We start from the raw sequence: 231407 nt of genomic DNA, 5'->3' as shown, positions 1-231407 counted from the left end.
TTTTCTTTTTTAATAAATATTCAAAAATGTCAACAATTCTGTGTTTTTCTGTTAATATGGGGTGCTGTGTTTACATTAATGAGAATTATTTTTACTTAAATTATTTTAGCAAATGGCTGAAAAATACCAAAATGTAAAAAAATTAAGGGGGTCTGAGTGCTGTCTGTACCCACTGTATATCCAGTGGTCTCTGGTTTTGAAGCACTGGTTCAGAGGGAGAGTTGAGATTGTTTTGGGAGTGGGGAAGATTGGAAGCTCTACCTCAGTTTTTATGATTGCATTTCAAGCAGTAAACAAGACTCACCCCACGGGGATCCTGTGACATTGTAAAATGGAGCAAGGACTTGTGCTTCAGAAACTTTTATTGAAACATTTACAGTTACCTTGGCCCTCACATAAATTCATTATGGCAAAATTTAAACATCAGCATATGCTTGAGCTCTTCTAAATGTTAACTAGCCCTCAGAGTGATTTTACACCCATGCATAAGTCTCACAAGGGAACAGATTAGGAGGAAACAGATTAGGAGGGAGCCAACCCAGAGAGAAGGTTATCAGTGCTGTGCATAAGAGAGATGGTCAGATAGCTAACAATAAAACATCCTGATCCAGGAAAGACCACTGATGAAGTTCCTTGAGGGGCACCACAGTGCTGTTCCCCCAAAAAGCGCAGACACATTTTCCAGCTTATCTCAGAACAAGTGCAAAATTATTATATGCTAAGGAGAGCAATTATCAGTAGGGGGAGGCCACATCTTGAAGGGAATTTCAGGCCCTGAGGGAGGACTGTGGTTTGCGGCTGAAGTGCAAACAGGCAGACGTTAACGGCACAGCTACCTCTTAGACAGACGGACAGCAGCACAAGTCACTACTCTCAAGGTATTCAACTAATCTTTCAAGTGGGAAAATAATCTTCCTACTGCTCAGAGAGAAGAATAAAGGCCGTTTTGTCTGAACCTAATGAAGTTTACCATAATCAGAAGTGCAGCTTAAATAAGGTTGGGAAGATTGAGTTGTAGTAACTTGACAATGCATTGAAACCTTCTCTTACATTTTTCCCATTTTTTGTAAAGATTACATTAAACACCTGACAAAGGAGTAATTTCATGTTAGAAAAGAATAATGTATGGGTGGACGGATTCTATTTTCACAACTTTAATATAATGTAACCATAGAACAAGACCATATACTCACAACAGAGTTAATCCCCGGAGAAACATGGGGTCAAGTACCCTGCTAAAAGGCATAATGGTGGACTGTTTTGTGCTCTTAAGGCTCTTAAATTGTGAACTTGAATCAAACCAGCAACACAGGAACCCTAACCTTTCCGATGACTGGCCCTGAGACAGCACACCACCCAAAAAACAAGGGTGTGTGTGCAACAGAAATTGATCAACTTTTCAAAGGACCCTTTGAAATGATCTTTTATTTGAGCTAAGATACTCTTCCTTTAGTGCTTCATTGATCAGTGATCGAATAATAATGATTGTCAATTCATACATTTCAGCTCAAAGGTGTTTAGGTATCATGCGAACAGATGGCAAAACGACACAAAATTAGAATATTGAATAGAGAAAACATAAGTTAGTAACAACAATATGAAAAACATTATGCCAATATGATTTGCAGATATGATAACGCGTTGATATGCGCCTGCAGTAACTCACGTGTGCAAGGATTGCTATAGCCATTCAATCATGTCAGTACTGTGGTCATTTTTGAAGTGAAAACAAGCAAATACATTGCACGTACAGTGATTTATATTGACAGTTTTTAAATTCTGGCTTGAATTTGTGAATGCGCGTACAGAAGGACGTGACCGTCAACAGCAGAGCTACCAGGTTTTCACAACAAAACTAGCCCAATAATCGCGTCCCCACTCTCTAGCGTGTGCGGCAGCGTCCACAGCAGCAGAAGCTCCTCCAGGTCCTATTAACCGCCCTCTAGAATGCTATATACATATATAAACACACACGCACCTAAAGGATTATTAGGAACACCTGTTCAATTTCTCATTAATGTAATTATCTAATCAACCAATCACATGGCAGTTGCTTCAATGCATTTAGGGGTGTGGTCCTGGTCAAGACAATCTCCTGAACTCCAAACTGAATGTCAGAATGGGAAAGAAAGGTGATTTAAGCAATTTTGAGCATGGCATGGTTGTTGGTGCCAGACGGGCCGGTCTGAGTATTTCACAATCTGCTCAGATACTGGGATTTTTTGCACAACCATTTCTAGGGTTTACAAAGAATGGTGTGAAAAGGAAAACATCCAGTATGCGGCAGTCCTGTTGGCAAAAATGCCTTGTTGATGCTAGAGGTTAGCGGAGAATGGGCCGTCTGATTGAAGCTGATAGAAGAGCAACTTTGACAGAAACAACCACTTGTTACAACTGAGGTATGCAGCAAAGAATTTGTGAGGCTACAACACGCACAACCTTGAAGTGGATGGGCTACAGCAGAAGGCCCCACCGGGTACCACTCACCTCCAGTACAAATAGGAAAAAGAGGCTACAATTTGCATGAGCTCACCAAAATTGGACTGTTGAAGACTGGAAATATTTGTTACCTGGTCTGATGAGTCTCTGTTGAGACATTCAGATGGCAGAGAATTTGGCATAAACAGAATGAGAGCATGGCTCCATCATGCCTTGTTACCACTGTGCAGGCTGGTAGTGGTGTAATGGTGTGGGGGATGTTTTCTTGGCACACTTTAGGCCCCTTAGTGCCAATTGGGGATTGTTTAAATGCTATTGCCTACCTGAACATTGTTTCTGACCATGTCCATCCCTTTATGACCACCATGTACCAGGGATGGAAATGAACTGTGTTGTCCATCGGCCACTGTGGCTGGTGGATTTCAAAATCTACTAGCCACTCAATGTTTTTACCAGCCACATTCTTGTTTTTAACCGACAATGTGTAACTGCATGTGAAAAAATAATACTACAAGCTCTACAATACTTAAGCAGTTTATTTAATCTCAAGTGTCAATGAAATACTGACATTTTCTCTTTCACTCTTATACACACACAAACCATGAACTGATATACATTTCATTAAATGAGTAGGGGTCTGTGCGCTCTTCTTTGTTTGTTTTTTTACCTGGATGTGGCATTTGGATGATTCGTGGTCTTTTATGGCTTCCAATTTTAGGTTTTTAGTCCCAACAATGAAACTATTAGTTTTGGCATCTTCTGAAGCGTGTTGACGACATACTGAGCAGAACATTGTCAGTAGGGATGCACCGACATAAAAATTATTAGCCGAAACCGAAACAGGCGTCATCCAATCAGATCGCCGTATGCAAATATCCTTGAGCAGGCGCTAGCCAATTGCGTTCATTTCTGCTCCGTGAACCAACCAGACGCAGCTCCCGGAGCAGTATGTGATATTCTTGACGCTGTCGGGCTTTGATCAGCTTTGAGCACCTGTGCAGTGCACTGACAACAACTACAGGGACAATCACATTCACACATACAACAAAATCGGCATCCTTTTCGTCTCACAGACTAGCTGTCAAAAAAGGCCTTTTTTTTGGGTTGTGGTCTAAGCGGCAAGTAAGTTTTAATGTGATTGGCTGTTGTCACGATGACAATCGCGTCAGCACCAAGCTTCAGCCACGCCCTCCGTCAAGCGTTAACGCCTACGCCCGTGTGAATGTGGCGTCAGCGCACGCGAGTTCGTATTCGCGGCTTCTGGCACTACATCCGGGTAATGACGGCGAAAATGACTGGTCATATTCGGACATACGGCCGCACTTGCATGCATTGAACAAAGTTTACAAAGAGGTGAAACAGTATGCTATTTTTATTCACCCGCCACGGTGGCCGGTAGGTGAAGCGAGTTTACCCGCCACAACTCAAAATCACCCGCATTTGGCTGGTGGCGAGTGCTAATTTCCATCCCTGCCATGTACCCATCCTCTGATGGATACTTCCAGCAGGATACTGCACCATGTCACAAAGCTTGAATAATTTTAAACTGAAATGTTCCTAATAATCCTTTAGGTGAGTGTATACTGCAGTTGAAAAGTTGAATATAGACAACCAAAAATGGTCACTCTTTAGATCGGGGTCCAATTCTTTCTGTTAACTATTAACTACAATTTTTTTCTCAATAAACTCCTAATTACTGCTTGTTGATAGTTAGTATGGTACACCAGTGTAATATATAGTTTCTGACTAGCCTGACAAGCCAGACCCACATCAAGATGTTTGGTCTGGAAACTCACCATAGACAGGGCTCAATCCTAGGGGCGGGATAAACGGTTGTCTTTCAAACTGCCTCTGCACGCGATAGGATAGCGCTATGCCAACCAGAGCAAAGAAGGTGAAACAGAGCTTGTTGATAGATTAAACATTCACCGTATCCGGTCGGCAAAACTCCGAACACATCTTCCCTTTTTAAGAATGACTTCAGTGCCGTTCTTTGTTCTTTTCTCAGAGAAAAGCTTAACTCCAAGTCTTCCAGAATCGCAGTCAAAGCTGATTCGAAAGACCGCCGCCGTTCGCCAGTTTCTGTGTTTACTAGAAGCACGCAAACGCAACTTGGCCGTCGTCATTATGGCCCCGCCCGCCAACTCTATACACGATGTGATTGGCCCATCCAGAGTGAGGGGAATACAGCTCAGAAGGGTATTGAGAGTTCCTAGACGACACTTGCGGGCAGATCAAATTTGCTGCCGCTAAGGTGCGTCTAGATTTCTAGGCTAGTTTCTGACCTGACCAAATTTAGACATTATTATTATTGTTTTTCATAATTGTATGTACAGTATTGTGCACACAACGATGACACGTCTTGCATGCACAGACCCCCCACTACCACACCCCATTTGCATTTGACATATCAAAATAGAAGTAAATAACGAGGATTTTAATCATTGATCAGCTGGAAAAAATGCTCTAAAAGTGATTCCCTTGTTATTCTTCCTCTGTCTTGTTATAATATATAGTTATGGTGTGGACACTGCTGTTCTATTAGACTTACAAGGAGTTTATGTTAAATATTCATAAAATATTTCACTGCATGGCAGCATCACATCATTTTAACCTATGATACTCCAAATGCAGATGATGTTTTGGTAACACTTTAGTTTAGGGTCCGATTCTCACTATTAACTAGTTGCTTATTAGCATGCATATACTAGGGTATTAGCTGTTTATTAGCACATATTAATGCCTTATTCTGCATGACCATACATCCTTAATCCTACCAAATTACGACCCTAAACCTAAACTTATACCTAAACTTAAAAATAATTTTTTTTTTTTTTTTACATACATACATACAAACATATATATGTATATATATAATTTATACATTTCTCTCTAAAAAAATTATAATAATAAAAAAGCAGGGGCTAGACACCTCCAATTCAGAGAATCTGTAGCTGTTATATGTTGTCTTATTCACACAACCAAGTAGGAATTTCACTGTACTTGGTAGACTGTACTATTCTGTATGTGACAGTAAAGCTTTGAAGTTCAGAGGTCATCATGAAACTATATTATATGTGGATATCTTGTAAGATATAGCCCTATGTCAAACGTAAAGGACAACAGAAGCATCAGGGAATGCTGCAAGTTCAAGGAATGCAGAAACAATCTTTGCTAATCTTTGCATTAAACGTGAAACTTTACAACAAACTGAGCTCAATAAGAAACAGACCTGTTTTGGGGGGAGAGGCACATTAAAGCACAAACAGCACTGGCTATATCATCCTTTACCTCTCAGAGCTGGAGGAGGTTCTGATGTAATTGCTGGAAAATCTTGGCCGGGGATGCTTCATTCATGCGATAAGGCTCACACTGACTGCTTTTGTGAACACTACACAGCTTATAAACGCATTAGTATATGGAGATGGAGATGTCACAGAGCAAAAGAGATGGTTTTTGGGAGGGGGCCAGACTGCTATAATTTGCCAACTCGGATTTGATGAACCCCATTAAACGATAATAGCTGATTTTCTAAATCGCTGCCAACGCTCCTCTCTTTAACAAGCTTCTGAGGATGTTTGCCTGTATCCATCCTATTAACTGCTCAACTCTTCCTGATGTCTTAATGCAGGTCAGCTCCTCTGGGTTTTAGGGAGAGAGAAATGGATCGAGCAAGCTTTCTGTTCTCTTTTTCATATCTTTTAGCACAGCCAGCCAGCTGAGCTTCTCAACAAACAGCAAGGCTTTCTTGGCATAGTCTATACTACATAGAGAAAGCACCAGGCAAAGAAACAGCCCCACCACAGACTAAATCTCTGCACATCTGGAGCAAACCTGTTGTCTGGTTGATTACAAACCTATATCTTGCGCAGAATAGTGCGAGGAAGTCAAGATGTGCAATGATGCTGACAGATATGCAAATTCATGTGCACTGTCCTTCCCTCAACTCTCCCCGGGGAATAAATCTGCATTTCATCACGGTTCCTTTAGGTTGTAAATGTATTAAATATTCAGCATGTATATTAAAAACGCAGCTGAGCTTAGAGAAGATATGTAAAACTTCACCTCCACGCTGAATCAAAGCATGCACCTTATCAGCTAATTATTTTTCACTGGATTGTTTATTAAACATGAACCCAAAGACCTTCCTTTCTGCTCTTTTGGAGTGTGTTGTGATGGCGGGCAGGGTCTGGGTCTGTTCGAGACAGCTTGTAAACAGAGACAAGGGAAGTATAAAGAAGAGAATGGCAGAGTGGTGCTGAGGACCTCCACCACTCATCCTGCTCTGAAGAGCCAGCTGTGTAGCCTGACAAGCCAGACCCACATCAAGATGTTTGGTCTAGAAACTCTCCATAGACAGGGCTCAATCCGAGGGGCGGGATAAATGGTTGTCTTTCAAACTCCCTCTGCACGCGATAGGATAGCGCTACAACCAACCAGAGCAACAAAGGTGAAACGGAGCTCGTTGATAGATTAAACATTCGCCGTATCCGGTCGGCAAAACTCCGAACACATCTTCCCTTTTTAAGAATGACTTCAGTGCCGTTCTTTGTTCTTTTCTCAGAGAAAAGCTTAACTCCAAGTCTTCCAGAGTCACGGTCAAAGCTGATTCGAAAGTCCGTCGTTCGCCAGTTTCTGTGTTTACTAGAAGCACGCAAGCGCAACTCGGCCGTTGTCATTATGTTAAGCCCCGCCCACCGACTCTAAACTCAATGTGATTGGCCAGACCAGAGTTTGCCGTTTACAGCTCAGAAGAGTATTGAGAGTTGCTAGACGACACTCGCGGACAGATTAGATTTGCTGCCGCTAGGGTGCGTCTAGATTTCTAGGCTACCAGCTGTGTGGATTACAGCATGCAATAGACAGCACCACAACAAGACCATGAAACAGGAAGGGAGCATGGAGAAAAAAAATACGGGTTGTACTGAAATGTAGAGGATGCCCTGAGTTCCAAAGGGCATTACAAGTGGGAGTGCACAAGTGTAAATAGATAATTTACTATTAGACCAATATTTTCACTATTTCCACAAATTGGTAATCTCCATTTTCACATTTTTGTTACCATCTTAACAATTAAAATAAAAAATGAAACTAATCTGGCCTGTGTTTCCCAGAAACATTGTAAGCCTAAATTGATCGTAGACCAATTGCCACCAATGGTCTTTACGATCAACTTACAGGTCAGAGGTCACTACTGCTGTCTAGGGCTGTACTAGAATAATCGAATATTCGAACATTCGTTCGGTGAGGTGGCATTCGATTTTCAGTTTTGAGATTCGAATATTCGTTTGTTTTTTTTCAACACGTGACTTCCGTCGCGGACTCATTCTCACTCATGCTTGAAATAATAATAATAAATTAAAAAAAACACCGCAACATGCTTTCAATAAAAGCATCGCGCATTTTAAAGATTTAAATTAACAAAAAGTCAGAATAAGACAAAATAAATCCCTTATATAGAATAAAACTAATTGTAATATATATTACATTTTGTGTCATTTTAAAAACAATTCATTTATTCTTATTCAACTGTTTATAAGCATGCTACCGTGTTCTTTATTTATTACAGTTCGTTGAAATCACTGTGTTACTAATTTAATTTCTGTTTTGGGATTCATTTGTTTTAAAGAAAGGTTCGTTATTAATACCTTATTAAAGTTCTTGCTCTCAACAGACTTTGTGTTTTGTATCACTTGTGCACTGTCCGTTTTCGGAGCATAAACCTGCCCGTGTAATGCGTACCGGCAACTGTTCTATTTAAAAGATTATTAAATGTTTATTAATATTTAAAGAATGTGTGCCACCTGATCATATTGCACCAAATGCAACACTGCACTCCACTGGGTCTGCCGCAACACATTTACGATGCCGAAGAGTGAAACGTGAAGTCGTGAAAGATGATACAAATGCAAACCGACACTATTATATATTTAGCCCCACCCACCGAAGCTTCGAATATTCGATATTGATTGCCACCTAAGCTTCGAAGCTCAAAAAATGGCATTCGAAACAGCCCTACTGCTGTCCTTGAGGCAATAAATCCATGTTATCCATGCTAGATAACAAATATGGCTCTTAAAAAAAGTTTGAAAACAATGTCAGCATAAATTCTTTAATATTTTACACTTTTGTGATGACTTTGCACTGATAAGGGACAACACTTGTCCAGCTATCACCAGACCAAGCTCAATTTAAAATTGAACATTGGTCTGTTCTGCACTGCATTTTCTATTGCACAAGAGGCGTACTCTGTATGCAATTGGATAGTCTTTCAACCAATCAGACTACATGATTTCTCTATCTGTCATTGTTTTAAACCCGCCAATAGCGCGCCAGGTGGATAAGCCAGTCTGTGATTGGTTCCTGCAAAAGTGTAACAGAAGCAGTAGAAATGAATGTACAGGTTTCCAGACTTGGTTGCAGGGCCAAATCAAATCGCCGGAATAAAATAAATAAAAAATAAATAAAATGAATTCAGAACATAATAAAAATTTTAAAAAAATCTATTTTGTATGCAGCGACTGTCTTTATAATGTAATGACAATCAGAAAAACTATTTACCCTTCCTACCCTAATGATCATACGGTTTTCAGTGATTAAAGTTACTTCAGTGAAGTCAGCCTAATATTTTGTAATGTTTTTAAAAGAAGTCTCTTCTGCTCAGCAAGGCTGCAATTATTTGATCAAAAATACAATCAAATTATTCAAATATTATACAAATAATACACTCTGGTAATTCAAAGTGTTTTACACAGAAAAGGGAATTACAATAATAACAAAATAATGAAAATTAAAACCGTTATAAAAGGAATTTACTAAGATGCCTCTTTTAAGAGGAATTAAAAGAGTAAAACAATTATAGATAAACTTCTCATCTGGTAAGACATTTTCAGAATAATTTATGTTTGTCTCTTTTTTTTAAAATAATTTCCTCATTTGCTCTGGGACTTTCCCAAACTGGTTGTATCCATTCTCTGAGGATTTCTTTCAACGCGCCTAAATCTGTCACACGTCAGTCACTCCGATCTTTCTCCTAAAATCAGCCAGGCAGAGCTAGGACTATTTCAGTCCACGATTCGATTGATCACTCACGTAGTTTCAACCACTATGGGTTGTTGCCAACAAACCGTTGCTTCTATAACTCTCCCCTTTTTTGTAAGTCGCTTTGGATAAAAGCGTCTGCTAAATGATTAAATGTAAATGTAAATGTAAACCAGAACAAGTTTCTCTAAGTCTAGTCTGGAAACAAAGCATCTAATTCTTGCAATATTTTTGAGATGATAGGAAGCTGATTTGGTTATTGCTTTTACATGATTACTGAAACTAAGGTCTGTCTCCAGAACTACACCAAGATTCCTGACTTGATTTTTATTTTGACCCCTAGCATCAAGGTATGTATTCACCTTGTGAGTTTCATCTTTGTTTCTAAAAAGTAGTTAAGGCCACCTAAAGTGGGTCTGCACATTGCACATCAACATATAATGACTCTCAAATGCAACGACTCAACAAATGAATCAGTCTCTCTAAATCCCTCCTTTCCACAACCTACTCTGCTCTGATTGGCCAAATGGCCCAGTCTGTTATGATTGGTCTACTGCGTACAGGGTGTTTAAGAAGCTAAACGCCCATCACCATATATGTTCTTCAGCTCTGTCCGAAAGGCTTCCAGCTAAGGCTTTAAAGCTCAGCGAGTGTACACAATATAAAAACCGTAACAATGACATCGATTTTACCATATCAATTCCGAACAAGAGTCCAATGATGAAACATTGAAAGAACTAGTTATTCAAACCAAACCTCCAACACAAGGACGGCTTGAGCAGGACGTTCTTAGTAATACACTACTTAGTTTGAGGTACATTATATGTTACAACTAATTCCTCATTATCAGCAATAAGTGTATGGCCATCATGTGCATATTTCTAATTTATTGTGGTGCACATGTAGGAACTGTATTAATAATGTGCACGTTAGCAGAGCAATAACGTGAATGACTGATGTTACATGAAGGTTTGTAAAACAAATCTTGTTCCATCCTTTATCCTTACTCAAAGTAGTACGACAGACAGTCTGGCCTTAATACACACTATTTTAGGTAATACTACAGTCCACAGCTTCTTATTTCAGTAATACAGTAATAATGTGAGTTAGCTGGTTAAACTTACACAATATAAAACACAATTTTAAACACCCGGTAGAAAACATATACATCACTAATAATTCATACAGTCTCCACGTCAATAAAATGACGTTGGAGGGCTGGTGAAGTTGTTTGCTGGCGGAAAAGTTACAACATAGGCGTTTGTTATGTAAATGTATTTTCTAGTGACGTAGAACCATAATGCAGTGGGATTTAAAATACAAACAACTTGTTTAGTTGGTTCAGAGTCGATTCTTTCTTTTGGGAGACAATAACTTTACTTATCGTCAAGCACTTTCGCACTGCATTCGAAAAAACATAACAGAGGCACTTTAAAGCTACTTCAGGCATATAATTACAATCCAGATTTATTTGCCTGGATAAGAGTCTTGGCAAAGCTACAAGTAAACAACAAAAAAGTTAGTTCTCTGTGAACAGTTTAATGTGATGTTTGTGTTCTAATCTCAGCCAGGGTCCACAGAAAGCAAGTGAATCTTCAAACCACTACCACATGTTTGAGTGATTATCACCGTACACATTTTGTTATGATAACAAACAGCTGGCATCTGATTCATCACCGATAGGCAGTGGAGATTATAGAAGCATGATCAGCCATGATTACCACTTACTGTGGTTGTTGCCATGACTACGGTCTGACTCTGGCGGAGTGATGCAGTGACCCCCAGCTCCCCTGACTACTGGCCGTAGCCCCGAACACAAACCAACAGAGCGCCTCAGACACTCAAGACATCTTTGACAAACAAACAAGTCAATCTTAAGTAGCCAGACAACATCTGCTGCAAAAATAATTTACTGCTTTGCCTGTCTGGAGATTTTCAACATTAAATGAGCCCCATTTGACACAGTCCATTTCTTCTAATCAACACGATGAACCGTACATTGAGTGCAATTTTAACAGCGATGATAAAATCGATTCTAAACTTGTACAAGTGGGCAACAATCTGCTAAACGAACAGTAAATGTCTATGACACCTTGTATATAAAAAAGTGAAGACAAAAACAGCAAAAAATTTAGTAGGCCTGGTAAAAATAAATAAAGAAATAGGAGAAGCAAAATAGGACTTGTTGTTAACCCAAATTGTAATATTTTGCCAGAGTTGTTCCTAAAGCAACAGACTTACCTTCTGTTTCGGTAGCTCGGTTATTTTCATAACAGCGTGGTGTACTTCCAGTACTTTATCGGAGTTGCACAGTCAAACGCTACATCATTTGCAAAATAAACACACGTGATCATTTAGTGCTCTCTCCAGTCCAATCCCTCTATCATTCAGTACGCACAGCACAAAGTCTGATTCATTCTTTTGAATCTGTTCATCCCAAACTGTCATCTTAAATATTTATAGTGTTGACAAGTCCGATTCATTCATCTAACGGTCCTCTCATTTGTAGAGTTGGAAAATCTGATTCATTCTAATGAATCAGTTCATGCTGTTCATGCTATTTTGCTATAGCAAACTATTAATTGGAATTTACAGATTCATAAAAATGATTTACCCTGTTGTAGACTTTTAATTAATTCAAAGCAAAAATACAGATTATTAAATTATATATTTTAGACCGTTAAGGCCTTAAAGGGATAGGTCACCCAAAAATGAAAATTACCCCATGATTCACTTACCCATAAGCCATCGGCAGCAAATTCTGAGGGGGTCAAAATGCCCCTCAGAATGAGCTACCACCTGTATTGCATTACAGTTTACTCAAACTATAGCTACTTTCTCCCACATATTCTGCTAGTGTGAAAACACCCTACTGGCCTCACTAAATAATCTTCCAATAACAATTGAGTTTTTTCCAAAAAGGTCTCACTTTCATGTAATTGCAATACAGGCATGTGAGTAAAGAACTAAGACTGGCCTTCCTAAAGCATCCTCTAATAACAATTGAGTGTTTCAAAAACCGGTCCCCAATTCACGTTACATCCTGGCTAGAACCCACTTTGTTTTGGTGGGGAGTCAGGATTTGGCTATGGAACGCTACTGTAGAACAGATGTGATCCAGCTTGATTAAACGGTCCAGAAGGAAAGGCAGCAAATTCTGAGGGGCTCAAAATGCCCGTCAGAATGAGTTACCACCTGTATTGCATTACAGTTTACTCAAACTATAGCTACTTTCTCCCACATATTCTGCTAGTGTGAAAACACCCTACTGGCCTCACTAAATAATCTTCCAATAACAATTGGGTTTTTTCCAAAAAGTTCTCACTTTCATGTGACTGCAATACAGGCATGTGAGTAAAGAACTAAGACTGGCCTTCCTAAAGCATCCTCTAATAACAATTGAGTGTTTCAAAAAATGGTCCCCAATTCACGTTGCATCCTGACTAGAACCCACTTAGTTTCGGTGGGGAATCAGGATTTGGCCATGGGACGCTACTGTAGAACAGATGTGATCCAGCTTGATTAAACGGTCCAGAAGGAAAGGCAGCAAATTCTGAGGGGCTCAAAATGCCCGTCAGAATGAGTTACCACCTGTATTGCATTACAGTTTACTCAAACTATAGCTACTTTCTCCCACATATTCTGCTAGTGTGAAAACACCCTACTGGCCTCACTAAATAATCTTCCAATAACAATTGGGTTTTTTCCAAAAAGTTCTGACTTTCATGTGACTGCAATACAGGCATGTGAGTAAAGAACTAAGACTGGCCTTCCTAAAGCATCCTCTAATAACAATTGAGTGTTTCAAAAAATGGTCCCCAATTCACGTTCCATCCTGACTAGAACCCACTTAGTTTCGGTGGGGAATCAGGATTTGGCCATGGGACGCTACTGTAGAACAGATGTGATCCAGCTTGATTAAACGGTCCAGAAGGAAAGGCAGCAAATTCTGAGGGGCTCAAAATGCCCGTCAGAATGAGCTACCACCTGTATTGCATTACAGTTTACTCAAACTATAGCTACTTTCTCCCACATATTCTGCTAGTGTGAAAACACCCTACTGGCCTCACTAAATAATCTTCCAATAACAATTGGGTTTTTTCCAAAAAGTTCTGACTTTCATGTGACTGCAATACAGGCATGTGAGTAAAGAACTAAGACTGGCCTTCCTAAAGCATCCTCTAATAACAATTGAGTGTTTCAAAAAATGGTCCCCAATTCACGTTGCATCCTGACTAGAACCCACTTAGTTTCGGTGGGGAATCAGGATTTGGCCATGGGACGCTACTGTAGAACAGATGTGTTCTGGCTTGATAAAACGGTCCAGAAGGAAAGGCAGCAAATTCTGAGGGTATGACATTCTTCATTCAGACGAATACAGTGAATCAATGCGTTTAAGAAAAATATCCATATTTAAAACTTTATAAAGTAAAATATAGCATCAAAACACCTTCTGTATTCAACTTACAAAGAAAGTAACACTTCTTGCAAATGCTTACAAGTGCGATGTATAAAAAAGCTATCTTTTCAAAACAGCTTTGAATTATTTTAATAGCTTGTAGCTTTCAACGTATCAAGATAGCTTCCCCACAGACCTGGGGTCTCATTTATAAAACTTTGCGTAGATTTCATCCTAAAAGTGTAGGTATGTACAAAAGCTAGATTTTGTGTACGCACAAAAAAAATTAGATTTATAAAATGCGTGCGCCAGAACCTGCGCAAAAATCCCTTTATAAATCACAGCAGCAGCAGATTGTGCGAACGTGCATCACCCTCGCTCCTCCCCGAAATCACCAAATTACAACGCCTAGTTTTATGCATGACCTCATCTGCATATCATTTGCATGCATATTCCCATCCACACGACACCATGTTTAACACTGTCAAAGGTAAAAGACATTGAATATTATGTCTTTTAAATATTAGATACAGACTATAAATGCTATTTGTGTTGTGTCTTACACATTACATTGCTGAAAATCATTCAATATCCTTTTTATGTTGTAGAATAAATATATTGAAATTTCCATAAAAACAAAATTGTATAAAATACTTCTCGGGGATTTAAAAATAAAAAAATAAAGTGTTATTTTAATTACAAATATTTTGTTAATTTTAAACATTTCAAATCAAATCAAATTCATGCAGTTTTGCTGATAATGTCCCTGAATGAACTCGTTCTCTCCTTATTCTGCCATTGGTGTAATCCTCCAACAGGTCCAGCAGTGCCATCATGAAGCCTTAAATACCCGGTCACCAGAGGATTTATGTTTCCAACAAATAGACTAATCGTTAACACCTTGACAAAATCACAGAATTAATTTGTAGGCGAAAAATTAAGACGAAAATGTTATAGTGAACACATGCTGCTTCATGGCGGTTTTGTAATGAACACTGTAATAGTTAGGACTGATGAGTGATTGTGCTTTATGACTATATTTGCAGAATTTGACATTTTATAATATATGTACATTAATATAAATATTTAATCGTCTTGTGTTCACAGCTCTCTAATAAAAGGGTATTTCATGCTATTCTGTATCACATGTAGTCGCGCCATCTCCTCCTGCACTCCCGTTGTGGACAATGTGACTGTAAGGCAGCGCTGATTATTATTATTATATAATGAATATTATATAAATACATTTTGAATTCCGTTTGGATTTTACTAGATGTATATAGCCTAAAACAATCGGCACAAATAACACTGTTGGATTTAATCTTCATGATAATAGGGTTATAACGTATGAAATGGAGTGAAAATTAAATGTCATTAATTCTCAAATTTATTTTCTACAGTTCTAACTTCAGTTCACGACTTCACCATCTGTGTCGCCAATTCCCTTTGTCTCCAGAATGTGCATACACACAGCTCAAAGTTTGCTTAAAGGTGCACACATTCTCCCGTCAAATTTGTTTTTTATAGATAACAACCTTTGCGTGGGAACTGGCTTACGTACGTTTCTAGCCCCGTTTTGTGCGTATGCACGCTTTATAAATGAGACCCCTGGTTTTGAGAGCTGTTTTAGAGGCCCCAATTGCGCATTAGTTCTCACAGCTGAAAAATGTCTGCATAAGTATGGAACCATGAAGCTTAAATAGCCTATTTTTACATGCTCTCCCCCCAAGAAACTCGTGCTTTTTAAAGTTATTAACAATCAGTGGAGCCTATTTTCTTTTCTAACTAGGAAATATCACATCCTATAAATGTCCTAGAGCCTGACTCTGCATAAATCCATATTTCTCTGTGCACTCTATAAAGAGTCCAAGTCCCTAGTGGACTTCACAAGTAGCACCCTTGCATGTTCTTTCCACATTTACTCTGGGAGAAAGTGTGTGATGTTTATGTAGTTGCCATGACGAGAGATGTCCTTTAGAGAGAAAGACTGAGGAGGTGTTTAATGATCTTCACCACCCTCAGGTTTAGACAACCATTATAGCATCAGTCTCAAACATACACAAGCGCTTCTCTTCTCTGCAGGATAACCAATGATTGTTGGCTAAGGACCAAAAAAGGATCCCCCCCCCCCAGCTTCAATACCACCCAGAAGCCTAATACCATCCTGATGATTACTACTGGAGCTGTTGACAAAGAGATGATGTTCTCATGCATATGAAATGTCTTGAAGTCTATATCAGACTGGTTGCATTATTTAGGTTACCTTTCTTTACTTGCTGTCTCTTGAGAGACATGCATTCTTAAACTTGGATATCAAATTCATGAGAAAACCAAACACAGCATGCAAAGAAAACAAGCACTCCTGAGAGACATCCATATGCGTAAACAAATTATATTCATCCTATGTGGAAATTAAACAATGAACTTCTATTGCTTGGAATTCAACTCGCATCATTATGGCCATCAATCATTAAATATTCTCATATTCAAGTCAAACTGCACTACTCAAGTGCATTTAACAAGGTCAGTGTATTTGGCTTACAGTAAAACATATGGGAAGAGTTTGTGCCGCTTAAAATCGGCAATTAACATTGTTTATGTCACAATTCCACATGCAAGTAATTCCCATAAAGCATGCTGTGAATCAACTCCATGGCTTTAACAATGGCAAAATAATATCTCTTTTTAAATGCAATTCACATGCAAACAATTAAACGCATTCAAAAGCTCTTCAATTGTATAAACGCGCCACCAAAGGGCTTGGCGAATGTGAAACGCGCACCTACGCTATGCGTTTCACGGAGCGCATTTGCCTTTTGCTCCAGCAGCTCTGCAGCACATTTGTCTTCATCTGAGGCAGCTGCTGAGCTGTGTCTGGCGGACAGCTCCTATTCGTTCGGTTTGATGATTAAATAGATTTTGATTTGGCATGCTGCTGTGTAAACTTCCTGTGTGGCTAACCCTCGGGTCGGGCCTTGCCTCTGGGCCCCCCCAAGAGGGCCGAGCGCCATTGCAGTTACCACCCGTCCAAATTACCAGAGTTCAAAAAATTCTGTTTAACCCCCTCGTTTCTCCAAGCATCTGGGTGTTCCTCCAGGTTGTTCTCCTGTTTTTTGCACCAGCCGGATTCCAGAGACTTTGTGAATATTAAACAGCACCGACTGCAGGAATGGCTCCCAAATGGGCAGCAGATGTTATTTGAAGGCGAGGTGAGATTGTTTTGTCTTCAGATGGAGTTTGGATATTGCCAGTTGACAACACTTCACAGCACGTTACCACTAAGGATCAGTGACCACAGTTTTCACCAAAACATAATGGTTACAGATGACTTTGACCTCATCAAACCCTTTTATCGAATATTTACAAACCATATGGTCATTGCATAGACCTCAGTTTGAGGGTAAGTATCTTTTCATCTGTTGGTAATCACTATAAGCTCCATATGTTGTTAAAGTTTCTTAGGAACATTATCCTGCAGCTTTACTCTGGTAATAGGGGATATAAAGCCTGCCATAATCTCTTTGGTATACAAGATGTGTCAGATAACATTATTTACTAAAAGAGTGCCAACTCATGCCAGCTTCAGCTGCCAAACTGAATACTAACATTCTAGTAAGTACAACCTCCTGGTTACCTGCTTGACCTGCTTGACCTGTCAGCTCTGAGAGGAACCAGACCAGTATGGAGCAAGATGAATGAGTAACTAGTGGAAAATCATTTCAGAGTCTGTTTAAGATCCAGCAGCAGTCCTACCTCCAGGCTAATATGCTGTATCAAACTCAGCGCGACCAAAGAAAAGAAATGTCTAAGAAGGATGGAGAAAGAAGCCTGCGAGCACAACATTTTTTTAGGGATTTATACAATTCATATCCTGCTCTTTACTACAAATAAATACTAATAATTGCTGCGATACAAACAGATGCTACAAGAAACGGTTTATCTTTTACATAGCACAGAACAAGAATGTTTTATTTTGTCTAAGTATTTATATTCATTATTGGACTTAGGATTAATGGGACTAGTCTAGAAATGCATATTTTGGGGTTAAAAGGACGACTAACTAAATATTCAAGAATGACACAAAGCAGAGCATTATGGGAACATACCTGGAAACGATAGCTAGTCTACGATGCATACAGTCCAAAGCGGACAAAAAAGGTAATTTGTCTATTGACATTGACATGTAGAATGTAGAATGATGCACAGATCACATTTTTCAAACCAAGCAACTTTCTGTTCTAACTTAAACCCACAAGTCTATGTTGGGAGATTTTTTGTCACGCACAAACCAGTCACGAGATTATAATAACGACTGGATTTCACCCGCAAAAATTCACTGAACATAATGTGTCCGCTCCTTAAAGATTTAGTTCACACAAAAATGGAAATTATGTCATTAATTACTTACCCTCATAATGTTGGACACCCGCAAGACCTTTGTTCATCTTCGGAACATAAAGGAAGATATTTTTTGTTGAAACCCGACACAAATAGGCAATAAAGACATCGTTACAAAGTCCATCTCACTACAGTGGTTCCATGGTAATTTTATGAAGTTACGAGAATAGTTTTTGTGCGCAAATAACGACTTATATAGTGATGTGCCGATTTCAAAACACCGCTTTGGAAAGCCTCGAATCATTTAATCAGCGTGGATCGCATGTCAAACCGCCAAACTGCTGAAATCACGTGACCGCCGATTCGCACGACATGAGGGTAAGTAATTAATGACAGAATTTTCATTTTTGCGTGAACTAACCCTGCTTATTGTGATAAATTAAAATAAAATTTAATTTATTAATTTATGATCAAAATAATAATTTAACAATATAGTAGACTATTTATTTTAAAGCATTTCTGTAACCAAATAGCCTTTGACTCCATTGACAATATAGTAGCCTAGTTTTTTGTTTTTTCTACAATGGAAGTCAATGGGACCCATCAACTGTTGTTACCCATATTTTTGCAAAAGAGATGGGATTTCACTTCTGCATCTGCCTCGAAAAATTCAGTGGTGTGTAGCGTTCACTTCAAACCGGAAAATTATCATCCCGGCGATATGATGGAGTTCAACATTGGATGCCGAAGCAAAAACCAATTGAGACTCAGAGCTGGCGAGGTTCCTTCGGTTCACACATCTCCTTTGACTATTGTTCTGTCTCATCCTGGCCTGTTCCTGCTCTCTTGGCAACATAGCAGGCTCATAATTGTATGGCTGTGGTCCGTCATATGTGAATAAAATAATTTCCTCAGCGTCATCGTTGTGCTCCATTGGTTTCCTATTGCTTGAATTGCCCGCACTCCCTCTCGTTATGTCCCTTCTGGTTTAGCGTTTTTTTAGTTGCGTTAGTATATATTTTTTTCACAAAAACGCTTCCAGAAAGCTGGAAAGTGTTTGTAACTGTATTTTAAAGAAAATCTAGTTCCTACATTAATTTTCTATACATTGAGTCGCTGGGTCCTTTAAACTGCAATATGCTCTTTAAAGGTTATTGTTCTTGGTGTCCTTTACTGACAAAAAGTTGTTTAGATGGTTGTGATAATGAAATAGGCTACACTTGAGAAGCTGTCAAAGTCAGGCTCTGAAATCCATCCTGCTATGTTGATCCACTGGATTAGCCAAAAGAAAGAAGCACCTGGAGAGAGCTACTGATTTCAGAATTATTAACTGTCGACAATTTGACACAAATATCAGGAAAATATACAGAAAAGACCAAAGATACCACATGGATGATGAGATTCTTTTTAAATGTGAACCAAAAAAAGACCAAAAAGATTTTTGCACTTTAATTATCATCAGAATAAAATAAATAAGACAATCTTGGATTAGAATGATGGTGTTTGGTGTTCTCGCTGATGTATGCAGCTCCATGATCCTTGTAGGAAAAGGTGAAAGAGTGACGCCTTCTTTCTTCGGCTGGAAACATCTTGCCGATTCCCTGTAGCTGAAAGCAACCTCTGTAATTTATTATTTGTTCGGTTCTTATTATGGAAAGACTTTCTCAATTGACTCTCACTTTTGTATATTTACACAGTCGTCATTTTCTTTCTTTACTCTCCCCCCTCCCTGTCTTTGTTTATTTGCTGAAATAACATGCTTGGTCTCGTTTCCAGACACAGCATACGTGAACCTTAAAAATGAGTTCTCTCTTTCAAAGGGACTTTGATTATTTGTTCAGTCGATCAGGTTGGGATAAAACAGCCAAGTGTGTAGGTGAACGCTGAATTGAATCACAAGCTGCTCTCCAGTGAACATTACCTTAAATTCCTTATCTAATTTTTCATGACTGAAACAGCATGTTTGGCTCAAATATCATAAGGTGTTGCCAATGACTACTTTAAGCATGGTTGGATGACATTCTTCATGTGACATTCCCCTGTAATGTGCAGAAAACTGCTTTTTTATTTGACTGGGTCAATCTAAACATGCCCGGGTCATATTTCACAACCAAAATCAAAAGAAATTTTAGTACTATTGCAGGTAGTTTTTTCCCTCTCCCTTTTTTGCATTATGACATTATTTTCTTATATTAAATAACAATAAATTGTAAAAGTATACATTATCATTCAAAAGTTTTTTTATCTTTAAGATTTTTTGTTTTTAAAAGTATCTTAAGCTCACCAAGGGTGCATTTATTTTATTTATTAATACCGATATTTTTTTAAACTCTGGATGCACTAAGCAATTTGGGAAGAAAATGAACTATCATTAGTAATGTCACAATGAAATTAATTAATATTTATTGCCCTAAAAGGCTTAATTTTGTTTATGCAAAATATAATTTCAAATTTTTGAATGAATTCATTTTTAATTATCTGACCTGTGCACGATTCACCATCTTATTCTCAGTTTAAACCTTGTTATTAACATTAATAATATAATTAACATTGCATTTATTCTTACGCACAGGCTGGCCTTCTGGGTATCAATAACACTGTCCAACCAGACTCAGGTGTGTAAACTTTCATAAGCATTAGTATTAGTGAAGATTAGGGGTTGGTTTTTAATCTTTGTTATTCATAGATGTCTCTCCTTCTATCTCTGCCTCCATTTTCACTTCTCATCAAGGACATCAGGATTAAAAGGCCAGGGGTGTCACTGACCACTGACCTAAACCTCAGCTTTGATGACTGACCCCTACTGCCAAGTTGTCAAGGTCTGAAAGCTAAAAGGAAGACTGGCCTTTGACCTCTCAATGTCACTGCTGGCCTACAAGGGGTTAATAGCCCCTCAAACCTCCTGTAAGGGTCCACTGGGAGGGTTAAAAACTCGCTTATACATCATGTCCAAACCTGCCATTATCCTCACTATAATTCTGTTAATGTTTTAAAGAGCAGTTGCTGTTTTAATCAGTGTTTTTCAACCTGGATAAGTTGTGGTTTTACAAATTAGGAAATTTTAATTATGAAATTGTAAATGACGCACCGCAAAATTAACATAATGTAGTGCAAATTGATTAAAAAAGGCATTGCCTGTGTTTAAGAAATGTTTCATTGATCCAATTTAATTTGAGGTACATCAGCACACGGTAAACAAATTAGTGAATAATGAGAAAACAATATTCATCACATTAGAGACAGACACAAGCTGGAAAAAGATGCAAAACAATGTGCGTCGAATAAGAAAATGCCAGGCCAAATGTCCCTGCATGACCTTTTGATCCCATCCTGCTGATGTCAGATCCTTTCCTCCCCTTTTCCATTGTCAAACCTCAGGAAAGGCCAGAAGCAAACTAAAGTCCCCACAGACCAGCAGACCAGGCCCAGGGTCCCATACTTCATCAGAAGCACCCAGAAGGCTTCGGGGTGGGTGAGTGTATTTAAAGAGGGGGAGGTTCAGGGTGATCTGGTGCCCTTGGGCAACAAGAATGACTAAGTACCTCAGCAGTGAAAATAAGGGCCCCAAAGACAGAGTGACTTCCTCTCCTGCTGCCCATGTTTCATATCCACAGAATTAAAGGAGTCAGCTTGGCTGCACAGGTCAGTTCAGCCTCACCGCAGCCCTTACGGATGGGCCTCAATTCAACAGGAATTCACGGGTCCTGGATAATCTTATCTAATCCATTATTAGCTGCATTTTTCATCTTAAATGCACAGATAACAAGCCTCTGATAGGGTTAATAGCGCAGGGCGCTTACAAGCGAGGGTCAGTATGAACAGGGGCGTAGCACCAAATTTTGGGCCCTGGGTACAAACCATCTTGCTGGGCCCCCGTACCATGTATGTGTATGTATAGAAAACGGACTTCCCTGCCTTGGGCCCTGGTTACTCAGTACCCTTTATCCCCCCAGTCCCACGCCCCTGAGTATGAAGATTGAAGGGCTCGCTGGGTAAAACTCCACAGCGCTCCATGCCAAGACTTCAAAGGTGGTGAAATGATACGGCACTTGACTGACAGAAGGACGATTGCGGTCTCTTTCAAGTCCATGTCGGCAGAAATACTCCCAAAAAAGTGAAATGTTCTCAACTTAGAGTTGAGAAGAAAAAAGACTGAATGATTTTGAAAGGCAATGATTTATTTAAACGATGTAAGTTGTTGCACAGAAGAGCGTCAGTATGTTCAATTAACAACTAGCTGCAGATGATAAGGGACAAGCAAAATATCCAATGAAAATGAGTACTATTTGGACATTTATCTGTCAATATGTACATTTTCATCCAATCAAAAGTTTTTGTGTAGTTAAGCTACAATCTTCATCTGTCTGTCAAAGTACATGACACAATATGTAACTAAATATTTGAAGTTTTTAATACATTGTTAATGTATGCATTGAATAAAGTCAAGCTACAGTACAAATCATACTATCTAGGTCTCTTAGCCCGAATGATAAAACATGACTAATGAGATTTCAGTGGGTCTAAAACATTTTAAAAAGACAAATTATTGCTGTAGTCGGACTGAAATTGACCTTTTAAAGCGCAGGTAAATGTACTTATTGACAGATTTAAAACAGCTTTTGGGCAGAACAGGAAATGTTAAGGTAAAGTGAGTATCACCAGGCTTTTTCTGCAGAGTAATACAACTGTAATGTGTGAATAAAACGTGAATGTACACTACCATTCAAAAGTTTGGGGTTGGTAAGTTTGATGTTTTTCTCACCAAGGCCGCATTTATTTATTATATACAGTAAAAACAGTGAATTGTGAAGTATTATAACAATATAAAATAACTGTTGTATTTCAATTTATTTTAAAATGTCATTTATTCCTGCCATTACTCCAGTCTTCAGTCACATGATCCTTCAGAAATTATTCTAATATTCTGATTTGGTGTTCAAGAAACATTTTTAATCATCATCCATGTTGAAAAAATATAAAACAACAGATTTTTTGTAAATAAAAATGTTTTGTAACTTTATAAATGGCTTTTACGGTCACTTTTGCTCAATTTAATTCATCCCTGATGAATGAAAGTATTAATTTCTTTTCAAAATAAATCTCAATGACCCCAAACTTTTTAACAGTATATTGTATGCATGTTTATCAGTGACGGACTATGAAACTGCAAGACGAAGCTTTTTGTGCTGAAAATCCCCCAACACTCCCACTGCGGCACAGATCCAGTGTTTCTTGAAGACCCCGGGTTACCTGTCAATGACCCGTTATCAATGAGTTTGCACATACTCCCTGAAGTTCATCTGTCAGTGAAGGTTTACATCTGCTCAGAAGGTTAAGTGTGTCTGACAGCTGTTTTCTATACTTTCTTGATTTGTGAGACTCATTGTTAAGGGTTGAACTGTATGTGGTTTTAGTGTTTCTTTGTGTCTGCTTCAGTCCAGAGAAGAGCCTCGCATTCTTGCTTCTTACAAGCAGCTCAGTCTCTCCACCTCTTCTTCAACCAAACCCCTGAAGCAGGAATATAAAAAACAACAACAACAAAAACATCAGCTAAATCTGGCTTTAGCTTGAGCTTCCCCCTTTTCAACTGCACTAGTGAAATGTTTGGGTAACTATATCCCTGCTAACCAATCCAAATCTCAGAAGCTGTTTCCACCGATTTTAATGCACATTTTGGGATAATGCATACAACAACAACAACAAAAAATAACAGGATGGAAATTATCAACTTTTTTCAAGATTTGTTTAAGAAAATGTGCATAAAGTGCAAAAAATCCCTCCATGCACAAAAAAAGAAGAAAAAGTGACTTTTTACCTCAACAGAGGATGTGATTGGATAACTGAACTAACCAGTAGAACAATTGCATTGCACAGCATCTTAAATGTTGGTTTGAATGCTTTGAATGGTTCTAAAATGCCTAAATCAAAGTCTTTCATCTAAATTATTTGGTTTATTTCCCTTGGAAGCGTCTCACATGATTGCATTCCCAAACACCAGCTATCTGAATGCAAGATAACGCTGTAAGATGACAGTATTTATAGTGTTTTGTTTGCATGTTCTAAGATGCAAGTCATTTATGATGTTGGAAAAAGTCATAATGGCTTTTCCAATTGCAACAATTTCCCTTTTTTAATAGATATTTTGCGGCAATTTCCCAGGAAGTGACAATTTTGTTTACTTGAACAGATGGGATGAAAACATTGCTTTATTCACAAATGTTTTATGCAAAATTCCAAATTTTATGCTGTTAAATTTGCAGCTTTGAATGGAAATATAAGCTATTGTCACAGGGTTCAATGTATCCCTGATCTTAAGATAATCTTAAGCAACTGTACATCATGGTGAAATGTCTGTCGAGAGGTCGGCAGAGATGCTGGAATGCATGACGTGCAGTCTGTACTGTTTTAAACTGATAATGAGGCTGAATGTGGCATCAGAGATGCTCGTCAACATCTGGCATCTGGCAAAAACTGCATTTGGGATTTTTCACAAGCCAAATGGCAATGGAGATGGCAGCACAGTGTCATTAGGGGTTTGTCGAGCAGACAGCTCTCTAAAGTCTGCAAGAGCATACAAGCCAAGCCTTCATCTCTTATTCATCAAGGAAGAGAAAGCGCCAGTAATATAAATCTAGCATCTTGAGAAAAATGATGTACATGTGCAGAAAGCACGGAGGTGTGACATCAGCTGCATGGCCTGTCGACTAAGACAAAACCAGCTCTCTTTGTCCATTTTAAAGAGCCTTTGTTTGCAACTTCGCCACTTCCTGAACCTCTAGAGTCAGGAGCCTCTATTTTAGGGGCATTTCAAAGGATTGAGGTTATGTTGTGCATGCGTCATCATGCCACATACATCAAAGGAGACTGGGAGTATTCCCAATCCGGTGATGGCATGAAAAGACACATGTTCAGGGAAGCAGGAAATTACTTCATGCTTTCTGCGACTGTAAGGGGATGCGCTTCCTGTGACCCATCTTGGCCTCAGGAATGCCTCATTGTGTCATAGTCATTTACCCTGCAGTGCAATGACATAATTCAACACCTAAATCCTTTATGATCTGTAAAAATGCATTATTTTATTTCATTCAGAGAAAGTCGCCAAACTAATATGCCTAATCTTCACAGTACTTTATACCACGATAGAAACACAGACAGCAACAGGTCTGGGGGGAAAACATACCTGGGACAAATTGTCAGGGCTATTTTGGTGGAAACACAGCTTATGATAAGTGATCACTTAAAAAAGTAACAGCACACCTCTCTGCAACAAACTGCATGATTTACACTACCATTCAAAGTTTGGGGTAAGAATAAAAAAATAAATTAAAAGTTTTCAAAAATGACTATAAGGACATTTGAAATGTTACAAAAGTTTTCCATTTCAAAAAAATTCTGTTCTTTTAAACTAATATAATCCTAAAAAAAAGTATCACTGTTTTCACAAAAATAAAGCTTTGATAATCGTCATATTTTAATGATTTCTGAAGGATCATGTGACACTGAAGTAATGGCTGCCATCACAGGAATAAACACACACACACACACACACGCACGCACGCACGCACACAAATGCAGCCTTGGTGAGCCTTAAAAAAAAAAAAATCTTACCAACCCAAACCATTCAACGGTAGTGTATCATGTTAAAGTATGACCAAAATAATGATTATAACATATATCACCTGTAAGCAGCAATCTCTATGTCTAGATTCATCTTCTGATTCAGCAGTTCTTCATAGTCTTCACTTTGATCCTTCATCTGGAACTGAAGATCAGCCTCCTCCTCCTCCAGTTGACAAATGTAATTCTGGACAGAAACAACACAGTGGTGAGATACTGAGAGATGCTGCAGAAAAAATAAGAACGCGAGTGCTTGTACCTCCAGCTCCTCTATCTCCTCCAGGTATTTGCCTTTCTTGGCTTCTATTTCAGCCTCCAACTCGTCTCCATGCGTCTCCAGCTCTGCCATTTCTTTCTGCAGCTCAGCAATCTACAGTTACATACAGCACCAGTCAAAGGTTTGGGCAGAGCTGATTGAATATGCATTTCAGATCTTTAAAGTCAAAATTTCCAAAGAGGAAACGCATCCAGTAAGCGTCCAGCATGTATGAGAGGTCATTCAATACTATTTATAATGCACCTTAGATGGCACCATGTAATGTTGGTGTAAATGCTCAGTGTGCAGAGCTGTAATTCATACAAAGGACAGCTAATTTGAAGCTAAAATGAACAAAAAAATATAAGATAGTTTTGACATTTTATGCAATTTCCATAATTGCATTTATTTTTAATGAGTTTTGATGACTGCAAATTGGAATATGAATGTCCAAAGACTTAAACTGTGCATAAACATAATATGCAGATACGCAAATGTATAACAACACAGAGCTGAGCTTAACAAAACATTATGTTGTAATTACTGCCTATTTTGGTCTTAAATTCGTAATTGTGAGAGCATGTCTGAAAACAGTTGACATTTCCCGTTGCATATTCACCTATTAACAAACACAACGCAGAGAACTGTCAGCCACACCTCTGTACACGAGCTGCCCTGCTGTGAGTAATTACTGTAATCAGGTAAGTTAAACAGTCAGCTGTCAGAGATGGATGGAGATTGCACGCTCCGTTTCTCTTTCAGGTAGATCCTGGGAGGCTCCAAGCTCTGTTATTAACAAGCTGATGATACGTCAACCGATGAAAATAGTTGTTACTCTGCTTTGGGTCTTGACTGAGAGTAAGGCGGTCTGGTTTGTTGCTCCCCCTAGAGAAAACTAGCGGTGTCTCTGCCGTAAACGAGACCCGATTTCACCGATTTATTTTGGTCTGGATCCATTGTTTAAATCAAAAATACATTAAGCGTGCAGTTTATATTTACAATGCCCTTAGTGCAGTTTTTTGTCACAAGTTTTAAATTAAAATTCATTTTAATAATTTTTGGGGGTATACAATATAAAAATGTCCTGATGTCATATAGAAAAGCATCATTAATGTGCCCCTGATGTGTAAAGGTCAATAAGGCTCCAAAAGGTAAGATAATTTGACCCTTTTATAATAAGGAACCAGACTCAGGTTGTAAAATGTCATGTGGTGCAAAAAAAAATTAAAAATTAATTATATGTTTATTACTATTTTAATACCGAAATATATATAAAAAACTTTGTTAGGAGTTATTTTTTATTTAATTTATAAAATAAAAAGGGGGGGGGGGTACCTCAGGCTGTACCGAGCGCCTGTATCGTGTGGGCGGAGCTAAAGAATGACGAGTGCGAACAAAGCGGTGACGTCCTAATGCGTGGAGAAACCCATGGCTATCGATCTCAGCTAATAGATATATGATCCAGAATCATTCGGAGACTGAAATAAATTGGAAACAGGAGAAACAGCAACTGCACGACTTACGTCTCTGTGGTATGTATTTAGTCAACATTTGTTTGTCTTTACTCGCAGTTTATGAACACATGATTCGGTTTATGGACTATTGTATGCGACTAAACCTTAGCAGTAGCAAGCAAAACGGTTTTGCACGTCAGACTAGTGTAACGTAATAAATAGAACAACAATAGAGTCCGTTAGCGCATTTGAATGACGAAGCACGCGATCGTGTCGTTTGCTGATGTTTACTCACGCGACGATAGCCAACAGCAAAGACATTTGAAGCAGTTTTACTCACCGACTGCCGAGGCATACTTGAAAAAAAACTCTCAGAAACTTGTAAGACACCGGAACTATTTTTGACACAGAAATACTCTATCAAACCTCCAACATTAGTTTTTGAAACTTTGTCTAAGTTTAGGATGTGTCCACCATGTCCAACTCTTTAACAGTGTAAAAAGCTCAGTATGCATGAAACAGCATTTCACCCCCCCTTTAAAACACATTTTAAATTATTATTTCCTTTCTTTACCTTGGACACTCATTTGTCAATTATCTTTCAAATAGTCAACTTATAATCAACAAATTAAAGCTTCATACTAAATATTTATTGACCACAACACATTTCCCACTAGAAATGAAATCAGCTGATGTCATTATTCTTTCCACCAACCACAAAACTACTCACACGGAATAAAATATCAGACTGTGCAGGGGACTTTTATGCTGCTTTCAAAAACTGACTGTTTGAAGGCTTTTTAGTAAAGATGACATTACATAAAACTGGATTCAAATGTGCACTGATGCCTTCCTACTTGTCCTACCTGCAACGTTTTCTGACACAAGCTACTGTAGGAAACACAATTGATTGGGGAGAAATGAGGAGAGAAAACTAAAGAGAATGTAGTATGACTGTCCATCACTGATCAGCGAACAGGATCCTGTGTTATGAGAGTGAGCAGTGTGGTTGGAGACGGTCAGTTTATTTTAAGAGAGGGGCTATGACCACAACCACAATAATTAAAACCAAACCACCCTGTTTGTTATCTCAAACGTAAAGGTGTGAGTTGTGGCTGACCAATGATTTTCTTGCTATTCAGAATGTAAACTAAGTCAGCAAGCGGCTCTAATCATTTAAAACATAAATCCTCAATGATTTCCCTTACACTAATGCATCCATCACATTTTCTTCCCTGCCTTTTTTTCAACCTAAAGTTTCTCTTCCTGCCGGTGAGGGAGGCTGACAGGTGAGATTTTATTACTACGGCTCAGTACGATTTGCTGTCTCCCGAGGCACTGCAGGAATGTGTGAAGTTTATGAAGTTTATGATTGGGGAGAGAGTGCGTTGGCAGACTGTGAAATGTATTGTTCATAATGGAAGACGGTGAGAGAGATAAACATTGTTATAGACGCTACACTCCTCACATCCTCCTAGTCCTATCTCTCAGAATAAACACTCTGGGCAGCAGGAGTTCTCTTACTTTATTCCTCAGCTGTCAGTCTGACAGAGGACATGGTATTGTGAAACACCAGTGACACTTTCAGTGAAACATTTAAGAGTTTTTAAATTGTCCCCAGTTCATTTAGAATCGATCATCACTGTAAAATGACTAGCAGTTCAGTGAGGGAGTCTTTTGAGAACTCAGTAACTGATCTGATTGATTCAATGAGTGGGTCTGATTTGAATTTTCATACATTTCGTATGGATTCATACAGTGTTGTTGAAACAGTGGTGTGCATCTTAATAATAGAATCAATAACTGACTAAACTGGATACATTTTATAGACAGCCACCAACAGTGACTACATTTTCAATTATTGTTGAAAGGGTTTTTTTTAGGTCTCATTTGCAACCATTTTAGTGGCTCCCTGTAGTGCTAAAGTGTCTTTTGATGGGTCAGAGCTCAAGTGTGTCATTGAGAGTAAACTCACTCACCAAGTTCTTGAGGACATTCACGTCAGTCTCTTTGGAGATGTCCTTCACTTTCCCTCCAGTCAACTTAGCCAGCTGCTCCTCCTTCCCTTTTCCTGCAGCGTCAATGGTGGAAGCGCTTGAGGCTCTGGACCCAAACTAAAACGCAGGAAAGGTTTACAGATTCAGGTTTCTTGCATCTCTAAAGAAGGGTTACCACCCATGAAGCTGAGTTCTATAGAGAGCAGGCAGTGAAGATGGATCACTGATTATTCCCAGAAGAAAGAAGAGCAAATGAAGGCCCATCAGGTGAGCAGGTGCAACCAGTCAAAAATCAGCCTCCAATTACTGTTCCCCTCAAATCCCAATCAATATCAATTGTGAATGAGACAATAAGACCTTGTGCGGCACTAATGAAACAAAGCACCAGTTTTGGGTTCTGAGACCACCTGAGAGAGCAATGAATAGAAAAGCAGACCACATGAAAGCAGGGAATGGCGGTTAAGAATGTGTTTGCGTGTCTGCTGGTTTTTGCGTATTAGCACACTAGCAGGTGTTGTTCTTTGCCTGCTTATCTTACACCCACACACAAACACACTAGAGACTATTAAGCCTATAGAGGCTCTCCAGTGTCCTGGCGTAGAAGTGCTCTCTTCTCCTCTCCAGACTCATTCTGCATAGGAGCCTGGGAAGGGCTCCAGAGCTCTGATTACCACCGCGACCCCAGTCAAGAGCAGTCACTCCTGAGGCAAACAGGGTCAGAGGGCACTGGTGCTGTAGGATGACCTTTAGAGAGCCCTCACTCCTCAAACGACACAGAGGGGACAATAGTGCTCTGTGCTAGATGTGGACAGAGCTCTCTGTCCCACAGAACTGCCCCCGGAAGTAAAGTGTAAAAGAGGAAGGAAAAAACAAGCACTGTTGTGTTAAGAGGTTAGTTCACCCAAAAAGACAGTTATGTCATTATTTACAAGGAAAATGAAACTTTTTTGTTCCTTCTCAGTGCTGGATAGTTTACATTCCCATTCACTTTCACAAAATGTAAAAGAGCAGCACGAACATTATGATGTAAAAGAGCAGTACGAACATTTCTGCATTCTGGGAGTGTACGGAGGGGTGGGCGATTGGTGGAGGACCTGATCCTTCAAAAGAAATGTTTCAAGTTGATACAAACTCAATTGACAGCAGAAAATAATCATAAAATAACTGACATAAAACAATAGTCCCACAGCAAAAATGTAGAATTGAGACTTTTTTTAAAGTACATTTAACCTTAAACGCTGGCTGCATTTACTTTTATTGTAACTGCCTCTCTTACTCTTTTATATATATTTTAATTATTTTCTACAGTAATCAACAAACTACCATTTAGAAGTTTGGGGTCTTAAGAATTTTTCATGTTTTTGAAAGCGGTCACCAAGGCTGCTTTTATTTGATCAAAAATACAGCAAAACAGCTATATTGTGAAATATTATTACATTTAACCTTGACTGTAAAAAAATAAAAATAGGGCACAATGTACTGTATAAATATGAAGGAATTTTCCGTATTGGTTTTTTACAGGTGTTTTACCTGTATTTTGAATTACACATTGTATTAGTTTGTGCTTTAAGGGTTAACAGGAAATTCCCGTAAAATTACTGGATAATGTACTGGCAGAAAATTACCAGTACATTTTTAATTTTTAATTTTTACAGTGTATTATAACATTTTTGAAATGCAATTTTATTCCTCTGATGACAAAGTTGAATTTTCAGCATCATTACTCCCGTCTTCAGTGTCACAGGAGCCTTCAGAAATTTGAATATGCCGATTTGCTGATTATTATCAATGTTGATTGATAGTTGTGTTGCTTAACCATTTCAGCTCAGCAGAACATTTTGGCTTGGCTTTGGCTTCTTGCATATCTGAATTTAAAAGAGTGCCCTACCCATATACATTGGAGTAAATTGATAAAAATGGTCTCATTTTACAGAAAACACTCTAAAATATTGCATCTATTCTATTTTATCTATTTACAATTTTATGATAAACATATATAAAAAAATTATATTTGTATTTATTTTTAATTTAGTTATTTAAAAATCTCTAATTTTATCTGTTGGTCTACATCCTTTCTGAAAATTTCTGTTGATTCTACAAATTGGTACTAAACAGGGGAAAAAATAATTTTCTTGATATCTCCTTCCAAAATGTTTTATTGAGATTTATCTGTCTAAACTATCTAATAACTCATACTCATCTGCATTGACATAAGCCTGCCACTAGGAAATCGAAAAGAAGGCTCCGCCTCTTCAAATTTGTAAAGGGAGATCTCGGGCTCTGATTGGTCTAGAAGCATGATCGACATGTCTAAAAAGAGCTGAGATTCTTAGCTTTTTTGGCAATATGTGATGATGTCATAAAAAATGACAGCTAACATGGACAATCAAAACTAAGGATAATAAAAGTATTTGTCTGCATCACATGTTTTGATCTGGACACTGGTGACATTTTACAGTGTCGTTTGGCAATGCTTGCTCACAGACATGTGAAAATAGTCTCATTTTGAAGAAAACAACCTAAGGAACAAGCTGATAAAGCGTTTGAGGCTAGTAGCTTTACAACCAGTTTGTGATCGGAACAGGAATATGACTAATGTGTTTGCTTGCTCAAAGAGTCATTTCCATCTTTGTGAATCTTTTGACATAAAGTTGCTGTAAATTATTGGCTCGGTGAAATAAATGCTCAGTGATATTCTTGAGGGTGAGAGCTTTCATTTGATATATGACTTGTCTATTTTAGGTGAGTTTGTGATAAAAATATGAAATTTGATATTATTTGTATGATTTTCTCAAGAGGGGGTCATTGCGGGGCGGGGGGGTCAAATTCAAACCGTATTATTTTCTTCTATGTAATATAAATGCAGAAATGATTGGGTTATTTAGAACGCTGAAGTTCTAATCTTTCAAATGATACCATATATGTCTAGTTTCGTGGTGCTCGAGTTAGATATTTAAAAAAAGATTATGATGATGCAATATTGTTCCCACGGGTTACAATAACTATGTACTAACCCTGACCTACACCTAAGCCACTGAAGTTACCTTATATTACCCAGTATTTTCTTAGGGAAATACACTGTAAGTGCACGCAAGTACACCTATTGTTAAATAAAATGCAACCAATAAAATAATTTATTTTTTTTAAAAATTCTTACTGAACCCAGTGTAGTAGTGTAACGTTAAAACCACAAAAGCTGTCAATTTAGCTTGTACAGAACACTGGAGTATACTGGAGTGGTGTGTAATTTACCTTGAAGCTCTCAGCCAGCTCACTGTAGTACTCCTTAATGTCCATGATGGTTGGAGTGATATCAAAGGTTGGGAACTGCAGGGATACAGTGGGAGAACCTTCATCCAGAGGCCTGGGCTCACACAGCTTCTCCAGCCTCTGCGAACAAACGCAACATCATGGCTTTTGGTTTCTATCTCAGGTAACAATATCCGCCTGTGCGAGATAGGGCAGCTGTTCATTAATCTGGGCCCAATAAAGTGTTCATGAAAAGGAGATTGAGTCTGAGTCTCGGCTTGTTCTCGTCAAAATGAATAATGAGAGAGTGGCAGATGTATCAAGATAATAATAGCAGTTAATAAAACAAGAAGAACTTCTGTTTTCATTTCATACGCCTGTACTTTGAGTTATACCGTACGTCCCAGAGGGAGGTCAACGGATATTTCTCTGTTTCCAGGCATGGCGTACCCACAGACTCCCCATATACTACATTCTTTCACTGTGTTTGGAGAGACCGTGTTTCCTGTCAGTCTCCATTCCCCTAAACCTGTTCCCCTTACGATCGGAGGAGACACCTTAATAGCGAAACCCCCATAAGGCCGTGTCAAAATTCAGTGGTCTATGGTAAAATGTTCAGATTTCAAATAAGTAGCAAAAAGTGTTTTTCACGCCACATTCTGCATGGCCTTACCATTTCGTGCTGCCTCTCCATGGCAGTCAGCTGCTCCTCATAGATGGCCACTTGCTCTCGAAGGGCTAGGCAGTCAGTGGTAATTACATCCACCTCCTGAGTGGGGAAGTGGAAATAAAGGTCAATTCAAACACAAAGCACTTACCCTCTACATCTTCTATCACAAGCATCCTCAGTGCCACCAGGTTGTGCCCTGGCAAAGACTGCAATGCAGGGGAGACGAGATCCACATATGTAGCCCGACGTCCCCCACTTTATTCGGCTCATCTGGGTATCTTAAGTGCCTGATTAATTGCCGATGAATTCAATTACTTAAGCATTTGCATGTGAATGCTGCAGTGTGACGATGGATCTGGGCAGCAGAGGATGCGCACCGAGCACACACGCACACGCACACACACACACAAGCTTCCCCGGAGCCCAGAATTGGCACAGGGGCCGTTGTTCCCGTTATCTCAGCGTGAACACAAGCCCAGTGCTGGAGAGAGTCTAGACAGCATTTCGATGGTTCCTCTATTTCCACACCACCGAAGGGCAGAACTTCACTATGGTGGAGACATTCCAGCCAGATGCAGTGCTGGTGCTTAAAATCCTACTTTCTCATGCCATTTTTTCATATAACCACAGCTTCTTTAAAATGCCATTTAGTGAAATCAAACTAGTGAAAATACAAAACTGCATATAGACCGTCATGCTCATGTCTCTAAAGTATTTTACTTGTACAATGGCAACTATATTATATGTGTGGCTCCATCTTTAGTTCTCTTCCTGTTTTATTCTTTTCTCTTCAGCCCTCGTTTCCCAACTCAGCCCAGCCTGAGCTCTAAGCCCTGCTCTGTTGCATCTAGGAGATATGAGAGGCTGAATGAGTGAATTATTAGGCACGGTGAAAGCTTTCCCACATCTGCTCTTTTACTAGAGATGTGCTCTGACATCTGTGGGGTGACGGAGTGGTTTCTACAGAAAGCAGCTCGGGTTTCAGAGTGGCCGCTGGCCGGGAGTCAGCGGGGCCTGTAATCAGGACTCTCCAGAGCGGATCTGGGAGCAGCAGCTGTGCTGTGCCACTCCAGGGACTCACACACCTCCACAGGAGTCAGAACACCCCACCCGCAGCACAGGCTAACACTGCCATCTAGTGGAGGGGAACGTGTAAAATTTGAGTCTGGTGGGTGGTGGAGTGGTGATTCAGTTTCTGTTTAAGTGTAATTTTCTATAATGCTGCTTTTTTGCATATCTGTTATTTGACAACTAACTGTCCAATATTGCACAGTGACACCCAAAAAGTATTGGGATACACTTCAACCACACATTACAAATCAAAAAATATAACCAGGCATGTGGCATTTATTTTTTCCATGAGAAACCCTGTTTTCTGTTTAAGACAAAAAAAATTATATTTAGATTGTATTAGTGTTATTACGTTTATTGTTAACTAAAACTAGAAATTTAAATAAATAAATATAAAAAGCTAATTTAAAATATTTTACAGTAGCATTTAACATTATATAAATAATAGTAAAATAACTGGATTGGATATGTTCTGTTTGTCAAAATTGCTCATGTAAAATGGATATTTTGTTTATAATATCTATCTTTAAATGTGGTTGAAGTGCCCAAATACTTTTTGGGCCCTGTATATACTATATATCAAATAACATCTGCAGTTTTCATGGCATTTTTCATTACCAAAGAAACATCTTCTCGTTCTTGCTGGATGAGAGTCTTGTGCTCAACCACCTGATCATATTTCATCTGTAGACGCCGCAGTTCACCCTTCAGCTCCTCTGTGTTGCATAAAATCTCCTCCTGAGGGAAACAACCAGTAAGCAGAAATGAAAGAATCAACAGAATAGATTGTGTGTTAAAAAACTGACATTTGAGGAGAAAACCCACAACTTAAATCAATTTAATGCGATCAAGTCAAGCATAAATATCCATCACCACTTCTAAGAGGTACCTTTTCTTTCCGTAGCCTCTCTATCACAGCCTCCAGGCTGTAGTCGGCAGGACTGCTGATGCTGACTGTGGTTGTGGTGATCTGCTCTGACTCTAGCCTCTCTTCCAGCTCAATGATTTCAGCCTCCAGAGATTCATTCTCCCCTTCTAGACACCGAACCTACCACAGCCACACATAAGGTAACTTACGAGAGTAGAGGACATGCAATATATAAGAGTAATGGCTTATGTTCAAAATGTTGTATCATATAACACTATGCAGTAGAGGACACTGTGACAGCATCTTCATGGCCTTAATATGATTTTCTTCACACCCTCAGGCAAATGACTGACCCCATTAAACATCACGGAAATATGATAATTGGGCCACACACAGGGAAACGATTAGATTCAGCATGAGCACAGCTGGTTGTTACCCAGCAGAACCTTGGGTGTGTATTAGAATGTCTCACCACATCGATGAGGCCAGCTAGGCGATCATTGAGGGCAGAGATGACGGAGCGCTCACGGACAAATCGAGCCACACCCTCCTTGTTTAGGGCACTAGCTGCAGCAAAATCCAGCTCGGGACATTCACTCACTGAAAATCTACCCCTGTCAAACAGATCGAAAGCTTTCCAATGTCTGCAATGCTGTGTTTATTTTCTAAGCAAAACATAAGCAAACAATATTACAGGAAAAGCGGAAATACACGGAACAGCTTAACTAATTAAACTGTATTTATAATTCAAAGAATAAAGTAATTGTTTAGACGATACAAAGAATTCACACAAAACTCCATGTGTGATTATATGGTAGTTAAATATGGGTTAAATGGGTATATATATTCAAACAAGAAAATAAAAAATATTTGAAAACTGTGTTATGTATTGTAGGAAACTAATAAATATACATAGTATATAATATACTACAGTTCAAAAGTTGGGGTCAGTAAGGGTTTATCTTTTTTTTTTTTTTTTTTTATTCAAAAATGTTAAAATAATGTAAAAATAATAATAAAATTGCACATTTCAAATAAATGCTGTTATTGTGAACTTGCTATTCATTAAATAACCACATAGAGAATAAATTGTATCATGGTATTATTCAAAAAATATTAAGCAGCACAACTGCTTTCCACATTAATGATAATTAAAAAATATTCTTGAGCAGAAAATCAGCTCATATTATAATGATTTCTGAAGGATCAATTTGATCAAATAAAAGCAGCATTGATGAACACAATAGACTTATTGAACCAAAACCAGCATAAAATAATAATAACTACTACTCCTCCTCCAGGTGTATGAATCATAAATGCATTATTTAGGAGACAAAGCAAAGTCAAAATTAAACTTGGCCAATAATCTTAATTGTCAATGTTTAGCCAATAAACATGGTCTATATATCCTGTCTTAACGATGAGTTTATATGGAGGAATGAGCTGAAATTCCAAAAATAGCAACTCTATGCTAATCAGTATACATTCATTTAAAATTTACCAACAATACGTGCAAGGCTTTCAGATCTAAAAGCACTGACCGGGCCTGGACTCCACAGCGTCCTGCAGCCTGGCTCCACTGCTCCTCCTCAAACAGCTTACGGTACGAGGACACTCTCAGCAGGGCCATGACAGCAGTAGGAAAGCAAAAGATGTTGACAACCGCACAAGCCGGGGGTCTATATAGACGACGGGGTGAGAATGTCACACGCGCTTGTGGGATCTCTCATGGAGCACAAAGTAGTCTAACTAGGGGAACAGTGTCAGAAGAGAAACCTTTCACATGAAACAGAAACAATTTAGCCACTGCAACATGATTGGAAGCCGCTCCTTCAGAAAGCATTTACACAAGCACATATGGGGCAATGACAGTTTAGGTCTGCACAAGAGCTTGCACTAGAATTACTTAGCATTATGTGAACAAACTCCAATAATTAGGTTAAGCAATAGCAACAGGCATTAGCAAGCACTGCAAAAAAACACCAAAAATCCCAATAACACGTTCATAAATGTCTTTATTTTATTGAATAAATTAGATGTCCCACCCCTCCCCACAACTAAAACAAAGTATGTGCAAGTACCCAGCTGCAAAGAACCAGGATCATTACAAAAACTGAATGGAAAGAAAGACAGGACGCAAAAATAAACAGATGGGACGGTGATCACAGAACACCAGAAACCTGTATAATGGCCATCTGAATTTCTGGTCCTCTGATTCAGTCTCCTGTAATGAGGTTCTCCCAGAAACAACATCTATTGAGTGATTTCAGACGAGCTCCATGGTGGCCCTTTCCAAAGCAGAAATTAGAAAAAATAAACCCAAAAGAAAGCTCAGACACAGACAGGAACTTGTAAACATGGCAGATGATGTGAAGTGATTCAGACAGAGATTTGGGAGTGGATCATTGGAGGACATCGAGCCACAGCTGATATCATTCACAGAATATCACTACTTAGAGTTTTCAACACTCCCAGAAAAAACTGAACAAAAACTATACCAGCTTGTTACTGGGGGAATGCCCAAAGGACATTTTTTTGTACCTTATTTAGCCCTAAAATGTCCACAGCAGTACCTTAAAGATAGATACATATTCTAAGGTACTAATATGCACCTTTTAAGGGTAGATGAGGTTCAAAGTTGTCCCTTTAGGCACTGTCCCAGTGACAAGCTTTTTTGCCCTTAAAGCACTTTTTTTTTTTTGAACATTTATGTCTAAAAGTAAAGGAAGGCAGGGAACCGAGTTGGTCAGAAACTGATCGCAGCTCATTTTCTAAGTTGCAAGTCTCAGAAAAACATTTCCTGTAAGATTCTGAGGATATATTGCTAATGGACAGGGCCAACATGTCACACACAAGCAGCATTAAGGGTTGGTGTAACAATAATATTTTAGCATTGGGGTGATGATTAATGCGGGTATAACAGAGGAAACTTCCTCTTCACACACTGTTTTAACAAAACCAGACGGACTGGTGCAAGGAGTAAAAACCAGCAGAATATCAGTCGGCACTCACAAATAAATTCAACAGAATCCCAATTCGCACTTTGAGTTCAAGAGAGAGAAACATATACCAGTATGCCACAACATGGAAATATAAAGTTTAAATGTAACATGAAACAACACCAACAAAGGACACAAAAACTGTAAACGTACACAAAATGATCCCAGTCTGGGTTAGTATAACACACAGCATACATATAAATAGAAGGACCACGTTTGCATCTTCATCACAGGACATGACGGAACAATAAAAGACCCAGTGAGCACATTATTTAAAATGTTAACATCTCTGTAGCACAACGGGATCCAGATAAGATCTGTAAAAGAATAAGACCTCAAAAGAATACAAATATCAGCCACAGAGTCCAGATCTAATAAAGATAACAACATCCGACTCTCACTGTCATTGTTGAAGATGACTAAGGATAATGGGTGTGGATGTGCAATCATACACAACAGGCTGAAGAGTCTGTGTTTCTGAAGGATAACAGATTCATCTGTGGAGGACATCCAAATGCCCAATGCTGTATGAGACTGGAAAACATAAATAACGTACAACAGACAAAGTCGGCTGATTCATCATGATTCAGATAGAACTGTGAGTAAAGATCATAGTCCAGACTTCTCCTCCGTTCTGAAAGGTAGTCGATTGTCTAAGTCACCTTGTTAAGAAACATTTCTTTGTGAAGGTCATTTTCGAATGAGAAAAGGAAGCGGGAGACAGGCGGAAAAATGTGCTCCGGGCTCTGAGGGAGCGTTTAAACTGGCAGCAGCAGTCAATACAATCTCCATTACATGGCTTTCCTTTAGTGTAACAAAGTCATTCTTTAGAGTGCCCACGAGTCACATTCAGTTATGGTCTGGAATATCGGATTTGGCATTACAGCACTCTGATCCAGGAGTCAAAACCAGGGAAAAAGGGGTTGCACGTAGAATTATGGATGCTACAGTCAAAAGATGAGGTTTGTAAGTGTTAAAGTGTAGTTATTAATACTCCCAGAGCAACGTGCTCAGGGAGCAGAGATAAAGTAACACAGATTCCTCTGAAGCAGAAACAGAAGAACAGCGTAACATAACCAATGGGCAATGTCTGTGCAAAACAGAACAATCCAACAGTGCCAAAATTTCATCTTGGAGGCATCTTAGTGCATGGTGGCCCAGATATCGCCCAGAAGACCAGTCACAAACACATCTCAAGTGTCTTTTTGCTTCAGAACCACCTGAACACCTCTGAGAAGAGGCTTGACACCTCATTCTGCCGTCCTCTTCCTCAGTCTTCATCGCCTCCCATCAGAAACCCCAGTATGAAGTCACTGGTTTTCTGACGATCGTGTGGTGTCTGTTTTCCAGCAAGGTTGGGAGGTGGCCGAATGAGGAGGCTTGCGAAAAGAGTAGCTGGACAAGAGGTACAAGAAACAATACAACAGTAATGCACCTGAATGTTTGCTGCCAATAAAATAAATGGCGTTTCACACTGGACATGGCAAGGGGTGACGCTGAATAGTCGAAGATTTGATGCATAGCAGAGCCAGATTCGACCACCGATCTCACAGTCTAATTTTTGCGGGTGTTATGAAACGAGGAACATACTATTTTGGCAATATGGGGTGCTCAATATTTTAAAGATGTGACACGGCGTTCTTAAGCCTATTATGCCTAAAGGGGGTCGCACACCAGACGCGAAGCTCAGCGCCCTTAAAGCAGTCGCACACCGGACAAGAAGCAAAGAAAAGCTTTGCACTGTGCCTTTAAAATTCGAACACATTGTTTTCAATGAGTGTACACACACCGGTGGCGACTCAGGAAGTTGTTTAAAATCCTGCCACACCATTTCAAGGTTTTATATTACATTTCCCTAAAATCATCAATGTACAAACTGATTTTACCCTGTGCTACAAGATACACCCATCGGGCAGCTCTTCTGTCAGAAGGTGATTCAAAATTGAGCTTGCGAAATATAATGTGAAAGTCAGGTGTGAGATAGCTGAGATGCGGTGCTGAGCTTCTTGTCCGGTGGTGTGTGACCCCCCTTTAGGCACAATCAGATTAAGAATGTGCATGTAAAAAAAAAACACACAAGTGTTCCTTTCCTTTCTAGGCAGGAATTTGTTTAGGTTTATTTAGCAAAATGCTCTTTTATATATTTGTGTGATGTTCTGTATTTTGATCGGGGCTTCAAAATGTTATGAGAAAATATTTTACGAATGTTTATCCACCACATTACCTTTTATTTAAACCTAAATAAGAAAGCCATTGTCATTTTGTCTGTCAGTTGGCAGGCAGTTTTGGTCGCAAAAGTTGTTGCTGTGTGCAGTGTGTAAAGTAATATAAAAATAGTTTTACCCTCCTCCTGACTAGCGTCGTGCCCCTCCCAACCCATTCACATTCACATAGATAATATGACTATCAGTCGACTATAGCCGAAAGATTCGACAATTCTGATTTGAATGTGTAAATCCTTAGTCAGGGACACCCCTAGACATGGCAAGTGGTGGAATCGCCATGTGGCTGCAGCTTTCTCTAATAGCGGAAGTGCTTTGTGCAGTTGTGAAAGTGCTTGCGTTGCGGTCTCAGGGTGAACGACGCCATATTTAGAAACAACATGGTAACATTTTTACTAAAAAAAAATTATTTTTACTTTTTTTTATTTTAATTTGTACTAAATAAAACAATGGAAACATTTAATGGGAATATGACATACTAGCATACTGTACTTTTCATGTCAGTCATAGTTATCTTTATACCTGGCAAAACAACTCATGCACTTTTGCTCTGGAAATTTCTGGGAATTCTACTACATTTGAAAATGTCTTCTCCATCTTGTTTTTAGCACTCAGATAAGATCTCAGTGAAATTTTCTATGATTGTTTTTTAATAATCTGTTCAAAAATTGTTTAAAGACAACACGGCAGTGCTGGCGCTCGCAAAAAGATATAATGCAAAGAGCCGTGCTTCTGAAAGAAGCAGGATTTTGGGTGCACGAGCACCGCCTCCACAGTGAAAGCGTTTGGCCACTTATTGCATGTCCCCCATTGCATCACATTCCCGTGTGAAAGGGCCTTTAGTCAGACTCACCTAGGAGGTTGCCGTTCAAGTTGTTGTCAATAGAGTGTTTGAGTAATTCTCTCAAAAAGGCCATCAGGTAACGGAACACATTGCGATGGGCTCGTGGAAGCTGAGATATTAGCTGTTGTTCAGAGGAAAACAAACAATTAATTCAACAATAAATTCATTTATTTCTAGGTTTAAAATACATTTTACATTTAAAAAAGACATCTGTATTTTGGATGCTTGTTGTAAAAGCATTTTAGATATAATTCCATGACCAATGTAAAAAATAATTTTGATTAATTGAACAATCTTGTGTATTATGCAATATGGTTGGATGATTACTTACTACATATATACACACTATACACAAATGTTCCAAAGTTTGGGGTCAGTAATATTTTTTTATGTTTCAAGAAAAATGTATCTGTTGCTCAAAAAGGCTGTATTTATTTGATATAAAACAATACTGTAAAATATTGTTACAATTTAAAATAACTGTTTTCTATTTTAATATAAATTTTAAACATTTTTTTGAGATCGCAAAGCTGAATTTTAAATACAATTCAATACAATTTATTTTAAACAGAACACTTATTTGAAGTATAAATGACATAAAATGCCTTTACTGTCAATTTTGATCAAATGCTTGATTAAATAAAAAAAATACTGAACAAAAAAAATACTGGCATTTTACTGACCCTTAGGCAAACTTAGGCAGTGCATATATAGGACCCATTCAGTTTTCTTTCATGGTAATGTATATGTTCATGGGTTTATAATATTATATTATAATATTTTTGCAAAGTGTCAGATTAACAGTTTTATATAATACGATTTTTTTAGTTAGAAGGTTCAGTCTAATTTACATCAATAGCAGAGATAAAATTCCTTTCATTTAAGCAAAATGGACATTGTGACTGAAATATACCCAAATGAATCTGAATCAAATCAAAAGAATACAAACTGAATCAAGCATATGTATAGATCCCAAACACTACCACAAATAGCAATGTCCAATGACACTACCAATATAATATGTACCTGTTTGCAGAGACGGCTGTCATGAGAGCATTCAAGACAGCGCTGATAGAGTTCATAACACAGCACAGGTTCAGGAAGAGCCTCCAAGAAGATCAACAGTGCTTCGGCAACTGAGTGATTACAGCCAGCTAACCAGCAGTCAAGGAGAACCACGGTGAACAGTGAGAATGCACATTTTAGACACAGGAAGAGAAAATATGGCAGTGAGAAAAAGGAAAAGACAGGAAGAGAAAAAAGGGAACACAGTGTCTCTAGGGATGTCTTCAAGGACCATTACAGTAGGACAGAGGGAACATTCTCAGTCTCTCAGTAGCATAGGGAAGAATTGTGTGGGAGAGTCCAAACAGTCAGAGCAGTTTTAAAGGGAGCCACACACATTGACTGCAGTGACAGGCATTAGCATTTCTATGCTAAGTAACTCTGAGAGCCCCTAAAGAGATTTGTCTAGAGTCTAGACTATCACATAGTAATCTATCTGCCTGGAAAATCTCTTGCCCTTTCTATATATACACATATTTATTTATTTAATTTTTGGTGGGAAAGGATACGGATGGATTCAGGAATGCTGGTGTCCAAGCAGTCAATAATACTTTGTAGCTCATCTTGCAGGCCAGGGGTCTGAAAAAGGTCCTCCTTTTATAAAGAAAAAGACAATAATCTAGTTAGTAATTTGAGATGTTTTGGTTAATCATTGGTGCATTCATGCTTTATTTTGTTTACCTGCTGGCAGGCCTTGGTGTAGAGGTGATTAACAAGCAACCAGACTTCTTTGGGAATCTTCAGAGGTTTATCCTCTGTTCCAGAACTGTCCAACAAGGAATAAATCCGGGATTTCTCCTGAAAAAAATGAGAATTGTCTCAAAAGGTATATTTAATTCTGTATTTAATTTAAAAAGAGGGCCATAAAATACCTTGTACCACTTTACACAATACATTACACTTTTTTTGTCAAGCATTAGATATTTGTAACTATTATGTAACAATTAACACAGCATGAAAGGCAGGTCTGTATGCCCCTAAAGTTATGATTTTGGTCTAATGGAAAGGTCTTGACCGTCTCAACTGTAACCAACAGTTAAAATTATATATAGATTTTTCACCAAAAGAACAACTACAAACCTATTTCTTAAATTTCTTACAGCAAAGTAGTAACACATTATACTCCATTTACTCATACTGTGTATATACAGCAAAAAATAACACCAAATATTGATTTCTCAATGTTAAATGGTCTCTGAATTTTTTTCAGAGCTGTATGTATGTATGTATGTATATTATATATATATATATATATATATATATATATATATATATATATATATATATATATATATATATATATATATATATATATAGCATGAGTAAATATAGTATCATTTGTTACTCATATTATATAATCTTATAATATAATATAATACAATATAATAGTTTTGTTCCTGGAGATCTACCTACCTGCATAGTTCAGACCCAACACACCTGTCTGCAATTATTAAGTACTCCTGAAGATCTTAGCTGCTTCAATTGTGTTTGAGCAGGGTTGGAGCTGAACTTTGAAAGAAGGTATATCTCTAGGAACAGGATTGTGGACCCACGGCTTGGGGTTCCATTTTGGACAGGGCCTTAAACTGATGCCATCGTTACTGTTTTTCATTACTGTTTATCCAGCGCAGAGGAAGCCTCTGGAGCTAAAATTCAAATATGTTAAAGAGCATTTCGTTTCCAACACACGATGTAAGAGGTAGACCAATCACAACAGATTGGGCCATCTGACTTATCAGAGCATAGTAGGCTCTCGGAAAGGAGATGTTTAGAGAGGCCGAAACCTATTGTAAAACTATTGTAGAAGACCTCCAAAACAAAATGAGGAAACTTTAAAATCATAATAGGGGCACTAAAAAGACATAAATATAACAGACATAAATTCAGCAACATGATCTTTGAGAAAGGGCCACAAATAACATTCCTCTCTCATACATTCACAGAACCGTGTGACATGTAGACAGCCCCAAGACTGCTAAACAATATAAGGGCACTCATGCAATTAGTGTGAATGCAACTCATGCTGAGCCACAGAGGCAAGATGATGGTCAAAAAAACAACTCTGAAGAACAGATGACAGTTGAAATTACACTGATTTGTGAGGCTGGTTTCACCATGCTGTGAGCTGCTTCCTCTCTCTACTAATCTAATATTGTTGGCTGGTGAGCAGTAAGTTGGAGAGCAGTGAGAAAGGAGAGGCAGAATACAAGCTGAGAGATTCAAGCCTCAGTGGTTTTCATTAGCCTGAACCTGCAGAGTGACTGCAGCAAGCTGACCTGTGTGAATGGGCAAGCGCTTCTAAACATTGTCACACTGAGAAAAAAACATTTAAAACATAAATGGACAAAGTCACCCTCAATCACACATGTAGGCCCCAATAGCAGCTGTCCTATTGCATTATCTAATGAGTCTTTTCTGTACATGAAGAGGGACTTTACCTTTTCCATGCAGCTATCCTCTCCCTGAGAATCATGCAGACCCAGAATGATTGGTTGGAAATGAGTGGTCAGAGCAGAAAGGAGTAAAGGAGGGAGGAGAGATGAGACAATAGAGAAACATTACGTAATCAGTGAGAAGACAGAGACTATTGCATAATTACAAATAAGCAGCTTTCAGCTACCAATGGTGATCAGAGAATAGCAGAGAGATAGAAACAGAAAATGACTAAAGATGCTTGACTACTCGCTAAATTTTTGTATTTTAAGAATATAGTGGAGAATGGAACAGTGACGAACAACACAGACTATTTGTATGATGATGGATTGTTACAAGCTGTGTCCCATCAAAACATTGTCTCTATACATGACTTCCTCATTGCAGAGTCAAGCAGAATCATGTCAAACCTGAAAGTCTTCCCTTAACTAAAATCTGGATGCAAAATTTCTTGCCACTGTCTTCCATTGGCAACCACTTATCTTTACTTAGCCATGCATCCTGTGATGAAAATACATCTAACCAACTGCAGCTGTGGCCTGAGCCTCACCAGATCGATGAGTTTGGTGATGGGGATCTCACGGATGGGCTTCTTCATACGACACAGAGTTTCCAGAGATGTGCCAAAACAGCAGGGCAGATAGTTTCCAGAGACAGTAATGAAGTAGTCTTTCCCCCTGTCCAGATGAAGCACCAGGATGTCCTCGATTTTATCCTCACCAGAGTTTAGCAGTGTTACCGAATCTTTACTGACATACACCTCCAGGAAGATCTCCATTGTCTCATCTGAATAAAAAACAGGAACATTAAAGTATTTCAGAGTCTGGAGGATGTGCGCAGTCTGTGCATGAATCAACAAATTCAGATAACACATCATGTGTCTTCTCTACCTGATATGAGCAGTTGACATGACATTTCACTTCGCAGAAAATGGCCTTTCATTTCTTCTCTTATATTTTCATCAAAATTGTTTAAATTTGTTATGCACAAAAAAAAATGTTTTCCCCAAAACTGAAGTTAACATACTGACAAAAGTATATTCAAAGCGCTTCATTGGATAAGTGCTATTTTGGTCAATGATTTCTTCCCTATAAAAATAATTTGGCCAAACATTTCCCATTAAAATTCTGTAGTCCTTTGGGAATGAACAATGTGGATACAAATTAGACATACAGTGGCAAGTAAAAGTATGTGAACTCCTTGCAGAATCTGTGAAAATGTGAATAATTTTAACAAAATGAAAGAGCTCATACAAAATGTGTTTTTTAAATTTTATTTAGTCCTGTCCTGATAAGATATTTTGCATTAAAAAAATCAAAATAGTCCACAAGACAAAAAAAAAAAGCTGAATTTATTAAAAATGACCCGTTCAAAAGTTTATGAACCACTGATCCTCTGTACTGTGTCGTTCCCTGGATGAGCCATGGTTGTTTTTTGTTTTGTTCTGTGCAAAAGGGGTTCAGATACTTTTTCTTGCCACGGTATTTATTATAAAAAATGGGTCTATTTTCAAAAAATGAAATGTCATGACAACTATAGAGTCTAATTATATTTTTATAAACAGGAAGTAAAGGAAGACATTATCAAAAATTAAAGAATATGTTTGATTCTTTATGACAAAAATACAGGACTGAAATGCCATATGAGATACTCACTAGGGTCTAGTACCCCTTCGCTGGGCTCAGCACGTAGCCAGTGCTTACAGTATTGAGAGTCATTGAGTTTGGGAATGAAGGCAAAGGTGCACGCAACCTGTCCATCATTAGTGATGAGAAAACTCTGACGCTGCAGCTGGCGGAACTTCACATTCTCAAAGGTGAACTATGGAATAAAGAACATAAATAACATGAAAATGGTTAAGATGGTTACTGGTTTAATTCAGCCCTATATGTTTGAACCAGAAACTGATTCAGAAGTGGAAGAGTGTATTATACAGGGATGTCTATCCTTGAGTCAATGTATCAGAATGGTAATGCGCTCTCTACAACGTCAGACACAAATAACGTTAATTAATACGATTAGCCTTTTGCTTGACTGTTATCAAACAGCTAATAATGTATTTCTAATGTTAAACAAACCATGTTCCCATTTGCCATCTCAAAGTCAGACAGATGCCTTCTAAAAATCAGCATCCCTAGAAACTTTTCAAACAACTAAAGGCCCCAGGGCTGCGAGAACAAAATGACATCTTTTTGTCTTGCAGCCCTGGTTTGGGAGTTCTCGTAGCTTGTTCTCGACACGTCGCCAGAGCAGAACTTTTTTCTTGCAGGTAACCGAGGAGAACTATTGTGTGATTGGTCGGAAATTTAAAGTGGGCGGAGTTAATGCAGTGAAATGGAGTTATTCGGCACCTGCTTTTCTCGTGAAGTATGAAATGTACTAGCCAGAACGAACTTTGTTCTTGTTCTTGCCACCTCAAGAAAACAAAAAAATTCTTTAGAACGTCGATGAGAAAGGCATATATTTCTTCATACTATTGAAATATACACTGTTATACATAATTCACCCGCTATATTGCTAAAATGTACCGGCTTTTCTTCTTAACAGAAAAATAAACCTGGATTACTTGGCCTTTCTTGAGACCCCCCTGCTTCTCAACATAGTTAATGATATGCCAATGTTAATGATAAGCCCGCCAGTTACAACATAGTTGTGATGCAGCGAACAACAGTGATTTTAAACTGCTTTTTTTTTTAAAACTGTTTTGGTTCATTGCAGTTTTAAGGAGAAAATACTCAGCAATGGTTTTGACTTTTTTGACAAAACATTTGCACATGGTTTGTCTCAAAACATATTAAAAACATCACATAGACATATACCGATCAGGCATAACATTATGACGTGTTGGTCTCCATTTTGCTGCCAAAACAGCCCTGACCCGTCAAAGCATGGACTCCACTAGACCCCTGAAGGTATGCTGTGGTTTCTGGCACTAAGATGTTAGCCGCAGACCTTTTAAAGGTTTATTGTGTAGAAATTATGAGGATCTATTGACAGAAATACATTATAAAGACCTAACATAATCCACCGTTATGGTTTTATTCCCTTAGAATGAACCATTTCAATTTCATACATCACAGGTCCCCTTACAGTGAAATTGACATCTTGCGCAGTCATGTTTCTACAGTAGCCCTAAACGGACAAACAGCTCTATAGAGTGCTAGTCACTCTCTGCTCTCTCTGACGATGACATTTTTGTCCTGTGTCAGCCACCGTACCTTCTCCATGCGGTCCGAAAGGGAGGGGGGTGCAATTCTCAACCTCACTGCTAGATACCGCTAAAATCACACACTGCACCATTCATGTAAGTTGCGAGGTGGGGCCTCCATGGACCACAGATGCTCGATTGGATTGAGATCCAGGGAATTTGGAAGCCAAGTCAACACTAACGGCTGTTTCACACCGCAAGCGTGAGCAGCGCTTGAGCGTAACTACACCCGTCACTGCAGCTGCAGACGCGCGAGAGTATTCACACTGGAAGCGTTTGTACAGCGTCACAGCAGCGGCTCCCGCAATGCTAGAGACCTATTACATACTAAACTAAAATAAATGTTTATTATATTTTCTGGCTAGTTTACTTTACTTTTTATAATTATAACCATACTTTCACCCAAACTGAATAATTAAAGGTAAGTTTAAAGGTAGGCTAAATCTTCTACAGATATTTTTTGTTCTCTGTTTTCTTTAATGACATACTCCAGTTATTGTTAAAACACACCACACGTGCTTCTTGTGTGCATTTTGAGTGCTTTTTGTGTGATTTATTTATTTTGTCCATCAAAAGTGTGCTTACACCGTGACTGCATGCTGCTAGAACCTATATAAAAGAAAGTTTATCATATTTTCTGGCTTGTTTGCTTTATTTTTTATAATCATAACCATACTTTCACCTAAACGGAATAATTAAAACAAGATTAAATGGGTAAATCTGGTACAGATATTTTTTATTCTTCATTTTCTTTTTTGACATAGTCCAGTTATTGTTAAAATACACTAGACATGCTTCTTGTGTGCATTAAGCATTTTTTTGTGTGAAATCATATTTATTTTGTCCATTTAAAGTGTGCTTTCACTTTAATTGAGCGTCAGGAGCGTCAGCAGCGCAGCAAAAATAGGCTCGCCGCCGAAACCCCCGCTTCACTGCTGCTCACGCGACGCTCCTGCTTGACGCTCACACGCTGCTCCTGCTCCCGGTGTGAATGCACTCATTGATTAACATGGCTGTAAAAAATACGCGCTGCTCACCCGCCGCTCACGCTTGCAGTGTGAAACAGCCGTAAATCGTTGTTGTGCTCCTAAAACCACTCCGGAAGATTCAAATGGTCATGATTCACATCACGTGTGTCAAACTGCTGAAATCACGTGACGTTGGCGATCTGAATCACGAATCAATACGCTGATTCACAACCGTTTGAATCTTTATTTGAGCTTTGAAACCCAAACCGGAAGAGAAGACAATGCTGAATAAAGTCGCAGTTTTTGTGATTTTTTTAACCAAAATGTATTTTCGATGCTTGAAGAGATTCTAATTCCATAAGCTCTCGGACTAAATATAAAATATCCATGTTCCGAAGATGAACGGAGGGCTTACGGGTGTGGAACGACATTAAGGTGAGTCATTAATGACATTAATTTCATTTTTGGGTGAACTAACCCTTTAACTTTGAGAAAAAAAGTGTTAACTTGCTGCCTAATATATCCCACCCACTAACAGGTGCTGTGATGAAGAGATAATCAGTGTTATGAACTTATTCACATGCTGTTATGCCTAATAGATGTATAAACAACATAAAAAACTTGATTTTTACCAACAGGGGTCTTTAAAAAAAAAATCTATAATAATAAATTATAAATATATATACACATATACCCACACACACTGTCCCCAACTTTTGCATGGTATGGGTATTACAAAATACTGTTAGTGTGTCCTGATGCAGTGATTCCAAGTGATGCTGATCAGTTTATTTTTATAGTTTTTTCTGTTTTTAAGACACTGCCCTGGACACTGCATTTAGTCTAAAAGCAATTATGGCACATGTGATTAGCCAATAATCCACTCACAGTCCAGAGAAGTGCTAAGATTGTGCAAACATTATTGACCCTCCACTGATATATGGTGGAATCCCAGAAAGAATGGAGGTAGGTCAGAGGATCAATCGAGTTTGTCAGAGAATACACTGACCCGTCTGTTTCCCTTTCATTACTCACCTCCCGTCGGGTTAGGGACAAAGAGGGCAGGAAGTCATTTTCCATTCTGTCCATGTCCCGCACAATCTCTTCAAACACCTTCTTGTAACGCGGCTCTATCACCATTTTCACCTGCAACACACACACAAAAAAATCAATGTGATGTTCTCAACTCCTTCATTGGAACATGATGAATGGAGTTAACCTCACCCCGATACTAAAGACAGAGCTGACGGGTTTGTGGTCACTGGTCTTCAGCTCCATGTGACTGCGGTAGTGAAGTTGCTTTACATTGCTCCCTCTCCAGAGGATGCGGTCACACCAGGCAGGGATCCGACACTTCCCACTGTCAATACCCCAGAGGACAAAACCAAATCATGACGTGACAACTTGTTTTTTTTTTTTTTACAGCAGGTGATCTTCAAACAATGATGTATAAAAGAAGATGTCCGTATTTCCAAAAACGTTACCTTGAGTCCCATCGATCTGATTTAGCATCATATTTGTAAGTTGGGATGAAATTAATCTCCCCTTCCATGAAATCAGTGAAGGCACGTTTAGTCTTTCTCTGGATGTTTAGCTGGCAAAGTGAAACAGAATATGCAATTAGGTGAGCTACCAGAGCAAAAATGGAACTCTATATTTGGCTACTACTTAAAAAGCTGCTATATACACACACACACAGAAACTAAAACCTGAGATTTTGGTCCATATTCACATGACAGCATTTTTACGCTTTTACTACAGATTTGTCAGCATTAAAACCTTCCTTCTCCACATGCCTATATATATATATAAATAAAAGATAAAACATTCTAATAAAGAGGCAACATCCCCAAGGCTCACCTGATCATACTCCTGAAGCCTCCGTAATTCTTTTTCAGCAATAAGCCTTTTTACCTCCGCGGTCTCATGCAAACATAGTCTGTAGTTAAGATCTCCAAGCCAAATCACCACACTTAGAGGAGAAATCATAAACATTGAAGCATTTAAATATAGGCACTATATTAGCTTAAAAATATAGTTTTCTAATCATGGGTTCAAAAAAGGCTACACTGGATGACAGTGACACTCACTCATGTTTGACTATATTAAGAGGGGGGTATTCCAGCAGGTGGAAACTCATGCGTGCACAGATGTCTTTGTAGTCTTGGTTCCGCCGCTCGAAGTCATCCACATGAGCCGCCAAATGAGAGTTTACAAAGCAGAAGCTTGTATTGTGAAACACAAAACGCACAGCCACTCCTCCTTTATTGCCCTATAGTAGTGGAGTAACAAAAGTAGGTTAATCTTATCAGTTCACCGACACTGATCTACTGATAGAAGGAAAGCATGATTCGATTTGTGATCATTTCTGTCATCAGAAACACTTTAATATTACACTGTATCCAATACAAATAAAACAAAAGATATGCATTCTATGCCAAAAGATAAATGCTAAAATTACATCCTGTTTTAACAAACCACTTCCTATTGTAACATGCAAACATACCATTTTATTCATGAGGCCAGTTCCCACAGACTCAGAAGCCACCTCTCTAATGTGATCTTTGTGCTTCTTGTTGACATACACCACCAACATCATTCCCACTAGGCGAATCATACGGACCTGAAAACAAAAATGAAAGCGAGCTGCACATACTTTCTTCAGTTGACTCCTAAAATGCTACTTTCAGGGTGCCACAGGGATGACAAAAGCAAATGTTGAAAAGCAAAAATCAGCTGTCATTCACTCACCTGTATGTATTCGCCTTTACGGTAAAGGCTTCTCTCTACTGCATCAATCCATAACTGTTCTTTGGATGAGTCCATATAGAAAAATGCCTCTGTGCTCAGATCCAGCTCCTGAAATCTGAAAAAACACAAAGGGCAAAATTAGACAAAGTAGAAAGCACTATGACCTTAATCAATCAAAACCATTAATGGACAATGTATAATGTACAATGATCTCTTAAGGATGAAATACGTTAATGTTTGTCACAAAATTGCAAATAAATGGGGCTTCTCAAACATGGCCCCATTTGCTAGCTATACATGCATTTTTGGATCTAAACTAACAATTTCAGATTCATTATTTTATGTAGTTTAATATAGTTCTGCCACTCACCCCAGTGCGTAGACATCTGGAGGTTCTGGGTCACTGCACAGCCAGGGTTCAAGACTGCTGTCAGGGGACTGACCGTTCACATTCCAAGTGCCCGTGAAGAATCTGTAAAATACAGTGACTCGCTCAAACACCTGAGAAAACATCAGTCAAAACAAAATTATTGCCATTATGTTTCCAGGCATGTTGACACTCACCGAAAGTTCTGAATGTCCACATATTCTTTCTCTTTCTTGCTAAGGCGGTACTTAAGCAGGCCTTCCCTTGACCCTAACTGGGTGCTCATCATGGCCTGTCTCATGGTGTAGTTGGACGGGCTGTCAGACCAGGAAACTGAGCGGTCTACAGACTGAAATCTGCCACGACAAGAAACACTTGAGTTCAACAAAGCTGAAAATGTACATGCTTCTGTATTTAAAACAAGTAGCACTCACTCATTTCTGACAGGTGTGGCATTCAGTGCAGATGATGGCCTTTCTTTAGTAGTCAGGCCTGCTGTGACATTAGTCGATGGTGTGTATGGTCCTTTCCGGGGGGGAAGAGGGGGCACTGGTGGCGGCTCTCTTTGTGCACGGTTTTGTTGGTTCTTCTTCTCTTCCACTTTAAAATTTTCTTTAAACCCAAAATCTGTTGCAAGCAAGAGGGCGGAGTCTATAAACACAGAGAGGAACAAAGTAAAAAAATGTTCTTTGGTGCATCTTGTTATGTAACCCAATGTAGAAATATATTCCATACCTGTTTTTGAGGGCTTTGCTAAAGTACTGTTGTTGATGTTGTTTGAAGTGGATTTGGAGGTTCCTCTTTGAGGCGGAACAGGAATGCAGTCTTTGACTGGAATAGGTACAACAGGTTCCATCTTCCTGGGGAGTGAACTCCTCTTCTCAGCTAAAGGAGGGATATTTAACAGTGAGGTTTAATGTGTTTATGAATTGGTGCTTTAAAATAAAATTCAAAACATCTTTAGCAGTGATTGTTTGATAGAAGCTGAAAAAGCTTCTGTTTAATAGTCATTTTAAAACAGGCAGCTCTACTTATCAGATTTAACAGTAAAGCACAGGTACACTTACACAAAGTGACCATGTCAGAATAAACAAAACAAAAACAAGACAAGTTTTTATGGTTTTATATTTTAAACGTGTCCATGATCTGTTGTTATTTTTTCTTTCATTGATTTCTTTAAAATCATAAATACAAAAATAGGAAATTTTGAAAATACTGACTTTTTTTTATACATGATGGTTTTGAGTTATTTTACCTTGAGTAATTAATAATTATTCACTATAGCAGACAGTATCCTGGCTGGAAGGCTGGAATACACCACTATTGCCTAGATTGATGCCTGAATTGGCAGTCTGGACGCTAGCTAAAGAAAGTCTGTACCAGTCTGCAGATTTTCAGTCTCAGACAAAACTCAGAAAACAAAGAAATTATAGAAATAATATTTCACAGTAAATTTTATAGTTTATGAGCACAGATGCGCATCACTATTCCATCCAGGAGGAGGATATCAAACATGAATTTTGTCGCATCTTGTAGTCACGTCTCGTCGGGTGTGGACAGACAAATTGCTGGACACTGGAATCTTATCACATCGCATCTAGTTAGGACACAGTGTTATAACTGAATTAAAACTTGCCTCAAACCTGGCAAAAGTCGCAATTTGTACAGGCTATACTAACTGTGTCTAAACACAAGAGCTCATCCAAATCCACTTGGATGTTTCTTCCTCTTTTATTCAACTAAGAAGTCACTATAACTACTGCAGTCAAATCCTGCACATTATGTTTTTTTCTAAATCTGTTTCCACATTATGTTTCCTTGCAACAAAGCGGATGTTTTTTTGAAGCGAGTTTGTTGTGTTTGTAGCAATTTTAAAGTCTGGTTGTGTGTTATTATCAGTCATTTGGTGCATGGTATCCAATCTTTCTCTGTAGCCATTAACACGTGTATGATGCCCAGTGTTTTAGACACTTTTCAGATTTTAAAAGTCCTGTAGTGCATTCCAGCCTTAAGTAGACTTCGGCACACTGTCATGAATGATACATCAGCCAATGGACGTTGTCAGGAAATGAAGCCTATGCCTCTAAGGTAAGAGTGTGAAGGACAAAAAATACCCTGAGCTTAATTACAAGCAGTGTGGTAAGTTGGTAACAAATCAGAAATCATGCAGCAGGTGGTCTAACCTTTGACCCGATTGTGACTGTAACAAATGTAAACCAACATCAAAGAATTTATATCTGTCAAACTTTCTGCCTGACACTGAGGTCAAATTCGTCCAGGAAGCATTTATTACTGACAAACCTATAAAACTGGGTGTTGGTTACCCTGGTAAATAAATGATTAGAATAGTTAATAAATAAGAAATGTCGCTTGATGTTTGTTAAAGCATCCTGTGCAGGGAAAATAAGGTATATCACCTTGCTGTTTGGCCTTTGTCACATGCTGTAAGAAAGACTGAGTGTGCACATCATCCTGCAGCTCCAGCAGAAGCTCTGGCATTCGCTCGCCTCGAAGACGAATCCGTACTGTCGCTGTTGAGGAACAGTGTCACATTCTCACATCCAAACATTTTACTCATAATCAAAAGCATTTTTCTTAAGTGAATCATTATTTATTTATTAAGGCTGTATGCTTTAAGAAACCACACAGAGTATACATAAGCTTAAGCTGAATGCTGCTACAATATACTGTTTATGGTCAGATAGATACAATGCAGCCAAAAATTATTTAACATTTATTTGAAAAATTATGCACTAAACTTGTATCCTATGGTGATGAGATTGTTCCAACACGCTACGTAAACTCTTGGCCAAGGAAGAATTTTTAAACTTACAGTTAATTGAGATGTCAATGAGAAGTGCTTCTTCAGCCTCTAAAGGGAAAATTAAAGAAAGACAGAGAGAGATACCCATTATAATTTTTTTCAGGGAACTGTAACAGGAAGTATAAGACAGCCTGTTTACTATGGTGACAAATGATTTTCAAATATTTGATCATGGGCGAGAGATTTTATTATGCAAACACAGCGCTTATTTTCTATGCCTCACTCACTGAGACCAAAGGTGAGTATGTACAGGGGAAAAAATATTTTAGTGAGAAGAGAGCAAATGTATTTACACTGTTACAAGGTCCTTTTGTAAACTTTAGATAGTCATTAGAAACTTACCTCGAACTATCTGAAAATGGTTATTGATGGGGATGGACAGCTGGGGCACTGGGCTTAATACAATTGCTTCAGGGTTTGCCAAAATATCCAACCTACCAACAAGAGACTCATTCATGAAAAGTCATACAAGAGCACATAACCCATCTAATAAGAATTCCACTTATTGTTCCAGGATTTTAACATATATTTAGACAGGGTGATAACAGCATTTCTGTTCAGCATACAGTACACTGAGAATTATACACTACCGTTAAAATATTTAAGACAAGTAAGATTTTTTTTTTTTTAAAGAAATATTTTTTAAAGGATGTGTTAAATTGAAGCGACAGTAAAACATTTATAAATATTTCCTCAAATAAATGTTTTTATTGTGAACTTGTTGTGAAATTGTATACTAAAACATGTTTCTTGAGCAGCAAATCATCAAATTAGAATGATTTCTAAAGGATCATGTGACACTGAAGACTGGAGTAATAATGCTGAAAATTCAGCTTTGCAACTGTAGGAATTACATTTCCAAATATACAACAATAGAACACAGTTATTTAAATGGGAAGAATATCACAAAATATCAATGTTTTTACTGTATTTGTGATCAAATAAATGCAGCCTTCGTGAGCAAAAGAGAATTCTGTCAAAAACATGAAAAAAGATTCATACTGACCCCAAACATTTAAACGGTAGTGTATCTCTCACATTTCCACTATGGTCCAGCATAATCTTATCTCATCAAAAATAGAGCTTCAGAATACAGAGGGTGGAGAAGGGAAGCTTATAGCAATGCAGCAGGCTAAATGCATATTGGAGGGCTAATTGCAGACCATATTTCACTCTCTGATAATAACAGTGCCAACTCCAGGGCATCAGGTTCCTCTCAACATGGTCTTGCTTCCATTCCACTCCATGGGAAATTCAATTACAGTGGATTATTGGAAAAACCTTCAGATTTCCCTGCCTGAGTATGCCATGCAAACACATGGAGGCAAGACTAGAACCCCTCTGTGCTGCCAGTGAGCCCCCTCTCTCAGTCTCAGAAGACAATAATTGCAGTAATGGATGCTGTTGCCAGGAAACACAGACTCATGAACAAGGGAATTTTGGCCTAGACTTACTAAGCAATCTCACATTCAATCAATACAAATAATATCCCAATGTAGTGATGGTTATAATCTGCTCATGCCAAAAATATCTCCTTCCTTTCTGAGGTTAAACCATGGCACTCATTACCACATTAAAAGTTCAATTGACAATGTAGCTCAAAAATGTCTCCAAAGGTCTGTCAGGCTAAATAAAACATCATGTAATAAACTTTTATCATCTTGTTAAACCTTCAGTTCTACATTGAAAGATGCTCCAGCAGTTCAGGTTAAAATATGAATTGAACGGTTTAGTCCAGATTTTCTGAAGACTCAATCACTTTATATGATGAACAGATTGATTTTAGGCTTTTATTAACATTATTCAGTGAACATACACAGAAGCTCAACCGAACGTGCTTGACACAAAAGAATAACCCTCATTGGTTCTTGCAGAAAATCAAAAATGCTTGAGCTTCAATTGGTTTACCACAACTGATGTGCGAGTTGATGAATATGCAAAAATGCTTAAATTCAATCTATTAATCATATAAAGCGATCGTGTCTCTTCAGAAAACTCAATTAAAATGGAATAGTTTATGATCTCTTTATTAACTTTTTGAAGCATACAGTGGGAGTTGCGAAGCTGTCTATGGAGGGACCGAAAGCCCTCACACACAAAAAAAAAAGCGTTCCAAAGATGAACGAAAGTCTTACATGTTTGGAACAACATGAGTGTGAGTAATTAATGACAGAATTTTCATTTTTGGGTGAACTAACTGAAGAGACAAACAAAAGAAATATTTCTCTGCACACATATATAGTTAATTAAATATGGTAAATGGAAGCTCAAACATGCTTACATAACACCTGAGGACCAATGAGGATTGTTCTTGTGTGCAACACAATATGGTTGAGCTGCCATTGACCATATTTGATGGGCTCCATGTATGTGCGTTGATCAATGTTTATTTGTGAAAAAAAGACTGTACCTTGTTCTTATTTTAAAAGAGCCTTTTCATTGCAAAAGGATTTAACAAATAACATTTTGTGACCTTTTTTACACCGTCAGTTCCTGAGCTTTGAGTAAAGCTGAGTGTGTACACTTATAATGCAGTTAAAGAGTTTGTGTGCTCATGTGAGGCTTATTAGGCTCTAGGACACTGAGGTGGAATGCAGAATAATGGGCAGCACGCTGGCATCCACCATCGCTGCTCTAACACACACTGACTAAACACCATCTGACAGTGCAATCTTTCACAGAGTCTTATCGCATCTATATAGTAACCAGCAAAGTAGATTTAAATATAATGGACCAGACACTACAGCAGATGAGTTTTGCATTCCCATTTGCTCCAATAGCAAAAAAAAGAACCACGTGTCTTTTCAGAAGAATAAAAAATAGAGATGGTTAGAAATATGTCAAATTTACAGCTATTGGCTTCTATTTCCACAGCCATTGTTTTAGAAACACCATAGTATTGTTTGTTTTTTTGTCATTTAAAGCCAAGGTAGGCTAATATAATCAAATGTAGTTATGCACACAACCTTTTTTGAAAACGAAAATTAGCCAGTAAAAAGCGTCCATAATGATGAATTAAGTCATGTCTTGTTAAAACAACACAAAAAGCAGCCTGTTAAAAGTCAGCTGAATTCTCAAGATAGAGATTCTGGTTAGATAACTACCAATTAGACGTCCTGCTTTAGTGGGTTTGGTTACTAATCATGTCAAAAAGGCTAAAAAGGAGTCTTCAGTCTCCTCACTCCACACAATCATCAGTCTAATAACACAGACAGACAGGCAGGCAGCAACGAGCCACCTGACAGAATGAGCAGTTCAGTCCAAACAGAGATTGGACAGCTGTTCAACTTTCTGAGGCTTTAACATTTTCTGTTGCAACTAATCCTGATTTACACATAAAAGCACAGCCCTTATAAAATGGAATGGAAAACTGAGATCGGATTCTACTCACTTGAACTGTCCAGAACACTGTAACAGGGACAGGAGTCTTGGTTCTTTCTGTCCGTTTCTAAGCTCGTGTCCTCTAACCGTCTGAAAAAAATCACTGTCAAGGATCCCAATGAATAGCCAGAGGCTGAGAGAAAGGGTGGAAAAGTGTGACGATGCTCTTTCATGCTCCCTCCCTCACAAAATCAAAGAAATAGTTGGACTTTATACAACTTCATTGGGCAAGTAATAAAAACAAACTGGGGCAATTCTGATCATACTTTAAGATGCGTACAAATCACCAAAATCGGCATTCTCGTTATATCATGCAACACGTCATTCATATCAAGTGACATGACAATGTCACACAATGTTGCTCAAGTTAACTTGATATTCCTTAGAATGTGAGAGCAGCGAGAGTATGTTTGCATAAACAACACGATTAACGTTACTTCACGACACTTCGGTTTGACAGCAGAGAGAAAACAGCAACAAAAATGACATCATTTGCATTCTGTTAAGCCTCTTTATTACGTTGACAAAACGAAAATAAATGTTATTTTTACCATTACAGCTAGGCTAGCAAGACATGGCTATATGACTTTAAAAGAGACTACTATTGATCCTAACAAAATGAAAATGAACAACCAAGCACTCAAACAAAGGATACGGCCAAACAATGGCTATCCGAAATCCCGAATGATTGCTCCATCGTGAATGTTGTAAAGTGTGTTGAATTTAAGCCGTCAGGCGGCTAAGTTAGCTAACAGGCTAAACTCGGCAGCGCGAGTGTTTTCTTATGTCAGGCTCCACCTCTCACCGCGCGTGTAGAGCTGGCCTTCCGGGGGTGATCGAAACATCGCTCGCTCGGGGAAGATTTTAACTTATCCCGTAAAAATAGGTTAACAACAAACACCGTTAAATCAATGTTCACTCGCACCTCAAAAATAAGTGAGGTAACTTAGACGATAAATAAAAGAGTGCGCTTCAGCTTGTGAGCCGAAACGGAGTCATTGAACTCCGGAGAAAACAACGCTTATCGAGTACGTGTGTATCATATTTGTCCTTACACAGAGAGAATTGTCGCCGGTTGTATTGTCGCGTTAATAAACCAATGACATTTCAAGTGATGTTCGGGTAACGTTATACGCTGACCAAAATATGTAGCCAGACGTCACCGGTCACAAAAGAGTTTCGAGGTCATCATCACAGCGTTCTCCCGGACGCAGCAACATCACTAGGTGTGTTATGCGTTGTTTAGGGACGTCAAAGATACCCAACTTTTTTGCATATTCACTACACTGTTTAAATATTAGTCATTGCAGAGCCTTCGTCAAATGCCCTCATTTAATCAGAGGGTTGTTGCTTCATGAAGTATAAATCTCAAATAGCCTATCAAAGGTTTTCTTAAGATTAGAAGAATAAACAACGTGTTGCAACTTGAAAGTGTAGCAGGGGTATTGATGTGACGCAATTTTCACTGTCACACAAGATACAAATTAATATAATTAGTATTGTAATCATTTAAAATGCAGTAAATGGTTACACATTTATTTTTCTTTCATAGACCTGTTCTATTGATATAAAAACAGCTTTAATTTTTTTAATGTTTGAGCCAAATCTCAAAATTGTGCTATGGTGTGGCATGGTTCAGTAAATTACAACTTTTATCCAACAAAAAAAAGCATACAAATGTTAATAAATACCAAAGGCATAATTGTACAAGTGTCTATTTTAGTAAATTACAATCTTTTTTTCACCTACACATTTCTACAAGCGTAGGAACTTGATAGGCCTACATTTTGTCTCTGAAAACCATGCCCTCCGGTGTGACACAATATCCTGATTTTAAATCGGGCAATTCCAATGAAAAGTTTAATTCGTTGAAGGACCCAATTCAAGGCCATGTTACTGAAGCCACAAATGCAAGTTTTAGTCTTAGAATTATTGAAATATATATTTTTTCTGGAACAGCTATAAAAGCATTAATTTTTGTTGTCCTTTGGTCCAACACCATATTCTTAATTGTTGCTATATTTCACACCATAGAACATATTAGTAATAAAAAAATAAAATAAAAAACAGTGAAAGAATTGACAAAGTTATAGTTACCCCATATATTTTGTCAAACATCAGATTTCACACTATACCATATGCATTTTTCTTCAAAAATGGTGTTTAAAAAAGAAAGAGCTTTTTTTACTGTTTATTTGTCAAGTCCCCAGTACACTGTAAAAACAAGGCAAATTTTGAACTTTTGCAGTACAATCGACTTGGATGTTTAAGTTATTTCAACTTAAATTATGTTAAACTTACTTGAAAAAATGAGTTACATCTTGAATAACTAATAAAAACAAGTTTAACATTTCTTAACTTACTTTGATGAGTTAAAACAATGTAAAAACATATGTTGTCATAACTTATTGAACATATAATTTTTTACAGTGTAGCCTTTTATTTCAACACAACCAGGTTTTAGATTAAAGATTTTTCAACCAAGTCCACCTGGTTGGCTGCATTTGATAAGCACGCTAATATATTATGTACACAACAGCCAAAGAAATCAGATGACTGAATTACATCCCCACTTGTTTAATAAACCAGTTATAAACAGTGAATTATACACAAATTAAATTGTATATATATAAATACAGTCTATAAAAACACAAGCAGGTGGGCTTGATAAAGTTACAGATGTCATTCTTGTTACACATTTAAGATCCAGACAATCTAATCTTGGATATCATTCATGTTAAATAGTATGATTAGTGTTTGTTTTATTAAAGAAAACAGTCAACAATCAGATATCCAGAGGACATCAGTATCAGGCAGAGGAGGTTTTGATTTTGTGCATGGCATAAGGGCTGGAGTTGATATGGGGCCAGATGTCTCCATTTGGGATCTCAGGTTTGTCCTCATCCCTTCTGTCCTCCATCACCACTGTCATTATCATCTCTTGGTTGAACACGTCTGGCGTGCGATAAGAGCGTGTTAGGTTACGAAAAGAAGTACGCAAGGAGGCATCATCATCATCAAAATCCTCTATTAGTCCTCCCTGTGACCTGTGGGAGGACTTTAGCTCATCTCCTAGCTCAGACGCCAAGTCTTTCAGATCTCTAATAAGGGTGGATTTGAGACCGAACAAACACAGCATGAAGAACAGACCAGCACATATACCAGAGACAAAGTATAAAGCCACTGTCTCCGGAAGACCTTGGGGAAATGGAAAAGAGAGGCCAAGATGAAGAAAATAAATTAAATGAACATTGAAAATGTAATAAACAATACATTGAACAATGAATAGGAGAATAAATTAAATTAATTAGAAAGCATTGCTGACTGCTGATGTTAGAAAACCACAAAGAAAGATTAGTTGTTTTTGAATTGATTTAGTTTTTAGTATTATATTCATGTTATTACTGGTACATGTACTGTATATACAATGTATGTTTGCATTTGAGAAATAAAAACAAACACACTCACAAAAAGAAAAGCAAATGCTACATTAAAATGGCATCAAATCATCTCAACATTCTGGAATCAGGCCACACTTCTAACATACCCTGGATCTGGGAAAAGATTTCCAGAGAGTTGGTGAAAATGTTTTGTGGTCTGGACACACCGGGGCCAGTATACCACCCTCCTGTGAAGGGGGAAAAGGAGGGGTTTGGATCCCGCAGTCAGCAGGACCGCCAACAATCAATGACTGGCAGTTTGTCATATTGTGGTCAAAATTATTCATACACCTTGAACAAATCAGCAAAATATTAATAATTTTTTAACAAAATAAGAAGGATAATATATATATATATATATATATATATATATATATATATATATATATATATATATATATATATATATATATATATTTTTTTTTTTTTTTTTTAATTCAGTATCCCTGAAAATGCTCTTTCACATATATTTAGATATATAGCTCACAAGACAAAATAATAGCTGAATTTCAGTTTTGGGTAAGTTACTCTACATATTTTGGTAGTTACTCTAAGTTAGTCATTATAATAATTATATCTTCAATAGTGTAATTAGATTACTGTACTAATTACTCTCTAAAAAGTATTGAATTACTTTCTTAATCCCATTTCAACCTCGACCAGTTAAACAATACAAGGACAGACATGAAACTGCTCTTTTAATTAGTTAAAAAAAAATGATATGCTATAAAATTGCATACATTATTCTTGAACTGGACAAAAGATTTAAAGAGAGAACATTAACATTAGATGTTACATTTGGATGTTAAATCTACTATTGTTTTTTTTTTTTTTTTTTTAACTATTGTTTATAATTGTTATATAGTTTATACAATATTTGAAGCAATTACATCAGAAGTAACTAATTAAACTACACAAAAAATAAGAGAGTAATAATCCCTTACTTTACATTTCCGCCTCATGTATTACACCCAACACTATTAAAATAATGATCCCATTAAAAAAATGTCTACGTTTGACTGTTAATGCATCTTTACTTCTTTAGCATCAATGTTTTCAGTTTACACCTTTTGCAATAGTTGTGTATGAGTCCTTAGTGTGAAAAGGTGGATGTCAAAACCAGAGTCCCTGGAAAGGATTGAAATATGCAGAATATTCTAGAAAACAAGAGAATGTGCAGAACCTGGATGATCACAAAACAGAAATACAGTCATGGATCATCCAGGTAACGGAACTTGATAATCAATTACAAAAATACTCTTATTTTTTGAAAATTATTAGCATTTTGCAAGGTACATGGGAGTTGTATTCCTGTCATATTTTTATTTCCAGTACTCACAACATGGAATGAGTTGCAGTTATTAGGCTATGTTAAAATTATCTTTTTAATACAAGCCGTTTTATTAAAATAAAAATTAGCTTAGCAATGAAGATAGGCCTAATACGCAATACATATTTTTCTTACCATGCGTATAGTCAGAGAGCAAGAAAGGATCTGTGTTCCCACGTCCAACATCTTCCAGTAGATAACGTGGTACTTAAATGAATGAACACAAACAAAGAAATTATTTTCATGGCTGCTTCAAAAGTAATGAATAAGGTGACTTTTTCCAAGCCTCTTGAAACTCACCGCAGGTGAAGGAAACTCGCAAGTGCTTTCTGGTGCCAGGGAAACAGGGGTCTCCAAAACCTTGTGCATCAGCCAACACAGAGCAATTCGTCCTGCCATGACACTTCCTTGACACCCTCCTCAAGGCTGACGGAGAAACGCACTCTAACAGGAAAAAGGCTTTTTAGCAAATTAATCTCATCAAATTAATTTGAACACATATTTACTGTCTCTGCTGTTGTAGCAAAACATCCCCACTAGATGGGAGAAGTGTGTTATTTTATTCTCAGAGACCTATGTCCGTTTTGGTTTTAGCCTCTTGAGGGCACTCAAGACTGTCGTGCTCCAGGTGGCCGAACGTGGCTGAATAGATGGCCAGAACCGTGTCATTCTTACAGGCCAGCTTCAGCCGCTCATTCTCACACACCGTTCTCGAGCGATGATGCTCTGTGAAGAAGAAAAATCATTGATGTCCAGCTTGGTTACCATATCGCTAAAATGAGACAAAAAATATACAGGTAGGTAGGTGTCTTACTCTTACCAGGCTTGCACTTGTAGGAGACAATGATGTATTTGCTGGTTTCAGGGCAGGGATCTTGACCAAACACTGGACTCACCACAGGAATCTGACACTCCCGTTGATCCTGGCACTCAGACATCACTTTCTGACCATAAAAAACATATTCTGACTGAAATTCATCAATCATTATGAGTTTTATAGGAGATTTAGAATAAAAAAACGAGTAAATGCAGATTAATGATACCTGAATGGCTGTAGTTGATATACAGTCAGTGTTTTCCTCTGTTATGTTTGGGTTTGCATATGGGCATAGATATGGACTCGGGACACGACGTCCATAAAATGCTGAGAGGACAGCCACAGATGTTCTAGTAGGGCATCTGATGGACAGCGTCTCACCATCACAGGCATGGGCAGTGTGGTTCTTCAGGATCCTGTGGAGGTAATCTAAGGGGGGAAATAGACTGATATGCTAAATTGGCTTACATCAGTTGAGAATCAATGTTGCTAAGAATACAAACAATGCATTGTAAATGCATTTAGAAAAACCATTACACAATGGCATTGCAGATCACAATTGTACACTTATAGAGCAAATCCACCAATATGACAATGGACAAACCAACTCCCTCACTTATCTAATCTTGCAATTGCAAGGTGTGGTTAACATGACTATGTATAGAAAGCTCTTCTCAGGTTTCTAATACAAGTGTGGTTTTAATCTTAAAAATACATTAATACAATAACAGATTTCTAACTGGTGCGGTCAGAACACAGGACAGGAAAACGAATGAATAAAGTAAAAAAAAATGTTAATCATTTTTCCCTTGGGCGGGCCTATGCGGTCATTAATAACAATGTATTAATCATAAATTGTAGTGATTTGGGAAGGGACATTGTAAATAAAATAAAATAATTTATTGATGGCCAAGTTTTATTATATTTCAATGTTTAAGCACATGTTTGTTATAAAATAAAAATAAAACTCTTGGTGATTATAAATAATGATCTATAGACAATCATAAGTGCTTTATATTTAAACTTGTTTTACATTTCAAGTTAAGCTTCTATTGATTCATTGCACAGTTTCTTTTGAAAATTGAAAATGTTGTATCTTTCAAATAACTTTATCAGAAAATAAAAATAAATAACTGCAGTGAAAGAGAGAGGCAGAGGTCAGGAACAACCAGTCAGAGATCTTCCTGTTCACTGTGCTACAGGTTTGGGATTTACAATTTATAAAGTGGAGAACATAAATGAGGGAAACATGTTGAACATTTCCCTCCCGAGGTGCATTTTTCTCTTTTTAATCCTCCACTTTTCCACAAAGCTCCGGTTTCAAGCATTGTTATGTTCATAAAGTTGGACCATATCCACGAGTACTCAGTGAGAAGAAACAGGATCAAGGGCAATGTCTGGCCTGTACCTCTCTTTATCTCTCTATAGGCCATTCTGCATCTGTAGAGCTCTGTTATGCAGTGCCAGGCACAGACACACTCACAAATAAGCACAATGAGCCTTTCTTAGCTATTTATCACTCTTGAAGCTATTATGTTTTGTAGAGGAGACAGTCATAAACAATTGAAACAAGGTGTCACTTTAATGCCTGAAGTAATCAAAATATGAAATGCATGAATACATTTTTATGACTTTTTGCAGAAGTATGATATATAAACAGTGCTGTTGGCATTATATTTGTGGATTAGTGTATTTTAGTATATTTTTTATAATAAATTCGTGTTTATTGCCCCCAGTATAACATATACACGTCTTTAACCGATAGTTTCAACACAAAATGTTTGACTTTGGTTCAGAATGGGTTAATGTTGCTTTGCCTTCCTATATGGATTGTGCTCAAACAATGGAGGAGGAAGGGACACCCATCTCTTAAGCTGATGCTCTACAGATTGTTGACAAGGACTGTGTAAAAGACAAAATGTTCTCTTTCCTTTGCGAGGTTAGCTCTAAGACTGCATGCTGTATTTCCTCTATCATAGCCACAAAATTAGAGGAAAACACTTACCAGAGAAATCTGGAGCCGATGAGGGTTGCCTTGTGTTGACAGATAGGACGAATGAGAGGAAACACCAGGACCAACAAGAGCTCCATAGAGACATAGTGCACAACGCACATTACGAACCTCTGTGGTTTTTAACTAGGAGAAGGTGTGTGGCTGTTTACTGCCCTCTGACTTTTGACCAGGAGAAAAGGGTCAATGCTGGCATTGTGCTGAGTGGAGAACAAGTGTTCTTTCAACAGCACTGACACTGACACACATTTGTCTCATTGGACTATTTCATGCTTGTTTTCCATTTATTTACCAAAAGGGCTTTTTGAGGTGACAAAGTTCACACCTCTGTTTAATAAGTAGCCACACTGATGATAATATATAAAAAAATCACTTTCTTAATCAGTATTTTAGTCTTGTTTAAAGTAAAAATCAAATCTTTAAAACTAATTAACCTGATAGTTTTATATATATATATATATATATATATATATATATATATATATATATATATATATATATATATATATATATATATATATATTCTATATATATATATATATATATATATATATATATATATATATATATATATAATCTATCTTGTCTATCTAAATGTATTATTAATAGACAAAAGTTTTGAATTTCGAATAATTGCAGTTTGTATGCTTTACACTAAAATATTAAGACTATTAACTATTTTCAACTGATCATAATAAGAAACATTTCTGGAGACGTCTATAATTTATTTGTATTTTTTTGTGTTGATCTTGATTTAAGGATGTTTAGATATTTTTGCCTGGAAAACAAGATAAATACTGAATAAGACTTGCATTGTATGTGTAAAGAGTCATGCAATAAATCAGATTTCTCTCCATTTCTCCATTTCAGTAATAAAAACTTAAAAACAAGAAATGATCTTTGCTGAGCTTGACGATTTTGTTTCCCTTGATTGTGTTGATATAGAATGTTAGACGTGGGTCTGCATGATCAACATTTGGGGTCCTGTTTAAGGGAGATAATACAAGGATTTTCCAAGCTTTGTGTGTGTTCCCAGCTGCTGGATGTCCTGTAGATAGCCTATCATCTTATGATAAGTGCTTCCTCTCTCAGCCTGAGGAAAAGGGAGGTCAGTGGTTAGTTATCACATTTTTCTCTATTCCAGAAATACTATAAGAGAAGCAACTCTATTGCCACTATATACACAGCTGTTAAGTATGAGTCTTGTGTCGATCTGCTATCTCTATAAGGACAGTATGTTATTCAAACGTGCTGACCATTGAGCTTTCTCAGCATTTTGCCAATACAATCACCCTCCCCAAGTTAAAGAACGTTCCACCCCCACATATGATATCGGTCTAGTGCCTGAGAGGAATGTTTGTGATTTAAATTAGAGCTGTGTCTATGTATGGTGACAAATTCTGCAACATAACATGCTGACCTTTACCATGTTTGCTTAGTGATTTCAGCAGTGGCATCAGATTAGAGTCTTACAGTCTTGCACCGTTACAGCTCATCATCTCCATGGTGATTTGTTGTTTGTAGTATATTCTGTGCAGTGGTGCAGTATGTTAACAGGAAAGAGAAGCTAGGCTCACTGCTCTGTTACTCATAGTGTCCTGTTGGTTCTGAAGGAGTACACTGGCATGGCTGATGGCTCATTTCCTGTGCTAGCCAAAGTGGAACTCGCTTAATTTCCAGGGTTTGTTAGGAGTTTCCATGTCAGGCTCTTGCTATGTATATAAACAGTAGAATCATCAGCCTTTTATACTTAAAGGGATAGTTCAACATAAAATAAACATTTTGTTATCATTGAAAACCTTTTCTGTCTTTTATGGAACACCAAAGAAGATATGAAGTAAAAAAATGTCTGAGCTGCTCTCTTCCAAAAAATGCACGTTTTATAGAAACCATGGGCTGACATAGCCTGACAAGCCAGACCCACATCAAGATGTTTGGTCTGGAAGCTCACCATAGACAGGGCTCAATCCGAAGGGCGGGATAAACGGTTGTCTTTCAAACTCCCTCTGCACGCGATAGGATAGCGCTACACCAACCAGAGCAATGAAGGTGAAACGGAGCTCTTTGATAGATTAAACATTCACCGTATCCGGTCGGCAAAACTCAGAACACATCTTCCCTTTTTAAGAATGACTTCAGTGCCGTTCTTTGTTCTTTTCTCAAAGCTGGCCGTCGTCATTATGTTAAGCCCCGCCCACCGGCTCTATACACGATGTGATTGGCCCGACCAGATTTTGGCGTTTACAGCCCAGAAGGGTATTGAGAGTTGCTAGACGACACTCGCGGGCAGATTAGATTTGCTGCCGCTAGGGTGCGTCTAGATTTCTAGGCTAGGGCTGACAAGCTCCACCATTTAAATAGCCCTTACTTGTAAACTGATGTATATTACTAAAAAATAATGCTTTCAAATTTTAGCTTGACAAGACTTGGTCATTCACTTCCACAGTTTGGACTTTATGCAAAGAAAGTAAGTCATACGGGTTTCAGACTATTCTTATTTTTAGGTGAACTGTCGCTTTTAAAGTGTCTACAACCAAGTCTTTGAGGAAAGGTCAAAACAACTACTTGCTTTCTTTGGTTTCTTTTTTCATGTAGCAATGATGTGTCTGTTTTTTATGTTAACATTGTTTCAAACTATTGTAAATTCCCCAGAATTATGCAATAAACCCCTTTATACAACATCTGTGCGCTGAATGAGGAAATGAAACTCTTAAGGGGGTGAAAACAATTCTGTAAGACATTGTGTCATTAAAATGTCTGCTTTATAGCGCCGGCTACAGCAATAATTTTATAATCTAAGTTGGTGTAAGAGATTAATTTTATGTTATAAGTTGTTCTAAGAGCCTTTCCAGGTTAATATGCTAAGTTATAAGGGGAAGCCACGATGATGACGGAATTGTTTCCTCTGACTCAACATGACTGCATACAGGGAATGAGGGGAACTATTTGTTTAAGAGAACCCCTCCCTTGAGAATGATCTCACACACACACACACACACACACACACACACACACACACACACACACACACACACACACACACACACACACACACACACACACACACACACACACACACACACACACAAATGTGTATCTTAGCAATACTTATGTTTTATATGTTCTATAAATACTATAGACAACCCCTAACGCACACCCTATTTCCACCAGAAAACTGTATTTTAGATAATAATTAAAAAAAAAATAGACAAAACATTTACAATTGAGGACAACAATTATTTCATTTGGAAATCCCCAAATGTCCCCTAAGAGATTTAGCTCACTTGTGCTTTTGAGTTTCATTTTTGGAAAAAAGTTTTCGTTTTGAAAGGTTACTGGAAGTTAAAAAAATTCCGGAGAAATGTAGACAGTAGAATGAGTCAGAATTCCAGCCATTAGAAAAATGACTGAAAAGGAGAAGAGAAACCTTCACTTTGTTGTCTGACATGCGAGAGCAATTAAATATCTTTAAAATAAGTGGATTTGTAATACAACTTCGCTATTACAGAGCTGAAAGGGGCACATTGTGAGTGAACATATGGGAGAGGGGAAAGTTAGCAGGCTAAGAGGTAGAGGTGTTACCACCATGAATGGAATGTGGCCCCTGCTTCACGTCTGAGATAGCACTGTGACGTTTCTCCTGAGTGTAAATGCGTACTGGATAAAATGAAAAGCTATTTTTGAGCTCTCTGACACAGCCTGGCAGCACAGTTATATAGTTAGGGTCACGCCCATCCTCTCTAGCCTCCCTCCCTCCTGGCTTAAAGTGTGTTGCTGGAGGGAGAAAGCAGACAGCAGGAGTCAGACTAACTTTCATCTGGGAACATTTGCACACATTACAGCTGTGTACAAGTCTTTTGTGGATCTTCTGGTTGATTTGTGGAATCATTTTTCACGGACATCTGGACTTAGTAAAGGAGTTTTTTTTCTGCAGGAAATAATGGCACTCAGACAAGACTCAGATAAAGAACCACGAATTGAGCTCTTCATAAAGGTCAGTTCAACTTTTACAAGTTTGAGTTGGTCAGATACTCTTTTTCCAAGTGAAAGATTTTAATTCTAATAAAGTAGGATCAAATATACAAATAATTTAAATATGAAAACAAATAGAAAATGAAAATATAATTATAATAACAATTATTTTATATTATCGACAACAGTAAGTAAAAAAAAAAATTACTAAACCCCTAATCTGAATATGTATCAAGTTCAACATTATGTAATCCTCACTCGGAATACTGACGTTAAACTCAATTATTTTAACTTTTGATCAAATTGTCGTACTTATGTACCGTTTGCCTCTCATTTTCAGCCTATTATAGGCTAGGAGTGTGTGTTTTTTACTGATAGACAGGAAAATAGACTATATTCTACTTCACAACTGGCTAAGAAAACAATACATTTGTTTTGGGGGAGAAAAAATTATTTAGTTGTACAAAGACATGAACCAAGATATTCTGTGCTCAGTGGTTTTTGTCAGGGAATGTCTCCATTTGGGCACCATGATTCAGAGTTTGATTTGGGTGTATACAGTCAATTCAGTTAACACACGCAGTACCATAGACTGGATATTATGTTTTATATGCAACTGTTCGCGTTTACGCTTCTGTTTATCAGAACAGACACTCATACATCACTGGAATCATCTTATCACCACACATGCACACACACACTGACACACTTACAGCCCTTGGATCCTTCTGTCGTCACACCCGTAAACACGCTTATGTTTCCTGTAGGTCCTATACTTTGACATTGCCGATGTCATGCCTTACCAGCTGAGCTACAGTTCACAGACTAGATGAGTAGAATATGGATGTGCAGTGACCTTAAGATCATCAAAGCTTTGTAGATGGTCATGCAGAAGTTATTTATAGTGCAGGCCTTTTTGTTTTTATTTTAAAAGATGAACATTATGGGTGGTAGAGGCATTGTTCAGATCTGTTATCTCTATCTTCTAGACAATTCCTGCTTTTCCTTTTCTTTGGGTCAAGCGCTCATTTCTTTGGATCAAGCTCCCACACCCACACAATACATGGACTATTTATGTCCTATTCTTTTTGAAGGGAGGGACATATTTATTTAAAATAAACTAATAATAATAATAGACCGCTGGAGATCTGAGAGGATATCTAAAAAAGAAAAGAAAAAGCTGTTTACGAAAATGTTTCTTCAAGTTTTTCAGAAAGCAGCATTCTGAAACATCATGTAAACACAAACCTGGTTTCCTTAGGCTACTAAGGAAACCATGACGGCCCATATATAGAGCCCAATACTTTGTTAATAAGAAGGAATTTTCCATACTTATTTTTCCTCGGGTGTTTTGGGTGTATTTTGAATGATGCGTTGCACTGCCTTGTGATTTAGGGTTAAAAGAAATGTATGTGAACTTAATGGATACTGTACTTTTTTAATATAAATATTATAGTATATTACAGAGTAGTAACTGCTTTGTGTTTCCAGTTTTCTAGCAAATAATATAACCATTAAAATATCAGGTTCCTGAAACTTCACACTTTATTTTCCTCAATCTGATCATATGATATAACAGATGGGTTCAGTTTCTGCATCTACTGGGTTTTCATTAAAAGGGTAGCTCCCCCAAAAGATGTACATTCTGTCATCATTCACTCATACACGTATGGAACATGAGGATGAGTAAATGACAACATTTTCCTGGACCGTTCCCACCTGGTGGAATGACCTGCCGATCTCAATTAGTGCTGCCGACTCTGTAGCCATTTTTAAAAAACATCTTAAGACACATCTTTTCCAATTGCACCTGACCAATAAAGAATAGCACTTAACTATCCATTCAATTTTGTTTGTTTATCAAAAAAAAAAAAAAAAAAACATTGTTTGTGTACTGTGCTTAATTAACTGAGGCTACTTAAAGCTCTTACAAGTTGTTGGTCTTGTTTGTTTCGTTGCCTCTATTGCTCTCCTCTTTTTTGTAAGTCGCTTTGGATAAAAGCGTCTGCTAAATGATTAAATGTAAATGTAAACAACAGACTTGATTTTTGGGGGGAACTATCCCTTTTGTCCCTAAGTCAGAAAAACATATGGAAAGAAAATAAAGGTACATTTCAAATGTATTATTAATATTTTATTAATATACAGGCCAGGGTCTCTAGGATCATAAATCATAAAGTACAATATTTTTTTAACAGAGCACGAGGGTTAAGGAAATATATAATGTGCGTTTCTCTGTTTATGTAACCTAGTGTCTTGTCTGTGAAACTTTAATACTTACCATGAATTTCTCTTTTTTGTCTCAAGGCGGGTCATGATGGAGAAAATGTGGGGAACTGTCCCTTCTGCCAGAGACTCTTCATGGTTCTTTGGCTGAAAGGAGTCAAGTTTACAGTAACCACTGTTGACATGAGGAAGTAAGCATCATGTCTTTTTTCATATTCTCAATAATGAATATTTGTCACCATTCAAGTCTGTCTGCAGGGCTTGCACATTTTTAACCAATGAAAAGTATAAAAATGGACTAAACCTCGTAACTCCTTTGGCTCCTCAAACTGTCGGTAAAACCTCATAACTCCAACCCGCCGTACACATTTTAGTAGAGCGTGCAATGCAAAGATAAATAAAGAACTGGTTGTTTGAATAAGTACAACGTTTTCTTTACTCGAGAATCGTTTTGTAATATACGATGCAATATCTTAATGCCTCAGATGCAGCCGTTAATGACAGAAAAAACAGGACATTCGCTGCAAAAGCTTAGAAACTTGATTTGAGCTTGATTTTGGTAAAATGTTAATATGACATGTAAGTAGGCTATATTATCATTTATAAAGCCATAATATCACCTTTGACAACATTATTTGGTTTAATCATTTTTTAAAAACAGTGTTTTTTTCCATTTCCTGAAAAGTAGCCTAGCAGTAGTCATAGTTTCCGACCAACAGTGGGCCTATGTCAGAATACTAGGTAAATCCGGCCCTGGATAGGACTATCAAATGGAATGGAATTCATTAGACAAATAGTGAAATCTGAGGAATTCCGGACCAGCATGGACTGGATTTGATAACACCGGGGGTGGTCAAAGTACAGCGGGTGTACTACACACAGGATGGAGGGAGTGTGAACTTTCCCATTGCCCTGTTCCCATCTAATTCTTCTAAAGCAAACAGCTTTCATCTATTTAGCAGGACACTCCCATATCCGTGTGCCGTGTGCTTTGAGTGCTATAGGAGCTTAATACTGTTTTAAAGCAGCATTAATCACTTTAGGTCTCATTCAAAGACTCTTCGTACAATACGTGACTTCATATTGACCATGTCCACACCCTGTGGTTTACACTCCCTCCGCTCTGCTCCACCCTGTGTTGTTTAGGAAACCAGAAGAGCTGAAGGATTTAGCACCAGGTACCAACCCTCCTTTCCTCCTGTACAATGGCACGCTGAAGACTGACTTCATTAAGATCGAAGAGTTCCTGGAGACCACACTCGCCCCTCCTCGGTATTGTGCTTGTCTAAGAACCTTTCACAATGAGACATTATTCCAGTTTTTCTGTCATAAGTCACATGGCTAAACTCATTATGTAATATCTGACACTGATATGGCTGTGATGAATCATCAATATCAAAGACTATTTTCTTGAGCAGTAAATCAGCATATTAGAATGATTTCTGAAGGATCATGAAGACTGTAGTAATGGCTGATGAAGTCAGAGGGATCGCAGGAATACATAACATTTTAAAATATGACTTTACTGTATTTTTAAATAAAATAAATGCACTCTTGGTGAGCATAAGAGCCTTATACTTATGTGTATACTATATGGCAGAATATTTGTGACATTTAAAAAAAAGTAAAAACATACAGCCTATTTAACATGTATTATGTAGCATGGATAAATGTAAGTGTTTTTTGAGTGTCAGCATTATTATGTGAATGTTGGATGTCTATCTTTTAGTTGTGTAATGACTGCCCCTAAATATTTTCCTCTTATCCTTTCAGATATCCTCATCTCAGCCCTCGCTACAAAGAGTCTTTTGATGTTGGTGCTGACATTTTTGCCAAGTTTTCTGCGTTTATCAAGAACAGCCCAAAAAGTGCTTGTGAGTTATAAGAACTATACATTTAAATGTATATATATATATATATATATATATATATATATATATATATATATATATATATATATATATATATATATATATATATATATATTAACACAGAAGCAGCATGATTGTGTGATACTGTATTTACACAACCGTTTGAGTTCAAGAAATTAATTTTGAGTTACAAGACACCGCATTGCGAAAATACTTCCAAAAAGCAGAACCATTGCATTAACTCATTCATAATGAGAGTCACTTGTATAGTTTCTAAATGAAAGGCACAATATGTAAGATTTTTGGATTACAATATCCAAAAACCACTAGAACAATGTTATATATTTTGTTATATATAATCCAGAGAAATAAGCAATTTTAACCAGGACATGGACCATGTCCATGCGTCGCCTTTCAATGACATCATACCCGAGTTACCCTCGAATTTACGAGACGCTTTAATATATTATCTGTTTTATGGTTTTATTAGACAGTTGTTCAACAGTGTGAATACATTCATCTACAGAAAACTAATCATTGTTATATAGCTCAACATAGTTAAATCTCGTTTTCTTGATTTACCACGAGTACCATGTTTTACCATGCCTAATATTGATCTAGTTTACTGCAGTGTGTAACAAGTGTCTCATGGTAGCCGTTGAGCTAGTCTCGCGTAGCCAGACCTTCGGACAAACAGCATTAGCTCTGGACTCTGGAAAGAGTATGTTTGACTGACGTGTGATCAGTGTTGTGATTACTTGGTTTTAAAAGTAACTAAGTAAGATTACAAGTTACTTTATTAGTTACATTCAGCAGTTGCCGACAACACCCTTGCCGCCTCAACATAGAAACTATTTTGCCAACACTCACTTTATTGGAAGTGCATTTTTAACATCAACAATGTATCTCCTGACATTTTAAGTTGAAATTAAAAAAATATTTCCTGAAAAAATAAGACGACCACTTCAAAACTCCTGAAGTGTTTCCAGATAAGTGTGCCATATGCATCAGACATTCAGCCAGTCCATGGGGCTACCGCCGAGCTAACGGACTGAGCAGCATTATAGCATAACTTTCAACACACTCAAATGTGTCTATAATGATAAAACAGCAGTAGAAGCAGAAGAAGCGTAAGCACTCGTCTGCGGCACAATAAAAGCTCAGTGGAATCAAGGCGTTATCAAATTATGCTTTTATTTTGAATAAGAGACGTCTAGTGGCGAAAAATTACATATTGCAGCTTTTTTTAGAACAATAGGGTTTGGTTCTGACTCATAAAGACAGTAATTTTTGTCGCCACCTACTGGTGTAATGATGTACCCTGCAGGAAGAGTCTATGAAAATACACACCACTGACTGTGTATTATAGACTGTAATAAAGTTCGTAGATGGGAAGGAAGGAGGCGGGAACCGGCGAACGTTCAACAAACTTTAATTCCAAAATAAATAAACAAAACGAAAGTAAACCGCGGGCAGCCCCTCAAGGACGACTGCCCGCCCATACACACATAACTAAAAGGAGATTAAAAAGGAGAACTATAATGTATGGCGGAATAGCACTTCTGAGAGTACTTCAGTAATTCTGCGCAGTAAAAAGTCACGCCTGAAACATCTTCCCTCACATCACAAGATTTTTCAGGTGTGACTTTTTACTGCGCAGAGTCGAAGTACTCTCAGAAGTGCTATTCCGCCATACATTATAGTTCTCCTTTTTAATCCGCTTAGAAAAGCGCCAAGTTTTGTTTTATGTCACCATACTAGGTCGTTCAACTATTCGTGTAACTGTATTTAAATAGGGAAAACATGGAGGTGTTTGGTTGCTTCTAACTTGATCTCTGTTTGGTACCATAGTGAATGACCTGGGCTTATAGTGGGTTAAACTAAATGCTATCAGATCGTCACCACGCGTCAGAGAGATTAAGTGCACGCACTCAGATGAGAGAGGGATGTATCAACTCGTTTTAGTTAAGGGAATAACATAGTTTAATATGAAAAAGCGGTGAAGTATCCCTTTAAGTGAACTTTGTACAGTCGAGAAAGACGCATATCCCTGAATTAGGTCTTAAAGGGGCAGTAGCCTTTACTATTGTCTGTTTTAATGTCAAACAAAAGATAAGGACATCACTCATTGCTCTTGATTGAATAGCTTTTGTAAGTTTAATAAGGATTATTCTTCAATTTAAACAGTTAAATATGCAGTTATTTTACAGTTGATTACTTTATTTTTTATTTTCTTTATATTCATTTGACAGTAGTCCTTTTTTCCATGAACATAGCAAATACCGAACCGTACCAAAACAGTGAACCTAAAACTGCAATACAAACCAAACCGTGGGCAATCTGTACCGTTACCCCTCTAGCGTAACGTATGTGAGGGGTGTCACACAATTTAGAAAATTTTCAACGGGTGCCATGACTGAAAAAAGGTTGGGGAACACTGTTATAGACAAGCAGAGTGATACAGGGAGTTTTATTGAGATTGTCACTATTATGATCAGTGTAGTTGTTTCAAGCTGCTTTTTAGAAAAAAATGGGCATATTAACTTATTCAAATTAATGCATTTATGCAACTTACATAATAGAGCAACAGAACATGATTTTCTGATTCATATCTGAATATTCCTGTATGTAGACACTGTGACATCAGCATTATAATGTATATCACTATATTTTATTTTCCTTTCTTTTCTTCTATTATATGATTTCTCAGTCCATGAAAAAGCCTTATTGAAAGAGTTCAAGCGTCTGGATGAATATTTGAACACTCCACTTCAGGATGAGCTAGATCAAAACATCAGCGTATCCAAAAGAAAGTTCCTTGATGGCAACCGCTTGACACTGGCAGACTGCAACTTGCTACCAAAGCTGCACGTCATCAAGGTGATACGCCTCTGTGGTTTACAGACACACTCAAAGGCCTATAAAGCTATTTAATCTTACAAATTATAATGTGTTTTTGTTTTGTAGGTTGCAGCCAGGAAGTACTGTAGTTTTGAGATTCCTGCTCAGTTCACTGAGGTGTGGCGTTACCTGCAGAATGCATGTGAGAGAGAGGAGTTCAGCCAGACCTGTCCAGCTGACATTGAAATTGAGAAAGCCTATCTGAGTGTGGCCAAGAGGAACTGAACCTCCGATTAATGGGGGGAAATCTTTAAATAGTGTAAATAGTTTAACATTTCAGTTTATAAGTTTTAAGGCGTCTACATACCTAGTAGAAGTTCACAGTTATAAATATATTACAGCAAACACAAAAGGCACAACACACAGAGTTTGCTTTCATTGTGCCTGTTGAGCCCATTATCCAATACTTTTGAGTGACTGCTAGTGTCAAAGAGGCTTTATAGTTTAGCATGTCATGGGATCTTTTGCAAACGATTTTGAGAACAATAGGTGAGTTGTGCTTTTAACAGCATGTAATGTTTTTGTGCATAATGTATATATGTATTTTACATTCATTAAGGAATATTCGGTTATATGTAATGTATATGTTTTAATCATCTGTAAAAATGAGTTGAAAACACAAATGTCATGCGTTAGTAATGGTTGTTTTGTATTAAGGGTTATTGTGACGGATGTACCGAGTTGCGCAAACACCATTGTTAGACATCATGATTGTTTATAAAAGAGATTAAACTGCTTTCTTTCAGATTTTACTTAAAATAAAATTAATACGATACATGTTTGTCTTGTTCTTTTCTTGCAAATGTCAAAGCATGTCCATAGCTTTGATAAAGATGGTGATGACTGGATTCAAAAACGAAAAATACACAAATATTACAACTGATCTGTATTACCTTTATTTTACAGTTGCAGTTCTAGGTTTTCATTTATGATAAAAAATACATTCATATTCATGTTAGATTACTATATATAAATATAAAACAATATTCACAATGTCAAAGGGCAGCTGAATGGATATATTATGGGGGGGGGGGGGGGGGGACAAAGGCATACATTTTAGCTGTTTGTACATAAAGGGATGTCAGGCTGGTCCTCAGTCCATCTCAGCCGATCAATTCCTAGTTTGTAACACAATATTTCCAAAAACAGGCTGTAAAGAGAAGGAGAAAAACATTGATTAGTAATATAATAAAGATATATAAGCCACTGTGTCATGACATATTCTTTATATGAATTAAATCTGCTTTGCAGTTTTAAAATTGTCTAAAATCTTGGCTCTTTTTGCTTTTGGTCACAGGAAAAAATGTGTGGCCTGAATTTTTTTTGTTGCCAAAGCTTCCAATCAATGTCCGGTGACAGCCATTATTATTTTTTTATTTTTTTTACCAGCCATGAAACCAAATTTTTAGATAGGCCTACAAGTAAACATTGACAATTTTGTTTTATAATTTCAATACCACAGCTAAAACTAAAAGCCTAACTACCATTATTAAAGACAAGTAACAGTAGGCTAGTTTTCAGGTATATTGATAAAGTAATCAAATGTAAAATAAAACTGAACAGTCATCACTGTATAAATTAAGCATCCTTATTAATTCATCCTTATCAAAGTTACCCAAGTCATTTATTCAAGAGCAGTGAATGATTTTTTTCTTTGTCCTTGTTTGATTAACATTATGATTAACATTAAAATCACAAACAGCAGCAGAAAGAATGGACCCAATGCACTGATATTACACATCTTTCTCTACTGTTTTTACGTTAAGCCATAACTGACTATATATTTTATAAGGGCTTGCCAACACAGTCTCTTTTGGCGTCAACTACTGTCAGGATTTACCAAAGACAAGTAGTGAAAGGTTTGTGCTGAAAAGGTGTGGACAGGATTATTTTAGTGGCTGAATGTATTTCATTTGCATTTGTAGGAGTTCCCATTTCAGACGCAAAATTTATGGGAAAAGAAATTAATTATACACTGTGTTTTACTAGGGTTTGCGCTACTCAGTTTTCTGGTGTTTGTGCCATTATTTATTGCCCAAAAAGCATGTCTTAAACCAGACGTCAATTTGCGATGCTATTGGTAGATTTTGTTGGTCATTATACGGCTGCGTCTGTGTTCTTTCATTTGCCCTGTTCAGTAAATCTGGCCCTACATGAGAATCTCTGCTTTAATTGTTTGATGGCTCACCTCTCTTATTTTTGGGCAAGCTTTGCTCAGATCGTAGATAGCCTTGAGAACGCAGGTTATCGGCGGCTGCTAGTTTTATGACAACTGCTTTTAAGTCATCCACCTAAAGACACAGACATACCGATTCATTATCACACAAGAAAGAAAGAAAGAAAGAAAGAAAGAAAGAAAGAAAGAAAGAAAGAAAGAAAGAAAGAAAGAAAGAAAGAAAGAAAGAAAGAAAGAAAGAAAGAAAGAAAGAAAGAAAGATTTGTAAATTAATTACATAGAGTGTGATCATACCATGTTATTTATTTTCTCTTGCTGCAAAGTTTCTTTTGTACCTAGAAACACAGAAAAACATGACTTGGCTGCAGGAAAACGTGAAATGGTATCCTTTCTAATAACATGATAAATATTATTTAGTAAGACCAAGAGTCTCTGTCTCACCTCTCTGGAGCAGGACAGGGAGCACGGTTTTGATGTCCCTTTGCTCTGTTAAGTCATTACTTTGTCCCTCCTCAACCTCTGCCATCAGTTTCTGAATCAGTTCTGCCAAACAAAATGTCATATAGATTTTGCTCATTTGAAAAAGAAATGTAATTGCAAAGGGGAAACTAAAATAAAAAATAAAATCTTTGTTCAAAACCAGATATCTAAGTTAATATGCAAGCTCAATGTCTATGTTTAAAAGTTCATAATTACATCATAATTATATATCAAGCTCATGGGTCTTTATCAAATATCCCTTATTCTGCATTTCCCCATTCCCTCTTTAACATTTACAATGGAAACAGAAGAGACATGAAGCACTCAAACCTGATGTCTAATAAATGTACAGTCAGTCTGCGGATGGGTTTCATCATACATTTAGCTCGATGTTCAGCTTTAACAAACACAATTAGCTTGCCAACTTATCAAAAGCAGAGTTGGTCTTACCTTCCTGCTGTGGCAGCGCCGCGTCTGAATATAGAGGCAGTGCATGAGTTCTCCTCGCAGAGCAAACCACGGCCAGAATGTAGAGCAGTGCCAGTGACAACATGTTGAGAGGATCACGGGTGACTTCAGTCTTCAGTGCCCTTGCCCCAGCCGGCATCTTCAGTTTTATATCTTCCGAGGCCATCTATCCTGAAGGGATCAATACCGCTCATGTCACCCCATCCCAGTGTTAATGGTTTTGACGTGATGTTCTCTCGTCATAGACACAATTAGGGTGTGCTGTCAATTCAGACAGAGCCTATCTCTGCTTGCACAGACACCCTAACAAATGTTTACTCTTCACTACCCATCAGTGACCGCCTCAGATTCTTTATGTCTCATATCTTGCATTGCATGACGCATTTTACAAATTTCGAAGGATTTTTAATCTGTAAATTGCTCTGATGTTCCATTGGTCACACTTTATATGGGTCTCTGTAACTAATGTACTTACAAGAAAAATTATTAATTGTTAGGTATGTTATTATATTGTGTTCATTTTTTTCTGCTGTCGAGTTGGAATATGGGTAAGGTTAGGGACAAGTTATCGGTTAAAAACACGCATAGGCCTACACAACAAGTGAATTGTAACAAATTATTAATTTAAATGTTAGTACATATTTACCAAACACTCCTAATTTAAAGTCGAGCCGAAGCATAATTATAAATCTGTTTTCAAAGTTAGATACTGTCACAATCAATCGTTGTTATATCAAAGCAAATCCATGAATACTCAAGAAGCCCTCTTACGCACCAGATGACGCGTCTTGGGATATTGCTATTGGTTTCTCTTTTGCTGTATTTATCAAAGTGAAAGGTATATAATACAACACAAATGTTTTGTGCCAAATGAACAAACAGCCTAGAGCCGTGATGGATTATGTCGTCCCTGAGTCTCTGAAATTGCAGGTCAAAGTATAACATCTCTCATCGTCCACCGTCTTGGTGTCCAAAAACAGAAAGAAACAAAACAAAAAGAACATCTTATGTGTGTGCGTATACTTTAAAGAAAAGCAAGATTTGACATATATCAGTGTACATATATTATTTAGCAGAGTTTTATGTTTCCTCAAAAACATTATTTTATTGACTTAATGTGGTTTAGTTAACTAAAATACGTGTGAAAAAATACAAATAAAATCGACTGTGATGCTCTTTTATGTTAATAAATGGCAAGAAATATACACTATTCAAATTTTTATGTTTTGGAAAATCAATGTTTTGCTCAAAAAAACATTAAAAACAGTAATATTGTGAAATATTACAATTTAAAATAACAATTTTCTATTTGTCTATATTTTAAATTGTAATGTGCTCTGATCAAAGCTGGATTTTCAGGATCATTACTCCATCTTCAGTGTCACATGATCCTTCAGAAAACATTCGAATATGCTCAAGAAACATGTATGATTATTATCAATTAATATTTTGTGAAAGCCAACACACACTAGATCCCAGATTAAAGATATCAATGTTTTTATGGTAAATGTTTATCCATTTTGTTCAAACTTTTTCCATGAGACTTTGAAAAATTGAGTTCCCATAACGCTTATTATAAATAAACGGTGAAGATGAAAATGAAACTTTATTTGTAACACTTCCATAAATATATGGGGAAGAATGCAAATGACTCATTAAAATGATGATCTTGGGTATTGCACAGACCTTGTTTTATTGCACTCAACAACATACAAATATCTTTAATAATATAGACAGAACTGTAACAAATGGTGAGAAAGTAATAATAAGCCATGTTCTCATTATGTGACTTTTAAAATGAAAATAAACAGGGAACATGTTCAACTGAACCTTAAAGAGTGGCATAATAAGATGTTTTACTCAGTCAGGCTGTAACTTGTCATGTTATATTTATTTTTCATAACAATTTAATTAACACACGTTTTATTGTGAGTGGTAAGATGAAAATCTTCCGGATATTTCAGAAGAGAAATTCAATAACTTACAATTTTGCTCATTAGTACTATAGAGAACTGTAAACCACAGCCAATACAGTTTTGACTATTGGTGCGGGACTTTTTAAGCAAGCAAAACAAATTAAATATTCAACAGAACTGAAACATAAGCACGTTTAATCAGAATAAAAAGTCAAAGGTCAAAAATAACTTTAAAGTTAACAATTAAAACACCGCTGTATCAGAATTAACCAAATCATTTTCAACACAAACAGTGGGAGCCTTTGATTGTTAATATATTATATGAATTATAATTTATTACCTGCACTTGGCAGGATTATATACAAAAATATTATATTCTTTATAAGATTATATTATATTATTATAACTATATTGAATTCCAAACATTTTCATTTGGTGCAAAGACCAATTAAGGTCTGTTGTTTAATGAAGTGTCATTAGTGTGAAAATATATTAATTCAATTATATAGGCCTGTGTATAAAGCAGTTCATTGTGATAATGGTTACACATTGTAAAAGATTTATTTGATCTTCTCATGTTCATAGTGTTGTAGTGGGGCACAAAAGTAACTATTTCATTACAATATATCAAAATGTGCAACAGACACTTCTAAGTGAAACTTTATGTAAAACTATGCATGTTTGGCATGTAAACACTTACCAAAGACAGGGGATGTTTTTGGTTAATCAGTAATACTATAACAACTCTCTTCCAAAATACCAGAATACTTTCTTTTTTTAAGGAACAACACAAAAAGTGACAGACTGCTCTTAAATATACTGAACCAAGAAAATGCTCAAATCCTAAACCCCCTTTTTACAGAGCTACCATCAAAAATAAATAAAGCAAGGTAACGCAATGAATTGACAGCATCTCTGTTACAAGAGTTAATAGAATTCTTTTTAGTAGTAACACTTTTGCAATTTTTTCTTCGTACCGTGCTTGACTGTGATTATAAGGTTTCAGAATAGAAATATGCAAAAGCCGAGGTTAGAGGAAGTTCTGTGTGCTGTAAACATTTAACACCGCTTTATATAAATTCATCATATCTTGAAATTTAAACTGATTTTTGTTCTCTTAAAGAAGCTCTGTATGTTAAGTAGAAATGTTTCAGAGGTACAGTATGCATTACAGTCTCCTTGAGTTCGGCAGCACTGTCTAGCCGGTGATCGGCTTAAGGCAAGACACCCCAGGTGAACAGAGTAAAAACAATAACTAATACATATCACTATACCCAGTTGATTGATTACATTAAGAATTCCAAAAAAAAAAAATTCTGAAATGTTATGTTTAAATATGCACGTGAGTATGCACTTATTTGCATACATTTCTAGAACAAAAATAGGAACATTGAATGAAGTCAGGTTAAAAATGTGACATATTGGAGTCAAAGAGTAAAGAGGGAGATTGGATATCGCTTTTTATCACTCCATAAATCAGAAAATAGCCAGAAAAAAGCATTTTTTTAGGAATAAAATGTATAAAATCAGGCAAACTATATATGAAAAAACATCTGTAAAAACCTTCAGAATATATAGGAACAAACGGTAAAGTTTGGTGTATGTAATTGGTACTAAAGTTAAAGTTTTCTGGCTCAGTGCACAAGAAAAAAAACCTTTTGAGAAAATGTCCTTTAAAAATATGTATTGTAACTGAAATCTACAGATGAAATTGATAAAGTGCTATAAAGATGCACTTAAAAGTATAATTTTGGATGTTTCTTTTTTCATTATCTGAAAAAAACACTTTATGAAAAGCCAAAAACCACAAAATCTCAAAATCTGATAGATGCATGAAAAAACCTGTAGTGTCTCGCCTTAAAGCCGTGTGCAGAACTTGACATTTCTTAATGTACCAGAGCAGAGTCACAGTTCAAACCCTGGCTGAAATAACTGCTACTATCAAGGCAGTGACTGGGGCTGGAATATGGTTATCTATGACTAGATCTACAGCTAAGCAAAACATGAATGGTGTGATCTAGAGTTTCTCAAAGCAGATGGAGCAGAGCAGGAAGATGGAATACAGGAACATAAGCCCAAGGCCTAACCTCCGGTCCAGCCTCCAGTGGTTCAGGTGCACGCTCAGTACCTGTGCAGACAGACAGAATGCAGACATTACAAAATAAGTCAATGCATATATATATATAGTTCTCAAATTCTCAATTATGAACTTACAGTAAGAAAAACTGAAGCGAGAAGGAGAATCACTGAGTACACAAGCCCCTTACTGTTAATGAAGACCTAGAGGAAGACCAAGAGAGCATGCTGTAAGAATCAAAATACTGTACACTTTTGGTTCCACTTGTATTTAGCGCACAACTATAACTATCAAAACCATGTTTTGTTAATAAATAGAACGTAATGAAACAAACTTAAACAAAAATTTGAAAATAAGATGTCTGAGCCAGAGTTTCTCAACTGATGGGTCACAACCCAAAAGTGGGTTCAAAAACTGTTTTGAGTGGGTTGCGTAATTAGGGGGCCAAGCACAGAAGGTGCAACGGCACCTATTGTAATCTTCGGCATTCTCCTTCTACTTCTTCTTCTTCCGTTTCCGCTCTGGAAGTGTATGGCAGCCCATAGAACCATATGATACAAAGTTGGCACACTGATAGAGGACAGTCTGAACACCACAGCAATTTTGAGGGATGGAGTCTCTAATTGAGTCTCTAACTCAATCCCTCAAAAAGTTGTGTGGCAGTTATAATGAAATTGTTTCCGTTGTTGAACGAAAATACCATTTTATTTTCAATTTATGTTATTTTCTATATTTTTGATAACTGTGGTGTCCCATACCAAATAAATAACTTAACTGTATTTACACAAAGGTAGGTACTGCTATTTAATAGCCTTACATTATACTGTTTATTTACCATTCCTACAATTTATGTGCAAGTTAAGTGGGTCGGTACCTGTGTGTGTGTGTGTGTGTGTGTGTGTGTGTGTGTGTGTGTGTGTGTGTGTGTGTGTGTGTGTGTGTATGTGTGTGTGTGTGTCAACCATTTTTCTAAAAAAAACATTTTTTTTAATAAAAAATGAAATAAAAATGGCAAAGGAAAATAAAATAACTAAAACTTGCTAAACTAAAATTAAAATAAAAACTGCAAATATAAAAAAAGCAAATAAAAATATTAAAACAATAACAGTATAAAAATAAGCCAAAAAAAACCCTGGCAAAGTACAGAAAGGCTGTTATATAGCGAATTAAAAACAAATAGAAAGGAATGTAAGTTGAATAGTAAGTTACAATTATAGATGGATCAGTAGAAGTCTTAAGATTTTTAAAACTTGTCTGAAAATATTTATTTGCTTTAAATATACATTTTATTTAATATATTAAATTAAATGTATTATTATTATTATTTTATTATTATTATATAATTACCTTTTTACTTTAATTAATTTTTGTGGATCCATCCAAAATTGTTTAAGAAAGAATCACAATGCATCACAGACTAGTAGACAATCTAGTTCCATTACTAATTAAAATAAATACAAACTCACTATTGACCCATAATCAACCACTAGAGTGCGCAAAGCCCATGGGAAACCAAGACCCAGCAGAATGTCAAAGATGTTGCTGCCGATAGAGTTGGACACCGCCATATCTCCCATACCTGCAGAACAAGACACATTCATTCATTCATTCATTCATTCATTCATTCATTCATTCATTCATTCATTCATTCATTCATTCATTCATTCATCAATAACACTGAATATGTGGTCAAGCAAAGGAAGAGTGGGGTAATCTTAGTACCTTGACGGGCAACTATGAGACTAGCCATGCAGTCTGGGACACTGGTGCCTGCTGCTAGAAATGTAATACCCATGATAACATCTGGAATGTCCAGTGTAAAACTGATAATGGTGACCTGCAAACAAATATATTGTTTAAGCAGAAATTCTACATATTTTGAGATAAACATTTCCACATTGTGTTTTTACAGTGAAAATGAGCACTGAAGGGCTGATCTCACCATCCACACCATGAGGTAGGAGAACACTGCAATCCAGAGTGTTGAGGCCACAAAGGTAACCATGAACCAGCGCTCCCAGCGGGGCAAAACACAGTTGGGAACAGTGTAGTACAGCAGGCAGCCTAAGGGCCATGAAAACACCCATTTCACTTGCTCCCAGCGCCCCTCTGTGGATAAAAATACTTCAAATCATTACTATTTCATGCTAGGATCCTTAGCTCCACCTACAGGACAAAGAGATTATCACATACATTCAAATGTCACCAACAGGACAAATACTGTCAATATAAACAATGATACTTGAATTAAACATTAATGATCTCTTAAAGCCTTTCTTTTACTAAAACATTTCAAAGGGATCCCCTTTGAGCTCTTCAAATTGCACTTTTAACCCTCCCTGTCATCTTCAGTGACATGTTCAATTGTTCAGCAGTGATGGAGTTCATTTGCTTGCAAGACGCATCAGCCCCGAGAGCTCTCATCTTTTATCTATAATCATAACACTAGTGCACAAATCTAAAATGCATGTCCCCATTATCTGATGGCTCTTAGACTAATGGATTATGGTCCTTAATGGGCTGAAAATGAGGACCATTCCCTTAATCAGGATGTGGAAAAAATATTAGAGACAGATGAACCACAATGAACTCAATGTGTTGTCCTGTTATTCTGAATATTCTGAATAATGGTTTAATATAACGTTTTGGCGTCATTTAAAAACATACCCACTAGAGTTTGGAGAGTTTATGCACCTCATGATTCAATTCAAAGGGTCATAATCAAATTCCAAAATGATTCTATTTCTATAGTATTATAAGAATTACACAAAAAACTTACAACTTACTTATTTCATATATTAAAAATACAGATGATACAGATGATTGCAATCTTTATTAAACAGTTTTGTTCAAAATAAATAATGTTGAATTATTTACTAGGAAATGAATAGAAAACAGAAAATATACAAAGACAGTTTTACAGAAAACTACAGTTTAGTTTAATTAAAGGGGTCATGAATTGAGAAATCAACTTTTCATTCAGCCTTTGACATATAATTTGAAGTTATAATTTGAAGCCTTTGAAGTTATTTGTGATATAAGAATATCCTTTAAGTTTCAGAGCTGAAAATCTCCTTGTTAGTCAAAGAAAAGGTTTTTTTTTGAAACCAGGCCCAGCAAACGCTTGATCTCAGAATAATGTCAAACTATGACATCAGAGTGTGGTGAAATCAAGGGGGTAATCTAGCGCTCGGAAAGCGTTCCACCCATAGGGGCGGCCATTGCTAACCAAGCCATCACCTGCTGTTAGCATCCCATTGACTCCCATTCATTTTTTAGTCACTTTGACAGTGAATAACTTTACATCTGAGGCATTTAAAGACTCCATTTGTCCATTGTTTATTTCTAAAGAAACACGACAATGTATAAAAGGCTCCATTACCTTTTTTTCTTACACTATCACCCCGTAGAAGCTGTTTTTGTAAAAAATAGGCTAACAATTGTGTCATAACCAACGCGACTCTGTCGCACAGTTGAGAAATTACCGTATAGACTGGAGGAGACGCTCAGAAACAATTTTTTACTGTCTATGAAATAGTCGGGGGTACGTGGAGACATAAAGTCCGATAAAGTCAAGGGAGAAGAATGGGGAGAAGCCCATAGTGAGCCAAAAGCAACAGGACAAAACATTTAAACAACGTTATTCGATTTTATTTTCCACAACTACTAGAAGACCTACAACTGGCAGACAGGTTGCTTACGTCACATCTACGTCGTCAAGCTCAGTCTGAGCCTGCGCAGTTCACTCAGCCATCAGGAAGTGAGTGCTTCTAATTGACCTCACTTTCTGCCGTTGAAGTCTATGGGAACGCTCTGTCCATTTCTTTTACTGTCTATGGGTGAAACACTGCCTCAACAGAACAAGAAGAATGCCTGCTTCTGTAACCCTGCCCACCGACTAATGTAAGAAAGATAACAGGCCTTCGTAGAGCTAAACAGATCACGCTACCAAGCAATAAACATGTGAAAAGTATGTGATGTGCCTGGTTGTGGAAGAACACAGTCTTCAGAGGAAAAGCTTCCTCAAACCAGCCCAAATTTTGTCCACCCGCCCAAGCGATTTTTACCCGCAAAATCAAATTCAAAACCCGCCCCATTCTACTTCTGATTGGTTATGCTAGTTTGATTAAGCGCGAAAGCTGTGTTCCTCTCAAACCATTGGTAACATTTTTTTTAAAGGTCCCATGGCATGATATTTTTATTCATTTATGAGGTTTTTCAACATTAATATGAGTTCCCCTAGCCTGCATGTTGTCCCCAAGTGGCTAGAAATTTGGATCGGTGTAAACCCAGTTCTGGCTGTCTTTCTCTGCCTTTGAGAAATTGAGAGCTCAGACAAGCTGATCTTGAATTCTCCTGTTATGACGTCATAACAGGAAAGGTTTCCTCCCTTTCCTCGACTTTGCCTGCCCAGAGAATTAGTAGAGTAAGGATTCAGTTTATCAGTAGCAATGTCAGCACAGGCTTTACTATACGGATTCGACAGCACCGCCACAAACAGTGAGTAACAGTGTTTATTAATGCCTGATCTGGGATCAGTCAAAGTGATTTCTAATAGCTAATCATTCAAGTTCACACAGACTTTTTTTCTAAATCGTTTAATACTGTCAGTCCCGCCACTGGCCGTCTTGATGTATCAGTGAATCAAGCCAGTGACTAAAATGATCAGCTTCATGTCATTTCTGTTAAGCCCCTTTCACACTGCATGTCGGACCCGCAATATTCCCGGAACATTGCCGGGTCACCTTCTGTGTGAAAGCAACCACGTCCCGGAATGGATAACCGAATTGAACCCGGGTCAGGGACCTAGTAACATTGCGGGATTCGACCCGGGACGAGCGCTGTGTGAACAAAAGCCGAAACTAATGCCGCAACGTGTACGTAGTTATCGTGCGACTCCTAGAGCTTGTTTTTTCAATAATACAACCGTGCAGTGCCAGAAGAGCTAGTAGGTGTTTTAAACGCAGAGAGTGTTCGTATACAAAAGAAACTAAAATTAAACAAGCAGAAATGCTCGCAAACTGGACACAAGTCGAGACCACGGAGCTCCTTACTATCCGCGCTAAAGCTGAGATCGCTCGCCATTATACGTCACATTCGGATGTCACGTGTCAACTCGTTCCAGGACCGTTATGGGTTGCGTGTGAAAGCGCACATATTACGGTATTTCGCTGGCAGTGTGAATGGACCAAATCTAGCGGCCCGGGAACAAATGCCGGGTCGCATTATCCGTGTATTTGCCGGAATCGCAGTGTGAAAGGGGCTTTAGTAGCATGAAACATATCTATTATTTAAATGATTAACCCTACGGAGAGTGACCAAAGAACACTCTTTATAATGTTTTATAATGTTTAAAATTTTGTGAGAGAAATAATGTTGCAAAGTTTACTTGTGTTTATTCAGAGCTCTCAGATACAAACTAAATAAACTTGCGCTCTCAACAACTCGGTACAATAACACTTCCTTCAAATGCAAAGATGTTAGCCAATCACAACAGTGGGTGTTTTCACTGATGTCTCACAGCAGACACGCCCCTTGAAACAGATCATTCAAACCAGAGGGCTAATATCAGTATAGAAAAAAATGCCTTTTATTTCTTAATTATGACATTTTTTGATGTAAAAAACATACTAACAATATAAGTACACCTAATGAAACAATATAAAATAATAATAAAAAATACTTGCCATGGGACCTTAAATTATTTTTTTTCTTTTCTGCAGCCAAACACAGCACACCGGAGATCTGGAACGGTGCCAGAAAACTTTAAGCCCTGCACTCACCTGGAACAGTAAGAGGTCTGAAGGGTTGTTCTTCATCTGCCTCTTCTTCTTCCTCCTCCTCTTCCTCTTTAGGCTGTGCGTCCTCTATATCTGTTACTCGTTCTAACTCCTCTCCTCGTCCTCTCTGTCTGGGTTCCTCCAGTGGTTGCGTTTCACTCTCAAGGGCCCCTCCATTCTCCAAACCCCAAGGAACTCCCTCCATGCCTGGACAATCTTGGCCGGCAATGTCCCCTGCTCCGCTGCCACTGCTGTCTCCAGGGCTCCTGTTTCGAATTAGTCTCTGCCTCTGTAAAAGACAGGCAGAAGATGTGAGAGATGTAAACTGTGACGGGGAGACCCAATGTGAACCCCTTCAACCAAATAAGATTCAGTTAGGTGAGAAATGGTGGGAAAGAGTTTAAGAGTCAAGCTTGCAAACACACAGCAAGACCAAAGTAAAGCGTAGCCTGTCAGGGCCTCTTAAAGATGACATGCAAGAGTCAAGCCAACAAGCAAGTCATGTAAACAATCGTAGATGGAATAAAGCATTTGTCCAAATAAACAACAAAATGGTGGTTACATAAGATCTTCCAGTGGTTTAAACAAAAATGGAAATCAGTAGTAGTGTGTGAGGATGCCTGAACCTATAGAAAGAAATACTATTGATGAAGTTTGAAGAGTACATAGGAAATGACAGCAGATGTTCTGAGGACTGGATAGGAATAGGAATATATATATATATATATATATATATATATATATATATATATATATATATATATATATATATATATATATATATATATATATATATGTCACGCCCTCACAATCATCACTCACTGCCACGCCCACTCGTTCCCCATCACCATCATTCTGATCACCTGTGCACCATCACCAGCTACACTACATAAGCACTTCTCACCTTCACACTCACTGTCTGGTCTCGCACCGATCCCTTGACTACCTGTCCTTCCAAGAAGCCCTCATCTGTACCCATCTTCGTCTTCATTGTCATCTTCGTCTTCACCACCATCATCGTCTTCACCTTCATCACCTGTCGTCTGAGTGTCACCCACCTTCTAAGTATCACCTGTGTTCGAAACCTCTGTTAATAAACCTTGCACATGCACTAATCCATCTGTGTCCTCGTCTGTGTCTGACAGAAGACCAGACCGTATGCAGAGCTCTTCAGACACAGGCGGGGACCGCACCGCAGACCACTTCACCACGCTGGTTCACGATGTACGGTCCTCACTGGTTCATGACACTCCCTCCACCGCTACCCATGTTAGCGTATCATCACCTGCACCACCGGCACCCGCTACTTCGTCAGCTGCCTGCGTAAGTCCCATGGCCCAACCAGTGACCTACGGCGGCGCGTCGTAGGATTGTAGCGGGTTTCCCTTGCAATGTTCCCTGTATATGGAAGCAAATTCCCATCTGTTCCACAATGAGAGAGGCCGGGTGGCATTTATAATCTCATTACTCTCAGGCCGAGCCCTTCAGTGGGCACAGGCGTTATGGGAAACGAATGCCCCCTTCATCGGCTCCACCACAGCCTTCTGCACTTATCTAAAAGAGGTATTTGGTCAACAAACTGCTGAATTATCTGTCCATGATCAACTGTTTTCTATTCGCCAAGGCAAACTGAGAGACAGTTCCTATGCACTGCGTTTCCGCACGCTAGCCTGCATCAGCGGATGGAATGAATCAGCCCTCGTTACCGCCTTCCGCCACAGCCTCCTCGCTGAAATCAAGCAACTCATTGTGGTCTATGAGGACGCCATGGGCTTGGAAGCCCTCATCCAGAAAACCATCCGTCTTAACAGTTATCTGCCTGCGGCCTCTCCTCACCCGCTGCCGATCCTCCGTCTGCTCAAACATCTGTTGCACCTCCAGCACCTGAACCCATGCAGATCGACTCATACCATCTAACCACCACCGAACGCCAACACAAGATGTCATTCCATCTGTGCCTGTATTGTGGGGGAGATTTACATGGCATGACGACTTGCCCTGTGCGACCTACTCGGCCAGCGGTGAGTACCATCCAGTTAACTCCTTTAACGGCAAACCTTACTAAGACGCCAGTATTCGTTTGTAATTCCCACTCATCTGTTGCAGCACAAGCCCTCATCGACTCCGGGTCGGCAGGAAACTTCATCAGTCAGCAAATCCTTGAAAAGTTAACTGCCCAACGTCAACGTTGTCCCGTTGACCTCAGAATCACCACCATTCAGGGAAAACCGCTGGGCCGAGGTCATGTCCGCCATTTCTCCCCAACACTTACACTACGCGTTGGTCATCTGCACGAGGAAACCATCACGTTCATGGTGCTGGAGGAGTCAACCGCGGACATCATCCTGGGACGCCCCTGGCTCATCTTGCACCATCCGCATATCCACTGGTCAACCGGAGAGATCCTGCAATGGGGTGAGAACTGCTTTGATCGTTGTATTCATTGTCCTCGCTGAAAAGGTCCATCGTCAGTTCCTCCATCATTACCTGTCCAGTCCACCTCAGTAGAGTCCCGAAACTTAAGTCAACGTGGCCATTCCCCCAGTTTACTGGGCGTTCCAGGATGACTTCAGTAAGCGGTTGGCTACCAAACTACCACCCCATCGGCCATGGGACTGCACCCTCGACCTCCTGCCTGGGGCTACTCTACCTAAGGGCCATGTCTATCCTCTGTCCATCCCGGAAGAGAAGGCCATGGAGGACTACGTGCACGAAGCGCTACAACAAGGGTTCATCCGTCCATCGACCTCGCCTGCCGCTTCGAGCTTTTTCTTCGTGGCCAAGAAGGACGGAGGCTTGTGGCTGTATATCGACTAACGTCACCTTAACTCTCAGACTGTCAAGTTTAGTTATCCCCTTTCTCTGGTCCCATCTGCGCTAGAACAGCTCCGATGGGCCACAATCTTCTCCAAGCTCGATCTCAGAAGTGCCTACAACCTCATTCGCATTCGCAAGGGAGACGAGTAGAAGACAGCCTTCATCACTCCGTCAGGTCACTATGAATATCAGGTGATGCCGTACGGGCTGTCCAACTCACCCTCCGTCTTCCAAAATTACATGAATGAGGTATTTCGTGAATTCTTAAAGGGTTACATCAGTGATTAGCATATGGCTTTGTATTAGTAGAAACCCTGGAGTATATTCAAATGATTGTGCTTTCCCCCCTTATATCCCCCTGAGACAAGAGATTTATGCATTTTATTTTTGGAAAAATTCCTGTGATGGAAATTGACAATATTTGCATCATAGGAGGAATGTTTGGAATAAGGCTAAAGACTACAGCCAGCAGAGGGAGCCATTTCTGCATGTTTTGAACTCGCGCATGGGGGATTGGAGATTACACTCAGCTCGCACGCAGGGAGAGCTCAGCAGGCAGCTGCAGGCACTCATTTAAACGGAGCTATGGTGAGCAATGTAAGTGTTTTAACTTCTCAAATTAATTTCTATGAAAGTTAAGCTTGCAAAGGCATGAACTGAAAAGCGCCAGACTGAACTCGCGTTGTGAATGTATGCCGCGTCCCGCGAGTGTAGTGGCGATTTCCTCAGCTCTCATCACAAGCTCATTAGCTCATTTCTCTCACTCCTGCAGTTAGTGCTCAGTGCTGTGATACTCCCGCGGTGACTCACTCATTATATTTAACAGACACGTTCAGGTTTATTGTCTTCAACTCAGTCACAGTAATCCAGTAGGTGGCTTTGGGAATGGCCTAACAGGGAAGCGAAGCATTCTAGGAATTGTAGTCTTTCATCCCCATGAGACAAAAATACATTTTCTGTCTTTTCTCAGTCTAGAAGGCACCAAATTCAAAAATAATTTCACATTTCTACTACATTGATGACCCAGTTTAAATACAGAATCTTCCCAGCGCTGAAGTACCCCTTTAAACAAGTTTGTCATCGTCTATATTGACAATATCCTCATCTATTCCAGTGACCTGAGGGAGCATGAAGAGCATGTCTGTCAAGTCCTGTAGAAGCTCCGAGACCATCACCTTTATCTCAAGCTTGTCCAGTTTCTTGGGTACATCATAGACAACCATGGAGTCAAGATGGACCAGAGGAAGATGGACACCATCACCCATTGGCCTCAGCCCACCACTATCAAAGAGCTGCAGCGCTTCCTGGGATTCGCCAACGTCAACCGCCGCTTCAAAAAGAATTACAGCCTGCTCAGCTCATCACTCACCTCCCTGCTCCAGAACCGGCCCAAGTCTCTGTCCTGGACTCAATCGGCCACGGAGGCCTTCCACCAGTTGAAAAACGCCTTCCAGTCCGCTCTGATCCTGGTCCACCCTAATCCTCATCTTCCGTTCATCGTCGAAGTGGACGCCTCATCGACCGGAGTCAGAACGGTTCTGTCTCAGCGGCAGTGGACACCCTCACGACATCCATGTGCCTTCTTCTCCAAGAAGCTATCCCCGGCGGAGCAGAACTACGACATCGGAAACTGGGAGCTCCTGGCAATCAAGCTCACCCTTGAGGAATGGAGACACTAGCTGGAGGGAGCAGAAACTCCATTTGAAGTCATCATCGACCATCGAAACCTTGAGTACCTTCGAGATGCCAAACGGCTGAATCATCGTCAGGCCCGCAGGGCCCTCTTCTTCCCCAGATTCAATTTCAAGGTGACGTACCGTCCAGGGAACCAGAACAACCGGGTGGATGCCCTTTCTCGTCTTCACCAAGCCGATCCTGAGCCAGAGCACCTTGAAACCATCCTCCCTCCAGCCATGGTTGTCAGCCCGATCCAGTGGGCTCTCCACGAGCAAATCCAACAGGAGAACGCCCAACAGCCTGCTCCGCCGGGAGGTCCAGAAGGGCGCCTCTACGTCCTGCCTCGCCATCGCCTGCCCCTTCTGAACTTGGCTCATTCTTCACCAGGCTCTGGACACTCAGGCAGGAGAAGGACCCTGTCGCTCCTTCGCCACCGTTACTGGTGGCCCGCCATGCCTCGGGATGTCTCCCGATTCGTCAAGGCATGTTCAGTCTGCGCCATTGCCAACACCCCTAGGAGACTCCCCGAGGGCAAGCTGGTCCCTCTTCCGATCCCAGAGTGAACCTGGAGCCATCTGGGGATCGACTTCATGACCGACCTGCCATCATCCCAAGGTTTCACCTGTATCCTAGTCGTTGTCGACCAATTTTCAAAATCCTGCAAACTCATCCGCTTCAAAGGCACTCTTCAACCAAGTCTTCTGACATTTTGGGCTTCCGGATGACATTGTTTCCGACCGAGGACCCTAATTCATCTCCAGAGTGTGGACCGCCTTCTTCCGTCTCCTAGGGGTGTCCGTCAGCCTCTCGTCAGGTTACCATCCTCAGACCAATGGCCAGACTGAACGGAAAATCCAGGAGATCAGGAGATTCCTGAGGGTATACTGCCACCAGATTCAGGAGAGCTGGAGCCAGTATCTGCCCTGGGCCGAATATGCCCAGAATTCGGTCCAGCAGTCGACCACAGGGTAGCCTAGAAATCTAGATGCACCCTAGTGGCAGCTAATTTAATCTGCCCGCAAGTATTGTCTAGCAACTCTCAATACCCTTCTGAGCTGTATTCACCAACTCTTGCCGGGCCAATCACATCATGTATAGAGTCGGTGGGCGGGGCCATAACGATGATAGCCGAGTTGCGTTTGCGTGCTTCTAGGAAACAGAGAAACTGGGGAACGGCGGTCTTTCAAATCAGCTTTGACCACGACTCTGGAAGACTTGGAGTTAAGCTTTTCTCTGAGAAAAGAACAAAGAATGGCGCTGAAGTCATTCTTAAAAAGAGAAGATGTGTTCTGAGTTTTGCTGACTGGATACGGCGAATGTTTCATCTATCAACAAGCTCTGTTTCACCTTCGTTGCTCTGGTTGGTGGTAGAGCTATCCCATCGCGTGCTGAGGGAGTTTGAAAGACAACCGTTTATCCCGCCCCTTGGATTGAGCTGTCAATGGTGAGTTTCCAGACCAAACATCTTGATGTGAGTCTGGCTTGTCAGGCTAACCACAGGGCTCACCCCGTTCCAATGTGTCCTCGGCTACCAACCACCGCTCTTCCCCTGGACAGGTGAGCCCTCGGAGGTCCTAGCAGTGGATTACTGGTTCCGCCAGAGCGAGAGGGTGGGAGACCCCGTCGCCGCCCGTCCCAGCCATCAGGATCCGCCCGTGGAGGAGGGGGTACTGTCACGCCCTCACAATCATCAGTCACTGCCACGCCCACTAGTTCCCCATCACCATCATTCTGATCACCTGTGCACCATCACCAGCTACACTACATAAGCACTTCTCACCTTCACACTCACTGTCTGGTCTATCACCGATCCCACCATTGACTACCTGTCCTTCCAAGAAGCCCTCATCTCTACCCATCTTCGTCTTCATCGTCATCATCATCTTCAATTTTTTTTTACAATTTAGTTGGAAACATTTGGGATATTGCAAGTACTGATCTGAACAAAATACATAACACTGGCCTAGTGTTTTTTTGGATATTTTACTGCAAAAATCCTACATGATGCACCTTTAATCAATACATGAAATAAGACAGATAGTATATATTCTTGGTTGCACAACTGAGGAGCTGTTGTCCCATCCAGACGTGCAAAAAGCGAGCAAGCATCCAGCCAGTACCTCAGTGATGAGCATGCGTCCGGCCATGCTGAGGCGAGTGCGGGGGGAGAAGTGGGGCGTGATCATGACACGGAGGCTTGCCTCTGAGAAAGAGAACTGGTGTGGGTGTAGACTCATCAACTCATCCACCATCACCACCGGGGAGTCCTGGCCACCCGCATTCTGACCTGAGAGAGAGAGTGACGTGGTACTTTATGATGCACAACCACTCAGTATGATCCACACAGCTCCACCCTCCACCCACACACACACCTTTCTTCAAGAGGATCATGGAAGTGTCACAGTGGGGGCTTGCCTCTCCTACCGACACATCTCTGCGCAGACTGCTCACCAAACACGGCTGACCTGGAATACTGAACCTCTGCTCCACCCAACCCCAAATCTGACTGTTAAACCTTGAAATGGACACATATAATCTTATATATTGTGGACATTTTTATTAAATATATTTCATTATTATAAATTATATTCTGACTGGTACTGCATAAGGTAAGTCAAAATGTTAAATACTCACTTCATGATAAGGATATAAACTCCATACATTGATATGAGGATTATAGTCTCCCACCTACAACAGTGATGTTTATGATAATGCTATAGCTCTGGTTCATTTAAATGTCAATGAAGATTATTACACATTCTTCATGATGAATTTGGCACACTTACCACATTACTTTTTCATCATATATGACCTGAAATACACAAAAGTAAATGAAGTAATTAAGTGTGACTACAAAATACAGACAGACAAATATAGTGCTGCTTACCATAATCAAGGCCAACACAGAGAGGATGTAGAACATAGAGTCACGGAAGAGTGGCCACCAGGTCAGAATGATGGTCTGTAAAGGAATGGTGAAATGTCACAAGAAAAACATAAGTGAATCTTTAACGTTTTATATTTAATATAATAACATACTCGTAAACTACCTGTCCAGAAAATATTCCACAAACTCCGATGATGACCAGGATGTTGAAGACAGCTGATCCCACTATAGTTCCCACCCCCAGGTCTCCCTTGGTGATGAACACACCTGATATGAAGAGATGTATTGACAACTTATTTACAGTAAAAACACATTACAATAAAAAAAAAAAAAAACATTTACTGTTACTGACCAATCAAAGATGTGAAAAGCTCGGGTGCGGAGCTGCCTGCCGCCATGAAGGTGGCACCTGCAACATCCTCACTGAGGTGCAGATTCTGAAAATACAAATTCCAACTCAGATTGTGGTCTGCTATTTCCCAGCAACATTGAGATTCCTGCCAGTAGTAACAAACTACACTCACCTCACAGATTTTTTCCAGAGAGGGGACAAAGTAGACATCGCAGACAATAGCAAGGGCATAGAACATATAAACTGCCTGTGATCACAACAGCACACAGAAGACATGTCAGCAGAGATCCACTACTTCACTTTCACAAACACTAGAGCAATAATAGTACTATCACACCATACTGCATGAAGTCTTTCATTTTTAGTTGTTTCATTAATTTGAATTTTGCTACGCATCTAGCAAACAAAAACACTTATCAAATCAAATCACAAATATAATTCTACCAGTCAAACTAGAATTTAAGTCAAATTTAAAACTTGTACTAAATAAAATCAAGCTTAACTTAAATAATTAAAATAAAAATAAAATGGAAATGAACAGGTTATATCGGTTATATTTTTGGTAACACTTTACAATAAGGTTTCATTAGATAACATTAGTTCACTACTTTAGTTAGCAAGAACTAAGATTGAACAATACTTCTACATCATTTATTAATCTTAATGTTAATTTCAACATTTACTAACATTATTAAAATTGAAAGTTGTATTTGTTAACATGAATGGCTGTATTTGTATTAACAAACATTAACAAAGATAAATAAATAAAAAATACATGTAAAATATTACCTGTTTTTAATGTTTTTGAAAGAAGTGTCTTATGCTCACCAATCATTATTTGATCAAAAATAGAGTAAAAACAATAATATTGTGAAATTTAAAATTTACCTATTTTGGTAACACTTTACAATACTGTCTCATGTGTAAACCTTACTTAATGCAGCAATTAACATGAGCTACAATGAGCAATACATTTTATATTTATTTACCTTTTTAATGTTAGTTAATAAAAAATATCATGTTTATGTTTGTTCACATGCATTAACTAACATAAAAAGATTCAACTTTGTATCTTAGAAATGTATTAGAAAATGTTGAAATTAACGTTACGATTAATAAATGCAGAAGCATTGTTTTTCACTACTGCAGCTAACATATAAACTCTTATTTTAAAGCATATCACTATTTTAAAACGTAATTTATTACTGTGATGGTTAAGCTGAATTTTCAGCTTCATTATTCCAGTCTTCAGTGTCACATGATCCTTCAGAATTCTAATATGATCTGATTTAGTCCTCAAGACACATTTCTTAGCAATGTTGATAGAAACAGTCAATAGAAAATTCAAAGGAACAGCATTTATCTGAAACAGAAATCTTTTGTAACATTATAAATGTCTTTACAGTCACATTCGTTCAATGTAATGCATAATTACTGAATAAAAGTATTAATGTCTTTAAAAAAATCTTACTGACTCAAAGCTTTTGAACAGTAGTGGTGTACTTTTCCTGATACAGTCAATCATTGCTTCACACAGTTATCTGTATATTTATCACTGAACTGTGGCATACTTACACAAAACACATGCAGTAGAATTGCCCCATGCCTCCTCTGTCCCTTAGTGAAGATGTCCTCTGGAAATTCATGGATAGCTTGGTGGAAAAGTGAACATTTTTGAGAATGGAGATGGGGTTAAAAGAACATTAGGAATATAGCACAGAGAAACTATGCAATCCATAAAGCAAGGCTAACAATATTCTGAAACCCCTTCAATCACCATGAAACACTCTCGACAGCTCTGGTCTGAACTGGAACGGATGCTAATCACGTTTAGCACATTAACGTTTGTGTTAAAGGTCACATATAAAGGTTTTGCACAGTGGCAAACCATATTCTGGTTACTAAGAGTTTCTTTTGGCCCTAAATCTAACCACATATTCAGATGTATATGTTTTGGATTAGGGAAATCAAAAGAAAGCCAAGAACATTTAATTATCTGTGAAAACACTAACCTATTTAGTGTTGCATTTTCTCACTTCACTGATGTACTGCAGCCCTTATCAAGAGAATGTGCTGCATTTAACTTAAGGTTGTTAAGAAGCTTTTGTCTATTGTAACTAAGTGGCAATTGAATTGACCAGCCTTTTAGCTAATCTGTAATAGTGCAAAGAGGCCAGGAAGAGTGGGTCTAGTTAAATCAGAGGACTGGTAATACTTTAGCCCACAGCTTCTTGAGATGCAATCAGCGTGAAGACTGTTCTTGCTCTGACTGCCTTAAAGAGGCCAGCTGTCTAATAAACAGCCATGAAATAAAGACGAGGGAGGAAATGACACCCCTTTAAATGCTAAGAATAATAAGTAACACAGCCTTTCAGTTTTTAAACATCTCACATTTTTTATAACATACAGACTTTGCATATAATTTGCTACATATATCAATTGTTTTAAGTGCCTTTTCACTAGATAATATGCCAAATGTAATGGCAAATATGTCTTGATTTTTCTGAGCAATGCTTTTGAATCTTTTTGAAATGCATAGCTGGAAGAAACAAATTTACCAAGGATGCCCTTATCAAATTTCAAAAATCAGAAGGATTTATAAATAATTAAAGGGGTATAATTATTTTAAGGCCTTTTAGAGCATTACATTTTCTTACACTTGCCCTCCAAACGTTATATGCTCAGCGTACACTACCGCTGATACTTTAGTTAGCTCTTTTTAAATATTTATAAGCCTTGCAAACAACTTAAATAGTAATGAATTATATATCAGCAAGAATAATATGTACATATTAAATGCCATCAAAAATGTACTCTATTCATAAATATAAGCCATTTGCTGTGTGAAAAGTGCAAGCAAATAATCTTTAGCAAAACAAAAATTATGAAAGGTCTTTAAAGGGATAAAAAGAAAATGAATTTATAATTTATTCACCCTGGTGTTGTTCTGATACCGTATATATTTTTCAGACCATTAAAGGAGATATAATGGCAGTGAATAGCCACCAGCATTAAGTGATAAAAATAAAAATAAAAACACAAAACGAGCACATTGATAAATGTAATACAACTCCTAGAAATCCCCCAAAAATATCTGTGTACTTTCTTCACAGAGTTAAAGGAACTGTATGTAAGGAATGTATTTCAATTAATCATAAAATGGCCCTGATATGTCACTAGACATTAAGAAATCATGTTAATTTCAAATAGTATCACTAACAACAGTAGTCCGGCCAGGATATTGTCGTTTAAAAGTTGTTGTTGCAGCTCTCAACTGATGTTGTCATGTGTTTTTGCCTGAAGCGCCACCCTCCACCCATCGACCAATCACGAAGTCAGAAGTTTTTCGGCATCCGGGTTGCCAGATCTGCTCTAGTTACCAAAGATACAGCTACAAATGTTCCTGCTGGATCCTGCAGCCTATCTGGCAACCTCGAGTCAGGGGGAGGGGGAGAGGGGATACACCGCTCTACAGTCATTTGAAAGTGATTGCAGTACCAGTTTTGGACACAATCTTACATACACTTCCTTTATATATCTCAGTTGTCATGAATTCGATAACTTCTTGTTATGACAAAAACAATGGAACCTCAGAGAAGAAATTACATGGATTGTATTTCATATCACTTTTTTTTATTGATCAACTTGGAGTGAAGTGTGGCACTAATAAAGCGTCATGAATATGTACCATACACAAAAGACCAATGGCCAAGGTCAGGATTTTCATTAAATAATACATTAAAGTCTGAGTGAACCGGAAGTAGCAAGTGAGTTTTCTTCAGTGCTGTGATGTATTTCCAAGTGAAACGGAATATTGAATAAAGGGCAGGGTTTTACTTCAACGCTCCTCCTCTCCATCTCGCGCTTATAGCAAACAAACGGCTGGAGGGGAGTGGTTAAGCATTTTCAAACCTAAGCCATCAGACATCATCTGAGAAGGAACACCGTTTCCAGACCGGAACTAACTTTTCAGATTTTGATTAAAGGGGTGATGAATTGAGAAATCAACTTTCCTTTAAGCTTTTGATATATAAAAGGTAATGATAATATAAGATTATCCTTCCTATCCTAAGTTTCAAAGCTGAAAACTTCCTTTTTAAGTCAAAGAAAAGCTTTTATAGACACCAGGCCCAGAAAGCGATCATGAGCTTCATCTTCATGTCATCGTGCGTCGAACCACTCCTCTAGAGAATGTGTAATTCAGTAGCCCCGCCCACCAACTCATGGAGCTGATCGGCTTGCTAGCCAGCAGCAATAAACATGTGGAAGAAGATAGCAAGATATTGTGGAAGAACACAGTCGCCGCATAAGCTTCTTCAAATCATAATATTAGGAATGTGTGATACTTCATTTATTTAAATGAAGTTCCAGCTCACGTGTACGTGTGTTCGCTTCATTTCACTGTGGAAACGTTTGTAAACAAGTCTCAGGTGCTGGATTTGCAGACACAATGCTGTGCCTTCTATTGGATCCGACAGCCAGGAATGATGTAACAAACTTATGTGAGTAAAACGTCCTGAAGGTGCAATCCTTTGCTAGGATCCATTAAGGGTTGTGTAACATCAGAACTGTCACAAGCTTTAATAACTGAGGCACTGAACATTTATTTGGTGGAAAAAACACACTAAAAATCTCTCATTTCTAAAGGTGAGATCAACAAATCAAAAAGTGAGGGATTTGGAGAATGAGAGATGAAAAAAGGAACGAAAGGAAAAAGAGAAACCTTTGTCACTCAGTGATTTGTGCAGCTGATTAAAGGAAAAAAAGACATGATGAACCTGTCTAAAGTGGCACACTTTGAATGCCTAAAACAGACTATCGTCTGTTCTGAAATTAGGGATTCTGTTGCTTAGTAACGTAAGCCTCAAAGGGGGCTTGACTATGAAGAGGGCACCTGTCTGCATCATTTCACAAAATGAGGAGGCAGGGGGAAAGATAGCAAGATATGGACGGATGTAATCCAGAAAGACAGGCGAATAAAGAGAGAGAGAGAGCTGCTCGGGATTTAACTCACCAGCTCTCGGTGTGCTTGATGTCTGGTTCTCCTCTATGATTTGCTGGGTTAGTCTACGCTGGATCCAGATCAGGTCTGAATCCTCTTTGGAATGGGCTGTAAAAATGCACAATACGTATACCTTTATTTATATTTATATATATATATATATATATATATATATATATATATATATATATATATATATATATATATACACACACACACACACACACACACACACACACACACACACACACACACACACACACACACACACACACACACACACACACACACCTAAAGGTCACCATTATTAGGAACACCTGTTACATTTCTAATTAATGCAATTTTCTAATCAATCAATCACATGGCAGTTGCTTCAATGCATTTAGGGGTGTGGTCCTGGTTAAGACAATCTCCTGAACTCTAAACTGAATGTCAGAATGGGAAGGAAAGGTGATTAAAGCAGTTGAGCGTGGCATGGTTGTTGGTGCCAGACGGGCCGGTCTAAGTATTTCACAATCTGCTCAGATACTGAGATTTTCACGCACAACCATTTCTAGGGTTTACAAAGAATGGTGTAAACCCTAGAAAAGGGAAAAACATACAGTATGCAGCAGTCAGTCCTGTGGGCGAAAATGCCTTGTTGATGCCAGAGGGCAGAGGAGACTGGGATGACTGATTCAAGCTGATAGAAGAGTAACTTTGACTGAAATAACCACTCGTTACAACTGAGGTATGCAGCAAAGCATTTGTGAGGCTACAACACGCACAACCTTGAGGCGGATGGGCTACAACAGCAGAAGACTTTACCGGGTACCACTTATCTCCACTACAAATAGGAAAAAGAGGCTACAATTTGCACGAGCTCACCAAAATTGGACGGTTGAAGACTGGAAAATTCTGCCTGGTCTGATAAGTCTCGATTTCTGTTCAGATGGTAGAGTCAGAATTTGGCGTAAACAGAATGAGAGCATGGATCCATCATGCCTTGTTACCACTGTGCAGGCTGGTGGTGGTGGTGTAATGGTGTGGGGGATGTTTTCTTGGCACACTTTAGGCCCCTTAGTGCCAATTGGGGATCGTTTAATGCCACGGCCAACCTGAGCATTGTTTCTGACCATGTATATCCCTTTAGGACCACCATATACCCATCTTCTATTAGTATGGTGTTCCTAATAATCCTTTAGGTGAGTGTTAACTTTTTTTTATTTTATTCATAACCACAGTTCTATAGTTACACCAAAGATACAAAAGTGTTTGTACTCTGCATTTATTTATTTAATATATATTTTTTCAGGCTTTTGGACATGCTGTATCTAACTTTAACTCCAACTTATTTAAAAATAGGCAAAAGATTGAGGCAATCAGAATGCTTCCTCCCGTCCTCTCGAGTTTCCATGGAAACCTGATCCAAAAGCAGTGATTAATGAGTGGTGTGGAACTGGATTTGAGCCCAGAGAGGGTGTGGTTTAACCAAGAACCAAATGACAAAGATAGTTCTCATTTACATATGCAAACTAATCGGTTCCAAATATAACTGCAATAGGCTAAATGTCTGCATAATAAAATATGACAATATCAAGATAATGGCACAGTAGTGATTCAAGACAGCATTTACACATAACAGCAACCTGTATATAAGAAAAACGTTTTTAGAGGTAGATTTTTTTTCCCTTTAATTATGAGTTTACTGTTACTTATAAGGTCATCACCAATTATAGAATAGTATAGATAATTCTATATAGAATTGACAAGATATGTACCTCTGATTCATCTATAGTAAGCTGTGGTATCTCTGGATTTGGATGTCTATAGATCCACATCTAAACATGCATTGTGACTGACATGGTAATGTTACAGTCTGTTATTAAATTTAAGCTTTAGTTAATAAAATAAAAATCACACTCTTTCATTCAGCTGTAGATTCCAGTGGAATTTCTTAGAAGCTGCTTAACATTCAGATTCAGCCTCCCAGAGGAACTCATTACTCACATAGACAAAGCTGGAAAAGTTAAAGGCACTGTGAAAAGATCAAATTATAAGCAAAAACAGAAGAATTACGACAGAGAAGCAGGTCACGTTATACATTTCCCCCCTCATCTATGCCAGCATCTGTTTGTGCTTTTCGACAGGTTCTGGAAATGTCACCTCTGATACAACTCTGAAGTTGACATATCCTGAGGTGTGAAATGCTATATTCTCAATAATAAACAGCTTTCTTCTAAACTTTTATATGATAATTATCTATCTTTTATCAGATCATTTTATTATGCGTCAATTAATTGTGAGTAAATATTTTTAACCACTTTTGTCAGACCAGAGTCTGAGACCAGAGTAAACGGTTATGGCAAAATGGTGATTCAAAATGCCCCAAAATAAAAGGAAATGATAACCAAAGCACATGGGCATGTTATGCATCAATTTATAGTCCCTAATCTTAAAATGATACAGACCACCCAAAAAAGAAAATCCTGTTATCACTTACCCTTTTGTCATTTAAATGTGTATAGCTTACTGTATATGGTACCTAATAGAAAATATTTTGAAGAATGTTGGATTCCAAACAATTTTGGGACCCACTGACTGTCATTGTATAAAACAAATAAATACACAATAATGAAACATTGACACATTTTTGATTGACACAAATCTTCATTTGTATTTTAGGTTTGAAACGACAAGCTGATAAGTAAATGATGAGAGAATTTTCATTTGGGGGTGGATAATCCTTTTAATACGTATGTAAACATATGGTTCATATACCATTATATTCTGTCATATTCATTTAATTGTCATAAAAGAGCTTTTAACAGCTTTTATCTGCTCCATATAAATACCTACATTACAACAGAAAGTTAGTACCTGCTTTAAAAAAAGGAACGTAAATTAAAAGAACTCAGCTGGACTGATCTTCTCTGGTGTCTGTAGAACTTCCAAACCCCTGCTGATTCAACCCATCAACCTCAGAAGATGAGTAATAGTGAAGGTGTGATGTCCAGGTAACAATGCCCGAGAGATTCTGGAGAGGTCACTGTGAAATATGTCAAGGCTGAAGCAGCTGTCACAGTGATGCCCTTTACAGAAAGGCAATTATGTGCCTGCCATGGTCTGCCACCCCTGCAGTTCAGTAAGTCCCTGCTGCTCTCAGCTCCTTTTGGGGTTTCTGTGACATCATTTGATGTATGTCAAAAAATAATAGGTCTCCATTTTCTGAAAACCTCTAGAACATTTTGTTTTTAATTTAGGATGGATTATGGCAGTCCCAGACCATTGTAGCTGCATATGGTTGATTCACAGGCACATTGTATCACAGGAACACATTATGACAGAAACTTGTCAAATCGAATGTTCCACATTTCCACGATAATGAAAAATACTCAATTGTGTCTGTACACAGAACATGCACCATGGTAGGACGGGAAATAGGCAAAAAACCTAAGCGTTAATAAAAAAAATATAGCCTATATCATTATTAGCAGCGGAAAGATTTGTGTTAATGAATAAACGCACCTGTTACATGAAGAATTTGAGCGAAGCAGGTTACGGCGAGGAGCCCGACAGCACATATGAAGAGCCGATAGAAGAGCCGCTGCCGTCTCGATAACAACACCGCCTTCATCCCTCCACCACACCTCTCAAAACATGTCCACCCAAGAGAGAAGCCCTCTTCTTTCATTCACACCTCCTATATTGGCCTTTCTTCTCAACATACGGCGGGCTAGCTTGCTTAAATTCACCCATACGTCTGTCGCCGTTGCATCCTACCGCCTCAATAAAGACACACTGTCATCTTTCACTTACCGAGATTTGCGCCTTTCGGATCTTTAGTGTTATAACGAAACAGCGAAAATATCTTAAGCTGTCGTTGAGCAAGAAATAAAAATACTCAAATGTTTTCACATATTGTCTCAGCTTATAAGCATTCTTATCACATCCACCTCCATCTGTGTCCCTTTCTCACCCTCTCCTCCCTCCACACAGCGCTCGACTCCGTCACCGAGGGTGTTTCCCAGACTCACAACTGCGCCCTCATGCAGGGTTCACAAGAACAACAACACGGTTTTCCAGCTAGAGTAAATCCAGCTCTCTTGAGCGTTTTGAGACTAGATGTACTGGCCTCAAAAAGTATTCGAGGTACTTTCCACGGGTACATTATATACCCAGAAAGTATATATATATATATATATATATATATATATATATATATATATACACACACCCAGCATGGGCTTGTATAATATGAATATCTCCATTACAAAAAATAAAACCGAACATTATTTATTTTAAGGAAAGATAACAAGCCTTGGTATTGATTAAAAAACAAAACTAAACATTAAACTTGAGGTAAACAATATTCAGTGCCTTACAAACAAAATTACATTTGTTATAATTCAGGACAAAAAAAAAGTCAGCTTGGCATAGAGCACATTCACATTTGTACTTTAAACAGATTATTTGGCACATCAATGAGAGTGAGAAAAAAAAAGCAAATAAAATAAATGAGCATAACATTAAGATATTCAAATATTTCCCTTTCCAAAAAATGTTTGCTTTACAAAAGCAAAGATTGCACAACAAAAGCAAAAACAAAATGCATTTTAAAATATTTTAAATTGCGTAATTGCTTGACATCCACCAAAATAACCCCAATTAAAACCAATAAAGAAAAGAAAAACCATTGAAAAGTAAAATTAGAAAACATAACTTCTTGATGGTTCTTCAGATAAAAAAATAGCTGCTAGTTGATAGGTGTGAGAACCGCATGCAACTGCAGCTGCAGGCTCAACAACCTGCCATTCTGGATCAGCAGGGCCAATGCATTGAAATCGCAAAGAGAAAATACCTATCAGTGCACACCCTATTTCTTGGGCTCTAGTGGACCAGTCACCTTAAAGTTTATGCCGTCTCCCGGCAGCGGGGATGGTATCAAAGGACAGAGCCAGCTGATGTACCAGTACTTGCCCAGGCATTCCCTGACGTTGGCCAGCACTCCCAGGCTGTAAGGCCGCCGGGTGGAGTACCACTCACGTGTGGTTTGTCCCCTCAGCATCAGAACCACATGAAAGAAAAGGAAGGCAGCCACCAGGAGGAAGCCAACAACACAAGTGTCAGCAATGAATGCAAAAGCAAATGCTCGCGCCGTCACCTGTCCTGTGATTGGAGGAAAAAAAAGATGTTTATGGTATTTTTGTGACAATTTAAAAGGTGTCATAATACATTTATGTATAATTTTATTTTTAGGCCAAACCATAATATGCACCACAATTTTCCACAGCTTATGGCTCTTTTGGGTATTTTGTTGTTGTTGTTGTTGCTGTAAAGTTTTTAATTCAGTTATTAAATTAAAGTTTTTTATGTAGCTCTTTTAACTCTTTTAAACAGTTTTTAGTTTACATTTTTAAATATTTTTGCCCACCAAGGCTGCATTTATTTGATCAAAAATTCTCAAATATTATTTAAAAAACTGTTCTCTATTTAATATACTTTAAAATGTAATGTATTCCTGTGATGGCAAAGCTGAATTGTCAGCATCATTACTCCAGTCTTCAGTATCATATGATCCTTCAGAAATCGTTCCAATATGCTGATTCGGTGCTCAAGAAATATTTCTTATTATCAAAGTTGAAAACAGAGCTGCTTAATATTTTTGTGCAAAAAACAATGATACATTATCACAGTTGTTTGGTGAATAGAAAGAATATAAATTATTTTGTAACTTTATATATTTCTTTACTGTTTTGATCCAGCATCATTGCTGAATAATAGTATTAACTTCTTTCCAGAATAAAAATTCTTACAGACCCCAAACTTCTGGGCTGCATTTCCCAAAAGCATTGTAAGCCTAAGTAGATCGTAGAACCACGATAAACTTAGCTCACAATGCTTTTGAGAAACTTTAAAGCCAAGTTGCAAGTTTTAAGACTGTAAAACAAGTTGCATTTTCAAGATATCCTAATATATGTTCTTTACATTCATAAAATTTTAGCAGATGCTTTTATCCAAAGCAAATTATAAATGAGGACCGTAAAAAAATATTCAACAAGATTAACATGGATAATATAAACATTTCCACAAAGCACTCAACTCTCATTTTAAAAGATCAAGGAAAATTTGATTTCTCATGACATTATTGATTTCTCATAGAAGTAGCAGACACTCATTAGAAATCTTATACTCACCAGAAACAAGCATTATCCAGGGCACAAGCAAAAGCATTACACTGTGAAAAGTGACACCCTCCTTTAAGACGACAATGAAGACCTCGGCATTCATGACTACTGCATAGAGCAGCCCTGCCCACATGAACAGCAAACAGGTCAGGAAATACCGGTAATTGTGGAAACCGACACACTGGCCAAAAAACACACAGTGGTGATCGCGGCGCAGGACACACACATTGCAATCGTAGCAGTGCGAGCATCTTGGAGGAGTGTGGGTCTCACAGCTGTAGCAGTACCTGTCATAAAAGAGGAAAATATTATTTACTGCTTTTTGATTGGCCGCAAAAGCTCAAACAGGAATTTAAGAGCATAAAATACATGATAAATTAACCAATTACCTCCACCCATTACCCAACGCATCCCCTGCAAGAAACACTCCACGGATACTTGGGTTAGTTCTCACAAACAACGAAGCATTCCAGGTTATATTTCCTAGCATGAAGTACTGAGCGAAGAGATGTATGGCCTTCCATATGGTGGACCACTCAGTCTTCTTCTGTGCTGGCTCAAGTGGAGCCTCCACCAGCACCAGATAGCTGACCTCGGCAGTGATGGAGAACACCAGAACAATGTTCAGAACGATAGGCAGATGCCGACCGGTTGACTCCACCTTACACCATACTCTACTCATGAACCTAGCCATGTTTTCAGATTTAAATAATCCGCTGCGTGAGATACAACCTGCTCAACCTGTTTTTTTTTTCCAGTAAAGCCAATCGATTCCTGTTTGCTCGAATCTGGTCACAAAAACAGAAAAATAACCAGTTGAGAGAGACATTAAAAATCCTTCAAACTACTTGGCTAAAGTAGGTCATATAGAAGCTAAAACAAATAGGAAGCTTTTGAAAATAGTAATGCATTAGACACTGATAACTCTGACACATTACTTTGAGTGTTCCAGTAGCTGACAACATATCTGTTAGAAACTATAAAATACTCATACTAATTTAAATTCATTGATACGGACCTGTCATTCCATTCAAGATATCGTTTCAACAGGAAATACTCTGCTGGTTGCTGTATCGCACAATGAACTTCTGCAGAAGGCTAACAACAACATTTGGCTCATGACTAGGTCTGTGTTGCAGCTTAAACGGTCCCTCAGACGTAAACGGTACTGTACAACAGTTCCACCTCCTCTCTCTCTCTCTCTCTCTCTCTCTCTCTCTCTCTCTCTCTCTCTCTCTCTCTCTCTCTCTATCTCTAACACACACACACACACACACACACACACACACACACACACACACACACACACACACACACACACACACACACACACACACACACACACACACACACACACACACACACACACACACACTCACACACACACACACACACACACACACACACACACACACACACACACACACACACACACACACACACACACTCACACACACACTTTTTTCTATAGTCAACTGTTTTTCTAACACCTAACCCTAAACCTACCTATCACAAAAAAAAATAATAATCAAAAATCGCCATATTTTCAAGCTGCACACACACACAAATGAGGATTATTATTAAAAAAAAAAAACCCTGTTAAAGGTGGGGTAAGTGTTATTTCAAAACCGTTTTAGAAAAAGGACTCGGGCCAAGTGGAATAAACTTGTAGCCAATCAGCAGGTAAGGAGCGTGTCTACTATTGACGGAGCGCTTGCTCTTGCTCTGTGCACGTCATTATTCAAAACACACGAGTCACACATGACGGACAATAGCCGAGAACTAGCCTAATATGTGCTGGCTTTTGCTTGACTACTCGTGTGTCATGTGCGATCGTGGCTCACGCTTAGCCTGGATGCCAGCCGAACTTAACCCCGGCCACAAAAATTTTAGGTCGGGCAATTCGGTCTGGCCTTGCTCCATAGTAGTAATTATTTTTTTACAGTCTACGGTAATTATCCCCGAACAGAAACTGTTCGGACCAATGAAATCATCAGGGCGGGCTTTAGACGATTTGTTCAATCCTAAACGGAGAGCTTGTTTGTAAATGCATTCACCATCACAATTTCTCTCAGAAATGATGATCATGTTGGGTACTCTTTGTATCATTAAATTATTTTACAACACTGGCAAAGATCGTGTATTCCAGCCTGATTTCAGCGCGCGTGCAGACAGGGTTGCCAAGTTTTTACAACAAAACGCGCCAACTAATACCCTAAACAATAGCTGAACTGTTGTGCTTGTGTACTATCGAGTTGTTCATGAGAATGGTTCGTGTTTTTGTGATCGCTATAATCTTGTCATATTTGTAATATGTTCGTTAGTTGGACTGTTCTGCTCATGTACTATCGAGTTGGGGGGGGGGGGGATACTTTTCCATTGAATATTTGAATATTCCAGTCAAAATTCGCTTGTTAAGTCGTGACGTAAGGAACGCCGTTTCTGGGTCCAAGCCTCAACTCGTTTCACTTGAGAATGGCATTGACGCCCGTTTATGAGCGCGATTTATTCATATTAAACATCAAACGTTTAAAAAAGTTTAACATTTTAAATACTTACAGTCTACACAACAGTCTCTGTGCTCACAGCGTCACATACATTAATATTTTAACGATTTAAAAAAGATGAATCACTGTCTGGCCATCTGGAATTTTGGTATGGAGAAAAAGTTTATGATTATAGCTTTTTTTTGTAGTATCACACCACATTGTGTGTGTATATTAGCACCGTTTGTAGTTTCTCTTGTGGTATAAGATAGAGCGTTTGGACCCGGAAGCACTGCCGCGTGACGTCAGCCTTAACAACCGGATAGGGGCAAGACCCTTTTTGGAGGTAGGGGCGTGTTTGTTTTGGTTATGAAATATCAACAACCAGATAGCACTTACCCTAGCCTAGAAATCTAGACGCACCCTAAGCGGCAGCAAATCTAATCTGCCGCAAGTGTCTTCTAGCAACTCTCAATACAGTTCTGAGCTGTAACCGCCAAACTCTGGTCGGCCAATCACTTCGTGTATAGAGTCGGTGGGCGGGGCTTAACAAAATGACTGCAGAGTTGCGTTTGCATGCTTCTAGTAAAACACAGAAACTGGCGAACTGCGGTCTTTCGAATCAGCTTTGACCGCGACTCTGGAAGACTTGAAGTTAAGCTTTTCTCTGAGAAAAGAACAAAAAATGGCACTGAAGTCATTCTTAAGAAGGAAAGATGTGTTTGGAGTTTTGCCGACCGGATACGTCGAAAGTTTAATCTGTCAACGAGCTTTGGTTGTAGCGCTATCCAATTGCGTGCACACCGTGCAGAGGGAGTCTGAAAGACAACCGTAAATCCCGCCCCTCGGATTGAGCCTTGTCAATGGTGAGTTTCCAAACCAAACATCTTGGTGTGGTGTGGCTTGTCAGCCTAATTTACCCCACCTTTAAATTTATTTTACAAAGTTCCACAATGCATATGTTTATTGTGCTAATTTATCTGTAAAATAATGGTAGTATACAGTAAGGCACATTTGACTCGGCCTGGCGTATAATATTGTCCTGACTCCTGACCTGAACACAAGAACATTTCATATACCTTCATTATGAAGTTGACTTCTGTCTGAATGTAAGTACTTTTATTATTTCCCCATGTTTATCTTTGTAAAATAGCGTTAGTCAAAGCCTACCATGATTTTCCTTTGACGACCCTTCCTGACCCACTTTCGCAAAGGAATAATCCCTAATCTGATAATCCGAATTGCTGGTTGTTGAGAGAGCAGTTTGCTATTCAGAGCGAGTTTAACATGACATCCTACACAAAGGCTAAGGAGGAACCTCATGACAGTTATCAAAGGACAGCATACGAGAATATACAACACAAGTGAGTGGCTGCTTGTATGATCGTGTGGTCTGTGACTTTATTTTGCTCGTTTATTCGTCCCTGCCAGCCCCAGATGTTCTACTATCTCAGAGAGTATATTTACTCAAGTTCTCTATAGAATAGTTTAGTTTGTGATGCCGAAGTGTTGTGGTGCAGGCTAACATGATGTTATTATGAGTTTAATTCTAAAGTGAATTCTGATTATATTGTATTAGTGGCCTCCCGTATCGTTAAATTCCAGGAGAGGGCGCTATTGTCTCTCAAAAGGGCGCTATTGTTCACCCTGTCATCATCATCATCATCATCATCATCATTAACACAACGAAACCTATAGGCTATTAAAAAATAATTAAAAACTTTATGCTATGGTCTGTATGCTAATCATTTTATGGTGAAAAAAAGATGCAATGAACGTTATTGATGATTGTCATTTCCTTTTGTTTCCCTCTGAAGAATGGTTTTGTAACACTTTGTTTTGAGCATCAGTAACCCAGCGGTTACTATTTCTGAGATAATGTAAAAAACGGTGGATGGAAACATGAAGATGCGCATAAATTCTAATAATGTAAAAAACAACAAAAACAACAACAACAAACAAACAAACAAACGTGTGCGCTCAATTGAGGCAGATAATGTTTTAGTTGGTAAGAAGATATCCCTTTGAGAGACAAAAAAGAAAAGAAAAAACTGGTTGGGTTTGAAGTTAGCATAAATACAAAGCATCAAATTAAACTAGATACATAGTCAGGCCATGTAAGTTAAATAATTGTACCTCTAATTCAAGGATTGCTATTCCTGATGAAAAGCTTTAATTTCATGCCTGAAAATCATTTCTTTTGGACATCTAATCTACAAATCTGCACACAGTCACATGCAATTTCTCATTTCTAACTTTTTCTGAATGATTCTTTCTAATATCTTTGCAGTCAGCGAAGAAGGATGCAGCTCCAGAGTGAGTTTCAATCACAGCAGCGGAATCATCGCCTGTAAGAAATCTGTCCATTATGCACTATTGAACATATATCTGTGTTATCTGTGGTATTGTACTGTAATGGAATCTTTGCAAGTCTGACACTATTTTTGCTGTTAAATATCATAACGTTAATGAAAGTATCATATTTTGGAACCAATGGAATCCAACAATAATTCTATAAAAGAATTGATAAGATTCTACTGGGTAAACTGGATTTTCCAGGTTGTCAAGAAACAATTACACTTTGGTTGAAAAATCAATAGACGATTCTGGTATTCATTTTGAGTTTATCATCAATGAATCATGAGTTCATCATGTTTTTTTGTTGTGATACAGCAGCAGGGCAGCCTGGCTGCAAGGCCGCTGGTTGGAAATTAGTGAGCAGGAACGCAGGGCCCAGATCCATAACCAAAAGCTGCTGCAGGACTTTCAGAGAGCACAAGACACCCTCAATGACATGTGGGCCAGCACCGAAGCCATGATCAATATACGGGTAAGGCTGCAACCACGCAGGGCTTGTCAGTGACAGAGGCAGTTAAAGGGACAGCATTGTACCTTATCTGACCTTAAAAGGTGTTTATTGCTACCCCAGAGTTGTCATATACCCTTAATGTCACAATGAAATAAAAGCTGACAATTCTTATGTTTTAGGTTAGATTGCAGTGTTTATTATAAATGATTTATTTGTGCACATAATAGTTTTTTTAATGTGTAATCTTTAATCAAAGACATTAACTTATCCCCTTTCAATGCCATCTTCTCTGATGAAGTGTGAACTGGTGCAAGAGTAAGCCAACAATCCCTCCACTCCTGCAACCTGCCAATCACATGAAATCACATCAATTAACAAATGACTACAATCCAATCACTTCACACAATCAAGTCCTGCCCTGCATTTTTTTCTCTCGTTTTGCTCGGATACATTACAATAAGGAAGATGCATAGAAAATCAGAGTTATCAATCACATGACCATGCTTTTGTCTTCTTAAAGACAAAATGATTCATTGCAGTTTGGCATTGCATGTATATGATTATTTGTGACCCTGGACCACAAAACCATAAGGGTCTCTTTTTTTAATTTTTTTATTGAGATTAATACATAATATCTGAAAGCTGAAAGCCTTCAATGATGTCTGGTTTGAAAGGACATTTGGCCGAGATATAGCTATTTGAAAATCTAGAATCTGAGCGTGCAAAATTTGAAATATTGAGAAAAAAGCCTTTAAATGTCCTTAGCAATGCTAATAATACATTTTTGATATAGTAGGACATTTACAAAATATCTTCATGGAACACGATCTTTACTTAATAGCATAATGATTTTTGGCATAAAAGAAAAATCTATAATTTTGACCCATACAATATATTGTTGGCAATTGCCACAAATATACCTGTGTGACTTATAAATTGTTTTGTGATTCAGGGTCACATTTTTAAACACTAACCTACACATTTTCTCTTTAAAAGGTTCAGTATGAGCAGTATCTGGAAGAGAACTTCCCACAATGGCAGAAAAGACTGAAAGACTTAAGAGTTTCTGAAAAGTCCAAGGTGCTTTTTTTTAGGGAAAGTGATGTCTTTTATAAGGTGTAAACTTGTATTGACTGTAATGTCTGTTTTTTTATTTTCATCCATGGGGTACAACACCACTTAAAGAGTTATATTCAGCAAATGGAGGAGAACGAACGTATGAAGACTGCACATAGGTCTGACTTTAGAGGCCACCTTCTGTCCTCCAATTCTTCAAACCCATCTCAAACTTCTCACACCATGCGTAACCCTCAGACAGCAAAAGGTAATGTGCTTAGCAATTTCTATTTTCAAGTTTTTTTGTTGTTGTTGAGGAAACTGTTAACACTACCCTCTTTCTTAAGACATCAAGCAAAATACTGAAAGATGCAACCCAAATGGGCATCATCCTTCCTGTCCACCCACTTGGTTAACTGGCTCACAGCCTTTTATTTCTGGACTCCCCCAAAACAATATCCAAAAGGATTATAAAAACCTTCAGAACATTCAAGCCTTGAATCATCCCTTGCCGCCCTATTATTCTTTACCTGGAGATTCACTCCATCAATCACATTCTCCAGTCCAGCAGAAGTCACCATCAATGGACCATCTATGGGCCGGTATAAGGCAAGGGTTTATGCCTACAGCTCACTTCACTCCTGCTGGTGCTTCCTGGCCACAACTTCCTGTGTTGAGCCCCATGATGGATGTACGATGGATGTATGATGGATGTTACATGGATGTACCAAACCCCAGTGAGGAAAGAATCCAATGCAGTGAGAAAGACAAGGAAAAAGTGAAAAAAGAAACACCGACCCCAAATGAGGAGAGTTACCAGAGACTTAAACATAAGAGGAATGGGAAAGAGAGTGATCGGTCTGAGCTAGACTGTAGGCCAGGTTAGTTTTGTGAAATTTGGTGACTTTACATGTGAATTTTTTTCTCATTGGGAAAAATATAACTTGATATTAGTCGAATGTAAACAAACTCTCCTAATAAGTCTGTGTATATTTTGTATGCTTAAAGTGCGTCTATCAGTTGACCATGAAGAAAGTAGTGAAGGCTGTGTTGTGCCCTCTGAAGTTACGGCGTCTGGGATGCAAAAAAGGGGAAAGAAAAAAAGAGATGGGACCAAATCACACTCTACAGAAAATGCTAATAATTCTCAGGGGTAAGCCAAATTAACAATCATTTTTACATTTTAATCAATCCATGGGGACTGAATGTTAGAGATGGATCTTCTTGGGGCTGTCACGATTCCTCGATTAAATTTGAATATATGATAAAAAAAATCCTTGATCGAAATTTACCGCTGTCAAATAACTGGCCATGGACAAGAATCCACAAACTGCACTATTAGACTGCTTTATAAGGCTGTACGATATATTAAATCTGTGTAAAAATTCAATGCAGGTTGCCCATAAAAACTAAGTCTTCCATAAGAGAGGCTAAAACCAGGGTAGAAAACAGCCTCTGGATGAAATATTCATTATGATGTTTTTGAATGTAAAAACCATGCAAACGTAATATGTTGACCTCAGACAACAGTTTAATTTAAAAAAAAGCCAGTTCATGACCCCTTTAAAACATTAGTTGATTGTATACTATGTTCATTATGTATTTTAACAATGTTGTTTAATAAAACCCATGTGATTTACAGCCCTAGATTTTCTGCGAGATTTTGGAAACATTATTAAAACATTCATATCTTATTGTAACATTTTCCCACAATTATCTCTTATAGCTCTTCCACTTCCATGTCACAAGATGCTTTGGAAAGCCACTCGGACACAGAAATCAGCAAAATACGTCACAAAACATCTAAGAAGTATAGCAGCAAAGATTCTATCATCACTAAGGAGAATGTTGATGCTGTGATGCAAGAAAGCAGGAGCCAAGAAATGCTTCCAAGTAGTGTAAGCTCAGAAAAGAATGATGGATCTGAAAGACTCAACATTAGAGAGGAAGAAGATTTTGAAGGCAATGGTGACAGTCATGTTGCAGAAGAGAAAGTATGTGACAGAGAAGTTGAAAATGAAGAGGAGCACAAGGAAGGTACAGGTGGAGAGGAAGAAGCAGGATCGGATGATGAAGCACGGGCCGATGATGAAGAAGGGAGTGAGAAAGTGTCGGGAAAGAGAGATGGGATTGAACCCTGTGGGGAAGGAGATGTTCCAGAGGACATTCCAGATAGTGAAGATGGAAGAGAGACAACAGAGGAAGAGGAGAGACAGAACAGTTTTCAAGATCATAAGGAGGCCATAAAAAGTGTAGAGGATGACAAAAAAGGGAATACTTCTGACATTCACAAAAGGTGTATATTTAAATTTGTGCAAATAACACTGTTCATGAATATTCATCTTCCTGTTATTTTTTTTAATGAATCTAGACTAACACTGACTTTCTGCATAGTCTTGAAGATTTGTATGCAGATGAGACTGAAGAGGAAGAGGTTTACAATCAAGAAATAGAAGAAGAAGATGATGATGATGATGATGATGATGATGATGATGATGATGATGATGATGATGATGATGATGATGATGATGAGGTTGTGGTTGAGAAAGTGTACCCCTGGTCGAGAGAGCCTATTGATGATCACACAAAATGCCCTGATGATGAAGATGACGATATTGAAGGTCTTCTCAACCCTGTCAACTACCAAACACAGAAGTGAGTTTTGTTGTATTCTATACTGTTTTGTATATATTTTGCTCATCAGGACTCACTCTAACCATTATTTATTCCCATAGGGAGGATGATGTGGAGGAGACAGATGGATACCAATCAAATGGTATGTTTAATTTCACAATATAAAGCTGCTTTCATCTACATTCATGTGAAAATGAAAGGACACTCTATTGAATTCTATGGTTTTATGTATCAGGATATAATAAAAATTCATCTGATTTTTGGCAGGTCTTAAAATTAGGTCAATTAAACCTCAGATGAACAAGAACACATGACATATTTCAGTGTGTCATTATTTATTTAAAGGGATAGTTCACCCAAAAATGGGTGAACTATTGTCCTTGGCAGTGTGTTTACACCTGAATGGTCCTAACCAAAATGCCAAACCTTTTGCTTTTATACAGGTGATCACACTTATGATTAAGGATGATCAATGAATCAAAGACATTTGATTAGCAGCACCTGATTTACCACTTATTACTTGGTCTGTTACCCTTCTCCATTTTCACCTAGTTTTTTAAAGGGATATTTAACCCCAAAATTATGTAATTTTTAATTCACGCTCATGTTGTTCCAAACCGGTATAAATGTCTTTGATCTGCTGAACACAAAGGACTACCATAGTGGGAAAAAATACTTGATCTGCTTGATTTTAGAAACATTTTTCCAAATATCTTTCTTTGTGTTCAGCAGAATAAAGACATTTATACAGATTTGGAACAACTTCAGAGTGTGTAAATTATGAAAGAATTTTCATTTTTGGGTGAACTATCCCTTAAAAAAAAAAAAAAATAGGCTGCCATCAATGGGAAGGGTAAAATGGCCATATCCAAACAGTTTGAAGTCTATCATTCTACAGTGAGGAAACGTGAGGAAAGTGGAAAACGTTTAAGAGAGTTGCCACTCTTCCCATGAGTGGATGTCCCGGCAAATTCACCTCAAGGTCAGAACCGTGCACTAAGAGAAATTGCAAAAAACCCAAGGGCTACAACGCAGACTCTACAGACCTCAGTTAGAAAAAGGACGGGACAAGAATGGCATGTTTGTTATAAGATGTTGTATTTACCCCATTTTAAGACCTGCTAACGACCAGATGATTTTTAAAATTAGATATGTAAAATGATACAATGTTGTACTTGTAGAAAAGATGTAATTTCTTTGCAGAGGTGGACAGTAACTAAGTACATTTACTTAAGTACTGTACTTAAGTACAATTTTTGAGTATCTGTACTTTACTTGAGTATTATTTTTTTCTGGATATTTATGACTTTTACTTCACTAAATTTAAAAGCCAAATATCATACTTTTTTACTCCACTACACTTCTATCAATGTCCTCAAAGTCAAGAGTCGTTTCTGCACTGTAAAATAATATTTAAAAAATAAGTTACCTGGTTGCCTTAAAATTTTGATTTCATTGAAATTAAAAATTTGAGTTAAAACAATGAACATTTTTGAGAATCGACAACCTTTATTAAAATATTATTAAAATATTTTCTTTTTTTAAAGAAGCATATTGGGTAATTGTTTGTGTGTTATTTGTGATGATGCAGTGAAAAATGCCAAATTATGCTATTTTCATGATTTATCAAATTTTTTATGTGGTACAGATACAATAATATTTTGAATTTCTATTTATTAAAACAATTTCCTTCATTGTATCAACTCAACACATTTTTTTAAGGCAACCAGGTTACTTACTTTTTTAAGTTAAACCAACAATATTTTTTTACAGTGTGTACACTGTAAAAAAATGTGTTGGTTTTTGTTGGTTTAACTTAAAAAAGTAAGTAACCTGGTTGCCTTAAAATTTTGAGTTTATTGAAATTAAAAAAATTTGTTGATACAATGAAGGTAATTGGTTTGATAAATAGAAACTCAAAATATTATTGTATTTGAACCACATAAAAAATGTGATAAATCATGAAAATAGCACTATTTGGCATGTTTCACTGCGTCATCAGAAATAAAACACACAATTACCCAATATGCTTACAAAATCTTTTAATAATATTTTAATAAAGGTTGTCGAATCTCAAATTTTTTTCATTGTATTAACTCAAAGATGTTCTTCTTTAAAAGGTGTTTGGTTTTTTGCAGAAAGCCTTTCAGGAATCACTCTTGTAGGGTCTCATGAAGTTCAATGATTTACCAGCATTTTTTATACACTGACTGATCAGTTTATAGCAAAATGGAAGAAGGCCGGATTTTTAAGTTGATCGTGATCGTTATATCTTTCTGAGTACAGTCTATAGAAAAAAATAAAATAAATAACCGGATTGGTGCTTGCAACACGGAGCTGTTACAGTTACAGAGCTGTTACACGGAGCCCCCCCTCAGCTAAAACGGAAGCTTTGGGGGCATAAACGTAAAGGGTGTCTTTGTGCCTCTTAACAGACACAAAATGCAATTAAAATGTCTGTCCAACATGAACAGGTCCCTCACACGACAACGAGATGAGTTTAGCCACTTAGCCATTGTTTAAATTCACCTGTTTTAGACGGCTAGCTGTGTCTCACTGAAGTCCCGTTGGAACGCCGTTGTAGCCGGAAAAAAGCAAATAGTCCAGTCCAGAAGAGCCTCGTGTGTATGAAGAGGCTCTGCTCATCGGCTAGTCGGTTCTCAGTATTGAACGTGTCCGAGAGAAACATTTTTTTGATTCTGTACTGCTGATCCGATGAGGACCGCTGCTCGTTCAGTTACTCGCGCATGCTCAGAATCAGCGGCTCGTGAGTTCATCAGATCTCTCAGCAAAACATGTTTCACTTCAGTGAACGGTTGGAGTTACAACATATAATTCAAGATATTAGTTTATTTCTATTCAGAGGGACTGTCACTCATGTCAGAAAGTGAGTAACTTAAGTAACTTGTGTGATCAGCGCTGATTTGAGACGCGAACCGTTTAGAACGATTCAGTCCGATTTGGTGAACTGGTTCCCCCGGTTCACTAAAAAGAACCGGTTAAAAAGAACGATTCGTTCGTGAAACGGACATAACTAGAGTTAGAGGCTAAACGCATCTCGTTGTCGTGTGATGGACCTTTTCATGTTGGACAGTCATTTTAATTGCATTTTGTGTCTGATAAGAGGCGCAAAGACACCCTTTACGTGAAGCTGCCATTTTAGTTGAGGGGAGGCTCTGGGCATTAACTGTAATAGCCCTGTGTTGCAAGCACCAATCCGGTTCGGGTTTTTTTCTATAGACTGTACCCACAAAGATATAACGATCAAGATAAACTTAAAAATTCGCCGGAGTTGTCCTTTAAGTACTTTTGAAAACAAATACTTCTGTACTTTTACTTAAATAAAAATCAGTTTTTACAACTTTCTCTTGTAATGGAGTAATATTTGACCAGTAGTACTTTTACTTAACTCAAGTAATAAAGTTGTGTACTTTGTTTTAATCTTTTTTTAAATCTTATCTGTTTTAATTCAGATCAACATTCTGGTTCAGAGGAGAAAAATCTACGACAGGAGAACAGTCCTGCTGCTATAAATGAGTCAGTGGAGACTGATGATGAGTTTGACCACTTCTATGATTAAACCAGAAACTAGAACATAAAGGTGGGAAATAATGGAAGGAGGAAAACAACAATGGATGAATACACTGGACAGAAGCTGCAATAACGCGATGCTTTCAGAAAATGAGCAAGGTGCACACCCTAAACAGCAGCCTCAGACCGGCCAGAGAGCCACAAGGCCCCGCAATGAATAGAGGAGTCAGATTACAAAGGGATGAAAGAGGAAGAAAAGGATAAATAGATGCTGGGTGTCCCTCATCTTTTTTTTTGTTATTTGCTGGTAGCTTATCTGACTGTCCTGAAAGCACCGCACCACTGTCACTCTGCAAACACAGGTGGATCCCGAGATGAAAAGAGAATAATAGAGGAGATGAATAGTGGATGACGTTAAAAGAAATAACCAAGTTATAGATTTTATTCTAAGCGCATAGCTGAAATGGTGTCACTTTCATAAAACCGAAAACTGCTTCTTTAATCTGTTTTATTTTATGTCCTATTGGGAATCAAAGTGTTTGCCCTGAATTCTTCAGCATTCATTTAAATGTAGCCAGAGTTTGAACGCTTTCTCATTCAGATAGGGAGCGTGGCCTGAAGCGAGGGGGGTGAGCGGGGGTTCGGACGAAGAGGGGGTGCTAAGGGAAGGAGTACAGGGCTGTCACTGCCTCTGAGTGATGGCTATTTGAACAGGCATATTTACCCGAGCCCTTGTGAAAGGAGACGGAGGGACACTAACGGAGACGCGCAGGCACAGACAGGCAATAAAAAGCTGGCCACTGTGTAAACAACATGGCCTAGTCTGTTCAGGCTGCTGCCATGCCAACAAGCTAGCTTCCACTCTTCAGCCAATCACACGGCAGCTTTGTGACAAGTGGAACAAAACCCCCATCAGATGTTTTAAGCTGCCATTGACGAAATGTTAATAAAATAAAATATTATCTTATGCGTTTTGGTAACCAATACTTTTTGGAGGCGACCTATCCTGCGGTGTGACACGCTTTCGTAATTCTTTAATAATTGTTGTGCATGCAGCTTTTTTATGACCTGTGAATTTTGTACTTTAAAACTGTCACAACATAGGATTGTTTACAACATGAAAAAACACTGATTATGAATGGTGTAAAGTTTTAACAGAACAGTGACCTACACATTAATATACACTTTTGAATGAATTATTTATTGAATTAAATTATTATTTTAAGATGTATTCAATTAATTGTTCTTTCTCTTTTACAGTAGCTATCGTTCAGAACTTTGGGGGATTGTACATTTGATATGTGTGTCATTTGTTTTTTGAATTTTCATCCTTTCTTCGTCCTTCAAAAATCATTTTAATATGCCTATTTGTAAAATAATCTTATCTTATTAAGTAAAATGTCTTATTATTATCAGTGTTGACAATTGAATGTTAATTTCAATAAATTACATTTAATCTGATTTATGCTATTATCTAAAGCAGTTAAGAGCAATAGTACATTCATGAAGATCATGTTTTTGATCATACCAAAAATACCAGTCTGTATCCTCAGCTGGCCTACTGATGACCTACAGACAGCATCTTCACACTCTACAAATCACAGTTCGCACCCTTCTATTGCTTAGAACTGAATACACACATAGCCAGACTTCAGATATTCAGGAAGCAACAGCACAGTCATCCATCATATGAGCATATACAGCAAAATCTGAAGACGGGCCGACTTCTAAAGAAGACAATAACCATCTCAGGAACAGATCACAACCCTGAAATCTCATGAACTCCTCACGTCTCGCCCTCTCTCTGAATCTCGGACACACACTGAGGGGTCTGTGGCTTCTGCTCAGATCGCTGTGGGTGTCCCTGTGTCCCATTGTTGAGAAGACACTGCTTTGGGGAGGTCCACCATTAAGACCAGTGTCTTCCTTTTGTTCTCATACACTCAAACACAATCCTGCTTACCCAGGAATCAAAGGTTAGGCTAGGAGGGGTTGGAGGGGGTCGCAACCTTTCTACTGCTAGCATTCAGCCCATCAGACAGTCAAAATCGCAAGCCATGTCTGGACACTGTCCATTAGTATTACCCTATCCCATATCATGAGTAAATCAGTAGTTTGATTGGTTTGTGCATTTTATTCAGGTTTTTCTGCCTGTTAGTGACATAAATATGCAATTTTTAATTTTAAACTCATTTACTTGCATTTACATTTATTCATTTTGCAGATGAATTGCAGATGAGCTTAGAGTAGCATAAGCTAAAATAGGAAATTTAATGCACCATTCAAATGTAATGATGAGGTTAAGTGCTCATTCATACTTGTAATGAATATGCATTTATTTATTTAATATTATATAATTATTTTATCATATATCATTTATCTATTTTTCTTCTAACCATGCTTGGCACCATAATGATACTTTTATTTCAAACTCAATAGTAAATGAATGCATAAATGCACAATATTTCTGTTGGTTATTTCTATGTTAGTTTGTAAATTATTTAAATGTCATTACTTAAAGAACTACAGGCATAATCATCTTTTTTCAATAATTTTAATTTAAACCCCACAGAATGTACTGAGCTTCATCAAGTACATATGAGGTATACATACACATTCTTCACCATGTTATAATAAAAGAAAAAGAAAGCACAAAGTACATCATTACAAAAATGTCTACTCTACTTTTGTATATATATATATCAGAGTCTGCTGTTTGTGATGTCGATTTTATTCATTTTTATTGGTATCTAAAGGGGGCTACTAAAGGGCTACTAATTTTCAGTGTGGCTGTCTTGGTTAGTGTGAGGAATGTTAAGGCAGGAAATTATGTTTATCTTTTACAATGTGAGCAGGACAATGAGTTGAGTTGAGTTGATTCTTCCCCAAACACTCTCTTGAGGAATTTAAAAAATGCAGCAGTAAAATAATGTAAAAGTGGGATTATAATCTTGCACCTTAAACCATACATGCAAATAACAGAAGGAACACCTTTTTGAACGTTTAAAACTTTACTAGAGATTTACAGCATGGAATTCATGTTGATATGTATCTTCAAACATCTTCAATTCAATTGAATTTATCCAAATCATTTGCACAGAATCACAGAAATCCTTTAGTATCAGATAACAGATACTTCTCCAGCTATGGGGCGTCCATTAACTAATATATACAACAATTATAAGAATCTAAACAGAAACAGATTGATTTTTAATAGCCCTTAATACGCTACAGAAGATCAGGAGGAACTCAAAAGAGGAGCAGAACACATGCTAAATCCAGGATAGTAGACGGGGTCTCCAGCATACGAGGTGAAGTTAGGATGGGAATTTGACTGGCAGTAAACCGGGTAACTCACAGGGGTCTCGCAATACTGGAAGTCCATAATTCGCGGGACAGAAATAGGGTGTTGGGATGTTGGTTCACAGTGCAAACTGGTTTCCATGGAGGCTGACGGGACAGACTGCAAGTTGGGGCTGGGCATTGTTTGGAATGGCACGCTCAGAGAGGGCAAGTGTGTTGAGATCTCTGGAGGCTGGGTGGGAAACAAAGCGTGTGAGTGAGTAAGATGCTGAGGAAGATGGGAAGGAGAAGGTGCTTTGGTGGTTGGATAGGACACTGGTAAAACGGCTGAATGCTGTGTTGTGGCGTCACTCGAAGGAGGTACAGGTGATTTGCAAGAAGAGATGACTGTCTTGACCTCCACCTTTTTTTTCTTCCCTTCAACTTTCACAGCTTCCCCATCCAAATTTTTCGTTGCTGATGGCGACGTCGCCTTGTGGCACTTGAAGCGCTTCTGGCGACGCATGTAGCAGCCGTTTTCGAACATGTTACCAGAGTCGGGGTGCAGGGCCCAGTACGAGCCTTTCCCTGGTGAGTCTGGCGATCTCGGCACGCGCACAAAGCAGTCGTTGAACGACAGGGAATGGCGGATGGAGTTTTGCCACCGCTGTTGATTCTGTCTGTAATACGGGAAGAGTTGGCGGATCCAGTCGTAGATCTCGTTCAGAGTCAGTCTCTTGGCTGGTGACTGCTGGATTGCCATGCAGATAAGAGAAATGTAGGAATACGGTGGTTTTGCATGGCTTAAGGTCCGTCTGTAAACTGATTTAAGTGTCGGAAACTCTGGTTCATTGGAGTGGCTTTCAGCGTATCCTTTGGGGTTTGGTGGAGGCAGTATTCCCACTGGGCTTTCAAGCCTCCCGGTGTTCCCCACAGCTACTGAATCACACGATGGGCCGTAACTATGGAAGTGATGCTCTGGGGGGGAATATCCTCTGGGGCCCAACGGCAGGCTGTCTGCTCCATAATACACCTGCAAAGATGAGAAATTACGGAATTATTACGGAAAAGAACACTCATTAACTATTATTGTGCAGGGCCACAGTCCGAAATCCGAAATAAACCAAGGCCTTGTGGAAAAAAATCACATGAAAAAAATGCATAAAAAAAACATCAAATATCTAATTAAATATCTAATAATTTATGTGTTTATAAATATATAAATCAAAGACAATTGTTTTTGAATGTGTCTCTTAAAAAAGATGGGGGCAAATCAAAATGTTAGCTAATAGACCGTTTAATGTTCTGCCTTACAGGACTTTACAGGCTTTTTGATCAGTTTGGTAATGCATTATTTGGGAAACAAATACTAATATTAACTCATTAATATTGGACTTTAAGTGTGCAACATTTCCTAATAGATTCATCATAGATCCATAGAGCCTAAACATTATTTCATAACCAAACCTCGATCCTTGGGTAACGCGATGTAAATGTATTCTGACCACCCACCCAGCCGATAACCCCATTATCCAGCTAGTCCGGCTTTTCTTCTCGCCCTTGTTTTGTCTCTTTTTAAGTCACTCACCGTCCGCCTTTTTTCTATCTCATGACAGAGGGGTTTTTGGGGGCGCGACTGCTGTTCTCAGTTGTTCTTGTCCCCCCCAAATGGACACCGTTCGTAATAATTCGGCCCTTTCATGTCGGAACCCCGCTTTCGTGTTCTGGATTCCGAAACGCCCCTCTGGTTATGAGCCCGTGCTGGGCCGATTGTAAGTCGTACACGAGTGTCAAAGCGCGAGACATTCAAAACAATCACAGAGTCAATCAATTAACTGCTGCGAGACCACACACACACACACGCGATGAAAACACACGTAGGTTCCTACCATAGATATGCATACATATGCCTAACGTGACTGAGTCATAGCCTACAGATAAAAAAAAGTCACCTATTCTAGACTATATATTTTTTTTTAAGGATTTGTTCTGTTTTGATGGAAAATATGTTTGAATGAATTAGAAGAATTCTAAAAGGAAAAAAAACATATAGGCTATGTTTGATGAGTTTAAGATATTTTTTTTAACTAAAGGCTAATTTGTTTTATGCGTCAGTTATGACACAGGCCTAACACGTCATTAGTAGGCTACATAAATAAATAAATAAATAAATAAATAAATAAATAAATAAATAAATAAATTATTTTGTATAATCGCCTAAACAAATAGAACTAGCTTAATTTAGGCTAGTTCTATATATATATATATATATATATATATATATATATATATATATATATATATATATATATATATATATATATATATAGCCTATATATATATATATAGCCTATATATATATATATATATATATATATATATATATATATATATATATATATATATATATATATATATATATATATATATATATTAGGCTCTATTTGTTTAGGGGATTATACAAAATAATTTAAATATTTTCTCCCAAAACAACTGAAGTTAACAATAATTAGACGAAATAAATAAGAAATTACAGGTAAATTGAATGTTTTCTCCCATGTGGAGAACATACCTCGGTTGAGTAATATGACATCCATTGATCGCCTCTCTCACGTTTTACTTCGTCAATCATGTCTTCTGATATTCAATTAAATAAATAGTCTAGTTAATTGCAAAATAATGCAAAATTCCAGAGTGAACTTGAAATCAACTATATTTAAATGCCAATTTGGACCACAGCGCATTTGGAAATCCCACACCATGTGTATAAACTGCTGTAGGAGTCCAGTCAGGAAAGTTTGGAAGTGTGCTGCTCCTCACAGACTGACTGAGTCACATATATGAGTGCCGATCTCCCGCCCTCTGACCAGTCCTGCCCATGTCCTGCCCTCTGCTCCATAGCCTACACTGCTTTACTGACTTTATTGTATTCAGCAATTATACGTACGCCTTCAATAATCTGAAATTTCACAAAACGGCCTGACAGTTTTAGGCCTAGCCCAAAACATTGTGTTCATACGACTTAAAGTAAACGTTCAAGATAACAACAATGGTCAGATTATCTCATGATATTGCTCAATGGTCTTGAAATTTCTTTATTTCTCATATAATTTAGTTTTTGCACACTATTAGCTCCATAAAGATATAACTGGAATTAAAAGCAGAATGGTTCGAAATTAAAAAAGGAATTGTGTGTGTGTGTGTGTGTGTTTGTGTATGGAGATAGAAAAGAAAGAAAGAAATAATTTATAAAGAAAGAAAGAATATTTTATACTAATTTGAATAATCTTTTCTAGGCCTAAATAAGATTTGTATGGTTAATGGGTGATCAATTCTCAAATCTATTGATGTAATTTGAAAATAAATGCTGATGGTTAAAAAATAATTGGCCCTCAAAAGTTCCTGAAATTATATATATATATATATATATATATATATATATATATATATATATATATATATATATATATATATATATATATACATATACACACAATATCCATCTTTTTTTCAGTCTGTAAAGTTGGCATTGTGTCTCATTCAGTGGTCACAGCTCGCCCCTTTCCTTTTCTCTCCCTCCACATCTCCGTCCTCTCCATTGTGAGAGACAGCTGTTTGGCGGATTGGGGGTGTTGGGTGTCATTTTTATTGATGGAAAGCAAACATTTACTCTGTGTGCCATTTAAAAGCAGCACCCTCCTCTGCCTGCCCATTCGGCTCAGCCAATCAGAGGCCTCAAGAAACACTCCTGCTCTTACAAAACAGACATTATGAGTTGTGGATTCATATCATCAAAAGAAAAGTGACCAAAATATTCATAACATCGTTGAAACTTTCCCAAATGGACTTAGTTTTGAAATTGAAAAAAAAACAAAAAAACAAAAAAAAACAACAACAACTGTGTGGATTCCTCACATTTCCAGCTGTGCCATCATCATCCCCATGTGGAGGAAATGTTTATCTAGTGCTAAGTGCCTCCTGCATTAGATGAAATGTTCTTAAAAACAAGGCAATTAATTACATCCTATTCAGACCTACCGAAGGTGTGAAAAATCACAGGAACTTACTGATTAAATCACCAATTGGGCATTAACACAACTATATGAAGACTCCTTAAATAAATAGCCTTCTTAACTTATTAAATAAAGTTTGAGGCTACATGAGGTAAGCATTTCACTCTTGACTTTGCTGCTACCAAAAATGATCAAAGGGCTGTGATTCCACCTCAGAAAATATCTAAAAGAGTCGCAAAATGACCTATTATTTTATAATTAAACTGGAAGATGTTGGATTGTGGTAGCCTATAGAGGCTGCAATTATAATTGACACTAAAAGTGAATTAATTGAAGTTTAATGCAAAATAATTCAAATGAATCAGCCCGTTTCAGTTAGATCTTTTTTATTTCATGGAAATACAACATTATTATAATTCCTTTTCAGAACCATTTGTTGTACATTGTATTATTTTCTCCTTTTTTTGTATTTCAAAACATGATCACTTGTACAACAATATGAACAAAAATCTCATGTCACAAATAGATCCATGATGACAATAAATTACACCGGTCATGCTTTGAGTTTTTAAAACGGCGCTTCCTTAAATGCCAAAACATTTTTCCATCGTCATTCACATACTAACCCTTCCAAGAGCAAGAAAAATCAACTTTATGCATAAATAGATTACTGGAAAATACCCATTTAATTCAACAGTTATTTAAAAACAGATTAAAATCAATCTGAAAACTCTTGGAAAAAAACAGAATATGATGAGCATTCATGAGGTTACATTTACAATAGCCACATAAATTACAAAATCGAAAAGAACGCTTGTCAATCTGCTAACACTGCTGAAGCAAAGGGCCTGTGAGGATTAATACTGAAATATTTCTGGATGTTTTAGTAACTGTGATATTGAAACAATAGATGTCCAACATTTTCCCTTTTTGTCCGATATTGGTCAAGGTAAAGCAGTAATACTACTGCAGTCTGTAACAACTAAGAGGTGATTAAAGAGATGTCATCACAGCACAAATCCAGTTATTAGTACTTTAGAATGGCGAACTGCTTCACTAGTTTACACATATCGTGTATAAAATAGCCCAAATTAACAGTCAAAGACTGCGATTAAACCGACAGAAATGATAAGTGAGGTTACTTTTCAATAGTTGAGGCAAATACTGATACCAATTTAGTACCAATAAAATTAGAACAAGTACTACAAGCAAATTTCGACAGCATTTACAAATGACGGATTTTGCAAAGATCTGTAAACCAGTGCTGTAATACAATAAAGAGAACAGAACTCTGTAAACAATTCTGGGCATAAAAATATTTGAAGGGGAGAAATTATTGGACATTCGTGTCCATAGTCAATGTACTCTTGCTTTTTGGTCTGTACATTACAGTACAAACAATGTTAGGATATATGGGATTTGTGAGGTACATGCAAATACTATTATAAATGAAATCATATCTTTATGGCATGAATTAAAAAAAGAAAAACTAAACTGACATCAATTATGTTTTCTCTTAATAGTTATTTATAATCAAAAGTAATTTAGATTTACTTTTCTTTTCTTTCTTTTAAACTAGAACTTAAACAACATTTGTTAAAATGTCCTCTGGTGACCTGGGAAATCTTCAGCAGTCCTATATCTCTCAAACCGGGTTACTTCACCTCTCCATTAAATGGAAAATGGGTGCGGAGTCTTGATATTTATAAGGGTTAGATAACATCTGGGACATAATCTACTGTGTTTTTTTTAACCATGTGGCGAGACTGGAGGTTTGTCTCTTATTTAAATAAAACTGAGGCAATCTTGAAAGCTCAACGGCCCTGTACACTACGTTTGAGAGCAATGTCACACCAGAGGAAGAATAGGACAGCTGGAAGTCAAAGTTTGTTTAACATGTGGTGGCCAGAGACTGATGTATAGGAGGCTGGAAACAGCGAACATGCTCCACAGTAGAACTGTCTGTCTCCACAGCCTTCATGTACTTGTTGAGGATGGCAAAGATCTCGTTGTTGAGAATCTGATACTTTCGGATGCGGTCTGCCATCTTCTTCAGTGGCTGAAAGTTACACCACAAAAAACATTAAATACACATTTACACTAGCATACAAAAGTTTGGGGTCTGCGTGATTTTTTGAAAAAAGTCTCTTATGCTCACTAAGGCTGCATTTATTTGATCAAAAACACAGTGAAACCATAATATTGAGCAATATTATTACAGTTTAAAATAACGGTTTTCAACTTATTTCAACAACAGAAACAACATCAAGTTATTTCTGTGAAGGCTAAGCTGACTTTTCAGTATCCTCACTTCAGTCTTTAGTGTCACTTAATCTTTCTAATATCATTAGATTTAACCATTTTAATATGATTTGGAGTTCAAGAAACATATCTTCTTAGTAAATGTTGAAAACAGTTGTGCTGCTTAATATTTTTGTGGAAACCATGGTATATTTTTGTCCAAGAACAGCATTTATTTGAAACAAAAATCTTGGTAACACTTTATAATTATACAATATAATATTTACAAATAATTTGTAAGTAGTTAATTAAATGTTTAAAGTGTAGTAAATATATTAATAGATTATACACAATCAGTGAGTTTCCGCATTCATTGTCACTGTAATTAACAAATAATTATGGTTTAATTTGCTCATATGTAAAGTTAAATAAGGCTTTAACTAGTTAATTGTAAATAGTTCTCCAAAACTGGTACTGCAATCAGGTGCGCACCAAAAGCGGACCAAACAAGCGTACCTAGACCTGCTTGAAGAGCTGGTCTCGATACGCTTGCAAACGAACTCTGGAGCGGTTTGTATGTGGTGAGAACGTGATCCTACCTCGAACAGAACCAACTGCTAAAGTACTGATCATTTTTGGACTAAATCAGCTGCCGTAGTTAGCTGCACTGACATTGTGTGCATGACATTATTACCTGATAGATCGTTGGCAATATTTTCGGAAGATGAGCATATCAGAGTTAAGAATAATTAGCCTAATGCATGCCTCCGCTTTAAGTGACGAACGATGCGCGCTCGCCGTTTGCAGTGCATTAGAACGTTGTTTTCACGGCGCATCTGCGCTTCATTATAGAAATGTATTGTTTGCATACTGTGGTAAATACACACAGGTAGTAGATTATGGCCAGGGACAAAACCAGCCTGTTATAGTTTGCTGGCTTTTCCTCTTCTGTTGGAATTTTCCCACACGTAAATTCTAACCAATCGAAAAGCAGTTTAGGAAATATGCCATGGCCAATGAGTGATGGGGATGTTGTCATGTGCCTGCGTTTTGGTTTGTTTCAACTGGTTCAGACCAAAGTAATCAGTGTGATTTAAAAAGGAACCAAAAAAGCTGAAAAATGCAACAATGTATAATTGTTTGCCCCTGGTTTGGACCAAATGAACTGAACTAGCGATGTGAAAGCACCTTAAGAGTTCATTAAAACATTAAAGTCATCCTGAAATCAAAATTGACCCCATTAACTTTGTTACTAATCTTGTGTTTGTCACGGTAATCTTTAATCAAAATCTGAAAAAAAATTTCCGCTCTGGAATGGCGTTCCTTCTCAAATGACGTCAGTTTGACAGCTTGGGTTAAATATATTCTTAACCACTCCCCTCCAACCGTTAGTCTGCTATGAGTGAGGGATGGAGAGGAGGTGCACTAAAATAAAACACTGCCCTCTATTCAATATTCTGTTTCACTTAAAAAATACGTCAGACGCACAACACTGAAGTCGGTTGCTAGCCTAGAAATCTAGACGCACCCTAGCGGCAGCAAATCTAATCTGCCCGCAAGTGTCGTCTAGGAACTCTCAATATCCTTCTGAGCTGTATTCCCCTCACTCTGGACGGGCCAATCACATTGTGTATAGAGTCGGTGGGCGGGGCCATAATGAGGACGGCCGAGTTGCGTTTGTGTGCTTCTAGTAAACACAGAAACTGGCGAACGGCGGCGGTCTTTCGAATCAGCTCTGACCGCGACTCTGGAAAACTTGGAGTTAAGCTTTTCTATGAGAAAAGAACAAAGAACGGCACTGAAGTCATTCTTAAAAAGGAAAGATGTGTTCGGAGTTTAGCCGATCGGATACGAGAAAGTTTAATCTGTCAACAAGCTCTGTTTCACCTTCATTGCTCTGGTTGGTTGTAGCGCTATCCTATCGCGTGCAGAGGGAGTTTGAAAGACAACCGTTTATCCCGCCCCTCGGATTGAGCCCTGTCTATGGTGAGTTTCCAGACCAAACATCTTAATGTGAGTCTGGCTTGTCAGGCTAGTCGGTTGCAACTTCCAGTTCACAGGGACTTTAAGGGTGCAGTGTTTAAATTTTAGCAGCATCTAGTGGTGAGGCTGTGAATTGCATCCCCCAACTGATTAATGTTCAAAATAGGCTGGGTTAAAGCACTTAAGAGTTAAATCACCCAAAAATGAAAATTCTGTCATTAACATGAACAACATAGCTGCTCAGATTTCATCTAAAATATCTTCATTTGTATTCCGAAGATGAACAAATGTCTTATGGGTTTGGAACAACAAGAGGGTGGAGTAATTAATGACAGAATTTTCATTTTTGGGTGAACTAACCCTTTAAATAATGACATTTTCTGATTTTCCATGACCTAGGCCTAATCTAAAGTAAAAACTATTACGGTTAATAAGTTGTTAAAGCATTATCAAACTAGCTAATTAAACAATAACATTTTATTAATTACAAGTTAGCATGAATGAAAAACTCACTTAGTCTATAGTCTATTAATATATTAACTACAGTTTATAAAGGATTAACTACAAAACTAATAGTTTAGCAAATTATACTTATTATAAAGGGTTACCAAAATCTTTAATAAACATCATAAATGTCTAGTTTACCATCAGTTAATCAAATCACCTTTATTTATATTACGCTTTTTACAAGTCTTAAACTTTTTAGCACTTTGGGATTGTTTTTAACTATGAAAAGGGCTTTACAAATAAAATATATTATTATTATTATTATTAAGTCCAAGTTAATCAATTTAATGCATCCATACTGAAAAGTATTCCTATTTTTTTTCTTTTTTTTCTTAAACTTTTTTTAAAATCCCCAAACATATAAATGGTAGGGTATATAGCATATTTGGCTGTGCTAACAGTTTCCTGAAATGAGTTATGCCATTTTAATAGTTCTATGACATCAGACACCCACCACGTTCTTAATGATCTCGTCTTTGCCGTCCTGCCTCTGAACCTTCAGCAAATGGTAGCAGAAATCAAAGAGGTCAAAGCGACGTTGCTGTCCTAATAGCACAATGATGGCGCAGCCAGCCCAGTTCAGCCCATCACCGAAACACTGCCTGAAGACAAAAAACCCCAAACATTTCAGTTTTATGATGCAAACCTAAATGAAATGCTGCTTGCTACAGTTTTTTTGTATAATGTGGGCATACTCTGCAGTGAACTCGTGTGTGCCCACAGGGATGCAGTACACAAACTGCATGGCACTCCAGAGGCGGTGGAACTCCATGCACTCGTCCACATGCATGACGCCGTTGGTGGGGGGAGGGCCTCGCCACACGCTGTCCTGCAGGAAGCTGCGAATGCGCGTCAGGATGACTTCAAACATGGACAGCCCGCAGCACAGACGCTCCTTCGTCAGCAGGTCTCCTTCCCGCGCAATTGCAATTTGCTGAAAAAAAGTTATTAAAAACAAAAGGTTTTGAAACCAAATCAATCAATTTACATAAACAATCCAATAAACAGATGCACAAACCTACACTAATGTCCAAAGTTTAGGGTCAGTAAGACCCTATAAATTACTACTTTTATTTTGCAAAAACAAATTAAAGGGTTATTTCACCCACAAATGAAAATTCTGTCATTAATTACTTACCCTAATGTAGTTCGACACCTGAAAGACCTCTGTTCTATCTTCAGAACACAAATGAAGATATTTTTGTTGACATCCGATGGCTCAGAAAGGCCTTCATTGACACCAATGTCATTTCCTCTCTCAAGACCCATAAAGGCACTAAAGACGTCGTTACAAAGCCCATCTCACTACATCTCACATCTCTCTACAATCATTTTATGAAGCGAGGAGAATAGTTTTTGTGAGCAAAAAACAACAAAAAACCCTAAACAACAACTTATATAGTGATGGGCCAATTTCAAAACAAAGATTTGAAAGGTTATGCATCCGCGTATCGATTCGCTAATGTCATGTGATATCAGCAGTTTGACACACGATCCGAATCATGAATTGATACACTGATTCATAACGGTTCAAACCTTTTTTTTTGCGCACAAAAACTATTCTCGTTGCTTCATAAAATGATTGTAGAGCCACTGTAGTGAGGTGGGCTTTGTAACGACGTCTTTAGTGCCTTTTATGGGTCTTGAGAGAGGAAATGACAGGCCTGTCCGAGCCATCGGATTTCAACAAAAATATCTTCATTTGTGTTCCAAAGATGAACAGAGGTCTTACAGGTGTCGAACGACATTAGGGTAGTAATTAATTAGGTAATTAATGACAGAATTTTCTTTTTTGGGTGAACTAACCCTTTAAATAGATAAAAAGTGACAGTAAATTTTACAATATTACAAAAGATTTCCATTAAAAAATGTATGCTGTTTCGATTTCATTCAAATTCATTGTATTTGATTTCTGAAGGATCATGTGACACTGAAGACTGGAGTAATGATGCAGAAAATACAGCATTGACATCACAGGAAAATGTATTTTAAATTATAATAATATTTCACAATACTACTGTTTAACTGTATGTATGATCAGCCTTGGTGAGCATAAGGGAAAAAATATTGACCTTAACATTTTAAACAATCATATAAAAAAGAAAAAAAAGAAATCAGATCAGAAATTAAAAAATTAAACTTGGAAAATTAAATGTTTTATATTTTACATTCATGTAATTTCCCACTTTGAGACACTGTGCGCATCAGTTTGGGAACACCTGGCATAAATAACGCTAGTCATGAGATTGAACTGAGGGCCTCACCTGTGGGGTCCCAAGTCTCTCAATGAGGGGAACCAGATGAAGAGGGGCATACTTTGCCTCCAACCTCTTCATCCTCACCTCCAGTCGCTCTCCCTCTGTAGAGTTCAACATTAAAGCAAGATTTTAGCAGATATATCAGATAGCACTGAAGAGGAAAGTGATCTTAATGCTATTGAATATAATTTCTCACCTTTTATGTAGACCCTTGGGAGGATGTTCTGGAATGGTGCAGCATGAAGTAAGTCACAAACTTCTTCCTGTGACTGAGTGACAAACAAACAGCACAGCAACATGAGGATCAAATGAGAAATGATTCAGACTGTTAAATGAAGCTTTACATAACACACACATAATACACAAATTAGTGTGAAAATGGGTTAGTCATAATATGAAAATGTAATGTGACCCTAAATATGATGATATTTATGTAACATTTATGTTGAATGAGAATCTCAGTCTGAATGATATGATTATACCAAATATAGTATTGATAAAGGATCTTATCTAAAGGCCTGGCTATACTTCATTTTCTGCGTTCCGCTCTGTCTCACACAGTTGTGTCCGCACAGCTTTCAAACCACGGATGAGTGCGGCCGGACATGAGTTTAACATGCACAGTGCAACTGCTTTTCTATGCTCATCAGAGGGCGTCATTTACAGGACATTTTTGTTGTCTGAATTAGTCAGTGCATTTTTGCCATCATGTATAATGCAATCAAAATAATTACATTTTACTTTTTTTTGGGTAATACTTCATTTCTTTTATTATAAAAGCCCTTCATAGTAATCTTCCTAATTCTACAACATTAAATTGTTTAAAAATAACTTTAATCTTATGAAAATGAATCAATAAATGTCACGTAAATTCCTTTACGGTACCATAGTTTCCCTTTAAATTGGTGGAATTATCTTCCACAACTATGTAAGATGCTAGCCAGGAAATGATGTCACTTTCCTTCACTGATAAGATCCAAATACATTGAAAGGTAGGTCAGGTGTTCTCTCTAAGAAAATATTTTAATCTAAAGTTTTTACACCACCAAGTTTTATTTTTTTTAAACGTCAAAATTGTTACAATTCAAAAGAAAAACTTAATTTATCACTGACTTATCTCTTTTAATCATGATTTCATTAGTGCCATGTGCTCTTAGCATTTATGCTAGCAAGTGGAGTTTTTGGCTAAAAAGCAAAAAATTGTCAATCCTGTTACAGTCAAACTCTGTTACCAATGTTATTTTTACACATTGCGGAATTTGTCTGTAACAGAGTTCACAAACAATACTATAAAGAGTCAACAAATGAAGTAACTTTGTGTTTGGCTAGCACTGAATTATTCAATAAAAAAATTTAAAAGAAGAATACTGGGCAGAATTTCTATTAGTGAACAATTTTTTTCTTATCTTTTTGAAATGCAAAATGTATCCAATTATAGAATCACTCTACTTTTTTGCATTGTTTATTATGCACTCTTCTTCCACAACTTCATATTGCCACCTAGTGGACCCTTCCATCTCAACAGTCACCTTGCGCATACGCTATCCACGCAGACACAAAATTAGGCTGCATGCGAACCTTGAGCGGATAGTACATGGACCATAGTGGAACGCGGACAGCTGAAGTATACCTTGGGCTTAATTATTTGATTCTTCTGTAAAGTTTTTTAATCTGGTCTATACAAATATATAGTAAAAGCAATTATAATATATATATATATATATATATATATATATATATATATATATAAACAAAAACATTATGTTATGTCAGAATGATCAAGTTTATCTATTTTTAAATACTTATTTATTCAAGCTTTATTTGTTTTAGCGCAGTGCTTTAATGGACATGAATTAAGAGACATAAATTCTCAGACAGGATTACATGTCTAAATTCATCCTTCAAAGTATCACCACTACAGCCATCAAAATAATGTTTGTATACTAAATTAACTTTACTTTTTAAACATTTCAAAACACACACCCTGCAGTGTTCCCATTATTATGTCTCCATATTTTTGAGAGGACTATGTTAGTTTTGTGCACTGGAGGTTATACATTTGTGGAAAATCAGCTGGTCACCATATTAAAGGGTGGCATGTTCTTGCATTTAACACTATTTTGTCCTTGGTCATTGCTACATGGCTTACTTTTTCTATCAACATTTTGTGCCCTAAAGAGTTAGTTCAACCAAAAATGAAAAATACCCCACGATTTACTCACCCTCAAGCCATGTATATGACTTTCTTCTTTCACACGAACACATTTGGAGTTACATTAAAAAATATCCTGGCTCTTCCAAGCTTTATAATGGTAGTGAATGGCAGACCGGATTTCAGGGTCCAAAAAACAAATCCACCCATCATAAAAATAATCCACATGGCTCCAGGGTGTTAATAAAGGCCTTCTGAAGCAAAGCATTGCATTAAAGTAAGAAAAAAAATCCATATTTAAAACTATAAAAATAACTAGCTTTCGACAGATGGCCATACACGTCGATTTATGGTGAAAGAGTCACCCCTGACCTGATGCATAACATTGACGAATGTGGAAGTGCAGAGGATAGAGCAAAACAAAACACTGGTCATGAATTAGAAGTCAAAAACTAGTTTTTTAAAGAAAAATGCTTGAGTTTGTTGCCCAGCCCTGTTTGAACCATGAGAGGCATCAACGCTTACGCTACTCCTATATCTGACGTCATACATCGTGTCAGAAGTTGTCAGAAGCCAATGCCGTAAACCATTGGCCGCCTGCTGGAAGCTAGTTATTTCCGTGTAAAGCTTTAAATATGTACATTTTTCTTACAAAAACCCATTGCTTCACTTCAGAATGCCTTTATTAACCCTCTAGAGTGGTATGATTTATGAATTTGTTTTTTTGGACTTCAAAATCAGGACTATCTTTCACTACCATTATAAAGCTTGGAAGAGCAATGATATTTTTAAAATATAACTCTGAAAGAATAGTTATTTACACCTAGGATGGCTTGAGGATGAGTAAATCATGGGATAATTTTCATTTTTTTCGGGTGAACAATCCCTTACAAAATTTAAGGCATTATCTTAAAAAAAAAAAAAAAATAAATAAAAAAAGTTGTCTCGAGACTAGTGTGTTCTACATTCTAGTCTGTTGTACTCCTAGCCTAGCAGTCAGCAACCTTATGACATGCAGGGGGATAATCACACAAGTGCGTACCTCAGGTTGTGTAAATGGATTGTCGGATCTGTGCGCTAGCGTGGGTTAAAAATCCCACTTCAATAGCATTTATAGCATCCAACTTATTATAACAGGCTGTGTGACAGCAGAACGATTACCTCAAAATGTATGTCTGTATGCAAGTTTGAGGGACTTGCAAGTTTGAGGGACTTGCATGAGTGCATACACGTCTTTAGCTGTTGTCAAGTGCCAGTGATAATTGATATAATTAAAGGGTGGCATGCGATAAGTTCCAGATCATACAAATTAAAAAACAGTTTTGCACATCCCTAACTATTAATATGTACTGTGAATTTTTATTCGTTTCATTATACCACCACATCAAAAAGACTGGTAACACTTTACAATAAAATCTCATTTGTTAACATTAGTTAATGCATTAACACATGAACTAACATTGAGCTATACCTTCTTACAGCATTTATTAAACTTTGTTAATGTAAGTTAACAAATGCTCATATTCATGTTGGTTAACAGTGCATTAATTCATTTTAACAGCTACAGTTTTTGATCTTAAGAATTTATTAGGAAATGTTGAGATTAACATTAGCTAAAATTAATAAATGCTATAGAAGTACTGTTCATTGTTATTTCATGTTAACTAATGTAGTTATAATGATAACAAATGAAACCTTACTGTAAAGGCCGTGTTACCAAAACATTTATTATAATATTGGGCCCAGAATATGGAAGTTTGCTTCTGTCACGGAACAAATAAAAAAAATACTTTTTATCTTGCAATTTATCTTACAATAAGTCACAACTGTGAGTTTATATTTCACAATTTAATATCTTGTAATTATTTTTTAATCACAATAGTTTAATAATAATAATTCTAAAAAAGTTGTAAATGCGAGAAACAATTTTGAGTCGTAACAACCTTTTTTATTCCATGGTGGACACAAACTTCCATACCAGAAACATAAAAAATATTTAGATATTACATTTGTTATCTGATATTAAATATGACTGGCAGTTGGTGGAAACTCTAAATTAAAGGCAATATATGGCAATGACCAGTTTGTGAGGTACAGAAATTTGAGCAGAAATCACTTCATTCACAATAATAAAACAAGCACCGAACAACACCCAAACAAGAAGAGAGAGAAGACCAGAAGAGCACCCTAATACAAACGATGTTAATGAGAGATCAGCGTGCAATGATCATCCGACACATTCACTATGCTTCAGAGAGAGACCCAAACAGAAACACAAGAGAAACAGGCATCAGAAGAAGTAAAGAGAAGAGACGTGTATGGAAGCAGATGTGCACCAGCACGTGACGTCACAGGCAGCCAGAGAGGAGTCGTGACTGCCATGAAAGCAAGGAAGACTTCCTTAGGAGGAAAGGATCCTAAAGAAGCCTCTTAATATTAACCCAGTGGGCACGTGTAGAGTCCAAACATCCCAACAGGGCCAGACGGTCGCAGCTCCATATTACATTTCGAGATTTATTCTCTCGTCTCGGTGACGCTAACATCCTTGAATCCATGGCAGAACACGGCACAAAAGTGACTAAAGAAAAAGTATAGAAACCAAGAAGAGTGTGCGTTCAGTCAGTTTGTGATTTGGTTACATGAATGAGGCCTAATTCCTTACCACCTGTAGTTGTTGCCAGCGTGTAATGAGAAATAAAGTTGCTTTTTAGGGGCAGATGGCAGCAGTGTCATCCACCCACACACCCGTTAACATACACACAGTAATTCATTAATTATTCACATCCAGAAACACACACACACACACCAAATTCAAATCTGCCTCTTTATGCAGCTGATTAGCAAAGCCAGGCTGAGCCAAGTCAAGGATTGTGCCTTGATAGGACCCTTTCATGATAAACATTATAAAGTATTTTCATAAAGAATATCATAAAAATTCAGAAGAAAACAAAGCATTTTATGAAAGACCAAACCTGCCAACCTTGGGAAAGTATATTGAGTACCACAATGTGTGTATAGTGTAATACTTGCCTTCCCAACACTTAGTTTTGCACACAGTCATATATATCCCTCACTCAACGGCATTATTCAACACATAAATTGGCTATGAAAATACAACAACAATAGAACTGTATATTGTTGAGCCAAAGTTGCCTCAGTGAAGATTTTGTTTTTTAATATCAGCTTTAAACTGTGGATTTCCAGTCAATTTTAGCAACATGCACTGTTGTTTTTTATGATCCATTAATCTTACATAAAAAAATAAAATAAAAAATAAAAAAACTCTTTCTTCCTCCATTTCTCCTTTCTTCTTCCCTTTTCTGTTTTTTGCTATTCTGAGCTGTACACAAATCTTGGTATTTGGGGCACTTTTTGTGTTTCTTTGCCTCTTCTTGACGGATCGCTTCCTGTTCTCCTGAGTTGTAAGTCGCTTTGAATAAAAGCGTCTGCTAAATGCATAAATGTAAATAAATGTAAATATGACTACACAATAATATTTTTTTTTATTAAATTCTAAAAACGAAACAATATTACTGTAATAGTACTGTAAAAAACAACAATAATATTTATTTCCATGCTTGATATTTTGGAAAATGAACCCATACCTATGATTGGTCAAATTCTCAGCAGGATATATGCTGTTGCCTCTGGGTGGACTCAAATAATGCATGTGCACAATTGAACACAAGGTGTCACTGGCTTTTTGCATAGAGTCACAAAGCATACCTGGGTACTTCAAAACATCGGAGTGTAATAGTACTCAAAATACATACCGGTTGGCAGGTCTGAATGACTAATGCTAAATTAGAAATCAGCTTGAGATGATGAGATTTTAGATCAATTGATTAGGAGTAAGTGATAAAGGATAAGCTCAGCAACTACACTATGTCATGCAAAGAGGAAGAGGAACTCAGAGGGGGTCTCACCAGAGCTTGCTCGATGAGCAGACAGAAGAGGATGGCATTGCCCACCTCCCTCAGACTCTGAAACACATCTGTCTTGAGCTCCGCGTATTCAATGATGTCCTTCAGCTGATGGTGGAAGAATTCCAGGATGCCTGACAAATGTTCCATATTACATAGCATCAAAAACAATCCAGGCTAGATCCACTGATCTATATGAATGACTGGATTGCTCATTGTGATCTAAACTGGCAGCAGGCGGTGAAGCCATCGGAAGTGTTCGAGCGGCCATCTTACGATTCCCTACCGACAGAGGGCATCATTGACTTGCAGCCAAAACATTAATCTAAGAATCACCGGATTTGTAGCGTATCAGTTGCACATTAATAGTTTTTCAGATATATGCATGTACATTAGTTGATACTTCAAACATCATCTGTAGGGTTTATTGTCTTTTCGGGCAGGATAAGAGATATTTAGAATTCACTAAGATGGACTGTTGAGTGTGTAGTAGAAAACTGACCTAACAAAATAGATTTCTTTATGTACGTAATTACACAGAAATTGATCTGAATATACATTAAATATTACAATACATACAATCACCCATTACTAAAATGAACTATATTAATTTTAAAATGGTTAACCATGCATCATCTTGCTTGGAAATACAGCTTTGTGTCTTTAAATCCATATGCAGAGAGGCATAGTTTATAAGAATAAGTTGTGAAGCATTTATATTATTTCCTGATGTCTTTGTTGACTAACATCCACTTCAGAAATCTTGGAAACCATTAAGAAAAACTCACAGCTATGGTCAAATTCTATGGCTATTTACTTGCACAACAGGTTGCATATGAATGAAGTGTTATTTATATACATTGTTGAGCGAATAATTTATTTAACCAATGTTTAGTTAAGATAAATCCATATTCAAATTTCAGAAGATATATTGTGAAATGTGTAATACAAACGCTAAGGTGTCTCGTCCGTCAGCTGATCTGATATTCGTTATTGAAATGAAGATTAATGTAACTTTTAATAAGCAGGGGAAATTCCTGTCTTTAAACAAATAACCATTTAAATGTTTAGGAGGTTTGCGTTTCAAAAATGTACAGCGAGACTTCAGATATAAAAATTTGCACTCGTTAGGTTCTTATTGAAATCAAATGATTTCCTATTAATTCAATAGAATGTGAGGGAATACCAATATAGCGGCACGGTGGCTTCACTTTTTATTATGTCATGAGCAATCCATTCATAATATAGATCAGTGGCTACAGGTTAGATCTGACATTCATATGCTTAATTTACAGCTTTTCAATCTTAACAAGCTACACAATGTGCTTTACAATGGTTTACAAAAGGTTTTCATTAATTTCATTAACATTAACATAAACCCATTAAATGTATAGGCTTAATATAATTACATGTATGCATTTGAAAGACCCTTTTATCCAAAGTGGCTTATAGAACATAAGTTTTATTAATTAATTAATTATTATTTTAGATTTTTTTTATTATTGTATTTATCTTTTTTTATATAATATAATAACAATTAGTTATTATTATACATAATATAGGGGAAAAATGAATCAGACTGATTACAGTCATACTGACTAAAGCTTAATTTATACTTCTGCGTTAAGTGTAGTCTACGCCGTAGCCCGACGTGCACCTCTGCAAAAATGTAACAAACAGTCCTTCCAGAAAAACACAGCTTTTTTGTGGGCAAAAATCCTTGATTATGCAGCACGTTTTCTTAAAACATGTGATGGAATATGCCCGATATTTATGCAATTATTTTATGCGACGAATTTGTGAGTTTGATGAAAAAGAAAAAAAAAGTGATTCCCCCAACACCCTGTTCTCACTAGGGTACTACCTTAATGTAAAGAGTCATGTCTTATTACGTCCTATGATAAGCAAGCGTACTACATCACAGAAAGGGCTGGGAATATTTAAAGGGTTACTTCAGCGATTAGCATATGGCTTTCTATCAGTAGAAACCCTGGAGTATATTCAAATGATCGTGCTCCCCCTCTCATATCCCCCTGAGACGAGAGATTTATGCATTTTATTTCTGGAAAAATTACTCAGATGACGCAAATATCGTCAATTTCCGTCATCTGTAAAATTTGTGGCCAGATGCAAAAGACTACTGCCAGCAGAGGGAGCTATGTCCACGTTTTCAAACCGCGCATGGGGGATGGGAGATCGCAGTCACAGCTCAGCTCGCAGCTGCAGGCATTCATGTAAACGGAGCGGCCGGCGGAGCAAAGTAAGTGTTTTAACTTCTCAAATTAATTCCTATTAAAAGTTAAGCTTCCAAAGGCATGAACTGAAAACGTGCCAGACTGTGAATGAAATGTGAATGTGTGAATGTATATGCCACGAGCGCAGTCGCGATTATCTCAGCTCCCATCATGACAGCTCATTCTCCTCATCCATGACGGCGTAATCTGACTCCTGCAGCGTTAGCGCTGTGACACTCCCTCAGCGGCTAAATCACATTAAATTGAACAGAAACGTTCCGTTTTTAAAAGTGGAAAGTGATCAGTGATTCAGTAGCGGTGGCTTTGGGAGTGGCCTCGTAGGGAAGCAAAGCATTCTGGGAATTGTTGTCTTTCATCCCCATCAGACAAAAATACATTTTCTGTCTTTTCTCAGTCTAGAAAGCACCAAATTCAAAAATAATTTCACCTTTCTACTACATTAATGACCCAGTTTAAATACAGATTCATTTTCCCAGTGCTGAAGTACTCCTTTAAGCTCTTATCTTGATTTATTTCAGACCTTAATAAATACATGTCTTATATAACTTATAAAACATCGAGTCAAACAATTCTGTAGCTTTACAAAGGGAATATGCTACTTCTGTAAAAATGAATAAATAAAATATGAAAAGGTGTCGGTTGTACACTCATTATTGCGGTGCAATGTGGGATTGAATGAGTGCACTCAATAACGTCCACTATGGTTTCGGACACCACTAAAAATGGCAGTCCCTATTTGAGGGTATAGGGGGCGATTTCGGATTCAGCCTATAACTGCGTAGCTCACTGGCAGGGTTAGCAGCTTTTTGATGATGTTCACGTTCTCATGGCAATATATGTGACTTTTTTGTAATGAAAATACGGGGATTATGAAATCATGCAAGCCATGCATATTTTGCGCAGAAATCGCCAATTTATGCGATATCGCATATTTGAAGAAAAAAAAAGTGGCCACCCACATAAATATGCAGACTTTGGCTAATTGCATTGAATTCTGCGATCCCTAGAGTTTTTCTATAGGGACTGAAAATGCGTCAATTATACACAGACCCCAAGCTTTGTGATTGGTATGCCAGAACCCCTCCCACAGGGGTTATGAAGCTCCCTCTGCATGTGTAATTGCACATCGGCGCAGACAACGACGCAGAAGTTTAAATGAAAATTGATGCTACAGTGCAGAAGTCCAACGCAGAAGTATAAATCAGTCTTTAGAAAGCAATACTGGAGTGTTCCTAGTCATAAGGCAATAGTGCTGATCTCACCTGGTGAGCCGTACTCATGGCGAGGTAGACGGCAGATTTTAGGCATCACCTCTATGAGTGTCTTTACATACTGCAGAATGGTGCCTTGCAACTGAAAGATAGATGGACAGGACAAGTGAAAAAAAAAAAAGTGTTCTCTAAATTGTAAAATGGGTTTTTCACTCTAAAATTCTGATTTTATGAGAATGGAATGGCTAAGAGACAGAGAAAATACATGTACACTAAGCAGAGAGACAAAATACCAAGCTCTTGACTATCTTGAGCAGCTCCTCCATCACCACGGCGATGCCCTGGTAACCAAGAAGACGGCAGATTGTTTTGAAGTGTGGAGGACCCACAAAGTTCCTGTAGGAACTGTAGATGTGGGAGTAAGCAATGTTCAGAGGCTGAAAAACAGAGAGAGAGGTTTATAAATAGACATTAGTGTTCTCTAATACACTGTATGTAACATTCACATCTATGGTTCTGTCTCACATGAACGAATCAGGTTGCTTACAGACCTTGGAGCCATACAAGTAGTAAGGCTGGACATTGGCAGGCTTGTCCCTCTGAGGCTCCTGGGTGAATGGAATGGCTGTCCGCACAAACCTGTTCCATGAGATTCAACACATTTTTCAAAACTTCCATCTATAATGAACCACATTTGTAGGGATATGCATCTACAACTTCTGTTTACGGACCTGTTGGTGGAGCCATTGTAACAGTAGTTTGGTAAGAAGTCAAAGTTGAGTTCCCAAAAGACGTGCAGCGTGATGCGCCCGTACGGAGCAGACACGTTGTGGTTGGCCTCACGGAACATGGCGTCAAAACTGTCCAGGGTCATGTGCTTTGAGAGCAGACGATGAGTCAACCGGTTGATTTCCATCAGCCATTCAAGCTCCTGAAACACACGACCAAAACATAATTACATAAATCCTTAGACTTTGGAGTCTTTACATTTCTAAGTCTAAATCACACCACTTTTGTCATTCTAATATTAACCCTAAAAAAGCTTACTGTATCATATTTGATATGCACATTTTTAAGGCCTCTAAATTGTCAACATGATCAAAACTTTGCCTTCTCTTGTCTGACTGTTTATGTTTTTGTTGTTTTTTTATAAGTAAAATGCCTTTTAGTACAATTCTAAGAAAAAATCCCTTTTACGGTTGTGGCTCATTTCAGTTTGCTGTGAAATCTTTACTGTTTTTTTATAAAGTAAATGTAAGAATAGCTTTTATATTGTTAAGTAATATTTCAAGAAGAACACTTACTGGAATTAAGCAAATTCAAGCATTTTTTTATATATCATGTTAAATGTGAGTATCAAACATGATATCAACCAGGCTTTTGAGGTTGAGCGTGTTTATTTCTATATCTCTTAAAATAGTTTCCCCCAAAATAAAAACTTCATCTGATACACTTTAGATGTCGGCCATGATGGTTTTGAATAGCTTGAAACATGATTGGAATCACTTTGAAAAATGAAAATACAGTTAAGTGCACCACAAATCTGTAATAGAGGCTACATAAAATTATAATGAGAAGAAGATTGATATATGGGCCGATAAACAAAACATTCCTTTACAGTTATAGACTTTTAAATATAAAGAATTATTGGTCAAAAATAGCATAATCGGTGCATCCTTAATTTATATGCATGTACTGCGAGTAATCTGATTTACCATTATAAACATCTTATTGATTTACATCAGAATTTCATTTCATATAAATATCAGCAACCAAATAGCATATAATCGATCGGTTTGGGTCTCTGAATAAAGCTGAAGCATTTTTCCTTCTTGAGCCCTATATTCTCATATATCATACTATATGAGCCCTAACATAGGAGCCCTAAAAAGCCTGATGTACCAAATATGATGGGCTACAAAAACACATTTGCCAAAAAGTTAAATTCAGAAAGTTAAATTCTGTCAATACCTTTCTTCTGCTGAACACAAAATACATTTTTCACAAAAGAATATGGGTAACCAAACAGTTGATGGGCCCCACTGACTACCATAGTATGAAACTATCCCTTTTTAATTTTCCAAATGGGTAAGAAAATTGTCTGCAAGTTTGTCACTCTGAATAAACAGAGATTATGGTGATAAACAGCAAAAACTGAGCGCATCAGTTTCTCACCACTATGGAGGTGAGGTCCTCGCTCTCGAAGCGACTGATGGCCTGATCCAGAGATTTGTACATGGCTGCGGAGATCCTCTGGGTTATTAACCTGTTCAGGTCAATAGAGCGACCCAGCAGCTATACAAAAACACAAACACAAATATGTTATGTAAAATTAATCTTTACAAAGGATCCAGAGTGAAAGTAAATTAGTAATTCATTAAAACTGCAACACATACTTGAAGATCATAACAACTTGAAATGCTTTTATTACCAATTAATTATTCACTAAATAGAAAAGCAATTTTGATTTGCCCATTCAAATGGTAGAATTGTGTGACACCTGCACATGTCTCTGTTTGAGCAGTGTCTCGTAGCGGTTTGAGGGCGGGTATGGAATGATCACACCATAGTTCTTACACTCCGCACGGAAGCGTTTGTCTAGGAGGACACTGTGAGGAAGAGAAAGAACCATACAATCCATTCAAAGTTTGAAAAAACATCTAATAGACTAATGTCCTCACTTTGACCTTAACTAGCATGAAACATGCTAACATTTAAAATAAAGGAATATTGTTACCTTCCAGCCATTGCTTTGTAGTAGGCAAATATCTGGTCAGCTAACTTGTATACAAACTGATCAAAACACAGGTTGACCTTAAAAGAAAGAGAGACTGCTTTAGCATTTACTTTATAAGTGATATTTCTGAATGGAAGACATATTAATAAATGGGTAGATAAATATGTGACATTCTACCTCGGCCTCTATCTCATCATAGAGGAACTGCTTCTTAAATTTAGTGAGCGCATAATAACCACTGTCATTATAAAGGTCCAACGGATACAACACATATCTGAGAGGAGAGAGAGAGAGAAAAAAAGGATTTGTCAAAAATGATACATTCAGACAGACATAATTCAAATGTTCAAAAGTGTGGGGCTGGTAAGATTTATAAAATGTTTTTGAAGTAAGTCTCTTATGCCCACCTAGGCTTCAGTTAGTTGACCAACAATGCAGTAAAAACAGTAATATTATGAAATATTATATAAAGGATAAAAATGCACATCCAGCAGTTGGGCAAAATAGACAACAACAGGGTCATTATTATGCCGCATTGTGACAGCCATTATCTGGGTGGGAATAATTTCTCTTGGAATGCACCGACCAATCAGAATCAAGCATTTCAAAGAGCGTGTAATACAAATAAAAAAAGCATTAAAAAAACAAAACAAAACAAAACCAATTTTCTATTTGAATATATTTAAAAATGTAATTCATTCCTCTGATGGAAAACTGAATTTATCATCATCATCACTCCAGTCTTCAATGTCACATGATCCTTCAGAAATCATTCTAATATCCTGATTTGTTGCTTAAGACACATTTCTTATTATCAATGTAACAAAAAAAAACAAAAAAAAAAACAGTTGAGCTGCTCAATATTTTTGTGTGGAAACTGTGATGTATATTTTTTCAGGATTCTTAGAATAGAAATTGAAATATAAATTAAAAAAGAACAGCATTTATTTGTAACATTATAAATGTTACTTTTAATCAATTAACTTTATCCTTGCTAAATGTATATATCAATTTCTGTCCATAAAAAAACAATTCTGACTGACCCCAAACTTTTGAATTGAAGTATAACTTAATAACCAGTATGAATTATGTATTCGGCACATACTCCATCATGGAGGGCTCTTTGGTCTCCAGAATGTGATCGGTGAGGATCCAGGGCATGGACATCTCGATGGGGAACTGGATGCGACGGCCCATGGTGAGCTCCAGGAAGAACTCTCGGAACCAGAGTTGAGAAAGATCACAGCACTGCTGTAGGGCTTCTGACAGCAAGTTAGGAGAGAACAAGAACGCCATGAAAGGAATAAAACATCTCTCTCAGTCTATTCTCTTATGCAATGAAAATCATGTACATGCACTGGGTATATAAAAGATGAAAGACTTGCAAAATTGAAAAATGTTACTGCTCCTTTACCACTAAAGTTCAGTAGGTGGGTGAAGAAGAAAGACTGCTTGTGGAAGTCCTCAATGGCCTGAACGATGGGGCCATCCAAACTGCTGCGGAGAGTCTTCTTAGAGCCACTTTTATCAGCGATGAGAGACTCCAGCATGGTGCGCACCATATAGAGCTGCAAGACAGAAAGGATCACTTACTCAGAAATGAACTTTGCTTTAAAGGCAATACAACACTACAAATATCATTAAATATCATCTATGTTGCAGAAATGATTTGACTGACCTGTGTGCTTGAGGGGCCAACAGCCCGACGAGGAACTTTGATATCAAAGCCCCCTTTGGGGTCCTTCTCTCCCCTCAGACATGGGTCATTAGGAGGTTCTCTTGCCCCTTCCCAATCACAGATGGTTTTACGAATAGCCTGAAGAACACTACAGGGAAGCAAGATGATAAGTAATGCTGCAAAAAGTAAATCGTTTTTTACTTCGTGAACTTCTTACCTAATGAGGACGTTCTTCTTCTTGCGCACCGCCTGTCTTAGTGGCTCTCTGAGGGTCACCTGTGCAAAGTCCTGGAGGGCGGAGTAGATGGTGTGCCTGATGGCCTGGTTGAACACGCTCTCCATCCGGCCCATCAGAACCTGAAGACCCTTGATCATAGCAATGACCTCCACCAAGGCAAACTTCTCCTCACTGGTGTAGTTGTAGCGAGTAGCACGTTCATACTCCTCAGCTGTACCCGGACAGTCCTTATTACAGAATTTATCGGTTGGGTGGACCAGTTTCCAAGAGTACTAGAGAAAGAGAAGATGGTTGAAATGCATGACAAATTGAGAAGTGAAATGCTGAAAACTGTCTGAACGATCTCAGGCGTACCACTTCCATGACATGAGTGCTCCATTTGGACAGAAGCTGCAGTCCTCTGAGGGCCAAGTCAAAGAGCTCCCTGTATTCCTCATCAGACTTCTGACTGTCCAGTCCAGAGCCGGTCACCACCTCACTGTTACTGTAGCGCGCCAGCTCAGAGATGAAGCGGATGTGGTCTTCTCTGATCTGCACCATCTGCTCGCACAGGTTATACTGCGGACTGATGCTGCTCTGAGTGCAGGTCCACCTTAGAGAGAGAGAGAGAACGATGCTACCATTCAAACACTTGGGGTCTAAGATTATTTTTTGAAAGAAGTTCTTATGCTTACCATGGCTACATTTATTTGATCTGATCCGTAAAAACGGCAATATTGTGATATATTATTACAATTTAAAATAATATTAACACATCTTAAAATGTAATATGGCAAAGATGGCAAAGCTATTTTTTCAGCATCATTAATCCTATCTTCAGTATCACATGATCCTTTAGAAATCATTCTTGCTCAAGAAATAAGTCTTTAAATAAGTTTTTTGTGGAAACAGTTTTTTGATGAAGAGAAAATTAAAAGAAGAGCATTTTTTAAAAACAGAAATCTTGGTTATACTTTTTTGGGGGCGTAGTAACATTAGTACTTACTCTTATAAGAAATGAGTAATATAAATTAACTATGAGTACTTAATATAGAGGTGGTTTATGGTTAGTTACTCGTAATTATGCATAATTTACCGTTATTACTAAAGTAGGTACAAGAAGTAACGTGCAACTACGTTACCTTAAAATAAGGTGTTATGACTTTTTTATCATCACTTTTGATCAAATATGTACTTGGAGTAAAAGTAATAATTTCTTAAAAAAAAAAAAAAAAAAACGTACTGACCCCAAAGTTTATGCTAATTATGCAAGCTCAAAAATAATGTTTACTTTTCATAACCAGTCAAGTAATGCTGAAAAGAGAACTAGTATCACACAGAAAGCAACCCTAATGCTTTTAATGCATGCAGGACATTTATTAGTAGACTCACTTGGATTTGTTCTCTTCATAGTGGGCACTTGTTTCTATGTACCGTGAGAGCTCGATCTGCATGTCTCCAAACAGGGGCACGACCTGGAGCTTTGAAGCATCCAAACAGACATTACAATCAGAGGATTGACAACAAAACAAAACAACTCTGAGAAGAGTCAGTTTTCATGAGAACCAGACAATTTGTCTTCACCTTAAAGAACTTGTCGATTTTGCTGAGGTTTATCCTTTTCTTTGCATCCAGCTTATAGATGTTGCTGACATTTCCGTCCATCAAGTACAGGCCAAAACCCATGACCTGAAACATAGAGCCGTGCCTTCATTTGTAAAGTTCTCTTTCAGCTGTGTATTAAAGGGGGGGTGAAACACTCAGTTTCAGTCAGTGTCATGTCAATCTTGAGTACCTATAGAGTAGCATTGCATCCTGCATATCTCCGAAAAGTCTTTATTTTTTTTATAATTATATAAGAAAGATGCGCTGTTCCGAGTCTTTCCGAAAAAAGCCGAGCGGGTGGGGGCGTGTCGTGTGAGCGGAGCTAAATAATGACGTGTGCTCGCTGCTGCTATTGTGTTGAGTGCGTTGAGTGCGTCGTAAAGCTGTCATCCCTAACAGCGGGGAAAAAACTTTATTCAAAATAAAAATATGGCTTTTAATCAGATACAGCCATACATCTATGATCCGGAATCAGACCCAGAGGCTGCAGTTGAACAGGAGCAGCAGCAAAAACGACTAGAGCAGGACGTCTCTATGTGGTACGATATACACTAACTATATAATATGCTTAGCGGCTTGTGTTATTTACATATTTATACTTGAATTATATCGTCGTATTTTTGTCTTTGAAGGTGTACATGTGGGAAGTGCAGTTGTGCACGTGTGTTTGTGTGTTTACGCGTGGTTTGTGTAGACAGGTTAAGTTAGTGTTTACATAGATAGACACGGAATAGTAGCGCATTTGAATGAAGAAGCGTGCTTATTTAGTTCAACATATTTCCCCCCTCTTTGTGTATTGTTGAGTGCTTTTACAATACACAAACATAAAGTTACACATATAGTGGCCAGCTAAACAAATGTACACGCACTACACATCGCATGCTCCATTGATCAATTTCTATATATAGTAATATATATAGTAACTATACGTGATCATGTTTGGGCTACTTGATGAGCATAGACACAGACATTTGAAGCAGTCTAACTCACCGCCCGCGGTTCTAACGTTGGGACTGCTCCATCCTTCAGCATTAGGCTATTGGAAAATCCGGCGTCATGCTGGGCCATGTTTATGAAACAGTCGGCACCGAAATGCAGCGAACAGATATAAACATTCGCGCAACTCAGTTGCTGATCCGGAAAAGCAAATTACATCCACTGTTGCCTTACCGCGGGGTTTTGGGGGAATCTGTGCAGGACTGTCTTGGTCTGGCAACCAAAAACGCACTTTTTGATGTCATTGTTAATTGTGCACATTACCTGTGCAGCGCAGCCTACGAGCGCTTTGATGGGCATAGCCTGTTGCTTTCGCTCTCTCCCTCTCTCTCTCTCCCTCTCTCTCTCTCACACGCTTCCGGTAGAATTGTCCGTAAGGCCCATACAAGGAAATTCCGCCCCCACTAACGTCAATGGGGACGCATGATCGCAAAAAACTTGCCGAAACTTATGACTAACCGGAAGTAGTATTTTTGACAAAGAAATACTCCCATCAAACGTCCACCTTAACTTTTGAAACTTTGTCCATGTTTAGAATGGGATTCCAAGTCTTTAACAGTGTAAAAAGATCAGTATGCATGAAACAGCATTTCACCCCCCCTTTAAAGGCTTCAGCAAGAAAGGGTTATGCTCACCTTTAGCAGCATGTGTTTCTCACTGGGGGTCAAGTACATCTTGTTCTCATAGTAATCCACACAGATGTTGACAATATCAGCCAGCAGCTCCTCATAACCTGGGATTACCTCTAGCTGCTGGTGCAGACACTGGACAAACATCACACAAAACAAAACACTGCATGTCAATGTCCAAATGAGAGGTGAACACAGAAGCTTTAGGGGAAGGCAAAGTTATCCACATAAAAAAACTAAATGTTAATTTCAGGCTGTTCCACACCCGAGTATAGCTTTAGAAACTTTATGGACCACATTAGGATGCCTTTCTGGTAGGGGTGTAACGGTACACGTATTCGTACCGAACCGTTTCGATACAGGTCTTTCGGTTCGGTGCACGTGTCAGTTTAAACGGCAGAGCGGCACGCGAGTAAACGCGGTCATCTCTTCCTAAAGAATAAACATTAATTAATATCTCTTAAGGTAGGCTATGTTGAGGAGACATTACAACTTACTGAAATGTATCATATGTCGTGTAATCGCTCTATCGGTGTTTCAAACATGGAAAGACAAAACAGCTTGCAATGTCCTATAGCATCACATTTACCTCAGGAAAGTCATTTAGTGTGCACATCTGTGTTAGTTCACTAGAGAAATAAACTCTTTCGCTAAATATATGCACTATATATTAGCCTATATATTCATTATATTCTACTTTACCTGTTATTGATGTCTTGTTTATTAAATGTATGTTTAAATAAATCTGTCATGATTTGACAGCCATGTATAAAAGATTATATTTCAGCAACGAATTGAAGAAAAAATATTTAATTCGATTTTAATGTTAAAACTGCCTTATGTGAAGCTTATGAGTGTTGATTATTATATCTAAAAATAACTGAATTGAGGCATCATTGGGCTCTGTTGTTAACCTTTATAATAATATTAACCTATAATATTACCATGTGTAGCGTAAGTAAGGACTCCCTATATATTTGCAGCATTATCTTTAAGAAACGTTTAGTTATAATTTAATTAATTTAGACATATTTTTTTTCAGTAAACAACTGTAGAATAAAAATAAATAAAAAGCAATTTTGTAAAACTGCTGTACCAAAATCATACCGAACTGTGTACTGAACCGTCAGATTTGTGTACCGTTACACCTCTACTTTCTGGTGTGTTTTAGCCTTTATTTGAGTTTAAAAGTCGGAATGAAGTCATTGAATTGAGCTGAACAAATACTTGAATAATTAAACTTGAATTACATGAGAAATAAAACAAATAAAAGTTAAACAGAATAAAAAAAGGCAATTTACATTTTGGGTGAATTATTCCTTTAATGTAAATATGACAATATTTGAAGTTAAATGTACCTGTGTAATTCTGTTGTGATTGGCTAAAAACATAGAGAGGTTCTGGGACTCCTGGATGGACTGTGGGTCAGCCATCTTTCTCAGGAACTGAGCCGCTCTGAAAAAAAGAAATAGTATCATCAAATGTGTATTTTATGAAAAATCACTTTACTGCAAGCATGATCCTGTAATACCGTTTGTAAGCAGAGTGGTCATTTTTCACACTGCACTTCATATTCTTCAGTTCATCCAGCACAGCAAACATGTTGATGAATTTTCCTAAAGTGAGCAGGTAGGCCTCGGACACAAAGTCCTTCCTGCGTTCAGCGTGACACAGTCGCTTTACCTCGCTGCAAAAACGTTCAATGGCCTTGCGCTAGAGGGAGGGATATCAATGTTAACGAAGTGTACTAGTGAAATTTTACCAATTTTAAAAGCAATACACAAACGTATATGCTATTTATCACACTCCTTTATTTGTAAAGGTAATAATTCCTAAGTAAATTAAATTAAAGTGTTCGATAATTTCTTAATAAGGTTAACATTTCTATATAAGAAATAATTTTAAAAAAAATCTAGCCAGTATGAGACCTTTAAGAATGAATAAATAATGAATAGAGTTCAAAGATTTGTATTCGTCTCTCACCTGGAAGTACATGAACTTCATGAGTTTGGTGACCTCAGGTTCCAGCACCTCCACAGTCTTCTCATAGATCTCCACCCGATTCGGCTGCTCATTGCACTTCACCTGAGAGGCACAAGAGGGCGACATTAAAATGGTTGGATTCAAAACTGAGATTATAAATAATGAGCCTTTTTCTGTAGTTAGTGCATGGCATGTTATTGAACTTGGTCATTTTAATTATTTATTTTAGATAAATTAAAAGGGGTTTAGACTCAGAAAAAGGTGGAGAGCATTTTCATGTAAGACCAGACTTAACATACACAATATTCTGAATGCTGGCACTTGGCTTATTTGGATTAACTTCAATAATTCTATAAATATGTACATTTTTACACTTTAGGATGTTCATACTGCATTTCCTCTTCCACGCTACGATACACCAGATAGTAAAACTGTATATGGGCTAGTAGGCCAAACTGTGCATGAATCTTACTAGAGTACTGAGAAATATGCTCTCATTGGACCACCATTAACTGCATCAGATGCTGTCTGTGTGTGTGTGTGTGTGTGTGTGTGTGTGTGTGTGTGTGTCTACCTGAGGAATGGCTCTGGAGCAGCTCCTCCAGGTGTACAGCATGACAGCATACTCATGCCCCTCCTCCAGCATTTCATTCTGAGAGAAAAAAAAAACAGTTTGAAAAAGAGGAAAAAGAACAACAGCTATAGGAACCACAAATATAAACGGGTAATTGTGTGTAAATGTGCGGTTAATACATGTTATAACCTGTTGGTATTCACCATTATTGCCATGTAGTATAACTAGATCTACATTTCCCAAAAGAATTCCCAGAGCTTTCAAGTCAACAATAACGGTGTGAACAATTGTAAATCCATTTATAGACGGAGGGATAAAGGGAAAAGCCAACATGGCAAAACTAGATTGCTCCATTATAATCATCAGAGCACTTGTAGTCTAGACAGTTTCGTTGATTAGAGTGGCAATGGGCATTCAGTGTAGACCAAGTCCCTAATTATGCTCCACTTTCCATTAATAAATCATATAACCTGGATTTCTGCCAATCACAATTCAGCAAGTATTACAAACAATTAGGCCTCTGCAAAACTAAGCATGTGCAAAACTGACTAGACATGTCATCTAAGGGTATGTTTACATGGCAACGAACGATGTATTCAAAAGTCTTCCCTTTGTGTTGCTGAAAGGTTTTAGAGATGACAATGATGTCAAAATTATCCGTTTACATGCATCAGTGAAAACTAAAAACGCTGTATTATGCATGCCAGGCCAATAGTTGTCAATGTCACACTGTAAAGAAACACTATGCAACACACACCAATAGACTGGAGATAACATCGTTGCCATGTAAATATCATCATGTAAGGTGGACAGTAACTAAGCACATTTACTTGAGTACTGTACTTGTTGTTGTTGACTTTTTTGTCCCCTAGGGGAAATTTGTTTGCAATTGTTTCCATGTGCATAATCACAACACAACCAAACATCATACACAGAAAACTAGCCTATATATATATATATATATATATATATATATATATATATATATATATATATATATATATATATATATATATATATATATATATATATATAATAAAACATCACTGAGACCTCAGCAGACACTACAAAAACACTATTTTTCATTTAAGACTTTAACTGCTTGTGGCATGAAAGATTTTTTCCCCGTTTTTAAAAAACACTGGTATTCTAAATCTGGGACCTGATGGAAGTCTCTCAAACTCATCATCCCACTTCGACTTGTGATCCAAAACAACCCCTAGGTATTTATACTCATTAACACTCTGAATAGGCTCCCCCTTAATAGTAGTCACACTCATCAAAGACTCTTTTCTAAAATCAATACTCATCTCCTTAGTTTTTGCAATACTTAGTTTAAGGTTTGACGTGTCGCACCAGAAATAAATTCATTTAAAACTGGTCCGTGTTTTTCCTCATCCCTCTAAAGGAAACTAACTAATGCTGTCATCAGCAAATTTAATTAGGTATCTCCCTGGATGTGTACATCTTGTACATCTAACAGTAGTTTGTATACAAAATAAACAGTAAAGGTGAGAGGACACAGCCTTGCGGACATCCGACATTAGTAATCTGTTTCTCAGACAGTGAGTCCCCCACACACACACACTCGCTGAACTCGGTGAAATCCTGCAGCCACAGAATAAGTCCCCCGTCTACTGAGAACTCTGTGGCTAGTCTTTCAACCAAAACAGATGGCACAATATTATTAAAAGCCGAAGAAAAGTCAGCGAATAGTATTTTAACATGATTTTTGGGACCTTCAAGATGTGAGTAATGTGCAATAATGTTAAAGTTGGGATCCATTAAATAATGTGTATTTGACACTAAATACCTTTTAACAAGCCTTTCAAAGCTTTTAAACACCAAAGAAGTTAACGTAATTGGCCGATAGTCACTACGTTCTACTGGTTTATTCATTTCTGAAATAGGTATGATAGTTTAAGTTTTCCATATAGTTAACATGCTGGTCTCAAGAGGTTTGAAACAAAGTGAAAACTTTGGCTAATTGCTCAGCGCAGTTATTTAACACTCGTCCACAGTTGTTATCAGGTCCTGGGTTCTTGTATCTGTTACATCTTTGAAACAGTTTCTTGATCTCAACTAAAAAATTACTTAGTCATTGTCGAGATAGTAATAATTGTAATTAATAATGAGAGGACTATTCTCATCCTCACTTGTACACAAGCGTGAAAATAACTGATTTAATTTGCTAATTCAAAGTCTCCATTTATTGCTTCTATAGTTTTCGTTTTTGAGTTATGATTTCCCTTACTTTTATATGGTATACTAATCATCGTTCGGATGCCTTCCTTTGCCCGTTTAGTTTTTCCCTGTAAAATTTTAGCTTAAATTTTTTGCTTATATTGTGCCTTATCCACCTTAATTTGTCTTTTAATTTGTCTTTGAATATCCATTTTAGCAAAAACATCGTTATATGCTATTTAAGTACACTTAAAGGGGTGATGAATTGAGAAAATCACCTTTCCCTTGAGCTTTTGATATTTAAAAGGTCATGGTAATATAAGAATATCCTCAGTTTCAGAAGAAGTTTCAGAGCTGAAAACTTCCTTGTTACTCAAAGAAAAGCTTTTAGGGTGCTTTCACATCACTAGTTCGGTTCACATCACTATTTGGTCCGAACCAAGGGCAAACAATTATACATTGTTGCATTTTTCAGCTTTTTTGGTTCCTTTTCACACCACACTGATTGCTTTGGTCCGAACCAGTTGAAACTAACCAAAACGCAGGCACATGACAACATCCCCATCACTCATTGGCCATGGCATATATCCTAAACTGCTTTTCGATTGGTTAGAATTTTCCCGTGGGAAAATTTCAACAGAAGAGGAAAAGCCAGCAAACTATAACACAATGGAGAGACGACTGCGTGGGCTGGTTTTGTCCCTGGCCATAATCTACTACACTGTGTGTATTTACCACAGTATGCAAACAATACATTTCTATAATGAAGCGCAGATGCGACGTGAAAACAACATTCTAATGCACTGCAAACGGCGACATGCTCATCTTCCGAAAGTATTTCCAACGATCTATCAGATAATAATGTCATTCACACAATGTCAGCGCAGCTAACTACGGCAGCTGATTTAGTCCAAAAATGAGCAGTACTTTAGCAGTTGGTTCTGTTCGAGGTAGGATCACGGTCTCACCACAATCGAAACCGCTCCAGAGTTCGTTTGCAAGCGTACCGAGACCACCTCTTCAAGGAGGTCTCGGTACTCTTGTTTGGTCCGCTTTTGGTGCGCACCCGAGTGCGATTGCTGCTTTCAGACCTGACCAAACGAACCGCACCAAAGAGGGAAACGCACTCTAGTACGATTCAACCTAACAAAATGAGGCGAGCGTGAAAGCACTCTTATAGACACCAGGCTCAGAAAACGGTCCTGTGCTTTATAATTACTTCACTGCGATACGAACCACACACCTCTACAGAACGTGTAATTCAGTAGCCCTGCCCACAGACTCATGGAGCTGTTTGGTCGATCACAAGCCAGCATAGGGCTGGACAATAATTCAATATCAATATATATCGCGATATAATTTTTTTCAATAACGGTGATATGATTTTTAAACACATTTCCGATATTTCGATATACATTACAGCATTCCTCACTGACTGACGTTCAGGGCGCAGCCGTCAGAAAGAGCAGAACACGATTGGCTAGCGCGATGACGTACACCACGGGACATGCAGCCAGTGCTCAGCAGTAGTAGGCTGATAGATCCAACGCGGCAAGTTTTAGTTACAAAAAGAGTTTCCCTGACTAATACAAATGTGACTGGACGAGCTTCCACAAGTAAGGAGAAAGACTAACTTTCTTTAGTGGCGTGGAAGTGGTTCGGCTATCTACAGCACTATTCACACGGGATTAGTATTAAAGACCTCTGTGATTTAGAAATGACTCCCCCACATCTGAGTTTTGCGTGGCGCATTAGCACGGGATAAGCAAGCCTGTGATTTTACTTGAATTTACTGACTTCTCCCGGATATGATAGACTTCGTTATAGATATCTGTATGAAATCATAAACAAGCATCGATATCGTTTTGATTATTTTACAGTAGCCTAATAAATAAATATAATTTCGTTCAGTTAGCGAACAGACGCCATGAACTGAGCTCAGACCAGCGGCAGGAATCAGATTTAATTTATCACGAGTGAGAAGCTCACAATATACGACGGAAGATTCAGTTTCAAATGCAAAAGTGGCTATTTAAACAAGCTTGTCATTGTACTGTACTGTTCTGTTTTTCATTAAGAACAGTAGGCTATTGATGTTAATATTAAACACACCATTCAATCAGATTACTCTCAAATTGATAATCATTCTAAAGTGAAAGTATAATCCGTGCGGGCGCGGCTGCACGGGGATTCATAACGGTGCGCATTATGAATGCAGACTTTATTCTTCGTGAAAGATAAAGATAGAAATGCTCACAGGAAGAAAAAAAGCTTGCAAAAATGATATACAATCCGCCTAATCCTGACCATATTACAGAGATGTCGATTCGCACGGGACTACTATTATCAGGACCTCGGTGTTCGGCGAAATATGCTAGGTAATTTGCGGGGGAATTTTTACTATACAAATTACAGACATGGCCGATTCGCATGGGATTAAGATCACAGACATTCTCTGCAATTATTACAAATCACCAGAGGTCCTTAGATAACACTAGTCCCGTGCGAATGTGGCTTAAGATCTGATATTAAACTTCAGGTTTCAGTGTGCTGCAAAATGTGCCGGAGAGGTGCCGGGTGTAACAATACATCGACATAGATGCATCAATCTAATGTCTAACAATACGATAAGCGTTAAAAATAATCCATGTAGACTATTTTTATGTAAGAGGCAAGTGGCACATTTGTTTTAATACTTTCCACATTTGCACACAATGTCATGTATTAACACCAACGCGTTCATTCTCGTTTAAATTACCTTTCAATGCTTGAGAAAGACGGTCAGACATGGCTTCACGATAATGTATCATTTGCTCCTGTTAAAGCCTTGCAAAAAGCAGCGTGCAGTCATCTCAAACAGAGCACAAATAGGCCACTGAATTGAGTCTTCTTTTATTTATTTTTTGTGCATCAGTAGATAAAGGTCTGTAGTTTTACATTAAAGGAGAATATAGCGCTATGAATCGTTCTTCACTGAAATTTAAAACTTAAAAGAAAATGCTCAATAAACTGCGTCTGCGAAGTGAGAGTCTTATGTTTATTTGACTTAAATGCAAATAAATCTGCAAATAAAAGGTGAACATTCATTTATTTGTACCGTTTTTATTTCTAAAATATTATATAGTTTTATAGGAGGAGGTTTCATAGACTTCGCAAATTAATTTTTCAGAAGTTTGTAGGTACAGACCTTTGTGGCAGTTCTTGGTAGTTTTTCTAAAACTTTTATATAGTTCATATCGATATCGAAATTATATCGTATCGACCGAAATTAAGAAATATATCGTGATATAAATTTTGGCCATATCGTCCAGCCCTAAGCCAGCAGCAATAAACCTGTGGAAGATAGCAAGCAGGATATTGTGGAAGGACACAGTCGCTGCATATGCTTCCTTCCGATCCTAATATTAGGAATGAGTGGTTGAACTTTATTTTTAATGAAGTTCCAACTCACTAGGGGAAGACATGTTCACTTCATTTCACAGCGGAATCGTTTGTAAACAAATCTCCAGTCGATGCTGGATTTGGATATGACAGAAATGGCGCTGCTGCTGCTGGGAAGCCCTATACTTCATGTTAAATATAAATATATTGCCTATTGATACAGCAAAGACAACGTCGGCAGTAGCCTATTGACCATACATATGGTATTGACGGCAAAATAGGCTACAGAATATTTCGTTCTGTATTGACAGGTTTAATATTTCAAAATCGATAATTATGTTTTTTATTATTACAAGGCCTATATCTGCATTTATGTTAACCTACAGACTTTCAAACATGAAAATGTCATTTATTAATATGTATTCGTGTCAAAATGGCATATAAACACCTTTTCCTATGCTGTTTTGCCTAGAAACGCTTCCAACACGCTCGCGTGTTGCGTGAAAAATAGGCGTCTCTTCTATTTGAAGCATGCACGCGTTTTCCGTGCGGCTCGGACCGCGCGTGAACCGCGTGGCTGACACAGGCAGTATGCAAGCGCTAACCGGTTAATATGTGAGACGAAATAAAAACGGACACGCCACGCAGCAGAGACGCTTGCAGTGTGTCCCCGGCCTAATATGTAACTCCACAACAAGCATCTGCTATTGCTATCATCATTGTAAGAATGTTGAGGTGTTTTAGAAACCTCTAGAGATTCTTGTTTAAAGTGTTTTTTTGAGCTGATGACAAAAAAGTATTTGCAGCTGATTAAAAAAAAGACATGAATGGAGTCTGCACATTAAGCAAGTTGTATATTTGTAAGTATGAGGACATGATTTCAATAGGCCTATATTGTTCACATTAAAAACACTATATATACTCATAATTCCAAGTTTAGAGATGCCAGATCATTCATTCAGACCTACAACTATGCGCTCAGTAGAGCTTTAACAGAAGCTTGCTGAAGCAAACAGGACCTCCAGTCCTTGAGGACTTCTCTATAGACTAACGTGCTACTGTTTCACAGTCCAAGCACATCCGTGTGCCACTAAACTTCGAGAGGAAGAGGTGGAGTAGATGCTTCAATCTCAATTCTCTCCAGCACAAACCCCAAACCCCAAACCTCCACAAACACAAAACAGCAAGCATAAACAAGACAAGGGTGCCTTTGTGAAAAGGTGTTTGTCCTGAGCTCTCCGCCTCTGGAAAAACAGAATTGAAACTGATGGGGTTTTGATATAGCACAAAACATGCTGAAAACAGTTGTACTGCTTAATTTTTTGTTGTAAACTGTGATAGTTTTCTTTGGATTGTCTGATGAATTCAAAAGGACAGCACAATATTTGAAATGGACATTTTTTTTGTAACATTATAAATGTTTAATTTAACCCACCTATGCTGAATAAAACCTTTTACAAATCAAAAATCTTACCCTCCACAAACTTTTGAACGGTTGCATATTTTTATATACAACATAACACAACTTTATTACTGGTCAACACAAATGCTGATTCACAATTTAAAAGTGATATGTTAAGGTCGATGTATATGAAATGTATTGAACACTGACAGTTGAATTTTTCTTCACAGTACCTAGATTTTCTTTTGTAAGTGAAGCTTTGGGACAGAAACTGCACTGCTCATGACTTATTTAAATATCATTGTGGCAAAGAAAAGCCTACATTAGATAAAGTAAATGACTGTTTCTGCTTCTCAATGCTCTCTTCTGATAAAGATTTCAGCAAGAACCATAAAGAGCAGCTTTGTTATAATGCAACATCCTTTTGTTATTGCTGCCCTGGTCACATGACCAGCCATCCTAATGTGCTGTTTTACAAAGTGTCCTTCTACTTACCATGCTGGAGTGAACAGTGGCCTGTTCAATGTAGCGGGCAATACCAGTGACAAACGCATTTCTGTCCTCAAAGTTGGTGTCGAAGTTTGCCTAGTAAGAGAAAGAACATTTTTACAGTAAAATTTGAACTCGACATCCTTCTACAAATATTGAAATGCATTTGAATTAATGTATAAGGGGCCTGTACCTGGTACATGATGGAGGATGGTGGGGGTTCGATGCATGGCTGCTGGTCTGGGAGGGGAAGCTCCTCCAGCAGGTCCACATTGGACAGCGCATCCTCCAGGGTCACGTGGGTTGTCATGGCGACACAGGTTCACTCACAAAACAGCCCAATCTGAAACAAAAATAGACCAGGAGCTTCAACATCAGACACGGATGCTGCACTAAGCACTTCAACTCTGTTCAAATGCAGTCTAACACAATAGCATTTTAAAAGGGAAAAATGTCATGACTTTAAAGAAATCTCTAGTTTGTTAAAGTCTTTCACTCGGTTTCACTGGTGGAATTCAGTTAGTCTCAAAACACAAGGGCAGCTGAGGCTGCCAGCAAATTCCAAAAAACATGATTAATTAGGGCTCCTACAGATCTTGTCAATTAAACTAATATATAATATAGGGGCAGGCAATATGACCCAAATCTTACAAACCCGGCGCTGTGTGACTTATTTAAAGGTGGGGTCGGGCAGAGTGCTATAACAAACTTGTAGCCAATCAGCAGGTAAGGGGCACATCTACTATAGTGAAAAGAGAGCCACACAGGACGGACATTAGCCGAGAACTAATATATGCTGGCTTTTGCTTGAATATGCTTGTGTGTCATGTTCATTTGTTTGTTCATTTGCAATCGTATTGTCACTCACTCACATTAGCGATGATAAAGACCCATTAATTTCCCCACCGTGTGGACCATCTAAGGGTGCGTTCACACTTGTCATGTTTGGTTCGATTAAAACGAACCCTGGTGCGGTTGCTCGGTTAGTGCGGTTCATTTGAACATATGTGAACGCTGCCATCCGAACCCTGGTGCGCACCAAACAAGCGGACCGAGACCGCTAAAAAGATGGGTCTCGGTCCGCTTCCAAACGAACTCTGGTGCGGTTCGATTGATATATGAACGCAACACGGACCAAAGACATGTAAACGGACCAAAAACCAGACGTATAATGTCACAAGATGCCACGCATAATGCAGCTGATTTGACGACGCGGAAAGATCGGTGTACGTTATCCAAAATGAGTAACTTTAACGTTAGAGGGCAAACGTAGAGCAACGAGGAAGAGCCTCATCAATATTTGGTCAGACGAGCATGTTTCGAAAATGCTAGAAAAAACACACAAAAAGCATACCTGGCTCTTCTCATCAAAGTTCCTGTGCTGCCCATTATTAGCAGGTACAGACGACAGAACGGCTGTCTTTTGCACAACGGAGGAAATCCTGCTGCTGTTTTGAATATTTTAAACACTTTATGAGCTCTTCATGAGTTCTCAGCGGGTAAAAATAATGCCACATGTACACACATAAAATGATCGCGTTTAATCCAGCACACAGCGTTGAACATTTCATGAGCTCTTCATGAGTTCTCTGGTAAAAAATAATGCCATATGTACACGCATAAAATGCCCGCGCGTGTAATCCGCACACAGCATTGTTTTGCATGTTCGGTAAGCGAGCTCCTACGTCATATAAGCCGACCAATCAGGTTGTGAGCGTCTCCCTGTGCCTTTGGTTCGGTAACTTTAGGTTCGCTGTTAAAAATGCCCGTGTGAACGCTATGCGGACCAGGACTATTATGTTTGTTTTTGTTTTTTGGTCCGGACCAAACTAACCAAACGAACCGAACTACAAGTGTGAACGCACCCTAAATCTCCTCACTGTCTGTTTCAAGCATCAGAGCTCACAAAATGTGTCCCACAAGTAAGATACTATACTTCAAATATGTTTGGTTCCTCTTTTCATGATCTACGGTGAGGCAAATAAGTATTTGAACACCCTGCTATTTTGCAAGTTCTCCCACTCAGCGGCGTAGCACCACATTTTGGGCCCTGGGTACAAACCATCTTGCTGGGCCCCCATACCATGTATGTGTATGTATAGAAAAATGACTTCTAAGTGACTTCCCGCTTTGGGCCCTGGTCACTCGGTACCCTTTATCCCCCCAGTCCGACGCCCCTGCTCCCACTTATAAATCATGGAGGGGTTTGAAATTGTCATCGTAGGTACATGTCCACTGTGAGAGACATAATCTAAAAACAAAATCCAGAAATCCAGGTTTGCACACACTGCAGGAGGGATTTTGGCCCACTCCTCCACACAGATCTTCTCTAGATCAGTCAGGTTTCTGGCCTGTCGCTGAGAAACAGAGTTTCAGCTCCCTCCAAAGATTCTCTGTTGGGTTTAGGTCTGGAGACTGGCTAGGCCACGCCAGAACCTTGATATGCTTCTTACAGAGCCACTCCTTGGTTATCCTGGCTGTGTGCTTCGGGTCATTGTCATGTTGGAAGACCCAGCCTTGACCCATCTTCAATGCTCTAACTGAGGGAAGGAGGTTGATCCCTAAAATCTCGCAACACATGGCTCCGGTCATCCTCTCCTTAATACAGTGCAGTCGCCCTGTCCCATGTGCAGAAAAACACCCCCAAAGCATGATGCTACCAAATATAACTTTTTGGTCATAATTCCACTAAATGTGTTTGGAGGAAGAAGAATGATGAGTAGCATCCCTACTGTGCACAGTAGGGATGCTACTCATCATTCTTCTTCCTCCAAACACATTTAGTGGAATTATGACCAAAAAGTTATATTTTGGTCTCATCTGACCACAGGAATTTCTCCCATGACTCCTCTGGATCATCCAAATGGTCATTGGCAAACTTAAGACGGGCCGGGACATGTGCTGGTTTAAGCAGGGGAACCTTCCGTGCCATGCGTGATTTCAAACCATGACGTCTAAGTGTATTACCAACAACCTTGTAACCTTGGAAACGGTGGTCCCAGCTCTTTTCAGGTCATTTACCAGCTCCTCCCATGTAGTTCTGGGTTAATTTCTCACCTTTCTTGAGAAATCATTGAGACCCCACGAGGTGAGAGCTTGCATGGAGCCTCAGTCCGAGGGAGATTGACAGACATGTTTAGCTTCTTCAATCTTCTAATGATTGCTCCAACAGTGGACCTTTTTTCACCAAGCTGCTTGGCAATTTCCCCATAGCCCTTTTCAGCCTTGTGGTGATGTAACATTTTGTCTCTAGTGTCTTTGGACAGCTCTTTGGTCTTGGCCAAGACCTCAAACAGGTGCAACAATTTTAGCAACTTATGATAATAAATGGAGTGGAGGTGGACATTTTAAAGGTAGACTAACAGGTCTTTTAGGGTCAGAATTCTAGCGGATAGACAGGTGTTCAAATACGTATTTGCAGCTGTATCATACAAATAAATAGTTTTTAAAAAAACATATATTGTGATTTCTGTATTTTTAAAAAAAAGATTGTGTCTTTCACAGTAGACATGCCCCGAAAATGACAATTTTTAGAACCCTCCATGATTTCCAAGTGGAAGAACTTGCAAAATTGCAGGGTGTTCAAATACTTATTTTCCTCACTGTATATAACCCTTATCCGGTCATAATTGTAATATGTCATTAGCTAGACTATCGTGCTTGTGTACTTTCGAAATTGTCATAATCTGGTCAGAAGTGTAATATGTTTGATAGTTGGTCTGTCGGCTTGAGTTCTATTGAGTTGTTCATGAGAACTGTTTGTGTTTTGTGATGGATATTCACCTTTTCATTGAATATTTGACCTGGATTAGTAACAAGCAGATTCTGCCATAGTCCTTGCCTGGGTTACGTACATGTGGGCCGGAGCTATCAAAATAGGGGCGAGACACTTTTTTGGGGTAGGGGCGTGTTTGTTTTGGTGATTTGAAATGAAATTTTACCAGAAAGCACTTACCCCAACTTTAACAAAAACAAGCCTAAAATGCACCGGGACTCTTATTTTGAAATGTATATGCGTTATTATCATCATCATTCAAAATTAAAGGAGGAGGATAAAATATGCATTCTTACAACCATATACAACATATTACAATATAAACACCATAAAGAAAACATTTCCATAATTGATCAGCATTATTTTATAAGCAAACACTTGGCATAAAATGTGTGCAAATCATTGTTTGCGAACTGCTCGCGAGCCTGTCGAGTGCACAACAGTGGCACATTCAGGCTTTACTCACATTTATTTCATGAAATCACAGCCTTTTGAAGTTTAATAATCACATCAGGAAGTATCGCAATTTATGTTTTTCCATCCCCCAAATATAAGATGCCTTAAATGATCATTATTAAGTTTGTTATACCATTTAAGGTACTAAAGATTTTTTATGAACTTACATTTAAGGAAACAGCACTGCAATGTCACCTACCTGAGTGTAACAACAACAACAACAACAACAACAACAGAGGATATAATCCAAAACCTCTACTGCTTTACAAATTTTAAAAGGTTTATCATGTCTACTATATTGCCTACACATAATATAATAAGCCCACGTATGAAGGTAACTCAAAACAAAACTATTGTATTGTATAGAAAAGGTGTAAAATGTTGCATCTGTCAAATTCAGTAAAGATAAAAATAGTTCAACTTTTGAAGAAATGGATCAAGACCTCTGCATTCTCAGGAAGTGTGGCTTGGTATGGTCTGTTTTAGTCCTGGGTTTGCTTGAGGCCTGCAAAAATAGTCTAATGTTTTGTAGAGATGCACCAGTCAACCAGCAATAAAATGGTATTTAGTTATATTTTGAGCTCTCTCTATATTCTGGACTTGCACACAAACTGGATTGCAACATTTACCACCAATACATTTGTTTGGGAATATGATGAAGTCTGTAAATAGGACGCTAACACAGGCAAGAGACGGGGCGCATTGAAGACGGACGCAAAGAAGAGAACACGGACACGCCATCAAAGCAAATACTGTATCAGGCACAGCAAGCTCACCAAAATATTGCATGAAAACTATAAACGCTGAATTGGGGAAAGGGGGTTTATTTGAATGTATCAGGGAGCTGACTGCCTTTAGAAAAGTTTTGCAGCGCTGCTTGTGTTCAGCGGTACCCCAAAAAACACTGCGGTTACATAAGCGCACCTACTGAGAGTGAACTAATGCTTTGCGTTTTAATGGTACGTTATTTGCTTCAATTGTAGAAAAATCCTAGCCTAGAAATCTAGACGCAACCTTGCGGCAGCAAATCTAATCTGCCGCAAGTATCGTCTAGCAACTCACAATACACGTCTGAGCTGTAAAAACCAAACTCTGGTCAGGCCAATCACATCGCGTATAGAGTCTGTGTGCGGGGCTTTCGAATCAGCTTCGACCACGACTCTGGAAGACTTGGAGTCAAGCCTTTCTCTGAGAAAAGAACGGCACTGAAGTCATTCTTAAAAAGGGAAGATGTGTTCAGAGTTCTGCCGACCGGATACAGCGAATGTTTAATCTATCAACCTTGCACATCGTTGCAACGCGTTTGCAGAGGGAGTTTGAAAGACCAACGTTTATCCCGCCTCTCGGATTGAGCTATAGAGGTATATTTGAGATAAATTACTTTCCTCTTGATTTTTTTTTTTAAACAGACCTGCAAATGTTTATGCAATACTAAACCACATGATTAATCTGTCCAGAACGGCTGACAAGTGAAACTAGTCTCTACAGGCACCTATCAGCCATCTGTCTTTACCTTTTAGCAAAGCTTGACAAAAGCAGCAGGGAAATATGTTAGCTTGACCATTAAACGTAGCACATGGAAAGGGAGAGATTAAATATGGAACCTAATAGCCTATATGGAACAGTACAAGGGTTCCCTTATGCCTTACAGAAACAAACAGGAACAAAGTGTGGAAATTATGAAGTTTGAATAATAAATTATGATACTTCATAGCAACAAAGACAAAATCACCAAAAATAAGTTTAAAGTCTGAAGACTTAACGACATTATAGACTTTAAATATAAATCTAAATATTATTATTATATATATTATATATATATATATATATATATATATATATATATATATATATATATATATATATATATATATATATATATATATATATATATATATATATATATATATATATATATATATAAGCTACCTAAAAATACTTCTCCAACAGATTTGGGGGGAATCAACCAACAAACGGCTTACTAATAGAGGTTTTTCCACATTAAGCTTGAAAAAACATTTTAACATTAAAAAACACACATGTCAGCTTTAAACTGCATTCTCAACAAGCTGAGACCGAGTTGGTGTCAGATGGTTGGAGGTCACAGCAGAATCACATGATGGAATAACGGTCTCAGATCTCTCAGAGTAGCTCAGTGTGGAAATAACACTCGAGCACAATGCTGAAGGCCACAGAAGAAGCAGAGGCGGTTTCACAAACAGCTTAGACTAGTCTTAAAAGTTAGTCATTTTTTTATTTATTTATATATATATTTTTTAACTTTTAACAACTTTTCAAAGTCAGTTACATAAAAAGGTAGTTAGTCAAACTAGTTCTTAAGTTCATCCAAAAATGAAAATTCTGTCATTAATTACTTACCACAATCTAGTTCGACACCTGTAAGACCTCCGTTCATCTTCGGAACACAAATGAAGATATTTTTTTTTAAATCCGATGGCTCAGAAATGCCTTCATTGACACCAATGTCATTTGCTCTCTCAAGACCCATAAAGGCACTAAAGACGCAGTTACGAAGCCCATCTCACTACAGTGGCTCTACAATCATTTTATGAAGCGTCGAGAGTTTGTGTGTGCAAAAAAACGAAATAATGACGCATAGACAGCGATGGGCCGAATTCAAAACAATGTTTAGAACGTTATGAATCAGCGTATTGATTCATGATTCTAATCACCAATGCCCCGCAATATCGCGATTTCATAACAGTTCTAAACATTGTTTTAAATTCAGCCCATCACTGTCTATATACGTCGTTATTTAGTTTTTTGCGCGCTATTCTCATTGGTTCATAAAATGATTGTAGAGCCACTGTAGTGAGATACTTAACGACGTCTTTAGTGCCTTTTATGGGTCTTGAGAGAGGAAATGACATTGGTGTCAATGAAAGCATGTCTGAGCCATCGGATTTCAACAAAAATATCTTCATTTGTGTTCCGAAGATAGAACAGAGGTCTTACGGGTGTCGAACTACATTAGGGTAAGTAATTAATTAATGAGAGAATTTTCATTTTGGGGTGAACTAACCCTTTAGGACACAATCTTAACACAGGGGCTAAGTTTATGCAACTGTCCGCTGGTCTTAACAAGCTCAATCAAGTCCAGAGATGTACGGCAAGGAAAATCAATTAAAGTCATGTTACCGAGTGTGGTGCAAACTACAAGGAACATCTTCCAGTACAACCATTACACCAGTACAGCCATTTTTCTTGTTGGAGTACACATCACTAACAAATGCATGCTGATATGCTCTACAGCACTTTAACAATACTGATTCACCAATGGCTTCTGTAAAAGGGTGGGGTTTCCTATCAGCATTTATGCATCTTACAATGTCATGCAACTACAAGACGATTTTCCATTTAGACAACCAAAGCAAATCTTACACAAGTATGAAGCTGCTATTGTGATAAACTAATTCTGCAAAGCTTTTTCAAGTTGTGCCCTGAAAAAAAATTAAGTTGAGCTCCAAAACCTAGTGAGATGTCATAAGAAAGCCACAAAAACGGGTCTTCATTAGGACCCCAAGCGATCCCATCTAAACAAAAACAAAAAAACTTCCTTTAAAGCCTGATAATAATTCCTACAAAAATCACAGATTTCTTATGATATATGCCATTTGAACAACATTATAATGACCATTAATGTCTCTTTTAGTTCGCTTAAGTACTAGCACAACATACAGACAATCAATTAACTTGCTTAGCTTATATGCAACGCATTTGCCTTTACCCACATGCATTCACAATACATAAAAATTGTCCAATTTTTAGATTTATTAAAAACATAATGTAATAATGTTGAATTGTTTGTCAATTTTATTAATTTGATATTAATATTATTAATTGTATAATTAATACAATTTATCAAGTGAAAGAAATAGCAGATACAGTAGTAAGCATCAATTTATTCATATTTTACAGACACTCATTTTGTTGCTGTGTATACTTAAGTGAAGATAGATATTTAGATAGTCTTACTCCCTACATAGGCAACATACTAGTCATCATGGAACCACTGTTTGAGAAACTCACCACACAATTGAAAACACACACACTTTTAAAATGGTCTGAACTACATTATGAAAAAAAAAACATTTTAAAAAAACTGTACGTCCGACTAATCGCACCTTATCTTATCTATGCATCATCTTTTTAATCTTTTTATAACTGCTTTAGTGCACCTTTGTTCATCATCATTTTATTATTTTTAATTCTTTTACAACTGTATATTTCTATTTCTTATACATCTATTGATTATTATTTTTGGTTAGGGCTGTCTGACTGGAAGAGATTGGAGCACCGTTCTTCACTTCATTCTTGTGGTACCAGACAGTGTAAAGAAGTGGACTCAAGAACGGGGAGGCCCTGTGTGTCGGTAATGTCCCCTACAAGAGCCCGCCTTGGACCTGCTCCATCTCAGATAGGAGTACCCGAATTTAGAATCACCATTTTATCTTTATTTATTTTTTAATCTCTTTACAATTGTTCCTATTTTTATTGTTTTTACACATGATTTTTTTCCTCTTATGCATGTTATTGCTATTTTAATTAATTTCTATGTAAAGCACTTTGAATTAGCCTTGTGTATAAAATGTGCTATATAAATAAACTTGCCTTGCCTACACAACTCATGCAGGTGATTGTATCTAATTGTGGCATATTCAACACACAGATATGGTCTGCATCAGAACAAAAATAAAAAAGCGGCTGCACAGAGTCCTGGGGGTTTCTGCACATATTAATCTGTTGAAAAGGATCACATGAGGCGGCGTGAAACATGTTCAGACTGATAACAACCTCAGAGAGCTGAATCATTGTCATTCAAAAAGGGACTCTTGGAAAAAACATCCATGACACCACCACGTTCCAAGCGAAAGAAGTGATCTGACAGGAAGGGGGTGAAAAAGTGGGAGAGAGGTAGACACTGTGCCTGTGGGAATGGATGCTGAAATACTAGAATAAACTTTCCCACAATGGCTGATTCCCTTTTGTACGGTGGTATGAACAGTCTACATTCCTATATGTTATGGGAGCATCACAAAACCAGACCACTGACAGATTCGTGGGCCACAAGCCTTTCACTGAGAGTGTTCACACACTTCGATTATTTTGATTCTTTTGGTTCAGTCCAAAAACAAAATTGATAAATTTAGTCCTAGTGTATTTAGTTCTACATTTTTTACACACAAACAAGATAAAGCAAAAACAGATTATGAGTTATATATTTTGCAACTGGGCACACATGCATATGATGGTGTTTTTACAAGCTGAGGACTTGTCGTAACAGCTTATAAAATGTGTAAAGAAGTCAAAACAGCACCAGAATTCCTCTGTTGCAGACAAACAAATGGATATTTGCCGCAAGGAGACTTTTTCTAAAGCCTGTACCGAAATGTAATGGGCTCCTGACAAGAAGAAAAGTCCATCTTATGACATCACATCCTGTTTTTGGTTTGTTTAGATGTGTTCTGACCATGTTCATATTTAGTAGTACTGATTTTACGTAGTAAATATAAGTAAAGTTTAACGTTTAAATACCGGTACAAAATACTACTGTGTTGATATTAAAAAAATACAAATAACGTTATTGATGGCCAACGGACGTTTTCACTGACGTAATGACGCAATGACGTGCACTTGCTAGCCTGTTCCATTTACGTGTTCTCCGAATGCTAAAGAGGAGCCTCGCCTAGCCTCTGAAGGAAGTGACTTGGAAGGATCCGTCCTTCCAAGGAAGCATCCTTGACATTGAGAAACACCTAGATATTCTTGAGCATTCTGTCCTTTTTAAAGTCATCTTATGACATCACATCCTGTTTTTGGTTTGTTTAGATGTCTTTGGACCATGTTGTGTTCATATTTAAGTCGAACTGTGCCAGAGTTTGTTTGGAAGCGGAACAAGACTCCCTAAAAAGGCATGGGTTCGGGTGGCAGCGTTCACACTATTTCAAATCAATTTCAAAACCACAGAGCAATTGCAGGAATTTGTTTTAATCGAACCAAACCTGCCAAATGTGAACACACCCTGAAATGCTAAAAATGTGTGATAAAGGCTATCACTAATGGGATTGAAATCCATTATATTTACATCATCTAGCCCAGTGAATCTTTTCACTACAACCCCACATTGTCCAACAACATTCAAAGACACCATGACATTTCTACGGAGCCCCTGCATATGACGTGCAATTTTTTTTTATTTTTTTGCTAAATCGTGCACACGATTTACTACTTCATTCCCTTGACTTGCTAAACCATCAACACAATTTACTAATTTGTTCCCTGACATATAAAACATGCGCACAATTTAGCAATTGGAGGGAATGAATTAGTAAATCGTGCGCACAATCTATAAATCGAGAGAACAAATTAATAAATTGTGTGCACAATTTAGCCTACTAGTTTTTCCTGCATGTCATGTGCACGGCTCCGTACGTTTCCAGTTATTCATGATTTAAATGTACAAAGATTAAGGATAAGCATTTTTAAAAATATTTTTTACTAGATTTTTACCTGATATATTTTAGAGCTTGGCAAATCTAGAAAATATCCATAAGATTAAGGAGATTAGATTTTATTAATTCAAACAACTTTTCCAGGTCTGAAAATCCAACCTTCATAATTTTTCAAATAAAATTGTTGTAGTTGATGGGGTGAATTAAAATCAAATGTTTAATGCTTTTGTATTTATTTTAAGTCACCTTGAGGACCCCCCAAGTTGACATCCACTGGTAAAGACACAAAAAATAAGGACTAAATATCACGTAGTTCACATAAGAGCAAACCACTGAAAGAATGTCACATTTGGGTCACACCACTCGGTGGGACATTATACTCCTGTCCTTTCTGCAGGCCTTAAGCTACAATTACTAGACAGGCAGGCAGGACATGCAAATGGCTGACTGAACGAATCTCCCTTACGTACAGACGGGACACACTGAGACAACCCCTCTGCATAGTCTGCCTGGACTGGTCATGATTGCATCATTCAGTCGTAATTTCCTGAGATGAAAATAAATTAGGCAAATGTGGTTGATGATGTATGCATGCATCAGTTCTGCCAGCAGGTGAAGCGACTCATTATGATGAGTGCTGTACAATGTACTTTAACACTGAATATATTTGCAACCATTCAAAGGCTTTTTTTGGTTAGTATTCAGGAAACTAGTGGTTCCTTGTTCCCTTAAAAAGGCCTAACATACAATGTATAAGTGACATACATGAGGTGGTTCAACTTGTCTTTATGCACAACAGGATGTTGCAGAATGTTACACCGATAAAATTGGCATGAAATGAAAATGTACTATCTTTCTAAATGCATGTTATTGAGCTAATTAATTATCAGTACGTGTTTTTTTTTTTTTTAGCTCGTAATTTTAATAACTCTACCTTGCACTGAGACAGACTTCACTCTGGTGACATATGCCAGACTTCTCCAATTATTTTGTCTACTTTTCTTTGTATACTATATTTTCTAACCATCAACTGCAAGCTTGCATTCAGTTCAGCTTCGAATAAATCAACAACCAATTAGTAGAACCTAAATTTTTCTAATTTTCGCTAAGCGGCTTCACTGATTCAGCTTCACTTAATTTCTGATTTGACACAGCTCTTTCGGGAAAAACAATGAACGCTGACCTGTGGATTTGACAGCTGATCATGGCAATATACTGATGCTGCTACAGCCATCTCTCTCATATCACTCCGCCCCGCAGTCTAGTCCAGCGCCCTCTTGCGACTTAATATGGCTATTACCAAGTCAAACTGTAGAAAATTGCCTTAAGTTTTAATTTAAAATGTTTTAAAACTTTGATAGATGAACAGAAGCTCTGATATCTTTAAAGAAGACCGGTAAACGCTAAAAAAAAAGGTAAAAGATAAACAACAGAATGAGAGAGAAAGTGATCATTGTAGCTGCATGTAGCCTATATGGAAAAACTAACTTGGATAGCTGATTAATATAATGCAGTAATATTATAAAACTGTTGTAGTGTTCGGCTTGTTGCTTGGGCAATTGGTGTTCACGTTGTGATGGACTATTTTTCTTAGCGGAAGGGTAAAACTAATTTAACAAAATGTTTTCAAATCATATTAGTATTTCACGCAGATGTGTTTATTTGCATTAATAACTAGCAGTTTAGTAAGCAGGATAATCTACAATGTGCTGTTCATCATAACCACAAAATATAGTTTATTTTGCCCGGGAGGCCGTAATTATCCCTTAAAAATTACTAAATCACTAAACCCTATTTTACAGCATAAAAACATGATAAAACATCAAAATTGCAGGCCTTCATCATAACACGATTCCAATTCCATCCCCGCATTTAAAGGATAAGGCAAAAAAAATCAGTAATTTATGTCACACATCGCAATTCCTAATCATCAAAGGCGTCCAAATAACGGTTCGGTTGGCTATATCCTAGCAACAGCCCCCAGTCACCGGACACCAGCAGCACGCACGACAGCTCGCGGAAGGAATAGATAAAACACCCTAAAATGTGCTTATGATGGAATGAAACGCCACTGCCAGATAAGTCCTCCAATTATGCACTAATGTAAACAAATAAAGATAAAGCGCGTTAGATCACATATGAGATGTGTGAGATACGTGCGCGCACCCCCTCACCCCACCCATATAGCGAAGAGATGCTATCTGCACCACCATCATAATAAACCGTTAACCAAATTAGTGTAAAACGCATCCGAACGCGCACATAATATGCGCTGTCTTGAGAAAAAAAGAAAAGAAAAAAAAAACATACCGCTGTGAAAATATGACTGAGCATCATGTTTGGGGAATAACGCTACACGCGCAGGTTGGTGTCATCATCTCTCGCGCTCCGTCGAGTGAACGCTCTCATCTCTGTAATTCATTAAAATAATCACATGTACCTACCTGCTAATTGCATGTCCGCTCCCAAACTAACGGGCGGTCAGTGCAAAGCGGAGAGAAACAGTGTGAAATAGCGTTTGCTCGGTGTAGTAGAATTGATGCTCTGGGTTCGGTCTCTATCCGCTAATCCACCCCACACAAAGAGCAGAAAATGGCTGCAAGTGCATGCTCTTAAAGAGACAGGCACCCATTTAAAACAGCACCTCTGATGTGAGCGGGTGTGAGTCATCAGTTTACATCCTCGGTTTTTAGAATTCTTCGATTTATGTAGGATTCATTTTAGTATGATCATGAACAAAGTTGGGCCAAATTCTAGATCATTTTCTATGAGCATGGTCATAAATTTGAATCGACTGCTGTACTTCTGACCCACTTAGCACTCTGTCACTGTGGTCGATTTATATTATGTCATGAACAATGATGTTAAGTTTTTAGGATTATAAAGAGCCAAATAATATAGAAACGTACTGTATTCACTTTAAAATTTTCTAATAATGGGCAATATATTAATTCTGGAATTGATCTTTGACATTTATAAGGGCATATTTTCTAAAGCACATATAAAACACAGCAAATAACTTTGAATAAAAAGCAATAATTTTTATTCAGAACACAATTCCTGTAATTATAATATCAAATAAACATCAAATGCAGAAATAGCTGTAACATAATCATATTTACATTTTTAACTAACTGGGAAATTGTCCCTGGCTCTGTGATTGGGGGGTGGAGGGGTCCCACTAAATAATTTTTAAAGCATCAATAAAACCTACCTTTTTTCTCAAGCGTTCTCGTAACTTGGTTTTATTTTTGTACGTATCTCTTAAATAGCAGGTTGAACTAACATAATTAAATTAAGGAAAACAAGGTGTTGTTTAAAGGTGCTAAATAAATGAACTTTGACCTTGACCTTGAGAAATATCTTAGCGGATATGAAGAGGGGGCCTTTGAATATTGGGTTGGACAATTTGAAGTCTATACAAGTCAAAATGATGAGAACCACAGTTTAAAAACTGTCAAAATAAATAATGATCATAAAGATTGAAATGAATAAAAGATAGAGTACAATAAATAAGTAAATAAAACGTAATTAAAATAAATAAGTAAGTAAATAAATAAATAAATAAATAAATAATACATTTAACAGTATAGTATATGAGTAGAAAAAGTCTGATAATAAAAATAATTTTAAATATTATTAATACTTTCCAAATAATATTTAAGACATATTTATAAGATACCTTTTTAACAGAATAAATTAAGTCTTTATATAAGAAACTAGATGCTTTTCAAATTTAAGGATTAGGGTTCCTCGCACAAGGATGATCATTTGGGGTCTGTAGCATCTTAATATTGAAAACCCACTTGCTCTGTAAAGTCTACTCCAAGCCCAGGCCTTGTGAATTTTAGTGACAAATATGATTGCATTTCTGTTTCATTGGGGAAAACAAGTTTCACTTTAGCAGCACAATAAATAATAAATATGCATTTATTTGATGCCTATGGCCCCAGGCTGCATATACAGTGAACATTGGCATGCTGGACTGTTTCTATTCAGTGCCGTTGTCACAGTAACCAGTGAAGGAATTTGTGACACTATGGACCAATCAGCAGGAACAGCAGGTCTGCATCATGTCCTCATGCATGTATACCAGTTATAAGAAACACTCTGTAGACATGAATATTAAAGTAGTTTTAATATAATCAAATTTCATGAACAATTTAGCTCAAATTGAGTACTACTAATTCTAATAATTTAGGAAATTGTGATTTTATTGTGCACAAAACCTTATGCAAACTAAGGACAGCAACATTGACATAATCAGTAGGGAGATACACATTTGACGTTCTGTTGAATATGCAACAGCCATAAACTAAAAAGCAACAAACAGTATTTACTGGTGGATGAAAAAAAACATGGCTCATGTGTGCCTCCTAAGGGACAGAATTGTGTTTGCAGAAATCATGCATGTATACAGTATAAACACAGGAAATATACCCTTCGGTAACATAATGTGAAATAAATGGTAAAAATAAAAAACAAAATTGTAAAATAAATAAAATATACAAATAAATACAATATTTGATTTGTACAATATACAGTATTTTCATTTACAGGGATAATTCACCTCAACAATGTAATTGTCATTATTTACTCACCCTCATGCTGTTCCAAACCTGCTGAAAATCAAAGAAGAAAATTTGAAGCAGCTTGTTTACATATAACAGCTGTTCATAAAACAGTTCAAACTATTCAAATATTGGTCTTTTCCTCACAAAGGACTCCCAAAGTATAGCTCACAAGTGTCTATGATCATTTTATAGTCCATTTTTTTTTATGAATGACCAAAGATTCTTCAAAAATAACCCTTTTTATATATATAAAAAAGGCTACAGGTTTGAAACGAAACAAGGGTGATTAAAAATCACAAAATGTTCATTTTTGAGTGGACTGTCACTTTAATTCAAAGGCAAAGGTGTGATCAGGATCAAGCTTCTTGATCAAGGCAGGCCAGTTCATGCAGGAGCAGAGCAAACGATGGTCGATCCTCAGGTTTCTGTTAAACAAACATTGTTGTGTTTATGTTGCCGTGGCAATAACGACAGTAACGAGACTCGTAAGCAAATAACTGAATAAACAGATCAGGACAACGAAATTGCACCTGCTGCGTATTACATGAGCAACAAAAGAAACACAATTAGAAGGTTTACATTAATAGTGTGTAAAATACCCTATAATAAATATTTACAACTGTGAAAGAAACAAAATGGGAACTTGTCTAAGTTCCTCAGAGGGCCCTATTCACAACAACAGGATTTCTCAGTAAAACTGAACAACCTTTATGGGGTGTGACGTTATATTTTTATCAATACAGAAATAGTTCAAGGATAGTTTGTTGAGATCATTTGCTATACTGGAAAGCTTCTGATGCTGTTTGTGGTGGACTCACCTCTTTCCAGCTCCACTGCATTAACTCATACACACTCTGTGGACAGAGACGAGGTCTCAGGAGCCGTTGTCTTGCATTTAGGGCCTCCACTACCTCTGCATTACTACGGTTATCATAGGGCATACGTCCCTCAGTGTACACCTCCCACATGAGCACACCTGCAAAGGGAACATCAATGCATATTTAGATAAACTAAATATTTGGATAAAGCTGAGTGATTCATTTAAAATCAACTGATTTTTTTCTGATTAACATTGTCTAGTGGATAAATATGGACTCACCAAATGACCACACGTCTGATTTGCTGCTGTACCTCCCGAATTTGATCACCTCTGGAGAGGACCACCTGACTGGAAATTTGGACCCAAAAGAGCTGGTGTATTGGTCATCTAGGACAAACCTGCCAATACAGGTGGGAATGCTCCATTACACTGAGTAGTGACATGGGTCTCTGAAATATTGAAGCAGTACCACTCACCTTGTCATTCCAAAATCTGCTATCTTCACCACATTATCTTCAGAAACCAAACAGTTTCTTGCAGCCTGTTAAAAAAACAAGATTTTGGAACAAATGAAAAAAAGTTTGTCACAATAAAGCAAGAAATTGACTCATTAAAGGTGGACTATGCAACTTTTCCGCCCGCTAGAGGTTGCCTGTTCAAAACAAAGGCGTAGTTTGATGACGGTAAGTTTGATTGCAGAATTTTGGGACATTTGGTCTTCACCTCACAGCCGGTGGAAAACAATCCGAAATATATGAAGCAGAGCAGGACAGTGTTGTGGGAGCTGCGCAAGGCCGCTGAAACGATTGTTAACAAAATGAACGCAACGCGCCTCGCGAGCAGCGGGACTTTTATTATTCCACAGTCGCGGGCCTTCTGCTTTTCCAGTCATGATTATGAGGTAACACAGCTCTGTTTATCATATTAGATACATGATCTGATTGTGATAAAAATTATGTTATGACTTTATTCTGTGGGTTCCCTCAGCGGCTGCTATGACACGCTGCTATAAAGCGTTTCTGCAAAATAAAACCGAAAACCGAGGATAACGCAGATATTACGCGATTGACAGACGACTCCTCACACGTTCCGGTTCCTTGGTTGAAATAGCAATTTTCTCACGATTTACAAATAGTTGGAAACATTTGGGATAATGTAAGTACTCAACTGAGCACAATATATAACACTGGCCTAGTGGTTTTTGGATAGTTTACAGTTAAAAGTTTACATAGTGCACCTTTAAAGACTCTATTTACACTTACCAAGTCTCTGTGGATAAAGTTGGAGCTCTCCAGATAGGCCATCCCCTCACTTACATCCAAACACATCTCCAGTAGGACCTTCTTGGAAAGACCGCCTTTTTTGGCACGCAAGTAGTCTGTTAGGCAGCCATTCTCCATGAATTCAAATACCAGATAGATGGGTGAGCGCTCAGTGACCACACCATACAACTGGACCAGCTTATCATGGGACAGTTTCCTGTGGAGGCAGACAGTGAGGGACCAATACATTCATGGCATTCTCATGGTAATTCGGATTCATAGTCATGAAACACACAGCATGAGTTACTCACATCATAACTTGTGCTTCCTCTTTAAATTCTTCCTCTGACATGAAACCCTCACGGACAGTTTTAACTGCCACCTGCCGGTCAAGCCAGCTTCCCTTCCAGACCAAACCAAACTGCCCACTGCCCAGTTCCTCACTTAATATCAGTTCATCAGAGTGAATCATCCATTTATCTGTAAAAGAAAGGGTTTACATAAGTATAAAAACACACACACACACACACACACACACACACACACACACACACACACACACACACACACACACACACACACACACACACACACACACACACACACACACACACACACTTCAAAGCTTGGGGTTGGTATAACATGTTTTTGAAAGAAGTCTCAAATGTCAAAATGTCAAGCAGTCATTTTTTGAACTATTACTATTTTTCTAATTTAAAACATTATAGACTGTAATTTATTACTTTGATGACAAAGATTAATTTATTACTTTTCATTACTTTAGTCTTTAGTGTCACACGATTCTTCAGAAATCATATGCGGATTTGCTGCTTAAGAAACATTTCTTATTATTAATACTGTTGAACAATGCTGCTTAGCATGGAAACCACGCTACATTTTTTTTTCACGATTCCTTGATGAATAGAACATTCAAATGAGCAGTATTTATTTGAAATAAAAATATTTTGTAACATATTATACATGTCTTTGCTGTCATTTTGATCAACTGAATGTGTCCTGTTAAATAAAAGTAGTTAGTTTCTTTAAAAATGATTAATTTCTTTAAAAAACACTATTAATATTATGACATTTTAATGATGAAATACATAAAATTTTACTTTACTGCTGGAATTTTACCTGAAGACAACTCTTTCATCTTTGAAGAATTTGGAACACTTCTAGACACACAATGTCTCAATCTTGTTATTAAACCTGCCCAAAAAAAAGGAGAAGGAAAAGGTTCTTATGCAGTTTGCTTCAGCTTAAAGATCCAAAGCTTTATCAAATCATCACGGTGCAACTTTCAGATTTGAAAAGACCATTTTTTAAAAACATAATAGCCTAATAGCCTATCATGTAGTAAACACTATTCAACATAATGCCTTTTATAATATAATATAATATAATATAATATAATATAATATAATATAATATAATATAATATAATATAATATAATATAATATAATATAAATATATAGTATAATAACTTACCTGCCGGATTGTGTTGGTGATAGCGGATGAGCTCCGGGATGCTTGAGAACAGGTATTTCTCAGCTAAGAAATACATGACCTTTTCACCTTCTCTCTGTACTTTGATCTGGTAGTGCTTAACCAGTGGATACTTCTCTCCATTAGACCTGCAAATGAGTGACATTCATCAAAAAACATTAGAACACCAATTTAAGATTTGTTCAAAATGGTAAGATATCTCTTTGCAAGTAACATTTATTTAATTGCAAGTAAGTGTTTACCCTGAAACTCTGGAAAATATTGACACGGTGTGTACACCTGCATGTTTTGAATCACGAACCATGAAACCCCCGTCCTTGTTCTATAAATGAAAGATATAATGTTAACCATAAATTCATATTCATCTAAATACTAACCAAAATGAATACCAAAAATGAGAAAGTATACGTTTTTTTTTGGTCAAATAGATAAATGTGTTTATGTAAATGTTGTACTAATGCTCTGTGGCAGAGTTACTGATAATCAATTGGACATGAACTGTTTCAGCCTTCACATGTATGTCTGAATGTCCTCTCATATTTAAAACATAACACGAGACTGTCATGACAGGAAACATGGCACAGCCACATTCTGGTTTTACGGTCTGTAGATTTCTGTTTGAACTCTGCACACTTTTGCCTGCAGCGTCTGCAGATGTTGCTCTTGCAGGTTTGCAAAGAACCCCAACTTTCTGCAATGCCCAAAAACTGTGAAAATGTACTGAAGTGATGCACAGATTTTGAGTAAGTGTTTAACAAAGTTAAAGTTTACTTTTATATGACTTCTTGGAAACATTAACTGATATAAAAAACATATTTTGAGTGTTGTTGGCTGCCTTACCTCTCTCATGAGTAACTCCTCCGCCTCTGTCCGAGTCACGTCCTTATTGTACCACCTATAAAACCACAAAACATTACAGTGTGCTTAAACAATCTTTAATTATGAACTTAAGACCTTTTATCAAAAATGTTTTACATAAAGAGTTTTATTCTGTAACATACAGAACTTACTCAAATTTCTCAATATTGTTTGACCATTTTTCTGCAATATATATGCACGGCACAGAGCCAACATTTCTGTAAAAGGAGAGAAAAGAGCACAAAAATGTTTACTTGTAAACATTACTTTACTTGTTACTTCCTACTTTTATTAAAAACTTTTTTGTTGTTGTTACAATTCTTTTCTTGTTGACTATATTTTGGGCTTTAATATTAAATTTGCTTTATAAGCTTTATATAAAAGGCACTCTATAAATGACTTCTTGTCATTGTTTACACTTTATACTTATATGTAACATACTAAAAGTATATTTTAGTTAATAAACATAACCTTGGCTTTGACTGAATATTAATCACTATGCAGATTTTTTTGTTGTTGTTGTAGGTGATGGCATTTACATTTTAATTAGTATTTTGGTATTATGGAAACATTATAAGGTATTACTACAGTAAATTACTCACAATTCTCCAGCAAGGACTTATGTCCTTTTTTCATGCTATCTTATGGTTTTTGTGCCTGATATTCATGACGGTGAGTGAAAAGAGTGTGCCATTTTGTTTAATGATCTCATTTGGCAAATATAAAACATTTATTCATTTATACGTATGTTTATGTAATATGTGAAATTCACATTGGAGGTGTTCTTTTGCAAGGCATTATGATAAATCTAACATGAGGCTGCAAAAATTGTTTTAGATATTTACCCGTCTTTGTCCCTCACAGTCCACCAGTTTGGTTCAGAACAGTCTACGATAAAATACTCTTCATCTTTATGTAGAGGCAGGTCTGTTTCTTCTACAGGGCTGAAATTCCTCAAAGCCACAACAATCCTGTCCTCTGGATCTGAAGATCGTCGCTAGAGGATCAATACAGACAGCTCAATTTATCTCATCCAAACACTGATTATACTAAGCATTTCAACAGCAAACATAACAGAAACATTAAAATGTTATACCTAAAAATAAATGCCAGTAAAACATTCCTGCTTGGTTTCACAGACAAGGTTTAGATTAAGCCAGGAGTAGCCTTTACGAAAAATAAGTATACTTCAAGTTCATTTTATAAAGTATACTTTAGTAAATTTCAAGTATATTTTCTGGTAAATGTTCTGTTTTCTATATATTTTCTGGTAAATGTACTGTTTGATTACTATTTGGAACTAAATTTGCCCACATTTTTGTGTATATAAAATTATACTTTAAATGTAACAGTAGTAAACTTTGATTACACAACTAGTTTATAACTAAGTTTTTCATTTGTACTGCAACTATACAAGTTAACCTATAGGTATACTGATAGTTTACAACCAAAATACTTTTTTTAGTTTATGAATGTACACTTTGAATGTATACTTAGTAAACTACCAGCTAATTAGATTTATACTGCAAGTATACTTGTAAGTTTTATTTAAGTGAACATAATATCCTAAATAGTTATTTAGATATTATTTTGGCACCTTAAGTATACATTCCTATTTAGGTAGGCTATAAAAAAATGTATACTTGAAATATACCTGTACTTTAACTCCAATTTAAAAACATTTTATTCTACCTTCACCCTTTTTGTATCAACATTTCTGCGTAAGTTTATTTAAACAAGCAAAAAAATTTAAAAGGCTGAGAAAATCGCATTTTTGTCAAAGATTACGTATGGGATTCAAAACGATGATCAAATAGATTGAGTTTGTCTGGCTATCACCAGACCAAGCTCAATTTAAAATTGAACATTTGTCTGGATAGTCTGCTCTGTATTTTTTACTGCACAAGAGGCGTGATCAATGAGCATTATTTGAATGACTCTGTATGCAATTGGATAGTCATTCAACTAATCAGACTACAAGAAGTGTGATCAACAGGCAACAAGTCCCATCGTTTCTATATCTGTCATCGTGTTAAACCCGCCAATAGCGTGTCAGGTAGATAAGCCAGTCTTGATTGATTCCTGCAAAAGTATAACAAAAGCAGTAGAAATGAATGTACAGGTTTCCAGACTGAGTCGAGGGCCAAATCAAATCACTGGCAGATCAGGCTGGGTTTACCCAGTCTAAGATTGAGTAGTTCGAGTCCATCAACTCCAACCCCAAAGCTTTACAGTCGTTAACCCTTCCTGGGTCGTAAGGTTAGGCAGATTATTTGGGGTTTAATGTTTGAGTATATGAGTGCGTTATTTTTTGCGTACGAAATCTTCAATAATTTGCTGTATAACGTTATGTGTATGAGTATGTACAGTTGTACAGTATGTTTCTAATTTATTTCTGCAGCCTCTTGGTCAGGTCATGTTTGTAAATGAGAAGTAGTTCTCAAACAGTTTACCTGGATAAATAAATGTTTTTTTTTTTTGGTTGCGTCACCTGTGTTTTGATCCGGAGATTCTGTAGAAGATGTGCCATAGCGCTACCATATAACAGTGAAAATATGCATTCTTTTAAGTATATCTCGATCAAGAAAGTATAGGCCAAATATACTTTATACCTTTCTATATACCTTTCCATCAGCATAAGTCAAGTATAGACCTACTTAAGTGCAATTTTAGGCTATATATCTGCGAAGTACATCAAATAAGCTATAGCCTATATTTCTCAGGAGTACATACAAAGTAGACTGAAAGTATACTTTCTTTTCTTATCTTTTTTTAGTTTAAAAGAAGTAGCATATTCTAATAGCACACTTGAAAAAATGTTTTTTCCCATAAGGGTAGGCTTTAGTTAAATTAAGACATTTAAGTAGGTTTTCTTAAAAAAAAGTTGCATTTTGAGACAAAACAATGGCACTGAAATATTTTAAGATATGTCAGTCAGTGCAAGTTGCTTTCAGTTAAAACTGCTCAAATATGCATTTCAGTCTGGGTCTAAGCCTCATCTATGAAACCAGGCAATGAAGTCTAAAAGATGCCATAGGCATATGAAAGTCAGAAACAGTGAACAGAGATTGGATGACAAACCGTTGGATCTGGAGTTGGGGGAAGTGGTTTGGCTGTGGGATGAAATGAAACAACTATGAACACTATGAAAAAGGACTCAAGATTCACCATACTCCCCATTATAATTACTGCATTCATGGTGGAGTGACAATAAAGTGATCTGATTAAAAATGAGCAGCTATTTTATATACTTCAAAACATAAATGAGCTTGTACCTCCATTGGGATAGTATTCACTGCATCCCGTCGCCAGCTTCTCTGTCTGATGACAACACCTCCATTTCCCTTCTCCCCAGAAGTCAGGATGGTACTTCACAAACAAGTTGTTATTTTGTGTCGCTTCATAAGTTCAAGAAATAATATAAAATACAAAAGATAAAGTACATTGACATGTGTCATTTAAACAACAACATTTCATTCTACAATGAAAACTCTTTTTTGTCGATCACTTTCTGTAACAGCTGCTCACCTTCTTTCAGAGCTTTGACCCATTTTAACCTGCAGTCGTTGTCTGGAGCAAACACATACAAATAGTAGCTGTCATGGGCGATCTGTCAAAAAACAACAAAGCGTTTAAGCATTGTGAACAAAAATCACAGCAAAGAAATTAATTTAAGACTTCTATGAAAGACTAGGCATAATATTGACAATATTCACAAGGACTGTCTCCGACAAAGACATTATTCCACTTGAATCTCACCTGGAAAGGGTACTTGTAATCACAGGGTATGGGAACATCACTTCGTACTATCTCCACACACTTGATATGAGACAATTCAATGCAGCCTTTTTGAATTGGCTTTTTCTAAGACGATATAAAAAGTAATGATATGTTACTCTGTAGTCAGTTCATTGCAGACATTTTCTTAACTTGCTATAAAAAAAGTGAAAAAGGATATTATATATTTTCAGATATATTGACAGTTAAAATAACGTCTTCAGAAGGTGGAAATACATACCCCAGGACGATGTTCAAAGTATGTCAGATTCTCTGTGTTTAGCACAAAATCCCTCTCTTTGTAATTGCACGGTGAAGTTCTTCTCTTTTGTTGTGATTTCTTGTACAGTGTTTCCTTTAAGATGACCCTCTGGTACATGGTGAAACTTGATATTTAACTAAAACATGGAAGGTTGACTCATGGCAAATGATATGTGCCAATCACTAGTTATACACTTGTCGAGCTCATACCAATGTATAAAGCGTAGGTTTCCGGAGACATTAGGTAAACCACTTCCTGAGGTAGACTGCATAAGACAAACTCTCAAGCAATCACATGCATGCACACACACACTCACTCACGCGCACGCACGCACGCACGCGCGCGCACACACACACACACACACACACACACACACACACACACACACACACACACACACACACACTGGGTTTTAATGTTTTCATAGTGTTTTTTTTTATTATTGTGCAAACTAATTATATCCCTTCACAGAAAACTTTCTGCATTTTAATTTTTTTTTAAAAACTTATTTTGTATGATTTATAGCCTAAGCTTGTTTCCTCATCGGGTGTAAATAGTACGAGTGTGCGTCTCCACCCTAATCCTACCCAAGAGCATATCATATGCACGCCATAAAATGCGTATCATATGCACGCGAAAAACTGCGTAGCATTTTGCACGCCAAAACTCATGATATCCATTCCAGGAGATTTCACACTCCATACGCATTATCATGAGATCGTGTTGAGGATTCCCAAAAAGCCTGAGCATGAAACGGAGGGATTCACTGGAACATGACAGTGGAAAGATAAGAACCCTTAAAATGTTCAAAATGAGTGCTAATAATTTTGAGAACAGACATAAACTTGACATTACAGGTATAGCAGCGCGGTTGAACCTTTTCTCACCACAAACATTAAAAAGGAAACTGCATCAGTGTGAAAATAACAGTCATGTAACTTAATTACTGTATGCATTTACAGCTGGCTAGAACAAAGTACAAAATGAAATGCAAATATTTGTTTTAAATTTCTTTTGCATGTGGGTTAAAACTGTTATGATTATGTGAAGAAAATTCCAGCATATTTACTGCTGGTAACAGCTTTCTTTCTTTTTTTTAAAAAAAGTCTTTGATAGATGCAATATTGACTGTTTTTTTTCTTTCTATTTTAGCAGTGAAAATCGTTCCAAACAAAGATTTCAATCAACAAAATTCCAAATAGTAGAACCATATTGCATCTCACACAGCAACCGTGCTAAATGATTCAACGTTTGATTCATTCGGTTTGAATGAATCATTTAAATGAATGAATGAATGAATGAATGAATGAATGAATGAATGAATGAATGAATGAATGAATGACCCAATGACTCACTCATTTAGATGGTCCCCTGCTGCCACTTACTGGTGGTTTAGTTTCATATTTAAACATACTTTCCAACATTTCTTATTTGTCTATTCAAAAATACAAATCTCATAACATTATTAAATGCAGTTGTAAAAATGTATCAGTGTAAATTATTTAATTAGATTGGTAACAGCCATATAGTGTCTTATTTTAATTACATTTATAAATCGAATTTAACAATATAAAATAAAACCTAAAGCATATTTAATAATATTAGGGGGAAATGCCCTTTATAAAGGGTAAAAATATCACAAATGTGCAGTTTTGTGTTGCTACTGATTCCTGTTGATTATTGGAGGTGTCACAAAATAAAATGTTCAGTTACACATGCCATGATCCTATGACACATGACACAAGGTTTAGTGGCACAGTGCACTGGCTTATGACATTTGAAAAGCAGATGCGCCACGTGCCAATGGCTTTGATGTGTATGATGCCATGCCACTTAATGTTACTGTAATACCGCCTAAAATGTCAAAGCTCTGAAAAGAAGATGAGCACCTGTTAAAAGTGATATTTATTTTATAATCTATTTTCTGTTTATTCTTCATTTTCTGCTTTATTGTTGTCTTTTTGTTGTTTATAATTATTGTGTTGTATAAAAGGTTTGATAACTAAATAAATCCATAAAATGGCATACACTCATGTTTGGGGATTTCCTAGAAGAATAGCTGATAGTTTTAGGTTTGATTAAATAATAATAATAATAATAATAATAATAATAATAATAATAATAATAATAATAATAATAATAATAATAATTTTCTGAAGCAATATTCCCAGCAACGTTAAATCAGCTTTGACATATTTAAATCTAACCATTCACTATGTGATTAGTAATATGTCTAGATTATGCAGATATTAAGGTATTGAGTGCTTTAATCATTTTACATTTTTGAGCTTATAATATCAATGTTGTAATTTTACATTTTACTATAGGATTTGCCTGTGCTTGCACAATGGATGAATTTTGTCACCTGTTTCGCGCTAAAGAAATACTAATAGATGTTGATTATTCATAAGGTTTAAAGGTCTTATTTGTTACAATTTTAGAGTTTTAATCAAATTGTAATTTTTATTAAATAAGCTCATGTTGAATTAAGGAATAAATTATTTCTTTGAGACTTTGAAAGCATTTGTGTAGCAATATTTCAAAGAATCTGTGTTATCATGTTTGCTTTTCTTGGCTTTGCTTGGCCAAAACATATAAATGCTATTAGAATGACAAGTAGAGGGCACAATAAGCTAGCCAGACTGCATTGTGTGAATTCTGTGGAATGTTTGAATTCTTTAAATGCAAAAGTATCATTGAGTTATGGAAAATAACCTACAAAATCAAATCACTCAAGATGTATGTAATGGTGGCTGATCAAGGATTTTATTAGTCCCAACACTAACTTTTCATGTCAGGATATCACTAATGATGCCATCTTCATTCATACACCACTGGAGTATTTCTGCAAGTTTGTGTCAGAAGATATGAACAAAAGAGAGAACGCTGCAGACACTGTGGTAAAGGCTACACCAACACACTTTGCAGCAAGTGCAATGTCCGCCTCTGTTTCTCAGAGGACAAGAACTGTCTTTGGAACTGAATATGACTATGAACATGGCTAAATCACGTAAATGCCAAAGTTTTCATTAAGTTCATCCGATTTTGTAAAAATATTTGTTATTAAAAAAAAACTATACAGCGATTGGCAGAATTTCAAATACATTAAAATGCATTTTTAAAACACTAAATAATATTTTGTATTTAAATACCTTTGAATTGTTTTTTTAAATGTATTTTGTATTTAAATACATTTAATCTTAATATTTTTGTATTTTCAAAAGACATAAAATAGCCTACTTTTTGCCAATCAACCTTTAGGCAGTATTAAAGTTCAGACATGGTGCTTTCATGCATGTGAACGGCAGCTGTAAGACTCTTTGACAAGAAATTGAAAAAAAAAAAAAAAAAAAAAAAAATCTGGATTCCTGCAAGGAAATAAGGAATAAAGCTGCATTCATGTGCTATCAGACATTTCCTACTTCCAATTATTAGTCGTGATAACAAGTTTGTCGCATTCAAGTGCTTTGCTGTTGTAAATAATAACTTTAACATTAAAACAAGGTGATCTTGGTTTTGTGGGGGAAAAAACATAGGTCTTCCTGTCACAGAAGCAACTGTTTTCCCCTCCGCCATGTTTAGTACACCCCCCAAAATAAAACCACACAAAAAAAATTACTTCTGTTTCAAGTAAATATGACAGGCATTCATGTCCAATTTCCAACGATAAAACTTGTACAACGATAAATACATTTGACATAATAAGATGTGGCAATTTAATGGTTGATTTTACTTGTTGATTAAGAGTAAAATGGAAGACCATTCTAATTTGCCTTTAGTTAACATGAAGGAAAAAAGAGCACTAGCAAGGCGAACAAAGCACTGGACATCGGAGTAACCAGTCAGTCTTCACATGTGTTTATTTATTTATTTTACATTTTTATGGGCTGGAGATATTGTCATGCTAGACACAATAGATAAACATGGATTAATGAACGATAAAGAGCATGCTTGCCACTACAGGCATTTTTCTGTACTTGCCACTACAGGCATTTTTCTGTACTTGCCACTACAGGCATTTTTCTGTGTGCCCCCTGAAGCAATCACAACAATCAAAACACAAATAAGATCACTGTGTGAGTACACCCTAAGTTAAATCATTCTTAGTGTGAACAGATCGTTCTTGTAACTTCTTTGGATGGCCAATTTCTTCACTGTCAGAAAAAAGGTACAGTGCTGTCACTGGGGCGGTACCCTAAGGTACAAAAGTGAAAAGGTACATCTTTGTACTTTAATCACCCCTAAATGGTACATATTAGTACCTCAAAAGGCACATATCAGTAATTTAAGAATGCAAATTAGTACCTTAAAGGTACATAGTAGTACCCTTTCGGTTTTGTACCTTAGGCTACCGCCCCAGTGATAGCATTGTACCTTTTTTTTCTGACAGTGTTGTGTATTTTCAAAATACAAAATACGGTAGGCCTATTTGTATTTAAATACATTTTTCTACACAGTATTTAGTTTTTATTTTATTTTATACATTTTGATGTATTCATGACCATTTCTTAAGCCTACACACCCTCCAAATGAACCCTAGATGTTCTACATTTGTTCAGACAGTGAATGAAATCACTGAAATCCTGCTACCCAAAGTTTCAATATTGGTACATTTCCCTTAAAACTTACTAAAATGTAAAATAAAAATAAAAACCCATTTATGTCTGCATTAAATGTGTTATTTGTCTATAATATATATATATATATATATATATATATATATATATATATATATATATATATATATATATATATATATATATATATATATATATATATATATATATATATATATATATATATATATATATATATATATAGCCTAGGGTTAAATATATATATATATATTTTTATAAATGTTAAGAATTTTCAAAAGGGTCCACCTCGGGTTGTGGCACATTTGTTTTTGAGTGTCATCCATCATCCATTAGAAGAAGGATCTGTTTGAGTCGCGCCCCCAGTCACTGAATTCGCTTTTGATCACGCCCTAATTCTGCTTTTAGCCAATGAAATACCTCGTTGCTAGAGGACTGTGAACCAATGTAATCCATTTATGTTTAGACATGAAGGAATCGAAAATCGCGACATGCAAGAGGTCTTGATCGCTTTGCTTATGTTTATGTAGCCGAGACTATTTTTTTATAATAAAGCCAGGAGTTTCGGTATGTATTTTTGTTGATTACTTCAGTAATGAGTCCTGCTTTGCGATTCTTTATATCATTTATTCGCAAACTGTAGCATTTAGCTAAGCTATTAGCTGTTTCTAAGTGTTGTTGATAAAATGTGTATGGTTCCTTTTACTGCATATCGGACGCCGTCCGATATGTTTGTTTTTTGACATTAATATATCTAGGAACTATAGTTTGTTTATAATAATGATTGTTTGTTTGTAGATTGCCAGAGTTTTAATAAATATTAACAACAATATTAAATATTGCTACTAGTCTAATACTTTAATAAATATATTTGATTGTTTTATCCCTTTTCATGACTAGATTTACAAAATGGGGGAGCCACAGCAGGTCAGTGCTCTTCCACCGCCTCCAATGCAGTACATCAAGGAGTACACGGATGAAAACGTGCGAAAGGGACTGGCCCCCAAACCCCCTCCTCCTATTCGAGACAGTTACATGATGTTTGGCAATCATTTCCAATGTGATGACATCATTATCCGACCATTAGAGAGCCAGGGCATCGAGCGCCTCCACCCTATGCAGTTTGACCATAAAAGAGAACTGAAGAAACTAAATATGTCCATCCTAGTCAACTTTCTGGACCTCCTGGATATCCTCATCAAAAGTCCAGGCAGCATTAAGCGAGAGGAGAAGATGGAGGACTTGAAACTCCTGTTTGTCCACATGCATCACCTCATCAACGAGTACCGTCCTCACCAGGCCAGGGAGACGCTTCGGGTCATGATGGAGGTTCAGAAGAGACAGAGGCTGGAGACGGCTGAGCGTTTCCAAAAGCATCTGGAGCGGGTGGTGGAGATGATCCAGGGGTGTCTTGCTTCGCTTCCAGACGATTTGCCGCAACCTAACAGTTCCAGTGTGGGAGAGGCTGGTGGCGCAGGGTCAGCTGGAGCCGCGAGACTGAAAACCGAGCCTATGGATGTCGATGTGACAGGTGTTAGTTGCATGGTTGCACAAACGGACAAGAATGTGCCTTGTAAGAAGGACAAAGTGTGGGACAAAGATGCTGCAATGTGCAGTATTATTGATGAGATGACTTGAGCTGTTGAAAGAATGTAATGTGTGTTTATTGTTATTCAGGAAATGCAAGTTCTTCAACTTTGTTACAAAGACTCCACAGACCACAAACACATACAAAAACTTTTACTATTTAACACGGTGGTCAGCTCACACTGTCATTGAAATAGAACTGTATGTGTAAAATAATAAACATCTACTGGTCTTTTCTTTTTCACATTGCTCACTGCTTTTTGTGTTGTTTTCACATTAATAAAACAAATTACAAACAGTAGTTTAAGCCAGATTTCATAAAAAAATGGAAGTAGACATGTATATTATGGAGTGATAATGATAAAGGAAAGAAAAAAAGCATGGCAAACTGCTGAGTAATAACCTGCTCTGCAGCCAGAAAATGTTTGTCGTGATGTTATGTGATTTAGCTATTCTCAGTCACATAATATGATCCTGATTGATTGGGGAAATCCAAACTTATACAACCTTTACTGCACTTATGCAATCTTGTGTAAGTGCACTTTAGTCTAATGAGTGCTGCATATTTTAACCAAATGGAAATTTGTGTTCTTTGTTGGTAATTACAATGCCTCTGTATTTGCAGTGTCCTCCTAATATGCAATTTTCCATGTTTTAGTCTAGTATATTCAAGTTTTTACTCAACAGTCTGTAAATACAAAAACACTGCAAGTAAACAAATATATTTATATATCGTAGTAAGACAGGGTTTGCAAATGTAATGTTTGCGAGACACAAGTTTAACAAATATCAACACACTGTTATTCGGGGTTTATAATTTTATCTGACTGGGGGTTAGAATGCAGGAACTATTCTAATATCTAAAGCAAAACCTCTTTCTACGTGCGGCAAATGCTGAAATACACAAAAGAAAAGCAATGAAGCAGTTATCAAAGCACAATCATTGTGCACAAATATGTCCATAGCGGCACAATTTGCTTTATAGGCGTCTGTCATTGAATTAGTGCGCGAGATTCCCTGTTATGAAACGCGGCGTTCGCTGTTTCACAACAGGGTGGAACGCGGAGCGGGGGAGCCAATGGGAAGCACCGCCAAGCGTCACGTGTTTTTTTTATTTATGTAATGTAATGGTGTCAGAAGACGAGAAACCAGTATAATGCGGGCTAAACGCAAGAGAAAGATGTTGGTCTAGCGAACACAAAAACAGGAAAATAGAGATCAGTCGGTCGCTTTTTATTTGGTCTTTGCGCAGCGTTGATGGAGTTCGGAGGAGTCAGCAAAGCCACACTGATCGGTCTGAAGCGGAGTGAACCAATTCATCGTTCACAACAAGGGAAAACGTTACTCTCACAACAAAGACTGAGATATGATTGACAACGGATAATCATACATATTAATATATTGTCATATATAAACGTAAGTTGGAGAGGGAATCCTAAAGCATGCTCTTGGCACACCTGGCTCAATTTCGTAGAAACTGGCCTTTGGAAGATTATAAAAGCAGTGGTCACGAAATGAGATAGGACAGAGCTGCTAAACTACCCGTATCTTATAACTTTTTAATCATGCCACAGTTCATGCTCAAGAATCGAGCTCTGTAACTTAAGCTGTTCAACTTTCAGGAGGACGCTGTCACTGGATGAAAGAGTCCAGTATGGATCTGCTGGAGTGTCCGATCTGTCTGTTCCTAATGTGTGAGCCCGTGACCATGAGCTGCGGTCACTCGTTCTGCAGGAGATGTATGGGGGCTTTCCTGCCCTCACGATGCCCCACGTGCAAAGAACGATTAAAACAGAGAGATGCGAAAAACATCAAAAACAATGTGTTACTCTTCAGCGTCATTGAGAAATGTTGCCCAGAAGAGACTAAGATGAAGTGTCACATTCAGGAGAAGCTGAAAACGAGCGAGTTTACTGAAGCGCTGCGTATTGCAGATGAAGGGATCGAGATGGGTAAGGTTGCAAACTCTGTTTACGAGGCAAATTACCTTATGCAACATGATATTTATTGTGTAACAGGGAACGTTTAGTGGCCGTTTTGGTTTGACAACTGAACATGCAGATGCTCGATTCGTTTTTTTGTTGTTGTATTAAACACTGGTTATATTTAAATAAATACAGCAACTGGAAGTTTTTATTATGTTTAGCTGCTTTAGGGTGCTTGCGTTGAAAACATACAGAGAAACATACAGCGAGACTAGTGTATTCGAACGAATCATTAAGAGTCGACTCTTTTATGTGAATCAAAACAAAGAATCAGAATACCGAAAGAATCATATAAACTGGTCATATAATCATGTAAACCAACACACTTTGGTGTTAGGTTACTGAATTAATTTGATTCACTTACCCAAACGCAATGTGGCTCAAAATAAACCAAAACTGTTACTGTTGCAGGATACTTTTATTAGAGTTAATTATTGGTTGTTCATATGATATAATTCATTATGTTAATGATTTTGTTCTAATATTTTTATTTCATGTATAGTTAAAAAAACAATCACTCAATAATTGCAATTTTGGCGCATAGAGTGCCTAATAAGTGCTCGGTGAGGTAGGTTGTGCAGTCTAGGAATCTAACTAGATTTTATACAACAAATTAAAGCAAATATTAACATTTCCTTTTATTGCTGTACAGAATATTTGTAACTTATAATAATAGCCGGCACTTTTTATAGGACATTTATACAATGACAGCACACCTCATTCTGCTGAAGTAGGCCAACGAGTTTGTGAACCTCATATTCACTAATGAAAAAGAAATTCCTTCAATGCAATTAAAAACCTCTAGACATATAATGATTTTAATTAAATGAGTATAAATGTACAAAGAACTGAAAATAGTGTATGAATCATGTCAGTTCTGGTTATCACTGTGGAAAGTGCATCACAGAGATGTAATTAATGTACTAAATGCATGTTTAGAATCAGATCAGCCTATAAACACAGGTATGCTAAGAAAATGAAAGCCATAGGCAGCAGGAGTTTGAAATCTTTTGTTTCTAGAAATATTTGCCCTAGATTGCAGCATTTTAACACAGCGTGGGCTAGTTGAAGACTGTTAGATATTGTCTTTTGTGATCCTCCTACTCACACACTTGTAAGCGGAGAGCCGTGCTTGTTGCAAGCTACAGTGATTTCATAAGCTCAGGTCTCCTAAAGGGTTAATGAGTTCCAGTGAAAGTGGGTTAAAACATGTTGAGTGGCTGATGTCACTAACAAGGTTAAATAAGGCCACAAAAGCATCTCTAGGGAACACATTGGTGAAATAACAAGTTCCCCTAGGTACACAATACACAAAGGAGACATTATAAGATGCATGAATGTATTTGTGGAGACTCCGGTGTATGTATCTCAACATAATGAGCTATAGTGCAGTTTGATAATATTGTAAAGCGCTTCTCTTATAGATATAGCAATACTATTAACAGCAACAGTATCTTTTAGTGAAGCATACGTATCATTTTACGTATAATTATCTTTCAGTAACATAAACCCTCTGAGGCAAAAGCGAGCTCGTTTCAACTCTTTGAATCCAATTAGAGGCAGTTTCCTGTATGTTCAGCGTTCTGCCCCAAATATACTTTCTCTCTTGTGTAACCAGGGATCCTGTGACATAATCTGGTTTGTTTTGTATTGTATCAGGTTATTTTATCGGTCTGTGTGCACATGTATAAGTAAGCATTTCTGTCCCTCTTTATGCAATGGATTTCCGATCACTGATTCCTTTGTAATTGAATTTGATTAATCTCTAATGCAAATCCACCCCTTCTATTGTTTATCTTGTAGCAGGTGAATTCCATTCTTTATGCATTAGAAAGTTTCTTTTCCTTATTTTTTTTTTATTGCGCTATCAGTCCTCATGCCATCCAAGTGGTACAGATGTTAGATATGCACTAAAACACAATTTTCCCTGAAGGTGGGAGGAAAGTTTATTCAGAGTGCTGCTGTTCAGTAGCCTGACAAGCCAGAACCACTTCAAGATGTTTGGTCTGGAAACTCACCATAGACAGGGCTCAATCCGAGGGGCGGGATAAACGGTTGTCTTTCAAACTCCCTCTGCAAGCAATTGGACAGCGCTAAAACCAACCAGAGCAACGTGAACCGGAGCTTGTTGATAGATTAAAAATTCACCGTATCCGGTCGGCTAAACTCCGAACACATCTACCCTTTTTAAGAATGACTTCAGTGCCGTTCTTTGTTCTTTTCTCAGAGAAAAGCTTAACTACAAGTCTTCCAGATTCGTGGTCAAAGCTGATTCGAAACACCGCCGTTCACCAGTTTCTGTGTTTACTAGTCGCATACAAGCGCAACTCAGCCATCATTATGTTAAGCCCCGCCCACCGACTCTAGACACGATGTGATTGGCCTGACCAGAGGTTTTTTGACCAGAGGTTTTTTTTGGCCTGACCAAAGGTTTGGTTTTTACAGCTCAGACGTGTATTGAGAGTTGACACTCGCGGCAGATTAGAGATGCTACCTCTAGGGTGCGTCTAGATTTCTAGACTAGCTTTAATTTTTTTTTTTTTTTAGGTTTATGCACATTTAAAACACTCTAAACAGTTAAAAGCCTCAAATCTATGTGTGAAAATGAGACTGAGGATCACTGTCTATCTTTTCATGCTTCTACAGCTCCTGATGACGTGAGTCTGAAAGTGTGGCGGGCTGAGGCCTGCATGGGTCTCCGTCGCTTTTCTGATGCCCTCCGTGACCTGGATGACCTGTGCTGTGTGCGACCCAACTGGACTGAGGTGAGGACCATCTTTGCTGATTGTACTCGTTATTTATGTTTTCTAGGGACAAGAGTTTTGTTTGACTACTGTTTAGGGATGGTGTTGACAGGTGAATTCTGCATTCTGAAAATCTGTATCAATTTATTATACATATTTATTATTTGGCATACTCACTCTATAAAAGATCTCTAAAATGTCTGTGCAGTCTCATGGTGTGGTATTATGGAAACGACTGACAGTTTCATAGTTATCATCTCTGTTGGTATGGACAGAGCACATTGTTGAATTTGGCATTATTACCCCAGCAATATACTGGCATACACTACCTTTCAAAGTGAACTTAACTTCATTATTGTCCTTGAAGGCAATTCTTTGTGTAGACAGCAGTATACATACACATACAGCAACACAACACACATCAAATAACACACATTTATTATAAATCATTTCAAAATATGATTGCAGCAGGTATAAAGGAATTATTATATCTATGTGATTTGCACAAAGAGAGTTTAAATCCCCGGCCTGAAGAAAGCAGATAAAATTCAGTACACAATGGGTGGTAACATCTTCCTAATCACCCTATTTTCATAAATTTGTGTAATTCTGTCCCCACGATCTTGCAGCATATTTTAACTATACTAACATTTAATATATTACTAATTAAGTTCATAATTGATATTACTTTTTAAAATTGATATACTACTTTTATTCAGCAAAAATGCATTACATTGATCAAAAGTCACAGTAAATACATTTATAACATTACAAAATAATTATATTTCAAATAAATGTAGTTAAAAAAAAAAAAAAAAATTGATTAAAAATATAATGGTTTCCAAAAAATGTAATTGATATTAAGCAGCACAACTGTTTTCATGAAGGATCATGTGACACTGAAAACTGCAGTAATGCTGCTGAAAATTACCATCACAGGAATAATTTCATTTTAAAATATATTAAAATAGAAAATGGTTATTTATTTTAAATTGTAATACTATTTCAAAATGTTACTGTTTTTACAGTATTCTTGGATCAAATAAATGCAAAAATAAATTTTAAAAATGTAATGTACATATTATGCAACTATGGTTTGATTATAATTATTATGTAAAACAGGGGAGATAAGAACATTTATAGACTAGACAAGTACAAATTATTGTCTTGTTTTGGGAAAAATAATTCAAAATTAAAAGAGTTTTTGCTTAAAATAAGCAAAATAATCTGCCAATGGGGTAAACAAAATAAAAAGAATTCTGTTTGAATTAAGATTATTTTGCTTACTCCATTGACAGAATATTTAGCTTATTTTAAGCAAAAACTCTCTTAATTTTGAGTTATTTTCCCCAAAACAAGGCAATTACTTTTGCCTGTCTAGTAAATACTTCTTGTTTTAAGAATTTTTAGATGTTTGGACTAGAAACAAGAAAAAAATACCAAGTAAGAAAAGCATTTTTTGCAGTGTTGAATAGGATTATTTGTGCTAAATTTGTATTTAAATTCTGTGTTTTTAGGGGTTCTTTCGTAAAGGGAATGTTCTTCTTGAAATGGGCAGAAAAACCGAAGCCCTCATCCAGTTCTACCGCTGCCTGAAGCAGCAGCCTGACTTTGCCCCTGCGAAAAACCAGATTAAGAAGGTGGGTCTTTCAGAAAGTTTGATGAACAATTCACTTTTCTGGAGAGAGTCAGAACCAAACGATTCAGAACCAAAACATTCTGGGCAAATGAAGCATTAAAAACATGATTGAATGTTTTATTTGATGCAGATCTTGGAAGCAGAGGGCATGCCTGTACCAGAAGAAGTTCCACGTATTCTGCATGTTGTGTCTGAGTACTTGCAAGATCCCTGTCCTATCACCAGCTCTGTAAGCCCCTCGTGCACAGATAGTCAGCAATACACCCTCAATAATGCTGAAGGTCAAAGTGATGCCGGGCAGGTGAGGTGTGCGCACGGCTCTTAATGCTGGTAATGTGAGCAACTAATGTCAAACTGAAAGATCTGATATAGTTGTTATTGTAATGTTTTCTTAAAGATATTTTTTTTCCTCATGAAAATAGATTTTAATGCTGATATGGCAATAAAAATAAATGAGTTATATGTGATGTGAGCTATATGCTCACTCTCATGGTCTTTCCTGTTCTGTCCAAGAATGCAACTAAAGTGAAGCACGGCACCAGCGGCGAGTGCTGCCTGAGCCTGTGTCAGGCCGTGTCCTTCCTCCCCACTGCTGAGGATGATGAGGAGCTGATGATGAATAGAGAGGAGAAACAGAACAGAGGTGAAGATATCTAACTTACTGCTCATGAAAACAAATGCAATGCATTCACATATATATAAACAGCATCTAGAAATTATTAAAACATTGTTTTTGTATTATGTATAATTTAATAATAATGCTGAAAAAAAGGAAGTTTATTTGCTTTGCTTCATACGATTTTAATTAATTGTCACTTATTCACTTTTTAAGCATTAAAGGGTTAGTTCACCCAAAAATGAAAATTATTTCATTTATTACTCACCCTCATGTCGTTGGACACCCGTAAGACCTTCGTTCATCTTCGGAACACAAATGAAGATATTTTTGTTGAAAGCTGATGGCTGAGAAAGGCTTCAGATAGGCCTCCATTGGCATTCAGTACATTCCCACTCACAAGACCCATTAAAGGCACTAAAAACATTGTTACAAAGTCCATCTCACTACATTGGCTGTACAATAGTTAATGGGCCTCATTCATGAAACACAAGCAGAACGAATTTGTGTGTAAATCGTTCGTAAATCCGCTCTGATGTAAATTTTCGGATTCACGAAAATGTTCGTATTTTCAAAATGTTAGTTGGTACAAAAGAAATTTACACTTGCTCCCTACCACGAATAAATGGTGCGTAAAACATTTGAAAGTTCTGTGTTCTAATTTAGGCAAACTGATGACATTGCATTTTGATGCACTATGTAGGGCAGGCCTACCATAATAATATTTCAAGAATTGATTTGCCTGCCTGTCTTTTTTGTTTTGTTTTGTTTGTACTGTTTAACATTGGACAATAGGCAGCGCTCGTCACTGTCATTTTTTACCAGGCCGTCCAATCACAGTGGAGGAGGGGCGGGTCAAAAACTACGCTGACCAATCATCCCACTTGTACACCTATACACATATTCTTTAAAATGAGATACTAGTAGTAACACATTACTGCCATGGATATTCTGTATCAAAGTATCTCAGCTGGAAAAATATATATATAAAAATAATATATAAATATATATAAAAAATATATATATAAAAATTATACTTAAGCTGCCCTTGCAAGGTCGGCCGTTTTCAGAAGAGCACCAGGTGTTTAGCTGTTTAAAACATGCTTTGTTGGACACACGATAATTTAATATTTATTGCTCGCCATATGGCCAATTAGTCTCTTCAACATTTATGCAAGTTGTAGCTCATGGGTGGGGATTATGCTAATTATGAATGAGCGTGCACGCGCATCCTATTTACGCATGTTTGGAATTCACTAATATACACACATTTACCTATCGAACCCGTGGTATACGAAGCGTTTGTGAATCTGGAGGAGAGTTTTTGTAAAGGTCCATTTTATGCGCAAATTACTCCGAAATTGCTCATATATTTACGAAAGTTTCATGAATGAGGCCCATTGTGCGCACAAAAATCAAAATAACGACTTTATCTACCAAGTTATTGATGTGAACTCGACGCATGCGGATATTATGATGCAGATCTGCCGTTCAGATACATGACCCAGAAGAGGAGGAGCGCCGCTATAGCGCGAGTTCACGTCCGAGACCTACAAGGAAGACAATAACTTGGCAGATAAAGTCATTATTATTATTATTTTTTTTTTTTTTGCGCACAAAAACTATTCTCGTCGCTTCGTAAAATTATTGTACAGCCACTGTAGTGAGATGGACTTTGTATCGATGTTTTTAGTGCCTTTTATGGGTCTTGTGAGTGGGAATGTACTGAATGCCAATGGAGGCCTTTCTGGAGCCTTTCTCAGCCATCAGCTTTCAACAAAAATATCTTCATTTGTGTTCCGAAGATGAACGAAGGTCTTACGGATGTCCAACGACATGAGGGTGAGTAATAAATTAAATAATTTTTATTTTCGGGTGAACTAACCCTTTAAGTAAAGAATACATAATAATGTATGTAGGTGTTCGTTTCCGCAAATTGTGTGAGACTGGTTTGACACTTAATTATATTTATAACATAGCACATTAGCCAAGCTATATATACAGTATAACACTCCTCCAGTACAGAATAATCCTTTAGTGATTTATTATAGGTTAACTATACAACAATCTGATAATATGTATTAGTAAATTGTCATATTAAACATATGATATTCGTTTTGATATTCAAGATTAATTTGGGTTTTGGAAATTCTTTAGTGACATGCAAACATAATGAGTTATACATTTATAGTATTATTAAATATAATTATTATTCATATAAATCCTTTTCTTTTTTCTTTTTTTTAACTTCATAAGCAGTTTGCAAACAAATCTTTGTTTAGACATGATTAGACAGCAAATCAGAATGATTGGTTTGTGTCTTTAGGTGTTTGCAGTGTGGACAGAGAATCTTGCCTCGGCGTTCTGACAGTGACTGATTTTGAGTGCCCTCTCTGCATCAGGTCAGTGGGGATTTATAGTGTGTTCTTTTTCACTGGCCTTGTGTCACTTGCATTTACTTTGATATAGTATTTAAATGTTAGATTACAGGAGGCACTTGCTATACACAATATAAATTATATACCCTTACACAACCTACGCATCACACAACACTTTCTGCATTTTTATATTTTCCATTTATCCTTATGGGGTCCTCAGTTTAGGTCCACAATGTGACACGAGTCCCCATGAGTATGTGTGCATTCAGGTTGAAGTCCTCACACCTGGATAGAAAAACATGAACGCACGCACGCACACGCACGCACACGCACGCACACGCACGCACGCACACGCACACGCACGCACACGCACGCACGCACACGCATGCACGCACGCACGCACACATGCACACACAGTTTTGTGAATTGTGGGGACTTTCCATAGGCGTAATGGATTTAGCACTGTACAAACTACATTCTATCCCCCCACACTGCCCCTGCCCCTAAACTTACCCATCACAGGAAACATTCTCCATTTTTAAATAAAAAAACACATAATTTAGTATGTTTATTAATCCATTTACATTAAAAATTAAAAAATTGGAATACTACATACATTTAAAAATGTAGTATTCCAAAAGTTGTGCATTCCCACATCTTAATGGTTTGTTAACTTTCCTCCTCTTAATCTGTGGCCAATTGTCATGATCAATGAATTAAAGGTTATTCTATGAGCCGGTGACAACACCCTGTGGACACACTTTCTGTAAGAACTGCATTGAGAGAAGTCTGGATCACAATCTACGCTGTCCACTCTGCAAACAACCACTGCAGGAGGTACTACACACTGTTACAATAATTACATGTATTTAGAAGCATGTAGAAACATATATAATTATATATATTTAAAATTCTAACTTTATATCTCACACATACATTGTATTATTTTAGTTTATGTAACTTTATTTTACAATTAAATGTTTAGTTTTTCACCTTTCAGAATAACGTCTTAAATCAGACCCAGTAGACCGATTCTTCTAATTCAAGTCTATCACATTGTGTTTTCATAAAGTAAATTACCAAAGAAAACGAAATGAACAAATTCAACAGAACAAACCATATTAGAGTTCAAATCTCACCGCATTACTTCCTATTCCCAGTATTTTAAGAACAGGAAGTACAACCCCACAGTGCTGCTGCAGGAGGTTATGTCCCGCCTCTTCCCCCAGCAGTTGGCAGAGAGGAAACAGGTGCACGAGGCAGAGATGGCAGAGCTCTCAAAGTGAGTGGAGTGCCCCTCTCAATGATAACAAAAAACTGTGCTCCTGCCTATATAGTGCAAATTAGTTTCTATTAAGGGAATTTCCTGGAATCTGGAAGAGCTCCATTATCTGCAAAATGTATAAAATGGTATTTAGAAGTCATTTAACCTTTCATCGGAGAGGTTTTAACAGTCCAGAAAGAAACATTTGGTATTGTGTGAAGTTATGCAAAAGCAGAATTCTTTATTAATTGACCACACTTTATCTCCAGTTTGACCAAGGACATCCCGATCTTTGTGTGCACGGTTGCGTACCCTGGCATCCCTTGCCCTCTGCACATCTTTGAGCCTCGCTACCGCCTGATGATGCGCAGATGTATGGAGACAGGCACCAAAAAGTTTGGCATGTGCAGCTATGAGCATGGCAAAGGGTATACAAATTCAATTTTATGCAGCTAGCATCTGTCATTTAAGGTCATGCTAGCTTCTACACTCTTACTGAGTTTAAGAAACTTAATTTAGGCCTTCAATTCTCAACTTATATACATTATACACACTACCGTTCAAAAGTTTGGGGTCAGTGAGATTATTATTTGTAAGGAATACATTATTTTATTCAACAAGGATGCATTCAATTGATTAAAAGTGACAGTAAAAACTTTCTATTTTAATTAAATGCTGTTCTCTTGATTTTTCTATTCTTTAAAGAATTGTTAAAACAATGCACCAGTTTCCCCAAAAATATTAGGCAGCACAACTCTGACTCTCTCTTTGTTTTGCTTGTTTTGACACCAAAATTCCCTGTCACAGCTTTGCAGATTATGGCTGCATGTTGGATATTTTGGATCTGGATTTGCTTCCTGATGGTCGCTCCTATGTGGATACAGTGGGAGGAAGTCGCTTCCGAGTGCTCAGGAGAGGACAGAGAGATGGCTACCACACTGCTGACATTGAGTACCTGGAGGACCATAAGGTCAGTTGTTGTTACATATTGCCATAACTCTTAATTTCAGATCTGGTTCCAAGAAAAGCCACATTGGAAGAAGTCTTTAATGAAAATGTAAAATTCAAATTCTGCCAATAATTACTCGTCCTCATGTTCATGCAAACCCGTAAGACTTTCGTTTATCTTCGGAACACAAATGAAGATCTTTCTGGTAAAATCTGAGAGCTTTCTGTCCCTCCACTGGTAGCTACGCAATTAACACTTCAACGCAAAAAGTTTATAAAGAGATTGTAAAACTAATCCAAATGAATTGAGCATTTTAGTCCAATTTTTTTAAAGAGACACGATCGCTTTATATGATAAACAGAGGCTTGTTCTAGTGAGTTAAGCAGCATGTTTGAGCTTCCACAAGAGGGTATTTCTCGAACATTAAGCAGGTTCAGTTGAGCTTCAGTTTATGTTCGCTTATCAATGTTTATATGTGAATAAAATATAAATTAAATGAAATCTGTTCATGATCAAGTCTCTTCTAAAAATGTGGACTAAATTACCAAATTCATATGGATTCGTTTTATGAACTTTTTGAAGCTTCCAATTGGTAGGTGTGTAATTGTCTACACTCTAAAAAATTCTGGGTTCAAAACAACCCAAGTTGGGTTGAAAATGCACCGACCCAACAATTGAGTTGTTTTAACCCAATGGTTGAGTTGTTTTAACCCAGTGGTTGAGTTGTTTTAACCCAGTGGTTGGGTTAAATGTTGCTTAAGACAATCCAATTGCTGGGTAAGAACAACTCAACCATTGGGTTAAAACAACCCAATTGTTGGGTCGGTGCATTTTCTACCCAACTTGGGTTGTTTTTAACCCAGCATTTTTTAGAGTGTATGGAGGGACAGAAAGCTCTCAGATTTCACCAAAAAGATCTTAATTTGTGATTCGAAGATGAATGAAAATCGGGTTTAGAATGACATGTGGGTGAGTAATTAATTGGGTGTACTAGTCCTTTAAAGCACAGATTTAGTGCAGATGGGAGTGGAAAGTTGATCTATTGATGACGCGCAAATTAAAGAAGGGTTTGCGTTTGACACAAGCTGTTAGTAAGTCTGGCCCAAAGACTGTATGGCAAATATTCAGAAATTAAGGGTTAGTTAACACGATAACGATGCATTAAAAACACACGACAACATTTTCACAATGACCCCCGTTCACACGAATCTACAAATTGTGCTAAAATGACTATAAAGGCTGTATTATGCAATCCAGGCCAGTCAGAGATGTCGCTTTGTCAAGAAACAACCCACAAACTTGAATACGCATGGGTAAACATGTAACATGCTTGCGCATGATGTCACCCTTTTTCACAGATTTGCATTTTTGTTGTTTACATTGGTCATTTTTAAAAACGAGTCTCATTGTTGTGGAAACGGCCCTTAAACCTTATAAGCACCAGATAATACAACAAACATGTGCATGAAATTGCGCTCATGGAGCCGTATCCCTGAAGCATCTGAAATTCTACAATTCAATCGAATCTTTTTAGTAACTATAGTGATTTCAGTTAGTTTAATCAAACCTTAACTTCCTTATCCATGCGATATGAGAATCAACATGCTGGCGACAAATATCGATATTTGAATGAATAAAATAATGCACTCTAAATAGATTTCCCTACTCCCAGCATTCCTGCTTCATTCATGGCTTCTCAAGGTGGTGCTAAACACATCAATGAGGGAAGCGTGAACTTAAGTTAACTAGCCTACGAAAAGTAGTTTTTTTTAACAGGATGGCAGACAGCAGTGTGAATAAAATAATACATGCCCCAGCCACGTATAAGTCCAAAATCTGGAACCACTTATGCTTTTATACCATTGATGGGACAAACAAAATACCACGAACATTGTGTAGCAATATATTAATTATCACAGAATTGCTGTATCATGAGCCATGTATTGTATAATGAGGTGCCCTGTGATTCCCACAGCACCCCTAGTAAAAAAGGTGTCATGATTGAACATTAAATGGAAAGCATGCATTAAAGATTCATGAGGAGAGTTATTACCACTATCACAAGCCTGAGCTTGTTTGCCTGATAGATTACTTATAATGGCAGTAAATATGAAACCTTTTGTTAGCACTGCAAATTTAATATCAAGTAAATATTTTATGTTAATTAGTGTTCATTGCATGTTTATTCAGCAAACATTGTGATTATCTGCCTGTTAGTCAACGAATTCAAACTCATATCTAAGCCATCTACATTATGATTTCACAAGCATTTGTATTATCATCAGTATGACAGTAAAACTTCTGCTTGTTTGCGTTTAGGTCGAAGGCGGCGAGCTTGAATTACTGCAGCTTCTCCATGACAGCGTGTATCAGCAGGCGAGGGAGTGGTATCTCCGTCTGAACAGCCGCATTCAGGAGCAGATCAGCCGGCAGTACGGCATCATGCCCGAGAAAGAGGACGACATTCAGGTCGGAGCACACACAACATTGTGTTTTAGCGAAAGCACTGATCTTGAATTTTAATAGTAACTTCCTAACTAGAATGAATGTGTTTTTGTGCATTGCAGGCATCTGTCAATGGACCGGCCTGGTGCTGGTGGCTGCTGTCAGTGCTGCAGTTAGATCCAGCCTATCAGACCACCGTTCTGTCTTTGACTTCCCTAAAGGACAGACTGGGTCATCTACGCATTGTTCTAGAATACTTCTCTCAGAGCTAGGACAGAGACACATTATATGCACATACCGCTGATCTCATCACATGCATGCACTACGGAAGAAAAACGGTATATTTTGATTCATCTGAGAGAGATTTGTTTGCTCTCAGCCAAAACTTTGTCACTTTTTTTTTCCTGATCATAATCCACTCAAGATCTTGTGCTTGGATGGATTATACATCGGACAGCTATGATATGGGTTGGTTAGAAATAAGATGACTTGTTCTGGTGGCTGAACAACTATTGAATTAGTCATTGAACTAATTCTTATTTAGTCAAGCACCAAAGAATTAGACTCCTTCTACACAGAACAGCTGTTTATTGGTTCACGCTGTTCGCTTCATTAAACATCATCAGAGTGGGTGCCAAATGTTGCAGCTAGTATTGTTGAGATACATTTGAGATGTTTCCAGTAGTACTGGGCCCCGGCCAGGATTTTTTTGTGTGTAGCTCACATTTGTGGGAGAGTGGGAAACAGTTGGCCCATGTGTGTGATGACTGAATAGGAGCTCATTGATTATGCATGAATAAAACGCTTATGACTACAGCCTCAAAAGCTCACAATTCCGGCCGTACGTTTTAGTAGAATCAGAAATAATATTATCCTCAGTAACTGATGAGGGGTCACATTAATATTGCAGTACTAATGACAGAGAAATACATTTCCTTTTTCCCATGAATGAAACCTGCTAGTTGTAATGCTACATCTGTTTCAAGCTTGCTGGCATAACAGTAGAAATGAGAAAAGAAAGGAATTCTAGCAGTTTTTAAAATGATTAAATACTTTTATTTAGCAATAATGTTTACAATTGATTAAAAGTGACATTTAAAGACATTTATAATTTTACAAAACATAAAAAATGCTGTTCTTTTGAACGTTCTAGTATTAACCAATAACAACAACTACAAAAAGGATTGAAAGGACAACTGTTTTCAACACATTTTATTATTATTATAAAAAGGAATACATATTTCTTGAACAGCAGAACAGTGACACTGAAGAGATGAGTAATGATGCTGAAAATCTGCTTTGCCATCACATGAATAAATTACATTTGGAAATATAATTAATAGAAAAACAGATATATTAAGATATTTCACATTATTTCTGTTTTATTATATTTTAAATCAAACACATTCAATAATACAACACAACAATACAAATCTTACCAGCCCTAAAATTTTGAATGGTGGCCTACAATATTCTCAACCAAACAGCAGTTTCAGGCTTGTCATGGGCACCAAGGCCATTGTGGGAGGTGTTGTGAAGGTTTTAGCCATTTTTAGATCAGTGCAGCTCTCCAAACCTCTTTGTGTCAATCATAATGGAGTATTTACGTGTGCTTGTGCCTTGTGTTGGGCCTTAATCTGGTTTCAAATGTTTGGTTAAGGAGGAACGTGAGATTATTGTTTCTTATTTTTTCTTACTTCTGTTTTAGTGCCATTTCGAGGAATGTTAAAACGGCAATGTTACAGCACTTCAATGGGCTTAACTTACTTCCCCCCCTGCTCTGATTGTGCCATTGTTTTATTTCTTATATGTGTCTAGCTCCTAATAGCTGGAACAAGTCCAACAAGGGTTAAAATGCACCCACCTGCACTGTTAATTTATTTTCTTTACATGTTTCAGATTTGATCTGTTGTGCATTGCTTTGAAGATTACTGTCAATCTGCCATATTGAAAACCAGTTACTAGTGGGTGATTGTTGGCTTTCGACCCTGTTTTGAATGAAGTATGTCTAAAGATATACTGATGTTAGATAGAAACAGTGTTTTGTTTGAAGAAATGTAAATCTGGGAAATTTTGGAGGAAATATGTTTAGGGCTCTTCTATTAGGTACAAAAAGGTTCTTAAACTGAGATTGAAAAATGCCTCAGTTATGTTTCTTGTGAGACCGCAGTGGTCCAGGGAGACATATTTATAAAAGGGATTCAAACCAGAATAGGATTTTATTTTAATTTGCTTTAGTAATTTAAATAATAGAAATATTACTGATTGTTGCATCTGATGTGTTGTTTCATGTTTAAGATGCACTCTTGATGTTCCATCCTCAGGATTAAGGACTTGAAAATCCCTTACAAATGCTTTCAGAACTGTCGCTTCTTCTGTATGTCTCAGTAACGTGCTAAACAAGTCTGACAATGTCAAATTTTAGTGTATATGAAAATGGCAGAATCCGTGGTGTTGCTTTGGGATAGTAGTGCATGTGCACACGTGGAGTGACTTTATTCTTCAATAATATTCTCAAAAACAAGGAGAAGGTCGCTCATATTGCCCTCAAATCAGTCGGAGCAAGAACTAAAAAAAAGAATTTGATTTGTCTAATCTATATAACCAAACTCAATAATCAAGATTATATCCTTTGTTTTGTAAAGTAATTGCGTGAGAAGCAAATTTTTTCCAGTCAATGGGAAAAAATGATTGCTTGTTTATTTTTAAATGATCATCGGACTCTGATGGGGTAATATTTCTGTTTTCTTTCTTTCTTTTTTTGTCACTAATACTTTCATTGTCATATATTGATGTGTTTGGAATTAAAGCAGCCTTTGCCAGAGTATTTTATAATTTGTAATCCCTGGTGTAAACTAGGGGCTTGTATCAGTGATTTTTCTTTTGAGAGATTTGTTGTATAACTCGTAAGGTGTTATACGATACGCATTATACAATAAATGTAATATTAGAACCATTCATCAAAATGTCATTGCTTTTTCGACATTGGAAATTGCAATAGCAAATAAAATAATAATAGTAATAGAACATTAAAATCAAACCTGTTTATTTATTTTAAAAAGATCATCCACTAGATGGCGACATACAATCACATGATTGGCACCAGCATGTCTGTATAGTATTAGCACCTATCGGCGTCTTTGTTCCATTTCTTTCTTTGAAAAAGTAAAGATGTTAGTTTTCCCCCTTTCCAATCTGTTCTAGCATATATTTTGTTATGGTTTTAAAAAGTCTGTCAATCAAGGTCAATAGGGTCTAATGTTATTTTGTTTATATGGACAAAACATGGTAACACTTGACATCAAGACAAGATCCCTCTCTTTAACGGCAGTAAGTTAATGAATTAAAGGGACAGAAAACCCCAAAAATGTAATTCTGTCATCATTTATTCACCCTCAAGTTGTTCCAAACTTCTATGAATTTATTTCTTCTGCTGAATACAAAGTAAGATATTTGGAAGAATGTTGGTAACCAAACAGTTAATGGATCCCACTGACTTTTATAGTATTTTCCCCATAAAGTCAATAATAGTCTCATAACCAATTTGTTACAGTGTTAATTAATCTTTGTTAATGTTAATAAATAAAATTCAAATGTTCATTTAGGTTTATTAAATAGTATTAACCTATAGTAGAACTCTTGATTTTAAAATAAATAAATAATAAAAGAGAATACCGGTAATACATGCCTTGGAATATATTTAACTGTTAATTCATGTTAACTAATTTTAACAAATGAAAACTTATTGTAAAGTGTTTCCCAAAACATTCTTCAAAATATCTTGTCTTTATAGCCTATTCTGCTGAAAAAGTAAGTCATACAGGTTTTGAACGATATGAGGGTGAGTAAATGATGACAGAATTTTAATATTTGTGTGAAATAATTAAGAATCTTTATGAAAAATTCACAAATCAAGTTTTGGATGAGCTGAACAAATAAAGGCATAAAATGATGAACAAATATTCACAATTCTATAGATTTTTTAAAATCACCACTCGTGTGACAATGACCTAATTTGGACCCCAATGCACTGCATGTAGTAATATCTGTAATTAACAGCATTAAAAAAAGAAGACGAAAAAAGAAGCTCATTGACCATATCCAAAATAGCAAAACAAAAAATATAAAATATGTATTTTACAGTCACTGATATGCTAATATAAAACCACTACACTGTAAAAAAATAAATAAACGGAAAATGTACTGGTAATTTTTTTGCCAGTACATTATCCAGTAATTTTACGGAAATTTCTGTTAACTCTTAAAACACAAACTAATGCAATGTCTAATTCAATATACAGGTAAAACACCTGTAAAAATAATAATAATAAAAAAAAAAACAATACGGAAAATTACTTCATATTTATACAGTACATTGTGCCCTTTTTTTACAGACCTTTTTTCAGTGTATATAAACAAAGCTCAAAAGCCCACTAAAAGTGTCCCTTCTTCACAAAACTTAACATCTAGGACAATTTAGTCCCCTTGTCCTGGAGATTGGAGAAATACCATATTCTATGTGTTATTAGGACAAAATACAAACATTAAAGGTGACAGAGCTTTATCACAAGTGGGTCTAAAACTTTGGAATGATCTCCCCATCTTCATTAGATCATTCAAAAACTCTCAAATTAGGTTAAAATCACATCTGTTAAACGCTACGCAAGAACTGTTATTAAGGGGTTGTGTCTTTTTTGAAGGTGGTATTATGTATTTTGTATCTTGCTTTATCTACATTGTATTGATGTGTTTATGTTGTTTGTGATTGTGAAGAACTTTGGCTACTCCGGTTATATTAAATAATGCTATATAAGAATAAAATAAACAAACAAATAAATAAATAAACAAACATGGATAGAATACAATATACCGTATTTCAATACAAGCATTTTATTAACCGGTGCGGTCACATTTACTATTGTTTGTGGTTTGTTTTCCAAAAAGTAGCGACACACTATTTATCCCATACCGGCTGTGTGGTGAAGACAACATGTCCCAAGATGCTGCGCTCAAAATTGGCATCATCACACTACGCCTTTGTTTTGAATAAGCGCCCTCTAGCAGACGGAAAAGTTCCACAGTGCACCTTTAACTGTTTGGTTATCCATATTCTCCAAAATATCTTCTGTATATGAAGTAGATTATAAAATAACCTACATTTGATACTATAGACAATATACATCTGACTGTAAGACTAGTTTGAATTAGCCTAATTCCTTGTCTTTGCATGACAGATTGGCATTATAGTGTAGTTTTGGCATTATCATGAACATTAAGTCATTCACATAAAAATGAGTCAACATGCTTTAATAGATGACCTAGGAAGTGGGGTAAAGTCTCGTTTTGTTACAAGCTGTTCACACATTGGCAGTAAAATCGAATTAATAGCCTACATGAGAATTCTTACATAGCTCCTTTAAGTTGGTCACGCAGATTTCCCACTAAATGTTGCTTGACCGCATCTACAGTATAAATGCTGAAACGTTGAAAGGAATTTTAAGGTTATGACTTTTAAGAGACATTCCTGCACAATCACAGAGCTCAGCATCTGAGAACCTCCTTCTGATGTAGCTCAATGTGAACATCAAAGCCCATTACAAACACAGGCAGGAGAGCAGTACGGTAAGCTAAATTGATCCATCATCACCTGGCTGCAACTCCCCTGCATGCCTTTGGCTGTTTGAGTGAAGATGACAGACATTTTTTTTTTTGTAGTTAATAAGTCATTACAAAGAACTTGCTTTGTGCAGTGTGTGTGTGTTTGAAATGTACAATCCTTTAATGTAATAATACAGTTTTCATTATAAATGATGTATCTGTGTGCATCATTAGTTTATGGGCCCCACTGACTTCCATAGTATCCCCCATACTATCTTCATTTTTTTGGGTGAACTATCCCTTTGGGTATCCTGCATAGGAGATCTGTACTGATTAAATCCCCATGATGTGTCTGAGTAGAGTTTAGGTGGAGTGTCAAAATGGTCACAATTCATTTGGGATGAAATCAATGAAACTGAGAGTGAATGGAGAGTGTTGAAGAGATGATGCAGGCACGTCACCCCCTGTCAAACAAATACCCTGTGTTGCCATGGAAACCATCACATTATAGGTATGAGGCAAAACAAAACTTTTAAGTAGCTAGTTAATTGAAAATAAAGTTTTCAACTGCACGCACAGACTATTTTGTTTGTTTACAGCCTTCGTGCCTCAGTGTCAAATGCAAATACTTCAGAGAGATAAATGGTGAATACATGAGACGATACCAAATATGCCTGTTTGTCTCCCTCTCTTGGCTCTCTTTGTAGGGATTATGAAGCGTCTAAGGGGTGGCAGAGCCTGGATTGATAAAGCAGCCTTGTTTCACACTAACCTAATCCGCCTGTGTCAATACACTGATAAAGCTTCAAATGCAGTGTGCAAAAGAGTAAAGGTAAACATATCAGAGTCTGAGTACTTTAGTCTCAGGGTGCGTTTGGTAACAAACGCAGGCAGCGCGCCTCCCTCTTTAGAGGCGGAGATTACCATGAGAGGCAGCTGGCTTTGTCCCCTCGCTGAGGTGGCAAGATGAGACACAGTAATCTCTAAACTCTGTGAAGAGCTAATGCATTAGAAAACAAAACAATAAAGTCATAGAAAAAGCACTTTCTTCTTAAAAGATTAGTTCATCCAAAAATAAAAATTCAGTCATTAATTACTCCCCCTTATGTTGTTCCACACCTGTAAGACTTTCGTTCATCTTCGGAACCCAAATGAAGAGATTTTTAATGAAATCTGAGAGCTTTCTTTCCTTCCATTGACAGCCTACGCAACTACCTCTTTCAAGCCCCAAAAAAGTGGTAAAGGTGAGGCTTTTATACTTTTCATGAGGTCTTGCAGTTAAAAAAATTGTGTTCGGTTTAGATTGCCTTCCGGTTTAAATCGTGTTGTTGGGACATATCGTAACCGTAATTATAAGATGGAAACCTATGACTAGCTGTTCACATCCTCAGTCTCGAATTTATGCATTTCTATGGCAAAATGATCAATGGCAAAATTAATCTGCAACAGTCAGGTGGTACAAGTAAGAGGGGTCATCTAGGAGTTGCTGTGCGGGTAAACCTTGCACCTCTGATCTCAAGAGATGCTCTAGCGACTGACGCTAGAGGTTGCAGCCTTTAGCCTCCTTGTTAGAGCATCCAACTCTCAAGCCGGCTGACCCGGGTTCGAGTCTCGATTGGAGCAGACGGTTCGAATAGGAGGGGTTACATTGGTGCCGTGACCCAGATAGAAGTGAGATTTGGGTGGGTGAGTGTAATGGTGACCAGCTAGTAGTTGCTGTAAACCTCACTCCTCTGATCTCAAGAGACGCTCTAGCGACTGATGCTAGAGATTGCAGCCTCTAAAGTTTAGCCTCATTGTTAGAGCATCTGATGCATCTGATCTCATGCTGATAGATCCGGGTTCAAATCCCGGGATCGGGCGGTTCGAACAGGAGGGGTTACATGCTAGCCTCTCCGAAATGGACTACCCTACCTTTAATGTATAAAGCAATGGGGCACGTGGGTTCATGGCTGCTATAAATGTTTGCGCTGCCACAAGATGGCACTGTTTTCAACACTCTTAATACTTAGGAAACAATCAGAGTGAAGCTAATAGATTTAAGAGGCTTCATCCCTACTCAATGGTAATAGGCCTTTTTGCAAATGTTTTAAGTTTAGATGTTTTTGAGAGTGTTTATTCATTTTGAGCCTATTTTGTTCACTTGGCTGCCACATCTTAGACTTGGACTATCTACTGTTTTTGAATGGGGATCCTGAAATCTCAAAAAATTGTCTTAAATCACATATTTGACGTCTGCTCTCACATCAGCACAACACACATGCATTGTTGTGCTCTCGTGAACGCAGGTTGGAGATTAATATTTTGTAAATAAAGCACAAGCACAAAGCATCGCTTTGTAAAACTGAGGTTAAACCACTGGAGTCACATGGATTACTTTTATGATGTCTTTACTACCTTCCTGGGGCTTGAAAGTTGTAGTTGCATAGGCTGTCAATGGATGGACAGAAAGCTGTCAGTTTTCATTAAAAAGATGATTTGTGTTCCAAAGATGAACAAAAGTCTTAAGACTTTGGAACGACGTGAGAGTGAGTAATTTTCAGTACAAATTTTCATTTTTTTGTGAGCTATCCCTTTAATATTATGTAAATTATGACTCCTATTTTGAAAAGGAAGTCTGAAATGTTGCTGTATTCTGATGTAATGTGTCTGAGAACAGAAGTAAATGAGTAAAGAAGATGGATGAAGTTTGCTACTGTCTCGTGCGCTTCGTTTGTTTTATAACTTTTGACAGATACCACAAATTGGCGACAAGGATTAGGCTTTTTTTTTTGTTGGTCATGAGGATGGCTGTTGCTAAACTGGCCTTACCATAAGAGTTTTTTTCCAGCCTGCTATGCTGTTCAGCACATGGCTGCGGATTTAAAAAAATTACCTATGAGTTATTGATGCTACAGGGGATGCTGTGCCGGATGAAAGAAAGAGAGCTGTAGTGCTTCACTAGCACAGATTTTCTAATCATTGCCTAAAGCCGGGTGCACACTGTGCGATTTTGGCCACGATTTGGCCGTCAGAGACAAATTTAGCAAATCCTAAAAGATTCCTCTGATCCAAGGCTAAAATCTGACGTCTTTGGTCGTTAGTTTGACATGTTCACCGGCAGCCGATTAATGAGCGCTGCGATCAAATTTTACCTCAGACGAAATTCTGCCAGTGTCAGAAGATTTGGCATACAATCCTGCAGTGTGACTTCTCCTACGACGACAGTCAAATATCTCCGTTTTTCAAGACAAACTATGACCAAAACGAGAGCTAGAGATTTATTTGTAGCCAGCATTTCAGTCCCGCGTGTGATGCAGCTCACTGTTACCGAACGCGTCATTCATTGATGATATAAAACTCCGGGTGAGTTTTCTTGCGCGCGTCAGTTTTTAGCGCGCCTTCACTATCGTGCAGTCTGACATTAATGTCAACTGAGATCTTACAGTGTGACATGGCGATCATGTTCGTACAGTCTGACAAGGGACATTCGCAAAGGATTTTGAAAAATCGCACAGTGTGCAGGACCCATAACACAGGTATGACAAAAACGGGTCCAGAGGAGGCATGGAAAGCTTGTATTAAACAATGGTGACATCACCCGTAGGTGTGTTTCTGAAGAGCATTTTTGAAACCCAAAGTGGACGGCCTTCGCAATGTTGGCAGCACGTCACCACACATCATTCCCGGATAATCAAAAATTGGCAAAGAGGTAGGACGTGGGTGAAGCAGACAAATGGTAGTGACAGCAGTGGCAATCCACCTGTAACTCAAGTGGCCACGCCCTTAATTATGCAGAACTTTAATGCTTAATACAATTTAAACGGATGAGTTATGAGTAAATAATTCACCCCTCAGTTGTCATGAAGGACAAAAATTGCTATATACTAAAACCACTTTTTGTACCAGGCTGTAAATATATATATTTTTTTCTGTTTTAACATGGATTGATTCCCTTTTGGAGCCTATCTAGTGGCCAGAATTGCAGTTTAAGTCACTTCCGAGTGGAATTCAAGAGAGAGGCCGGAAGGTTGCAGCTCGATTGAAAGCCTACTTCTTGCCAAAAGCGAACATAGTAGCTGAACACCTTTTGTAAATGCTGTCAGGTGCTTCACAAGACATTTTTACAGTATGTTGTTGCTTTGTGAGAGCTTGTTGTTTCATGTTATTTTGGCACCAGTACTGATGCAAGCTTATGCGAAAAGTTTAGCATTTCGCTGCTTTCCAAGCTTGGTTAACTCTGGGCTGCGAATTCCCATCATGTGACCAGTAGAAGATCGATAAGTCACAGTGTGAACTCTTGGCTGAATAAAACAACAACAACAACAACAACAACAACAACAACAACAACAACAACAACATTTTTACAGTAGAGTATTTTTTTGTGGAATAATTGAGTGTTAGGCAATATGTTGAATTCTTCAGAGACTGACATATCACGACTATCATATCATGGCCATATCTGGAGAAATCAAAATGTAGTGTGACCACGGCTTTAGCTAATGCTGCAAACTGCCCAGCTGCAATGGCAACATGCAGGACGAGTAAAAAGATTGGACATTATGCTAAACTGTGCCGATCAGCATAATCAAATATGCATGCGGTCCATGAAATTGAATTACCAGAAGTGACTGTACTGTACATGGAATATTTAGCTTGTATTATCAGCATCACAAGCGCAGGTACTACATCTGACTCCCAGTGGATTTGGCGGTTGACAGTGGGTCTATCCTGCCTTACAGCACGTATGCATGCCATTTAGATAATGTTGTGCTGTCAGCAACTACAGCCTGGCTTGTGACATATTCGAAAAGCCCAAATTCCGGTGGTTGGATATTTGGCAGCAAACATTTGACCACTCAGTTCCTGCTACGTTCTTCATTGTGGACAAAGGGACACCATTAATGGGGAGGGACCATATGTCTGATCAGCATGTGAGGACTGAAAACAATCAAGGCCTGCCTCCTAATGCCCTTCCAGTGCCTGCTTCTCATGTGCCAGTCTTTCAGTGCACTGTTGCTGAGTCAGCTGAGTTTGGATGTGCTAAACATTTTATACACCACATAAAGCTGGATGAAACCATCAAACCTGTGCGGCAAAACTTTGCCGTCCGTCACACTCTCTGTTCGCGTGGTGCTGTGACAGAAGAATGAAATCCCTTGCAAGCAGCTGGGGTGATAGAACGCATTGATGGCTCTGCATAGGTGTCACCAATTGTTGTTACAGAAAAAGTCAGGTAAATATAATGTGTGTGTACCTTAGAGAGCTAGATAACGCAAATGAATTGTGGACACATGGATGAACTACTGTCTGCTCTAAAGTCTTCTGTTTTCCATACCATCGACTGAACAAATGCTTACCAAGTGCCGCTGCATGGGGACAGTCGTGCCCTCACGTCCTTTATTACTCAGAATGTTCCGTTTTTTTGATGTATTCCTTACGGATTGGCTTTAGCGCCTGTGGCGTTTCAGAAGATGATGACTATCATCTTGGCTGGCTTATCAGGGGTGGAAAATTACTTGGACAACATTATCAGATGTGAAATGTCTATGCATGACAAAACACTTTGACGACTTATAATGACTAGAAGCTGCTGTCTTGCAGATTAATAAAAAGACAAGTATAAACTTTGCGCCTTTTTCCTTGGACATGTCGTGGTACAGTAAGTTTATTTCTGATTATGCCACCGTTGTTGCTCTAGTGCGCGCATGCCTACAAGATCCAAATGGCTTCATCTGGTCAAAAGATGCTATGAGGAGACCATAGTGGGTGTTATCATTCTAACCCACATTGCACTACAATAACAACTGTTTAGGCCATATACGCTCAACATCTGGATTAGCTCTCTCGTTTTCATTCACTTCTTCAAGTGAACTGTATTAGTGGACTGAAGTAGGGAATAGTGATGGAGGGTTTAGGGGGAGCTTTCAGATTCAGCCCATGTTTTGCAATTTTTCTTGATTCAAACACACCTGATTTTAGATCATCATTAGTAGAGACTCCAGGACCTGAAATAGGTGTGTAAGACAAGGACACACAGTTGATGTACACTGTCTACTGCAGAATGTAAATATGCCATGCCATGGTGGAAAAGGAAGTGTATGCGTGTGGGCCATTGAGAGGTGTTGTGTTGAGTCCAATTTTAACACATGCGGTTCTGTTTATTCCTCCAGCCTCCTTTCTCTACACCGCCTCACAGCATATAACCCTCGCCCACTGCCCCCCAGCGTCTATATGCAGGAACTGGCCAGAGGCTATTTTTGGCCAGAGGCTAAAGACTACAGCCAGTAGAGGGAGCCATTTCCACATATTTTCAACCTGCACATGGGGGGTGGGATATCGCACTCACAGCTGAGCTCGCAGCTGCAGGCATTCATGTAAATGGAGCTATGCTGAGCAATGTAAGTGTTTTAATTACTCAAATTAATTTCTATGAAAGTTAAGCTTCCAAAGGCATACACTGAAAATGTGCCAGACTGAACATGCACTGTGAATGTATATGCTGCAAGCGCGGACGCGTTTACCTTAGCTCTCATCAAGAGAGCTCGTTCAGCTCATTCATCACGATGAATGTAATCTGACTCCTGCAGCATTAGTGCTGTGACACTCCCTCAGCGTCTAAATCACATATTGAACAGACACGTTTAGTTTTTAATTGTAGTGTCTGTTCTCTAACTGAACTGATATTGTGAAAAAGAACACGGTGGGAAAAGTGATCCAGTCACAGTAGCGGTGGCTTGCATTTTCTGTCTTATCTCAGCCTAAAAAGCACCAAATTCAAAAATAATTTTACATTTCTACTACATTAATGACCCAGTTTAAATACAGATTCATCTTCCCAGTGCTGAAGTACCCCTTTAAGCAACTTGAATATTACAGTGTTATTGTTTGTCCAAGCGTGAAATAGAACTCGATTCTAGCACGCTGTCTGTGCGCACGAATCACGATAATGGCGCATGCAGTTCTCATAGTCATTCTGTGCGTCGTGTGTGTGCATGTGTGTGTATCAGGAAAATTCCTGTCCTGTCGCGCTTGAATGGTTTTACCATGTGTATGAATAAGAGCGTGATCATTAATTTAGCTAGCCAAAGAATGACAGAAAAAAAAAAATCTGATGTAATGTGAGAAATGATGAACAGTATTTGATTTAAAAATGTTTTGTAACATTATAAATGTCTTTACTGTAATTTTGGTCTTTGCTAAATAATAGGGCCTACATAATATAAAGATTCAAGGACTATGTCAGTCATTTGTATTTGCCACACTTCCTGCTACCAGATGGAGGTGTTATGACTGTAAAATATTGACATGTGTAGGGCATTTATCAAATATGTGAAGTTTGGGGCAGAGCGGGCATGCTGTATCCTTGAGTCCTTGAGAACTTCCTGTTCTGCGATGTTAATCACGTATATTACATAGCCTACAATGTGTTTCTAGCATGTTTGGTACTTATGGATATTTAAATGTGTTTCAGGGAGTAAATTATAGTGTTTCTGTTACCAGCATGGTGCTGTGACTAATTGAATATTGGCGTGTAGATGTTGTGAAACGTTTTTTTTTAATTGGAAACGGTGGTGCGTTGAACACCCTGATGACGCAAGAGTTGCAACTATGGAAGCTAAGAAGGACACTCTTTTTAGACTGACCAAATATTATTTGTGTCTGATAAAATTTCTAGGAGGTGTTTGTTACAGTACACTCTTAGAAGAAAAGATTCTATATAGAACCCTTTTTAAGGGTTCAATCAAAAGAACCCTTTGGGGTTCTTTGTAACCAGGAAAAAGGTTCTATATGGAACCTTTTAGGGGTTCATTCATTATCATTTTTTTTTTGTCCTTTCCGGATTAAATATTTCATATTATTGAAAATCATTTCACTGCATTATTCACTGTATTCAAATTTATTTATGAATGCATGTTAATGATCACAAAATTCAAGATATGGGGTTAGAAAATGTATATATTTATCTCATTTTATTTAGTTAATCAATATCACACGAAGAGTGCCATTTCAGTTTTTCTCCTCCAAAAATCAGCATGATTAAAATGTGATATTAAGTTACAACAGTTTAATAAACAATTATTTAATTACAACTACAAAGTGTTGCAGAATAATGTAATATATGAATGAATAATAGCCTAAATAACCTTTGTGACAAAAAGAGTTCTTTCTTGTCATTATAGAACATTTTTAGCATAAAAGGTTCTTTGGAGTTGAGTAAAGAACCCTATGGTTCTATATAGAACCCCAATGAACCCTTTTTTTCTAGAGTGTACAGCATCTTGAAATGGCAAAAACTGCAAAAAATGAGCAAAGATAATTCAAAATATCTGACTTCCTGCTGAGTGTTCAGATTTTGCTCCCATGGACTTCAAAAAAACTGTTTAGCTTTTACATGTCTACTAAATTTCATACTGTTACGTGAAACGTAGTGCGAACATCGGTTAATTGAAAATGTTGTAGGTGGCGCTATCGAGCCATTTTTTCACACCTAATTCTGAAACCCATATCAGATGTAAATTTTCACCACTTCTGACACGTGCAAAATTTCAGGAGTTTTTGAGCATGTGTAGGCCCTCAAATATGTGATTCATTTCGGAGATGAAGCAATTCCAATAGGGTTCTTACACCATTGGTGCTCGGGCCCTAATAAACATTTGGAATGGAAAAATAGGCAGTTAAAACTAAAAATAAAATAAAAATAAAGAGGCAGGCAAAGGCGTTATTTACAGATCAGGCTTAGATACACAGCACTGCACTGGTCAAACAAACAGTACAGATGAAAAGCCCACATCATTTTGTGCCAGACATGACCCCTCATCCACATAAATAAAGCTGTAGCACTGTAATGGTGTCTACCTGAGAAGGTCCACTGCATTACCTGCTAGGGTAGCACAATACCTAATGCATTTCAGAGGAACCTTTAAGAATACAAGAGAGCATATTCCTTCCCTGTCTTTATGTAGGGTCAAACAGGAGACCTATTCATTTTGACAGCTATTCGAATGAACGTGGCTGATAAGAATGCTGTTCGTGTTCAGCTTTCATTATCCATGAACCTGCACAAATCAGCAGTCTCTTGGCTTTCTCCAGCACAGAAATCTCTTAAGAAAAGAGACCTGAAATCAGCAGGCAACCGAAAAAATTGTGACTGTCATAAAAATCCTCCCTATAGAAAAACAGCTTCTGCTTACTGCGAGATGAAGTCTTTATTACATATTTTTGGAGCTTTCTTTATATTCCTCATATAGGGTTACTGCAACCAAACACAGAATGATATTGAATAAGTTTGTGTTGGATGTAGGTTGTATTGGTATTAAAAAAAATTGACTGACAGTGCAATGATTAATTATAATCAGCAGAAAAATATAATTTAAAGGGGGGGTGAAACACTTTCAGTCAATCTCATGTCAATCTTGAGTACCTATAGAGTAGTATTGCATCCTTCATATCTCTGAAAAGTCTTTAGTTTTATTATATTTATAAAAGAAATATAGGCTGTACCGAGTCTTTTCGGAAAAAAACGAGCGCCTGGAGGCGTATCGTGTGGGCGGAGCTAAAGAATGACGATCGCACAAAGTGGTGACGTCCTCAAGCGTGGCGAAGCCCATCGCTATCGATCTCAGCTAATACAGATATGATCCAGAATGATTCGGAGGCTGAAATAAATTGAACAGGAGAAACAGCAACAGCAGGACGTCCGTCTCTGTGGTATGTACTGTATTTAGTGTCAACAATTGTGTGTCTTTACTCGCAGTTTATGAGGACATGATTCGGTTTATGGACTATTGTATGCGACTAAACCTTAGCAGTAGCAAGCAAAACGGTTTTGCACGTCAGACTAGTGTACATAGAGTAACCAATGGAGTAACCGTTAGTGCATTTGAATGACGAAGCACCGATCGTGTTGTTTACTGATGTTTACTCATGCGACGCTAGCCAACAGCATAGACATTTGAAGCAGTTTTACTCACCGGCTGCTTCCAAAGCAGGACCGAACCTTTATCGTTGGGACCGCTCCGTCAAAAACTCACTTCTTTTGTATGATTTGGTAAAGTCCTGAGAGCAGTGAACGGTGGAGATCCACTTTTAGACGCGACTGAAGTGATGTTGTGAAGCTTCCCGTCATTTCTGCATTCAAATCGGTTCAAATGCAGCGCTGCCTTCCCGGAATGCTGTGCTGAAGCATTGAAGTCGCTCGACGTCACCCATAGGAATAAAGTGGAGCGCGGCGTGTCAGAAGTGTTCACGGATGACTGGATCTGCAGCTGAGGGCGTGCATTTCCTCTCTCGCTCTAGTCACGCACGCGCGCACCCTACCGGGAGAAGAGCCCGTGCGACCCATACAAGGACCTTCCGCTCTGTTCACGTCAAGCCGAGCCATACTGGAAAAAAACTCTCCGAAACTTGTGAGAAATCGGAAGGAGTATTTTTAACACAGAAATACTCTATCAAACGTCCAACATTAGTTTTTGAAACTTTGTCTATGTTTAGGATGGGAATACAAATCAGTAAAAAGCTCAGTATGCATGAAACAGCATTTCACCCCCCCCCCCCCCCCTTTAAGAAACAAGATGTTATGTGGAACATTTTGAACATTTTAGGTTGAACAGCGCAGTAGAGATATGTTAGTCCAGCATAAGTTTTTTTATAATTTGCTATGTTGATATTTAATGATAATCTTATATTATTATTAGAATTTGAATGCCAAGTCAACACCTCAAGCTCGTTGTTGTGCTCCTCAAACCATTCCTGAACTATTTCCATCAGACCACCTTCTTCCATTGCTCCATGGTTCAGTTGCTCACGTGCCCACTGTTGGCGCTTTCAGTGGTGGACAGGGGTCAGCATGGACACCCTGACTGGTCTGTAGCTATGCAGCCCCATACGCAACATACTGCAATGCACTGTGTGTTCTGACACCTTTCTATGAGAACCAGCATTAACTTCTTGAGCAATTTGAGCTACAGTAGCTCGACTGTTTGATCGGACCACACGAGCCAGCCTTTTATCTCCCCACGTGCATCAGTGAGCCTTAGCCGTCCATGATCCTGTCGCCGCTTCACCTCGGTTCTTTCCTTGGACCACTTTTGATAGATACTGACCACTGCAGACCGAGAACACCCCACAGGAGCGGCAGTTTTGGAGATGCTCTGACCCAGTCATCTAGCCATCACAATTTGGTCCTTGTCAAACTCGTTCAAATCCATTCGCGTGCCCATTTTTTCCTGCTTCTAACACATCAACTTTGAGGGCAAAATCTTCACTTGCTGCCTAATATATTAATATTGGTTAAGAGATAATTAGTGTTATTCACTTAACTGATCATAATGTTATGCCTGATCTGTGTATACTGTTCATAAGTTTGGGATCAGTAAGATTTCTTACTGCTTTCCAAGGTGACATTTATTAGATAAAAAACAGTAAAAACAGTGATATTATAATGAACTATAATAATATTAGCCTACTATATAATAACTTTATATTTACAGTATAATAACTTTATAGACATTGTAATAGATTTCAAAAATGTAATTTATTGCTGTGATGACAAAGCTGAATTTTCAGCATCATTACTCCCGTCTTCAATGTCACGATCCTTCAGAAATCATTATAATATGATGATTTGGTCAAATGTCTTCTGGCGCCCATAGCTAACCATCAGGACTGATGTATGTTAAGGATAAAGACTCCTTGCATAAAATCCAATTTACATATTGAAGCTGTATTTTTTTCTAATAGACGGTCATATTGCACACACAAATAGTTTCAAACGGTAACCCAGACTGGCGAACACACCTGGCAGTGGATCAGCACAGAGGCTGATTAACACTCATTTGGCTGCAAGCCGGAGTGGCCTTTTTGCTCTGACGGATGAAAACATGCTCGTCTATTCTCATCAGCACCCCAATGAGTTCCCAATATTCTTTTGACTGAGCATTTTCATGGTGACAGACCTTCCACAGCCAATGGCTTTCAGTGGAATACACAGACATCATTCTCTAATCAGATTATTCTCATCAGTCAAACCTGTTTGCTTTGTTTGCACTGAAATAGAAAAAGCTATAGCTGAAATGCAAACAAACAAAACGCACAAAAACCCCCCAAAAAACAGGCAACATGTAAAAAATATGAGATGTGAATAGACAAAATCCTTTCTGATATCACATGAAAAACACAGAATTGACAGTGAGATATTTTCTCAGTCTGATTACACAGACTTAAAATATGACACTTACAGCTAGTCTCACCGCCGCCATGATGCATTCGAGAGCACATAATCTTGTTCTTGTGTGAGGACAGAGCCGTATCATCTCACAGGTCCTCTGCGTTTATCTCCTCCTAAAGACGATGAGAAGAGAATTCTGGGAGCACAACTGGGACATGGCAGCCAACCATATGAGGCTTCTCTGTGTGAACGGATCCATAAATAATGCATATCCTAAGACATCTGAGGAAATGTGCCTCTCATCCAGTGCAAATGAACCAAGACTCTTTAATACAGCAGAACATATGTTTTATTTCAAAGTTGCATTGCATGTTCAAATGCAAAAGCTTATTGTGTGAGAGTGTTTTGAAATGAGTATGCCTGGTTTTGGGTGTTTTTTTAGCTTGTTTTTCTCAACTGCAAAGCCTCAGGGTGCTGTGTCTTCCAGATACTTTACAGCCCGTGCTGCGTAATACTGAAAACAAACCCCATTGGCTGCTTGCAAGTGTTAAAATGTGGATCCACCGCTGTGGACAGCTGTTTCGGGAGTCACAGATCTGCGAAGGCAGCCTCTAGCCCTGCAGCACTAACAGATTGCGGACGTAATTTGGTAACAAAGGGGACTTATAGGTTTGTGAATCAAACCGAGTGACAGCCGCTTGCTCTGAGTTTGGCTGGTGCTCTATTTTAATGCATATTATTTACATAAATTCCCCCCTCTTTTTGCAGCATTTGGCTTTGTGCCACTTGGTGCATTAATCATTGATCTTGAAAGTTAGGGAAGAGCCTAAGCTTTATGTTACTCTTCAGTGGAACTATAAAACTGCAAAAGCCCTGTCCCTGGATGGTGGTCCATATTATGACAAATTATTAGAGTGTATGTTGTAGAAAAACAGCTTCAAGCTACAGTATATCTGAGTGCTAAGCCGGAGCAGGTTAAGAGGGGTTTCATCAAACCAAAAAGAGGCAAAAACTAGGCTGTGACAGAGGCGACTGTTGTAAAAACAGATGGGATTGACGGTTATTTATACAAACTCTGGCTGCTAGATGAGTCTCTGCTTGGAAACCCTTCGATTTGCTCATTTACCTTAGCTGAGACTGGTCATGGAGAGCTGCACTGATAAGGGCTTTTCACAATGTGTCTAACTAAGGGTTTCCTTGTTCTAAACAATGTGGGTAAATGAACATTTCACACGTGTAAGCGGGGCTATGAAAACCGTCTCCAGAGTAAAGCACTGCTTAGGGTGTTAATCAGTGACACTGTGACACTGATATTTGTCACTGTAAATATGTATATAAGAATATTAACCCAATGTTTAGGAATGTAGAGTGTGAAATGGCAGTTTATGAATATACAGGATTAATTGCTGACCTAAAGTAAAGTATGAGTGACATATGAAGCAAGACAATCCAAGATTACGCTTACTGGAATGACCCAGGGTTAGCTAGCTATTTCAAGTTTGAAAATCCCTGTAGAGAAAGATGTCAGATGTCTGCTGGTTTCTTTTGGTTTTTGTTTCACTGAATTTGAATACAGCTTGTGCCATTTCTTGATTCCATTCATCATTATCCTGCCTGACTGCCCCTGTCTAAAAAGCGGAAGTAAGTATAACATATTGGCTATAGCTTTCTTGGTAAATGCTTTTTAACAAACTTTTTTTCCCCCTGTCAGATTTCCATTTCATCAAACTGATCAATGTCTTTGGTCCTGTTTATGGTATTAAGATGCATTTTGGTAGATCAAAACACAAGTGGACAACGCTAAATACAGGTGTAAATGGGGTCTAAAATGTTTTGAGTGTGTCCATTTTTGACCCCTTTCAGCGGTAATCGAAAATTTGACCAGACTGGCATTAGAACAACCACAAAAGACCGCCTAGTCTCCACTTACCTAATGTGGAAACTTTATGGGAAGTGCTAGTGCACTACCCAGACAGGATTTATGCTCCCTTTACGTGCTATCGGAAATTTGATAATTCCCACTTCTCATGTGATTATGAGCTTGTTTCATTCAAGTAGCCTAGAAATCTAGACGCACCCTAGCGGCAGCACATCTAATCTACCCGCGAGTATCGTCTAGCAACTCTCAATACCCTTCTGAGCTGTAAACGGCAAACTCTTGTCGGGCCACTTTACTTTCGTTTTGTTTATTTATTTGTATATTAAAGTTTGTTGAATGTTCGCCGGTTCCCGCCTCCTTCCTTCCGATCTAAGAACTTCGTTACAGTATAAAAGGCTCAATTACCTTGTATCTTATACACTATTGCCCCATATAAGCTGTTTTTGTAAAAATAGGCTAACAATTGCGTCATAACCAACGTGACTCTGTCGTACAGTAGAGAAATTAATGTATAGACAGGAGGAGACTCTCGCAGGCAATCTTTTACTGTCTATGAGGCAATCGGGTTGACATGGAGACATAATGTCAGATGAAGTCAAAGGAGAAGCCCATAGTGAGCCAAAAGCAACGGGGCAAAACATTTAAACAACGGTATTCAGATTTCACTTTCCACAACTAGAAGACTTACAACTGAATAAAATGTATAACACTAGTGTTTTTAGAATATTTTACTGATTTTTTTTTTAACAACAAAAAAGGCACAATAAGAAAATTCAGCATACCGAATCACATAGTGACTGATCTGAGATACCTTGTTATTGTTGAACCTGATCAATTAAATAAATCTCTCCGCCTTTTTAAACAGGGCTTTTTATGCCTTCAGTTAATAGGGAAGTTGAAAGAGGAGGAGACCAGATCCAAACCTGCATCCAGAAACACAGCAGCTCCAATGTAGATCTAGCATGTGCCAAGAGTTCCCTCTTTCAGGTAAGATTTTCTGTTTGTAAGTGTGTTGTTTTGAGGATTAGTGCACCCAAAAAAAGAAGCCGAAGTTCTATAAATACAAGGACTTGCGCTTCAGTGACTTTTATTGCTTACTGTATGTGACTTTTACACTCTTTAAAATCTAAAAACAATATACATATATTATGCCAATAGCTCAATATTCATTTATTTGCATGAACAACTAGTGGTTTTATCATCTGAAAAGGAAAAACAGTGGCCTCTAGAAATGTTCATTTTACCCCTATTTCAAAAGGGAACATGGTGGTTTATTAGAGTTGGTGGCCTGTGATTGCACTTTAATGAGAGAATGACTGAGAGTGAGAGATAAGGAAAGTTCAGACTAAGAGGCCCTTGGTGGGATTAGAATAATCATCAAAACTGCCACGTCTTTAAAAAATCCACAATGGGAAGTGGCAGCCCAGCACACTTCCCCTCTCTGCAGCCAACCTATTTGCATTCCAGTGCAATGGTCTAGTGGATGCTCGTGAATATAGAATTTGTTCTCTTCTTAAAGACCCACCAGGCCATAGATTGAAGCAGGAAAATGAAAATGGTGCCTGCAAAGGAAAGAAACTTAAATGTCACAACTGTGAGACAAGATTATCAGTTAAATCGTGTAGCCCGTATGTAATTCACCTTTATGATGAGCGGATTTAGTGTGCCTTTTGTAGAATGCTGTCTCAGAAATATAAAAACTGCACATTACATGACACATATTCGCAAGTATGTCCTATTTATTGGGCAATACAACATTTTCCAGATGACATACGTTATTGGAAATAAACCCATTCAGAGGAAACCTGCTTTTTACATTCGAAAGAAAGAAATGTCACTCTTAAATGGTCATCATGCTGAGTTGAACAAAAGTAATACAACACTGCATTCTGACAGGAAGTCATTACTTTAAAGGTAAATTGACAAAAGGCAAGTGCTGTCTGTTTCCAATTGATTTATTTTTCCCTTTACTATTTGCTGATGGCGATCACATCTTCATAGGACAGGTGCACTTCTGCCAGTTCAGAAAAACAGGTCTGTCAACTGAAATAATGATCCCATGAGCGGGTCTGTGTGATACAAGAGTAGCCAATGGTAGTGACCTCACTGAACATGTACTCGCTTCTCATTGCTCGTGTTTCATCTTTTGAAAGCTTATGCTTTTAAGTGATTTTAAGGGCTCAAGAAGTGGAAAAGCTTGTTCTGCTGTCTTAGATGTGCTCCTCAAAACCTCAGAGCTCATTTGGGAAAAGATTCCCAGAGAGATTTCTAATGGAGTCTTTTTTAGGACTCAAGCTGTGAGTCATTCAGTCATTGGACCACAGTCTATTTACACCCAATGACAAATTGGTTTTGAATCCAATGAATCAATTGAAATGATTATTTAGCCAAAGTTTTTCCATTGCTCAATTCTGCAGAACCCCCCCCCCTCCCCCCCCAAAAAAAAGAAAAAAAAGAAAAAGAAAAAAATCATCTCAGGTAATTTGGAAGTGTTTTGGAGCACATCTTGGTGACAAGCCCAACCTTCAGTGAAAAAGGATTATGTTTCTCCGCCGTAAAGCATTCTGACATTCAGAATGATATTAAACTTCAATGGACTCAGATCAAGGTTCACCGATCACTCTTGCAAGCGCTGAATCCATTATTCAAGATGCTGTTTACTGAAATGAAAATGGGCTGCATCTATTATACATTCACATTACACTCAAAACACAAGTGGTGCTTTCTGTTTGTAAGAAGTAATGTACGGTTTGACAATACAAAGATGCTTCCAGGAAATTCCATACTAGATAGTACAGCACTGCATTTACATTGCTCTCGAGGTACTAATTACACACGTACACACCAGTGATCTTATACATACATACACACTGATGGTTAGAACTCTGTATGAGCTCTGTAGTTCACCCAAAAATGATTTATACTCACTATTTATACTCACCCTCATGCTTTTACAAACCTCTAAGATGTTATTTGCTTCTGTGGAATATAAATGAGATATTTTTGAAGAATTGTTACACAGTTCTTGCTATACAACAAGGTGTGTTGCTGAGCTAATGCTGGTATTCCTGGTCCCCTGTCAAGAACAGGGCGGAGCTTCAAGAACTTCATTCTCAAACATACTGGCAACAACAAAACAGGACAATCTCATGCACTGAAGTGATTGAAGCTATTGAAACTGTAAGTAGCGAAGATCTGCCTTATATTTTCAATAATCTCATTCACTGTGCATAATAAAGGCACGTTTATGAATTATGCAGACAGTGAGTATGTTAGGATAAAAATAACGACATAGCTTTGGTCTCCTGGTGAAGGAGGAGAAATTTCAGACTTCCCACTTCTGAAGGTATGCAATTTAACTGCGATGTCCTCAACGACTCAGTGAGATGGCAGGAGTCTATGAAGACTATTATGTGCAGGTACATCCCAAAACACAACACTTGTAATGCCTTTTTGGCGCATACATTGTACAACGGCTTTTACAACAAGGATACAGATATGCCAGACTCTGTGCTAATGGGGGTGAATGTCTCCAGCTGCGGGCGGTGCTTCTCCATACAAAGATGACACTATAGGGGGGGAATCAGAATCAGCGCTTGAAGAGACTGCTTTTGATATATGGGAATGATAAAAACATGAGTGAGTGGATTTTTGCCATTATAGACTGGTTGTTCTCACACACTGCGGGCACACATCTGTGTTTAAACACCTTATAAAAGTGAATTTTGCATAGGTTCCCTTTAAAGTCGCAATGAAAGTGGCTTTTCTTCCAAATTGTGACACATCGAAATGTAACGTATTATCGAAAAAGGAAAAAAAAATGTAGGGCAGGGACTTGGTTCTGTCCATCGGATATCAATCGAATTTTGGTATGTGGCCATTGTACTAAAAAATAAAAGCAAGGTTGCGGTCGATAGTGGAGGGATGGAGTGTCAAAATTACATTTTGATTAAACATTACAACAGGGGTGTCCTGTAGCCTGACAAGCCAGACTCACATCAACATGTTTGGTCTGGAAACTCACCATTGACGGGGCTCAATCCGAGGGCCGGGATAAATGGCTGTCTTTCAAACTCCCTCTGCACGCGATAGGATAGAAATTAAACTTTCTCGTATCCGGTCAGCAAAACTCCAGAAATGGCCAAAAATGACTTCAGTGCTGTTCTTTGTTCTTTTCGCAGAGAAAGGCTTAACTCCAAGTCTTCCAGAGTCGCGGTCAAAGCATGACCGCCGTTCGCCAGTTTCTGTGTTTACTAGTTGCACGCAAGTGCAACTCTGGCGTCATTATGTTAAGCCTCGCCCACCGACTCTATACATGATGTGATTGGACCATCAAGAGTTTGGCGTTTACAGCTCAGAAGGGTATTGAGCGTTGCTAGACGACACTCGCGGGCAGATTAGATTTGCTGCCGCAAGGGTCCGTCTAGATTTCTAGGCTAACTGTCCTGTAGAGTTTAGCTCCAAATTGCCTCAGCACACCTGCCTGAAACTTTCTAGTATGCACAGTAAGACCTCACTCTAAATAATGCTGGGTTTTTTAAACACCATTGGGTAGTTTCAAATTTTCAGTCGTTGGGTTAAACCTGCTGGGTCGCAATGCTTGGTTGATTCTAACCAGCGCTTGGTTGTTTCATGTCATGTGCTTCCCGCCTTGATTCGTTTAAATTCGCTCCCAAACTGTCATTTTGAAAGGACAATGCAAAAGGCAAAGCCACTGGTTGCAGATGTTTTAAGATAAGTTCATATATTTTCATTAATAATCATTTTAA

General features: G+C 37.7%; 14 protein-coding genes across 21 annotated transcripts; 5 read left to right on the top strand and 9 right to left on the bottom strand.

The window, feature by feature from the left end:
• Positions 1 to 22189: 22189 nt before the first annotated feature.
• Positions 22190 to 37281, bottom strand: vimr2 (vimentin-related 2). The gene is made up of 10 exons (XM_067457532.1): positions 36941 to 37281; positions 35872 to 36013; positions 35421 to 35579; positions 35150 to 35269; positions 33464 to 33559; positions 32794 to 32931; positions 29524 to 29658; positions 26094 to 26204; positions 25897 to 26021; positions 22190 to 23725 (listed from the first exon to the last, which is right to left on the bottom strand). The coding sequence occupies exons 1-10, from the start codon at positions 37027 to 37029 to the stop codon at positions 23683 to 23685; spliced, it is 1158 nt and encodes a 385-aa protein (XP_067313633.1). The 5' UTR covers positions 37030 to 37281; the 3' UTR covers positions 22190 to 23682.
• Positions 37282 to 37396: 115 nt separating this feature from the next.
• Positions 37397 to 59525, bottom strand: ocrl (OCRL inositol polyphosphate-5-phosphatase). 2 transcript variants are annotated; one of them, XM_067457529.1, is made up of 24 exons: positions 59117 to 59525; positions 58472 to 58551; positions 55423 to 55514; positions 55090 to 55128; positions 54674 to 54787; positions 52992 to 53141; positions 52691 to 52907; positions 52454 to 52612; positions 52260 to 52361; positions 51890 to 52004; positions 51645 to 51761; positions 51229 to 51410; positions 50999 to 51110; positions 50623 to 50732; positions 50363 to 50498; positions 50174 to 50284; positions 46618 to 46783; positions 45513 to 45748; positions 44968 to 44991; positions 43211 to 43327; positions 43039 to 43123; positions 42491 to 42618; positions 41474 to 41585; positions 37397 to 39793 (listed from the first exon to the last, which is right to left on the bottom strand). In XM_067457529.1, exons 1-24 carry the CDS (start codon positions 59156 to 59158, stop codon positions 39669 to 39671), a joined length of 2871 nt encoding a protein of 956 aa, XP_067313630.1. In that variant the 5' UTR covers positions 59159 to 59525; the 3' UTR covers positions 37397 to 39668. The 2 variants fall into 2 exon arrangements, with proteins under 2 accessions (XP_067313630.1, XP_067313632.1); XM_067457531.1 differs by lacking the exon at positions 44968 to 44991.
• A 420-nt stretch (positions 59526 to 59945) lies between these two features.
• Positions 59946 to 66265, bottom strand: si:ch73-335m24.2 (protein eva-1 homolog C). 2 transcript variants are annotated; one of them, XM_067457525.1, is made up of 8 exons: positions 66054 to 66265; positions 64275 to 64477; positions 64052 to 64175; positions 63805 to 63957; positions 63532 to 63675; positions 63367 to 63438; positions 62009 to 62089; positions 59946 to 61659 (listed from the first exon to the last, which is right to left on the bottom strand). In XM_067457525.1, exons 1-8 carry the CDS (start codon positions 66145 to 66147, stop codon positions 61271 to 61273), a joined length of 1260 nt encoding a protein of 419 aa, XP_067313626.1. In that variant the 5' UTR covers positions 66148 to 66265; the 3' UTR covers positions 59946 to 61270. The 2 variants fall into 2 exon arrangements, with proteins under 2 accessions (XP_067313626.1, XP_067313627.1); XM_067457526.1 differs by lacking the exon at positions 62009 to 62089 and having other exon boundaries at positions 66054 to 66264.
• clic2 (chloride intracellular channel 2) lies at positions 63932 to 77804 on the top strand. The gene is made up of 7 exons (XM_067457527.1): positions 63932 to 64028; positions 69994 to 70053; positions 72339 to 72448; positions 73404 to 73529; positions 74031 to 74131; positions 76839 to 77008; positions 77096 to 77804. Exons 2-7 carry the CDS (start codon positions 70000 to 70002, stop codon positions 77252 to 77254), a joined length of 720 nt encoding a protein of 239 aa, XP_067313628.1. The 5' UTR covers positions 63932 to 64028; positions 69994 to 69999; the 3' UTR covers positions 77255 to 77804.
• A 129-nt stretch (positions 77805 to 77933) lies between these two features.
• urp1 (urotensin-related peptide 1) lies at positions 77934 to 80288 on the bottom strand. The gene is made up of 5 exons (XM_067457528.1): positions 80136 to 80288; positions 79647 to 79748; positions 79500 to 79540; positions 79218 to 79320; positions 77934 to 78179 (listed from the first exon to the last, which is right to left on the bottom strand). Exons 1-5 carry the CDS (start codon positions 80236 to 80238, stop codon positions 78148 to 78150), a joined length of 381 nt encoding a protein of 126 aa, XP_067313629.1. The 5' UTR covers positions 80239 to 80288; the 3' UTR covers positions 77934 to 78147.
• Positions 80289 to 81814: 1526 nt separating this feature from the next.
• On the bottom strand, positions 81815 to 106689 carry slc24a6a (solute carrier family 24 member 6a). Of its 2 annotated transcripts, none has more exons than XM_067457522.1 (17): positions 106169 to 106689; positions 102674 to 102769; positions 99235 to 99311; positions 97832 to 97906; positions 97660 to 97744; positions 97471 to 97574; positions 97308 to 97382; positions 97207 to 97232; positions 97055 to 97108; positions 96793 to 96935; positions 96541 to 96707; positions 89930 to 90215; positions 86089 to 86255; positions 85869 to 85983; positions 85613 to 85725; positions 84284 to 84349; positions 81815 to 84197 (listed from the first exon to the last, which is right to left on the bottom strand). In XM_067457522.1, the coding sequence occupies exons 1-17, from the start codon at positions 106332 to 106334 to the stop codon at positions 84087 to 84089; spliced, it is 1926 nt and encodes a 641-aa protein (XP_067313623.1). In that variant the 5' UTR covers positions 106335 to 106689; the 3' UTR covers positions 81815 to 84086. The 2 variants fall into 2 exon arrangements, with proteins under 2 accessions (XP_067313623.1, XP_067313624.1); XM_067457523.1 differs by having other exon boundaries at positions 96622 to 96707.
• Positions 106690 to 106920: 231 nt separating this feature from the next.
• Positions 106921 to 109978, bottom strand: zdhhc24 (zinc finger DHHC-type containing 24). Its single transcript, XM_067456562.1, has 4 exons — positions 109847 to 109978; positions 109218 to 109616; positions 108838 to 109115; positions 106921 to 107809 (listed from the first exon to the last, which is right to left on the bottom strand). Exons 2-4 carry the CDS (start codon positions 109520 to 109522, stop codon positions 107517 to 107519), a joined length of 876 nt encoding a protein of 291 aa, XP_067312663.1. The 5' UTR covers positions 109523 to 109616; positions 109847 to 109978; the 3' UTR covers positions 106921 to 107516.
• Positions 109979 to 111633: 1655 nt separating this feature from the next.
• LOC137092083 (uncharacterized) lies at positions 111634 to 115856 on the top strand. The gene is made up of 7 exons (XM_067456356.1): positions 111634 to 111660; positions 113605 to 113664; positions 113988 to 114144; positions 115120 to 115203; positions 115309 to 115447; positions 115527 to 115741; positions 115809 to 115856. The coding sequence occupies exons 2-7, from the start codon at positions 113618 to 113620 to the stop codon at positions 115854 to 115856; spliced, it is 690 nt and encodes a 229-aa protein (XP_067312457.1). The 5' UTR covers positions 111634 to 111660; positions 113605 to 113617.
• LOC137092298 (protein starmaker) lies at positions 115836 to 121916 on the top strand. Its single transcript, XM_067456559.1, has 6 exons — positions 115836 to 116060; positions 116188 to 116332; positions 116906 to 117475; positions 117574 to 117834; positions 117915 to 117955; positions 121287 to 121916. The coding sequence occupies exons 1-6, from the start codon at positions 115862 to 115864 to the stop codon at positions 121391 to 121393; spliced, it is 1323 nt and encodes a 440-aa protein (XP_067312660.1). The 5' UTR covers positions 115836 to 115861; the 3' UTR covers positions 121394 to 121916.
• Positions 121917 to 124353: 2437 nt separating this feature from the next.
• foxa (forkhead box A sequence) lies at positions 124354 to 127394 on the bottom strand. 2 transcript variants are annotated; one of them, XM_067456560.1, is made up of 2 exons: positions 127199 to 127394; positions 124354 to 125659 (listed from the first exon to the last, which is right to left on the bottom strand). In XM_067456560.1, exons 1-2 carry the CDS (start codon positions 127256 to 127258, stop codon positions 124583 to 124585), a joined length of 1137 nt encoding a protein of 378 aa, XP_067312661.1. In that variant the 5' UTR covers positions 127259 to 127394; the 3' UTR covers positions 124354 to 124582. The 2 variants fall into 2 exon arrangements, 1 of the variants encoding a protein (XP_067312661.1); XR_010908211.1 differs by lacking the exon at positions 127199 to 127394 and adding an exon at positions 126215 to 126389 and having other exon boundaries at positions 125526 to 125659.
• A 1614-nt stretch (positions 127395 to 129008) lies between these two features.
• On the bottom strand, positions 129009 to 176354 carry cyfip2 (cytoplasmic FMR1 interacting protein 2). Of its 3 annotated transcripts, none has more exons than XM_067457518.1 (29): positions 176193 to 176351; positions 163238 to 163387; positions 163051 to 163140; positions 155589 to 155666; positions 155015 to 155116; positions 154563 to 154744; positions 154390 to 154486; positions 153038 to 153166; positions 151386 to 151490; positions 151194 to 151282; positions 150177 to 150414; positions 149802 to 150094; positions 149585 to 149732; positions 149321 to 149474; positions 149012 to 149168; positions 148084 to 148180; positions 147907 to 147983; positions 147670 to 147778; positions 147345 to 147464; positions 145901 to 146100; positions 145721 to 145808; positions 145463 to 145606; positions 145221 to 145311; positions 141707 to 141837; positions 135825 to 135897; positions 135635 to 135729; positions 134066 to 134304; positions 133825 to 133972; positions 129009 to 130698 (listed from the first exon to the last, which is right to left on the bottom strand). In XM_067457518.1, exons 2-29 carry the CDS (start codon positions 163352 to 163354, stop codon positions 130531 to 130533), a joined length of 3759 nt encoding a protein of 1252 aa, XP_067313619.1. In that variant the 5' UTR covers positions 163355 to 163387; positions 176193 to 176351; the 3' UTR covers positions 129009 to 130530. The 3 variants fall into 3 exon arrangements, with proteins under 3 accessions (XP_067313619.1, XP_067313620.1, XP_067313621.1); XM_067457519.1 differs by having other exon boundaries at positions 135825 to 135898; positions 141705 to 141837; positions 149012 to 149165; XM_067457520.1 differs by lacking the exons at positions 129009 to 130698; positions 133825 to 133972; positions 134066 to 134304; positions 135635 to 135729; positions 135825 to 135897 and adding an exon at positions 139817 to 140445 and having other exon boundaries at positions 176193 to 176354.
• A 1092-nt stretch (positions 176355 to 177446) lies between these two features.
• On the bottom strand, positions 177447 to 187065 carry itk (IL2 inducible T cell kinase). The gene is made up of 17 exons (XM_067456558.1): positions 186791 to 187065; positions 186532 to 186636; positions 186301 to 186382; positions 186048 to 186170; positions 185854 to 185885; positions 183618 to 183769; positions 182925 to 182990; positions 182755 to 182809; positions 182157 to 182236; positions 181897 to 182042; positions 181542 to 181616; positions 180716 to 180884; positions 180405 to 180621; positions 179619 to 179683; positions 179422 to 179540; positions 179141 to 179298; positions 177447 to 178747 (listed from the first exon to the last, which is right to left on the bottom strand). Exons 1-17 carry the CDS (start codon positions 186926 to 186928, stop codon positions 178679 to 178681), a joined length of 1851 nt encoding a protein of 616 aa, XP_067312659.1. The 5' UTR covers positions 186929 to 187065; the 3' UTR covers positions 177447 to 178678.
• A 4791-nt stretch (positions 187066 to 191856) lies between these two features.
• med7 (mediator complex subunit 7) lies at positions 191857 to 193237 on the top strand. The gene is made up of 2 exons (XM_067456557.1): positions 191857 to 191973; positions 192307 to 193237. The coding sequence occupies exon 2, from the start codon at positions 192316 to 192318 to the stop codon at positions 193042 to 193044; it is 729 nt and encodes a 242-aa protein (XP_067312658.1). The 5' UTR covers positions 191857 to 191973; positions 192307 to 192315; the 3' UTR covers positions 193045 to 193237.
• Positions 193238 to 194094: 857 nt separating this feature from the next.
• lonrf4 (LON peptidase N-terminal domain and ring finger 4) lies at positions 194095 to 208433 on the top strand. Of its 2 annotated transcripts, XM_067457516.1 has the most exons (13): positions 194095 to 194409; positions 194616 to 194945; positions 197625 to 197743; positions 199240 to 199362; positions 199492 to 199662; positions 199875 to 200004; positions 202304 to 202379; positions 203078 to 203192; positions 203516 to 203637; positions 203889 to 204047; positions 204427 to 204589; positions 206888 to 207037; positions 207136 to 208433. In XM_067457516.1, exons 2-13 carry the CDS (start codon positions 194633 to 194635, stop codon positions 207283 to 207285), a joined length of 1791 nt encoding a protein of 596 aa, XP_067313617.1. In that variant the 5' UTR covers positions 194095 to 194409; positions 194616 to 194632; the 3' UTR covers positions 207286 to 208433. The 2 variants fall into 2 exon arrangements, with proteins under 2 accessions (XP_067313617.1, XP_067313616.1); XM_067457515.1 differs by having other exon boundaries at positions 194095 to 194945.
• Positions 208434 to 231407: the final 22974 nt, after the last annotated feature.

Source organism: Pseudorasbora parva, chromosome 11 (assembly GCF_024679245.1).
Source record: "Pseudorasbora parva isolate DD20220531a chromosome 11, ASM2467924v1, whole genome shotgun sequence".
Classification (NCBI taxonomy): Eukaryota; Metazoa; Chordata; class Actinopteri; order Cypriniformes; family Gobionidae; genus Pseudorasbora; species Pseudorasbora parva.
This window is presented reverse-complemented; position numbering and strand designations above follow the sequence as displayed.

Coding starts and splice junctions, on each gene's coding strand:
- vimr2 (XM_067457532.1), bottom strand. CDS start 37,029: ATGGCCCTGCTGAGAGTGTCCTCGTACCGTAAGCTGTTTGAGGAGGAG. Junction 33,560..35,149: donor AACGAGAAGATGTTTCTTTG/GTAATGAAAAAT, acceptor TTCCCCACTCAG/GAGGTGGATGTAATTACCAC. Junction 26,022..26,093: donor AGGAGATAGAGGAGCTGGAG/GTACAAGCACTC, acceptor GTTTCTGTCCAG/AATTACATTTGTCAACTGGA.
- ocrl (XM_067457529.1), bottom strand. CDS start 59,158: ATGGAGCAATCATTCGGGATTTCGGATAGCCATTGTTTGGCC. Junction 53,142..54,673: donor GACAAAGGCCAAACAGCAAG/GTGATATACCTT, acceptor TCCCTCCTTTAG/CTGAGAAGAGGAGTTCACTC. Junction 52,362..52,453: donor GTGGACATTCAGAACTTTCG/GTGAGTGTCAAC, acceptor TGTATTTTACAG/ATTCTTCACGGGCACTTGGA.
- si:ch73-335m24.2 (XM_067457525.1), bottom strand. CDS start 66,147: ATGTCTCTATGGAGCTCTTGTTGGTCCTGGTGTTTCCTCTCATTCGTC. Junction 63,676..63,804: donor TAAAACCAAAACGGACATAG/GTCTCTGAGAAT, acceptor TTTTCCTGTTAG/AGTGCGTTTCTCCGTCAGCC. Junction 62,090..63,366: donor GCTCTCTGACTATACGCATG/GTAAGAAAAATA, acceptor CCCCCTTCACAG/GAGGGTGGTATACTGGCCCC.
- clic2 (XM_067457527.1), top strand. CDS start 70,000: ATGGCACTCAGACAAGACTCAGATAAAGAACCACGAATTGAGCTCTTC. Junction 72,449..73,403: donor ACCACTGTTGACATGAGGAA/GTAAGCATCATG, acceptor TGTGTTGTTTAG/GAAACCAGAAGAGCTGAAGG. Junction 74,132..76,838: donor GAACAGCCCAAAAAGTGCTT/GTGAGTTATAAG, acceptor ATGATTTCTCAG/TCCATGAAAAAGCCTTATTG.
- urp1 (XM_067457528.1), bottom strand. CDS start 80,238: ATGTTGTCACTGGCACTGCTCTACATTCTGGCCGTGGTTTGCTCTGCG. Junction 79,749..80,135: donor GGCGCTGCCACAGCAGGAAG/GTAAGACCAACT, acceptor TTTGTTTGGCAG/AACTGATTCAGAAACTGATG. Junction 79,541..79,646: donor CCCTGTCCTGCTCCAGAGAG/GTGAGACAGAGA, acceptor CTGTGTTTCTAG/GTACAAAAGAAACTTTGCAG.
- slc24a6a (XM_067457522.1), bottom strand. CDS start 106,334: ATGAAAGAAGAGGGCTTCTCTCTTGGGTGGACATGTTTTGAGAGGTGT. Junction 86,256..89,929: donor CAGACCTCTTACTGTTCCAG/GTGAGTGCAGGG, acceptor TTTTATCCACAG/AGGGGCGCTGGGAGCAAGTG. Junction 85,984..86,088: donor CCTACCTCATGGTGTGGATG/GTGAGATCAGCC, acceptor ATTTGTTTGCAG/GTCACCATTATCAGTTTTAC.
- zdhhc24 (XM_067456562.1), bottom strand. CDS start 109,522: ATGGCTAGGTTCATGAGTAGAGTATGGTGTAAGGTGGAGTCAACCGGT. Junction 109,116..109,217: donor GCGTTGGGTAATGGGTGGAG/GTAATTGGTTAA, acceptor CTTTTATGACAG/GTACTGCTACAGCTGTGAGA. Junction 107,810..108,837: donor CTGGATAATGCTTGTTTCTG/GTGAGTATAAGA, acceptor CTCCAATCACAG/GACAGGTGACGGCGCGAGCA.
- LOC137092083 (XM_067456356.1), top strand. CDS start 113,618: ATGCAGCTCCAGAGTGAGTTTCAATCACAGCAGCGGAATCATCGCCT. Junction 115,448..115,526: donor TAACCCTCAGACAGCAAAAG/GTAATGTGCTTA, acceptor CTCTTTCTTAAG/ACATCAAGCAAAATACTGAA. Junction 115,742..115,808: donor TCCATCAATCACATTCTCCA/GTCCAGCAGAAG, acceptor TTATGCCTACAG/CTCACTTCACTCCTGCTGGT.
- LOC137092298 (XM_067456559.1), top strand. CDS start 115,862: ATGATGGATGTACGATGGATGTATGATGGATGTTACATGGATGTACCA. Junction 116,333..116,905: donor AATGCTAATAATTCTCAGGG/GTAAGCCAAATT, acceptor TATCTCTTATAG/CTCTTCCACTTCCATGTCAC. Junction 117,835..117,914: donor GTCAACTACCAAACACAGAA/GTGAGTTTTGTT, acceptor TTATTCCCATAG/GGAGGATGATGTGGAGGAGA.
- foxa (XM_067456560.1), bottom strand. CDS start 127,258: ATGATTGACGAAGTAAAACGTGAGAGAGGCGATCAATGGATGTCATAT. Junction 125,660..127,198: donor TGTCATATTACTCAACCGAG/GTATGTTCTCCA, acceptor TCATCTTTGCAG/GTGTATTATGGAGCAGACAG.
- cyfip2 (XM_067457518.1), bottom strand. CDS start 163,354: ATGACAACCCACGTGACCCTGGAGGATGCGCTGTCCAATGTGGACCTG. Junction 150,415..151,193: donor TATGAAGAGAACAAATCCAA/GTGAGTCTACTA, acceptor TCTCTCTCTAAG/GTGGACCTGCACTCAGAGCA. Junction 133,973..134,065: donor ACACACGAGTTCACTGCAGA/GTATGCCCACAT, acceptor TTTTGTCTTCAG/GCAGTGTTTCGGTGATGGGC.
- itk (XM_067456558.1), bottom strand. CDS start 186,928: ATGTACCAGAGGGTCATCTTAAAGGAAACACTGTACAAGAAATCACAA. Junction 183,770..185,853: donor CCCCAACTCCAGATCCAACG/GTTTGTCATCCA, acceptor TTGATCCTCTAG/CGACGATCTTCAGATCCAGA. Junction 179,299..179,421: donor ATCAGACGTGTGGTCATTTG/GTGAGTCCATAT, acceptor TTCCCTTTGCAG/GTGTGCTCATGTGGGAGGTG.
- med7 (XM_067456557.1), top strand. CDS start 192,316: ATGGGGGAGCCACAGCAGGTCAGTGCTCTTCCACCGCCTCCAATGCAG.
- lonrf4 (XM_067457516.1), top strand. CDS start 194,633: ATGAAAGAGTCCAGTATGGATCTGCTGGAGTGTCCGATCTGTCTGTTC. Junction 197,744..199,239: donor TGCGACCCAACTGGACTGAG/GTGAGGACCATC, acceptor CTGTGTTTTTAG/GGGTTCTTTCGTAAAGGGAA. Junction 203,193..203,515: donor GCAAACAACCACTGCAGGAG/GTACTACACACT, acceptor TCCTATTCCCAG/TATTTTAAGAACAGGAAGTA.